The 288,358-nt window shown below is 40.7% G+C and overlaps 3 protein-coding genes across 10 annotated transcripts; 1 reads left to right on the forward strand and 2 right to left on the reverse strand.

Moving 5' to 3' along the window:
• Nucleotides 1–20,143: 20,143 nt before the first annotated feature.
• GDAP2 (ganglioside induced differentiation associated protein 2) lies at nucleotides 20,144–50,977 on the reverse strand. 2 transcript variants are annotated; one of them, XM_040572547.1, is made up of 15 exons: nucleotides 50,967–50,977; nucleotides 43,635–43,702; nucleotides 41,667–41,915; nucleotides 39,980–40,119; nucleotides 35,856–36,009; nucleotides 34,201–34,289; nucleotides 31,776–31,852; nucleotides 29,255–29,414; nucleotides 27,449–27,599; nucleotides 26,465–26,541; nucleotides 24,976–25,052; nucleotides 24,285–24,424; nucleotides 23,275–23,329; nucleotides 21,766–21,909; nucleotides 20,144–20,891 (listed from the first exon to the last, which is right to left on the reverse strand). In XM_040572547.1, exons 3-15 carry the CDS (start codon nucleotides 41,840–41,842, stop codon nucleotides 20,844–20,846), a joined length of 1,488 nt encoding a protein of 495 aa, XP_040428481.1. In that variant the 5' UTR covers nucleotides 41,843–41,915; nucleotides 43,635–43,702; nucleotides 50,967–50,977; the 3' UTR covers nucleotides 20,144–20,843. The 2 variants fall into 2 exon arrangements, with proteins under 2 accessions (XP_040428481.1, XP_040428472.1); XM_040572538.1 differs by lacking the exon at nucleotides 50,967–50,977 and having other exon boundaries at nucleotides 43,635–43,740.
• Nucleotides 43,802–66,430, forward strand: WDR3 (WD repeat domain 3). Its single transcript, XM_040572528.1, has 26 exons — nucleotides 43,802–43,972; nucleotides 44,565–44,774; nucleotides 45,495–45,613; nucleotides 47,353–47,431; nucleotides 47,783–47,881; nucleotides 48,344–48,454; nucleotides 49,473–49,574; nucleotides 49,692–49,789; nucleotides 50,728–50,826; nucleotides 51,160–51,390; nucleotides 51,645–51,738; nucleotides 52,387–52,488; nucleotides 54,447–54,532; nucleotides 54,976–55,111; nucleotides 55,753–55,809; nucleotides 56,375–56,475; nucleotides 56,985–57,096; nucleotides 57,211–57,345; nucleotides 58,911–58,961; nucleotides 59,570–59,635; nucleotides 60,547–60,639; nucleotides 61,214–61,261; nucleotides 63,100–63,143; nucleotides 63,624–63,752; nucleotides 64,953–65,046; nucleotides 65,661–66,430. Exons 1-26 carry the CDS (start codon nucleotides 43,802–43,804, stop codon nucleotides 65,814–65,816), a joined length of 2,823 nt encoding a protein of 940 aa, XP_040428462.1. The 3' UTR covers nucleotides 65,817–66,430.
• Nucleotides 66,431–66,753: 323 nt separating this feature from the next.
• SPAG17 (sperm associated antigen 17) lies at nucleotides 66,754–183,230 on the reverse strand. 7 transcript variants are annotated; one of them, XM_040572481.1, is made up of 49 exons: nucleotides 182,737–183,230; nucleotides 174,812–174,952; nucleotides 174,425–174,484; nucleotides 157,998–158,129; nucleotides 152,241–152,448; nucleotides 150,342–150,536; nucleotides 144,588–144,769; nucleotides 140,960–141,115; nucleotides 140,146–140,227; nucleotides 139,660–139,778; nucleotides 138,635–138,772; nucleotides 138,442–138,552; nucleotides 137,698–137,848; nucleotides 135,837–136,067; nucleotides 133,643–133,731; nucleotides 132,862–132,978; nucleotides 131,232–131,386; nucleotides 126,336–126,520; nucleotides 124,986–125,080; nucleotides 123,883–124,125; nucleotides 122,210–122,321; nucleotides 121,516–121,644; nucleotides 119,519–119,632; nucleotides 115,397–115,605; nucleotides 108,724–108,844; nucleotides 106,455–106,463; nucleotides 106,000–106,364; nucleotides 104,207–104,336; nucleotides 100,913–101,133; nucleotides 99,850–99,994; nucleotides 96,670–96,824; nucleotides 96,082–96,258; nucleotides 94,872–94,999; nucleotides 93,706–93,836; nucleotides 91,965–92,092; nucleotides 91,387–91,569; nucleotides 88,924–89,037; nucleotides 86,704–86,749; nucleotides 83,947–84,049; nucleotides 83,484–83,537; nucleotides 81,476–81,578; nucleotides 80,740–80,836; nucleotides 79,308–79,406; nucleotides 78,214–78,365; nucleotides 77,550–77,719; nucleotides 73,858–73,918; nucleotides 72,490–72,634; nucleotides 71,268–71,405; nucleotides 66,754–69,006 (listed from the first exon to the last, which is right to left on the reverse strand). In XM_040572481.1, the coding sequence occupies exons 1-48, from the start codon at nucleotides 182,833–182,835 to the stop codon at nucleotides 71,284–71,286; spliced, it is 6,612 nt and encodes a 2,203-aa protein (XP_040428415.1). In that variant the 5' UTR covers nucleotides 182,836–183,230; the 3' UTR covers nucleotides 66,754–69,006; nucleotides 71,268–71,283. The 7 variants fall into 7 exon arrangements, 6 of the variants coding, with proteins under 6 accessions (XP_040428415.1, XP_040428407.1, XP_040428398.1 ...); XM_040572473.1 differs by having other exon boundaries at nucleotides 71,316–71,405; nucleotides 106,000–106,409; XM_040572464.1 differs by having other exon boundaries at nucleotides 106,000–106,409.
• Between the last annotated feature and the right edge of the window lie 105,128 nt (nucleotides 183,231–288,358).

The raw sequence follows: 288,358 nt of genomic DNA on the forward strand, positions 1-288,358 counted from the left end.
GCGACCTTATCGCTCTCTACAGGTACCTTAAAGGAGGCTGTAGAGAGGTGGGGGTTGGTCTGTTCTCCCACGTGCCTGGTGACAGGACGAGGGGGAATGGGCGAAAGTTGCGACAGGGGAGTTTTAGTTTGGATGTTAGGAAGTACTTCTTTACCGAAAGGGTTATTAAGCATTGGAACGGGCTGCCCAGGGAGGTGGTGGAGTCACCATCCCTGGAGGTCTTTAAAAGACGTTTAGATGTAGAGCTTAGCGATATGGTTTAGTGGAGTACTTAGTGTTAGGTCGGAGGTTGGACTCGATGATCTTGAGGTCTCTTCCAACCTAGAAATCTGTGTCTGTGTCTAACATACTTTTTTTATTTTTCTAGTGGTTTAATTTCCTTTTTATTTCCGTAGCGATGGATTCTTGAGAATCCAGACATGCCAGAGTGCTGGCAAATTATCTAGACTTTAACCAAATCTTCATTCTCGCAGTATAGAGCAGCAGAGAACTAAAGAACTTAAAAATAAGGTGTAACTGCCATATAAATGTCATAAAGAAACTTTAAAAAACTGTTTTAAAGGTCAGACGAATCTATTACTGAAGATATTTTTAAAGAACAAAAATCTTACTTTTATTACACACTTGCTACTTTAATTTTTCTTCAGGTAGGTACCAGTTGTAGCCTTGCTCCCAGACGTTACTTCAATATTCCTGTCGTAGGTGATAAGGACAGAAAAATGTAGCTCTGACTGGTATTCAGGCTAATGTATTACTTATGCTCCAGAGTGAAGATCAAATTTTCTTTGAAAAATCAGGGTGAAATATTGCACAGGCTTGCAACAATATTTTTCTTTCAGGAAAGATCATTTATAAAAATTCTTTTCTAAAATAGATGCATTGGAACAAACCTTGGCGTTTATTTTGGCCAAGGCTTCCTGATGTGCAGCCACCTAAAATAAGTTGCTTATAGCGTTTCATGCAGCATGCGTCCTGAGCCCGGGGAGTCCCTGTGAGAACAGGCAGCCAGGCTGCAGAGCCTGTCTGGGGCATTTTGCTCTCTGAGGCTTTGGCTTCAGGTTAGCTGGGGTCCAAACTCAGCCTCTAAAATGCCAGTTTGTCTCCAGTGGCTATAAAGAAATCCTGGAGTGACTGGCTCAGAAATCTACGCTGACAAGGGTCAAGAAGAATCTTATCTCAAGCAGTCAGAAATCAGACAAAAACACCAGGAATTTTCTTTCAAGCCCAATGAAGGCATTTATTTTTGTCTCATGGTCCGTTCTTGCAGATTGCTTGAGTCTCCTCCATTTCATGTCAAGCTGGGTGTTAGGAGCCATTTCAGCCAAAGGTCTGCAGGGAACAGGGCGGAGAAGTCCCATTCAGGGAAGAGATGTCTTCACACTGTCTGACATCCACTCTTCCCTAAAGTCTGGTGACCTGCTTGTTTCTGCTTTTTTTTTTCTTTTTTTTTTTTTTTTTTCCTTCACTACTGTGTATGTGCCAGGAAGTCCTGCTGTGATGACAGGAGCAGTGTTCAGGTGCTAAGTCTGACTCAGAGACCATAGCTTTGTCAAAGGGGAAAGATTCACATCTTTCAATTATGTTTAACCCATTCTCCTAGCCATTTTGACCTATTAGCTATGGTCCGAAGTTGAGTGAAATCACTGTCAGTCCTGTGGATTCAAGGACTTCCCTGTTCCCAAGTTAGACAAAATGACTCCAGAACATCTTGGAGCCAGCAAGAGAAAACCAGTCATAGAATCACAGAATCATTCAGATTGGAAAAGACCTCTAAGATCATCTAGTCCAACCTTTAACCAAGTACTGACAAGTCCACCACTAAACCATGCTACTAAGTTCTACATCTACACGTTTCTTGAAGACCTCCAGGGATGGTGACTCAACCACTTCCCTGGGCAGCCTGTTCCAATGCTGCACAACCCTTTCAGTAAAGAAATTTCTCCTAACACCCAACCTAAACCTCTTCTGGTGCAACTTGAGGCCATCACTTGGTGCTTGGGAGAAGAGCCTGATCCCCACCTCACTACGATCTCCTTTAAGGTAATTGTAAAGTACAGTAAGGTCGCCCCTGAGCCTTCTTTTCTCCAAGCTAAACAACCCCATCTCCCTCAGCTGTTCCTCATAAGACTTGTTCTCTAAAACAAGTCTGACAGTCTCTCTACTCAGTCAGTGCTGAGAAGTGGCTGGGGACTATGCAAACGAGACTGGTTCAGAGAGCAGGGGTGCAGGGGTCTGGAAATTGGTTTGGAAATACATTTCCAAGTTTAGGATGTGAAACTGTGGTTTGATATGTTGTGGCATGTTTCTAAAAGCCTAATATCCCAACAGGAGGAAATTGTGAGTAAAACAGATGGGAAGAAAACTTTGAAAAAAAGTTGAAAAAAATAAGCTTTCAAATGGGGAAAATTCTTTAGGAATAACATATTAGATAGCCAAATAGCTATATTTCCACATTAAAGAGGAATTTTCCTTGAAGATAATAGAAAGATATTTCATTTTTGGAACAAAACTTACTGTACTGAAGGCACGCACCCTTTTATTGTTTGGGGGTAAGTCTGTTAATAGAGATTCAAAAAGATGGAAGTGTTTAATATTTTTTTCTGACCAATGTTTGGAAGGGAAGGTGCTCTGCTTCAATGACAAGCTGCTCTTCAGTAATGGGGGGAAATTGTTAGAAAATAGCAACTTGCGATAGGAGTTGGCTGGAGACCATTCTGGTCTGCTGATGTTAATGTTAAATCTTGGAGTACAAGGTAAACTCCAGAAGAATGAAAGTATATGGCCTCTATTCCAGTACTGTAAGAGGGGATCTAGGAAGAACCGCATAAATCCTCATTTCTGACTCCAGTTTTACAGGTTAGTGAATAAATGTCTTGCCCATGTAAGGGACTACATGGGCTTTTTCAGGATGTTGTTTTGTGGGTGAGGGCAATGAGTTTGCTGTGTCACTGCAGAGAATAGGGTAATACAGGTTCTGATTAGTAGCTGCAGGTATTAAGGTATTGCTGTGACTACAGAGCAACAGAGCCATCCCCACTTGCTTAAGTCACACGAGAGGAACTGGAAGTAGGCTAAAGAGAGATGATATATGTCCCTTCATTTTGTGGCACCAGCTTGAGGGGTCAGGTAACTGCATACAAATGGCCTTCTCCAGTTTCAGCTAGCAAATGCATAAGCCCCCATCCAGCCCCAGTTTGAACTCATAAACAATCCTGTCAGTCCACTCAAATCTGAGATCATACATCTCGTATGGCTGGAAGCCTGGTGTCAGCTCTGAGAACCCTCCCATAGTCTTTCTTGGCCATAGGGGCTCACCCACAGTAGCCTGCTCCACATTTACTCCTGTCCCACTCAGCAGTGGCAGTTAGGATGCATTCAACAGCAGAGTGCATCACCAGTCCCAGTGATCATCACAAGGTGCACGGTGTCTCTGCTGAGTGCAAGGCAGCTTTTCCCTTCCTTAGAGCCACTCAAAGGGCAACAGGCCTTTGTGGAGACAAAAAATAATTTCTCTGACAGTGGGATAGTAGTACTCAGGAGATCAGCCACCCCATCTTCATGGAAAGACATAGGTGTCCTCACCGTACCCTCCAAAAACCATCCTGATGGACAATACAGAATGAGTCTTTCAGATGGACCCTCCTGAATGAAAAGATGACATCTGAGCCCCCTCACAAGTGTCTTGATGGAGGCCAGACTTTCACATGAGAATGGTGTTCATGTAGTGTTTGTTGCCCAGTTATGACCATTCTGGTTTTGAATGTGGCTTGTAGAATCAGGATAGCTTGGAAAATTCACATGGCCAAAGAAGTCATCTTCCTTTATGACAATGAAAAGGTGATGGTGCATGCTTTCTGCTTATTACACAGTATAAAAAATGGGTATGTGCTCCTTAAAACAATTTCACACAGATATCTTTAAGTGATTGCAGCTTTACAGAGGAGGTTTCTAGAACCATTTTTATATCTGAGAGGTTTTTTTTTTTTTTTTTTTTTTTTCCCTACAACAAGGTTTTGGTGCTAGGAAAGGGAAAATGAGAGTCATGATGTATGCTAGGATGTGGAGAGTGTTACTGGAGTTTCTTGACTTTCAGCTTTCTTGGCCTCAAAGCTTAAAACTGTGGTGGACTGTTTGAACCCTAGTCTTCTGATGTCACCTTTTTGCCTCTTCTCATTTCCTGTTTTCCCTGATCCGTATAGGGGAAAGGTGGTTGATGTAGTGTGCACTGAGCAATGAGGCTGGTACAAGAGAGAGATTTCATTTTACACACCTGGTGTTCTCTTGAGAAATAAAATGGATTTGGGCCATGCAAAACCTATTAAAAAAAAATAAAATTGTGAGCCAAGAGTCTTTGCAAATGCTTCAGATACAGACTACCTGTATTTCAGATTGGCTGCATAGTACTTGGAAGAAAGTAACTCAATACTGCAAGGGCAATGTTCCCATTAGGAAATACACAACATAATTTGTTCTTGAACTTTTGCCTTCAAAAGTTTCTTCCTGACTTCAAAATCTTCAAAAGATTTCTTCCTGACTATGTGTTCAGTGCTGTGGGTACTAAAAATCACTGCTGATGTAGGCTTTTTAAAGAGAAAACAAGGCAATGTTACTGATGAGTAATGTTCAGATCCCTGATCCTGTCTGCAAAAGTGGATATATATACCTTTTTATTTAATTCCTGCCCAATTTAGCCAATTACCTTTATTCTCTGAAATTTTCTAGGATAGTTCATGTTATCTGCAAACCAGTTCAGCTCACCCTAAATAAATATTGCTAATGAAGAAAGCTTTTGGTTTTTATTTCTCATTTTAGAGAAACACAGGCTCTACAATTAAGAGAGAGAAAAGAAGCAGGTATTTCAATGCCTGTATTTAAGCTCAGATAAGTCATTCCCCTTTCTGTTCTGTCTCTAATTATTTGCCTGAATGAATGAGCAGTGACTTGTTCTACTTGTGCATGCTTGCTGTGTTCTTCGAGTAAATCCCTCAGTCATTTTCTATTGCTTCTTGCCATATTTTGTATGTATCACACACTTGTTCAGCAGCTGCATGTGCCTGTTTGGGCCGGTGATAAATGGGCCACCTCTGCCTTGAGCCTCATTTTATGATTTGTATTAATTTCAGGTCAGAGACAGCCTGGAGGGACTCTTGTAGTGTCTGTGAAGAGGCAGGCTTGCTGAAAGCTGTAAGGACAGTCATCTGTGTGTCCTTATAGAAGTCGTTCTCTGAAACTCCTCAGCCTCTCTGCTTCCCCCAGACTTCAGGCTGCTGTGAAGTTCAGCAAGAGGCCCTCTCCTCCAGCATTTAGGAAATTTGTTTTGGAACGTGGATTATGTTGTGAAGCACACAGATGACTGGATGTTAGTTATTTTCTATCTGTAGGGCTGGAAGGTGATGATACCTCAGAGCTGGTACAGGGTGGAGAAACTCATGCATCAGTGGCAGTTCAGACTGGATATCAGGAAAAGGTTCTTCACTGAGAGGGTTGTCATGCACTGGAACAGGCTCCCCAGGGACATAGTCACGGCACCAAGCCTGTCGGAGTTTAAGAAAGGTTTGGACTGTGCTCTTGGTCATATGGTCTGAATTTTTGGGTAGACCAGTGTGGTGCCAGGAGTTGGACTCGATGACCCTTGTGGGTCCCTTCCACCTCGGGATATTCTACAATTCCACGATTCCATGCCTTAAACCCGATTTCCAACGTTCAATCGCAATTTGCTTCTACACTTCATCCCCACCCCGTTAATCCAGCCCCCCAAGGGCAGAAACCCCGCTCAGCACCGCGGACAGCGCCGGCCCCGTCCCGGCCCCGTCCCGGCCCCCTCTCATCCCGGTCCCGGGCCGGGCGCGGTGGACGGCCGCCATTTTGTTGCCGTCCCGCCCCGCAGCTCTGGGCTGAGGGAGAGCGCGGGCGGGCAGCGGGGGCCGGGCATGGTGCTCTGAGGCGCTCTCGTTTCGCTGTGAGGGTCTCCTGAGGGTCAATTGATTTGCCTTTCAGCGCGGGGGGAGAAACAGTTTTAACTCCGTTTTTTTGTTAGTGGAGACCTGTAAAGAGAAGGAAATGAAAACTGAAATAGTCACACGGTGTTGTGTCCCTTCCAGCTAACTGCTACAAAACACTCCTCGCTGCAGCGTAGGCTTGCACGGATTCCTGTGCTTCCGCCTCAAGAAGCACAGACAAGCATAAGGAAGTCTCAAGGCAAATCCTGTTTAGGAGACAGCTGCACAGAAAAGATAATTCAAGAGTAGACCATAACAGGTCAAATATGAGAAGAGTGGCTTCCCACCTCTGCTCCCAGCAGTGCATGCTAGTCAAAAGCTGCTAGAGAGTTGTTTCCAGACAACTGAGAACATTTTAAAGGCCACACTCACCTGGGTGTTGGGTTTGAATAGCAGATTTTCCCTTCTGTAGATTCTCCCTTCTCTTCTGGTGTTATGGTGTGAGCTCCCAGCCTTGTTTCAGCGTGCTTGCTCTGTGGGTTGAAGACCACATATTAGCTTGGAGCAGCATTTGGGCAGCACTTTTAACAAGGAGCTTCTCGTCTGTTTGACATGGAGTAGAGAAATGTTGGGCGGGCCATGCAGTATGGGTTCTTACATAGGCCTCTGTATGGATGAGTGTGATACTTGTGTGCAAAGGACAGGAAATCTCAGAAGGGAGAACATGTCACTAAGGACAGAGAGATCAGGACTAGCTCAGCCTGACCACTGAAATGTCAATGGGAAGAAGGAGCAGGACACACTGGCGACCTTCCTTCTGCTGCCCTTGGAAGCTCTGTCTGGGACACGTGCCTTTGACCAGGTGCACCTGGTCAAAGAGGATCCAGTTGCCCACCCTGTCTGCCTCTCTCCAGTGTGCCCCCTGTGACTGGGGAGAAAAAAAGGTGAGTGGGCTGGGGGCTGGCATGAAATCCCAAGTGGGTGTGAGTGGGCAGCCTGCGCTAGGTGGCCCTGCTTGAGCAGGGGGCTGGACTGGATGACCTCCAGCGTTTCCTGTCAACATCAGCCATTCTGTGATTCTTTGAGTCACCTTCAGCTCATGTGATAATTAAACGTCCTTTTAATTAAAAAAAAAAAAAGAAAAAAGGAAAAAGGAAAAACTCTCAGTGGTATACTATTGAAAGGAGGGGGGGGGGAGGAGTTTTCTTCTCCACTCTCTCCCACAGACCCCCAACCATTATACCCTTTACTTGTACCCCCAAGACTTCCCCCAGGAAGTTTCCCCTCACACCCCTTTGTAGGAACTGCTCCGAGGCTGGGATGACTTTAAGCCTTTTCCTCTCTGTGGTCAGCTGAAAATCCCCCCCTGCAGCTTTCCTGCCTTTTCTTGCTCCACTCTCCAGGGCAAGGACCTATATCCTACATCCTTGGGCACCTTTTCCCATGCTCTGTCCTCACTGTCTTCTGGCACCTGTCCCTTCTTTTAAACTCTTTGTCATCTGCTGGGAAGAACCTGTGTGGTTCTGGATGCTCTGCATTAGGACCGTGTCCTCCTGTAAACAGAAGGGCCTGGGAACAGCAGAGAGAGGGGTGGGATGTGAAGCGTGGTAGCAGAGCAGGTGCATGGAACCCTTTGGCACAGTGAAAAAGCAGAAGCAGAGCAGTGTGGGGGCCAAAATAATGTGCCTGTGCCATTCCTATGCCCAGCCTGTGCTGCCAGCAGATCCTTTCTGGCTTCACGTGTCTGCTTGCATTTCAGCATTGCAGAGCCCAGTGTTTGCCTTGCACACCTCCTACCCAGGAGTGTGCGTCCCTGTGGCCTGGGGGAGCCTGGCCAGGTGTGCAAACACCCTGGCAGCCTTGGGGCAGCTTGTTATGTACACAGGAGTGTGTGAATTCAGTCAAACTTCACAAACAAGGATAAGGACGAACTCAGGATGTAATCAGTGCTCAAATATAGAAACTCAAGGTTTCCTGAGAGAGAGAGACAAGAGAAACAAAGAGGCAGAACAGGTGTCATGGCCCTTGTGGCTTTCACTTCCTCCTACCTTGGCTTCTCAGTAATGAATTTGGTGCCTGCCCCAGGGCCCAATTTAGACAACCTACAAGAAAGCAGCACGTCACGGGCAGCCTTGTTGCTGTGCAGGGCAGGAGTCGTACAGTGCCCTGCATGGTGGCATGTCCAGATGCTGCTAGCAGAGTCCCTGGGAGGTGGAGGCTCTCTGCAGGCTTGGACATAGCTTGGGGTGAGGTGGACAAGTACCAAGGAAATGAGAAGGGGAACCTCTGACCCTAGGGCCACGTTTAGGGCTGTCCTAGGGCTGCATGTAGGCAAAAGCTGGCTAGTGTTCAAGTAGGGACCTCCAGAGCATTGATAGTGTCAGGAAATGATCCCTGCAAAGACACAACATGCAGTTATGATTTGATTTTCTTCCTTTATCATTCAGGACACGAAGCTGCAGGGGGTGAAGCGAGTTGCAGGTCCTGTCTGTCCAAGGGATCGCATTTGCTGGACCACATGGGCTGGCAAGTACCAGGGCCAATGTGACCAAGCCGTGGCCCTGAAGAGGGGCCAAGTCTCCTGGGGAGCTAGAGCCCAAAGGGTAAGCATTTAGTAATGGAGGCCTCCTGGTTACACTGAAGCTGGGATGCTACAGCGATGTCAGCTGTTGAAGGATTCTGAGTGGCTTCGTTCGGGTTTTAGCCAGGATGGACAGGAACTGGCTGTTTCTGACACAGGATGGTGCAGCAGGGCTGGTGGCTGGAAATAGCCTCCCTCTTGGTGTCCTTTCTGACTCAGAACAGCAGTTCTGAAAGAGCACACAAAAGGGGACAAAAGCCAGAGAGCCAGGTGCAGCCTACACAAAACCTTTATTAGCATCCCAGGTGGCAATAATGTACTGAACAGGGGAGGGAGAAAAGAAGAGAGAAACCAGCCATATCCCACTGCATGCACAGGACACTCAGGCTCCCAGAATCTGAGCCAGGTGTTTCCTGGGCTTCAGGAACAAGGTGCCCCCTTTCTGTGAGCTGCTTCAGTCCTCCTCCTCCTCCTCCTCCTCTCTCCGTCACGTCTGTGCATGGTGTTGGGGCCACCTTTGTGTGCTTGGGATGCCCAGGAGGCGCAAACCAGCAGCTCAGTGGTGGATGGTGAAAACCATCGGTGGAGAGCTGTTTGGTGGGACCATGCTCCTGAACGACTATGGGGTGTCCTGCTGCCCCTCATGCTTGGGCAGAGCTCCATGCGAGCACTGTGTGATGAGCAGGTGGGGATGTTCCTGTCCATGGAGGGGTGATGTGTGGATGTGAGCAGACCCAGTGGCACTCTCTGTGGGCTGCAGGGCAGCCTGTGTCAGCTTGGCACAGGACTCTGCTGTGGGTCCTAGGACCAGCTTGGGGAGTTTCAAAGCTATTCATGGTCCTTATCAGTGGCTGAGCTGCAAAATGGGTGAGTGCAGTCCCTGGAGGAAGGTGCACTGTGGATGGTAGGTTGAGGCCTTGTCCTGGAGGGAAGGATCCTGAGGAGACCTTGATGGCTGGTCAAGAGAGGCTCTGCAAGGCAGCTGTAATCTGTGTCATCTGCTTGTCATGCAAAAGAGAGACAAGATAAAATAAGGGGCTCTACTGAGTTGCTGTGTGAGCCTGGGAGAAGCTGTGCTGTTGGAGAGGAACCGCATGCAGTGCTCTCATGGCAGGCCAAGTCCCTCATCAGGCTCCCAAGCACTGTGTGACTCCTTCTGTGCTCGAGACCATTTGTCAGCTCAGCCCAAGTCAGCCCCATCTTCAGTCTTGGCTAATCTTCTGCCCTGGAAGGCTGACCACACGGTCCTGGCCTTGCTCCTGCTGCTTTGCCAGGCTCTGGTCAGCAGCAGCACTGCTCCACTGGCGCCGTGTGGGGCAGGACATGCAGGGCTCTGCTCTTCCTTAAACACATGCAGTTCAAGAGCCAGCACATGAAGCCTCTGTGGCTTTGGAGCAGCAGGGAAGGTGTGGCAGTTTAACAGCTAGGCATTTCAATATCTACTGTAATAATCTTGAGGTTAAACATTGTTGGGCAGAAAGGCTAGAAAGAAAAAAAAAAAACACAACGCTGTATCCATACACTGTGTCTGTGAATTATCTTCCAACAGACCTTATTAAAATCCTTTGAAAAATCCAGGTGAATGCCAGCTCATTCCCTTCTAGATCCTTTCGGGCTGACTGAGCTGAAGATCCCTTTGGGCTGGTGAGCTGGTGGAGCTTCCCCTGGCTGTAGTCAGCGACGGCGTGGTGTGGGAAATGTGCCTCAGCCTTGCCCTGCTTTGCTGACCACGTACTGCGGTTTCCCAGGTAGGGCACGAGCCTGCTGGGGCTGCATTTTGCTGAGACAGTGGCCTAAAGTCTTTCAAAAGCATCAGCATAAATTACCTTGTTTCATTCCATCTACAACTTGAAAATGTCCCTTTTCTCTTAAGAGCAGCATTAAAACAGAAAGGAGAGGTGGATTTCTGTCCTTGCTTATGAGGGGGGGGGGAGAATTACTTTTTTTTTTTTGGGTAGGAAACTAGGTCTCATTGCTCTTTTTTCCTGGAAGACTTTGACCAGAAGTGGCCATGTAGAACATGGATCTGACATGGCCTAACCAAGAGGGGAAAACAGGGGTGACCAAGAGGCAAAAACATTTCAGTCAGTTGAATTATTCAAAACATATGTGTTTTGTGTTGGTTCCTCCTAGCAGCTGTTTGTCTCCAGATGTCTGACGAGTTGTCGGAAGAAGGTGTTTTATGTGAAAAGTCAAAGATTGTTAGCTGTTTCTGTTAGAAATGGAGGAAGTTTCCATCTCTAATTATCCTTATCTAGCCATCTTCCGGCAGAAAACAGGGCTGAGGACTGAAATGTTAGGGAAAGCAGGTCATGCAAAGAGAACCTGATTCAGGACTCAAAAATCAAATCCATGAGAAAACAGCAACAACAGCAACAACAGAACAACAGTAAGACTCTTCTTGGTTACTTTTGCTTTTTTTATGGACCAGAAAGCAGAAGTCCTACAGCAAATATATCACAAAGCAGCGGTAATCGCCACCTTTGCCCCTGGGAGCAACGTTTTGAAAAGCTGAGTCTCACCCCACAGCACAAGCCTTTTTTTCTCCCCAGGGAGGACGCTGAGGCTGAGCTGTTATGATTTGTAGCTTGGGAAGGATGGAAACTTGCTTTGAAACCCTTCTGCCTGCTTGGCCAATGGCTTTGCATGCCTGGGAGTGCTGGGGCAGCACTGGGGAGAGGGATGCTCACTTCCAGGTGGCACAGCCAGTCTTTCCCTTGCCAGCTTTCCTTTGCTGCGTGCATTCCTTCTTGACAGCTTTTGTTGTATCCTCATGGTGGAGCACAGAGGAATCTCTGGAAAATTTCTGGAAGGAATGCTACAAGGGGATTAAATGCAAGGCATCTGTGTTTTGTGTGCATCAAACAATGCCGGTGCTTGTGCTCCAGTGGGCCGCTTTGGATGTGGTTCGTGGAGAGCCTGGCTCTCCCTTCTTGTGCCAAAAATGTTGGTCTGCGGTCAGGTGGGAGCTCGGGCCAGGTCCCCCATCAGCGGAGCGACCTCGGGGAACAGCAGCACCATGGTGCAAAGCACATCCCAAGCAGGCACGACAGCTCTTGACGCCCAGGCCGCTCAGTGCCATGGGAGGGATGAAGGACTGAATTTGGGAACTGTGTATGCTTACCACAACAGTTCCCCTTTCACTGAGCTGCCACTCACTCTAACTGGTGTCCTTGGAGCACTTTGGGTAAACAAATGGTTTGGTGGCAATTTCTTGGCAAAAAGGTAGTGACCCTGGGCCTTCTAGCTCGTTTTCGGAGTGGTCTCAAGCAGCTGCCCATGCCCAGGGGCAGGCATGTGTCCTCCATGGGATGCAGCAGCAGGCCCAGCCAGCCGAGGTTGTTGTTGTTGGGGAACAGCAAGGGTCAGGGAGGAGAAAGTTTACTCTCTCGCTGTTGTGACATGATCAGCTTGCTTTGCTGGAGCAGCAGAGTAAAGCCACTCACTGAGCCTGCAGATTGCTGTGCCCTCCTCTGCGCCTTGTGACAATAAACCGAGTTCATGAAGGTTTTAACCTGTGTCCATGTTAAAAATAATAGACTTTTGGGCCCTGGGAAGTGGAGCACACTGTCCCCTTGTCCCTACCCGACTCCCACGTCTTCCCAAAGGGACAGAGAGGGTTTCGGTGGGCCCTTCAGGCTTCTTGCTGCGCTGCCTGGTCCTGGGGGAGCAGCCCCCCCATTGTCCCGTCCTCCCCTCCCAGGAGCCCTGTGTGAGGTTACTCAACTGCGTGTATGAAAGTAACTCGTACGCCCTGGCTTATTATTTCTCACAAGCGGATGAGATGGTTGGAGGCTGATCAGAGCGGAGGAGTCTCCTGGTGAGTTCATTCTTCAAATGCTTGGGTGGGCTGCTTCTCGTTAGGGCTTGTTACAGTGCCAAGAGAAAAGACTTTCTCTCTGGCTTTGTGTGCACATGCCTCTATTGCCATCTGGGAGCTGCTCCTCTCTTGGGATTTGCCAGGCACAGCAAACCCTGTGCTGTTCAGACTCTGCAGGGTGCAGGCAGCTTGAAATGGAGGGCGTGGAGCAGCATGAGCTCCCAGAGGTGCAGTAATGCCATGGGCATGGCCCCATCACTCCCACAGTGCCAAGGTGCAGCCATGCACCCAACTCGTGGACCCTCTGGCATGTCAGAGGGTGCTTGATGGGTCCAGGGGGCTCCTAAGCAGCTTTGTTCCTCCCCACCTAAAATGATCAAGCCCAAACCTCGAGAAGTGTCTGAAGTCAGCATGCTTAATTTAATGACGATGGATTCAGACTACACCAAGCCGTGCTGTGGGATGGGATGCCACTGGAGTGGTCTGCTGCCCATGTTGTCCTTGCTTGGTGCTCCAGAGCTGCCCCGTATTTCTGTGGGACAGCCGATGAGCATTGCTTCGGGCAGTGCGTGTGCCCAAGTCCAGGCTAATGGAGTCCTTCATTAAGGAGAAAACCTTGCTACCAGCTCTGCAATGTAATATTTTCCACAGGTCTAAGGACTGTTTCTAGTTCTAATGCTCACTGCTTGCATGGATTAGTAAAATAACTTGCATCCAACAGCAAACATCAAGCAATACCTTTCCAGCCCCGCTGTTGGGTCTGTCACACTTTGAGTCCCCTTGGAAATGTGCCACCGGAGGATGGGGTAGGAGGGGATTTTGCAGGGGGCAACCCCAGAGTCTGTTTTTAGTCACTGGATTTGAAAGCTCACTGCGAGTTGTCAAATATTTCCTTCACCGTTGCTTCTGTAATGACTATTTAACTGGTTTTGCTTGCTGATGATAACAATGATGATCACAGAGCGTAGAGTGAAACGTTTAAATGTGATGCAGCAGAGAATTTGCCTAGCTGCATCAGTGGCTCCGGAAATGTCTGAAAGGGCATCTTGCTCAGGGCCACTCCATCTGCATAAATCCCCCCATCTTCTCTGTGTACTGAGTGCCCATCCTGTACCCCTGGGCTTAGCTGTCCCTGGCGGGCACATAAATCCTGCTGCTGGCTGCTACCACGCTAGCCAGACTGCAGAACATTTCTATGTGTTTTGCTTTGGGGTTGTAAATTGTTGGGTTGTACTTTTTATTTTATTTATATTTAAATTCCTGGATCAGTCCCTTGAAAATGCTTCATTATACTGCTATAACAAAGTTAAGTTCAAAGAGATTCTCAAGTGCAAACAAACGTTTCTGAAACAGGACAAGCAGTATTTCCCTCTAATGTAACTATTTAATTTGGCTCTGCCAATACAGCTGTCCTACCATTACAGTAAAACATGTTTGCGTTTTTGAAATCCAGGTCTACAATGCTCATGTCTGTTCTTGTAACAGAGCAGCTCTTCTGCTCAGCGGTCTTTCTTATGTCTCTACACTTCTAAAACTTAACTTGTGTAACGTTACCATCCTGCCCGTGCTGTTAACCACCAGCTGGTCTTTGCTCAGTAACTTTTCACCAGGTTCACCCTTCATACCACGTGCAAGGCATTCTGGAGGCATTTTGATAACAAGCCAGAGAGGCTTTTTCCTGCAAGCTCAGAATGACACTGAAAGGCATTTTTAGAAGAGCTTTCTGAAGTTCTCTGGGAACAGAAAGCAATGCAGAGCATGACCAGGGAGATCTGGGAGAGCTGCAGCTATGCCCAGCAGTTTTCTGTTAGTTTTCCCCCCCAGCAGACTCAAAGGTTTCGATGGACTGGTCTCATTATAGGCTGATAGCAACAGATTCAAGTGGCCTTGGGGTCTGATTTTTTTTTTTTTTTCCCTCTGCTCTTCTGTGCTTGGGTTAGCACTTGCCAGGCTGGCTCAGTTATTCTCTTTTGGGATCTCCTGTTTAGTGGCTTATCTCTGGGCCCCTGCAGCTTACTGATGGGGTGTCATGAAGACTTTTAGGAACTCCTGAGTCCACACAGGATGTATGAGACTGAGAGCAGAGTCTGGTTATGCTGAGCCTGTTGTTACTGCTGGCTGCTAAAGAGAAGAATAGGTCCATTCACTATGAACCCACCTGCCCTGAATGGTTCCTTTGCCATTTCCCATGTTCAATCCAGCAGGTACATGGTAGCCAGCAGTCAGACCAGCTCACTACTCCAGTAGAAACTCACCTCAGCAAGATCCAGTGAAGAGTTTACCATTGGATCAGTGAGCTGGAGAATCAGCAGAGCTAACAAATGCCAGGCAGGCATTTCCTTTTCTTGCAGTACAAATTCAGTCAAGGGGCCACGATGCACCTTCCCTGTTCTTGTGACAGAATTTGTTAGCCTTCAGCAAGCAAAGACACCTTTGAAATGCCCTTCCTGGGCAGACAGGGTAACATCTTGCTTGTGAATAAGCAAACCTATTCAGATCATGTAAATATGGCTTCTTCTGCCAAAGTATTAGCAATGGCTAAAGTGTGTCCAAGTCGCTATGTGAGCCAACTGCTGCTATTAACCTTTTAAACCATGTAAGTTACGTGCTCCTTGTTGTTGCAAACATTCTGGTGAGGATGAGGAATACAGCTTGTAACTACTTCTTTCTAGGAAATAAACATGGTAAACCCAATGGACAACACTTAGCGTGCTCTGCAGGATGTGCACCCGGCCCCAGAACAGGACACCATCCTACTGATATATCCGGCTGGTTTTGTGCAGTGTCGCTTTATGTAGGTGAGTACAAACTCACCTACCATTCCCGATGCCACAAGAGAAACCAAAGCAGTCCTGTGAGCAAGACTCAGTTGTGAATGATCCTGTCAATGAAGTAGTTCAGTAGCCTCCCAAGCAAAGCATTCCGGTCACGCAGGAACCCCCCTTGCCTGAAGGTACCAGGCATGTGTGTCTACGGGGAAAAGATGCACAATGCAGGGTCTCTGCTGCTGTAGGTATGCACAGCACAGAGTGTGTGCGCAACCCTGTGATGGGCCACACGGCTGGTCCCAGCAGGGATGCCGAATATATCATCCCAGGTCTTTATTGAAGGGTCAATGATTAAACCAGTCATTTTCCTTACCAACTACTCAAAAATTGTTTTTCATTGCTTTCTGGAAAAAAAAAGAACAGCAAACAAGCAAGAGCAAAATAATCATGCTGACCCTTTCTCTTGGGCATTTGCTGTTCGTGTTCTCAGTGAGTTACAGGATTTTTCCAAAGGACTGAGATTAAGCTCTTTTCATATTTTCCCACAGCTCCCTTGATGGGTGATCTGAAAATGACATATGCAGATAGCAGCTCAACTGCAAGCAGCAGGCAGAGATGAGTCAGGGCCACAATGACTAATGTGGTAGACACAGTGCACATTCGGTGTGGATGCTGGCTTGCGTGTCTAGTCCAGGTACAGTCCCTTCTCCTCTCAAACCTAGACAGATGACTTCTCCAAGGCCTGGCCCAGGCTACTTGTGCCACTGCTGACTTCCTGGTTACAGAGCCAGATCTCATTCCTACAAGTGTCTCCACCCAGAAGCACCAGTATTAGAGGATGCTGAACTGAGGTTTGATGCCTCAGATGGTCCTCCCTTCACAGCACAGCAATAGACCTTTATTTATCTTCCTTTTCCTCCCCAACCCCAAAAAGCATAGGACAGACTCCTCTGATAGACCGAAGGAATGAAGAAGAGACTCTGCTTCCTACATCTCCGCTAGAGTAAGAGGTTCCCATGAAATTTTGGTGAAAGTGTTCAGCACACAATACGGTTTGAGCCTTGCTGCTCTTGTTCCAACCGCACTGTAATCGCAAACAGTCCTGCTTCATCTGGACAAGGAATCTGGTTTTCAAGGGAAGCACAGCTGAGAAAGGCTTCAAACAGGATCTGATTAGCCAATTAAAAACAGATGCTGTGCTGGCAGACAGGCTGCTGTGGATCATCTGATACAATCCCCTTCCCCTCGTTTTTGTACATAATGTCCTTCCAAGCACAGCCACCTCCCCCATAGCTATGTCTAAATTGCATTAGGAATCTTGGCACTTTTTCCAGTTATACATATTGTGAATGGTTTTGTCATTTAAAATATTTTACAGGGATTTTAGAGTCAAGTAGTTGAATGCTCATCAGAAAGCCACCTGGTATCCAAAGGAGTTGGACTCCATCCTGCAAAAGGCCTGGGGCTGTAGCATTTCAATCTCTGCCATCCTTAACCTTTATGGAGCACTTCCACCCTTCTTCCAGAGGCAAGGACTCTGCCACCTCTGGGAGTGAAGGTGGAACACCCTCCCACCAACCCACACCCTTTGCTCCTGTTTTAAGCATACAAGCTAGGAGGGCTCTGTATCCCAATACAGAGGCATAAAACACCTCTCTCTCATTCAACTTTGGAAAGAAGCATCACCCTGTAGCATGCTTGCTTGCCTCTCGCTGCTCCAGCTCAGAGCTGCTTTAGCTCATCCCCATCCTCAGCTTAGCGCAGAGGCTGTTCGTCAGTCATTCACCCCTTTAGCCTGGGATTGATTCCTTTCCTGTGGACAACTGAAGAAAATGCAGTAGGCCAGTCGCTGTAGGAGTACAGGCTAGGATTAGTGTTTGTCTTCCTTGGCACTGGAGAGCACACTGAGCTGTTTCAGGTAGAGAGCTTTGTACCCTTCTGCCCCAACTGCAGTTGAACCACATCCCTTCTCCCAAGACTGTACTTGCTAACAGAAGCCACTAGGATCAGTTCTTCTTCAGCCAGAATCAACATATTCAGGCATGTCTGTAATATACTTAGAGGTGCAAACAAGTTTCAGATTGGGACTATTAATTCTATTGCTTGGTCACAGATGTAATAGAAGATTCATCCCAGAGAGGCCAAGGAAAGGGGATAACTCCTTTTGCTCTTGCTTTTCAGTTTGACAAAGGAGAAGGGCTGATATCAGCTCGTTGAATAGCAGAGCCATCTAAATTAATTTCACATGGAGTGTCTGGTCTCAGCAGTTGGATGCTAATCCTTTGCAGCACTGCAGCCACATAAGTGCTCAGGGACAGACTAGAGAGAAGGCCTAATTCAGCAAAAAGATGAGGTGGAGGCATATATGACAGAAAAAACAAGGTTTTAGGCTACTGCAGTGGAAGAAAAGATGCCAGAAAGACTCGGAAGCTCTGTTTTCTCTCTAAGATCTTGAAAGGAGAATGCAGGAAGAGAAGAGCTCAGCTTCAAGCATACGTGGCAAATTCATGCTGGCTCAATTGCCTGTACAAAGCTGACGTTCTTGACTTTGTCCACAACTTCTTGCCACTTCCTATTCCCAACAGGACCTGGTTAATAAGCAAGCACAAAATACAACAGGAAGAAGAGAAGGAGCCACCAAATACTTCACCTTTCACTGCCTTGGTAACTGCTTCAAACTCTGGCTTGTCCAAATGACAACAGGTAAGCAGAATGACCTGTCCATGGTAAGACATCAGCTTGGCAGAACCTGGCCCTGAAGACCTCTAATCACAGCGTCAGCAAAGGAATACATGATGCTTTCAGAAGAGGTGTAGCTAATAATAAACGAGTGGCCTAAGTGCTGCATACGAGCTTTAGTGACAATAACTGTGTCAGTCTAACATTAGCATCACACAGGGAGTTACAACAGTAACAACAACCCTCACGTAATTACTCTAATACACTTCCCTATGGAGACTTGCTTTCTAAGCCTGCAGATGGTGTGAAATAGTTTCAGCAAAGCATAAAGCTTTCATCAGAAGTTTTAATTCTGCAGTGACTGCACGGGGTAAGGTTTTTAGAACAGACTCATTGTTAAGACATACTGAAACTGCTTCCCTGGGCCTCTCTGAGATGAATACATTGTATGCACCCTTAATTATGGGATGACAGTGTTTATCTCAGCCTAAAACAAAAACAGTTCCGTTGGTTTATGCAAATTTTTGCATATAAAAAAGAAATACCTTACTACAAATGGATATACTGACCACTTCCGTGATTTGATCTTTTTTCCCCCATGAGAATGTTACTTCTAACAGGCTGCAGCAAAAAGAAATTGGTAAGTTGCCACAACTCAAGACTCATTGGAAAAATGCAGGATCTTTGCAGCACAATGCAGGTCTGTCTTGCCACTCAGATTTGCAAGACTTGGGTAAAAAAAAAATAAAATAATTAAAGCAAGGTCTTTCAAGGGAAAAATATACACAGTAAGATGCACAGTGCCAAGATGATCTTTTTTTTTTCTTTGCAAACGCTCTGGAGGCAGATTTGCACTTCATTGTGCCAAATAATTTCTTAAAATGACTGGACTCGGGTCTGAAAAACGTGCAGACTGAGTCCTAAGAAAAACGGTTCAGGTTTTATGACTCTGAGCCATCTGTGAGCTACAGGGACAGGCACCAGCTCAAAGCCGATGAAGCCGAGTTCTGTTTTCACAATATGCTCCAAATCACCTTTAATCTGCCTATTAAGTGGGCACTAGCTATTTTGCAACAGCCCTGGTGAAAATGCCATGGGTGTGAAAAACAGCAGATGGTTAATGGGGGCGGAAAGCTATACAAATCGTTAGAGGAGCATGGAAAATTCATCGCTGCCTATAAAACAGTCAGTACACAAGGGTAGCTGTAAACAGCTAGGTGAAAAGAGGAGGTAGGAACAAATAGTAGCTGCTCCATATAGACTGCTGCTATTTCCTTGTCTTAAAAAACACAAGAAAAGTGCCGAAGGAAGCACATGTGAACTGACCACAAGGTGAAATGCTCCTAAGTATTAACACCAAAGTGGTTTTCCATTGTGCTACAGTTTCCAGCTTTTAGCAGCACACCTTGGATCTGATAATGGAATCACATAAAGACCCTGGAGGCCACTTAAAGAGCATTACCACTTTTAAGTTGTATATGCATGACTATTAAACCCCAGCCAAGTTATTATCTTCATCTGTAACCGACATACCAACATGCTGAGGATATGTGGAGTATAAACACAACATTAAGCCAAAAGGAGGCCAAGGTAGGAGAGAAAGGAAACTCAGTATGGGCCATCTTTCACTGTACTAACACAAGAAAGCCATAACTCTGAGTTTCAGTCATGAATTGTGACATGCAATTAGATGATCAAGACAAAGGGAGGATTTTTCCCTGTTTATCCTAACAAATTACAGTGTTTTTAAGTAGGAGAGAGACCTGTTTCCAGTCAACGTGGTGGGCATGAATAACTGCCTTCTACGATCTCATGATGACTTTCACTTACTCTTAAAAAGGCAGTTATTGCAAAGGTGGCAGAAAAAAGGGAAAATTGAGGTTTGGTAAAGAGAGAGTATCAGAGATGTGTCAGGATAGAAGAGCAGCTAGAATGAAAACATGAAAAACATAATATCATTTTCATACTCAGTACTTCTGTGACATCCTTCCTACCAGGGATGTCATCATCCCTGATGATGTTTTACACGGGAGCTTTCTCCCTCTTCTCTCAGTATTCTATTGTCAGGCTGAAAGACTTAACCTCCACTTCCATAAGTATCACTGTTGAGCTCTCGCATGCACACTGTCTGTCAAAATCAACAGGTGCCATACAGAATATTGTGTCATACGGTACACCAGAAAATAAAAGGGACACTGATATCCCTAACACAACTACTTTGGTTGCCACTCTTGGTTGGAGTTGGAGCCACTTCCACCTCCCCACCACTTCAGACAGACGATATTTGCTTATCATAGAAACACGTCTGTCCATTTCAAAGCGTAACAATTATAGAAGAGTATAAAGAAACTTTAAATGCTTTTCAACTTTATTCTTACTGGGAGGGTAGTGGCATCCCGACATGTCACATCATCCAATGAAAACTGGCAGGGACTGTATCAGGCTCCTATCTCACCCAGCATTTATCGTATTAAGTGTTGCAGTAATCTTTGCTTGGCTGTAGTGCTTTCTTCAGCCTGCAGACATGGTATTCCCAATTCCAGGTACTTTTGCTGGGGCAAGACCAGAGTAATCAGCACTAACAGAAAGGGAAAGTAACCAGATGTGAAGCACAGCAACCATATGATGAGCAACATGTCAGGCTGGTACTGCACAGTATTTGTACAAACCAGTCAAAAACAGGTATTGCAAATGGATGTGGAAAATTATAATAGTTACAAATATGATCAAGTGCTTTGGATGGACTTCCCTGAAAAGAGAACATCTGTTCAGGAATAAATGTAACTGCTTCAAAAAAGAAGAAAATAAAATGTACCTAGTGATCCTGAAATCAACTTCTCCATTGGATAAATATATTTGAAATAGTTGTACAGTTCACAGTGGCATAAAGTTCTCTGATTGCTTGAGTGCTTGAAAATATCTCATCAGTAAAAAAATACCAGAGCTGGGGGAGGAAAACCCTCTCTCTGAATTCTGTACATGGGCAAATGCACAGGTTTTGGCAGACATCAGGTCATTGGATCCATGGGAAACCAGCAGCATTGCAGGACTGCAGATCACAAGTCTGGGGATGGAGGATAAGAGGAATAGTAAGGCCCATTTTCCTGCAATGAGAACAGAATAAATAGTCGAATAAAAGCCTTCTCCAACACACCTTGGTACAATGGATGATAATACAGAAGCAGATGTAAATAGGTACTCCTAACTACTTTTTCCATGAATACAGTGACCACCACAATTCAACCAGAACAGGACTGTACTGGTAATCAGGCAAAAAAAGGCCCTGTTTTTGCCTTTGTTTTAAACACAAAATACAGGTTAAAATTCAGCTAAAACCGTAATGCAAGGAAACCGCAAATGCTAGGATAGCCAGTCATTCCCTTCAAGACAAAGTTGCCTACGCAGACATGCAGCTGTGTCTGCTACTTTGTAGTTAAGAGTACATCCTCGTTTGGTTGATTTGAATGGTGCAAGCCATGTGCATTCCACCATTTGCATAGAGACCTGAGAGGAGGATGAATCCACACGATGAATGGCAAGGCATCCTACTACAGTTCCATTTTCTGTTGCCTTTTTTTTCCTTGATACGTGAGAAAGGAAAAGACAGCTTTTTTTTTCAGTAGGTGTAAAGTATATAGCACATATATGACATGAATTTTATCTTCTGCACAGGCTTTTAGCATGTTATCTTACAGTTCTTGGCTGAAGAAAGCTAGTCTGCCTCCTATGCACATAGGAGGCTGCACTACTGAGAATGGAGTCTGCTTCTTGTCCCCTCCTTGAACAAATATTGAAAAAAAAATCTACGAAAATTGTTAGTCAGAAGAAAAACTAGACTCTCTAGGAAGTCTCCCCTCTTTCTTCTCCACATTCTTAATACATGGAGGTCAACCCCTTTACAGGTTTTGCAGAGCAGAATGGGAGATACACAATAACTACACTTGGGAACACAGATACTTGCCGCATGAAATCACTTACCCTGGCATCATACTCAAGGACAAAAGGGGGAAGATCAATCTGTTCTGGGGGTATGGCTGTGAATAACTGCTGAAGGCTTTCCACATAGTGGATTTTGTCCTTTAGCCCTGAGACTGTAAAGGTTGTGAAAAACCATGCCGACACCTGAAAATAAACCCCAACAAAAACTAATTAAGATGGTGTTGTTTCAAAACCTTCAAGTTGAACATAATATTCCAAATCAGGCTTGAATTACACTTGAAGCATTGATACCATTGCAATAACACAACGAGGTCAGGAAGTACACACCAATGAGTGCTAGCAAGCTTTAGAGCTTTAAAGCTAGCGCATCTGACTCCATGCTAGCTTCTTCTCCTCCCCAGCTGCCAGTTTAAGGTCCCCTCTTTCTACTGTAGAATAGTGACAGGTATTCTGCTACTTTTGTCTTAAAAAAAAAAAAAGTCTACGTAGCAACATGTTTTCACTTCACGTTTAGCCAGCTCAGAATATGATCTATCTGACTTGATAACTGACAGAAGCAATTTCAACCCCTTGCCTTTAAATTTTCGAAGAAAAGGGCAGTTCTAGGGAGAGAGACTTCCAACAGTTCTGCTGAAAACTTCTCTCTGCTTTGGGTTGGTGGAAAGCAAGTGTGTCCCCTTCTATTTTATCACATTCCTTAAATAACAAAGTCTTATCAACTTATTCTACAAGATTTTACTGGAAGTACATGTACCTCTGTGTTTGAGTGTAAATGGGATAAGGAGTTTTTGTTTTGCAAAGGCCAGTAAGACACCATCCATATCTTGGAAAGCTGTTAAATACTGCTGTTTAGATTGATGGTGCAAACTTTTAAAGCTTTTAAACCCACCTTCTCCAAAATTGAGCACTATATTACTTATTTCTTATCTAGGCTGATAGAATGAATGGAAAAGAAAAAAACTTCCAAGAAGCAGAGGCTGCTGTTCTGCAGGTCACATATGCTCATATTGGGGAGGGGAGGGTCAAGGGCCCATGATAGGTGGCATGCAGGTCACTGAATTTTTCCAAACTTCGGATAAAATTCAGTTGGGTTTCTGCTAATAGAAGCTGAACTTCTGGAAAGTAAAAATCAAGTAAAATACCTTTTGCTGACAGACTATATATTAACATGGTAGCTGGGAGGGAAAGAATTCATTTTTTTTCCAGCTTCAGATATTAATATCATTACACAAAAGTTACTGAAATGCACATAGAAACCTGGCTGAAAGGATGTTGCTACTGGATGAAGAAATTCTTGAGACATTCCAAGCTGGGAGACCATACAGAAGAGTAACAGTGGTCAGGAAAAGAGCATCAATCTAAACTCCATATAATCAGAGACAAGGATGACTTAGTCATCCTCCAGAGGAGGAGACTGAGTCAAATACAGTGTTGCTCTGAAAGTTCTGGAAAGTAAAGCTCTGGCTGAGCAGGGCAATGAGAAAGAAAGATTACATGTTTATCTGCCAACACCCAAAATGTTCTTTTCTTTTCTACTATATACCTCACCTTTGAACGAAATGTTGGATGGACAAAATACAGTGCCTTCAAATTCCTCTTGTACCTGATTTAAAGAAAGGAAAAAACTCTTAAAAGTGACTTCTAATCAAGCTTACCTAGACAACAGAACTGTCAAAATATAGATCATTTTGTTTAACTGCCTGTGATGCAATTTTACAAAGCTAGATCTCATATAAGGGCAGATACCAGGGGAGTAAATGTAAAGAGAAAAAAAATAGCAGAATGATTATCTTTCTGGCAAAGATATAGCCTGCCATCTATATGTGGACATTGAATATTATAGACAACTTAAGACTGCCAGGGTTACCCAAGCCTCTTCCGTCACAACCAGCAACAGACCTCTCACAACGTCAGGTTCCAGAAGCTCTACAATCTGGACAGTCAGACCATACACCCAGTATGTTTCTCTAACAGCTAACAAAAGGGAGACTTCAGAGGACAACACTTCCTGATTTCATAGATGGTTTTGAGTAGAGAGCAGTTTTCGGAGAAGAGAAGGCTTTGTGGAGACCGTACAGTGGCCCTCCAGTACCTAAAGGGGGCCTACAGGAAAGCTGGGGAAGGACTATCAGGAAGTGCAGTAATAGACAAGGGAAAGGCTTTAAACTAAAATTGGACAGATTTAGATTAGGTATTTGGAAGAAATTCTTTCCTATGAGGGTGGTGAGGCACTGGAACAGATTGCCAAGAGAAGCTGTGGATGTCCCATCCCTGGAAGTGTTCAAAGGCCAGGTTGGATGGAGCTTGGAGCAGCCTGATCTAGTGGTAGGTGTTCCTGCCCATGGCAGGGGGAGTGCAACTGGATGAGCCTTAAGGTCCCTTCCAACCCAAACCATTCTATGATTCTGTGAGTAGGAAAGATGACAGATTTCACTTCTTTTTGCCTTTGTTACTTACTTAGGTCTTTGTCCTAGCACAATGAATAAATGGGAAACCGGATAAAAGGAATGACAAACATTTGCACAGCACAGAGGGGTTCTTCTCCTATTGACACTCACTTGGCATCAACAACATCATAGAGTTTCTTCAAGAAATTAGAGTCTAGTTGATTGTAATCATTTGTGAGCGTATGGAAATACACTAGGACATATTCCTTCACTGCAATATGATCCATGACGTGGATGAAATACAGAAGAGCCTGAGATGGAAAGAAGTGAAATTTATATATGCAAAGAACTCTTTCACAGTTGCATTATATTTTAATATGCTTTCTTCAATTCATTCAAATATCAGGAATCATGAAGCTGGGTGGCATTCTGTTTGAGCTACAAAAGCAAGGTGAACACTCCAAGTCTTGAACTTGACTGTAATCACTTGGATGTCTTTTTTTGTCTAACTGACTTCACAGAGAAAATTTTGCTGTTTACATGAAAAACTAATTTAACTTGTTACATTTCACTTTCCATATCTTCCAGTTACAGAAGCAGAGCAAGTCTTACTTTCTGAGAAGAAAACCAACAATTTTCTCTGAAAACAGTCCAGTTCCTCCTCCAGAAAGGCCACCCCAAGACATACAAAGCATATAGGGGAATAAGTTTTGATCTGTCTATGAAAATATTTTTTATTTAATCTCTTAAATCTTCTACAGATAACACTTCTAGAATTAACACTAAAGTACTCTTATAATCTGACTTCACAACCTGAACATTCACATTCAACCTACACAACTCTAGTATTGCAAAGTCTTACCTTTTCCATGTCTATCAATGTTACAGGGATATTCCTTCCAACCACTACCATTACTGTGCGACCAAAGTTATCCACACCTACAAGAGAAAGAAAAATATTACTCAGAACTCCTCCCAGTCATGTCAGGTTTCAGAATTGGTCCTTTTTAAACTAGGAAGAACCAGGGAGAACCAACTCAGAATTTTTACAATGCTTCTGGTTTCCATCTCAAAAATGGAGGAAATATGCTAGAGTTATTTACTATGCCAGTGGCTATTCTGGTCCAGAAAGGAAGGTGGCATCACATCCTAGAAACTTAAGTTTCAAGGACTGTTATGTTACATTGACTGTGTATTCTACATTTACCTAAATTTCAAGAAGTAAGTCTACAACATGCCTTGTCTAAAACAAAATAATCTAATATTTAAGTTTCAGAGTAGAAGGTATCACGCAGTCTTGATATTTGCACAAAAATCATTTTAAGTGTCTGGATTTTCAGAAGGCCAAAGTGCTGAACAGACTCTCTCTGCAGAACCATGAGCTACATAAATACAGCTATAATTTTGAAAGCTTGAGCACTTTTCTCTTTCTGTCATGGTGCAAAGCAGCAACAAGCCACTTGGGACTCTGGCAAGTTTTACCTCCAAATGTGGCATTACCTAAAGAGGAAAAAGGAATGAAAAAGGACATATTCTCTGCCTCTGGTTCCCATGCTGCAAGGGTCTAGCAGCCAGTATCTCCCACCAAACTCATCTGGATGTTGATTCTCTCCCTAGTTTCCTTATCTACCAAACTCAAGGCTGCAAGGTGTTCCTCTTGTGGTACTATGTCACTAGTCCTATGAGAGAGATACAGAGGAGAGCAACACAAACTCAAGCTGAGGGTAAAGGAAGAAAGCCATTTTCTTCAGGAAAGCTCTACTAACAGTTGCTTTGGTAACTGCTTATTCTCTGCACTAATCACCTGAAAGCAACATTAATTCCTTTGCAACCAAAGGGTGGACATTATTCAGACTGAACAATAAATTCTCACATAGAGCTTCTTATACATTGGCTAAATCTAACAGTACTGATTTACATCTAAAGTTGCTAGCAAGAAAGCTCTTGCACATCAGAAAGCATAACTGCACCTCCCTGCTACTGTTGCTAAACTAACCACAGAATATTACTTTTTTTTTTGTTTAAACTGCCATTCACACTAAGTTCATTCTTCCTCTGAGACTATTGATGGTTGCATTCTACAGACAAATTCAGAATATGCATATATCCTCAGACTGTTAAAGAGGAGCTGTTGGGGAGCTTACCACACAGTCTTTCAAAGTCAGTCAAGAAAGAACATGAAAACACCAGATTTACTACAGAGGTGCTGCCTAGTTCCTGACCAGGTTTCTAACTTGATGATATGATGTATTGTACTCAAATTCCAAAGAAAATATCATATTTTTATTTTGTATTTTTACTTTAAGACAGGGTCATCACCATAGCGAGAGTCATCAGTACCATGAACTTACCTGTCTGGTACAAGGCTTTAAGGGAAGCAATATCAGAGAGGTCTTCAGCTCTTGCTTGACATAGCCAGCGATTATAACTAGAAAGTGAAAAACATCTGGTCAGATCTAATCCTCTTTGGGTCAGCATTAGACACCTAAATAAGTATATGGGGAAGGAAGGATAAAACTAGCACTTCATGACCGACCTCTCTTTAATGTGGGTTTCTGATCAATAGAGCTACTTTCAAATTGATAAAGAAGTGTTAAAATAAACATTCAAGTGTCAGTGACTTCCTTAGTGATTTTTACTGGGGCACTGAATATGCACCACCTAGTAACTATTGGTGGTGTTGCATTTGGACTGAAAACATCTCAAAGATTTTTCCATTGAAACACCTCCGTCTCAGCATTTAAAAAACAGAAGATTTCTTTAAAAAGTCTGTAGGTTGGACCTTACTACTCAGCAACCAGCATCACATATGTATTTTACTTCTTAAATGGTGAAGAATTGAGTGCCTCATTGGAGTAAACAAGCCAAAATCACACCTCAAAGAGTCCCTAGCATGGGACTGGCTTCTTGGAAAGTCGTTATACACATTAAGGCTAATGGCAAAAAAGAAAGAAAAAAAAGAGGGAAGAAGCGTCACCATCCTTTTTTTTTTAAAATCTTTCTATTTTGAGACAAAGAAAAAACTACTTGCTAGTTACCCAGAGCCTGAGGAGCAAGCAGGCAGTACTAAAAGCCAGTATGACCCCACCACAGAAAGTGATGATTAAACAGTGACACCTTGTGGCAAAGGGATAAACCAGCTGGTCCGATGCACTGGGCGTGCTAGAGGATTCATCAATGGCTTCCCTTTTACTGCCCATTTGCTTCAGGCTAGAGAAGCTACCACTGAGATTCAGGATGACATCAGACCTTACAGATAACAAAGTCATCATGAGAGTTGGCCCTCTGGACTGCTAGCTAACCCAAAACATTCATACAGGCAAGGAAATTCTCACTTCCTCTGATGCTGTTTTTGCAGTGCTGCCTCTGACAACTGTCCCTGAAGGATGAGGCGTCTCTGTTTGTCAACGTCTCCCTCCATGCGGGCAAAAGCATGGGAACCAATGAAAGACAAGTCTGCCTCCAACCCCTCTTCATCTGAAGCATCTGCAGTAGAAACAAAGGCAGCATAAAATGTTCAAGCTGTGTACGAAACAGCAGTGCTGCTGATGAACTGCTAAACATCTCTGCGAGCCAACTCATTCATCATGCTACACACACAAAAACCACAGTGTACCATGACTATAGCATGCAACTGAGAAATACAGACTCTCTTAAAGTGTTGGTTTGTCTGGAAAATAACTGGGCAAGTCCTAGTTATCACCTTGTAACACACAGAAAACGGTTAATTCTCCCAGGTGGATTCCACAATAAGGTCTGGAGAGAGTGACTTGGGGTTTCCAGTTGTCCTAGTTGTTGTAAGAGGAAAAGTTAGCATGCAGAGGGACATGTGCTGCAGTTTTATTCAGCTTGAAAACTGTACTGTAGAAAGGGCTCACTTCTTCCTTTTATGTTGACTCTGCTGAAACAGATGCTGTAGAAGAGTGATAACCTGAGTTTGGGTATCTACTACATGGCTGTGCAATGAAGTATGAGAGCACAGGCTTACTTGCTGGCAACCATAACAGAACGCTTCACTGAACTTTTTATCATCAAGGAATATTGTTAAGGCTTCTGGTACTGCCTCTTTGGGCAATTTGGATGATAGGAATTGAGTTTCCCAACTTTAGTATGACATGGTATAGCAACAATGGAACAAGAGTGTAGGATTCCACTACACACATTTGCTCCTATATAAGCAAAACCCGTGATTTCAGAAACTGTTAGCCAGTGACTAAGTGCCTCACACTGATCAGCCGCTCTATACTACTCTAGCCAGAGGTTTAGGCAGGGAAAAGAAAAAAAAAAGAGAGTAGTCTGAAGAGCAAGAGTTGGGACATCAGATATCACACCATGAACAGGAAAATTGTATGCATCTTTGTTGCATATTCAGCCTTATCGCTACCAGTCATGCAAAAGCAGAAAACCTTTGGAAACCATTCCAGATTCTCTGTTTTTGATGGTTTAAGGCCTGGCTTGAAGTGCAAACTTTTCACAGGACTGCTTAATGAAGAAGGCAGAATGTACCATCTATGCCCACACACTGTATTGTTTTGCCATCCACCTCTCACCGTTTCAACCCTGAAACTTAGGCAACCTCTTTATACTCTGTCTTCTTTCACTGAGCTTTTGAAGCCATTTCCCAAACACTGATTTCTGGATTGATCTAGTTCCTCTACTTTTTAGGGGAGTTTCTGCTAATTTTCATTAAGCACCTACTAGTTTGATGAACGTACTGGATCAACAGAATCTGACCTGGCTAGAAAAAACATTTTAATATGTAACCTATGACAGTCCAGTAACAATAATGCCTTTTTCAGCCAAGCACTGGTATGATTCTGAATGGGAAAAGAAGTTCCTAATCAGCTCAGGAGAAAATTTGCTAAGGGAATGAACTCCCTCACCCTCCCCCCAAAAAATAAAAAAGACAGAACAACGGCTTTACCACATCCTCTAACCACTGTCCACGTCGAGACAGAAAGCAGAAGTTACTGCTGTCGAACACACAAAGCTTATGAGGCAACTTGACAATTCTTTTCATTACAGCCTGCCTTCCCACACCACCTCACCCAAGATACCTCTTTGCTCACCGTGTATTTTTTTCTGTTTTTTGCTTACTTTCACAAAGAGATCCTTATTCCAAAATTGAGTTAAGAACTCACCATCTGGAACACCTGGCTTCTCAGTAATTCTGATCTGCCGCTCTGGTACTACAGGCTCCCCTTCCGCATTACCAATATCTGCAGGGAGGTAAGGCAAGGATTGTATCTCTTCTTCCAATGATCTTGGAAAATACAGAGGCAGCAACTTCTGGTAAGTGGCCTATAAATAAGAAAAATGCGTGAAGGTCTGTCACGCATCCTTGCTCTTCAGATATGTAACACCTACCCTTGTAGCAGGTATCTTCTCTGAGGTTTGGAGGCAAAGTGCTACTTTCCTTGATGGCTTACATTGGGCTGCTATTTGGCAATAAAAGCAGATAGCCTTTATCAAGGTTAACTTTTTTTTTTTTTTGGTGCCACACTGGCAAGTAACCCAGAGAAGATTCTGCTTTAAAATGCATGAACTCAGGTGGACTGAAGATACTTCGGCTTTATAATGAAGTTACAATACATGTAGATGACAAACTTCAGCGAAGGTTGCTTAGATTAAAACGGATCACTACACAGATCACCTTGAGTGATCTGACTGGAAAAAGAATAAACAAGAAACAACCAAGAGAAACCCTCCCCACATGTAGGAAAACAGTGAAAATCAACATTGTAATATTTCACCGCTTGTTCCTCCAACAGATTAGCAGTTTTAGAACCCCTATTAAGTAATTTCCTTTTGTCATCTAGATGTGAGAGAATCTGAACAGTGTGTGTATTCTGCACAGGAGCAGCTATTATTAAGTCTGATATGTAAGATATGTTGTCCAAGTTTTGGCTAGGATAAAATAATTTTTCTTCCTAGTAGCTGGTATGGTGCCATGTTTTAGATTTAGGATGAGAACAGTGTTGATAACACACTGATGTTTTAATTGTTGCAGAGCAGTGCTTGCACTGAGTCGAGGACTTTTCAGCTCCTCCTGCTGCCCTGCCAGTGAGGAGGCTGGGGGTGCACAAGGAACTTGGAGGGGGCAGAACCAGAACAGCTGACCCCAACTGACCAAAGGGATATCCCTTAGCACATAGCGTTGTGCTCAACAATAAAACTGAGAGGAGTTGGCTGGGGGAGTAGGGCTGCTGCTCAGGGTCTGGCTGGGCATCGGTCAGCTAGCGTTGAGCAATTGCATTGTGCATCGCTTGGCTTTGTGTATTTTTATCATCATTTTCTCTTCCTTTTCTGTCCTATTAAGCTGTCTGCATCTCAACCCACGAGATTTTACCTTTCTCCCCTCCATCCCCCCCATGCCTCCATGTCACTAGGGGCAGGGGAGGAGTGAGTGAATGGCTGTGTGGTGCTTAGCTACCTGCTGGGTTAAACCACAACAGTCCTTTACATGGCTCATGTGTACACCTTGAGCACTGTGTTCGATGCCATTCATCAGCAACTATTAAACTGGTACAGTGTTCATAACAATTGTGTTTTAACATGCTCTGGGCAGATCTGTCATTATCTCAACCCTTTGTGCCCCATATTGGGTGCCAAAAGGACTGTTGTGCTTTAACCTGACAGGCAGCTAAGCACCACACAGACGTCTGCTCACTCCCCCTCAGTGGAATGGGGGAGAGAATCAGAAAAAAATAATAAAAGAAGTAAAAACTCACGGGTTGAGATAAAGACAGTGGAGTAGGAAAGAAAGGAAGGAAAAATAATAACAATGATAAAAGAACATGCAAACCAAGTGGTGCACGATGCAGTTTCTCACCATCCATCCACTGACTGATACCCAGCCATGCCTGGAGCAGCAGTGCACACCACCCACCCCCATTTTATCGGGGAGCACAACACCATATAGTATGGGACATCCCTTTGACCAGTTTGAGTCAGCTGTCCTGGCTCTGTCCCCTCCCAGCTTCTTGTGCACCCCGAGCCTCCTTGCTGGCAGGGCAGCATGAGAAGCTGAAAAGTCCTTGACTCAGTGCAAGCACTGCTCTGCAACAACGAGAATATGGGTGCATTATCAGCATTATTCCCACCCTAAATCCAAAACACAGAACCGTAACAGCTACTAGGAAGAAAATTAACTCTATTCCAGCCAAAAACAGGACCAAAACTGTTAGCACTTATCTGAAAACAAATCAATAAACATCAAGCTTGTTACTTCAGCAAGCAATGTTTAAGGTCTTTATATGTGAATGGAAATCAGGGCAATCTTTTAAAACAAGAAGACCAAACCTTGTGTAAAGAGCAAGTCTTGCATGAGAAATTCCTGTCTAGCTGGTAGAATGCATCCAGCACAACTGTATGCTCTAACCTCTAACATTGACTCCTGTTTACGGCTCAGGAACATGGAAGCCAGAAATGGAAAGACTGTAAACAAATCTCTGGTGACTGCTCAAAGTGTACTGGGAAAAAGTACTGGAAAAGATACTGTGCTGATAAGAGACAGAAATAAGCTGTGCAACCAAAAGTCTAAGTGAGACAAGATGATTCGTTAGGGAGAATCCGAGTCCCAGTCTACAGTGCAGGGGTTAATACTGCTGCTGAGATCAAACACGTCCGTGAATTTTGATGGAAGGAACATCAAAGAGATACCTCTTCAAGCTCAGAGACTGCAAACACAACCTTCTCCAGAGTCTCCCCGTGAATCTCCAGGAACCTTCTAACTGTGCCTGCAAGGAAGAAGAGTGAATGTAGTTAGCAAAATAGGAGAAGAAATTTACACACATGACTACAAGCATAGAAATCAACTGAGTGCAGAACAGAGAAAGACATCCCTCTCCCTGTACAAAATAGCTCCACAGGCAGTACACAAGCATGGATTAAGTGGTGGTTTAACATAAAATGGGTTCTCAGGCACACTGGAAATTCCATCTCCATTCTCTCCTGCTTCTCTCTTTACAGATGGATAAAAAATGAAGAAGTCTCTCTGTGATTTTAGCTTACTAGGCACACCTCAATTTATGGAATGTGATCTTAGTGCCCTGTGAAAAAACAAACCAAAGCCCTCCTTTACCAAGTCTCTGCAAGTTGTCAAAAATGGATATTCCTAGAACAAGTTGCAGTTCCCCCAATTATCAGGAAAGCAACTTGATAAGCAAGCCGTAGCAGAAGCTGGCACAAGGCAGAGTTAGCCACACAAAAACTCAACAGTCAGCTATGCAAAAGCAGCATATAGAAATCATAAATGTAAGTCATGAGAGAATTTATTCCCTCTACTAATTTTTGGACTCCACAAAACTGTAGCATAATCCAAGAACACTGTCAAGTTCCTGAGCATTTGCAGTTTAGGGAGAAATGCTTTGTAACTAAACTCCCAGTCAGATATGTCCTTATATTGCAGCTCAAGGCCTTCATCTGTAATCTTGACAGCTGTCAGGGTCTTCAAGTGCTTTTCTATCAAGATTGCTAAGAGAGAAAATGTCCAAACACATACATTGGCCTAGCAACATTTTTATCAAGTAGCATATAGCCCTACACAGACAACAACAAAGCAATAAAGGAAAGAAGTAACAACTGGTCAGTAGAAAAAAAATCTCTTTTCAAAAACTTCCTGTACAGAAATTCATGTGTAACTGGGTTGACCCACAACACTACTTTATAGGACAAACACAGTTCTGCAGTTCCACAGCAAGCATTTTTCTGAACCTGTGTGAGCAGATATTTTCAGAAGTCTTACTCAGGCAGGTGGCAGAGAAACCAGAGAAACAGACAAATTGGTTTCTTCAAGTGCCAGCACTTCTGCTAAGCAAAGGGTGAGATTTCTCCGGTCAGCTTGCACAGCAAGAGGAAAAGCCTATCGTTCCACCTGCAACAACATTCCTATTGTGTAGGAGTATCATACAGGGAAGTCCAGGGAATGGGTGGTGGTGGAAAGCAGACAAGAAGAGCAGGACAATGGGAATGAAAAGTTAAGAGGAAAAGGAAAAAAACAAGGCAAACACTTAATATTCTTCTCTGTGCATGTTTCCATTCTTTATGTCTTTTCAACCCAGGAAGTTTTTTGGTTTGTTTCCAGTAACCTTCATTTTTTTCTTTGATATAGTTTCCTCTTGCACCCAAACAAACCCAAAAACTTATCATCTACAATACCATTTTTGCAGTAAGTTCCATTCAACAAATGATGGAATTATAAGAACCATTTTTTTTTCTGAACCTGCATCATACTAGCATTGTTTGATAGTTCCTTTAGTTCTTAGCTTGGAAGACAGCGAACAGTTGATTGCTATTCATCATTTCCATGCCTCTCATGATTTTACAGATATCTATCACACGCCTTTCAAGTTCAATGTATTGCAGTTTAAAGAAGACTTTAGCCTACTTAGCTGTTCCTTGCCTTTGCCTGTTCTTGTTGACTTTCTCTGAACTTCTAGTTTATCCTTGGATGTGCAACTTGAGGGGTTGACAATCTATAGGTTTACAGCATAACATTCTTCATTTTGTTCAGTCTTATTTAGCTTGCTCCTTTGAACTCTGTTGAGCTGTTGTTTTCACAGAACCATTATAATCTCAAGGTCGTGCTTCCTAGCATTAGCCCATTATTTCGCATGTGAAGGCAGAACCATACAGGGGTGGGGCAGTGGGGCAAGAATATCACTTTACATTTGGATATGCTGACAACACTGAAATAGCAGATGAAATTCACTCTGTTGTTTGAGGTCCATCTACAGTTATTCACAGTTAAGGCCTCATCCTCGTTATCCTGAACAGTTTTGTATTATCAACAAACTCTCACCTCACTCTTCAGCGTCTTTTCCATGTCATTAAAAAATGTATCAAACACTAAGTTCCAAGACAGCATCCAACCCATGGATGCTTACTGATGACCTCTCAGAGAAAGGTCATTTGTTTTTATCCTCCATTTCCTATTCACCCATTCAAAGCCTGCCTCTTTATGGCCTCCTGTAACACATTACAGCCACCTAAAAAAAGTTTCCCCATATCAATAGCAGTCTGTCAGAGGTAAGCAATCTGTTGAATATTGCCATCCAGTTTACTCCACTTTCCAACATAAACTTACGCAGTGCTATGTGGGTTGCATCCTCCAAGGGGTAGCATCTTTTCAGAGAGTTAATGACACAAAATCCTACAGAGCACATTGCCTGTTCCCTGAAATCCAGAAATAGAGAAGTAAATGAACAGAAACATAACTTGAGGTCAGGTGGGAACAAACTTTTGCCAGTACAGTAGGTAACACCAGTACTTTTCTCCTGCTTCTGTGTAAGTAGTAACCCTCTTTCAGGTTTGTGCAGAAGGATGCTTTCCTGGCAAGATGCATGCGTACTATTATTAAGCAGGGAAGGAAAGAACCATTAATGATTCCATGTTGTTTTTTTTCTTGTGTTTGTTCTCAGTTTTCTCCTTCTACCTCAGCTACCTTCTTTCTGCAATTTCTCATATTCTGAATGAAGTTCTTACCTCGAGCTCCCTGTAATCCTTTCAAAATACTTTCCTTCCTGTATAGGATTGACAACATGGGAAAGGAGGGGAAGAAAAGGTGCTCTTTATTGTAAGTATTTTGTTCCTTCACTTGTCCTGCCATTTGTTTTGTCAGTGGTCCAGACACTGACTGAAGTGGCTTACTTGATCCTACATACGATTAGACAGCCACTGGCAAGGTGTGATATATACAGTATATATACAGATATATACCGTAAGAACAGGAGCATGCCACATTATTAGAAAAGTAAAGTAAAGGTGGTGCCAATAGTCAAAGGAGTTTGAACAAGCTCAGAGCTGGTAGACAGTAATTTCACAGGTGTCAAAAATCACTCTAGAGAATAGGAGGACTAAAAGCCACTCATAAATCAGCAAGCAGAATTACCAACTTTTTTTTCATTATTAGAGGTACCAATCCAGACCTGACTTTGTTTGCCACTTCTGAGGCAGAAAACAAAAACAAAAACCAAGAACTGGTATATACTAGAAGACTTAGCTATAATCTGGATTGTGAAACAGTTACTACTGCACTACAACACAGAGAACAGACTTGGAAGAATTATCTTCCCTACCCTGTGTAATTGTGAAGTAAATTTTCTGACACTGTTCTTGTTCAACTATTTTTTGCTGACTACTATTACAACAGCCCTCATGGGAGAACAGAATTCAGGAAAGAACACACAAAAACAGAAACCAAAAACATGAAAAAAATGTTAGCTAAGAGGAAGTAGAAGACACTATGGATGAAAGAGGAAAAAACTACAGACCCATCTGCAGTAACTGTTGATTTAGAAATAACCTTGCACCCTGACTCAGAATTGTGGCTATTGTACGAGGGCTGAGAGGCCAAATATATGAACTGATACAGTAGTCTGATCTGACTGGGTATGTCCGTGTGGCTGCATAGAGACACCTGAAACTGCTGCTTGACCAAGCTCTTTAAAAGACTTTTGCAGCATGGAGTCTGGCAGAATTATTAATGATGCTTCTCAGAATGTCTGAATGCTGCACAGCTCTAGCTACGCTGTTTCAGGACTTGAACCCGCTCAGATCTCTCACCACATTTTATTTAAACCTCAACCCAGATCAGAAAACATGAGGTATACCGTAAATACAGCAACATTCTTATGTTCTGATCCAAATCCAATCGATGTGAGAAGATATTCACAGCCATTCAGCCTCCTGTAGGAGAACGGATGTGCCATGCAAGCCTTACGTAAGTCGCTGGATGCTTACTTTGCGAGCTGCAGGACGTTGCGGTAACAGCTGTACAGAGAACTCTCAGCTGCTGTGCGATACCGGCTCTTGTATTTGGGTCCAACTGTGTGAATGATGAAGCGTGCAGCCAAATTAAATCCTTTGGTGAGTTTAGCCTCCCCTGTCCTGCACCCTGAAAAAAAAATAAACACCAGGATTTGCACAAATGCCATAGCGTCAAAAGTATTCAAGACCTCGACTTCCTATTGAGTCAGATAATTTCACTTCATCCATAAAAGTCAGTATTTTAGGTATCAAATATTAAGGATAGCACTTTCTCTCTCATAGCAACTACTTAATACCACCTAGTCATGTTGAAGAGGTGAAGGCTGTGTTAATTCCTCTCAATTTTAAAAACTACACATACGAAGACAAACCATAAATTGTTAGAAATGCTGTCTTAACTGCAGTGCTTACTATGTTACAGACAGTGCCAAAGGGAGAAATGTATTAACAACATGCAGAACACTGATATACCAATATGATATAAAACCACCAATAAAAAGTCCTTCTGAATTTAACAGCTTGGTTTTGGGAAACTGCTTTTTTGGATAAAAGGACTGCAAAGCTCCTTAATCAAACTCACCAATTGCTGGCAAACTTATATGAAATGAAACGACTGAGCACACATTTCACCTACACTCCCAGAGCAAAGTAACATTCATTGTTTTGCAAATTTCTTAGTGTCCGTAAGGCATAAGTATAATTTTCGAGGAGATTATACCTTTCTTGACAGACCAGATGTCTAGTCCGAAGGCAATGAAGTTTGAACACCACATTTAATTGTTGCATTCCCAGCACCCTCCAGTTACATACTCTAGGATCATTTACTGCATGCTAGCATAGTCTTTAACTCACTTTGATTAGCACCATTCTTTGGCTATCCCCTGCAAGTTACTCCTATTTAATTTCTGCATTTCTTTGCAAGTTTTTTGCATTTTGTCAGAACCCTCTGCGACATCTGTAAGCCTCTCTACTGCCTTCCATTTGTCAATATATTTTGGATTTAAAAAAAAATAATCCAACAACAGCTATTGTGTTTGAAGTTTGTTTTTTCTTCAGGAAAGGTACCTGGAAGAAAAAGTCTGCTAACGCTCCCCTTCTTCACCTACATCATTTCACAAGAAATCAAGTCCACTGCAGTTCTGAACAACTGAAGAAGTACTTTTAGTCTCTCTCTTTCCCAGCCCTCAAGGAGTAATATTTCTCATCTTCTTCCTTCTGCTTGTACAGCTGCAGAGAGCCACTTAAGCTTTCTAATCTAGCTGAAAACTAATCTTTTCACCAGATCAGCTTTCAGCCTGATCTTATAGGTTGCTATTGCCCATGAAAAGAAATGCTATGTGAACAAGTGGCTGGGACCACCCTTCTGGCAGCAGCACTGCTGCAGTTTGGTTCAAGTTGATTATGAAGCTTCACACTGAATAGAAATGTTCACTTTCTCTCCTACTCCACTGAATTTGTTGTGGTGCTCAGACAGGCTGTTTCACAGCATGCATGAAAGCATGTTTTATGGCAGGAAATATTCCAGGTTGAGAACCTTACTCAAGACTTAAGGCATGCCATTTTAACGGCATCAACATATTGCCTTTAAGCCAACACCTTGTGAACTTTTTGATCCCATAAATCATGTTATTTTCTACAGAAGTCGACCTTGTTTATTCTGAATTAAGCAGAAAGAACACAACGGCATACTAAAACTAAGCATACAGATTGAACTACTGTACATGCTCTAAAATCCCTCAACTCCAAAGAACGTATCTAGGTAAGCTGAAGATAGGAAAATGAGAAGCTAATGCCAAAACATTTAATGTATCAGATATCCAGCTATTATTTTCTCCTATGAAGACAGGCTAAGAGAGCTGGGCTGGTTCACCCTGGAGAAGAGAAGGCTCCCTGGAGACTTTATGGCAGCCTTCCAGTAACTAAAGCGGGCCTACAGGAATGCTGGAGAGGGACTCTTTGTCAGGGGGTGTAGTGATAGGACAACGGGGAATGGCTTTAAACTTAAAAAGGGTAGATTTAGATTAGATATAAGGAAGAAATTCTTTACTGTGAGTGTGGTGAGGCCCTGGAACCAGTTGCCCAGAGAAGCTGTGGATGCCCCATCCCTGGAGGTGTTCAAGGCTAGGTTGGATGGGGCTTGGAGCAACTTGGATTAGAGGAAGGTTTCCCTGCTCATGGCAGGGGGGTTGGAACTGGATGAGCTTTAAGGTTTCTTCCAAGTCAAACCATCTATGATTCTGTGATCTGAATGGATCAAGGAGGAAGAATAAAGTCACACAAACTCAAAAGAGCAAGCAAAGACCTGTAATAAAAATTATCCGAAGTATTTTCTCTTGTGGAAAACAATTAAGAGAGTTTGACTGAGGTGTAACTATGAACTCAGTAGGGAAACTAATAAATTCAGACAACCACATGCATAATCAGTAATTTCTAACTACACGTGCATCATACTTTGTACTTCCCAATGCCTTCTGTGTAAAGATCTCTACAAAATTTGCAAAACTAAATTAAGCAGCAAGTATTATTCCCATTTTAAGACACAGAGTCAGGTAGTCTAGTACAGCGACTTGTACAAGGTCAAGGTCTGTGGCAAAAGTGAAACTGAAGTTGAGATCTTATTATTTTAATCCGGTGATAAAAAATCCTTCCCTTTACTCCCTGTGGTATTTCTGTGTTAATCAAAACTACACTGTTCCCAGGAACACAGATGTTAGCTGAGCCTTAAAGAAAGCACAATTCTTCTAAAGATCAGCATGTCACATGCTTTAAGATCATGTTTTTTCTTTGAGTCTATGAAACATGGAAATATATGGAGCTGTAGAAGTAACTTGACCGAAAATCACCACTGCACCCAATCTACAGGTTGAGACCCAAGATCATACATTTTTAATTCTCACCAAGAACTTTCTCCCGCATAAAGAAAAAATTAAAAATTAAATGGGAAAGAGCACAAAAAGGAGGCTGAGGTGACAAAAGCGTGATAAACTAGTTTCTTAACAAAGCTTTGTTTCTGCTATTGTGAAACTCATTAATAGTGCACAAAAGCCGAAGCTGTAATCCAGTTTCTTCCCCCGCATAACACGCCAGTAGAGCATCGGAGAAGTATTGATTTCTGAAAGGATCCTGTCACAAGACTAAAAGGAAACTATCACAAGGAGTCATGCATCTGCAGAATACGTTAAAGACATCAGTGTCACCACAGGGGTGAAGGATGTAAACTGCATATAGCTCAGGATGTTAAGAGAATTTAAGAAGCTCAGCCCAACTTTTATAGAGAACTTCCTACAGAGCTGACAGATCTTGCATGTTAAGGACTACCTTGAAATGTCCCTCTTCCCACCCCACAATGCACTGAAAGAACCCCTCAGTTTATTTTTAGAAAACTGAATATACATACCAGGGTCCTAGTTATTCTATAACATTTGCTGTATTTTAACAGTTGTTTCCATTCTAAGGATGCACATGGACTTTTCCCTCTACTATGCAATGGTTACTCTTCCTCCTGTCTTACTTCCAGCTTACTCACAAAAGGCAAGCTGAATGAGTTGAATGGGATTTTATAAAACTAAACATGCCTGTTCTATTGCAGTTCAAGCTACTGAGAGCCTGCATTGGAAATATAATGCTTCTTCTATCCATTTTGTTACTGCATGATAAAGGAGATAGAGCTGTTACCAAAGAGAGTGACCAGTACTACTCAGGAATCAGTTTGGTCTCAAAATTCAGCTCAGTGCCATGTGAGAAATCTTAATTTTAACTGCAAGCTGTATCAGATGTTTGTATGACCTTGGTAACTATAAACTCATGGTTCCTGACGCAAAATAAAAAAGACACTTATTTTCATCTAACAGGCATTGAGAATAAAGCTGAATGTTTAGAAGTCTCATTATCAGCAATATGACACGTTAACAAAGAATCTAGCAAACCTCACCAAAAGTGGAGGAAATGTATGTCAGTCTAGCCTCCCCTCTTTATTTCACCTTAACGCCAGACATGGGAGGGAAAAAAGAGAAAAAGCTACATCTTGATTTTAGCTCATGCTGTGTACTATGCAAGGACAGCAGATTTCAGTATGAAAAATGTCTCCAGCTACATACCCTTGAGCTTCTGGAGTTCATCCCTCAGGTCAGGCCCAGCATGCATGAAGACACTTTCAGATACTGGATTCTTATCGGTGAGAGACTCATTACTGGTATTTACTATGGCTGTGCAGTTCAGTAATGCTACATCTCCTTTCCTGAGGAAACAAGGAAAGTTTATTGCAAGTTAAACGTCAGATTAAGCAGGATATTCTCAAATAAATGCTGACAAGCAAGGAAATGATAAATTAAAGCATTAAAAATATCCCAGTTCCCACATAGTGTGGTGTACCCTGACATGCTCACCATGCAGAATCATCCTCTGTCTCCAACTGATAAAGAGAGATTGCATGCAACCCCTCATTTCCTTGAAAACTCTCATCCTCAACAGTAACTTAGGGGTGTATATAGATAACACAGTGTTTTCGTTTTATGTAGGGGGGTTTAGTTAGCAGAACATGTGAAGCAGCATGGTGTAACGCATTAAAAAAATATGTATTCTCTCATATCTTAGAGATAAGACGACACTCCTTATGACATGCTATTTCCAAAACTTCAAACATGTCAATTTCCCCGGCATACCATCCAGGGCACCTTCCTGCTGCTATTTCTCAGACCACCAAAGATCTCAAGTGACATTGTGGCCAGTCAAGTTTTCATTACTTTTGTTCTGGAATTGTGAACCCACAATTTGATCATGTTCAGTCTGCTGCTCAAGGATCAGACATGCAGAAGATAAACACAGCAGAGATACATCAGAGAAGATGGAACAGCAGAACTCTGACCTGCTTTTTGTCACAGCAGCTGTCATTAGGGATTTTGGAATCAAACAGCATAGGAAGGGAAATAACAATTCCCAAGCACAGGGAGAGATTCAAGTGACATTTCAAATCGCTCACATTTATTTTACCCAAACACAGCTCACAGAAGATGTTTAACCTTTTACTTTTCTTTTTTTCTTTCATCAGGTTCAGAAAATCCATGAACAGTCCTATTTCCCATGCGTATGAATCAGGAAAGATGTTCAGGCTGATCCCTTAATTTGCCCCCCCAATAAATCTGTTGATTCTAGGACTCTATAACAGCATTTCATCATTCTAAATCCTCCTCTCTTCATACTGATTAACAGAGTTACTCACCTAGAGAGTAGGTTTGAATATTTGAGATACAGGAAAGAAAGACTGATGGAGTAAGTTCACCTCAGCACACTGTACTTATCAATAGATTTTGGTAGAAAAACATGGAGACAGGAAGACAGAATGGAAAGAGGAGGAAAGGAAAAAAAAAAAGAGAACAAATCAAGCCACAAGAAACACATAAAAGAAATAAATACTGATAAAGACAGCAAAGAAAGGAAAAAAAAACAAGTAGACAGCAAGCATATATTTGTTCTAAATTAAAAAAGTATCAAAGCGCCTGACTAGGTTTTAACATTAAATACGCAGTATGACAGCAGGAGTTACTGCTCTAGTCTGCTGCAGCAAGGAATGTCTATGAACTTTTATAACCTACAATGGAGCAAACCTCAGACTTGCAGATTTCCCATGAACAAAAATATTATTTTCTTCCCAGATCGGTAACGCTTGATTCAAGAAAAGAGGGTTTGAAGGCTTTACCCTGTAGCAGTGGTTGTTGTTTGAGGCAGTCAGATCCTGCAGGAAATGGAGAGGTGATGACAAAGGCATTGGAACCATGTTGAACTTACCATAATATTATTTTTGCATTGATGTCCTTCCTGTATGGAAAAGGTGATCTAACATCAACTTGAGCTTTTTCAACAGGGTTTGGGTGAGAATCCAGCTGCTTAGCCTCATAGACATCAGTCCAGCCTGGCAGACTGTCGATATCCACAAATTTGGAAGGTGCACCCAAGGGATCCATGGAATGGAAAGAACGGCTTCTTTTCTCCTCGTTAACTTGTCACACTCCAGTTCTCAATGGAGTCTTCTAGGTGCTTTAAAGGAAGAAAATCAAACCAGGTCACAGCTGTTTACAGAACATAATTCCCATGGAGCCATCAGACCTTTTACAAGGCTACAATGCAATCACAGCTAACAGAAAAACAGATTTATTTCCAACTCAACCTCTTTCTCTTTCTCTAGTTTTGTCGTCTGTATGACAAAGGATGATGAAAATACTCATAGAATACTGGTAGTAAGACAAGATTTCTCCAATAGTGCAAGAAAAAAACACCTTCTCTATTAACTTGGTCCAACTGACTTGTAGACTTTTATTTTGAAAGTGCTGAAAGCAAACTCCCAAGTGCAGAAAGGACCTTAGCCTTTCTGAAAAGCGTTATTTCTTTCTATAAAGGAAAAGCAAGTTTGCAGTAGGCTGCGTACAATCTATTCCTTCAGATATTTTGGTCTAGCCCTGGGTCATGCTTAAAAACAAACAACACAAAAGAAAACAAGCGTCTGTTCTCCCCCACCCAAACATCACCACCAGAAAAACACAAACCAAAATCCTCTAACAAGCAAAAGAAAATCCAGCATCACACCCTTAAAAAAACAAGCCCCCATCCCAGTGGTGCAACTCAGTTGTACAACTGTATCGCAGCCCAATACACTGAACTGCAAGTCCAATGAGTTCTGAGGCACTGCAAATAAGGCTCAGTTTTTACAGTCATGCACTTACAAAACCTTTTCTCCCAAATAGATTTAGGGGAAAAAAACAAGCAGAGGTAAATTTGAATGCTTGCCAATGAACTTCAAACACTGAAGCAGACTGAACTCTGCCATCTGACCCTTTTTTCTAAAGGACAAAATACCACCGGTGTTAGATCGAGTCTCGAGCTTCCCAAAACGTGCATTTCACTTGCCAGTACAGACCACCACGCAGGCAACTACATCTCCATTCCTACTGCTGAACCATACTAGGGAATTAAACTAGCACCAATAGGCTCACATATGTAACTTTGGTTTGCCACATGCACCCTTATTATTTTAACCTTTTTCACAGGATCATCATCGGTAACGGTTTTGACAAAACAGCATCTACAAATGGTAATTCCAAAACATGAGATATATTTACTAGCTAGGAAACAAACCAACCCTGCCAAAAACCCCAACTGATGGTTAAGGAAGGCAGATGCTACAATAACAGCGGCCATAAGAGCATATAGATACGATTTTTGGCCTGATGACTGGGAGAAGGAGATGGACAAGAACAGTACGATTCATTAGCTAATGATTCCGCGATACATGAGAGCCCACTCTGTGAGGTGCAGACAAAGGTAGGGGCCTAGGCAGGGCGGCAAGAAGAGGCAGCAGGAAAGAAGGTGCGTTATAGCTCCTCCTGGATATTTCCACCCAAATTTTGTAGCCTGGGGACCTCCTGCGACAGAGGCGGTGCTCCCGCACGCGTTAGAGGGCTGACATGCAGAACGACGAGCCGCAAACCCAGCCAAGACGCCCGCATGGGCGGACATCTTACTGAGCGCTGTCACCCCCACCGGGGCTGCAGCCCCGCTCCCCGGGACGCGGGCACAGCACTCGCTGCGGATCGACCGCCCCGACCGCATACGGGCGGCTCTCCCTCCCTCCCGTCCTCCCTCCCGTGACACGTTTCAGCACGCTTCTGGCCGCCAGAAAACAGCCACGACCCCCCACGCCCGAAACCCCTCTCCCCACGCCTCCTCCGGGCGAGCACCAGCGGCGGCGCCCCCACTCACAGGCCCGAGGGTCCCGCTGGGCGCCGCTGCGGCGGCATCACCCCGGAACGGGGCGGGCATTACCACCCCTAAACACTCTTCCGTTTCCTCCAGCTCCACCCCGGCGGCTTCCCGGCCCTCTGTGACGCGCCTCCGGTTCCACCGGCAACGTGCCGGTGCGGGTCGCCATGGGGCTGAGCCGGCAGTATCTGCGCTACGTGCCCGCCGCCCTCTTCGGGGTGGTGGGCAGCGCCGGGGGCAACGCCGCCATGGTGGCGGTGGGCGGCGAGCGGGGCCGCGGCGTGGCGGTGGCGGCCTGCGAGCACGTCTTCGTGTGGGACGCGAGGAAGGGCGAGAAGGTGAGGTGGGAAAGCTGCTCTGTCCTCCCTCCATCCGAGGAAGGCCGAGCACGGGAGGATGGGTTAGTGTGCCTACAGGAGCCCCTCAGCCCTCGGGCAAAGCCCCTTGCTCTCTGGTGGTTAAAATGCAGGGGCAGGAATTTGGATTTGGGTTTCTGTGTCCCGGTTCCTGTTTGATTGGGAGGAATTGCTTCTAGTTGCCGTGTGCCTTGTAAAATGGGGTTAATTATGCTCTGTTCAGCATAGAAAGCTGAAAACCGAACTTCTAAAGATGCAGAAGTGCTTAGTTGGAAGTGTAGTAGAAGTGCAAAATATATTCTGGGTTCCAGGCCTCGTTCCTGTTTGATTGTGAGGAATTACTTCTAGTTCCTGTGCCCCATGTAAAATGGGGTTAATTACACTCTATTCAGCACAGGAACCTGAAAAATTAACTTCTAAAGATGAAGAAACACTTTGCTGGAAGTTCAGGAGAAGCGCAAAATATATTCTGCTAAGTGTGTGTCTCTGACATGACATTTATCATCATTTTTTGTTTTGGCTCTGACGTATCATTTATCATCACTTTACATGTTTTGTCTTCTAAAAATTGCAGGTTCTTATCCTTAAGGGTCTCAAGCAGGAGGTCAGGTTCCTCTGCCCCTCTCCAGACGGGCTGCACTTGGCTGTTGGCTATGAGGATGGATCGATCCGTATCTTCAACCTCCTGAGCGGGGAAGCGAATGTCACTTTCAATGGACACAAGGCTGCAGTTACAGCCATGCAGTACGACCAGCTCGGCGGCCGGCTGGTGTCTGGCTCAAAGGTGAGGCTTGCAGATCTGGGGGGCATTCCTTTCACAGTAGGGAAAAAGAGAGAGACTGTGGAGAAGGTTGACCTGAGCTAAAATGTTTGGTATTTTAGGTGGGTTATGTGCCCTGAGGAGTTAGGGCTGCAAGACAGTAACAGGGTTGGGGAGCCCAGGGCTGGGAGAATGCTGAGGGGCAGCAGAGAGGTATTAGCAGATCTGTTGAAGGTGAAGAAGTTTGTGAGGTCAAAAATAACAAAAGTGACTCAAGCCAGGAGAGAGGTGTGTTTATTGGTCTGAATGCACATCAAGGGAATGATCATCATTTGCATCAATCATCCTTAACATTCAGGGTGAGAAAGTGTGCTCTTGGGTAGTCTTTTCAGTCATAGAATGGTTTGAGTTGGAAGAAACCTTAAGCTCATTCAGTTCCAACCACCCTGCAATGGGCAGGGACACCTCCATCTAGACCAGGTTGTCCAAAGCCTCATCCACCCTGGCTTTGAACACTTCCAGGGATGAGGCATCCACAGCTTCTCTTGGCAACCTGTTCCAGTGCCTCACCACCCTCACAGTAAAGAATTTCTTCCATTATACCTAATCTAAATCTGCCCTTTTTTTAGTTTAAAGCCATTACTCCTTGGCCTAACGCTACACTCCCTGATAGAGTATCATAGAAGAGGTAGACATTTTGCAGAGACAAATGCTGGTCCCTTATAGACACTCTCTCTGTTCCAGGATACAGATGTCATTGTGTGGGATGTCATCAACGAGAGTGGTCTGTACCGGCTGAAAGGACACAAGGATGCTGTCACTCAAGTCCTTTTCTTGAAGGAGAAGAACCTGCTGGTCACCAGGTGAGCCAAGCTTAGCGTAGTGGTAAATCAGGAGAGAAGTAGCCGTGGTTTTACTTGCTATTTATATATCCTACGTGCTATAGCCATTTGTGTTTTTATTCTGTGCTCTCAGGCCTCACTGTACTTTTACTGCCTAAAGGATTGATCTTTTTCTATATCATAGAATCACAGAATGGATTGGGTTGGAAGGGACTGTAAAGATAACCTAGTTCCAACCCTCCTGTCATGGGCCGGGACACCTTCCACTAGATCAGGTTGCCCAAAGCCCCATCCATACATATGAGACCTGTAGGCTGTTGTGATGGAGTAATGAGGTCTCAAACCTGCTGGCGTCTTAAAATATGTGTTTGTCATGTCCACACATTTTATAAATCTGTTGCCTGAATTCCAAATGTGGTAAGTAGAAGGGAAATAGCTCTTCTGAAAAGTTGCATTTGTGAAAGGCTTTAACTTATAGGTAAATACAGTAACTTACAATTATCGTAACAATGAATAGTAATATGTTTATTATGTATGTAACTAGTTTTGCTACTTATCTTGAAGAATTAAGTTGATGTACCTTCTATATGTGTAATTCATGCAGCAGTGTGACAGAAAGATTGCTTCCTAGTAGGTAGTAATTAAATCAATTAATTAGACGATAGATGTTTTGTTGTTTTTTAGTTATTAACCCCAGCACATTGACTATATCCCTTCAATAATAATCAATTAACAGAAGATACTCAAATATCTGTCAACAATGTTTTTATTTACTAATGTCATCTAATAGGTTAATAGAAAAGTGTACTCAATCAGTTCAGTATGAAATTAGTACAAGTTTCTCATGCTTTTTTTTCTGTTTTAAATAGAAAAGAATATATTTTGTTAGTTTGGTAGATGATGCCTCTTTCCTAATGGAATTTCACATCTTTGCACATCAGTTTTAGAAATGCTTCTTAATTCTCTCAGTAGCTAAATTGAAATAAAGAATCTCTGTTGTAATCTTGTAATCACTTTTTTTTGTCTTGAGTAAGCTTAGTAATGGAACAACAGATTTTATATTTTTATTTGTTTGCATCTTATTGAGGAAAATAGTCTCTAACAAAGTTACCAAAAATAAAAAAAGTATTAATTGTTGTAGGGTGAACAGAAGGAATCTTAATGAATGTTCAAATTACTAATACTCTTGGAGCATTAGGTTAGCATAATATAGCCAGAAACATGTGTTTTCAAGAAAGTCTAACCTTACAGGGACTTTGAGGGACTGTGTTCAGCTGTAATTCTCCACTGGGAGGAGCAGCTCCAAATCACTGTTCAAAGCAAAGGTGATTGCTTTCGTTCTAGCCTGGTTAATGCACAGGCTTAGCACAGGTTGAGAACGTGGAGGGAGGTTTGAAAGGCACCTTTAGAATTTGATCAGCACTTTGCACTTACTGGTCTCACCCTAAAGAATATTGTTCTTGCCCTAAATAAGCTAAAAAGGGGGCTGTGTGACACTGGGGTTTGCAGCTGAATCTGGAGAAGGAAGTACTTTCATGAATTCCTAGATACCTTTTTGCAGCATCTTTGTGTTGCTGTACTCTTGTCCTTGCATAGCTTGTGAAATTCAGTGTGTTCCTACTCTGAGCAGCTGATCTGTGATATGTTGCAGCACGTTTTAGATTTTATGACATTGTATTTCTTCAGCTTTCTAAGCTCATGGTATTACGTGAGCTCTAGGAATCTTTCCTCACGTCTTGAAGTTTTCTTTTTTGTTATAGTGGCAAAGACACATTGGTGAAATGGTGGGACCTGGACACCCAGCACTGCTTCAAAACTCTGGTTGGACACCGCACGGAGGTAAAGAAAATGAATGTGCAGAGAGCTGTAGAGATGGAGGGACTTTGGATTATATGTCACGTCTCACCTTGTGCTTTTTCTGTTTGCAGGGGTTGTAAACTAGAACTCTGATATATTCTTGGTTGTTATTAAGCTTTAGAGATGAGCAAATGAGAGGCTTCCAAACTTTCTAGGAACTGTCATCAATATACAGTGGGTGACAATTCCAATACAGATGTCCCTGGAGGAAATTCCAGTTCCATCCAATTTCTTCTTGGTTCCCATTTAAATAAATCAATTAAAGATGCTCTCCTATTGCTATGATAGTCAAAGGAGCCGTAAACCAATTCCTCACGTTGTGCCTTTGGACAGGTTTGGGGGATGGCTTTGATATCAGAAGAGAAACGTCTGATCACTGGGACTGCTGACAGTGAGCTGAGAGTGTGGGATATTAGTTACATCCAAGAAGAGGTAAGATATTCCCTCTGTAACCCCCCCAGTCTTGCCCATCCATCTGCTTGTATTTGGACTAAAATGGGACTAGAACATATTAAATCCAACTGCTGTTCTGGGAAACAGAGCCAAAGCAGCATCTTCGCTGTCTGAGGGGTCCGGAAGCTGCTCTTGGGATGGACTTTTTGATGTTTTCTGTATTTTGAGCTTGCACGTGAAGCTGCAAGAACATCCAGAACAAACTTTCCAGAGTATGCCAGATCTTCCAGCTGTCTGGCTTACAGCTGGAGAAGACAATTTTGTGGGACAAGCAGGGGAGGACATGGAGCATTTGGTCCCTACAGGCATGCTGTAGTCCACTGTTTTTGCTGTGTACACTAACTGTTCCTTCAGGGACACAAAGTGCAAGTGAAACAGGAACCAGAACACCTTAGGTTTTGTGGTTTAAGTTACTCCTTATGGATTTTTGTCCGTGAACAGGTAAAAGACCCTGATGAGCCAGAATCCAAGAAAAGCAAAGGGTCTTCACCTGTAGCAGAAAAAAACACTGAAGAGGATGAGACCCTAGAGTTAGATGAGGGCCCTGAAGAGGTAAGCTCATTTTTCCACGCTGTCTGTGGGATGGTGTGCATGTAATTCATTTGCATGGTGCCGCTTGCAGAGTCAACAGGAGTTTGAGGGCTGTTCACACATTGCTTTTCTGTATTGAATTTATACACCAAGTGTGATATTTAGCCTGCTAGGGAAAATGTGGTAATTCTTGTCTTGCTTTGTAACATCATCCTCAGCAGCAGTTGCTGCCCCGTTTATCTGCAGAACATCAGCAGAAGTGTTTGTGCCAAAGCATGTACACGTGTTGCTTTGCCCTCCGTTTGGGAGAGGGGGTGGTTCAGGAAGTGTTTAATGTTTGGCAGAGCTCTTTCATTAAACAACGTTGGAATGATGTAGTTACTAGCTGTTTGGCAGCTGGTGAGTTCAGTGCTGATGCTCACTTTTGCAGGTCGGTAGTAGAAGCATAGATGCATGGGGTCAGGGTGGCACCATGTGGTATGAGATTGGATTGTGTAAAGCCATTCCCACTTGTGCTGCTGGTGTAGGCTTCATCCAGTCTGTTTTTCTGGGGAAAGTTTCTGAGATCTTTCTCTGACTCCAGACTGCTTGTAGCTATGGTAGGTAACTGACCTTGTTCAAGAATTTTCCTAACTTCCTTTCAGAGGATTTCTCTCCCTTTAATCACTGGTTTTAGAGTCTCCATTCTCTACCTGCTCTGCCTCTTGTGACAGAGGACCTGAACTCTCCTGCCTTTACAGCATAGAAATTTAGCTTTTTTTCTTAAATGGCTATGATTTGCCAAAGGAATGAAGTTATTTTTCCACTGAGGCTGTCAATGGTGTGTTTCTTGCATTTTAGATATAAAGAAAGGAGGTAGCATCTGTGTAAGCTATATATTGTTTTGTCCCTAGATTATCCTTGCTATTTGTTCTACCAGGACCCTGCAGGTTCATTTTCCCCCTCTTCTCCTCCTGAATTCCCTTTGAAGAAGGTTTCTCAGTTTGCCTGAGAATATCACTTGACCTTCCAGACAAAGGTTCTTCTTTTTTTCCTGTAGCGCCTCCTAAAGTGCAGTAAAGTTGGATCCATCATGCGGGAAGGGAGAGACCGAGTAGTTACTCTTGCCACAGACCGAACGGGCAAGATTTTGGCCTGCCATGTAAGTAATGGAGGGCTCTGCTATTGAGTTGTAGAAGAGGCTCTCAGAGACCTTGGATAATATTTGTAAGTGCCAGCCAAGGCTTTGCATGCCTATGACGGTTTGCTCTGTCTCTAGGGAACTGATGCTGTTCTGGAAGTGTTCTCCATCCTTTCTCAAGAGGAAGTCCGAAAGAAATTGGAAAAGAAAATGAAGAAGGCGAAGAAAAAAGCCAAGTAAGAATTTATGAGGATGCTCTCTGTGTCCAGAAAACTGTTAGCCCCTCAAGCAGCATGACACAGTGGTTGAACTCAAAGCTGCTGGTCATTCTGACTCTGCTAGCTGTGATATTTTGCAGGCACTGTTCTTGTGAATCCTTGGCATATGTCTAAGCAACACTTACTTTCTCCCAGAGACTAAGGAATTTCCTTAGAACACAAGAAACATTCCTTCTGAGTACTTTGCCTGCAGAAAGAGCTAATGTGTGGAAGGGACTGGGCAGAAAATGTTTTGTCTTTTTTTCCCCCAGAGCTTTCACTTCTACCTGACATTCATATTTACACTGCTTGCTGTATCAAATAAGGTCTCTGGTAAGACATACTGGAATGAGAGTTTCATCTGAGAAGTCAGAGTGACTGATACCTCATCTCTTGTTTTACAGCAGGCAGAGATACAGGTCAGAGCTTTATTAATGGGTACTTTGTGTTAAATGGCTCTCTGGGTAGCCTGGTACTTAATGGATGCCTCACAGTAGCCCACAGGGAGAGGTCTGGCTCCAGGGTAGAAACTGAAGCGTAGGGCAGATAAATCTGGAGTCACTTTGGCAATGAATGAGGACTTTTGGTGAGTGGTAGGAGATGAGCAGAAGCTGATCTTCCCGTCAAACACAATGCTGTTGTCTGTTTTGTATCCACCATTCTAATGTGCCTTGTTCAAGTGCTTTGGCTCCCTCCCAGAGGAGGTTGCCTTCCTTGAGAGAGTTTGTCTCTGTAGTAGCTTGCATACCAGCATGAATTTAACTGTCTAACCCTGTTCTTAAAAAGTGTTAGCACTGCTGGATAACAAGGCAATTGTTTTCAGCAGGCTATGTGGTTTCCTTATTCTCTGACCCTGTCTTAGTCTGTGTTGGCTGTGCTGAGTTACTTGACTCCCCTCCATTATCTGACATTCGTAGACAAAAGTCTGAGGAAGAGGAGCCTGAAGGGAATGTGGAGCTGAGCCTGCAGGAGGAGATTCAGCGGGTCACTAACATCAAAGCTTCCGCTAAAATCAAGTAAGTGGAAATCCTGTTATACAGGCTAAGCTGTGGTTATGCAGCTGCTTGGGAAGAGCTCTGCACAGCTCATTATGGGGGAGGTTGAAGAAGTTCCCCCCCTCGAAGACTGTTCAACTTGGAGCTGAGCAGAAGCCTACCGTAATCTGCGAGTCCATTCACACTGTCCCAAGTGGTGCTCTTCTTGCAGCCCTCTGTGGCTTAGCATGCACTTGCTTGTAGCATGCGCTCTGTCTATTCTCCCCTTTTCCAGTTGTTCTTGATACTTGATCCCTCCTGTGTTTTGTCTTATGGCCCCTGTGTACAGTTCTGATTTTTTGTCTAATCAAACAGGTCGTTTGACATGATTCTCTCTCCAAAAGGAGAGCTGAAGGTTGTCTTGCTGCTCCAGAACAACATCATTGAGTTATACGTGCTGAACCTGTCAGCGCAAGTCCCACAGGCTGTCCGTGCATCCAAGATAAGCATTGGAGGCCACCGCAGTGATGTTAGGACGTTGGCTTTTAGCTCTGACAACATTGCCATTCTCTCAGCATCTGCAGAGTCTGTAAAGATTTGGAACAGGTATGCCGTGTAGTTGTGTCAGTCCCCTCTGCCCTGTGCATGTCAGTCTCTCAGAACTCAGAGATGCTGTGTTTGGGGAGACGGTGATAAGGAAGAGGGAATGATGGAGAAATATAAAATAGTGTGTTCCTTCCTTTATGTTCCTTAAGTAAAGAAAGTAAACAGAACAGTATGGTGATGCAGTATCTTGAGCGTGTCTCACTTGGGCCAGATCTTGTGTAATAAGAGGTTTTGGACTCTGCCTTTGTCCACAGGTCAACCTTGCAGTGCATCCGGACAATGGACTGCGAGTACGCGCTCTGCTCGTTCTTTGTCCCAGGAGATCGGCAGGTCATCGTTGGCACCAAGGTAAATAGTGTCCCTTCTGCACTCCTGACTGCCCAGGCCCGGGAGTATGTTCCGAAAACGTCATTAAGGCAGCCTTAATGAAAATGCATTGCATTTCCTGACCTGGAACACTCTGTTTTAGGTGCAAAACCCTCAGTGACAGTGCCTGTTCTATTCCCAGAGTCTTTATGTAGCTCCTATGGCTTGAGCTGGACAGCCGGGGAGGGCTTTGGGAAGTCCCAGATGGAGACCAGGAGTTTGACCATCTGTGCGTGACAGCCATCTAATGAAGCTGGCTGTTCAGGAGACAGATGACAGGTGTGCTCCCCTCTGAGGAGCTATGGAAGCCTTGACAGCTGAGCCCACAAATGGAGCAAGAGCTCCTCTACTGTCAGTAGGGCCCTGCCCTGACTCCTCCTATGGATTGTGTAACCTGGGAATATTTCCTCTGAGCTCTCCTCTACCTTTGGAGCTTTGTTTCTCCATTAATGCATGGCTGCTTTGTCACTGCTGGAGTCTCACCCATTCTTCTTTTTGTCATTTCTGGGAGACCTCTCTAGCACCTAAGGTCTGTTTGCAGATCTGATTAATGCTCCATAAGCTGTTCCTGGAGTGTTCTGTGAATGTGGAGGGGCTGTTTTGTCCTCTTTGTTGTGTCTTTCTCCCCAGACAGGGAAGCTGCAGCTGTATGACCTGGCTTCTGGGAGTCTGATGGAGACACTTAATGCTCACGACGGGGCAGTGTGGTCCATTGCCCTTTCACCAGACCAGGTATCTCAGCCACTCTTCTAAGCATCGTTTGTTGCACGTGTTTTTGTGTAGCTCCTTCCTATCGTGCTGTGTTTGTGCTACTGGTGGGAGCATGGGAACCCCCTAATCACGGGAGGTGAAGGATGCAACTGGTAGCATCAAAGAATTTGGGCTGTGGATATATGCACAATTTGATGAAATATCTCTCTGCGCTTGCGTGGCACATCACAGTGAGTCTTTGGGCTGGCTGGGGCCATCCTCCTTGTCTCATCTGGCTTCTGTACGACTGAGAACTCACACTTCCCCACACATTGTGTGTGCAGCAGTATATGTCTTGTGGGTGTGTTCCAGCTATGGAGAACTTCAGCCACCTGTAACCTGCTGCAGTGGCTCATTATCCTCCTTGTTAAATTTTCTGCTGCTTTGTAATTTCAACTTGCTGAGCTTTAACTCCCAGCTGCTGGACTTGCTGGTACCTTTGTTTGCTGTATTAAAGATCCTGTTAACATGGTGTTTCTTTGTGTTGCACTCTTGCTGAGTGACCATATCACCCTCCCCATCCATCTGATGATGCTTAGGCTAGACTTCTCCTATCTGTTCCTGCAGGATGTGTTTTCCAGGCTCTTAATCATTCTTGTGGTACCTTTTACATTACTACATTTTTTTTTTTTGCTGGTGGCAGGGGGCTTGGACCAGATGGCCTCCAGAGGGCTCTGCCAACCTCAATCATGCTGTGATTCTGTGAACTGCAGCTTTAGTTTTAAGGAAAAGGATAATTTTCATTACATTAATTTTCCCTAAGCTTGTTTTAATTGATATTCAGTTTACTTTGGTTGAACTGGGATCACCTGTCACTTCTGTTGCCCATGCTCACAATTAATAGGCCTGCCTGTTTACTCTACCTGAATTCTGGTGTTATAATAGTTTCTTCCTGGATCTCCCATTGTATTTCCAAAGTTATTGAGAACGTACATTGACAGTTTAGAGAGTACCTAATTCTGCTCTGTAAAGCCTTAGGTTTGGGGAATCTGAAACCATTGATTTATAAATGTCTGACACAGGTAGCTGCTTTTTGACAGTCTTGTGAGTTTTTGGCAGTGTTTCATCAGTCTTGTAATGTGATTAGGGTACATGGCTTTTCCCTAAGCATAACAGATGAGAAATGTTTACTGAACCCACATGCTATTAAGCATCATGGCTCAGAAAGTTATTGCATTTCTCTCTAGAAATGGTCAATGCTACCGAAATTATATTTTTATTTTCCCATTTTACATTCACAGACTCACTGAGTTTGTCCTAGCTATCCCGGCTGAAGAAATCTACTTCTGTCTCTTTATTCGTATACTGTTTTTTCCTCTGTTGTCAGAATTCAGATTCATGTTGGTTTCTGTCAACTTTTCACTTTCTTCTCTTTGTTCTGTGTGCTTTTCTTCATTTTCCGAAGTGGTCAGCTTGTGCTAGAAGGCACAGTGTTGCTTTTAGTGGAATCAAAGCCATAACAAGTAATGACCTGCCTGGATTCGTTTACTCTGCAGATTAAAACATATGGGGCAGTTTTTACCCTTGTTCTTCATATAAAAGTGTTCATTCAACCCTTTAGAAGGATGTACTTGTGGTTTGATGGTGAGGGGTTTGTGATCCAGAAACGAGAGCATCAGCTTGCCCACACACAAAACACGTGCACTTCATTACCTACATCTGAGATGACTACTTTCAGTCCCAGAATTTCAGTCCATGTCCAGATTTACATTTGCAGTCTTAGACCTGACTGCCAGAGCTTTTGAAATTGTTGTTCCTGAGCCAATAAGTAATGTGTGTTCCAACCAGAGCAAGTGTTCCTCACAGTGTCCTCTTAATCATTAATGCTGTGGGAATGTGAGGCATTTCAAAAACCTCCTTGTAGTTGACAGTTCCTTGTCTGAAGAATTTCTATGTTATGGTGGAAATGATTTCACATTAACTTTGTTCTTCCCCTGCAGCGTGGTTTTGTGACAGGAGGTGCTGATAAATGCGTCAAGTTCTGGGAGTTTGAGCTTGTGAAGGACGAGAGCAGCGTTCAGAAAAGGTGAGAAAAGAAACTGTTCTAGACTGCATTCAGCTGCAGTATTCATTCTTACTGATGGTTGCTTTGGCTTTTGCTTTGCACCACAAGAATTGCCAATGACATGTGCATGGAATGCAGGGAGAAGAGTGTCAGAGCTCAGCAGCAGTTTTGTGGAGGTCTGAGCCTAGCTGAGGAAGGGAACTTGTTATGTCATGGTCCCTTGCTTGTGTCTGATTTAGCCACTAATCGCAGGATGGGTCTGCAGCTCGTTAAGTGGTAAATTTAGCAGTGGAGTCTGTCACCCTGCAGTGCTGTGCTCATTTCTAATCCTGTCTTCCTCAAGTCCTGATGAGAAACAAGATGCTGCATGTTAGGATTAACTATTGTAGAGGTTGTATTCATGCTTCTTCCCAGTTTGTTCCTTTGGGATAACAACTGTGTTTTTTCTCTCTTCGTGTTGCCAGGCTGTCCATGAAGCAGGTGCGCATCTTGCAGCTGGACGAAGATGTTCTGTGTGTGCGTTACAGCCCCAACCAGAAACTGCTGGCTGTCTCCTTGCTGGATTGCACTGTGAAGATTTTCTACACTGACACACTCAAGGTGCATGACCATATGGGCTGTGAGGCTGTGCAGGACAGGGATATGTTGGAAGAGTGCCCGTTTATTGCAGGGCACTAGTGAAAATCAAAGAGACCATGTGTCCCATGTCAGGTACTTGCCTGCCAACAAAACTGACAGAGCCTTGGCTTGCCCACACTGGGGAGAAAATATGTTTGATCTGGAAAGGGTTGTGAAACCTGCAGGTTTAGATTCACTCTAACCCAGCAGGTGTGATGGTGTGCCAGAGCTGCATGGCACTGTAAGGGTGGAGATGGCGCAGTGTCACACGTGGCACTTAAATAGGGCATAGCACGGGCAAATCCTGGAGGAGGAGAATCTGTCTCACACAGTTTGAGGCAGGGACATGACAAAAGGAAGACCAACAGTGAGAGCTATGCAAAGTGAAACAGAGAGAAACTCTATAGGCAGTGATAGAACCAGTTAGCTCAGTTTGCTTGTCTCCTTACGCCCCATCACAGTTCTGCAAAAACATCCTGCTGCTGCTTGTGCTCAGAGCAAGAGCGAAGGTAGGGTGGTGCTAGAAAGACAGGCGTCCTGTGGCAGAGCAGAGCTAGCCAGGAGCTTGACATTTTCACACAGCTATTCCCAGCATGTCTAACTAAGACATCCTTCTCCTTCAGTTTTTCCTCTCTCTGTACGGACACAAGCTGCCAGTGTTGTGCATGGACATCTCCTATGTAAGTATCATTAGGGGTGTGCATCTGTTGCAGGTGGGACTGTGGTGATGTTGATGACTGTGAGAACCTCTGCTGGCAGCAGGGCTGCTGGGATAATGCTCTCATCACCTTGCTCCTGACCTAGTCAGCAGTTTCTTGATGGGACACAGCAAGCCCCTCCTGATCTCTGCTCACTCTGCTGAAGTTACTAACTTGAGTGGAGTCTGAATTCTTTGTTAGCAGGAGCACAGAGCAGGTGCTGAGTTGGAGCAACCTCTTCGTGCCTGTTCCTTCTTGGGCTGTCTTGCTCTGGGATGGTCTTGAAATGAGGCCCATTGGAAGCCAAAAACATCAAGAGTTAGTTAAGGTCTCAAATGCCTGCAGAGGTTCAGAAAAGTCTGGGTACTGTCCATGAGCTGTGCCAGTACCACAAGGATGTGCCACCATAAGGCGAGAGGTGGAGGGATCAGGAGGGGATGTTTCAGGAGCCAGTGCCTTGGCACTGCTTAGTCACTGGTTCACTGGTGATTCCTCACAGGGCTGCCAGCCAGCTGTCCACACCTTTCTTCTCTGTATTTCTCTGTAGGATGGGGCTCTAATTGCTACTGGCTCTGCTGATAGGAACGTGAAGATTTGGGGCTTGGATTTTGGGGACTGTCACCGCTCTCTCTTTGCCCATGATGACAGGTCAGTCAAATCCCACAGCACCTCTGGGTTGTGGGCTGCTTTGTCTTCAAGGGGTTGTGATCCAGCATTGACCTTTTTGCCCGGCATATTGGGGAAAAGTCATCAATAGTGTTCCTCAAATGGGTGAATTTGAGCCTTTGGCTACCTTTTCTACAAGGTCCCTTGTATTAGCACCAAGCCCATGAGCTGGGCTTTCCATGGATAGTCCCAGTCAGTGGGCCACAACAAGCACAAGTGTGGCTAGCGCTGTCTGGTAGCAGCTGGGCTCACAGCGTTCTTGTTGCAAACCTCACCGGCTCCATGGGGTGCTCCTGCCCTCCGGCAGCAGCTGGTGCTGTTTGTCCCAGGCCAGACTCTGCCTTGGAGAACATGGTGGCTACAGTGGGGGCTGGTGTCGGAAGGCATTTCTCCAGAGACAGGTGGTGATGAGGGCTACAGGGGTTTGAAATACTCTGCTGTATACACATGTATTTTGAGATTCCTTTCTCCCCTATTTTTTTCCCTCCCAGTGTGATGTATCTCCAGTTTGTGGCCAAGTCTCATCTCTTCTTCACAGCTGGGAAGGACAACAAGATTAAACAGTGGGATGCAGATAAATTTGAGCACATCCAGACGCTGGAGGTAGGAAGTCTGGGAGGCTGTTGAAAGGAACTGTTATCCCTGTGTGAGTAGCACTTTCCTCAGGAGTGGGAGCTGTGTGGTGTTCATGTCTTGCCTCCTTTCTCTACTCTGTAGGGGCATCACCAGGAGGTATGGTGTTTGGCACTCAGTCCCAATGGAGACTATGTGGTGTCAGCATCCCATGACAAGTCCCTGCGCCTCTGGGAAAGGACAAGGGAGCCACTTGTTTTGGAAGAGGAGAGGGAGATGGTGAGAGTTGCATTTTTCCTGCCAAAAAGAACTTCCAGAACTGTTTTCTCCCCAGCAGGCGGATTCCTCATTTTTCACTGCGGAAGAGTCTGGCTCCACGCTTGGCAGACTTGCTTCTCACTAACCACAGCCTGGTGTTGAGGTGCCAAGGTTGATTTCCATCTTCTGCACGCTTGGACTGTTGCCTTGAGCTGTCTGGAGACAGCACTGCAAATGTTGCTGGTGCTCTCTTGTCTGTACTGCATTGCAGATGCCTGGCTAACTTGCCCTCTGCTTTGCTTCTGTCCTGCTTCCCAGGTTTTCCTCTGTAGTTGTGGTTTTCTGCAGTTTTGCTGGCTTCATCCTTCAAGCTCCTTTTCAAGCATCTCTTATTCTCTTGTGCTGTCTTCCACTCAAATGTGTTTTGGAGGCAGTTGAGCAGGTGGCCGTTGTGGGGTGATGGAGAGCGCTGCTTCTGTTAAATGCCTTTTGCTTTGGTTTCCCCTTTTCCAAGCGTGAGAATCCTATTCTGTTTAGTATCAGGCCCCAGAGCTCAGGGATGCTACAAGAAGCCCGTTCTACTCCTTCTGAACCTGTATTGTGAGGAGTCGTACTCACAGGACTCTGGTGTGAGGGAAGCTCCGGGGGTCTGTAGTCCAACTCCCTGCTCACAGCAGGCTGACACTAAAGCCCTGTTATGTTGCTGAAAGACTTGCCTTGGTTATTCCTGAGCATCTCCAATGACAGACATTTTTTCAGGCTGAGCACCTGTTTCAGTGCTGAACCACCCTTGGAGTGGGGGTAGCATTTTTTCACACCTCCCATGGGAAATTACTCTGGGACAAACTGTAACTCTTGTGTTTTGCTATTTCCCTCTGTCTCCCATTCTTAAAGAAGTTCTCAAACCACAGTGGGGAAAGGCTGTAGCAGCATGTGCAGAAGCAAGAGTGGTTGAGAAACCCACAAGAAATGGTTTTATCCCAGCCTGTTTGCAGAGAGCAGAGGTGACCCATAGGCAGCATCGTGATGCCCAGTAGCTGGTGTGCTGGGAAAGCTGATGGTAACAGGAGAAACAGAGTTCCTTTTCCAGACATGAAAAGTGTCTTTTGGGGCATATTTGAGTAACAAGGTGGGCATGAATACACTAGTAGTGTATTACACACTGATGGAGCCCTATAAATGTGGGAGATGGTGGGCAGGAGACTCTTCTTGCAGGCTAGAACAGTCCTGGAACTTGACTAGGCTTTTTTCTTCTGTGCTTCATGCCACATGCCGTTCAGTCTGGTGCTGAATTGCTGTTGTCTCTGTCTCAGCCTGATGGGCTGTCTGTGGGCTGCCTGTTCCAGCATCCAGATTGCAGACCCTGATTTCTTTCTGTCTGGGAGATGTCAAAGTTCTCTGTGGGGAGGGGACCAGTGACAAGCAGGCATTTTGCACTGGCGTTGATCTCTGCTGATGAGTCGTGGTTTCTGCACTGGGCTGTGAGAAGCTGCAGGCTCTGTTGATCAACCAGCCTGGAAGGGACTTGTCCCCTTGCTTGCCACCTGTTCACCAGTGTTAATGCATTGTGTCCTCATTCACTGCAGCAACGAGAAGCTGAGTATGAAGAAAGTGTGGCGAAGGAAGATCAGCCTGTGGTGAGTTGTGCCATCTGAGTGTGTGTCAGTCTGACTGTACAGAGCTCCTTCGTAAGTCAGTATTTCTGTAAGAGACACAGAAGACTGGTGATTTTATTGCTTCAAGGAAGTGTGTGGGAGAAGGTGCTGCTAAAGCTGTGGTGATATAGTTGACTCTGGTACTTGCTACAGACAATTTCAGGAGTGTGCGTGGAGCTCACCAAACTGCCACACAGTAACTGTGGATGCAAAATATCTCCACTGTTCACATCCCCAGAAGCTCCTCAGCAACATTGTGCTTCCTTGTGCCAGCTGCTTCCAGGTCCTGGATGGGTGGGGAAGTCTGATCCCTCTTGCACAGTTTCTGGGGTTGTGTTGCTGGCGGTTTTGACAGTGGGCGGATCACTTAGCCTTGTTTAGTGGAGCAAGAACCATGTTTACTGGCCTCCCAGAGCTCAGTGTTAACACGATGCCTCTGTTCCCGTGCAAGAGCTGTGCACTTGGGAAGTTCTTTAACACCTCAGACAAATGACAAGTTTAGGGAATGGCCCTGATTACATGCAGGGGGTGCCTGCATGTATCAGCTTCTGGCTGCTGCAGGAGGGAACTGCAAACTCTGTGTTTTGTAGGTGGCTGGAGAGACACAAGGAGAGACGGGGCTGGCAGGGAAGAAGACCATTGAAACCATCAAAGCGGTAAGATTGCATGGATCCCCCAGCAATGCCTTGTGCCTTATTGATCTCTCAAAGAACAGGGGTTTCACACAGTCAGAACACGAGTTTGAAGAGGAGAAATCTGTGCTGTTACGTAAGTGCAGCAACTCAGAGGAGTTGATCTAAGAGATACAAAGGTGCAGGTGCAGAATTGCTTCTGCCTGCAGGAGCAGTCTGTCTTGCTCTGTGGCCAGCAGAGAGGGATGTGACCTTCTTCAAGGCTCTGGAGGGCTCACCCATGAGGAATGACCTCCTCCCAGGATCTCTCCACAGAATGAGGAGTGAGATTCCTGTAGATACTCAAGCTGCACGTTTCTCTGCCTGTCGTGTGGGACAGACAGGGGTGTTCTTGCCCTTCGGGGGTTGCAGCTAAAAGAAGCACAAGGCAGCTGGAGTAATCTGTAGGTATCAGCCTGTCCTCCAAGGGCTGAGGAGTCCTGTGAGCACCTGAGCAAAGTGGAAATTTATTGCAGTGCCTGAGGCGGGGGTGCGGAATTTCATGGCCACAGATTTGAACAGTCTGGTGCTCTTGTAAATACAGAGAAAATTCTTAGTCTGAATAGTAAAAATGGCCTGACCCTAGCTTTTTCCTCAAAGGGGTAGCGCTTGCTGTGTCCCTCTAACATTGAACTATGCAGTTCCAACATCAAGGCAGTAATTGAAGCTGCACCCTGGGCAGCTGGGGGAATGTGGATGGTGTTTGACTCCTTCAGGACACGATTGATGTGCTCAGAGTAGCAGTGTGGTCTGGAATAGGCGTTACCTTTCTGAGAAAGATGTCCTGTGATGCTCCAAGTCAGCCCCGCGGCATCCCCCTCCGTTTGTCCAGTGGGACATGAGCTTTGCTTTGGCTCGTGTGGTGTGACTGACGGTGCTGTTCCTGTGCTGCGCAGGCTGAGCGGATCATGGAGGCTATCGAGCTGTACAGAGAAGAGATGGCAAAACTGAAGGAGCACAAGGCCATATGCAAAGCTGCAGGAAAAGAGGTAAAAGACTGAGGAAAGTCCCAGTCCCAGGGTGTGTGGGTGTATCTTTCCAGCTGTCACCTTGGTGGAAAGGCTCAGCGTGCAGATAAAATCAGGACAGCTGGGAACAGGAGAGATTTGAAGTCTTTCAGAGAACAGGATGGCACTGTGCTCTGGAGCACAGGTAGTGGTGTGTTTTTTCCAAGGATTTTTGTATTTGAAGTCATAGTAGGATGTAGGTTTTGTCTCTGGGAGTCTATACTGCTGCAAATTCATCCCATCACGTAGCCTGTTCCTTGCCTTCATCTCAACACTTCTGGCTAAATAAATGGCTGCCATATAAGTGGGTAAAAGTGAAGTGGCAATAAGCAGTGGAAGAAAATTCATATGTATTTGAGTTAGTCATGCATGTCTGAGAATAGGTTGTCTTGCAGCTACAAATGAGGCCTTCAGTGAGGTTCTGAGGAGGGTGGAAGTGTGGGAATTACACAAAGACATTTGATAAAAGCTGTGTTGTACTGTGGGTTAGTTTTCTCTGGGAACATGCATTTGTAGACACACACCTGCCTCATTCTAACCCATTCTGTGTCTCCAGGTTCCCTATCCTGTCAATCCCATTCTCCGTGCCTACGGAAACATTACAGTAAGTGGAGTGCCCAGGCCACAGGCTGTCTGCGTCCCTCAATGGGAATGAGGCTGTTTGGTTTTCTGTCTGAGCCAAAGCATCGGGTTGTTGTGGGGAGGGAAGATTTTTTGGTTCAACTTGAAATGAAAGTGCAGCACTTCTGCTTCGTGTGTAAAGTGAACAGATTTTTTTTGTATGTGTATAATAAAAGTAAAGCAGCTGGCCATAACCGTGATGGTAGCCTTGACCTTATGTACAGGTTGAGTCAGTCATTTTGGTATTCTCCAAGATATGCTTTCCCTGCTATTTCAAATCTTTCCTGAGCCAGCACATCTTCCTGCTATAGCATATTCTGGTGGAGCTGTGCCATCTGATATAAAATACCTGAGCATCCACTGGAATTGGTAATTGAAAACCTGTGCTGCCCTGGCAATGTGGCATCTGTAAGCACTTAACCAGAACCATTCTCCCCTTTACTCTGTAAATACAGGCATGTTTAAGCGTGAGTTAAATAGTTTGAATAGGGGTGAATGAAATCCTGTGGCTTAGTAAGTAGCAATTTATTTCATTCAGTTTCATTGTACAGTGAAGGTCCTGGAAGAGTGCCTGAGTGCTAGGTTGCTGGGTAAAAACACAGTGGCAAGTTACGACATGTCTTGTTATGTGGTGAGCTGACCATGATGATCATTTACTGTGTCAACCCATGAACAAAAATACCCTGTGTGTTGACGGTCTGTTACCCTCTTTCTTGGGAGAGACTTTGATTGTGGAACACTTGTCTCAGCATATCTACTGTGTTGCTTTGACTTGAGAAGCAGGAGCTAGAAGCACATGGATGCTTTCTGACCTAAATCAGCTGGGCAGGGCAGCACCTAGCAAGGCAGGGCTGTGTTGTAGCCGCCCAGGTTTATTTTTATGGTATTGGTGCAGCTCTTAGTGATTCTGATTCTTTTTGTAAAGAATCTACGTTGAGAGAATTCCATATGGTAGTTAAATGCTCAGGTAATGCAGGGCTAAGAGGTAGTGCCTTTACCTGCTTATGTCATACTTAGTACATGACAGTTTTCGTTATATTCTGGAAGTTTCTGACTGTACAAAAGACACATGCACAGATGCATGGATTTAATTGATAAATAAAATTCCAGTACTCTGAGTAGATTCATTTTTAGTTCTCATGGTTTATTCTGATACATATTTACAGTATGCATTTTTAAATACCCTCATAAAGACCCTTGTTTTTTCATTCTCCCCTTTCTGAAGTGTGCCATGTCAAGTGAAACTGCCTTTTGTCTTCCTTCTACAGAGCCATTCTGTTCCTTCCTCTGTGATTATAGGTGTAGTTAATTATATGGTCCATAGACTGAACAGAAGTGAATTAAATCCTATGACTTGGTATTTAGGCACTTCTCTTTGGCACTTGGCAGCTCTGCTCTGTGTGTGCCAAACTTAAAGCAGGAGTAGCGTGAATCATTAAGTCTTTCGGAGATGAGTTTGCATAAGGTTTTGTATGTGTAATTTGTCTGTTTCACCAAGTCTTTATTTATCTAGTTGATAGCTGGTTTTATTTAGCTGGCAGATAATTTAGCTAGTTGAATATAAACTAGTTTTCTTAAAGTATTCTTCACCAGTTTAATGTATCCTGAGAAGGTTGGGTTTATGTTTTGTGAAGGGAGAATTTCCAGACTGGTAGCTGACTGGTGCTGCAGGGGTGTTCTTCTTTGTTATATTCGTATTGATTTGTCCATCTCACAAGATGTGACTGCATTTTTTTTAACTGGGTGAAATGTACTGTAAGGCACATGTTTGTCTTGGAATCTTTCTTGATACGCAGAGCTGGTGTCTTTCCTCTGTTACAGCCTTCCGAGTACGTGCTAGAAGTTTTCAAGAAGGTCAAGTCAAGGTGAGTTCTGAGTCTTATTGCTGAACAGGTTTGTGTTCGATTGGGTTTCTGGGTCCAGGGTTGTTTGGTGTCTTGCGATGGACCTTGTGCTAGAGTGGGCAGTGCTGTAAAGCAGGGAGGTTACTGTCTCTGACAGTCTTTTTTGAGCATGCGTGGAACTGGGAAATGGAAATTGTTCTTCCATAGGGAGTGTTGGATGAAGCTTGTGTATGTGGGTTGGCTGCCTGGAGATGCATGTGTATGTGAAGAGCAGCCTGGGGATGCTGAGGAGGGAAGGCTGTGTGCCTGCTCTATGCCAGAAGGTGTCTACTAGCCCTGGATCTGGTCTGTGCAGATGCACTGTGCTTTGTGGGCAGGCATGGATCAGCAGTGGGGAACACTTAGTACAGCTTTTGTGCCAGAACCTTCCCATGTTCCTTGTTCATCTGTAGCAGTGCAGTGGCTGAGACTACTCTTTCCATACCTTTGTTTCCACCTCAGTGAGCTGGAAGAGTCTCTCCTGGTGCTGCCCTTCTCCTACGTCCCTGACCTGCTCAGACTCTTCAATGAATATATTCGCTTGGGTGCGGAAGTTGAACTCCTGTGCCGTGCTCTCCTCTTCCTGCTCAAGTGAGTCTTGCATCTGCCCAGACAGGCCTGCTGGTCTTAGTTCAGCTGCCATTGCTGTCCAGATCCTGGATGCCAGGAAGCCCTAACAAGGCTTTGGTCATGTTCCTTTGGGCTCCTCTTGAACTCACTTTGTGCCAGTTCATGTGAACAGAGAGGTGCTCCTTGCTCCTGTGCTGTAAGCCAGTACAGAAATACACCCTTTCTCTCTGGAGCACCTCCCCTACGAAGAAAGGCTGAGAGAGCTGGGGATGTTCAGCCTGAAGAAGAGTAGGCTCCAGGAAGGTCTCATTGCAACCTTTCAGTACTTAAAGAGGTCTTACAAAAAAGATGGAGAATTCTCTACTCGGGTAGATAATGATAGGACAAGGGGGAATAGTCCTAAACTAAAGAGGATAGATTTAGACTAGACATTAGGAGATTCTTCACTGTAAGGTTAGTGAGGCACTGGAACAGGTTGCCCAGAGAGGTTGTGGATGCCCCATCCCTGGAGGTGTTCAAGGCCAGGTTGGATGGGGCCTTGGCCAACCTGATCTAGTGGGTGACATCCCTGCCTATGGCAGGGGGTTGGAACTAGATGATCTTTAAGGTCCCTTCCAACCCGAGCCATTCTGTGATTCTCTCGGAGCTGTAAAGACTACATTGCTTGCTGTGAATGCAGCATAAGTGTGTGGGGAGAATTTGGACTTTGTCATGTATTTATGGCTCTGAAGCTTTTGGGAAGCCACCTTGGGAATAAATCCCTCTCTGTGGGAGATGAGGAATTGCTGCAGCCCCTAGCTGCACCAAATGGTGTGTGGGAAACAGACTAATCAGGATGCTGAGTGCTGATGTGCACATGTTGATGTGGGTTGCTTATCCTGCCCCAGTCATATGAAAGATTCTACATCAAGGTTGAAATGGCACCCACCAGTTGCTGGCACAGAGTCATTGTCCACATGCACCCATGTCTTCAAGTGGTGCCCCAGAGAGACCTTTCCCTTGAACTATTCATATGTTAAAAAGAATCTTCAGAAAGCAGTTTCTTCCAGATAAATTCGTCCATGCCTGTTATATAAATCTGGTCTAGGCAGGCATAAATAATAATAATAATAAAAAAACCTATATCCAGAAAATACAGAGGTTCGGGAGAGGGCCTAAATGATGTTTTTAAGAACAATGCTGCATCTGTACATCAGAGCTCTCTGCCTGCTTTGTTCCCAGGATACATTTTGGTCAGATAACAACCAACCAGATGTTGGTGACAGTGATAGAAAACCTGAAGAAAACCACCATCTCCAGAGTCAGTGAGGCCCGGGTGAGTGTTGCAGCCTCTCCTTTTCCAGGATCTGGAATAACAGGATTGGCCAATGGCTGGGAGCATGTGGTATCCAGTGGGAAAGCTGGTTGGAGGTCTTGAGCCCATTTAACATTCTTCCTGTGCAAATTGGCTGGATTTTCCTTATGTTCTAACTGATGTGAGAATATCCAGTGATGCGTGTGCTCTCTCCCTCTCCCTTTCCCCTCCCATTCACTTACTCTTGGTTTTCTTTGATATGTGTAATCGGGCTTTGGCTCTCTAGTAGAGGTAAATGAACTCTTAACTTCTCTTTGGCTTTTTGTGGGCTACTAATCTCTCAAATACAGACTGCTGGTGTCTTTCCAAAGACAACTTCAGATGACTGTCAACAACTTGTCTTTCAGAGGATAGTGGATTATATCTCTTATTAACAAAGAAATGTGGGGAACAGAGTGCAGGTCTGGTTGTTCTCCTATTCAGTTGAAGTTTATTTAAATCTGGGGGATTGTCTTGCTTTAATCAGTTCTCAGTAAAGGGTGGCCAGACTGTCACCTGTTCCAGGCAGCAGGACCTTCTGCCACCTAACAAGCTTGAGATACGCCGAACAGTGTGGTGCTTGTCTGTCTCTACAGGATGTGCTGGGATTTAACATGGCAGGGCTCCAGCATCTGAAGAGGGAGATTGAGGCCAAGGATGAGGTCATGTTTTTTGCTGATGCTACTGACCGTTTTAAGGAGAAGAAGAGGAAGAGGAAGAAGAAAGAAAAGATGATTCTTGCAGTGGTTTAGCATTTGCTGCCCGAGACCCAGAACACCTGGATGGGGCCATGTAACCTCAATGCTGGCCTTGGAACTTTCTAGTGGCTGAACATCTCTGATGTCGAGTGACTGGGATGAAGTCTGTGCCCTCTGGGGACAATGCCAACACAGAAAGATTCTCTCTGCCTAGTGAGATGAACTCTCTGTGTTCTGCTGTATATGTATGTGTTTGAACCACTTCTGGGGTGGCTGTGACAGGTGCATGCCTTTCCTCTATCAGAATGCCTGTTAGAATTTGAGTTGATTTCTTCTGGAGAAGAGATCAGCTCACTGGCAGCATGTTAACTGAATGCGGTGAGTCAGCACGTGGACTGACAGTGAGACCATGCCTTATCCCTGGAAGGCAGCTGGCAAGATTTTGTTCTGTTTTGACACCTGCTGGTGACTTGTGGAAGTGCTTAAAAGCTGTGTGCAAGGCTATGAGACTTCAGCAGTGTGACAACTTGGTCTACAGCTACTCACTTTTTAGTGGAACACGGAGAAAACTCTGCTCTGTTCAAGACATGATTATATATGCTTTTTAAGACAACTTTGTTCATGGAGTTTTGTCCTGATATTTTTATAGTAAAGCCTCAACTGCTTCACCATGTTTTATCAATTCTCAAAGGATTTTTTTTTTCCACAGAATAAAATCTGAGCAAATGAAAGGGCTGCCATAAAGCATTGTGCTCTTCTACAGAGTTGGCAGATGGAGGATGAGAAGTGTGGGTTATTTGTATTGCTCTTGCTCCCATTTATTAGAAATTGCACAGAATTGTTGCAATGTTGTACTTGTCCTGTATCAGATAAAATAATTTATTTTCACAGCAGGGGGCAGAGAAAAGTGAGCAGGTCTCTGCTGCTGTTGGTCAGTTACTAGTTTTTAGCATATATATATATATATATTTTTTTTCCCCAGTAATCATAGGTTTTGTTAATGTGGTGGGAGCTGGTTCTGGATACTTCACTAAAAATAATAATACTGTTGGACTTACAGGTCTGACTCAGGTACTCAAAGCGGGGCTTCTTTTTAACTTGAACTTCATCTGAATTAATTGCATCCCAGTTGTTACTGACTCTACTGTCTTTGACTTATGTTCAGTTACTAGCAATTGTACATAAGGTAAACGGTTCTGTTAGTTAATCTTTTAGCAGCACTTCAGGTGCTCAGAGAATAACTGCTGTTAGTAAGTAACTCTGTTGGGGGCTGATGGTTCACTTGTTTCTTCAGAACGGGTAATTTAAATATAGAGCACAACTTCGTACTCCAGTTCCAGGAGAGAGGTCTCAGACTCTTTGGAAATAGCAATCTTCATACAGCTCTGCCAGTTGTTTCTGAGAGCCTCTATAATTTTATATTTATGTAGGTATAGATGAAACATGAGATTGAACAGCTCCATTCAAACATCTCCATCCTGGCTGTTCTATTCCTTTACGTCTAAAGGAGACCCCCCATAAGAGAGAGGGAGAGGAAGCACTGTGCAACAGTAGGATGATGAACTGTGTTGGTAATAATATTTGAAGTCTTGTATCCTTGTCAACTGCTGCTGAAAAAGGCTGGTACACCAGGAAAACAAAGGATGAAAAGCGTTACAAATGGAGGGGTGGCTCATGACACTACAGTGCACCTTCACAGTGATGACTGAGGAAAGAGATACCAAAAGGGGGAGACTGACTCTGTGCTTCAGTGTGATGTGCTCTGTCTTTAACCTTTATGCCAGGGAGATAAATATTTGGGAACCTCAGCAATGAGCTGCTGTTTGATGATCCTCTGGGAGCCCTGGGAGAAAAGTCCTGGCCATGGGTGCACATAGACTTGGGGACTGATGACAAGCATGTACATTATGGTATAGAAGAGTGATGCACTCTGATCTTGTCATGATGATGACAGGTGACTCCTTTGAGGTGAGTTGGAGGAGGTGGAATTCCTTCACCTTCATCTCTGTTTGCTGTCACTGGGATTCAGGAAGAATCTTGGAAGAAAAGGTGTTTGAGGTGGTGGGAAGTCCCCTCCATAGGTGCTAACATGGGCTTCCCCTTGAACTTTCCCTTCATTTTCTCTGATTTGTATATCATGACCAGTCTGTACCTGCAACTGGTATACCAGAGTTCTGGTAGATGGGTACCTCAGCTAGCTGTTCCTTTGGTGAAATCTGGATTTACAAACCTGACCAGGAAATCACTTGAAAATGCGGGGTCAAATTATAATTGGAATATGTATGTCACAAACCCTTGTGGATGGGTGAGTTTGAAACTGACGCTTATGTTTCACACCGGTGAAAGCTATTGTCTAATCCCCAGTTGTGAGATTCTCAGTCACTGAGAAGTGTTGAGAGAACAAGTCATCTGTATTCTCAAGGAAAATTCCCCATCTCTCAGTCACATAGTGAAAAAGGATGAAGCACAGGAAAACAATTCATTGGAAATAAATTCATAAAAAGAAAGCAGAACTACACTTGGCTGTGTGAATAGGGTATCTCTGAAAGAGATTAAGACATTTCCTTTAGTCACTACTACTTAAGTAGGAACAAAAGTGGGAAAATGCCACCACTAAGCGTTTCAGTCTTTCATGATGGAAAAAAATGAGCATTTGAAGATAATCATATCTGACGGTGAACAAGAAGATATAAAGAGAATTCCTCTGTCAAGTGCAACTTTGTACTCAAAATCCCCATCTGCTGTCTGAAGATAATTAAAGGTAGGTGAACGGTCTGTGCACAGAAAGCTAAGCTCTGATTGTGAAAGCAAGGAGAAATGTTGGAATTAGAAGACCAGAGCAGATCAGTTGTTCCTGCTACAGCTTCTTTCTCAGAGTCACTGTTGACTTCAGTGAAACCAGCTGCTCAGTACTTAAAAAATTTCAGGTGCTTCAGCATGGGCTGTAGAAACATAACCGCTTTTAAAAACAAAATAAACCTATCAGGATGCACTCAGCACTCTTCTGAAGTGCAATTATGAAGTATTGGGACTGAAATATAAGAATCATTCTGCTGTTCACAATTCAGACAGAAGGCAGTGCAACTTTCAGACTACCCTTCCCAGACAGAAAACAAAATTTATTTGTGTTATTTTGATTAAATAAATGAAAAAGTCTACATTGGGAATATTTCCATAACATTGGACTAAAATTCAGGTAATTCACTATTGCCAATTTTTTACATCATTCTTCCAGGGCTCTGACCTGTGGTGAAAGAGGAGAGAAAATTAACATGAGAAGAAATAAAAACAAAAAACCCTACTTTTGTACAGTTATTGAAACACAGTAATAATGTCAGACCGTCTTCAGTAGAACTGGTCTATGCTGTTGCTGTTGGAGGGCAATAACATGAAAAAGTGTTCTTGCATAGGCTTAAACTGGATTAAGGGTTTGTTTTTATTGCATAAATTGCACGGAGTAAAAATGACCAGGAATTCAGGCTGGCAGTCTACTTGGAAATACTGAAGGCATTCACTGGCAGCTTCCTATGCAGTATTTCATTTTGAGTATATTAAGAGAATCCTTGTGAAATCCTTTAAATATGAGAAATAACTAAGAAAATATAATAGATTACTAAATTTGAGCAGGTTATGCTGCTTCAGTGATTTTTGCTTCTTGTCCTCTGCTAGGAGGTGTGGCTAGTTTGTGATCAGTTCTAATATTGCAGGGAAGTTTTGAGGTCTCATTGGAGAGAATCATATTGGCTCTGGTGATAATCACCTGGGAAATATGATGGAAATTTAGAAAGTTATGTGCCTCTGCAAAGAAAAACTTAACTACATCTATTCTGGGTGACTGAATAGGACTATTTAACGGAGTTCAAGACTTAACCTAGGAGTGTCAGTGTTCTGTGACTCCAACCAATCCATTTTTTGACATGTTGGAGCTGGACATGGTTTTGAGTTCAGGGTTTTTTGGGGGAAGAATGTTCAAAGAGGCATTTGGTTCAGTTGCTTGGGTAGCGTGGTGTAGCTAATAATTGATAATTCAGTAGGAATTATCAATCAACTCTCACAAAGACTTTCTTAGAACAGAAAGGAGATCTGGCTATGGCAATGGCAACTAAAAAAACAGTCCTCACGATTAGCTGGATTAGCCACATGGGAAGAGGATACTGTGATGTTAATTTCTCTCCACCTGGAAATTTTAATGGGAGATGACACGGATCAGAATTTTCAGGGCTTAGACTTGGTAGGAAAGGGTGTATATCTGGTGTACAGAGATGATCCAACAGCTGTATTTTAGTGCAGGACTGTAGTGGGCTGAGTTGGGACAGCGAGGTGTCTCGCTGAAATATGAACTGACTGGGTTGAGTATTCTCTTCCATTTCAAAGCAAGGTGAGAGAGGTTTGTCTAAAATGCCTTCACTGATGAACTACAGCTTGTAAGCTGCTAAGATGGAAAACATTAAATTCACTGCTCTTCCTAGACTACAGTTGTCTGTTACTCTGGGAGTAAAATTCCACATTGAAAGGGTAAGAAGATACTTAAACAGGAAAAAAAGCTATGTTTGAAGTACTCTGGGCAGTCTCAGAGCAGATGCAGCAGTCAGAGGTGCATGTCTCTGTGAAGTTTCTTTTGAGAACTGACCGATGTGGTCTTTTTTTTCTCTAGAGAGGAAATGAGATACATCTGGGATTTCTTTACTGACTTGTTAGATAACATGACAGACTTACAGATGTTAAAGTTGAAAGAAAAAGTTGATGGCAGTGTTACAGATATGAGACAAATGGGAACTCTAAGCAAAGCAGAGAAGAAACATCCATAGAAATCCTGTTTATGAACTGTCACCGCTGGTTGTATTGTAGAGCACCTGAGTTGATGTGGGTTAGATGAAACACCAGCCTAACGTTAAACACGTTGGTTGGCGGTTTGAAGAGAAATTCCCCGATAAGTCTGTGTTGTTGGCAGGGAAGTCGTCTACTCTCTGTATACAGAGTCTGATTCTTTAAGGGTACAGAAACGTGCTGTGTGAAATGTGTGCAGAGGGTTGTGTGTGCTGGAGGATGTCATATTATGTCTGTGTAAAGCTGCTGTCCCTTATTAGGCTTGCTGTCAGTGTCAAAGGGTCAGCAGTAAGACGTGGTTTTAGAAAGTGAAGAGTGTTAAAAAGAGGCTGATTTATTAGGGCTTAACTGCAATAAATCTAGCCTCCTGCTGCCAGGAGGCTCAATGAGTTGTTTAATGTGGAGGCAGTTAAGTGAAGGACACGACTAGGGAGGCTCTGCTGTGAGTGTACCTCCACTGAGCAGAGCAGCTTGCAATAATCTGTAAATCTCTTGCAGTGAGTCTTTTTGGTAACGATGCCATCCAGTGCTTCCCTTTTCTCATGTCGTGTGTGGTGTGTGCATGACAGCTTTGCTGTCAGTACCATGAGGTTTGTTGATGATGTGAATAAGAAGCCTAGAGGAGGTACAACTACTGTGATTTAATTTACAGCTGACATCACTGCACGAAGTACTTACATTAGCTAGAAAGTTTTCAGGGTAGTGTGATCCGGAACCGCGGCTTACGCTTTGTAGAAACTGTCCAGACTGCTGCTGCCATCCCACCCTGGGGGTATCCTTGAGGGCGGCACTCATAGATGTCAGTGGCTAACACAGGTGGGATATTACGTTAAGGATCTAGCCATTTCTGTACATTTATATAACTGAAAGAATATGGGTGGAGGCCAGAAGGAATTCTGGAAATGAGGCTGTGAAACAAGTTGAATCTGAACTACTGACCTCAGCTCAAAGATTAAAGACCAAGTAAAATAGCGGGGAAGGGTGCTTGTTTTGGAGGTCTGTAAGTGCGTGACTGAGGAGTAGGTGAGTGGGAGCGGAGCAGAAACTGTTTTTGCTGCTATGCCATCAATCCTGTCTAGCTCAGTTCCACAATAATGGACACAAAAGACTTCTTCATATCACTACAAAGTAAATTTGCAGAGTTACATTGAAACCGAGCATATAAAGCCTCAATGCAGTTGCCATTACCTTAGTACTCTGGTCAGCCTCAAAGGATCCTGATTTCTTCCTTTCTTTGGTAAGGGCGTTCCTTACTAAGACTGAGAGTTTCTGTCATGATAATTGTTTGGGTGCATCTTACCTTACTATTTATTTTAAAGCCTTCAAGAAGACCTCTTTCTCTTAGGAGAGGTCTGGAGCATAAGGGAAAGAGAAATAATAGTTCTTGACTTTAGTACTTTTTTTTACTCTACCTCTGTCCTCAATCAAACAACTAAAAAGTCTACTGAACACACACTGGGCTCATTTCAGGCAGCATTCATGCAGTTCTGTGCTCATGCATTTGCTGACATGGGTATTGTCTCATTTATCTGTTTAGTATGTGAGGCTGTACCATCAGATGCTACCATACATTCAAAACTGTTATAAAAGATTTCTACCAGTGAGGGATGGGAAAGAGTTCTTATACCTTGTTTATTACTTAAAAGCCACATCTTTCTGGTCTTAATATTTTTCCTTTCTCTGCTTTTCAAAACCTTGTTACTTTATCTAAATTACTTTTGGGACCAGAATCCTAAATTCTTCATTTATTTTGCCTTGGAAAACACCCATCTGGTGTTTCCAAAAAGGACACTACAGCTTGCACTGGAAATGATGCTTAAAGTTCCTGACAGGTGGACAGTCCTCAAGGTTGATTCTAGTTGTGCATGTGGAGGGTGAGAAGTAAGACGACAAAGGATATTTGCTCTCACAGGCAGGAGAATGGTCTCTGTTTCCGTTAATATTTCAATATCATGGGAAATTTCTTCACGACCGTCAGTACCTTCCCCTGCAATTACCATGGCGAATATTTCTATCTCCAGTTCAACCTGCAATCCTGCTGCCACCTAGGAGAGACAGAGGATTGCTCACAGGTAAGGTGCATGTTTCATTCATAGCTCCCTCCAGCAATGCTTACGGTTGGTTCATGTTCTGTGTTTTCTGATGAAATCAAAGACTTCTGTGTCTTTGAATCATCTTCAGTTGTGCCCAGCACAAATGCTTGTGCTTGCCAGTTACTGAGTACCTGTTTCACTAAAAAGGTCTGTACAAAACAGTGGTTCTTCACATTGCAGATTGAAAGGAAATTGTCAGGTGTTCTTTTCACCTCTTTGCAATTTTTTCCCCTTAAATTTTCTTTTATGTTCCAGAGGGAAAAGGGGAATTGAGGGCAGCTGAGAGAGAATGAAAAAGAACATAGATATCAGGGAGAAAGGGGAGATGACAAATGAATGGACGTGTGGAGAGGAAAAGAGAATGGAAATTCTTTTAGTCCTTTTAAGTGTCAGTTTGTGGCTGGGCTTCTGGACTAGAAAATTTAACTTGCATTCTGGCACTGACTCCTTGCACAAGGTATTGCTTCTTTATTCCATGCCTGTAAAAGCATGGGCAAGGATATTGACGCGTATTTACCTGGGTGCTGTGTGGATACTGGCCCAAGTATCTGAACAAGATTTGTTCACATATAACATGCAGGGGAAGAGAGAGACTAAAGTAAAACAGAAAGTAAGAAAGCTTTTTACTTAATGGGACAATTTCACGTGCTGTGGCGCTTTGCTAGATAAAAGAGTTAAGGTGGAGGATAGTTGCAAGCAAGAGGAGAAATGGCTAAGGCAACAGTTCACTAGGTTCAACTCCTGCAGGTAACAGGAGAACAGATAAAAGACCAGGCATAAGGTGGAGCAGCTATAACAAATACCCTAAGCCACGGAAAAACTTGGAGGTAGAGGCAGAGTATCCAGTCTGTATCAAAAAATCCCTCTTTAACCTCAGTGCTTGACCTGCTGCTTTCCACTGAACTTAGCATGTTTATCCCTCTGCATTCTGGGGCAGGCTTTGAGACTTGGAGTCTCAGGCCAAAATAGGGCACTTGGTAGGAGGCAACAGAGAGACAGCAGAAGGTAGCATCACTTCAAATATTTTTAAAGTTATTTGAATATATAACTGCATGTATAACTATAATAAAATAACTACCCGCTCTATTCCCAGACAGCTGGTATAGGAGGATCTCTAGATGGCCTGAGGGCCATGTGAGTCTAGCATAAAACAAAAGGTCTTTTGTGTAACCTACAGGTCCTGGTGTGTACATCACGCTCAATCCAGTGTGCGGAGGTGGTTGCTTCACCCGAAACCTGTCAGAATAGGAAGAGAATCAGTTTGCTAGAATCTGTTTCAAGCAAGCAGAGTGCACAGCTGGGAAGCAGGCCATCTGCTTTTCCTGTGTTTGTGTAAATGACAGCAGAATTTTTTAGATCATCCTTCCCATCACAATGTACAACTTTGGCTACAGCAATATTCCTGGGCTTTTAGCCAAGGCTCAGGTTTCTACCAAAAAACCAAAGCAGCAGTTTAATGGGCCAAAGTAAGTCTCCAAAGAGCTCATTACTCTGCCTTGTCCTTAAAACAGGACGTGAAACATCTGCAGCCTAAGCCTGCATACACACAGGAAGCTGAACTTACATCTTTTTCACAAACAGCTGTGTGTTGCACACCCAAAAGTCCTTACTGATCTTCATTTGATGTGGTTTGATATGATTATATTGCAAAGCACGATCCTGGTATAAATTTCACATAAATGAGCCTCTTTAATTTCATGGTATCCATTAAGGCAGTAGTTTCATTTCATTTCTCATTATTGTTTCATATCTGTGCAGTCCTTTTGCCACGCGCGTGCAACTTCCCTTGCTCCAGATCATTGCGATGGGACATTCCCCATGTCCCTTTGCTTAATCAATACTATGCAGATAGTTATGTTCTATTGTGGCTCTGGCTTGTAAAAACAAAACAAATAAACAAACGAGACACTGTTCAGATCTCTAAAGATCTTAGAGCAGATATGACCTCTACTTTTTTACTTTACCCTGTGATTTTCATTTCCACCTGAACAATAGTTACTAGTTCTTACAGAAGGAGGTGATAAAAGGAAAGGCAGTAGAAGAGGCATACTCAGTACATGGCTTCTTTTTAGGGAAAGCTCTGGTAGAATTATAAACTGGCTGTCAGAATTCCTGGAGTGCTGGCTGTTAATAGAAACTGGACTTGATCTTTGTCAGGACATTCTAACTAGTTCAGGCAACAGTGTAGACAGTTTGGAAGACATGTAAACTACGGACTCTGTCCTGGAAAATGCTTCAGAATGTGGTGGGCATGGGCCAGAACTGCTAACCCATCAGCATGTACTGCTTCATGCAGCACCTACTCAGTTCACCTCTCAAAGCAGCTAGTAAAAGACTTAAAGGTTAAGCTGGATTTATCAGAATGAGGGTGGTATTTTCCATGACTGTCTCCATATAGTGTTCTGGCATGAATCTGAAGAATATAACGCATATCTTGAGCCACAGGATGTTGATATATGACCTACTGATTTATCATTGGTATGCACCATGATGCTGAAATGTGCATGAAAGAAAAAATGTCCCTTTGATACCACATGTAATTTGGTTTATTTTATTTTAGTCTCCTCCATTCTGATGGAAGGAGTTGTACAAGAGTCTCTCAGTTGGTCTTGAACAGGTTTCTGAAGTGCTTAGTTGACTGACTTAGTTGACAAGAGACCATGATGATTCCAGCTGGGTGTATCTCCTTTGAGTTTCTGTTTTGATGATAGTTTGCTACTCAAAGAGGAAGAACAAATATCAGAGGTAAATGCTGTATATGTTATTCTGGCATTGTGGTACCATAGTAAAGGGGTGCTGTGACTGCTAAGATAATGTCACTGTGACAGTTGTCTTGATTGTCTTTTCAAAGACGACGTCAGACTGCATGTAGAAAGGGAACGTTTGGCAGGTGCTTTCTCACGTTTCCAAAGAAACATACAATATTAGAAGGTACAGCCATCAGGGATGTGACACTTGCACACTCAAGACTAAGGCTATTTAATTCTTTCCTTTTTTTTTTCCTTAATCAGTGCTGATGTTGAATTGAAAGCTATAGCATCAGTGCTAAAAAGACAAATCAGGTTTTGAATGACCCAGGCTAACATGACAGTAGCAAGTTTATTTCCGTGCCTTCAGTTAGCCTCCCCCTCCTGTGATCTGTTGGTCTAGTACAAAAAAGGTCCATACAACAGGAATGGTTCAAGTCTGGTTTACTCCATGATTCAGAGAGAACAGTCTATAACTGTCCATTAGGACAAATGGCTGAGATATGCCTGAATCATAGAAGCATCAAGGTTGGAAAAGACCTCCAAGATCCTCTGGCCCAACCATAAATAGCAGCAGCCTTCACTTAACTGCTGAATCATAGAATTGTTTGGGTTGGAAAGGACTTTGAAGATCACCTGGTTCCAACACCCCTGCCATGGGCAGGGACACCTTCCACTAGGCCAGGTTGCTCCAAGCCCCATCCAACATGGCCTTGAACGCTTCCAGGGATGGGGCATCCACAGCTTCCCTGGGCAACCTGTTCCAGTCCCTCACTACCCTCTGAGTAAAGAATTTCTTCCTTGTATCTAATCTAAATCTACCCTCTTTTAGATTAAAGCCATTACCCCTTGTCCCATCATTACACTCCCTGACAAAGAATATAAATGCAATACTTCTGGTTGCAGTGTGTAACTGAGGATAGGTGGGAGTAAGAAAGTGACATTGGCATACTTTGGCAAAAACAGCTATCTCAGAATGGAGGAATTTATAAACGAAATATTCTTGGGTTTTAGCTTTGGGGATTTGGGGCCACCAGAAATGAAAAATCTTACTAAATCCTGCAATTCTTGAAACCATCCAGTGGGAGTCTACCCATTCAACTGAAGCTATACTGAAGCTACAAATCCTAGGTGGAAGCTCAAAAACTGTAGCACTCAAAGACAATTATTGCAGGCTCTCCCTTAAGCTGAAAAGCAAGGTGTGTGAAACACAGCGAAGACAAGTGCAGTAGAGAGAACTGAGTGGGAGAAACATGGTTGACCCTCTTTTCTGTCACATGTATGGCAGCTGGGAGGACAGGGGTCATAAGCACACTTGCCTGAATACTGATCAAGTAAAAACTCTGGAACAGTGCTTACGCAAGAGTGATTGAATTGAACATATGTGCAGTCACCCCAAAGGGGCATTCTAGCACAGAAGAAAGCAGTCATAAGCATTTTCTTACTGTATTTGTATATTTTCTAAACCGCAGCTGGGTAAATCTGGTAACTTCCTGTACTTTGTCAGGCAGTGCTGACTACACTGCTGGACTGCAGACCTAAAAATGGATTTATCCTCACCATGCTGGAACATAATGCAGTACTATCTTCTCTCACTCACTGATAGGGGTGATACTGAGTGAAGGAAACATGCACAAATAAAGGTTTTATATCATCCTTATCCTCTGAATATGCCACTGCTGAATCTGGTTCTCAATGCAGCTCAAGGCTGCCAGACATGGCTGCCTGATTACAAATCAGACCATTTAGATTGGCAGATAGGCAGCATTCAGCAGCAACTCTAGCAAAGCCAAACATAATACCGGCTACCACAAAAGAGTTTGGTCCCTGAACCTCAGAACTTCAGTAAGAACCAGTATATCATCTGCTGTGGGCTAGGGCTATGCATATAGGACATGTTGTTCATTACTGATTTGCACCTTCCTAGTAACAATAATATGCAAATAATGCTGAAGTATTTCTAATATTATCTTGTCTCAACCCAGTCAGCCATTATCAAATGATTCTAAATATAAAAATAACATTTGTTATTTCATAATACTCATATGAAAAGGTTGACAATTAACAAGCAGTGCAAATTATGACAGTTAAAAAACAAGTTACTAAGAATTAGAACAAACCTTGAAAAGTTTATGCCAACATTCTTCAGAATCACAGTGGTTGCATAGGTGCAGCCTTCCTTTAGTACTCCAAATGTCACTCTAGGTGGAATGAGATGGAAGCCACAATGATGCCATTTTGTTGTTGCAAGAGAAGATATGTTGACCTTTCCTGCAACAGGATCTTCTATCTTTGTAAACAGAATTAAAATATTAGACAGCAGAGAAAGTTGGTGGCCAACAACCTAGGTTCAGAATTACTACACCTAAATTAACCTACATTTAACCTCTGCCCACTCATTCTGAAGAATTACAAAAAGTCACCCTAACTGAAGAAGCAAAGCTAAGTACTTCTAATATTGTCTGCAAATTTATAGTGGTTTGCGTTTTCAGACATACTAAGAAGCTATTGAGATATCTCAGGGGAACTGAGCATACTCTTTTGGCAACCAGTGCTTTCATGTGGGTGCCTGGTACAGAACTATGCTTTTGGCATGAGTTAGTCCCTAGTAGTTGAGAGGAAAGCTACTTTTAGAATTGCTAGTAAATTTATGTATAAACTGCAAGCTCTATTGTTTCAGTAGACAGATTCAAAACATTGTCCAGTATTGCTCCATAATGAAGATTTTATGCAAAAGAGATGACTGAGAGAATATTAGTATTAACAAAAAAGACGTTATTTTACCTTTTTGTGTGGTATGGAGTTTGGTTTTCTTCCCTGAAGTGAAGATGGTAATCTCACTTTCTCTTTTCTTGGCTGTCCTGCAGCATTCACCAGCAGACTCTGAACTTTAAGTTGAAAGGGCATCTCTTGTGACCGTGCAGCCTTGCTTAGATCTGGAAAGAAAAGATTTCCAAAAGCACAAAAAAACTAAGCACCAAATTCTGCCCAATCCCAAAGTTCTTGTTCAGATAAATCTTTAATTTTCTATGAACGCATTTGATTAGCACAAGGACAGCAGAATTGGCTTCATTAATATTTAAGAGGTCAACAAGTACATTTAAAAAATGCTAGCAAGTGATTAAAATTTAATAATAGGCAAAGATACACTATAATTAGTAAAACACTAATTGGAAACATCACAGTGGAAACATGCAGTGAAGGTATTAAACACCTATGGAAGTGATTAAAAACAGAAGAGGAGGTACAAAAACCCCAAGCACTAAAATCAAATTTGAGGACATTACTATTCCAAAGGCAAGCCTAGACTGCACGATGATCACCCAGGTTGGTCAAGCCAAATCTATAATTCCACGTAGCAACAAAGTCTAGTCTAGGTCCCAAAGCAATACAAGTCTGTATGCATAACTAGCTAGTAATCCCTGTCTCTTAGCAGGATTTATTATCTTGAATGCAACAATTCATTTCTGTATTACCTGTATAGTTCTGATTCTGGGGCTAAGATGGTCTACCACATCATCTACCAAGCCCCTACCTTGTCATCTTTGAACTGTGCTCCACTGTATAATAAGGACAGACTGAGCACAGCAATGGCCAATGGAACTGTTTTAGAGGAGGAATTATAGCTTGCTTGTGTCTGAAGTTCTGCCACCTCCATCATGCCCATATTATTATAGCAATCTGCTAGGGTAAGGAAGGGAATTTCTCCCATTATTTTTATAGCATTCTCCCTTTCTGCCAGTCATGTGTTCAGATGTATTTTCAGAATACTGAACAGAAATAGCTGTATTTAAATTTCTACTGTACATATTTTGTCAGAAGTTATAAAAAGATAGAAATTAACCTGCTCCAAACAACACTCTGGAAGGCAGCCTTACCTGTTGCACTGCTGGAACCTTTACTTTGCTTTGAATGAGTCTTCAGCAGAAGACCTGGAGATGGTGAAGAATCACTTGTGCTGTTGAGACATTCAGATGCTAAAGGGAAAAATAGTGGGATACTGTGACAAGTGTTTTTCACAATCATCAACATTTTAATAAACACGAAAAAAATACCAACGTATTTGGCACCTTAATTTAGACAATCTTTGAAAACTGTTTACATGACCATGAGATGCTATGAAAATCCTACGTGTAACGTTTTGCTCCACAAGGCAACAAGGATCATTGAAATATGTGTATCCTATGATTCTTTATTTGTTGTTTTCTGGATAACTGAGAAATAAGTCAGGACGGTCTAATGAACAATCCACCACAGGCCTTCTGGTAACTGCAAAAGGAGAAAATACGGGAACTAGCAGCGGTCTGATAAAACTCCATGGAGGACTGCTTTCCTAATATGATTCTTTGTTGTGTACAACTTTTTATCTCACTACATCATCTTAGTACTTGCTAGAGCTGCCGTTCAAACAGAGTTGAAGTATTTCTCTCAATGCTGTAAAGCTTAAATCTCAGATGATGGTCCACTCTTATGCTGCTTACCCTCAATCACTGCTTCGTCAAGCTTCAAGTGCTTTCCCCCGTATTTTCCAAACTATACTTACCCTGCATGTTTCCTATTGCACATCCTTTCTGCTCCAGTCCCCAAGCTTCCCCTCTTCCCCTTTCATTTCACAATTTGTACCATCTCTCAGCTTTTTCCTACACTCATACTAGTCTTTGTCCAAGCTTGGCCTTCCCATTTCTTGCTCATCCACGACTGATTGTTTATTTCACTTAAGATTTTCTTGAGCATCTTGAGCATCCAATTGATGGATTTCTTTGCATCCATCAACTCCCACATTCATAGCACAATTCTTCAGCTTTGCATCCAAAGCCTATGGTGCTTTCATATTCAGTGATGTCTATAAAGGCTCCTTTAACACATGAAACATAGAAGTCTCATAGACTGCATTGATATCAGTGGATTAAACAGGAACATTCCCAGATATTTAAACATGGTAATCTATACGGTTAAATTGCTGAACATTGGAATGATACTGACTGTGTTGAGCAGTCTCCCCAGAAATATTGTTGGGTAAATGAGTTTTGGCTAAGGAAAAGATCACCGTTTTTGAGGAGACTGAATTTACTAGCACAGACACAGCCTTGTCCATACTGGTGTATCTCAGTGTCAGGGAATGCTGCTGTGTGTGTTTCATGTATTAGAATAGATAGGTTATTGTGGTCCAAGCACTTCATGTATCAAAATGCCAGAATACATATGGGCAGATAATTTATTCTTAAATTTAACTGCAGTATGAAATGAGACAACTGAATAATACAATAAAGAAGATATTAAAAAGTTACCAGACAGTAGAGCTCAAATTACCTCTCCTGGGGTTTTTGATTGTCTCTAAAAGGAGATTTTCACTTTCTATTTTTGGAACTGGAGGAAGTTCATTTGACAGTGCTTCCACATCAGGAAACTAGAGAAAAGGAAGAAAAGGAGCTTAGGTATTCTAACCAGAAACACTAAAAAACAAAACAAAACAATAACAACAACAAATAGCATCCTTCCCCTCTCCTCCTCCTCCCCCCGCCCCCTCCCAAAAAAAAAAAAAAAGAGGATGCAATGGAAATAAATAAGGAGAACCAAAGTAGTAAAAAGAGAACTTATAAGTATACCACAGATTTCAAAGTGCATTTTTGAGGATACTTTATACTGAAAGCATTGATCAGGTGAGAATACAACAGGAAAGTTCCCAAGGCCACCTCCAGTTAACATGGGTTGGTTTACTCTTACTTTCCTTTCCAGTTAACAGAGAGAGGTTTTGAAGGGGTGAATGAAAAGACCCAAGGTTCAGCATCTGTTTTGAATCAGACTGTCCCCAGACATTAAATAAGGAATCTACATGGTTTGGCCTCAGTACATATATGCCATCTCCAAGATATGTTTCCTTTGACAAGGGCATATAATTTCCAGTATTAATTCTGCAACAATTGTCCTCTGTAACAGTGCCTTGACATAATTTGAGGCTGAGATGTAAAACCATAACTGTCTTTGTGGGATGATGACTGACACTATCTGGCCTCACATAAACATACCTAGTTTACAGCTTCATTACCTTTTTTGAGAGAAATGCCTTGCCCAATTCTGATTCAAAATATGGAGGAATTATTTTGTTTCTTATTGCCATTAAGGTTTCCTTTTCTTCATCAAGTTCTTTCCTAAGAAATTTTTGCCATTGTTAGTAAGGAAAAGAAAGAAAAAAGCATTATAACTGAGTTCACCCTGTTTTTCAATATTATGTCCGAAACACTGAGAAATAGAAGAGTTGCAAGTGGCATTTTGTTTTCTGGTTAATCACGTTGAACAATATTCTTGCAGTTTTCTCAGTAGTAACTGAGAAGAGGCTGGTCTGGCATGCAGAGACAAACTCCTCTGCAGATACCGATTTATGGAGGGGCTGATCAAAATGCTTATGGACTGTGGGTTTGCTGCTCCAAAGAGCTCCTCCTCAGAACATGCTCCAGTTCTCTAAACCTTGTGGAACATGTCCGAGACTGCCAATATAGTGCTTTCTGAACCTTCCAACAAATATTTAAACCTGAGGATTGGTGTTACAGATGCATTGTGATTGCCAAAATTTATAAAACAAAATTAATCCAATTTCCTTATTTTATGACAGAAAAACTTGACGGCTCTGTGGATACTCAGAAAAAGCTGTTCAAACTTCTGAAGGTAAAACTCACCTGAATAAAGACCACTTATGTTTTCAGCTTGAGTTAGTCCAGTTTTACACTATTAGTAGTGTAAATCTGTTTTACACTACTAGTAGAGCGGGACAATCACTTCCCTCGACCGACTAGCGATGCCGTGCTTGATGCATCCCAGGATACGGTTGGCCCTCCTGGCTGCCAGGGCACACTGCTGGCTCATATTCAATTTGCTGTCAACTACAACCCCCAGATCCCTCTCTGTTGAGAGCAGCCCCCGCATGCAGCCCTGCATGCGGCCATCGCTAGTCGGTCGAGGGAAGTGATTGTCCCACTCTACTCTGCGCTGGTGCGGCCTCACCTTGAGTACTGTGTGCAGTTCTGGACACCACAGTACAAGGACATTAAACTGTTGGAGAGTGTCCAGAGGAGGGCGACGAAGATGGTGAAGGGCCTAGAGGGGAAGACATATGAGGAGTGGCTGAGGTCACTTGGCCTGTTCAGCCTGGAGAAGAGGAGGCTGAGGGGGGACCTAGTCACAGTCTACAACTTCCTCACAAGGGGGAGTGGAGGGGCAGGTGACCTATTCTCCGTAATCACCAGTGACAGGACCCGCGGGAACGGTGTTAAGCTGAGGCAGGGGAAGTTTAGGCTGGACATCAGGAAGAGGTTCTTCACTGAAAGGGTGGTTGCACACTGGAACAGGCTCCCCAGTGAAGTAGTCACAGCACCAAGCCTGTCTGAATTTAAGAAGAGATTGGACTGTGCACTTAGTCACATGGTCTAAACTTTTGGGTAGATCTGTGCAGTGCCAGGAGTTGGACTTGATGATCCTTATGGGTCCCTTCCAACTCGGGATATTCTATGATTCTATACTATTGTTTCAACAACTTCCAGAAATCCTCACCCTTTTAATCTTATTGAGAGTTTTGACGCTGACTTTAGAGCCAGAACTGCACATGATATTCCTCAGTGCTGGCTATGCAGATACGTATGTATTTATTCTTTAAATTGTATGCAAAATAGTGGAAAATGTTATATTAAAGTATAAATTTGGAATTATATATAAAAAAAAGATTTATATCTCATGCAAGTCAGTTAGAAAGTAATTAAGAAGTAATAGGGAAGAACACTGTTTTCAATTGCTATTTAACCTCTTACAAAATCAAGAAAGAAAAACCAAGTGTCTGATCATAATACTAGTTCATCACCATTTCAGGTTATTCGGTATAATCTGAGAAACAGTGAATGGCCTAAATAGCTGTCAAAATATTTTAAGTTCGTTGCGAATGAATGTGTAAAAACATTGCTGTGTTTTTCATGTGGAATAATGGTGAAAACAATAACAATCTTTGCAAATGTAGACTTAAGGTGGCTCTTAAAACAATTAACTTTCTGACCTACTAATACTATTACCTGTACTCTTGTAGTTTGCTCTGCCATTTGGACACTGGTGTTTGTCCATTTGTGCTGAATGATCAGGAAGGAAAAAAAGAAGTGAAAGTGAGAAAACTAGCATAATGTTTTATAAGCACAAACACATTTATAAGATAACCCTGGAAAGAAATGCTCTTTATGAAGTATGTTATATTAATTTTAACTAGAGACTCATGACTTGAATTTGTATGCTTTGCAGCAAAATTGTTCGCATAAATCCTAATTTTTATTGTATTATTCAACCAAGATGACCCACAAAATCCTTTTCCGACAAACTTACAAGCATTTTTCAGATAAGGAAAGAGAGGCACAGAGGGACAAAATAATCATAGGAAAAGCTATTGTGTTATGTATCTAGAGATCTAGTTCCTGGTTCTTAATGACAGTCAGCTTCGTTCCATCCTTCGTGTTATTTACATGACTTCTCACTGGTCTGTCCTACCTGAAACTCTGCTCCTGTTCCTCTGTTTGCTTAGTGACTGTCTTCTCTGTGTGATGCTGGCATTGGGAAGCGACTGCATGTTCATACAGCTCAGTTATGTCAGCTGCAGAGTAAAGAATATTACTGAATGTAAGTGTTATCCTAAACATTTGTAACTGTTATGAATAACAAACGTAAAAGGATATATTTTTAATGCATCTTTCTAACATTTGATGAAAAGCTATGGTTTAAAAGCTGTGAAGATAAAATTTGTCCTTATTAATTACATCCCTGTACTTTTAATCAAATTAAAGATTTATTGCTGGAGAGCCAACTGTAGAGCCAGTTGAAGAGAAGCCTGGATTATTCTGTCTTTTATTGTCAAGAAGCAATTTTATGAGAAAGGCCAATTACAGATTCTTTATTATTGTGGAATAAGAGGCAAAATTCAGTTCAATGTAGAAAAAAACAGAAGCATATTAAGCTCAAACCTCCACACTGTATTTCCTGAAATATATTTATGTTCTTTCAAGACACAAATCAAATACCTGTGAATAGGAAAAGTTGCTGGCATTCAGTCAGTTTGAGTGGGGACCAACATTCCAGGTCTCTGTCTCCAGGTGAAGAAAATAATTTGGGCTTTCAGGTACCTTTATTACTTTCAGCACTCTTACATTGTACTTAATTTTGGCTGCCTTCACAGTCACAATCAACATTCTCATGGAAGGAACTACTGCTTCAACATGTACAATGCAGAAAAGCCAAACTTTCCATATTTGACTCAGAAAAGTTTGGGGGCTTTAATAAAGAATTTCCCTGTCCACTTACATCTTCTATAAAATGTGCTGCTTACTTCATGCTTTGCACCTAGACTGTGAATTCAAAGAAATTTTCTTGGTTCAAACAAAATTTGTGTGGCAAAACTTAGGATATATGAGTATTTGAGAGATATGATCCTATTTGATCATGACAACATCTGTTAGCGTTTTAGGAATTATGTAATAGCAAATTTCAAAAAAAAAAAATTGATCACCTTTTTCACAATAAAATAACTTGTATTTTGCTTTTATTTTTTTCTTTCTATTTTTGCCTCTTTTAAAGAGCTTCTCTTCCACTCTGTCTTCCTTGTTAATAATGTTATATTACAAGCACATTTTAATTATACTTTCAAAATCAGAAAACCGTAGCAAGCCTTTGCAGCAGTTTCCATTTACATTGCATATTGTGCTTTGATATTTTTTAACAAACAGAAATACTCTTAGCAAGGCAGGAGGGGCAGAAAAATAACATTTTGAAGACTAGCATCACTATGGGATTGAATACTATGGATTTTTCTACTGAAAAGGTCCATGGAGTTTTAAAGGAAAGAAATATTTTTTTTTGTATCTATTTAAAACATTAATAAATGCTAACAAGTATATTATGAAAACTTAGTAGAAATTCACAAAGGAAAACTAATACCAACCATATGAAGTTAAACGAGAGCAAGTGTTGGATTCTGCACTTGAGATGGAGCATCTCTGGATATACATACAGACATGGGGATGAAAGGCTGGAGAGCAGCCCTATGGAAAGGGATGTGGGGGTTCTGGTTGACAGCAAGTTGCATGAGTCAACAGTATGCCCTGGCAGCCAAAAGAGCCAACTGTACGCTGATGTGCATCAAGCACAGCATTGCTAGCCAACTGAGGGAAGGGACTGTCCCGCTGTACTCTGTGCTGGTGTGGCCTCATCTTGAGTACTTAGGGCAGTTTTGGTGCCACAGTATAAGAATGATATAAAGCTATGAGAGAGTGTCCAAAGGAGGTCAACGAACACGGTGAAAGGTCTAGAGGGGAAGATGTATGAGGAGTGGCTGAAATCAGTTGGTTTGTTCAGCCCAGAGCAGAGCAGACTGAGGGGAGACCTCAAGGCAGTCTACAGCTTCCTCACGAAGGGGAGTGGAGGGGCAGGCGCTGAGCTCTGCTCTCTGGTGACAGTACCAGGACCAGAGGGAATGGCATGACACTGCGCCAAGGACTGGATATTAGGAAAGTATCCAATCAATATTAGGAAAAGATTCTTCACTGACATGATGGTACTAGAACAGGCTCCTTAGGGCAGTGGTCACGGCACCAAGCCTACTGGAGTTCAAGAAGTGTTTGGTCAATGCTCTCAGTCATATGTTTAATTTTTAGGTAGTCCATTGTGGAGTCAGGAATTTGACTTAATAATCCTTGTGGGCCCCTTCTAACTCAGGATATTCTATGATTCTAGTACATTGGCCCTTCTTTTCCCTCAGACAAGGCTAATAGAACCAAAAGATGATTGTTTGAGACACGATTTTCAAATGTAATGAACAGCCAGGACTTACTCAGTTGCTTTGAAAAACCTATCTGAAATATTAATATATGTATAAAATTAACCAAGTAGAGCTGTGTCATAGTTCTTATACCTGAGAAAATTGTACACACATGGAAATGTGGATCAAAATGACAAATACACGTGCCTAAACACAGGAAGTGTTTTTTTAGAGGTACTGAATCATTGATGCTAACAAGCTCTAACGACCTGTGAATATCATATAATCATAGAATGGTTTGGGTTGGAAGGGACCTTAAAGATCATTTAGTTCCAACCCCTGAGCAAATCATGCTCAAAATGAAAGAAATGGAAGCATGTACGTAGCATACAGATTAATTCACTTTTGTGTTACTTCTTTCAAAATACCACTACTGTACTTTAATACTTACTATAGTATTCAATCATTTTAAAAGATAGATATTCAATTTTTATTACCTCTGGCACCGAGATCTTCAGATGACTTCTCCCAGATAGGGAAGGACTGCAAAGAAGAACGAATAACTGACTAGGCGAGAAACAGATCTCACAATAGCATCCTCTTCAAACGATTTCTAATCCAAACAAGTGTTATTCTGTTACCTGAGAATGTGACTACAGGAATGAAGGTATTTCAGTGTGTTAGAAAACAACAGCTGGGACAAAAGGAAATGAGGTACAATTTCCCTGGTCTAAACAGATACTTTTTTCTTTCTTGATGATGCACTTCACAGGTGGCTTCATATTTTACATGGTTGCTGTTTATTAAACCAATTAAGCCAGTTCATATTCAAACTCAAATCTTCCTGCAAAGGATTTGAACCAGTTTTAAAACTCATGGACACAAGAAATCAAATAGGAATTGTGTTCAGGAATTTGCAGGTTTCATTAATGAGGACCTCTCTTGAGGCTGGTTGACAGTAAAGTGTTCGAGCGGTGCGAGATACTTTTAGTAAGATATTTCCTTTATTTTCATGCTGGCCCCGAAACAGTTAACTGGAAGCCAGAGTTCTTATGACCAGGCAACCTAGGTTGTAACAGAGCTAGGGAACAGTGGAGACTAGGGAGGAGTGTGGCACTGATTCCTGGGTCACAGAAGGTCCACAGTGGGACTCTACTGGTAAGAGAATAGTTGTCTAATGTGAAATCTGTACCTGGAAATGTGTTCATAGCAGCCAGGACAAACAAAAATGATTAGTCACTAGATAAGGCCATTGGAACTGAGTAGCATGTTAGATTCAGCACCTGACTATCATCAAAACACATGAATGTCTGCCTAGAGGACTGAAGCTGATTGAGTTACTGAAAGATTATTTCTCCATAATCTTCCTTTCAGAAAGGTTGTGAGTTCCCGCCTGCTTTTTTGCTAGGTGTCTCTTTTCTCTACTCTCTTTTTAAACTTGAATGTCACTTGAAAAGTGCTGAGCAAAAATATATATGGAAGCTTGTAATACCAAAAAATAGCCTTTTTGTTTCAGCAAATTAAGGTTACTTGCCTAAAAGGTTCAGGGATGAATTACAGAATTACATGTTTGTTTTAAGCTTGTAAGGAAAAATAGAGTAAAATCCAGAGAGCTAGGAAAAGGACTTTAACAGCATTTAACACTGGAAATATTTCATATTCACTGTTTTTGCACATTAAGACAAGTTTTAAAACACAGACTCTAAGCCTAAGACAATGTTCGTTTGCTAGAATATATTCACTTTTAAGAGGTGGATACTTCCTTTAGTAGTGAATATTTACACTAATATGACTAAATCAAGTGCCAGATTTTTAAATTCAGTATGTTTGAATTCACTATATGCTTATTATTTGACTAAATAGAAATAAAAACATTTCCTAAATGAGACTAAAAAAGAAAACACTTTAGTAACTATTAAAAATCTAGCACGTGAATTAACATAACACAAAGTAACAAATTTTAAAGAAACCTGTAGGAAACAAATGATTTAAAGAACTGAAATAGAGCAAACTGACCACTACATATATGATCATTCTTAACATAAGATGTAAACAGTGTCTCTTTCATTCATTCTAATGCCCAACCACTTTTGCTGCGTGAACTTCTCTAGTTTATTTTCACCACACATCTCCCACTAACCTCACCATTTCCTGACTCCTACTCCAAGTCCCTCTTCTCCTTTTTCCCACCTTTCCTATTCCTCTCCCTTTTCTTCTCACGGTCTAACTTGCTGTGCAAATTAACAGAGCATGTGCGCCCAAAATACAGGCAGAGGCAAGTAGTAATGATCCAGATTGTTTTTGGATTACCCCAAAACCAGGTTTTAACTCTTTGTATGGAGGTCGCAGTGACTGAAAGACAAGTTTCTTAGCTGCAGTGACAACAGCCTGGAAACATTCTCATCCTAATTCTGGGAGACACAAGTACTTCAGTCATTTTTGGCCTGGGTGTTTGGGAATGTATCATTCTGAAGAGGCTAAACTCATAAGCTGTTTTCAGCATTGCTTAACAAGAATGGCAGTAGTGACGTTCAGTAGTCCAGATCAATGCTCAGTGTGGCTCTGCTTCACCACTAAACTACAGCAGAGGTGGCATTGTGCTATCCAAACATTTGTTATTCTATTAATAGATTATGATGTGTTTTAAGGATGACACTTGCAACACAATACAACGTATTTGTTGGAAAGAAGTGGTTTAAAATTGTATTTTTTCTCACCGTAACCAGATCAAGGAGATTTGCAGCATTCTCTTTTTCATCTTCTGTTCTTGGTTCTTTTACATTCATCTCTTCCAGCTCACTTTCCTGCTTTAAAATGTTTTCTATGTATTCCTTGTGGAACAATGGAAAAAGAACGAGAAAGAGGCAGATGTATGCTTTCGAGACGTAGACTTAATGGACACATACATAGAGAAAAAGATTTGTAGAAGCAATGAATGCATGTACTTCTCAGTGTCATAAAGACCCTTTCTGTGTGAATCTGTGTCACTGGTTATCTAGAGGTTTACATGGAGAAATAGTTACAAAAACCTACCAGGTCTAAGAGAGATGTATGTGCTAAGAAGGCAACAGGTAACATCTTGCCAAAGTCTAATCAACGCTCATGACTAGCAATACTGTTGAATCTTCAAGAACTGATAAACTGATGGCACCATGCATCTGCTGAATCTGTAGCAGGCCGCTAGCACACATTAGCATCCACAATAAGCTGTGTGACTTGGAGCGTATCCAAGAGGGTGGTGATGAGCTACCTAGAATCCCCTGGTGAATCACTGTGACCCCTTGCTTCTCAGTATGCAGTCAGGCATGGCCTCCCAGCTGCTGTACAAGCCAGGCAAGTATGAGCGACTGACAAGTGCCTGAGTAAACTATGTGATTGAATAAAAGAATGTATTGAGTAAATATCTATCTGCTATTAATAATAACAATTTGATTACATTATTAAGATCAGCTTAATGAATAAAAGATGATCTAACAAACACCAGTTGTGGTCTTTCTCTCCTTTTCATTTGATCTCTATTAGGGAAAAGGAAATTTACAACATCATAGTTGAAAAAATATCTCAGAAAGTGTCTGAAACTCTGCTTCTACACACAAGTTTACTTTGTCAAAATCACACTGAGTGCTAAAGAAAAGGATGCTTTTTTGTCCACATTTCTTTATGCTATAGAAGATTAGTTGGAGGGAAAAAAGGGTCCTTACAGAGGGTTGCGCTAACACACCACCCTGCTAAAAAGCTACATGCAATACTGAGTTTTATGAACGGAGAAGGTTGGCAGAAGTAATCTGGTTCCAGTTCTTTTTCATTCCTTCATGCCTCTCCAAGTAGATGGAAAAAGGAAGAATACATTTTCTTTAGATATTGATTTGGTTCTGCCAAAGTGAGTATTTGGCTAAAAATTTAAGATACCCGTTTCTGGAGAAATGCATTAACTGGACATTGATATATAAGCAATGAGGATTTTTCCTTTTCAGATTAATGCAGTTATTTACAAATGTCTCTTCAGTGCCAATAACTGCAATTCTTCCTTCCTGACATAACAAAGTATTCTTTCTCTATAAGCCAAAACAGATCTGGTCAAAGGAGAGACTTAAGTTGGGATTTCAGTCTGGAACTTTTTTCTCTAGAGTGTTGCCTTCAAAAAATCAGCGTGCAAATTAAAGAATCATTTTAATGTATGTATAGACTGTAAAAGGATAAAATTTAATGCTGCTAGATTGGTATGTTCCAAACCACGCCAGGGCTGAAAAGCTGTCAATGATATTCTATTACTTTGTAACGTGAAAAAAATAGTCTAACAAGCTACAATGTGCTACTACCTTCACAGATTTCACATGCCATTAATTTTGAAATTCAGTCTGCAATACCATCATCAAAATATGTTAAATAATTAAGTTATAGAACGTGTAAATTTGTTACTCCCTAGTTGGTAAATAATAATGTGTTTTTAACTCTAAAATCTGTTTTAAGAGCATTTTCACAGTGCAAATTAAATAAATCGGTGTTTTATACCAAAACAGAGAAGTGAAGTATGGAACTGCTGGCAAGGATCAACAGCAGAATTTTCAGATCCTATCTCAGAACGCTTAAATAGGAGGTGCAACTTTTACCTTTTTATGAACCAGTCACTAAAGAGGGATGGGCAGACACTTTATCAGAAGACTACACAGCTATTTGCTAGACATGAACAGTGATGGAATTCGGACTTGAACCTAGAAATATTCAGTACTGATCCATGAAAACTAACTGGTAACAAAGACTACTGTTTCTGTGACTTATTCACTAAGCTAACTAGATTTATGGTGGGTTAGAAATACTTGTACAACATTATAAATATAAGTTTTCAAGGCTTTGTGCAGGAAAACAAACCCTAAGCAAAGTTAAACTAACAGATAACAATACTGACAGAAAAGACACTATTTGTTAGTATACTATCTATGATGTGTACTGGATTGGACCCCATGTATTTGCATAGAAGAGTAAGCTCCAAAAGGGATGGGAGAGGAGAGCTGAGCTGCTTCAGAAATACATTCTTCTCAGAGCACCTGTCTATGTATGAAATGCTGTTTGTTTTTCAAAAGTATTAGAATTCTTGTCTCAGATATGTATAAATTCATGTCACCTGATTTGTCTGTTCTCTGTTGCTCATTAGAAGAATGAAGCAAATATGATTGTACTACCTTGAGAGAAAGCTGTAGCTTTTCTCTCAGTTCGTCACTGAGTGGCTCATACTGGAACAGCTGACGGATTTGCAGTTTATTAGGACATTTTCGCACAGGTACTGGCAAGCACGGCTGCTTTTTAGATTCGATGTGGAGACCCTTCCAAATATGTGTTCTGACTGGAGGATCTGTGATCTTCCTCTGAACATAGGCAAAAACAAGGAAAAAGAGCAAGAGGCTATTTATATTACTGGCTAAATGCAGATATCAGTAATGACTATCTCAGCTGAAAAGCACATATTCTGCTTATAACATCATAGATCTAGACAACCAAGTCTGTAGATTATTAGGCACAATTTATCTGTCTTACAAACTCTTCATCTGGAAAAATGAACTCTCCTTAAAACTGCTGTAGCACCTCACTGAGTATAAACGAAACACAAGTTGCCTAGATTTTCCCTGACACAGCCTACCCTCTGCTTTGTTTGCTTAATAAACTGAACTTAATGTCACATTGTTTAGAGTTCCACTTCCCCCTCTGTAGCAAACATCTGATATTGCTTAAGCAGCAAAAGACAGTTTTGAAAAAGTTATACCTCATGAGGAGAAAATGTATTCCAAGTCCTTGTCTGAAGATTTGGAGGAACAATACTCTCTGGTTCTTTCTTCATTACCCAGGGAGAGGCTTCAAGCAAAGGGCGGAGGACAGTAATACTTAAAACACCTGGGTTCAAAGGCACATTTTAGTAAGAATCAGTTTGAATCCAAAAATGATGGACAAATGTTTCAGACCTCCAGAAAAAATATACTTTCATAAGTATAAAGAAACTTATTATCAGGTGTAAAAGTCAATGTGAAAATATGATACACATGGCTATAGATAATATTGGATCACTTGAGGTGATTGTAGAATAGCTGACAGCTTTGGATTACTCAGACCATGTTTAACAACTGACTGCCAACACTACTTGCTTTTAGTCTTGGGTAACAGCTCAGTTGTATAGTGCGTGCAATATCCCAAACAAAGAACAGACCATTGGTCCAAGTTTACTGAATACTAATCTCAGAAGATGTACATCATATTCAGAATAAACATAATTCTTTACTGTGTTTTATACATCACAGTCTGGTCACTGGATGAACTCCATTAGAGATAAATTATTAACTCTTTTTATTATTTTGATTAATTTTGAAGTTTTTCAAAATATTTTTTCTTACCCAAAGTCTCCCTACCCTAATCTTATCTATCCCATTGTTGGGCTTCTGATATCGCCACTGGAGGTACTTCGTTACAATGATTCAAAATTGTAAAGCCTCATTATCAGTGCAAATAGTGTACAGGGAAAGGTAGAGTATGAAATCTGGAAGAGCATCCTAACAGCTGGATCCAAAGAAAACATCGAACATGGAACTCTTCCTCTGTCTTTCTCTTAACCTGTGATTGTAATACTTTAATGAGAGTCCTTGGAGGTAATACTGAAATGCCACCATTACGAATGACTGTTGGTTGCAAGCAGGTTTTCTTGGCTGGGATCTTCACTGGTATGCATCCTCTCCATCTTCCTGAGATTTCCACTTTCCCTATCTTTTTTGGCTCTCTCAGTGCCCTTTCTCTTTCCTTTTTCCCATGACAAAATTATTCCAGTCAGTTTATACAGTGGGGAGGAACTGGTCATTACTATCATCCCTCATATCTAGGGGAACCATGTATTTCTGTCTTTTTCAAGATACGTTTACTATAAGTATCTACCTGTTATACCACAGTATATTTATAGAAACACAGTATCTCTAACTAACTTCACAATCAGCCATTTCAGGTTGTAAATTCTTGCATTGCTGTAATGGGGTGGTTGGTGCCAAGTACCAACCCTGTATTGGCTTCTCCTACTTCAGTCATATTTTTCCAGCTTCTTAATAACATATTTGTTCTTTCTAACAGCTAGACTAATGGTCAACAACAGAGCATCATTGTCTTCATTGATAAACACAACTATATCATTAAATGAAAACTGCAATATATTCAATATTTTTGATGGAAACACACAGAGAATCTATGCATTTGGTAAATGCTTTTGTGTGCGTATCTGAGAGTGGAAAAAGATACACCAGTTGTTCTTTCACTGATCCCTTCAAAATGTCATTCATTTAATTCTCTGTTTCCCAGAGTTTTTGCACAAGCTCCTTCCCTTTGCTTCACTGCCAGAAGTTTGGATGCCTGTCTATGTGGGGAAAAACATTTCAAATTTCCTCTCCAAATAAGAGTTTTGAAACTTCTGATCCCACCTTTGTAATTTTTTCTGTTACTAGTTTGTCAGAAAATAAATTAAGTTTTCCTACCTGGATGTTCTTGTACAGGTTCCTGCAAGACCACAGCAGCTGAATCTCTAGAAGCCTCAGTGAGATACTCTTCTACATCCCTGCTCCGTAGGAGTTCAGTTCCTGAACCATCCGTTTGGATGACAAAGAACCTGGAGAGTCATCCACACAAGTCCGATTGTATTGAACACAGGAGGCAAAGTATTGGCACTGGGGGAGGTTGCAGGGCTGGCCTCTGTGAGGAGAAGCTGGGGCTGCCCCATGCTGGACACAGATGGTTCCAGCTGGCTGCAATGGCCCCAGCTGCTGCGCACAGCTGAGCCCAGAAGCCAAGCTGGACCCTCTTCTGGGAAAGCATATTTAAGACAGGGTTGAATGCTGTGCAGGTAGTGAGGAGTCAGGAAAAAAGTGTGGGAAACAACCTTGCAAACACTAGTGTCAGAGAAGGAGGAGGGAGAGGAGGTGCTCAGGTACCGGAGCAGAAGTTCCCCTGTAGCCCATGGAGGAGACCATGGTGGAGCAGGTGGATATTACCTTAAGGAACTGCAGCCTTTGGACAGCCCACACTGGAGCAGACTTGTCCTGAAGGACTGCAGCATATGGATAGGACCCATGCTGTAGCAGGGGAGAAGTGTGAGGAGGAAGAAGAGGCAGAGAGGAACTGTTATGGACTGACCACCACCCTCCATTCCCCATACACCTGTACCACTCAGGGTGTGTGAGGGAGAGGAAGTAGAGGAGTCATGCTGAGCTGGGGAAAAATAAAGGGTTGGGTTGGAAGGTGTTTTAGTTTGTCTTTGTTTCTCACCATCCAATTCTATTTTAGTTGGCAATAAATTATGTTATTCTTCCCTAAGTTGAATCTGTTTTGCCCATGACAGTAATTGTTATGCAATATGTCTTTATCCCACATGCTTTTCCATTTTATTTTCTGCCCTTGTCTTGTCAAGGAGGGGAAACGAGCAAGCAGCTGAGTGGGTGTCTGTCAGCTGGCCAATGTCAACCCACCACACCGATCAAATCCAATGGCTTTCAAACTACATTCTTTTCTAGATGGCAAAAATTAAAAAGCATTTTGATGACAAAACAAGAAAATGGAACTTCAAGAAGTTGACATCAAGTGTGTAGATACACAGTACTGAACAAAGAAAGTGTCAGTCTACAAAACCTGAACTCGTGCTGTTTACCTGGGGACATGCTCATCATAAATGATAGGTTTCTTATCTTCTGGGAGTACTGATGCTGAACTTCTGTTCTCCTTGTTGTCAGAGCCCATGCTAGGAACAACCACAGATGTGCTGCCATCAGCCATGACCTACAATTGAAATTATATAAAATTATTTGAGTTTCATGATTTATTTAAAACAGTAACTTACTGCTGCTGGACTGTAATATGATCTAGCCCAGTGAAAGAGACAAAAAAAATCATATTTCAGGTGGAGTGATGTGAAATTCACAGGAAAAAAAAAAGTGAAGACAGTGAAAAAAGAAAAGCATAGTAACAAGCATTGGGTAGGTTGTGAAACTGTAGTACTCAGCCAATGAGGAAACAGGGAAGGAAACAAGCATCAGGTAATAGCGGACATAGGGCTATGATACACTTCTGCTGCATGCTCCTGCTTGCAGGATGCCTACCATTGCAATTGCGAATAAATTAGCTTCACAAGAGACCCTGTCTTAGAAAATCATCGGGATATTTCTCACATAATGCCAATGTATATCCAAGAGAGTCTCAGTGCCAAACTGTGTAAGTTTGAAACCCCTCTATATCCTCTTTAGTGTACTTTATATCAGATTTATCAAGGCATGTGATTACAAACACACATAATCTATAGGAATGGTAATGATTACAATTGGATGTCACAACCTTTAACTAGAACCTTTAACTGGAAAACAGTATGTGGATCACAGACACTTAAATGAACTCAAAGATAAGTACCAACCTAGCTCAAAAGCATGTCTTAGGTGTGCAAGGATTGCAGCACAAACAGTGTGACTTTAAAGACTGAATTTTACAACAATATTTGCCTTACCAGGCAGATTAGAGTGTTTCTATGGATCTTCTGAAAAGTGAATAGCCTCTCTCATTTTTAATTCTCATTTGCAGAGCTGATTTTTTTTGCTATGAGTCAATAATTAAGGTAGCTTTACAGGTGAGGTAAACTGCAGACCATGTGTTTTATTTTAATCTTTCTAAAATGGGGAAATACCAAAAAAGAGAAACCTGAGAACTGTCATGTTCTCAAGAACATTTCAGAGATCTGATTCAGGAACTGTTCTTCTGGCTAGCTGGGCTACTTTAAGAATTAGTACTAGAAGGCTACAAACTAACTGAAAAATGTTTATGAGATAAAATTACCTAAAATGCAGAAACTCATTTCCTTCCATGTATTTTACCTTGAAAAGATTTCCTTCAGGATCCATCACCTCACAGATAGTGCTGGAAGTGTGTTTCATAACATATCTCCCTGTTTGTTTTACTTCCTTCTTGCTGATGAAATTGTAAACTTCATGGGTATAAACTGCTGTGCAATCTTCATCAATGAAAAGGGAGCCTGTCTTGATGGGTAAAACCTATCACAGTAAAAAAGTGATGAGGTTCAGTCCTCAAAGGTGAAATATTCAGCTTAGATATAGCATAAAAATAAAGAACAGGTGCAAATCAAGAGGAGAGCTTTCAGATCTTTACTACTGAAACATACAGTTTTGAGGGAATGGAGGGTGAGGAAGAAAGAAGATGATAACAGTAAGCTGATGCTAGTCTTTGTAAAATCTTTGACTTTAGAAAATTTAAGATTGTGAAATAAATTTACTATACAGCTGTGAGTAACTACGTAAACATTGGCAGAGTATAAAACAGAGAGACTCATAAGATTCATGAAGGCTACAGAGAAGGGAGTTAAAATAGTCAAGGTGAGAAAAGCTGATGGTGTGGAACTCTGGACACAGATAAATATCACTGTCACGAAATATAGTAACTCCCACCTGATATCTTCCCTGTGGCTTTGCTATAACAGATGTCCCATCTGCAAAGATGGTACAACAAGAACCATCCTCACAATTTGTTGTAACAGTAGCAAACTTGGGATTTTCTACTCGTACATATTTCACTTTCTTTGTGATGGCTTCTGAGAGTTCATCTAAGAATGAATACAGAACAACTAGACTGGAGTAAATGAACCATAGAACAGTCTCAGGATTCAATTTGCATTTTCTCTCAAAAGTCTGGTCAGTAAAAGACCCTCAAACTTTTGATAACATCCTTTATCATATAATTTTGTTGTGTAAGCATTATGCAACCTTAGAATTTTTGAACTCTCTACTGAATATAGGAAGATTCATAGAATCATAGAATGGTAGGGGTTGGAAGGGACATTAAAGATCATCTAATTTCAAATCCCCCCCCATCAGCAGGGCGTCTTCCACGAGATCAGGTTGCTCTAAGCCCTACCCAACCTGGCCTTAAACACTTCCATGGAGGGGGCATCCACAACTTCTCTGGGCAACTGTTCCAGTGCCTCACCACCCTCACAGTACAGAATTTCTAACCTAATATCTAATCTAAATCTACCCTCTTAATTAAAAACCATTACTCCTTGTCCCATCACTATACTCCCTGACAAAAAGTCCCACTCAAGCTTTCTTGTTAGGCCCTCTTTTAGGTACTGGAAAGCCACTATAAGGTCCCACTGGAGCCTTCTCTTCTCAAGGCTGAACAACCCCAACTCCCTCAGCCTGTCTTCATAGGAGAGGGGCTCCAGCCCTTTGATCATCCTCGTGGCCCTACTTTGGTCATGTTCTAATAGGTCCACGTCCTCGTTATGCTTGGTGCCCCAGAGCTGAACACAGTACCCTGGGTAGTCATCACTCCAGCTGCTCATTGACATAGAGGGTAGTAACCAAATCCCTGTCTGTAGCACCAGTCCTGTAACCATCTTTTTATTTGCCAGATTTGACTGGCCTTTTCAATCCCCTTCCCTTTAACTGGCAGAACTGTTGAAAAAAACTGCCTCTGCTCCTGAGTTCTTTACTGCTGCTCCCAATGCTCTGTAATCCCTTTTGATGCTCCACAGACTGCTCCTGGCTGCATCAGTGGCGTCCAGTTTAACACCATCACTGGTGTTAAACAGCAGCAGCAGATCATAGTCCTTAGGCTGTACAAGGCTTGGCATTCTCTTGGTGATATCCCTGATACGAGCCCCTGGTAAGCAGCAGACTTCTCTCAAGAGCGGATCAGGTCAGCAGATGGGTGCCTCTGTACCACTCAGAAGAGAGTCTCCTGCTACTATCACTTGTAACCTTTTCCTAGTTGGACTAATTGATATGAAGGGAGCAGACCAAAGTTGTCTTACTCAGCTCCACCTTCCCTGCAATGGGTCTTTTCTTTTCGGTCAGCAGAGGGGTGAAGTGGTTCCGTAAGGGCACCTCAGGCTTTGGGGGAAGACTTTTTCTCCTGTTGGTCCCTGTTGTTGCCAGCTTCCACTCTGCTGTGTTATTGCCGCCCCTCTCTTCTGTGAGTGCCAGTGAGGGAATTTCAGGCTGTTTGGTCGTGGAATGTTTGGTCTTCTGCAGACTATGCTAGGATATAGCTGTCTAACTCCTCCTCAGCTTCCTTGATGCTACGCAGCCTTGTCATTGCCTCCTGCAGCTCTAACACCTGGTGCAGGAGGTCCTCCATCTGGGCACACCTTTTGCAGGCAGGTCTGCCACCTGTCCCTACCCCAAGGAAAGGTCTAGGCACTTCCAGCAGTCAGAGGTCTGCACTGCAGCCTCAACCCTCAGTAGCTCTGTCTGGGTAGAGGCATTAGCCACCACTGGAGTAGATGGTGCAGCCAGTGCCACAGTCTTTGCCCACCATTCTGCCTTGAGGATCACGTAGGGTGAGTGCCCTTGGACTGTGCAGATCTGGGTGCAGGGTTAAGGTGTACTTGTTGCCTCCCTCTTGGCCAGTGGGATGGCCCTTCCTCAAAGGGATGCCCTCCCACCCAAACTGCCATGCCAACTGCCACACCATGCCCTTTTTGCCCACTCTGTTTGCCGTGCTCCCTAGGGGCTGCTTATGTGACAGGGGGGTGGTGGCTGCCATTACTGCTGGCTGTGCCCACACCTCGTCAGCTGCTCTTGTGTGAGTTGTTGGCCCCTGGTGCGTCTCTGTGCTCCCCTGGGGCTTCCTTGGCTCAGGAAACCCCCCTGTACACGACCATCCCCAGCTCCACTGTGGAACCCACCTGCACCAGAGCTGATCGCCTCAGCAAGTTCATTCATCTAAGGATGGCCAGGAGACTACATTCTAATTTATCAAGTATGTAACTAAACATAACGATCTGGATATTTGTAACATACAAGTTGGATAACTCAAATTCTTAATGCCTGTGATACATGCTCTAGGATGCAAAGGAATTTCTATTCAGCAGCACAAGTGATGGAAAGCAAATCAAACTGGTGCGTTAATTTGGCCAGTGCTTTCCCATTGAACAGACAGGTCACTATTTTGATTTTTAAAATTCCACACTATTAACTGAATAATTCTTTCCCTGTACAACCAGAACTTCCTACTTTGTTTGAACAGTTTGTCAGCTTGAGACTGACACAGTCAATATACACTTCATATTAATTACAGAAGACAGAACTTGTCCAGCAACTGAATGAAGCATACAGAATACACTGCCAGCCAGAAGAAGCATGGATGACCATTAGCCTCATTTGTTTCAGGCAAATGTATCTACATGGGGCATTTTCCAAGGTCATATTCCATGCAATTTTGAATATCTCCAAGGTTGTGGAGTCCACGGTTTCTCTGGGGATTGTAAGGATGCCCCGGCTCTTATATATGTATTCAGTTAAGACTCAAATCAGCTCACATGCTATATCAGGATAGATGTAGAGAGGGCAATGAAGATAACAAAACTCTCAGGCACTGTGTTCTCATGGTGAGGTGGGTCATACAAACATATAAGTGAAAAGAAGGAAATTTGCTTGTTGCTGCAGTGTAAATTTTGCACTGAATACTGATGCAAAAAAAAAAGACCAGGCAGGCAAACCTAGTCTAGACTGCATCATTGGATTTGTTATCTAGGCTACTAACATGAGCCTTCTTAAGTATATTTTGACAATTATCTGGTTCACAAGATAAAGAAGAGATAAGTGCGCCCCTTTTGATTTTACCTGTTTCCTCACTATCCTCAGGCATAAAAAGTTCTTTGCAGTCTTGATAAAAAGTTGTGATCCTAGTACCATCAGCATGGTCTACTACTCTGCTACCATCCAGCTTCTCAACGATTATTACTTCATCATCTCGTACAGTCATAACCTGAAAGAATGAAGGAATATGGATATATATTAGCACTGAGATACCTCTAACAGCAACAACAGTAATACAAGATGATATGTATTGAAACTCTGAACAAGCTGGACTACTACAACTTTATCTAGTTCAGACACTGAGGATTTACATTTTCTTCAAAACCTGCAGCTTTTATATTAGTAACAGTGTAATAACAAAATCTTTGAAAACTGTATTGAAAGAACAGTAAAATCAAGCAAATCAACAGATGGTTAAGGACTGGTGCCACAGACAGGGGTTTGGTTACTACCCTCTATGTCAATGAGCAGCTGGAGTGATGACTACCTGGAGTACGGTGTTCAGCTCTGGGGTCCCCAGCACAAGAAGGATATATTAGAACATGACCAGAGGAGGGCCATGTAGGATGATGAAAGGGCTGGAACCCCTCTCCTATGAAGACAGGCTGAGGGAGTTGGCGTTGTTCAGCCTCAAGAAGAGAAGGCTCCAGCGAGACCTTATAGTGGCTTTCCAGTACCTAAAAGAGGGCCTACAGGAAAGCTGGGTCAGGGAGTGTAGTGATGGGACAAGGAGTAATGGCTTTAAATTAAAAGAGGGTAGATTTAGATTAGATATTAGGTTAGAAATTCTTTACTGTGAGGGTGGTGAGAGACTGGAACCAGTTGCCCAGAGAAGTTGGGGATGCCCCCTCCGTGGAAGTGTTCAAAGGCAGGCTGGATGGGGCCTGGAGCAACCTGGTATAGTGGGAGGTGTCCCCGCCCACGGCAGGGGGTTTGGGACTAGATGATCTTTAATGTTCCTTCCAACCCAAACTGTTCCATGGTTCTCTGATTCCATGATTCTGTGAACACATCCTACAACAGATGATGGCATCTCTGTCTCTTAGCTTAGTAGAGAGTGCTATAATAACACAAAAAATAGTAGTACCGTTCCATCAGCTGGGTCAGTTGCCTGATAGATTAAGATTGGCTCCAGATCCATTCGTTTTGCTCCTTCAGTGCCCACTTGAATGCCTAATGGGGTTGTTGTTATCCAGGTTCCTGCCTGATTCCTCTTAGGTTGATCAGAATCAGCTAGACCCTGAATGGTATTTTCAGACACTTCATCCTTGTTTGGGTGTGATACACCATTTCTGTCACTTCCTTTTCCTGCAGAAACAAAAATGTCTGTATTAGATTTTGTATTCTCTAAGGCAAAAAACAAAATCAATCAACTGAAGAATTTCTGTGAGTACTGTCTTTGACAGAATTGAAAGAATGATTTACCAGACTAGATGGAAATTACAAGAGCTGCTACTCAAAGGTGTGCTCTTTAATATATTTATTAATGACACATAAAACCAAACAGCATGCTAATGATATCTGATTATAACATGACTTTGGAATGCACTATCAATGCAGAACAGAATCTGAATGGCTTATAGGAAAAAAAGACATCCCAAACTATCCCATGAGCTTGAGGACTAAAGTAATAGGAATTTGATAAAACCTAATAGAAAGAAGTTTATGAAAAAAGGACTAATAAAAATGATTTCTGCTTCAGACAAATTTGCAGCAGTTGAATAAGATAAAGACCTGGATATACCATCCATATAGAATGAGTATAAGTTATCAGTGTGAAAGTACAGTGACAAAAAAGGCAAATCCAAACCTATGGCACATCAGAAGAAAAGAGATGCAGATTATATCATGAAAGGTAATAGAGAGATCTTATCAAAAATATGATAGAGAATTCTGGCCTCCCATATTCAAGAAAAGGAACTAGACAAAGTGTAGGCAAAAGACAGCAGCATGGTCTGGACAGGACTCTGAAAGTTTACAGCATACAAATCCTAGCCAACTAAATGCAAAAAAGATACAAATATTCACTGTAAGTTTGTCAAGACTAAACAGTAGAGAGGAAAGGTGGTGGGAAAAAGTGATTATAAAAAAAGGATAAGTAATAAATTATATACACTGGCCACAGATACTGAGACAAAAAAATAGAAGACGATTTGTCAGAGTAGTTCTCAATCATCCTTCCAGATATCCTAAGGAATATCCTAACAACAGGGGGCTGGACTGGATGAATCAGAAAATTTTTTTTGAAAGACTTCTCTTTAGCAGCAATTTTTATTCACATGCTTCCAATAAATTATAAGTTAATGTTATGACAGTTCATAATTATTCTTTGTACTATGTAGCACTGACAGTGATATGAGACCACACTCTGAGGTATGAAGCAAGTTGAGGGAGTTGGCAGAAGCACTCACCAAGCCACCTTCCATCATTTATCAGCAGTCCTAGCTATCAGGGGATGTCCCAGTTGACTGGTGGCTAGCAAGCGTGATGTCTATCTACAAGAAAGGCGGGAAGGAGGATCTGGGAATCTACAGATCTGTCAGTCTGGATTCAGTGCCAGGGAAGCTCATGGAGCAGATTATCTTGAGTCCCATCATGAGGCACTTACAGGACAACCAGGTGATCAGGCCCAGTCAGCATGGATTTATGAAAGGCAGGTCCTACTTGACAAACCTGATCTTCTAGGACAAGGTGACGCACTCATTGGGTGAGGGAAAGGCTGTGGATGTGGTCTACCTAGACTTCTGTAAGGCTTTTGACACCATTTCCCACAGCTTTCTCCTTGAGAAACTGGCTGCTCATGGCTTGGATGGGTGTACGCTTCGTTGGGTCAAAAAGTGGATGGGTAGCTGTGCCCAAAGAATCATGGTGAATGGAGTTAAATCCAGTTGGAGGCTGGTCACTAGTGGTATCCCTCAGACCTCAGTAATGCAGCCTGTTCTCTTCAGTATCTTTATCAATGATCTGGATGAGGGGATCAAGTTCACCCTCAGTAAGTCTGCAGACAACACCAGGTTAGGTGTGAGTATTGATCCGCTTGGGGGCAGAAAGGCTCTACAAGCGGATCTGGACAGGCTGGACCGATGGGCCGAGGCCAACCATATGAGGTTCAACAAGGCTAAGGGCTGGGTCCTGCACTTGGGGCACAGCAACCTCTACAGAGCGCTACAAGGTGGAGGAAAAGTGGCAGGAAAGTTCCACAGCAGAACGGGACCTGGGGGTTGACAGCTGATTGAATATGAGCCAGCAGTGTGCTCAGGTGGCCAAGAAGGCCAACAGCAACCTGGCTTGTATCAGAAACAGTGTGGCCAGCAGGACTAGGGAAATGATTGTTCCTCTGTACTTGACTCTGGTGAGGCTGCACCTTGAATACTGTGTTCAGTTTTGGGCCCCTCACCACAAGAAGGACATCAAGGTGCTGGAGCATGTCCAAAGAAGGGCAGTGAAGCTGGTGAAGGGTTTAGAGCACAAGTCATATGAAGAGTGGCTGAGGGAGCTGGAGTTGTTTAGACTGGAGAAAAGGAAGCTCAGGGGAGACCTTATCATGCTCTACAATTACCTTAAAGGAGGCTATAGCGAAGTGGGGATTGGTCTCTTCTCCCAAGCACCAAGTGATAAGACAAGAAAATCTTACGTTGTGCAAGGAGAGGTTTAGGTTGGATATTAGGAAAAAATTCTTCACTGAAAGGGTTGCAAAGTATTGGAACAGGCTGCTCAGGGAACTAGTTGAGTCACCATCCCTGTAGGTCTTCAAAAAACATGTAGATGTAGAACTTAGATACATGGTTTAATGGTGAACTTGTCAGTACTAGGTTAAAGGTTGGACTAGATGATCTTAGAGGTCTTTTCCAAACTAAATGATTCTATGATAAGCAAACATTTGTTTCTTTCTCTGCCACACACAGTAACATGAGAATACTGTGACAGACCACAAGTCCATACAACCAATTGATAATGACCAATATTAGGTGCCTTGAAATACGTGCAATGAGAAAGAAAAATGTTGCAAGTCCTCTGTGAAAAGAGCATTTCTCAACACCAGGACTAAAAACTTATGTGTAACACATAAGTAAGGATTTCACACTACCGTAGTTGCAAGGATTTCTTTGAGATGACTGTTAAGTCACTCTTCTAGCTAGGTAGTTCTTATATAACCTTTTACTTCTTAGAGTTCTTGCAGTTTAGGAAAAAAAAAAAGAAAACTGGAGTAGGAGAGAAATGATCTGCTATGAAGATAACAAATTAGCAGTGTACAGCAGCTGAGTACAGATAAAAATTCACTTTTACACTGGCAGAATTTTCAGACTAAAGAAAAGTGCCTTTTATTTAGTATTATCAACCCTGCTATCTTTAAATCTGTCTGAAACACTCAAAATGTTACCTTTCTTAGAGCTGGTCTCCGGTAAAGGCTCTGATTCTGGTAACAGTTCCGTGTTATCTGGAATTGCAGGCGGTGGAAGGACAGGGCCAGAATCAGGACTCCTACTCACTGTGCCATTAGCAAACAGAATCTACAAAAAGCAAAGACATATTAGAGGCTAAAATAATTTCAAACACTAATAAAAAATCTCAAAAGTATGTGTCACTAGTATAATAGTCACTAGAATAGGGACTAGAATATTGGGTTACTAGAATAGTGGGTGATAGAACTAAAAAAGTAAGACTGCCAGAATAAATACAAAAAATAAAGAAGCTATCTTAAAAAGAAAGGACTGCTAATTACTGTAGTTCACATATGTAATCAACAGGGATTATATTTAGTAACAAATAGGCATTGTAAAAGCAAAGGCTATTCTTTGTGGTCAAAGGTTGATGTCTTTTTATGAATACCACTCTTTCTAGCAATGGTAATGCATCCGTATCACCATATTGATCTGGTATTCAGTTATTCCACGTCTAGGATTGCTGTTAGATTTTTTATCCATCAAGGCAGCTAATAAAAAGTAGTCATGGTTATTTATCTTATCATAGCTGGTTTCTGAAATCTACTGTCCATAACGCTTAACTTTTGATATGCATATTCCCTGTGTGGCAGATAAAGCCTAGAATTACCCATATCATCTCTGAATTCATTTACAAATACAGCACAGATATTTGGGGGAGAAGATGCTACAACATGGAAAACAAATGGACAATGTATAGTCACATCTTCAGAGTTACAGTTACTGTAAGATAATTAACCATTTCTTCTTTTTTGAGTACTTGTCTGTATGCATTCCATTTTTGATGACTCATTGACATTAAGTTAATGTAAAGAAGGTGGCAATTAATCTGCATATGCAGGCATTGTGTTACTATCATGCTAGGCACATGACCTATTTTCTTCTGTCAGGAGACTGTATCTTGAGAATATACAAACAGCAGCCAGCTCCTTTGTATATTTCTGAAATGCATATGTTTCTCAGAAATCCTGGGTAAATGGTTTAAGATCTAATGTAATGAATGAATCTAATGCATTTGTACTAGGATTTTTGGTCTACTTAGACTGTAACAAACTTGAGGAAATAATAAGGAATAATTTGGATAGTTTCTGAGTACAATCAGACAACTCTTTTCATCTGTTTGCTTACTATACATAGAGTTTTAGACTTTGAAAAGATAATTGCTTGTAGATCGATTACAGTATCTGCAAAAGTGGTATCTAACTTATAGCACCTAAAAATTCACTCCAACCTACTATGTGTAAACAAAGGAGGAATATAGAAATACAGGAATATAGGAATATAGAGTCTTTTTGATGAAAATTTAGGATACCTGAAGGTGTCTGCAGGACTGAAGATCAGGTCTTTTTTGGTTCCTGTATGACCATTAAAATGACTGAAAAAACATATGGATGCTTTTGTGTTGCCAAAATACCCAAAGACTAACTAATCCACACTTTAGATGTTTAATTCCAGGAATGTAGTTCTCAAAACTTTATTCAGCTGTTTCCTAAACCCAAAGTTGTCTAAATGTTCATGTGCCTAAAATTTTCATCATTAAAGCTCCACATGCACCCTAAATTCTGATTCTGAACAAAGCCAAGAACATTCTAATCTTGACATAGCTGCAAAGCTCAGTTGTTACTTAACTCCTGCATCTATAAGCTGGATACTTCTCTATGTCAGCTGACAAGCACAAGTTAAACGGTAATCACATACACAGGCTGCTTCCAATTAATTCTACTGAACATACCCAGGTAGATCCATCCATCATGTACTTTACGACAGTTCCTTGTCCAGTGATGACTCTTGACACCTCTTGTTCTATATGACTTGCCACTGATGTATATAGTTGAGAGTTCTTTATCTTTTGGGGATAACTTTGCCTTACAAGAATTTCCAGAGCAGGCTGTTTCGCCTTTTTTCTTTTGGTGTCTTCTTGCCTTATTTCACCTTCTGTAACCTCATGTTCCTTCTCTCCACTTTCCACAACCTCCTCCTCCATTGCTTCATTTGCTTTGGTTACAGCTTTCTCAACCTCCTCTTCCTTGGCTTCATCTGATTTAGTCTCACCTTTCTCAGGCTCTTCTTCCTTAGCTTCATCTGCTTTGGTCTCACCTTTCTCAGGCTCCTCTTCCTTGGCTTCACCTGCTTTGGCCTCACCTTTCTCAAGCTCCTCTTCTTTGGCTTCATCTGCTTTGGTCTCACGTTTCAAATCTGAAAACATATTCACAGTTACTTAATACTGTGCAACACACACTCAAACAGTGTAAAACCCCCAGCACCACGTTGTCTACAGAAGGTATTCAACTTAAGCTATTAAAAGTAACTCTCCTCAGTTTCCTCTGTAATCCATGGAGTTAGGGACAGTCTCTATCAGAGAACAATTCAAAGCAGTTATCTAATTAGAAACTCCTGTGGAGGTGTCTGTCTTTTCCACATGAAAACAAAAGAAATTTGAAGGATTTATTACGGATGCTGAACTTTTGGAAGACTGACATTTGGTGAGAGGAATCTCCTAACTTCCCCTAATAGAGAAAAAGTTACTTTCACCAAATTTAAGACTAAATGGAAAATGAACTTAGATATTTTGTCTACTTGAACAAATAAAAGTTTTTAGATTAAATTACGGCAGTGTGTTGACTGTGCTAATGAGTATAATAGGCAGTTGTGTCAAGACACTACATGTATGTGTCCATAACTGTTCCATTCACCTTAACTATTTAGTATTTGAACTTATGCTCCTTGCCAAATTGTATATTTGAAAACCATCTGCATCCTCTTTACTATACTTTGTATCAGATTGATCAGAGCATATTTACTCTAAACTGCCAAAATATTTTGATATGAAGAGGGAAGGGATATCCGAGAAGAAAAATGAGGGAAGATTTTACTATTAATTCAGGCCTGTATGACAAAAAAATAAAAATAAAAAATCAAGATATTTCTCAACCACTTGATTATAAACCTGTGCTGTATCCTGGTGGACAATATAACATTTCTATGCTATTTAATAACAATAAGTTTTTTTCTTAATTTATATATACTGGACTTGCTACTTGGCTAGTTTCTAAGAGGTATGGATGACATTTACTGTTGTTTCATCAGTTGCCAGGAAAATGAATGATTCTGCTGTTTTTTATGCAATAGCTCACGTATAGGATACGTTGGAATTACTGATAGCGAGATTTCACGTGTGATAAATCCTGGATATATAAGCACTTCTGCAGTTGTTCTGGTCTATTTTCACCCACTCAGTAGCTCTAACACACCCTGGGCTGCATGGATCTATTCTACATAGGCATTAAATGACATCTGTATGTGGCCATTTTAAAAACTGACCAGGTGACAAAAGAAAACTAAAACACATTTGTCTGCTTCAAAACCCAAAACTTATGAAAACTGAGGATTACAACAGTTTATGGTATGCAAAGATGAACCTCATGCTGATTTTCAAAAATGCAGGGAAATCGAATCATTGCAGAAGAATATGTCTAGCACAGAAACTTAGAAGTATCTATATACCTGATCATTCTTTGAAAGGAAATTCAAAGATAAACGTATAAAGAATTATTACAAACACCCTGTCTGTACAGTCTGGGTGGCATAAAGCAAAGGACTTACTTGAAGTGATTCCGTTTTCAACATGATCATATCTTTTAGAAAAGCAACTAAACCCGATTATAAAACATCCAGCAGAAGACAGTATATCACAGCATGGGTTAGTTTTGTTAGTCACTCTTAGCATTAAAAAATGAGAGTATCTTAAATCTAGCATAAAAGCACTATTCTTGAGTTTCAAGTTCCTAAAATTTGTAATACATTTGTATACTGTGTTTACAAGCTCTGTATTTACAAGCTGACACCAAAATTCTGATTTCTTTGTACTTCCAGAATGGCACCATTTGATCTTTATTTTGGTAGTCATAGAGAGTTCTCCTGTCATATAGAGTTCTCCTGACATGAGCTCACAGTAAGATAAACCTTCTGATCCACTAATCATTCTTGTTACTCTATCCTGAATATTCCAAACTATGAAAAACTTGCCTTGTAGGCTTAACAACAATGCATAATATTCCAAAGAAACACAGATATAGGCAACTTAATCTTACTGTTATCACTTAAGATTCCTCTGTATATATGTATTCAGTAACTGAATGTGCTCCTTTTCACCTGTATTCCTATACATACGCATATTCAACAGATTATTCAACATGACTCCCACATTATTTTTAGGGTTCCTGCTTCTCTCCCCCCAGTCTATGTCTAAATCCTTGCACTGTTAGATTTTATATTTGAATTGAAACACATTATTTATGTTGCAATTGCTATTAAATAGACATTATGAAAGAATCAGCCATCTGAGATGTTAATACTTCACATTGCTATATCTACACCCATCAAAGCAGAAATAATTTCCTTCTGTAATTTTAACTTCTTTAAAAACTCCTTATTCTACAGTGGCTGAAAAACTAACCTTCAAAACTTTCACCAAGGAAAGTTACTACTAGTCCATTGGGACAGGAGACATTCAAGCTTCGGAAAGCAAGAGCATCTGAAATGACTTGTGTTTGGGAAGCTGGTTCTTTTATCTCCACCTATGGAGCGAAACATGAATTAGTTTTATTCCATTTTAAAAGACTTAAGAAAAAAAATAGATTATATAGATATCAGTTTTACCAAAGCATTTCAAAAAAGTACTTTCTATCAGTCATTTATAGCACTTTGAGAATGTATGGATTCTGAAGTGGAAACATTACTCTGTTTTTTTGATTATGCTATCTTATTTCATTCCTCTTCATTAACCCTTTAAGAAAAACTCTTCCTAACTTTATTAATTTTGCTGAGTCATTATGCTACCTTGTGCATGGTGTCAGGATGAGATGACAATAAATGGATAACATGAAGTGGAAGACCATAACAGAACAGCATTGAGATTGCATCAGCTACTTTACCTATAATTACTAAAAGAGCACAAAAGATAAGTAGAACAGTACTTCCAGTCTGCTGGAAATACGACAGATGAGAAGAGGACAAGAAGGAATAGCTGACAATCAAAAGGTGTGATTCTCTTTGTATTGCTCCGTAGTGGAAACCGTCCTGATAAATAGAAAAGATGAGGATGACCTAAGGAATGTCTGAAGACACTAGAATATTTGGGAAAAATACAACAGTGGATCCTTTGATGTCATCTCCTCAGAAATGTATGTGACAATGAGCTACACTATGCCAGTCCTAAGATGAAAGCAGTTTTTTGCAGACAGGTAACAGAGAGAACTGGTCCTGGTATTATCCCGTATTCTTGATTTATAGGAAAAGAAATATAGAGGAAAAATAGAAAAAAATGGCAGATGTTTTGCCCGATATTTTTAGATAAAGGATACTGTATATTTTATAGCTACTTTACATATTACTGGGTAATTAAGGCTATCCTCATTACCCTAAGATCACAGGCACAGGAATCATAAGGAAGACAACAAAGGAAAGGGTAGAAGTAAACCTCAGTTGTCATCTACTTCTCCCTTTCTAATAGTTAAAAAAAAAAAAATCAAGTATAACTATATCAAAATATCAAGTATAACTATACAGTTTGAGAAAACCTACCTATTGTAAAAATTTCCAGGGCTAGACATTTCCTAGCTTCCCTAGGCAATATATTCCAAGTGCTTTACCTTGTTTAACCTTACTGAGACTTTCCTATTGGTTAGCCTGAATCTCTCTTGCAAAAATAAGTTTACTTCTGATAATTTCTTCTGGTTATATGGGCTAACATAAGAGATGACGTTGTCCATTTAGCTCTTTAGAGCAGGCTGTTCTGTCTCTAAGCTCTGGATCAAACAAACCCAAACCAACTCTTTTAACCTTTCCTCACTGGTCAAGTTTTCTAGACCTCTTACTGTTCCTGGTGCTTTCCTTAGAATTCTCCAGCATGGCCCATATTTTTCTTGCAGTGCGTTATCCATAACTGGAAACAGCACTGCAACTGAGGCCTTACCAGCCCTGAATGGAAGAATAATTTTACTTTAGCAGGCTATTCTCCTGTTTATTCTCTTCAATATGGCGTTTGCCCTTCTCACAGCAAGATGGCATTGTTGACTTATGTATAGCTTGTGATCCTTTTCAACTCTCAGACCTTTTTTTTGCATAACTGTTATTGATGGAATGGTCATCCATTCTGTTGATATATTATTTATACGCAATTGTAGAACCTAGTACATTTCCTTACTGAATTGCATCCTATTTTCTGGACGATGTCCATGTGAATTTGTCAACTTCACCTCAGATCTTGTCCTCTAAAATACCTGCAAACTCACATAGCCAGGTGCTGTATGCACTAGCAAATGAATATTGATTTATTTATTTATTTTTAAATTTTTATTAAAACACAAAAAATTACTGAAGACATTCTAAATGAAATCATAAATAGCCTCTTGGAAGAAGAGGAGGAACTTAAAGATGTCCTCATGACAGAATTTTTGTGGTATAGGAATTTATGCAGGTTTTCTTTTGTACCATACAATTGCTGTACATTACACTGAGTGCTGTTTGGCAAATCCCTGCGCCACTTTCAATGCTCATGCTCTATAAATACCTAGTTAAACTTGTGAAAATTGGCTCAGTAGCAATTTTTGTGGATATGGACAGAATCCATGTTGAAACAAGAGACATCACCTCATTCACTGGGTACCACAGAGCAGCATAGCTATGTCATGTCAGAGAGTCTTCCAAGGATGTTCTCAGCACCTGTCCATTCTTGTCTTTCTTACTACCCTCTCCTCTCATTTACCGTTCACTGGAAGCTATTTCCTGTTTCAAATGTATCTGTATTGCATTTAACCCTTCATTTCCATGTTGCCTATTCTACCTCTTTGAACAGCTTAGCCTAGCTCAGTTAACATAATTATGATAAGCTGGCAACTCTTTAAGGATGTTTTTCTTAGAGCATAAGAACTCTCCATCTCCCTGTGTAAGAAAGCGAGCAGGGAGGGAAGAAAACCAGGATGGCTGAGCAAGGACCTGCTGGTCAAACTGAGGAGCAAGACGGAAATGCACAGGCAGTGGAAGCAGGGACGTGTGGCCTGGGAAGAGTACAGGGATGCTGTCTGGATGTGCAGGGATGGGATCAGGAAAGCCAAGGCACGGATGGAACTGACCTTGGTAAGTGACGCAAAGAATAACAAGAAGGGATTCTATAGGTATGTTGGCCAGAAGAGAAAGGCCAAGGAGAGTGTGCCCCCTCTGATGGATGAGAAGGGACAACTGGTAACAACAGACACGGAGAAGGTTGAGGTACTCAACAAGTCCTTTGCCTCAGCCTTCACTGCCAGTCAGGCTGCCCACGTCTCTCGAGTCCCTGACTCTGTAGATGGGGGCTGGGGGAGCAAAGTCCCTTCCACTGTAAACAAAGAGTGGGTTCGAGACCACCTGATGAAACTAAACACGTACAAGTCCATGGAGCCTGATGAGAGGCATCCCAGGGTCCTGAGGGAACTGGCTGATGGAGTTACCAAGCCTCTCTCCATCATATTTGGAAAGTCCTGGCAGTCAGGTGAGGTGCCTGGTGACTGGAAAAAGGGAACCATCACTCCTGGTTTTAAAAAGGATAGAAAGGAGGACCCGGGGAACTACAGACCAGTGAGCCTCACCTCTGTGCCTGGAAAGATCATGGAACAGATCCTCCAGGAAGCAATGGCAAGGCACATGCAGGACAAGGAGGTGATCCGAGACAGCCAGCACGGCTTCACCAAGGGCAAATTGTGCCTGGTCGGTCTGGTGGCCTTCTGAGATGGAGTGACTGCATCAGTTGACAAGGGAAGACTGACCGATGTCATCTACCTGGACTTCTGTAAGGCCTTTGACACAATGACATCCTGATCTCCAAACTGGAAAGAGATGGATTTGAAGGGTGGACCATTCAATGGCTAAGGAATGGACTTCAAGGCCACACCCAGAGAGTGGTAGTCAATGACTATCTCCAGGTGGAGGCCGGTGATGAGTGGTGTACCTCAGGGGTCTGTCTTGTGACCGGTACTGCTGAATATCTTTAACAATGACATAGACAATTGGATTGAGTGCACCCTCAGCAAGTTTTCAGATGACACCAAGCTGAATGGTGCAGTCGATAAAACAGAAGGAAGGGATGCCATCCAAAGGGACTTGGACAAGCTTGAGAATTGGGCCCATGTGAACCTAATGAGGTTCAACAAGTCCAAGAGCAAGGTGCTGCACCTGGGTTGGGGCAATCCCAGACATGAGAACAGACTGGGTGGAGAACACATTGAGAGCAGCCCTGCAGAGAAGGATTTGGAGGTTCTGGTGGATGAAAACCTCAACATGAGCCAGCAGTGCATGCTTGCAGCCCAGAAGGCAAACTGTATCCTGGGTTGCATCAACAGAGGAGTGGCCAGTAGGTTGAGGGAGGTGCTTGTCCCCCTTCTACTCTGCTCTTGGGAGGCTTCACTTGGAGTACTGTGTTCAGCTCTTGGGCACCAAGCACAAAGACATGGACCTATTAGAACATGTCCAGAGAAAGGCCATGAGGATGATGAAAGGGCTGGAACCCCTCTCCTATGAAGACAGGCTGAGGGAGTTGGGAGTTGAGCCTCAAGAAGAGAAGGCTCCAGTGAGACCTTATTGTGACCTTACAGTATCTAAAGGCAGCCTACAGGAAAGCTGAGGCAGGACTCTTTGTCAGGGAGTGTAGTGATGGTTTTAAACTAAAGGAGGGGAGATTTAGATCTGATGTTAGGAGGAAATTCTTCACTATGAGGGTGGTGAGACACTGGAACAGGTTGCCCAGAGAAGTTATGGATGCCCCATCTCTGAAGGTGTTCAAGACCAGGTTGTATGGGGCACGGAGCAACCTGGTATAGTGGCAAGTGTCCCTGCCCATGGCAGGGGTTTTGGGACTAGATGATCTTTAAGGTCCCTTCCAACCCAAGTCGTTCTATGATATGCTTCTATGATTCAGTTAGCAGTTCTCTCTTTTTTGTTTCAGCCATCCTTGATTAAAGATATAATCAAATTGGGGGGAAAATCAAAACGTAAAATATATACTTTAAATATTTTTGCAGTTAATTGGGAAAGATATTAAGAACCACATTTAGCAAGCGCAAGCAAGTTATCTAGAAATGCTACTCTCTTTTGTAACTTGATCATTCAGGTTAGAAGGGATAGCTTTTTAAAATAATTAGTATTAAAGAATTATCCCAGAATGTATATTTTAGAGCATCAACGTTAAATGAAACTGTTTATGGACCTCATTGCTTTATGTATCAATAATACCTGTTATCAGAAGACACTGCTTTCCTAAACTGAACGTGGTGACTAAACTGGTTCTTAATAGTGTTCATGTTCATTTCTCTCCTTCTCTCTGAGCTTGTTTGGTGTTTTAAAACATGCATTTCTAGGACTACGTGTTGGAGAAAACAGCGTCAAAAAAGAAAAGAGATTAAATCATCTCAAATAGAAAACTTTTGCATCCTCTTCCAGCATGCTGCTATACCTTCTGTATTTCTTTGAGAACTTTTGACGTAACTGATACTCTGGCAGGTCTGTGAGATCACAGGATCAAACAAACCTCCTGTGGTTGCCTAAAATATTCTACCATTAGTTAGCTAATGACCTGAAATAATCTAGGTTAGTTATATTGCAGAGGGGAATTGTGAACCATTTGTCCCCCACTCACATGTTTTAATGCCCCAAAACTTCTCACAGAACTCTATGGAAGATGTTCAAGATCAAATGTTATGCTCTTCTGATGCACATGGCCATGTAATTCCTGTATTACTCTGTGATAAGTATTCCATAACAGAAATTCAGAATCTGTTTTTGAAATGCCATCCATCCTTTCCAAAGGCCTGTCCTGGGACAGAAATAACTTCAGCCATAGACAAAAGCAGGTTCCTCAAGTTGCTGGTCCCTGGCTAATGACCAACTGGAAAGACCAAATTGCAAAGAAGGCTTTTGCAAAACTCTCCACTAATTAGGCTAAATGCTGGGTGCTGTGCTTGGGTCATAACAACCCCATGGAGCTGAACATGCTTGCGGAAGAGCAGCTATAAAGTTGCCCAGCAGAAAAGAACCTGAGGTTTTGGCTGACAATTGTCTGAAAATGAGACAGCAGTGTGCCCACGTGGCCCAGAAGGCCAATAGTATCCTGGCACATATCAGAAATATTGTGAACAGTGGGACTAGGGAAGTAATTGTTCCTCTGTACTTGGCACTGGTGAGACCACACCTTGAGTACTATGTTCAGTTTTGGAACCCTTACTACAAGAATGGTACTGAGTTGCTCAAATGCATTCAGAGAAAAGCAAAAAAGCTAGTGAAGGGACTAGAAAACAAGATATATGAGGAATGGCCAAGGGAACTAGGGTTGTTTAGTCTAGAGAAAAGGAGGCTCAGGGGAGACCTCATTGTTTTCTAACAACTACACGAAAGGAGGTTGTAGTGAGGTGGGTATCAGTCTCTTTTTTTAGGTGACAAGTAATAGGATGTGAGGAAATAGCCTCAAGTTGCCTGAGGGGAGGGTTAGATTGGGTATCAGTAAGAATTTATTCACAGAAAGAGTGGTTAGGCATTGGAACAGGCTGCCTAGGGAAGTGGTGGAGTCACCATCCCTAGAGGTATTTAAGAGATGTGTGGACATGGTGTTTAGGGACATGGTTTAGTGGTAGACTTGCTAATGTTATGTTGATGGTTGGACATGATGATATTAAGGGTCTAAATGATTCTATGATTCCAATTTGGTTGGTTAAAGACTTTCCAATACAGGTTTTGGAAAGCACAGAGAAGTTTTCTTATTTGGTTAAATTAAAAATTAATTTCTAGAGCAGTTCTAGTCAGTGAGAATGTAACAGGTTTAACTGTAAAGCCAAAGTCAACAAAACATGTGGATTACGGAAGACTCACTGTTCTACATCATGGAGTCTTAAAGGGTATCTTCATTAACAACTGCCAATATTTATACCCAAGAGCAATTGGAAGAGTAAAACATATCCTTAGAAGCACCATAAATTATTAGGAATTTGTTAAGGCACATCTCAAAGCCCTCTGAGACAAATATATTTGTCTAGTACATAAGCTTATGTATCTAAATTTTTGTTTGTTTCTTTTCTGTGTTAATTGGATAATGTCTGTTCTCTCACCTTTCCTTCTTCTTGTTTTATGTGGGTGTCTGGTGGTGGAGAGCTTACTCTGCTATGGCTTGCTTTTGTAGACGGCAGAGATTTTCCTGGTTTTTGTTTGACTGACTTATCTTTTTTTCCTGAAGCTGACGTAGTAGAAGGAAACACAGTCGGAAAATGAACAGAAGGGACGTTCAGAACTGTTGCTAAGACAGGATCTGTTTCATCATCTAAAAAAGGGAAAAGAAATATTTTAATGCAATTACGTTTCATAAATGTAGTTTGCCACATTCTATTTTTGACAATATTTTATACACTAAATTTTACCTTTGAAATAATAAACTCAGTGGAATAAGACAGAGGGACTGAATATATGAAATTATTTGGAAAATCTCTCCACAGCGGACTACCTGTCAATCTTAAAGAAATCTTGAAACTTGTTTCCCATAGCTTGTCATTGGTCTCAAAAATAGAAATTACAGCTTTGTTTTTCTCTTTTACCTCCGGAATACTTATATACGTGGAGACATTTTGAGTCTAGCATCTAGGATAAGGTCGCTGTTATTATGCTTTATCACAGGCTGATGGAGCATGGACTGAATCCAGCAGTTTTGGACTCCATAGCTCTATTTTGCTAAAATGACAGCCTGCTAAGCACGCTGACAGGAAGTACTCATGTTGCCTTCCAAAACACTGACTTGAAAATAATATTAATATAAAATAAGATTTTATGTAACACATTTTTTGTTTCAATGAACAAATATTTCTCCTTAATCTGAAAAACCCAGCCAGCTGTAACCCTAATCCTTTTTTTTTTGACACATTTTTTTTAATCACCTCCTCTTGCTTGAAGGCAGCTTAAGTCCCAAGACTACAATTCATGGAATAGCACCTTGTTTTCCATCCAGATAATTCAGGCAACTGAATTCCTGTCTGTTTTGGAAAATTTGTTACCCCAGATGGAGCTATTTATTATCCATATCTTAACCACATCCATATAGATAAAGGACTGAAAATGCGAGTGAGCAAAACATGATGCTCAGAAAACAGCTTTTCTAAAATTTAAATAAATACAGCAAGCTTGATTTGCTTAGTAGTTTCTGAAAGTATGAAGTTTAATGACAAGTCAGTCATTGCAAGAGTGTCTTTAGGAAGACTTCCAAAAATCCTTTTTTATAAAATCCTTTTGATTAAATTACTTTTTAATTTTGCTTTTTCCAATGTTTTTTAATATGAAAACTAATAAATTAGGCAAAGAAAAGTTAACCCATTGACAAATTGCAAGCTAAATTGCATTCAGACAAAGGGGGAAGAAATGCTTACAGAAGTGTGCTAATAAAACCATTCCAGTATGAGCTCACTGTATTTTCTGTAATGCAAATGAAGTGTTAATATATCTTCAGCTGAACAAGACTGTATTTGTGGTTTCCAGAAAGGTTTTGGCTTAGATGCTTTTAGCATTGCAGGTAAGAAAATGCAGAGCCCACATCAAAAATAAAATTCTAAACTACTAGAAAGGTTGTCTGTTTGTTCTGGAACATTTGTCTTATAAATGATTCTGGATTTATGGGAACTGCAAAGGTGACACAAAAATTAACAATCTAAGGCTAAAAGAAACTATCATCTAGAAACTGTCATCAGGTGATAAAGTCATAATTAGAAGCCCTTGGAAAACAAACCTTCTACCTCAGGTTTTAAGCTAAGCCTTTAACCTCAGTTTTTGTGTTGGTGCCAGCATTAGGGAAATGCACCATTATCCCAATACATTCATGACCTTTAGCTGATAGGAAAATTTAGATCAGCATAAGGATTTTTGAAGTCCTCATTTTCATTAGCTGATACGTGGCTGACACACGCATCTGATGCTTTGTTAGGTGGCTCTGTTTTCAGGTGCTGACATTTATGCTGCGTGACTTTTATGGTTCACTGGAAATCTAAGGAAAGATGAACAAATCTGTTTTATTTGTAATATGCCAGAAATAAGTTCTCAAATAATTATATAAAATTGGAAAGTTTAAAATTCTCCATGGCAGCCATTGTGATGCACATTTATTAGACAGCCTGACCGTTTAATAAAAAAGCAGTAGTACTGATCTACAGGTGGCTAATGAGTAGAAACAACTGACCAATAAACTTGGACAGAAGTAATTCTCTACCAAGAAGCAGGACAGTTGACATGTAGGACTCTGAGGCAACTGACCTTTAAAAACATTAGTGAACATGATCTATCCTTTCAGGTTAGTCTAAATATCCATGTGAACACCGCAAATTAGGTATAAGCAACCTCTTACATTTAGAGGGGCACTATCAAGCTCCCATGCCGTGAAGTGGAGCATGATCAGTTTCAGATGACACTTTCCAGAGTGCTGAATTTAGGAATAAAAGCTCTTATAGGCTCTCAACCCCTAAGGAAATTTCACCTACTCTTTTACTATGGTTGCCCTGAAAAATAAGAACTCATTGTCTGAGGGTAACAAAGACAGAATAGATTGTTGTGACTGAGGGAAAGTGTCTTTACAAGCCTTGAGAATGATGGGAAATTCCAGAACACTGTCAGAGTAAGGAAGGTTTCTTTCCTGCTGAAAACAAAATCAGACCTCCAGCACTTGGAGTTGTGCTCTCAGGATTTCATCCAAGCACAAATACAGGTGCAAAGGTTATATAATACCCTGATGTGAAAGTCCCGCAGGTGCTCAAGCAGTGCATCACAAAGTGATGAGAAGCTTACTCCTAAGTCAAAAGTTAGATTTTGGTCATGCTAGAGAAAACAATTCAGAACTTAAAAGTTTGTTTAACTTAAACATTATTAAAATTCAAGCAAGAAATAAAAAAGATGTGTAAAGCTGACAATCTGGGGATTTTTGTCATCTTAACTTCAAAAAGGAATATGGAAGATATAAAACGAGAAAAACAAGAAGAACAGAGAGAATTATAGAGGTTCCAGAAAATAATTCAGTAACACAATTTAACCAATCCATGGGGAGAAACTACAGATTACATGGCATACCATTCTACATTAGGGATGGATGGATGGTGTATATGAATAGCCTAAGCCAGAGTTTTTCTGGTTAGAATTTTTCTAAGCACTTATAATACAAATGCCCACAGGGGAATGTAGGCATAAGCAAGTGATTGTAGGAAAACTGTAAACAGTCAAAGCATACCAACCAGTCAGAAGTGCTGCAGTAAAGCTCAACATGGCAAGGAATATTCTAATGTAGAACAGGTTGCTTATGGTATATGTGAAAAAAAACTGAACATCACCAGCTAACAAGTAGGTGTTTAGACACGTCTCATGCCAAAATACATGAGTTTTCACAGTCAACTATGTTGTGGATGCTATCTTTGCTCAAGTTTAAGAAGTCCTTTTTTAGTAATTCATTTGAAAAATGTATTGGAATAATTAAAACTGAGTGTATAGTTGAATGGTTTACCACGGTCCACACAAAGATGCATTCAATTAAATGTTTTCATATTTTAAGAGCTGAAAAAAGCTGGGATTATTTTCTGATCAGAGGAGGGTTTCACTTTTATTTGTATGATGGTTTCAGTGGCCTTTCAAATGTAATGGAAACAAAAAGCTCTTGGTAAAAGCAGACGCTATTTTCACTGTGGTTTTTTGAAGCAATTGCTTCCAGTTGGTGAATGTGTTTATTGAAAGGCTGAGAGAAATCCCTCATTATGACTGCACAACTGTAGCCTAGAGTCCAACTCCTAACATAAAATGAAAGTTCCATAATCACCTATATGAGTTAACAAAAATATTATTTCTTGGAAAACCAAGAAGACTCCTCAGCAAATCACATTTTCTTTGGCTCAAATTAACTGGCTGATTTTGCTGGACTACTTAATAACAACACTTTCAAGTTTCTCATCGCACTGCTCTATTTTCACAGTAAGTAAAAAATGCATGGAGACCTCCCTCCATTTTGAAATTTGAATCATAGAATGTTCTTGACAATGTAATCTCAACTCAAGCCTTGCTGAAAATTCCCCACCATGTAGTAACAGCTGCTAAGAAAGGCAAAATTGCATGCAACAAATTATTGAATAAGGGGTGTATGGAAAAAAAAAAAAAAAAAAAAGAAGAAAAATAATTCCCCCTATGGTTCTCAAATATCCTCTTCTATTTGCTTACTTTACCTGCTGTCTTCCCTGTAGGTCCATAATAGCTCAGGGACAGCTGGATTCCATTTTCTAAGGTGGCTGAAAAAGATCCAAACTTGCTCACAGCTTTCTTTTGATTCTTCATTTTTCCTTTAAAAAAACAAAATTAATTTTACAGATAGCAACACATACTAGAACCACCTGACCTGCAAACCAATGACTGGTGTGAACAGTGGCACCTTAAGGTGGATGACTAACCTGTAAAATAAATAAATACAGGGTGGGAAAAACTTTATAAGGGTGATAGCTGTGGTGCATTGCCTGTCATGCCACTCATATGGTAGTGTATAATAGTCAGTTTTGTATAATGTACCTGTGGCTTTTCATCTACAAATTGCATTCTAATTAGCTATGTCTGTAAGAACAGGTTTAACAGCAACAATCAGTGAAAAAATCAGTGAAGAGTCTTTTTTAATTTAAACCGCAAAAGAGCCAAGTTCTAGAGTCAAGTATCCTGTTTCTGTCCCGTATTGGCTGACAAGAATGTTAAACTGCTCATTTCTCACACAGGGGACTCCTGTTTACACAGAAATAAAGCCTCCCACTGGTGACAAATGACTACACGTTGCTTCAGATGTTAACACATTGTGATTGAAAGTACCATCTGACAGACCCCAGAATGACACAGGACCACTTTCAGAAGGGCAGACAAGAAATATCTCATCTGTGGAAGGGATGCAAATTTTCTATTCATCCAACCTACTACTATTTCAATGGTGGCAGCTGCTGCCAAATAGAGGAGCGGGAACAGGATGCTTTCTAACACTGAAGAGTAAAAGAACTAACATACCTACCAAAAGTTATACTTTTCCAACACTCTTCAGTTCTGCATGAGCAATCCCAAAGTGCTTTTAACAAATACATACACGTATTGTTACAAAACACTTTCCTTCCTGGAACCACCCTCGGCTGGGTTCAGAAAGGATTTGGATTCAATACTTGTGTCAGTTAGCAACATGGCAATGGCAACCAGCAACAGATGTTGCTGAACTGCAGAAAGGATCTGTTTCCACACCAAATGTCTTGAGGAGGCAATAATGCTACAGCCATATGATCCACAAAAGGAGATCCAGTTCAAAGGGGAAACTCTTCCCTTTCCAGGGAAATTTATTCCGGGCATAGTATACAAAATTCAGTTTGCATTCTCTTAGGCTTTCCCAGGCCACATTAAGATCAGGAGTCCACTACTAAAGAAGAGAATTCTTCTCTTAAGGAATAGTGAATCTGTTCAGTGATTTCCCTGCCTCAGAGAGAGAGTGGTTTGCACCTGTTGTCCTGCACTGTGCTTAAGATCTCTTCATGATGCTTAAGTCAGAAAACTGGATTATTATTTAGTCCTGTGTCTTTTAATGACTGGGTCCTCCTCTGATCTCAGATACAAAGAGCTGTCTCCCCACATAAGTTAACATTCCACACAACACAGTCCACAAGGGTGAGGACAGAGGCTGAAGTGCCCAGTCTTTGCCATCTCCTGACTCAGAGGATACAAAGACCAAAGACTCTTTCAACTCCAACTTGTTGGAGCTGTTCTTGATCTGCAAGTTTCCAAGATTCTCCGACAGATTATTTCAATTGTAAGTCTGTCTACTGAAAAAAATATTTCTACATCTTCTTTGGACTTCTGATCTGGACAGTGAATTGTAAAAGAGATGGTAGTGGCCAGAAAAATGCACAATCAATTTTTTTTTTTTGATGAATGTTACTAATAGCTAAACATTTCACTTACACCTTATGGTGGAAAAAACCTTACATTCACAGAGATTCTGATATATTTGTAATTTTGAATGATGTCTAATAACATAAATTCCTGCCCACATTCTTCATTTGAAATTATGCATCTATTTGGAGCAACACCGATCTTATTCACCCTCTGTAATTAGGAATTTATTTTACGTTAGCTGATAAGGTTTGCATCCAACTACTAAATGTGTCAAACTATTAATTCTTTATATCAGTGATGTCAAACCACTAACCTGATGTAATTTTATGTTCATCATTACTTTCTTGCACTTCAATTCCTGTTAAGTTTTTCTTGGGATCTGTGATATGAATGAAGAAATTGTGGTTGTCCTTTATCACTTTCAACTTAACCAAAGTTAGACCTGCAAGGCAATGGAATACTATTATTTCTCCCACCAGGCTTCGGAACTGACCTCTGTCCCCAAAAAGCTTGCACCTGCAACTACAAGGTACACGAAAAAGAAAATTGCTCAGAACTGGATTCAATTGCTTAATATTGGGCAAAGATGACAAAATTAAGGTTATCTGAGTTTAGATTGTCTGACTAAAAATTCAGAAGACTTCCTGACAATGAGATCTGAAAGGCTGCAAAATAACCCTGTTACTTAGAAATGTTGCATTTGACTGGACAAATTATTGGGACACGCATTCTTGGAATATCTTGCACTGGTTGCCATTGAAGAAATAAATATGAACAGATTTTTCACCATTTCTAATTTTTGATACTTTATCTATCAATTGCTAACCTACTATAGCAAAATGTAAACTTTAGTGGTAATAGAGTCTAATATGGAATTATACGGTATGCTCACAATGTCTTTAACAGAATTTCTACTGCTGAGATGCGAAAAAGCATTTACGGATAAAGAAACTATGTCATCAGTTATTAATAGAGTTAAAGCAAAGCATAAAGAGTAGAAGACTCACCTTTTACAAACTCTATCTTCTCTAATTGAATCTGTCCTCCATCAGATGGGAAAAGATAGTGACTGATTCCAGACACTTGAATGAGACTCTCCCCCATGTTGTAGCCGAGAAACTGGAAAAACAAATTTTAGACTATGGGTAAATGAGAAAGGCAGAAGCTGTGAAAGAGGTAAATGAAGGACAGATCATTACAACAGTATTTTTCTGAACATTTTTTTTAGACATTTAACTACTGTAATTATTACTTTAGCAAATATATTGCATGTTATTCTTATATCCAAATAGTACCTCAGTTACTAACTGAAGTAACTTGTTCCACAAGAGTGCAGAATCTGGTCATTCGGTGGCACGGAGCCACCAGTGGAAATGAAGAGTAGCAGTCTGATGGCTTAACATATAATGAGAGGGATAGAAAAATTCTGGACAAGTGCAAAGAGACAAAGTCCAATGCCATGAGATCTGTACATCATGAACAGGACAGGTAAAGATTCAGATTTTCAGCCTCTAGATTTTGGATTTCAGACACTGTAAACTTGATTCTTAGGTTGCTCTGCCTTCTAACCAGCCACAAATTGGCAAAACTTAGTTAAGCATACTCAGGCAAGTTCAGACTAGGAAGTTAGATATCTCTGAGTTTGAAGCTCATACTCAAGCAAGTTTAGACTAAAATATATTGACACAGGCAAGTCACTTCATTTGCAGTGCACAACCATCGTCTACATCTATAAAATGGGATTTTGTGTCACAAAGGAACTCTGTTGTACCTTATTTATATTCCTTAATTTGAAAGAGATGTGGATAGTGAAAGTAGGAGCTGGGTACAGAAGTACTTCCATGAATATGGATCTCCTGTTTTCATAGCTTTATCCCCAGAAAACTTCAAGGAGAAGTAGGATATTATCCATAACTGTCATTTCCTGGTACTGAAATAACGAATAGCTTTTGGGACACCAAGTCTAGTACCTATGAAGATTTGCTTTGCAAGTCTATAGTTTCATGGTGTGTAGTGAGAAGGAAACCACAGGATGATGGTCTTGAATGCAAGGTTTAATATAAAAAGCAAATATAAATCAGTGCAAACTGCCTAAAAATTGTTTGGATACAATAGTGAAGAGTTCCCCTGGTAAGGAATATCCCTCTGTTAGTGTAACAGGCAGAAAGTCTTGAATTAACTCACTCCAAGAACATGAAATTCGAAACAGGAAATGGAAGAAACAGTGAATTCCTTTCACTTGATTTCCAATGTGGACAGCCAAAACTTCAGTTAGGTCTAGCAATGCCCAAGTAAGTGAATCGTAACAGGTCTCTATGTTCCTTTTTCCTACCCTCTCCCATGAAAGCCACATCTTTAGGCAAAATTCATCCCATGAATATATTATTCATGGTCACAAAACCACGATCAACTTATCTTTGTGTTATCGTTTGTCATATACGTTAAAGAACATCCAAGTTAATTTAATAGTCTTGTGTAGGATAGTCTTAAACGTCAGAAACTGCTTTTCAAAACTTTTAGGAAATGATCTGCTGCTAAAATGATGGAATTAAACAGGATGTAGTTAAACTTAATTTGCTCTGAAATCTAGTTTCACAACAGATAATAGCTTTGCTGTAATCTTGACTATATGTAAATAGCTGACACTCTCCTAACGTGGTGCAACAATATGATTCTTTACCTTATACACTTTCTCAGAATGTGTTTCTGGAATGCTGGGATCCTCCTCAGGTTCAGGGGCTTTTGCTGTCTCATCTTCAAGTTTCTCTTTGGAAGAGAAACTTTTCTTATTGGAACCTTCACTTTCTACACATATTGCTGTCTCCTGTCTTTTATTTTTACCACCCAAATTTTCTTTTTTCACTTTTTTTTCTTCCTTAAGTCGTTCTTCCTCTTGTAATCGATTCTGTTCCTCCTTCCAAGCCTAAATTAAATTTTAGAGTTCAAATTACTGTGGTTCTCTTTCTATTTCACAGTATTTCATACGTGCATGCTGAAAAGAGCATCAGTAAACAAACTGAAAAGAACATTGGTTCTTTTGGTCTTTTACTCACATTTTTCAAACTTGTCTATAGTTTTACAATATTACATACTCTATTTTGCATAAAATGACTGACTCATTCAACTCACAGGATCAGTCATTCTTGACAATAGGAGACATATAGGATTACTATTTGTATCTTACACATTCAGTCATAAGTGAATTATTCATTTTGTTTTTCACTTGTCCACAATGTTTATGACCATATCAGAATGCATCACTGCATTAATTTATTCCCAAAGTGTAACTGTGAGATAAACTGATTTCATTCTTTTACAGAAAGAAGAATGAGGTATCAAGACCAGAATTACCAATTTGTATCAGAAAGACAACATGAGATATCTGATATTTTCCAGTACACTAAAGCACTGAAATCACTGTGGAAGAAATAGTAAGCATTCACAATTACAAGATAGGCATTAGCCTAACCTGAACTACACCAGCTCAAGTTGAGTATCCAGGAACTGGCTAACACCATTTCACATCTACATTCCAGTGTTAGTACTTAAAGTGCAGAGCACTACACACTACTACACTATCTTGTAAGAAAGATGAGATATACTATGGCTGTGAGAAGTCAAAATAAAACTAAAAAAAATCAGGGGAGTATACTAGTTAAGCTAGATCTGTGTAGTGTAATGGATAGGGCCAAGTCTATATAAGTCTACAAGAACAAAAGCTTATCTTTCTGGCAAATCAGTGTTATGTAATCCATTTCAGAAACATACATATTTTTGTCTCACCTTAAGAGAACCTTCTCTGATAAAAGGACTTTCTTCATTGCTGGATTGAGATTCTGGAATGGTCTTCATTATGCTCTCAGGTCTTGATGTGCTGTCTTTGAGACAAGAAAGGGGAATAAGTGCAGTCATAAATACATAAAAATTGAATAATTTAAAAAAAAGAATGGAAAAATAAATAAAAAGTAGTGTGAGTAAACAAATAAACATATTAGTAAATAGTATAATACTTAAGTATAAAAGTAGAATAAAGCAAATGTTAAATAATTTTAGAGATAAAATAGAAAGGCTATTCAGATTAGAAGAATTTATCTCACAACTAGTATTAATTGGTATTCATAACTGGGGACCATATATTCCTTTGGTCAGTTTGGGCGAGCTGTCCTGGTTGTAACCTCCAGACTCCTTGTTAGCAGGGTAGTATGAGAAGCGGACAAGCATACTATGCAAGCCCTGCTCAGCAACAACTAAAACAACAGTATGTTATCAACATTATTTTCCTCCTAAATTCAAAGCACAGCACCATACTAGCCACTATGAAAAAAATTAACTCTATCCTAGCCAAAGCCAGCACAGATAGCTAGATGGGTACAAGTTATGATTTAAAAGTCAAAACTGTCCTTTTGGTTTCCAAACTATGTACAGAAGCATTAAGTAGGTTAAGAAATGACAATCCTATTTTTGGAAATGGTAATTTTTAGTGCTAGAAGGTTTCAAGTATATTCTCAAAGCAGGTGAATAAAGCAAAGACTAAATAACAAATTATTGTTAATTCCATTTAAATACACAAATAGAGAATTTGGACAAGAGCTCTCTTTTGTGAAAATGTGTTTTCAGATTCTGTTGCCTGCTCAAAATTCATTGTATGAATGGCTTACAATTTTCACTATCCAAAATGTTGCTTGTAACTAAAGTTTGCTCTGCAGTCTAGTTAAATCCAGTTTCCAGTTTTAGCTTCTAGTTCACAGCTTCTCACTTCCAGCTTTTATGCTGCCCTTTTAAAAATGATTTTTTCTGAAAAGTGATGCCAACTTCAACTACCGATCATCTTTACATATGGTCAGTCATCTAAACAGGGATTCATATTTGTTTGTAATCCTTAGAGTAATTCCATTAAATAAACACAGGTATTGTAAATGTAAATTTACATTAAGAGCCTCAGTTTGCAGAATGAAGGATGATGCAGAATATTTAAATACATGTATTTAATTCATTTTGAAACGTATTTATGTCTATACAGATGACAAGGTTAACTTATGAAAAATATATTGGATTCTACTCTCTGAACAGCTTTGAGTCTCAACACTTAACATGAAGAATGATTTTTCTACAATAAAACAGAAAGATACCCACTTGTGGCTTTCTTAGGGAAGCCAGTTTTTTTGACAGCACATTCAGAAAATTCAGAAGGTCCTTCTGCAATGCCTTCTGCCAATTTAAGAGCCTCTATTTCCCTAGCTATCTTCTCTTCTTGGTATTTGACTTCTTCTTCTTTCACCCAGTCTTCAACTGAGTTGGCTACCAGCTCAAGATAGTTCCTGAAAAACACAATATTTATCTATTTACCGTAACACAATTTCCACTCATATGATTTCAGGTCAAACAAAATCACTTCGCTTCTCAGTTTCTTATACAAATATTATTCAGTAACTGTTGAGAGAAGGATTGTGTTTGACAGGGTCTCTCTCATTTTTCTTTTTTTCTGTTTAAAACAAGGTGGTATTTTGGCCTGGATGATATATGCTTAATCTCTTTCACGTTTGGGATTTTGGTTCTCCTTTCTGCAAAGTGATACTAGAAACCTGTTTTCTAAAGAATGCCTGCCATCAAAGAAAGTCCAGAAAGTCAGAAAACATATAGACATTCAGTTTAAGAAATGTTGAGACCAATTTTGCTCTTCACTATTCAGTCAATATTGAACAGTCACTTGGATGACTTATTTTCTTGGTAGCTCTTGATTTATATTGTCTTTTAGCATACACTTCATTTGTTTGCTCAGCAACTAAGGAGGTGTTATTCTATTTAATTCCTAGCTCTTCTCTATCAGTATGACTGGAAAGGCATTTAGAAATTGTCACCCAAATCCATACTAGTGAATCAATGCACTGTAGCCTGGCATAAATTAAGAATATTGATAATTAACAGCTGAAGTCAGCACTGAATGATAAACTGATCCAGAGTTTGCAGCTGGCATCTGTACTTGCATTATCTCATCTTCCAGTGGTATCTGAAACAACTACTAAAATAGTTCATTGTGGACAACTGCTTTCAAGGTAGGGTAAAGGCTGAAAGTCATATATGCAGTTGCCGCTCTACCCCTTATTTGGAGGACTACCATAATTCTTTAACGTAAGATTCTTCACATGTGCAAAAGTAAAAGGGGCTAGTATAGAGTGCATGAGATTCAGTTGTTACATCTTCATAATGTTTTTCATTCATAAATTCAAGATGATTCAACCGTGTTCAAATGCTCTGTACGTATCTGCAGTTTTTGTTTGTGAACATGTAGGCAGCACAAGCAATTCTTGACCTCATGCCAGTTTCAAATTTCTTACTGTAGCGTTACACTGTATGTTCAAGAGATTTAATATGTATGCTACCTACACAGGCTGGAGATGTACAAAGTTTATGTACAGCTTAAAGATACCCTAGTCTCTCCTACCTCCTGCAATGTGTGTGGAGCCTGCTTTGAGGTACCTGCATGGAGAAACTGTTTATCAAGTATTCACTAGAGACAAGACAACTCTGCTTTTATCCAAAGAAAAGTGAACGAGGTAGAAAAACAAAGATGTTGAAAACAAAAGGCAAAACTAGTCTGGACCTAGAGTTGCCAGTACTGGAATAACTTGAAGATGAATATATGTTATAAATAAAAATGAGATTATTCGCGTGGAAAATATTCTAGGGCAATGAAACAGTCATTCAAAGTCAAAAATACACATTCTATTATTATGTATTCTGATGTCACTACTGCCAATGTCTGACTCAGAATCATTTCTCAGAAAGGATTATTTTTTCCAGTAACTTGTGTAATGTGTTTACTATGAAACAGTAAACAAATGTCATTAAGATTGAATTTGAGAAAAAGAATAGTTGTGATAATGTTGGAATTCAATTGGCTTCCTGATAAAGTGGTCACTTCTATCCAAAATCAAAATGTTTTGTACATATGTATCACTGTATGCATAAGCACCCATGCCTTTGGACCCTGCTTGTAAGTAGCATCCGTTGGATTTCACAGGTAGCCTCCTGCTGCCTACCCTTTGAAGGGCACAATTCCTACACTTTTGGATGTTCTACATGAACTACAGGACTTGATATCCATAGAGAAGAAGGAAAAGTTAACTGGAATATCCAGGACCAAAACCAACTCCAAATCAAGTTGCTGCAACATAAGAAGTTAAATTTCTGTCTTGCATGAGAATTTACCATAACAGGACCCACTTGTAACAAACTGGTAGTCATTTCTCAAGTATGCAGGTAACAGAAGTATATTCTGGAGAGCAGCTATGAAAAAACCCTGCGAAGTGGGAATCTGATCTGCAAGATGTCACAATAAAAAAGTATCAAGTAAACACACACCATAACAAAGAGATAGTCAAGTACCCCTCTGTGGTGAAAGTGTGACTCTTAAATATAACCCAAAATTTAGAATAATAGTAATTTTAATAAAATGTAAATTAATGAATAGTTATTAAACTCATCAGGATCCAGTACTTACGTCTAAGTATAATGTATAATTATTAATATAATTATATATATATGAATATAATAATATGATAATTAGTATAATTAAATTATAAATATAAATTAAAAATATCTTTACAATATAAGCATAAAGGTAAAATACCACTAACACTGAAACTACATTAATAAGTAGGGTTTATGACCGTGTGTGGCAACTCAACAAGATCTGGAAGCTAATGCAGGCAACAGCTTGAAGCACTCCAGGTATTTAAAGGCTGTCTTTCACAGAAGTGTTATGTTGCTTGGAAACATACACTAGCAAATATTTATGATACTTTGTCTGGAAATCTGAAATGATCTTTAGAAAAAGGTTGAATAAGGTCAGAAAACGTGCTCATTATTTTGCAGAGAAAAGGTATGTATAGATGCCACATAACTGGACCAAATGAGAGCCTATAGCTCCTCATAGATACTAAGTAGCAGATAGAGAGCACTCATGGTGAATACTTCTCCAAAAGAACAGTAAAACCAAACCTTCTGGTTAGCTCTTACGCCAGTTTCTTTAGGAATGCCTTTCTGCTTTGAAACAGAACGCTGTGAAGTGTCAGTGAGCAAAGCTGGCATGCCCCATGCAGAAGCTATATTTAATGTCTAAGCCTTGTTTTCAGTATATCTGGAAGAATAATAAGAAGAAAATATATAGCTAGACAAGCCTCAACAGAATTATAATTCATCTGCCAGAGAGCATGCGTCATTCCTTCTTTGGATGCAAAATCATTTAACTTTTGTTTTGCAGGATTCAAGAGCTCTTCCCATCTTGCAACTAGCCTTGAATTGACTATTTCAATGCCCTTTCAACATGAGCTACCAAATTGTTTTAGGACCCCATAGATGAAGACTTATTTTTTCAAGGATAATTGCTTCCTGAGGAGGTCTTGGTCATCATTATCTGCTTCTACGGATAATACAATAGTAGGTCATTAGGATGAGGTTACTCATGTAAACACCAAGTGACGTTAGATATACTAGGGGATGTGACCTGGTCTCCAGTGTCATTTCAGAAAAGCATGGGTCTCCGATGGTCTCAGATCTGCTCACCCTGTGCAGACATCTCAGACACAGCTGCTAAACTGGCACCAGGTGTTTACGTTCAGGAACTTGAACCAGTGCGTAGGGTATAGGAAAGATATCTAAAGAAGGGCAGGAATAATTGGAAAAGTGAACAGGTCAGGGATCCACCAATGTTATTTTGTGCAATGGACTTCATTTGACATTACTGACTGTCTGTGTCTATCTGAATGCAAGACCTGCATTTACTTTAACATATGATCTTTCACTATCTTTGGGGTACATTGCAACTGTTAAATACATGGGAGAAAAAAAAAAAAAAAGATTGTCCAGACAGACCAGACATTTACTGAATTTAATGGAACAACCACAAAACAGCCATCATTTTCTCCAAGGAACTTCCAGTTTCTGCTGGTAAATCTCTCCTGACTCTGGTCTCAGTCACTGCTAATCACAACAGCCTCTTTTCATAGCAAATAATTTAAGTGCAAATGACTAGAAAGCTGAGACTGACACATGGAGTTCCTTGACTGAGAGCAAATATATGACACATGATACAAAATATGTCTTGAGGAAGACATGTTTTGCCTATTTAGCATTCAAGCCTATTAAAATACATAGGTGCGCACAAAAAAATTATTTTAAGATTCCAGTATTCTGATAAATAGGACACCTCACTCAGAAAGTGATGTTTGCTGACAGATTTGTGAAAAAAAGTTTGTCCATTGGATAAGTTGCTTGCAACTCTATTTGATAAATCAAATCTAATTAAATCACAGTACACCACTGTGATGAGGTTAAAGCTAGCTCAGGTATCTCTCCATGACATCATAGCCTTTTTACACATCAGTATGTGGACATATTCTACCTGTGATCAATAAGTTGGAATAGCAGTTGGATACACATCATCGTGTATACTGCTGCTTCAGTGAAAAAAATGCATTCCAAAATACACAGGTCCACTGGCAAAAGCTCGAATAATAGCACACCAAGCACTTTCATACTTACTGGTGAGCAGATAGTGGCAAACAATTAAGAAGAATCTGATATTGTTAGAAAAAAAATATTCTAATATTGACAAAGGGACTCTAGCTTTTCTTGAAAAATTTTCCATGACAATGCATGATTTATGTAAACATAGTTGAAAAAAAGATAATTAAATTTTTAGACAGTTTTCTTTTTGACATCCTCCACCTCAGCATCATTTTTTTGATGTGCATATCCATAAAATAACTTTGTGTGTATGTATTATCATATTTTTATAGTATGTGATAAGCAGTTACATACACAGTTACTGCATGGTTCTCCTCTGAAAAGCTTTGTCTCATCAAAAATACTTTGATATAGTACTGCTCTCCACCTGCATGACTTGCTTTCTCGTAAATATAGTTACATCATGGTATCTTTTCATTTCAGAGCTTTGTTCCAAGCATGACCATGCAGACTTTAATTGAAAATGACTGTGAATGAGATATGAATAATAAAATTAATTACCTGAATCCAACATTAGAGTGTAATGCAACATCCCAAGTCTCTTGGCACGAACGATACTGATTCATAGGATTGTGAAGAACCATTAGTAAAGAGTTATCTTGGGTATGATAAAAGCAATCAATACATCTATACTCTTGGGTTGCAGCATACAGAACCTGAAAAGCAAAGAAACAAAAGGTACATCCTCTCTATATACAGTAGTATGTGCAGATGGTACACAGCAGAGCTTTTAGCTGGTACTTCTGAGGTACATTGGAACTTCACTCTTCCTGCAGGATGTACGCAAAGCACTTGGATTCTAGCAATCTGAAGTGTTCGGGTATGTGGAAACTGAACTCCATTACTATGCATATTGAGCATAGGTACTCACTATCCTCCACTTTTGAGACTGACCATGAATGAAAAATATCAGCTAAAGAATAAAATTATTGTTTATATCTATTTAAGATTTAAAACCAAGTGTTTAAATACATAACAAATAAAAGCAGAACTATTGTCTAGCAGGTAGAGAAAAACCAACTAGCTTCTGTTAAGTTAGTTTGGTATCCAATTTGCTACTCTATGACCTGTACACCTCTGAGATTTACTGTGTCCTATATTATTCCACTCTGTTCTGGACAGTCCCTCGCTTTTCAGTGTTCACATTGTCTGCAGGCTGTAACTTATTTTTTAGTTATAGACAGAAGAAAGTTTTCTTTCAAACCATCATTTTTACAGAACTATTGAACTGAAGTAAAACTGAAGTAATACTATGACAAGTATGATTTAAATATGAAAATCTCATTACCAGCTGGTTGTAAGAATTGTGCTTAGATGTGACATTTAGTATAGGAAATAAAGAAATATTATTACCAAAATATTGTTGTTTTCTGTTGCAGTTATTTTATATCAGTATCTTTTGGCTAGATTCATTATTGACAGTTCAATTAGTATTAGCTATTTACCTTGCATAAGAAGGAATTCCCCATGTACTGAAATCTGTGACCAGACATGCAGTGATGCTAAAGTGGTGCTGAAATAGCAGCCTTTCCTCAATGCTTGTATAACATGTGTGAGGATCAAAAACAAATTGAAGCATGTTAAGCTCAAGGCAGCACACAGCTTACACCTCTCCCAAGAGAATGCCTATCACCTTATGCCATCTATACCTGAACTTATCTTTCATATTTGTTTTTCTGTCTCACCGCAAGAAGAATTTTGGTCTTTAAGCTTGCAAGATTTCTATAAATGAACCTTGTAGCCCTGAGAGGGTAAAGCATGATTATGACAAAATTTTCTATTTGCCCATAAAACATATGCTGAATATGTACTTGTAAAGTATGCTGCTACATACAGTGGACTTACGAATCCCATAACTGTCATGGAAGATCACCTCTAAGATCTTTTTTTTTTTCCATCACGCATTTAGTTAAAAGACTCATACGAAAAAGAACAGCTGCAGTGCCGCCAAACCACAAAATAAAAAACAAGTACAAAATTCAGTTTCTTGTTTGAAATTTAAAGCAGCTGAAGAACAACGTGTTTTGGTGAAAATGTTATCAGGGATAAAACTGAACCAATTCCACTACTAATTCTTTGTGAAGCATTCTGATGCACGACTGTATCTATAACATTGTCAGTTCACAGATACCTGAAGAAGAACATGGGGTTGAAAATACTCAGCAAAACTCCAGTCTGTCAGACAACGCTTCTGAATCTTTTTTATTTCTTCTAAGTTTGGTTCTAGGCCATTATTTTCCAGACTCACCTCAAAATACAGCAAAACAAAATAATGAATATCAACATTTCAGTGTCAATTGTATCAAGTCAACTGTAATCTGTTGTCTTAGTAGACGGCATCCCATGTTGCATCACAGTTAATTGCATAATGCTGCACATGTATAGAGCCGTATGGCAATATTTAATAAAAAACACAACTGCTCCCAAAGGTTTTTGCTTTTGTCTTTTCTTTATGGCAAACATAATTCATCTATTTTTATTATTAGGTTATATGTTTTTGAGTGCTGTAAGTAATTATGAATATTTTGACAGGTCCTATGAAGTAATCTTAAAATTGCTATATTTATCCAGGGCTGTATGGCAGGCAGGTGTTTTTAAAGAAGCTAAACTACACAGTCTATTAGTTTGACAGTTTGGCAATTTCTCTCAAACTCTCATCCAAGTATTTGAACCCTCGTATTCAATGAAACCAGTGTTGCCAGTAGTAGCTTCACCAAACCCCATCACCTTAGAATTCAAAGAAAGTGATTGCATAGTGCTTAAAAGATATGTCACTATTTCCCAAACATCACAAAATTGACATTCTCATGCAGCATTGCAAAGGAATCCACGTCAACATTTCCCAGCATTGAACAATATTTTCTGTTGTCTCATACTATAGAACACAGTTTAGTCCACTCAATCACACTTGCCAGATCAGAACAAAAAAGATCCAATTCTTTGCTCAAAACAGGATCAGCTGACCAATCTCTTCCATCCTTATCATCTGTTTCTGCATGTCCTGAAAATTGAAAGCAGAATTTTAAAATTGCTCCAGAAATTCCAGTCCTCAATGCTAAGATCAAAGTTCTGCAATTTCTTTAGCCTCCTCAATGAGATTGCCATCAAGTTGAAGCTTTCTTTTATGACACTAGTAAGCTAAATACATGATACACCTCTCCCACACTTTGAAATCCATGTACAACAACAAGCGTCAAATTGTTCAGTGAAAAAAAAAAGAAAAAAGAAGTCTTTGTAAGTTCCACTCATATTTTCCTCTTGATCTGTCCTGTGATGGCCTTGCATGGTCAAAAAGATTACAAATATCTAAGAAGTGTCCTCAAGACTCAAACGTGAAGAACCATTTTTCTGCTTACTACCTGAGAAATGACAGTTATTCCTTTGCACAGATTACACAAATAACAGGTAAAATAAATTATTTTTATATTAGAATTTTTGAAAAAATGTGTATTTTAAACTTTACAGAATCATTGGATTTATAGAGTTCTATTAGCTACTGACAGATTACATCTGTCAAGGATCTAACTAGTAATTCTGATGAACTAGTTTGACTGATAAACTATCAGTATTACAATGGGCACCTGATATGAACAGAATCATAAGGAGATTTTTACTTCTATATTCTCATTTTGTCTCTTTCTGAAATAATTTCATTTTAATGGAATTCTTTATGCCCTGGGTTAGGGCAGAAGTCACTAATATTTGATCAAAATTCATACATCAAGAAAAATTCTATTCCTGAGAGAAAATACTCCTGGAAGTATTTGTTCATAAATGGTTCATGAACCGCTCAGCTTCCAGACTGTTTCTCTGTACCTTTAGGCTATGATTCTCTGGAAAGTTACATCTGTTTACTGACTGCCTTTAGAAGGCTAAAGAAATCCAATAGCAATAGTTTTCTCTTCTTGGTATCTGTTTTTGTGCTGCAGAAGTGCTGAAATGTTGACAGCTGTGTTTGTAACTACAATATTTAGTATTGTGTTTAGCAAAAAAGTAAAATAAACACCAAAAAATGTTCTCACACTTCAGAAAAGAGGCAGATAAGAGGGATTCATTTTGTCCGCTCCAACATTGCAAGGAAAGGATTCCATCTAAGCTAATTGCTTAAATAACCCTTCTTTTTCCCCTGGTCACAAAAAGGGTCTAGATAATTAGCCTTGGCTAGATGCTTACTCTTAGACAGATAAAGTTAGGCCAGATACAACACCTTCATTCTGTATATACAGTTTTTGTAGAATTTCTCTTTTGCAGAACTCTCAGCTTCATTCTTTCCTGTATCTTTGCTGCAAAAGCAAGTTTTAACATAAACCTGAACATACACTTCATTTTAAATAAGTTGCAAGCTCCACTGGCTTGGAACTTGGAACTGTCAGTTCTACCATATGTTAGCCTTATTTGCTGGTCTCACTTTCTTTGATACAAAATAAATATGGCTCTTCTTTACTTCTAAATTGGGCCTAAAATTTTGAATATCAAAACTCCATGCTGAATTTACTTGCATGTGAAAGAAGAGGGACACCTGGAAGATAAAAATGCAGTAAAAGATATGTATGCACGTGTAATTACCAAGAATAGCACTTTTTTTTTTTTTACCTTTCAACTTTTTATATCATCTTCTAGAGTCCTCATGTGTAAGGCATATATATTTTCCACTCCTCTTACTTGTTCAGTGGTAATCATCGAATTAACCTTATATATCACTTTTGATTTTAATCTGTGGATGCTACTAAGGTAGTAAAAATTCAGCTGCCATTATAACTCACAGGAACTTGCATTCAGAAAGGTATTTGTTTTCAGTTATTTTATGTCTCTAAAATGTATTTGATGTCACTAGCAACTAAACAGTTTTACAGTACACATTTTTCTACACATACCGTTTTATAGAGTTGCTTAAATCAACTGTTTAATGTTGTCATACAAAAATAGCTAGTTTTTGTCTTTATGTAGTATTCCTATGTAGATAGTCAATGGGCAGACTATGCAATACTTAAAATTTGGTGATTTGTACAAGGAAGAAAAATCACTGCCTTGTAACAGCAAACGATATGGTAAAATAAATAGCAGATTCAAATTCTTCAGGAGTAACATAAATAGAGAGGTTTTTACCAGAGCCTCTTGGTGATTTCTCATTAAGCTTCGTTTCCATAAGGAAGAGTTGTCTCAGCTGTCTTGCAAACCTGGCTGGATTATCCCACGGGATATAAGACACTTCAGAATCACCTCCAACCATAGATCCAGAGCTCTCCAGGAGACCAGAGTCACTCAGCCCAGTCAGCCTCAGGCTTTCAAAAGTAAACACTCTGAAGGCTCTTTCTACTTCAGCCCAACTCAGAAGTTCTATAAAAGAATTACAATCATTAACTGAAAATGTTCTTATGGCTCAGCAGAAGATAAATAGAAGACTATGCAAGCATATTGTTCTTGGCAACTCTGCAAAAGCCAAGAACAATTTCCTTAATGGTATTGGATCAAATTATGTCAGCTACTTTTTACATTGCATTCAAAGTTGAATGTTTCCAAATTGCAAAATGATATGCCTAATTATTAATCCATCTTAAATGAAGCGCTTCCTACATCTGAATACGTACTGGCTCATTAACTTTATACAAATTATGTTGATTTTAAAGTACTGAGTAAACTTTACCAAACCAGTTAACAACTAGTTATTTTCAGCTTTAGCTCATGAAAAGGCTTCTATTATTATCTTTTTTTTTTTTTTAATCTGTAGCTTTTCAAACAAAGAACAAAGTGTTTTTTTCCTCTTCAGACAACATTTTACACAAAATTTGCATAGAAGCATGCAAGGTGTAAAGGCAATAACAAATGCTATTTATGGTTATTTGCATTGGTGTCCATACATTGATAATTATTAGAAGGACTGAACTTTAAGACAGGTAGTTCTGTCCCCAAATCATACACAGTGTATCTTCAATTTGAAACATTTTCTCTTTGGAGTAGTTAAACATTGAACATCTTGAAAATGTTGGCTATCTAGAGCAAAGTTAACAGTTGGGAGAGTTTGGTAGTATAGTATGATCTAGTGAAGACCATCAAGTTTGATATCCACCAGCTGGTGGATATCAATACAGATACAGAATTACAGAATATAAAATTACAGCAATACAGAATACCTTAATAGCTAAGACACACCTTCTAAAAAAAACATACCAACAACTAGAAACAATGCAGCTAGTGTAAACTAATCCAACACATGGGATTTTGGGAATGAATAGCTGGGAAAGTAACTTCAAATACTGTGCCTTGTATGATGACATAACTGTAACAAAACGGATTTGAATGTTTATATTTCTTAGTAGTCATAGAGTAAACTTTCGAAACTACCTAAGGGTAATTATGCAGTCTTTGGGATTGTTTCACAGTGTATGTCACAGTGGTATGCACATTACAAGAAAAGGTAACAGCATAAGTGATTATAGTTGAAGTAGTGAAGGTATTCTGCTGGTTTGATAGAGATTATTGCAGAAGCCATTTCATTATTAATTCCAGCAGGTTACAGAGAATACATTTTTAAAACCAGTTATTGTTCAATAAAAATTTTCTACGATACATGTGCTCTTCCACCACAACAATGTTGGTAAATAAACCACGTCATTGTCTCCCAAAATGCATTGCATCCTAAGATCAAAATAGCCATTTGTACAATTTTTTTTTCTTTCTCTCTTATTAAACGTGAATAAGTAATAAGAGTTCTGAGATGCTGCCAGCTCTTAGTTACGCAATATTTAATACACATATTGCCTTGCCCAAGAACCATGAAACAGAAGTCTGAAGTTAGCCTAACTTGTATGGTAGGCCAAGGCATGATCAAGAATACAAAAAATGGGAAATTCTTCAAAGGTTTTAGGTAGCTGACAAAACTCATCACCAAATTCCATCTATTCAACAGAATCATCAACCAGAAGAAAAAAGAGGAAATTATATCAATGAAAAAAGAAAATCAGTTCACCACTAGTGAAATAACGCATGAGCTCATGAACATTGGCCAAGCGTTTAGTGTTGTTTACAGTCGATGGAAGGATGAAATGGATAAGTTCCCTAAGAGGCAATTTATCCATCATTTCACGTTCAATCTTTTCTGGATTTAAGTTGTCTTGGACCTGGAACAAAAACCAAAGTACAAGAGTTAAAGTAAACTTTAACACCAGTGGATTTCTAAAAATTGTTAGAATAAATACGTCCTTTTATAGGAAAAGACGTTAACTGTGCTTAAGTCAGTCGGATATATACTTAAATTTTGAGCATGTGCTCACAGTGCGTTATTGAATCATGGTGTCAGATATTTTGGGCAGGAAAAAGAAGATGCAGAAGAAAAGAACTGACAGAAGACATAAAAACAGATAGATGTTAGAAGATATTTGTCTGTGCTAGATAGTCTCAAAAATTCTGGAATACTAGAGTAAATCAACAGAGTTCTGTATCTCTCATCTACACCAAAAGCTAAACATTCTTGTTATTAATGCAAACACTGAAATCAATATAATGCTCTGTGTTTGTGATGTCTCCTCTGTCAGCAGCAGTAACCCATTGCTTCTTAAGCAGACTGAAGATGTATTAGTGTGTCTATCTCAGTAGGAAAAATCTAGGCTATGGTGTTCTCCTTTGTAAAAACACCACTCTACCCCTTCTAGTGCATGAGTATTCGCCGTCTGCGGACTTCAGAACTGTTCATATATGATAGATATCACTATACCTTCAGCAGGTGTAATCGCTGAGCCAGAGTATCACGGTAATTAAATAAGAGAGGGTACTTGGGGGTTACAGTTTCTTCACTGTACTTAGGAGAAAAGTAGTCATAGAGATTCTGTTAAAAAAGAAAGATGCATTAAACACCAATAATAAGACTTAATTATCATTTTAGGTAACAAATAAAAGACAACACAAACCTTTTTTTCACTCTCAGAAAGTGGAAGAGAAGGAAGGACAGAAGCTATATGACCTGCAATGGTATGATGTAGCCCATCTGCCCGGCGCTCTGGCACCACCAGACTAGGTGGTGTAAGGTCTTCTTCACTTGCAATAACCTAGTAAACATGATATATGATAGCTTCACTACAGTATGACTGCTGCATAACATCCTTAAAACTAGCAAACAGATCCTGAGATAAGCTACATATAAGCTAAACACATATCCATACATTTGTAAGGAAAAAACATTTTTTTTTTAACAAGTACCAAAAATGCAATTCTGCATGTTAGTTTCTGCCCCAAACAGATTATAGAAAACAGAATTAAATGTGTTCTTTTATTACTCACTTTTCAAAGGATGAGAAGAAAAATATATCCAACTTGAAATGTTAAGAATTGTAATGATGAACAGAGATTTTGACTGCATTTCAGATGTTGGACCTTATCTTGACGTTTTTTGCCTGAGTCTATTTTTGAAGTAAGTAAACTAATTGAACTGAAATATTATTTTGAAAAGAAGGAAGATTTTCAAATAATACTACAGAGCTTTACTAACTTGTAAATTGTGTCTGAACTCAACAGAAATCAGACCTGTCTAGCGTTAGCAGAGACACACACCAATTCTAGTGTTAAGTTTGCCATAAGACCTTTGTACTGAGTAAAACAGTAAAAGTTTAGTACCACTGTTGCAAGATGTGAAAAACTGTTACTGATTTAGCTACAAAATGACAAGCTTTTCCTCATTTGATTATATTGGATCTGTAGTCTTGGAAATACGATTTTGGGATACTGTATGTACAGAGTAAGCGTGCACAATATGAAAGGAAAACAAGGAAGCCACTTTTGAATTATGATTCCTTTATATTAAACCTCCATGATCAGTGCCTCTATGCATAGTCTCTTAGCTCCATATGAAAGAGATGGATTTATTAATCTTTGATCAGTTCATTATAACAGGTCTAAGCTGAATTAGCTACAGGAATTAAAAAAATAATATTCCCACCTGTTCCAGCATGCAGTTCAGCATTAAGGGCACAGAAAAGCATTCCTCAGGAATCTGATTCAGCAAGTCATTGTAATATCTCATATCCATAGAAGCAGCCAAAACCGGAAATTCTTCCTCTGTTGTAAAAAGAAAAAAAAAAGTATTAGGATGGATTTATTAAAAAACGTCAATTTGTGTTACTGACCAGTTCAACTCCTCAACAATTTTTCTAAAAAAGACTAATAAAGTCTAGGACTGTATAGCTCTCATATCCAAGTGTGACTAGGAACAGTTAGAAAAAGTGATTCTCTGAAGAACTTATTTATCACCATTGCAGTTTCCAGAGACTTTCACAATGTTTTCACTAAGAAACTACTCTCACAACATCAAACCAGATTTGGCTTACTGAACAAATAGTTTCAGAGATTTGTGCTGTCAGATGAAGGAACAGTAAGATTAACAGTAAACAGCTACAGGGCAAGTGTTTTAATCCCTTAATCATACCCTGTGACAAAATTACTGTTGGCAGATTTTCTTCTGCTTGCCCTTTTTTCTTTGAAGGTGTAACCTGTGGTGCTGGTTGTATCTAAAAGAACAAAGATAAAGACAAGAAAATCAGAAACAAATGAGGATTGCCAAATGTAAATAGGTGGGAAAAAACAATTTCTTTTATCTTTTGCTATTTACCCTCTTATCAGATGCTAAACTTTTAAATGGTTCTTACTAGGGGAGTCAAATCCTACCTGACTCTGAAAGGAACAAGCAATGTTGTTTTATGAATGCTTTAAATGAACATTCAGTAGCACTGCTATGGATGGAGTAATCCAATTTTTTCCCCAGCACTAGTACACATCCTACAAGCTGCTTTCTTGTGCCCACTTAAGCTTTTGTCCACCATGAAAAAAGTAAAGGAACTGATCTGGGATAGAACTAAACATCTTTTTTGGATAGTTCACTGATCTGTAGCAAGACACAGTACCTCTGCAAGCATAGTGATTTTTCTAGGCACATGAAGGTGTCACCAGAAGTTATTTAAGTCATTTTTACACCCATGATACTTTATGCCAGTATCTGTATGATCCTTTAAATTTTCTTTTTTTTTTCCCTCTTTCTCCAGTGTTCTGCTTTTTTTTTTTTTCCCTCTTCAATTTTTGAAGTTTTAAATGCTGAAGACAAAAATCCCAATTTCATTCACAAAAAATTACACATGGAGTGATGGTCCAATCTGAATTTTTAGTGCAGAATTAAAGGCAGATAATTCTATCCTATAGCTAATTATTTTCTACAAAAAACGTGGTAAAGCAAAAAGGATCCTTGCCTCAGTTGCAGGTGGTTGTGTTGATTTGCTCCCTGATAATTCAGGCACATTAATAAACTTGGTGTTTTCCAAGTAGTTACAATGCTGTCTTCTCCAATCCAGGCAGTCATACATTAAACAAGCAATACTTTCAAACACTGCAGTGCCAAGTGCAAGCTATAACAGAAAATAAGGTAAAAAGGATGAAGTTTGCGTGCAAAAGTGTCATGTAACTTAAGACACAAGAGTCATTAGTTCTCTAACCAGCAGATACACAGCTGTTTATAAATTTTCCAAGGGTATTTTTGTTTACTAATTCAAAATGTTTTATAGAGTAAGTCTACGAAAACAAGGCATCCTCATCTTTATTTGCCTAAATGCTGCCATACCACAGTATGGACTGAGTGTTATCCAGCTGCTTCAGTTGTATACAGCTTAACTAATCTTAACAGTAACCATTCAAGGACTGTTGTCTCGCAATTGAAATGTAGGTTATTTTTTGGATGGGAAGGAAGAGGCAAGGGAACATAAAATACTTCTTTTCTATAATCTGTGTATGTTTCTGCTGGTGATCAACCTGCAGCATATTTGCAATGCCAGCCATTCTCCTGCCCTATGAAGGATAAAAAAATAAAAATAATCCAACTAATCAATGTCATCTCATACTACTTTCTCTCTTTCTTTCTATTCCTCTGTTAAAACAAAGAAGGCCTCAAGAACAGAAGAAAATCCATAGCTGTGCAAACAAACGAATGTCATCATATCACCCAAACATCCAAAGGGAGAAAACTGTATCTACTGAAATCTGACATAGGAAGAGACAAGTTTACAGTGATGTACTGTGGTTTTCACTAAGGTTTTGGAGGAAAAAAAAAAGTTGACACCAACAACTATTTTAAAATTAAAATGCTTTTGTACTGATACCAAACCCTGTTTCAAACCACGTGCCACACTCAGGTTTAAGTGGCTTTAGTGGCGATATTCTTCTTTTGTACAGCCTAAACATGTAATGATGGTGTCTAGTAAAACATCAGATGTCTCAATTTTAAGTTTCCTAAAATGAAGCATGGTGAAGAAACACAACTGTCATTAAGTTCTTAACTCACACTAAAAGCATTAAGTGACCCTTAAGAAGTATCAAGCATTTGCTTTCTCTAAATCTGGCCCTCCTTATAGCGCTTCAAAACAAGCGCCCAAATCACTGATCAGATGTGGAATACTTGTTGCAGTTTTCATAACGTTTGAAGCTTAGAAGAGGTGTTTGGGAGAGGAGTCATATTTGTGAAAACAGAATTTTCAGAGTTAATATTTGTGCACCTTTGTTCTTCTAATTCAATGCTCTTTTGCAAAACTTTCCATTCATATATTACAAGAAATAATTGGAGCATATGAAAATTTCAATTTTAAAGTCTTGGAGTGTTTTTCATGCACAGTCTTTTAAACAAAACAAGAATGAAGTGTGACCAGCAGGCCAAGGGAGGAGATTCTGCCCCTTTACGGCTCTTGTGAGACCCTACCCAGACTAGTATGTCCAACTCGGGGGTCACCAAGATAAGGAGGACACAAACCTGTTGGAGCAAGTCCATAAGAGGGCCACAAGGATGATCAGAGGGCTGGAGCACATCTCCTATGAGGACAGGCTATGAGAATTGGGGATGTTAAGTCTAGAGAAGAGAAGGCTCCAGGCAGACTTTATAGTGGCCTTCCGGTACTTAAAGAGGGCCTACAGGAATGCTGGAGAGGAACTCTTTATCACCGAGTGTAGTGGTAGGACAAGGGGTAATGACTTTAAACTAAGAGAGGTTTGACTTAGATTCGATATTAGGAAGAAATTCTTCACTGTAAGAGTGGTGAGGCACTGGAACAGGTTGCCCAGAGAAGCTTTGGATGCCCCATCGCTGGAAGTGTTCAAGGCCAGGTTGGGTGGGGCTTTGGGCAACCTGGTCTAGTGGAAGGTGTCCCTGCCCATGGCAGCGGGGTTGGGACTGGATGATCTTTAAGGTTCCTTCCAAATCAAGTCATTCTATGATTATATGATTCTAATTTTTACAGAGTTACAAATAATGCAACCTGACACTGCTTAATAGGACGGATACAAAGGTTAGTATAATAACAGTTTTATGAATTTACTTCCTTGCTTTCTCCTCATCTCAGAACAGAATCAGATTCTTGTTGAAAGTTCTCTGAGTCTAGCCACCCATGACTCTTGAACAAAGGAAAATATTTTTGAAAGCATTTTCCTTTATAAATATCTAAAATATCTTAAATGGAGATGACCTTCTGTATATAACAATATCATTTTTTGTAACAATGCCTAACAATTTGTCAAAAAAGTTCTCCTTCTGTATCTCTTGATCTTTCCAGATGCAGCAAGATAGGACTCAAAGACTTGCCTGGAAGCCCACCAGAACAGATTTACTCTATCCACCTATGATTTCTTGACTTGCATTCTTCCCATCTGCTTCTTTAAAGACTTACAAATGTTCCTACTTCTTTAGAGCTCTGCTGAATTCTGATAGAGAAGAATGTGAAATTACAACTACAATCTGCTGGAACAATTTCAGTGACAGATAATTATTCTTTTATTTCAGTAAAGATACGTGCTTGCAGGATATTTAAGGGCTGCAACAGGCCCCTAGAAGAGGTGATTACTGGGAAGATAGACAGGATTAAAGAACTTCTTTCTCAAAATTGGCTTCATGTTTTAAGATTAGATCAAGAATATAGTGGCGAATAATGTTGTAAGTAGCAAATCTACACCTTTCCACAATTGAGGCATTTTTAGTGAATGCCTTAAAAACCACTATGGATTTAGCCCAATTCAGTTCTGATCCCTTCAGTATCAAGGGTACTTCCTAGCTCACCAAATTGTTTATATACAGGATTTAATGTACTATAAAAAAGTGTTAGGAGAATGTAGTTTGTCCTTTAACCCTAATAATATAGACCACAAATACAGTAGGATAAATCATGGAATATTGCTTTAGCATGTTCTATTTTTCACTGCCACCACTGTGGATTGGAAGATGCTGGACCCTTTTACCTTGCCATACTTGAGATCCTAGGTTGCAAAACATTTCTAACAGTTTACGTTCCTTTCCAATGCTCCTGACTCAGCAGGCTATAAAGAGTAACACATCAGAGACATGTTTTGGGTAGGACAACAAGAAGCAGTACAAGGTGCGCTAAAACAACAGCTTATGGTCAAAAAGCCCTCTTGCATTCATTTTCATTTGTTCTTGTGACTTTTCTGATATATAGTAAGTAGACCTGGTGTCAGGAGGACAAAAACATATTTTTAATTTTATTTAGCACTGACATCTGACTCTCTAATGAAATTTAAATTGAACCTTTGTGAAGCCAATGAATAAATTTAGTATTTCGAACTGTTTTCGATTCTGCTGCTGTGGCCAACAACATTAAGAAACTCCAGGGCAGGTACCTTTATTCAAAGGATTCCTTGTGAATACATGCTGAATACGCTTGTTGGATATATAGAAAATATTTTTTGTTGAAGATAACAAACACACTAACTATTTTGTTTCTGTTTCATGGAAGAGTAAGCTAAAATTCCTTCCAGTTCTAAATTGGTGCTAAATGTTACAAACCTCAAAGCATGCCACATGTTGTGAAAGCATTATCTACTGACCAGCATTTCCTTGTCAGACCAGTCGGAGGGAAAGGCATTCTCCTTAACCAGGTGATGAAGTCTGGCAACATCAAAGAGACTTGATCCGTGCTTTCCACTGTTCAGAACTGGCTCTAGGTATTTCCAAAACATTTCCAGATCTTTGACAGCTTCATCTTTCTTTCTTTTCTCTGCTTCAACATCTAAAATTTTAAAGTATTAGATAAATCACAGTACACTATCTCCATTCTACAGAAAGCACAAATTGTATAATAGTCTTCTATAAGTACTGTTAGAATATTCCCATTCTCATGGTCTCAGAAAAAATCTGACACCAAACTTTGGGTTTAAAAAACTCCACCAAGATAAAGCCTAAGTATGGCTAACATGGCGTTTCTTTTAGAAAAACAAACACACAGAAATAAAACAAAAGAAAAACTTCACCAAAATAACAGCAATTAATGCTTGAAACCTAGGAAATATAAAAATATTTGCACTGTTCCAAAGCTGCCAGCACAAATTTAGACCAAACAGTTCATTAAGTATAGGATAAGCAAGCTTTACTATCAACATTTTGTTGAAGAGGAAAGTGGGGTTAAAAGAAGTTTAAGGTATAACATGACTACGAATAGTGAGTCTAGAAGTTGTATAGCTCTCATTTTTATTGCATGGTGATGATCAATTTTCAAAGGTGCTCCAGGTACAGAGAAAAATCTCTCTCTCTTAATGCCAAACTTACAATCACACTCTGGAATCCAAGATCAACCACACTTATTATAGCCTAATTTTAAGAGATATAAGAACATTAAACCTTCAAATGACTTGCTTTCATTTGGATGTGTGGGTGCTCAGCACTTCTAAAACATAAGCATTGAGGCCAAATACCACACTTGTATTTTTCCAGTGGCCCTATGGATTTAAACCAAAACAACCCTGTGAGGCTGTGAACTCTTCAAAAAATGCTGACCTTCTTAAAGAACTCAAAGATATATATTCCTTGTGTAGTAGCCATCAGAAGTGATGGCCAATTAACTTATAAAATGGCCCTATCATAATTTTGAAGGTATGTACCATAAGTAACTCCAAGCACTGGGTAGAAGATCTGGGAACTCTCTGCCAAAAGATTTTGTAGGTATAAGAAATTTTCAGGAGTTCAAGGAAAACTGAACAAGTCCTTAAAAAATAAACAAAATAAATACGTTAAGGTTTACTACAAAGACAAGACACATCAGGATCAGGAAAATCCCTTGACTTGAAAATAAGTGGACGCTAAGTGAGGTGCACATTGAGAAGTTTCATATGTGCTTTTCCTATTATTTATTTTATTCCTATTATTTCCTATTATTTTACTATTCTTCTTTTCTTATTACTTCTATTCCTTTCCTTTACTCTCTTCATATTCTTCTTCTCCTCTTCCTTAGGCATCAGTTCATGACCACTTCTGGAGATAGAATACTGGCCCAGATGGTCCTTTGATTTAAACTGTTCCATGCTCCTAACAGCTCATCTCAGTCACAGGACCATCTTTCTTCTTCCTTCTTTTTTCATCTGCTCACGAAAGATAAACTCTAATTCAGTGGCAATGTTCTCCTAACACACTCAGCTTTGAATGCATATCTTGGCAGTATAATCTTATTTACACTGCTCAGTCATGGGTCATCCACTTCACGCTGTTGAATGGAAGTTGAGTGGCACTGTACTAACAATATTGCAGCCAAAAATTTCAGTTTTACAACAGAAGAATAATAATATTTTACTAACTCTACCCCATAGTTTAATACTAAGACACATAAGTGTATGATGCTTAGGTTTCCCCTTGCACAGAAACATTGTGGCTCTCTAGGATCAATCATTAGACGCTCTGGCCTTGAATACCGCCTCTCTTCTTCATTCTTGTGCCTATAATACTAAGGCCTTTTCTTCCTCAAGTATATTTTCATCATGTAAACCCTCTCAGAATAAATTAAAGTTTCCATGAGTAACCCCAGAAGAAGATGCAGGAGTTGGGAGAAACTGTCAATGCAGAAGAAATGTGGCACAACCCCACAGAAGAACTGAATTCTCATTTCTATTACTAAAGAATTTGAAGTGAAGATGGTATTCAGCTGTACTCTACATAATTTTGGAACAACAACAGCAATCTGTTATAATCATGTAACAGTGGAATAATAGCATCTAGTGTATACTGATACACTGCATAGTGATTTTGAACCATTACTTTGGAAACAGAAGTCCTAGAATCACTAGGATGTGTCAGGTCACATTTCCAGCAGAAACTGTCAGGCTGAGAGACTGGTCGAAGTTCTGAATATTAACTCTCAGAAAAGAGGAGATAAAAGTAGAGCTACTAGAGTGATTAGAAGAACAAAAACCTAACCATATGAAAGGTACTAGTAGTGCTTGACTTGGTAACATCACAAAATGAAAGCCAATAGGGCATGTAGGCACCAGAGAAGGAAAAGAACACGAAAGCTATGGTGCCTAATCCATGGTTTAGGAGTACTAATGCCATGAACAACAGAAACGTTATAACACTATTGGATTTACAGGTTAATGTCTTCCTTTCTAGAAGTATATCTTTGTACATTACTGAAATGATCGGTTGTGATCTATTTCAAAAGCCATTCAACTAGGAAATAGTTTAACCTCTGCTCCAAGGCACAATTAACTATATCACTGGTGACAAATGTTTGCCTAATATAACCTTAAAAGCCTCAATATTCGTACTCAATCTACTTTAGTACTTCACCAACCTCTCCTGTAGAAAGTTTCTTCCTGCTATATTGTATTTTTTTTTGTAATTTATACTCTTTATTTTCTATTCTAGACTTTTATAAACTTGAAAACTTTTATCATATCCTCCTTTATGCCTTTTATCCTTAAGTTTAAAAGGATAAGGCTGACTTTTTTTTTTTTTATTTTCCTCATAGGTCAAGTTTTACAGATCCCTAATAATTTTGTTTGTGATCATTTGGAATTTTCTGATTGACACAAATTTCTTATGAAATTTTAACTCACTGTTGAGTTGTATGATAGAATTACTTCAGGTATTTTTTAGGACATATTCCCATTTATAATCTGGAGATTTTTTTTTAGTGGCATAGTGATACTGATGACATGTTCATTTGCGAAGTCAGCATGATAGCTTGACTCACAATGTGTCTTTTAGTTAGGTGTTTCCTAGCTTGTATTTGTACACACATTATTTTTGCATAAATATACTATACTATAGTTGTCCACATTAAACATAATACTCTTTTTTCCAAATTGTTATTCTCTATTCTGTCAAGAACATTTTGCATTTGAATCACACCCCCTTTTTCCAATATTGATGATAATACTTTATAATACCAGAAAAAGCACAAATTCTCTTGACTCGACTCCATGCATCCTTCTGTTTTATAAGCCTTTAATAGCTACTCTACAGAAGCTAAGGTCTTCCAAGGAGATTGCACCTACTATACATATACTTTCCTCTAGACCTATCTTGCTTACTGGGGGCCATGAGAAATAGCATTATTAAAATTCAAATATACAACACTAACTATTCCTCTGCTTAAAAGGTCAGTACTTAATTTTGTGAGGAAATTAAACTTGTCTGATATGATTTGTTCTTGAACAACATATAGAATCATAAAATTAAGGTTAGAAAATACCTCCAAGATCATCTGGTCCAACCATCCCCCTACCACCAATATTACCAACCCACTAAGCCATGTCCCTAAATACCACATCTAATCTTTCCTTAAACACCCCAAGGGATGGTGACTCCACCACCTCCCTGGGAAACCCATTCCAATGCCTAGCCACTCTTTCTGAGAATAAATTTCTCCTGATTTCCAACCTGAACCTCCCCTGGCTCTGCTTGAGGCCATTCCCTCTTGTTCTGTTGCTAGTTATCTGTGAGAAGAGGCGAGCCCCCAGCTCTCCACATCTTTCTTTCAGGTAGTTGCAGAGAGCAATAAGGTCTGCCCTGAGCCTCCTCTTTTCCAGGATAAACAACCCCAGTTCCCTCAGCTGCTCCTCATAAGACTTGTGTTCCAGGCCCTTGCCCAGTTTTGTAGCCCTTCTTGGGACATGCTCCAGGGCCTTGATGTCTTTCTTGTAGTGAGGGGCCCAAAACTGAACACAATACACGAGGTGAGGCCTTACCGGAGCTGAGTACAGGGATATACTAGCTGTTACTCATATATTCATTTCTTCTAACTGGTTGTAAGTTCTTTGTTCCAGAATTTTCCCAGAAACAGAAATTAAGCAGATTTCAGTGCCCTGGCTATTTGTATTCCTTTCCCTCTTCCTCCCAGATCTTTTTCCACTATCTCACTTGTTCTTCATGAGTCTCAAGTATAAATGAGAATGGCAGGCAGATCTTTAAACTGAATGCAGTTTCAGTTAAACTGAATCAGCTGATCTGAAAACTTCTCTAACTTACCTCAGTACTACTCAGTTATTTTACCTATTCCTTTGCAATATGAAGTTGAATCTTTCTGCTGTCAGCATTAATTGTAGGTAGTTGTAACCATCACCTGTCTGCAATGGTATCTGTAGTGAAAACAGATTAACCCTCCACAACACACACGCCAACAAGAAGTACTTGCATTACTACTTATAATGCTACTTAAATGAAGGACTACCAGGTATATTTACTTTTTCACTTTATAAAGTTTCCTTATAAATAAGCAAATAATCATAGTTGTTTCATCATCTTCCCATGGACTGAGGCTGAGTGGCTTGTAGTTCTCTGGGTCTTCCATCTTACTCTTTTTGAAGATGGAAGCGACATTTGCTTTCCTCCAGTCCTCAAGCACCTCTCCCAGTTGCCATGGTCATTCAAAGGTTGCTTAAGTATTCCCTGACCTGATCCTCTTCTACCAAGGGTGTATGTCCTGTGCTCCAGACCTTCCCTCTATCTTTGGGGTCTGTGATTTCTGAAGGTTATTCATGAACACCACCTGTTTTCCTTTGGCCATGTACCTCAGTAAAGTCTTACTCTGTGTTCTTGGTAACACCCCTCAAAGGTATTGGAAGGGTGCTATTAGGTGCTCTGTAAGCCTTCTCTTCTCCACACTAAGCAAGCCCAGGTCCTTTAGCCACTCCTTACAGGGTGGCTGTCAGCTAGACTCATTCAAATTTATCAGTATCTTTCTTGTACTGCAGAGCCTAAAACTCTGGTCTCATGAGTGCCAAGTAACAGGGATAACCACTTCCATTGACCTACTGGCTCTGTTAATAGAGCTGAGTATGGTTAGCCATCATTGATGACTCATATTTAGCTTGCTGTCCACCAGAACCCCACATCCTTTTCAACAGAGGTGCTACGCAGTTGTCCTCAGGCTGTATGACTACAGGGTGTTATCCTGTAACACATTCTTTTCTGGCTGGGCACACAGTCACAACCTAGCCAGCTGTGCACTTCCTTTGAAATTACCAAATGTACAAATTTTCTTAGAAACAGACCTTCCTGGCTAATGACACATACAGGTGTGCATTTGATAAAACGTTCTGGTGGCTGTTGCACAGAACTGTGGCTGCAACACTGACTGCTTAGTCAGTCCTTCTTTCCACCGGCCAGCTAAGGCAAGCTTTTGCTTTAGCAAACCATTTGGTTTGGTGACCAAACCAGTGGCAACAGCATTTTTGCATTAGGAAATAAAGCTGCGCACAGATAGTATACATACACACAAGGCACAGAGGAGAAAAGCGCAACAGGAACGGTCTACTTGAATATAAACCAGTACTCTTTCTACACAAATTTTGTTCTTATGACCAAATTACCTTCAGGTGAAAGTAAAGATTCTTCTTGAAGTTTAGCTGCTTCCAAATATGTCTGTAATGGATCATAATTCTCAGAAGAAATCCTGATTACACTTGAAACATTAACTCCAAGCTCAGACATCACAGGCAGTAGCTGAGGGTTGTGGAAACCCAAGATTATAAAGTAATAATGGGCACCATCATCTGGTTCATCATCTGTTCAAAGTACAATAAAACAGACCAGAGTAAGGAATTCAACAACTAAACAAATTTTTTTTTCCCTTGCGTATACAGTGGTACTGCAAATTAAGGTCACAGAAGCAAACTATTACAAACAATTAAGAAAAATGCAGCAATCAGAAGGAACCAGTAGGTAGCTTTGGATATTCCTACAGTCTCTGGGGTGTTTGTTTTTTATTCTTCTATCATCTTTGCAAGCACAAAGTACCTAGACAAATTCTCCTTTGAGATAATCTGCAATCATTGCGTTCACTGTTTTGTAAATACCCTTGGGACTAATAAGATGATCTCAGTCAATAAAATTTAATGGCAATGCTAGCAGTTCGTAACATAAAGCTATTAAGCATACTAAACAAAGACACTTTTCACGGTGGTTAGCTTTTGGAGGTAATTATTATTTTTCTTACTTTTTCTTCTTATTAGCTGTGACTAACAAGGCAGCAACAAGTATGGATATGGGGTAAAAAAAATCTCTTATCTTATACAGGTACCTGATGTTTTCTGCCCACTCCTCAGACGCCCCTCAGATCGGAATCAAAAACGTTGGATCTGGTAAAATTGTTTCTATAGGGCCTAGCAGAACCACATTAATAGCTACTCAAAGCCATTCTGTACAGTACATTCTATACTCACATAAGTAAGATAACATGAGTTCTCTACATTACTTTAGCTTTGATTCTTACAGGCACAAACATTTCTTCAAACACTTCTCTTTTAAGTCCCTGAAAAATCTTAAAATTATCAAAATGATATTTTTGCCATGTCTTATCTAAGAAAATAAGCTAATGCACAAAAAGCCACTGTTCTGCTCCTATGTAATTTTGTCAGCTTGACTAAGATTCAGATTTGTTCTAAACATCTAGACCAATGCTTTTTAGATGCTTGAGGAATATCATTGATCTCAAAAGAGATATAGACAAAAGTCTGATGAAATAGGAAGGAATGCCTGCAGGGGTTCAACTGGGGAATAACGGCTACACATTCAAGACCAGCAAGTGCTTCTCTAGCAGGAGAGATCCTGTTTTTTCTGACGTAGTTAAAGCTCACTGTGGTCCAAATTAAATATAACTATGATCTAATGAGGAGAGGTATGCACATTCTCCAATATTTTTTGTTCCAGTGACATTTGTAACCACGGGTGCCATGTATTGAGAATAATGATTTTCTCAACACTGGTTAGTATATTATTCCTTACCTTGTATAGCTCACTTCTGGACTAGCTTTCTTCAGGTCTCAGCACTACCCACATGTTTTTACAGCAAATGAAATCATATTGCCCTTTATACAGAACCTGGCTTCACCCCTAAACAATGGTGGACAGCTCAGTTTTACTTTATTAATACAAGGAGAAAGATGCCTTTGGATACTGACACATGCATTTAGTTATTCTGAAATCTTTGTGTAAGGACATGTAGGATTTATTTAGCCGCTTTAGTCTTACACATGCTAAAACATTTTTGATGTTAACGTGCTACATATCTCATCTCTATTTTATTTCTTGGGCTGTACAATATATCCTACTTCTAAGCAAAGCACAGTGCCCTCTTCAAATGCAAGGTGGCAATGTTTTAATATTGCCAAATACATCTTTCAACATGAAACAAAAAACGTACTGAATGTGAAGCTAGGTTTGACGATTTTTGCAAGTTTATCAGGAGCATATCTGCATTTTTTACATACCAATGTATTTGTATTCCTCTTCCTCTTCTCCTCGTCGCTTCAACTGGGTGTTCTTTTTAACAGTAGCTGGCACTGCAGGGGCTATGTCTGTCTTTCTTCCTTTCCTTTCTTTCTCAACTGTCTTGGCACTAGGGGGTTTCTCCTTCTTGCCAAGAGGTTTACCTTTCTCTTTTCCTCCATCTTTTTCCTTTTTTAGCTTTTCTTCTGCCTGACAAGATGAAGAAACTAAGGTTTCATTGTAGCCTTTGTGAAGAACAAAGGGCAGATTGCTATAAAATTATAGTGGATCAATGAATAACTTGAATACTTTTCCCTCTCGCAGTTGTAAAATTGTTGTGTTAAAGATGTCTTAAACACTGCTTTTTCCTTCTCAAACGCACCATTCAGTTTATTATATTCTTACTAAATCATAGTGTTAAGACTTGACATTAAAGAGGAACTATGAGGGGAAGGTATATGTTATACCTACAGAATTGATTAAATGAATGCTGATAGAAAGACAAGTAAAGAACCAATGACCTTCAGCAATTACCACTACAGTACTTGCATCAGCCAGAAACCTTCCCTGGACTAAAGGAAAATAAGACTAAAAATTCAATTTCTGTTAAGTCTTCAGCATCTCTGTTAACACTCTTGAGTATGGCACAAAACAGTACCAGCACTATTTTGTCTTTGATGTAAGTATCTGCCTACTATAAACTACAACCAAGAGCCTTGTGCTCATTTCATACAGGATATTACTCAGCCATTCTCATTATTTCCTAGCAAACCCTCTATGCTAAATTCTACTTGATAATTTAAGAGTAAAGAATGAAAAAAGATGGTGATAGTGTCCCAATGGCTCACATTATAAATCCAAGAAGCTCACAACGAGTCTAAAATTAAAATAATCCAAAATATATTAAGGTAAAGAGAAACGCTGTAAGAACAAAAATCTTACTTTTTCCCAGCAGTATGACTATGCTCTAACCACATGAGAATGTTGTTTTTTTTTTTAAAGCTAAATTAAATACATTGGAAAGATATTAACTTAACTACTAACTGCTAGCATCCTGCAGGTGTCACTTTAAAGGCTATTAAATAAATAAATAATAATAATAAAATAATAATAATAAAAAGCTCTCCATGCAAATGAGATAGGTCAGACGACTCTACACAGTTGTTTTCCTTACACCCATCTGGAAAAGCAGACTTCCCAGCTGTAGAAATTGTGTTTAGCTCAAATTCAAAACCAAAGCTGAAAATCATTTCCTTCCTTCCCTTCTTCATGCATTCCCTTTCTGTACCATTTAGAAATACCTTCAATAGATTCTTAAAACTGTTTGTGCTGTGGTACTGGGGATTTTGAACAGTATTAATTATTTGCTTTCAGATTTATTCAACTTTGGACATTTCAAGCATAAAATTTTGATAGTATCAATTTGAATTCTAAGTTGATGAATACACCAAAACAGATGATGCAATCATCAGGCCACAGTGTTTACAATCAGTTTTATTAATTGCACCTGAATCATTTAATGTAATTAAGCCTCAAATAAGCAGAGACGTATCTGAATTTGTCACGATTCCAATAAAGAGCACTACTTGTCCTTAGAACTTCAGGAACTAAAAGCCTCTCCTTTTGAGGACTCTTTCCTTTTTGATGTCACATTTCATGTTCCCTACTAGGTGTGGATTTCTGTGGAGTTTTCAGTCTTCCATTAGCTTTGCATCTGTCATTTTAAACTTTGTATTACATAATTACATATATCTTACTACCTCACACGCTTTTCTAATTATGCAGAAGTGTCTCTGAATAATTCAAATGGATACACTTGGCAGTCAATGACAAGCTTCTGCTCCTACTGAAAAACAGAAATTTCATAATGGAATTATGGTTTATTTTTGCCTTTCACTTTCTGCTTTTCTTCTGCCATTCCATATATCGGTGTTTACTCCAAAGAAAAATGGATGGTTATGTTAGTTTTCTGAGAATTAATCTGCCAGTGCAGTCCTGGTTTCAACACCTGAGCTGTCAGTGGACCTTGTACTGTACGAGCTAGTTGGAAAGGACTGAAATTTTATGGCAGGCAATTTAGAGTTAAAATTCTAAATTAAAAGCCAATTTTTGCCCATTCTGTACTGCAGAGTATGTTTATAGTGAAGAGGCCTCCCAACTGGCTGAGGCCTCCCAAACTGACAAGTTTTTCCTTCAGCTGCTTCTCTCATATTTGTCTGTCACACTTTGATAGAGATATAATCCAGTGGAGCAGACAACTGTCCAGATTGCTTGGCTAAAACCAAGAAGAAACTGTAATTCCAGAGATTCTTCTACCTTCAAAACCAACTATCCTCAGATTCTCCAGGGAAACAAATTCATACATACAAGAGTAACTTTGCCAAAACAAAGCCTAAGGCTCCATTTTAATATTAAAGTGACTAATCTTTAAACTTCAAATTTTTGTTTACACAGAATCACAGAATTGTAGGGGTTGGAAGGGACCTCAAGAGATCATCGGGTCCAACCCCTCTGCCAAAGCAGGTTCCCGAGAGCAGGTTGCCCAGGTAGGCATCCAGGCAGGCCTTGACTATATCCAGAGAAGGAGACTCCACAGCCTCCCTGGGCAGCTTGTTCCAGTACTCTGTCACCCTCACTGTGAAGAAGTTCTTTTGCATGTTGGTGCAGAACTTCCTGTGTTCCATTTTTCGGCCATTGCCTCATGTCCTAATCCCCACAAACCACTGAAAAGAGGTTGGCCAAATCCCTCTGTCTCCCACACTTAAGATATTTGTAAATATTGGTAAGATCCCCTCTCAGTCTTCTTTTCTCAAGGCTGAACAGACCCAGGCCTCTCAGTCTTTCCTCATAGATGTTCCAGGCCCTGTATCATCTTTGTTGCCCCCCGCTGGACTCTTTCCAGAAGACCCCTCTCTTTTTTGTACCAGGGAGCCCAGAACAGGATACAGTACTCCAGGTGAGGCCTGACCAGGGCAAAGTAGAGGGGGAGGATCACCTCCCTTGGCCTGCTGGCCACGCTCATTTTTATGCACGCCAGGATCCATTGGCCTTCTTGGCCACCAGGGCACACTGCTGGCTCATGGTCAACCTGTCGTCCACCAGGACTCCCAGGTCCTTCTCCGCAGAGCTCGTCTCCAGCAGGTCATCCCTCAGCCTGTACTGATACATGCAGTTGTTCCTTCCCAGGTGCAGCACTCTACACTTGCTCTTGTTAAGCCTCATTTGGTTACTTCCTGCCCAGCTCTCCAGCCTGTCCAGGTCTCACTGAATGACAGCACAGCCTTCTGCCGTGTCGGCCACTCCTCCCAGCTTTGTATCATCGACATACTTGCTGAGGGTGGATACTATTCCCTCATCAAGGTTTTACAGTTTACTTTCCAGCACTAATTAATATCTAAGAGAAAAGTCATTTCTCCTCGATTTGTTATAAACAATTTGCACTTATTTGCACTTTAGCTTTACCCTTTGAATTCCTCTTCATCTTGAGATTTTTTTTTTTCTCTCAGATTCTTTACACATTTATTTGGCTTACATTATCTGTCTTACGAGGAAAGACTAAGTGAGCTGGGCCTGTTTAGCCTAGAAAAGAGGAGATTGAGGGAGACCTTATCAAACTTTACAAATACCTGAGTGGACAAGGTAAAGAAGACGGGGCCAAATTTTTCTCAGTGGTGACCAGTGATAGGACAAGGGGTAATGGGTATAAATTGAATCACAGCAGGTTTCATTGCCATATGAGGAAGAGCTTCTTTACAGTTTGGGTGACAGACCATTGGAACAGGCTGCCCAGAGAGGCCGTGGAGTCTTCTTTGGAGATACTCAAAACCTGCCTGGATGTGATCCTGTCTAACATGCTCTAGGTGACCCTGCTTGAGCAGGGGGGTTGGACTAGATGATCTCTGGAGGTCCCTTCCAACATCAACCATTCCGTGATTATAATTTGTAAAAGTTTTGCAATTGACTTCAATGAGACCAATACACTAATTCATTGACTAGCTTTTAATGTTATTGAGTCTGTATTATACCTCCTCCGCCAATTATTCCCACAAATACAGTTATTTATAAAAAACATTTACAGACTTTACAACTACACATAATCCTTGAAACCATTTTCTTCTTTAACTTTTTACATGCACAGACTGCTTAGGTCTCCATATCATCTAATTTTACAGGTTTTATATCATGTCTTGTAATACCTGTAATTTTTGATCAACAAACAGTAACTTTTTGCAGCAAGTATTTGACTTTTTGTTAATGAAGGTCTTCAGTTCAATGAATATTTGGTGGAAAAGGACTATAACAAAAAAATAATTGTTCAGTAAGTTTTTGAAATGTAGCACTGACAACTTTTTTTTTTTTAATAATTACAGCAGTTAGAAAGTAATTAGAGGTCTGATATGATTGTGATTCTGTGCAATCTTGCTGAAATTCCTCCTAGAACACACAAGTAACCTGATTAAGGCAGTCTTGGAGGTAGAAGTAATGATTTTGGAGAATATGTGGAAGTGAGGTTTTTTTTGATCATCCTCATGGCCCTCCTCTGGACTTGCTCTAATAGGTCCATATCTTTCTTATGCTGTGGACCCCAGAGCTGAAGGCAGTACTCCAGGTGGAGTCTCACAAGGGCAGACTAGAGGGGGAGAATCACCTCCCTCGACCTGCTGGCTACACTTCTTTTGATGCAGCCCAGGATATGGTTGGCTTTCTGGACTGCAAGCACACATTGCTGGCTTATGTCAAGCTTTTCACCCACCAGTACCCCCAAGTCCTTCTCTGCAGGGCTTCTCTCAGTCCACTCATCAGGTCTGGACCTTGCACTTGGCCTTGTTGAACTTCATGAGGTTTGCATGAGCCCACCTCTCAAGCCTGTCAAGGTCCCTCTGGATGGCAACCCTTCCCTCCAGCATGTGGAATGCACCACTCAGCTTGGTGTTATCTGCAAACTTGCTGAGCGTGCTCTCAATTCCACTGTCCATATCACCAACAAAGATATTAAATAATACTGGTAACAATACTGACCCCTGAAGGACACCATTTATCCCTGCTTTCCACTTGAATCTTGAGCCATTGTCCCCATACACAGTGAGAAATGAAGCAGCAATGGATTTAAATTAGAACAGGGTTGATGAAGTTAGAAACCTTTTACAAATATCTATGTTACAAAGATATTTGAACAGTAATACCGATTGCTGTAGAAAGGTGAAAGCACAGCAGTGCAAGGTTTTTAAGAACAGGTTCAATAAACTTTTACCAAGAATAGTTTATGTATATTTTATCCTGCCTTAATACCAGAGGATGGAACAGATAACTTCTCCAGATTTCTTCCAGAGAAGTGATTCATGACAGTAATTTCTTCACAATGCTACTCTGCACATATCCCTGATACCTCTCAAGTAATATAACCTCTCCTACCTTAATTTCAGCAGAGATATATTGAGCTGAAGCAAGTTTCTACCACTATTTTCTGGTGGTTCTATGCTTTAGTTAAGACATTACTACTTTTTACTCAAGTGAAGAGTTCTCAGGCAATACTTTTTCTTTTCTATTTTTTTTCCCTGTCTCACCTGCATTTGAGTAATTGGGAGCTTCTTCCCGAAAATCTAATTAACTTAAAACATAAATTTCAATTTACATTTATCTTCAATTACGGATACAGGAAGTGAAGCATGAGGAGAAAGCTGAATTTATGCAAATAGCTCTTGAATAGAAGTGGCTTCATAAAGTTAATTAAGCATCCTCTCTGTGGCATACTGTACTACCTTCTTTTCAGCTTCCCTTCTCTGAAGGTCTTTCTGTTTAAGACAAAGCAGTTGAAATTTCAATAGCTTTCCAGTTAGTGTTACAGGAATCTCTTCTCCACTATCAAGAATGGCTTTGGCTGCTTCTACTACCTGCAGAGAAAAAAACAAAAACAGCTATTACTTGTACGGTTTTAATATTGCATTTGACATAGTTTGCATGCAGAAATGATGGGGTGTTATTTCACATTGTACAATATGTGGCTCAGAATGGCCACACGTTCTGAAAAACAACAAATCAGTAAGATGCATAGCTATTCTTTGGTCCAAAGACCTCAAATGCTATAGTATGAGATAAAACTAGAAGAGAGAAAACTATGCAAGTGTGAACAGATACACAGTTTTTAGTGTAAACTGCATATATATATTTTATTTATATATATGTATTGGTTTTAAACTGGCAACTTTAAGCAACTACTTATAAACTAATAAAATAAAATAAAATAAAATAAAAACATTTAGCAGGTACAAAATCAATAAGAATACTTTGGAGTACTACTTTACAAAGTGACTAGTGTCTGAGGCACCAGCCTTGAATGAAAGATACAAACTTCTTGAAGGGAATTTGAGAGTGTCTGTCTTGGTGAAAATACACCCCTCCCTATGTAATGCTGATTCTGTTGGTATGCAGCCTAATTGGGGTGAAATAAGGCTATTGAGTTTTCTTAGGGTGATGACAGCAGCGGGAACATACAGCTGCATTGTCCAGATGTGTGGCATTGACAGGCTGTTTTATGACTATGTTTTTTACAGCTTGTTTCCACTAAATTTCGTACAACACAGTAACATCTGGGCCGTTTTCCTTGGAGCCTCATAACCACTTTATTTACTGCGAAAAAAATAAAATAACATAAAAATACCATAAAAAGTTGTTATATGTTTCTTTTCACTTGTGTTGTCTCTGTAATAAAGTTCACCTATGTAGGAAGCGCTGTTGAGGAATAATATAACCATAATATTTTCCTACTTTTGTTTTTAAGCAACCATCAGCTTTATTTATAACCATGGGCTGAATTAGGTGTTACTCAAATGTTCTGACATGTTTCTCTTTTCCCTTCTTGGAGCAATTACAGTTGGGCACATATGGTGTCAATTTTGCTTGCTAACATTCAGACAATGAAGGTGCACACTGCATCTCACTGAACTGTGTCTTGTCTACTGCAAACACCACCATTAGCTTTGAGCTTTCATAGTTTCTTGCCCAGCATAGAAATTTTCACTTATCAAGTAAAACCTGGGTATGTAAATATAGCCACTACAAATGCTTCTCTGAATTATCAATGCCAGAATGGAATCCAGAATATTATAAGCAAAATTAGTATTTCATGTACATGGGAACAAAACACGGGAAAAAAAATATATTAAATTTCAGATTTTTCTGGATCACATAACAGGGAGACAAAGCAAACAAAATAGTTGTATTTATATCCCCCCATCTCCAAACAATCCTGTTCCTCCAACACTAATAAATCTGATAATCTTCTTAACATACACTTAAGAAAATACATCATGGTTAAGATGAGTTTTCCTTTACATCTTTTGTATTCTGAGTAATACTACTGGTCACTATCTCAACAAGCCAACCATAGAAGGCTTCTGGAAAGAATCCCAGTAACTTCAGAGTCATGGCAGAAAATCAATGGCATATTAAGGACTAACTTAAAAAATCCCACAGACTGTACGCACCCTAAAAGCTACTAGCCATTCCAACAAAGAAGAGTCACCCAGAGCTAACTACAGAAAATCTGAGCTCTGAAAGAGACTTTGGTAGAAATATCATAGTAATTTCCCTTAGAGAAAAAAATTCTCATATTGTTTTTTTGCAGAAATGGTGTTAACAGCCTATGGAAAGAGATGCTTCCCAAATGCCTAATCTAGACGAGATGCACATTTCTTGACGCACAATAGAGGGGAACGGGAGAGATTCTGGAAGGATTCCTGAAAAGTATATATAGTAACCCAGAGCTTGATGGCAGTTGCTGATTTATTATTCATGGAAGAAGGAAGGAATTCTTAGATTCTTACAACCTATTCCTCCTGAGAAATTCAAAGTGCTTTACCAGTTAAATGCGTTGTGATTATTCCTACTTTGTAGATAGAGAATACAGAAATTAAGGGACTTGTCCCAGGTCTATAGTAAACTGGACAACTCTGTGAGTGGAGAAGAAGGACATTTATTTTTTATTTTTTTTAACGTGAGGTGTCAGAGAGGTATAAACCAAACTCTATTTAACAGGAATACATTCTACTACTGGGGAGAGAGTTCAGACAAAAATAAAATGAGCACCCGACATTTGGTAATACCATGAAAACAGTTTTTCACACAGCAATGTAAAGTCTGCTCCATGCATATGCAAATAATAACAAAAAAAAAATCCTTCATCACTGCTTGTTTAAAGATAGAACATAGATCAATTCATGCAGAGCAGATAAAAAAATTTATTACACTCATGCAAGTTTTCTTCATTTGTGGCCCTGTGAATTATGCAGGCACCTGGCATAAACAGCTAAAAATCCACAGAGCCTCAATAAAAAAAAAAAAGCTGAAGACAAAGACTTGGTAGGAGTACAGAAGGATTTTTTTGGGATACTATGAGGTGGATTCATTTCAGATTGGCTATACTTTATCCTGCCAATGATGACCTTTTCCTTATGTGAGAAACCATGGAAACTTGGACAGACAAACTCAGTTAGGTAGGGCCTCTTTTCCTTTAAAGGAATAGGAAACTTAGCATTCCTCACACAGCAGGGGTCACATTTGTGAAGTGCAGAAAGGCTGCAGTGATGCAGTATTTGATCTCATATGGTGGCAGTATGAACCATGCAGAGACTTAGCTGCCTGGTGCAAAGGGCATGTATTTCAAGCCATTCAAAAACTGCATGAGTGCTTGTAGATGATACTATACCACTAGCATATGCTGATGTCATTGAGATTGGAGACAGCTTTTAAAAGTTTGGAAAACCTTTAAAGCCAGTCTTCATAGTATCTTTCTTTGAAATGCTTCCTTTTCTTTATATAGAACCATTCTGTGGCTGCTAAATCATAATGAGAAAAGCATTTGAAGTGATAAATTGAATTACCAACTTTCACAGCATTATCATTAATTGGAAGTGGCTAGCATCACTTGCTATGAACAGTGGTCAGCCCTAGTTATTCTATATCCATGATAAGCTTTGTAAAGCTCCATCTTCCCTCCTGTACTTGAAACTGTAAGAAATTCAAGACTCACATACATAATGGTTCCTAGAAGAACTCCTTAGTTAGACATATCCCTTCATAGCTGACACAGATCAAGTCAGTTTGAAACAGGTAATCTATCTTTAACAGAAGAGCCATCAGTCAATAGGTTATATGGACTACTTATACCAATGAAGCTAATATTTACTGTTCAAATATAATTTGTTAAGCAAGCTAATAAAAGCTAATAAAATAAGCCAAATCTTAAACCAATCTGCCATCAGTGTTGTGAATCCCTCACAAGAAGCTTTCAGGCCAGACTATGGAATGAAAGCTGCATGTCATACTGAAAAATTACTTCTGGCCAAAGAAGACTTCTGTATGCATAGTATTAAATATTTCTGAATCTGGTGATGCCATTTCATTGACTAGAGCATATGATATCACTTTGAAAGAATACCAGAAAGGCCCTGAGCAGACTGAAACAACTTCTTTCAGATCACACCTGCAGTTTGTTGAAAGGTAATTTAGTTTGTATTGTCTGACCGTGCCCCTCATTTCATTTTTGCTTCTCAGAACCTCTTCCCAAATATGATGTCAAAAGATCACTTGTATAATCATCCTCCTCCACTGCTGAATTAAGGTCTCGCAATTCAAACCGAGCTAAATCAGTAAATCAACTGCATATCTGAAAAGAGCTCCGTATAGAGCTTATGTATCCACAAGGTAGACTGCAAAACTTAAGGCAAACCAGAAAATCATCTTCATTAATCAATAAAGACTCTACCAACACGTATTTCAGATAATTTTAAAAAATTATAAAAGTAGATTTGATGTCTCCCTTCTTCCCCTCAGTGTCCATGTCCTTCTTATGCTGTGGGCCTCAGAGCTGAAGGCAGTACTCCAGGTGGAGTCTCACAAGAGCAGACCAGAGGGGGAGAATCACCTCCCTCGACCTGCTGGCCACGCTTCTTTTGATGCAGCCCAGGATATGGCTGGCTTCCTGGGCTGCAAGTGCACATTGCTGGCTTATGTTGAGCTTTTCACCCACCAGTACCCCCAAGTCCTTCTCTGCAGGATATCTTAACTGGTTTAATCTCAGCAATGCAGAAGGAAAACTTCCTAAGACACATATGTACAGTGTATGTGTCTTACTGTTAGAAGTACTCAAATAATGTTTTAAGGGAAACACAAACAGTTGAATAACCTCATTTAAGTAAAAAAGAGAAAACGTTACATATAAATTACGATGACTTTTAACCTTGGCTTTATTAAGTATCTCATACAACAGCTCTAAGCATCTGTGGTATATACCTCCTTTGCCTTCCTGACCTGCTACCAAACTCACCTTCTTTAAGGGAAAATATGAAATGAATGTCCAGTTATTCAAAAGAACAATCATTAGCATTGCTATCTCAGGAAACAGGAGTGTCATGCAAAGGAAAGATTCTCTCACGTGGCTCTTTAGATACCTGTTCATTTTTAACACCCTAACTGGGGAGAGAAAATTGAAATGGTGATTCAAGTGATTCCTGAAGAACTCCTAAAGACCCCAGAACTTTAAAATGAGAAGATACACCAGTCTGCTGTGATCTGTTCCCAGAAGAAAAGATATATTGCTGTGATGAAATCTTGAAACATTTACATTTCAGTAGTATAAATGTGCCCAGCTTGTCTTTTCATTGCGGAGCAGAGTATTTTGTGCTTCTGAGAAGTAAATTCTTTCCAGTAATCCCAGCCAATTGGATTTGCACAATGAACATTACAGAGCTAAAGTCATGCTTCTCTGATATTACATCTGGCTACAGACAAACCAATAAGAGGTGGAACAAAAAGATTTAAGAAGTAAAGCTGTCTCATCAACGCTTGTGCTGGCAGAACCTGCCCAGCTACACATTGCCAGAATTTTGTTAAGAACCCTCAGAACCTGTGGGACAGGAGGGCCCAATGACCTCATGGGCTTTGCACCGCTCCTCAGCAGGACCTTTCCACTTACGCCCATGTTTGCAACAGGGCCTTGGGCATTTTTTTTTCCTCTGGTGATAAAGGATTCTGTAGTTAATTATTCTATTTGAGAAACATGTCTTACACTCCACGGCCCATAATTAACCACTTATAATCACCTGAAACTTTGAAGGCAACAAAACAGATATCAGTATTTCCTTTTCCAGAGGGTCCGTCTACCAGTTTAAGAATGACATTGTTACAGACATACTTGCTTAACATAGAGATTGCAACAAAACTTGCATGGAAAAAAAAAAAATTATACCAAGTTGCACATATGCAGGAAACCTTGTAATGCGGAAAGCAAAAACAAGGTGTCACCAGCATTCTAAGCAAGTTTAAAGTCTAAGTTTTAAATAGATAGATGAATTTCAAATGGTATCAAGTTTCTTTCCTAGACAATAAATTGTCAGCAATTTGGGGTTTTATAAATGGCCTCAAGCAAGATAATTACAATTAACAGTAATAAAATAATAATACAGGCAGAGGGTGTTGCCTGAAGAATACTAGAGCTAGGATTATGAAGAGTCATTATTCTGAAATGGAAATAAAATATGTTCAGTTGTCTCATGTAAACAATAGAACCAGATTTCTCAGTTTCTATGAAACACAAAATTAGAAGACACAGATTGTTTTCCTGCAGGAGCTCAAGATTTTTTACCCCAGTTGTAGCATTTACAAATCCTGGAACTTCCTAATGTGACCTACTGTCCTTAGACGGGCCCCTGGAAAGGGATGCAGAACTACAGAAGCTTTAGAAATTGATTGTAAGCAACTAGAATTTCTAGGACCAACCAGTTTATAGCAACAGCAGTACAGTCTAAAGGAACAAACAAATCCCAAGCCAAAGGCACATCATTTGATAACCTGACACATGCCACTCTTGAGAAGATACGTGACAATGACATTCTACTCTCCTGGGTATTAGCGCTAGTGAGACAACTGTCTGCCAAAGCAATGCAGAAGCTCAAAGTCCACTAGTGAAAGGCTTTACGAAGTATCCATCTCTTAAGGTAAGCACAACAGGTAGAAGCTTGTGTAGCTGAAAGCACTAGTTCTCGTAAAATTTTCAAGGTATCTGTGGTGATTTAACAACTGATGGGCAGCTAAGTTACACTCTTCTGCTCTCTCACTCTCCCTCCTCAGAAGTATGGGGGAGAAAATATGGTGAAGAAAGGAAAGCTCATGAGTTGAGACAAGGAGCAGTTTAAAGGAAAGTAAATAGCAAGCTAAGGTTGGGCAGAGGTAAACAGAGAAAATAATTATTCTCTACTTCCCATCAGGAAGCAATGTTCAGCCTCGTCTTGGGAAGCAGGGCTTCAATAAATTCACATAGTAGTTGCTCGGGAAGACAGATGCTTTCATAACAAGAGACCCTCCCCCTCCTTTCACTTCCCCAATTTTTATTGCTGAGTGTGACGGTGTATGGTATGGAATATCCGTTTGGTTACTTTAGGTCAGCTACCCTGGCTGTGTCCCCTCCCCACCTCCCTCTTGCCCACCCCTGCCCTCTGGCCTATTAGGGGGCAAGAGTTGGAGAGACAGCCCTGATGCAGTGCTAGCACTGCTCAGCAATACTCAAAACATTGGTGTGATACCAATACTGTTCTAGCTACAAGTGCGGAGCAAAGCACTATATAGGTTGCTCTGTAGAAAGTTACCTCCAACCCAGCCAGAGCCAGCAGAGTATCAAAAATCCTGGAATACTTTAAAATTATCTAGGAGGGATATGGATAACCCCATATTTGCAGTTCATCTGGAGATGCCAAAGATTTGTGTCTTGGGGTGGGATAGTCTCTGTTTGGAATAGTTCAGCATGGCCATAAATTGTCCCTATTCAGTTGTCAGCAGAGCAAACTGAATTGTTTGTAAAGGTCTCCTGTGAGATAAAGAGGGGGAAATCTAACCTCAGCCAATATGCAGACATTGGTCTCAATTTGTGAATATCAATATGAATGATTCTTATGGAAGTCGACCAATCTGAATTACGAAACTTGCTAAACCCAAGCTAACTTTTTTTCCCCCTTAACTTCCTTTTAAGTAAACTGACCTAGATTCTTGGACCCAAGAGGAAGAGTAGTTAAACTCTCCTAAGAAGACAAGACAATAAACAGCTCTAAGCTAAATATAACACTTCATGCAGTAGGATCATTTACAAAACAAGTTACGTTCCGTACAATTATTTACCTGGTAGGTGTTTGCTACTACAGACATGAAAAGCAAGGAGTAGATGGTGCCCACAGCAGGATTTAATGTTCCCTACCCTTCCCTGGAGTCAGTACCTCACTAAAAGGCATCCTCATTTAATGACAGTTCTTAGCCATTTTGTGAGCATCTGCATACCCATACAGAGTGAAGGCCAAGCGCTCCTGCAATAAAATTCTCTTAACTCACATCCACACAATTGCACTGGACAATGGCTGACTGGAGAACTGTTCCATTCTATTACAACATTTAAGACTGCAGTGTTTGTTTTGCTCTGTACTGGAACTGGAAATAATATGAAATCTTTCTATCCTTTTGACCATTCAGCAAGGCTGCCAAAGTTCTTTTTTACTGTCAAACCCACTCAACAAAACAATGACACCTGACAAGTTTTGGCCCCTGAACTGTTCCACTTTACAACCACTTTTCCAACTAATTTTTGTTCTACAGTGGAAAGAAAACAAAATTTTACTAACTTTTACTACAAAATAGAATTCTATTGACACATCTTTCGACTGGAAAGACTGCATCTTAGAATGACTATCTCTACTTTTGAGAAAGGCTACTCTTGATCCCAACCATTCTGATGGTGCTTTGTAAAAATCTATATGCTCCCACAAAAACTATACACTTTTAATTATATGTTTCCACAAGAAATCAAAAGGCTTCCCTAAAAATACTCTTAACTAGCATTATTTCTGAAACTTGTTTCTTCAGTGACACATATTCTGGCTACTAACCACTCTTTGATCTCCTCCAGATGCCACTGCACAACTCATAACAGCTTGTACCTTCTTGGGTAAAAATATCCCTAGCCACAAGCACTACATCTGCAGCATTAAGAATTTTGTTTCACTTTTTTTGCTGAAGATATTGTATCATTACCTATATCACTTTAAAAAAACAAACAAACATAAAACAACACAATAAAACCAAACCTTTTGCTTTTTCTATGCTAGAAATACTGTAATATCCTTAAGGCAACATAAATGCATACCCCTTGTCCCATTTTTTTTTCCATGAAAGTACTGTTAGAGACAAATGGCAGCATCCAAAAAAAAAAAAAAAGGACACAATCAGAAAGATAACAGAAAGGCATGAATTATTCAGGACCAACTGAAGAGAGACATAAAAAAATATTCAGAATTCCTTAATGAAATTCATGCCATTGAGGTGAGGACTTATTAGAATAACATAGCTTTGAATACTTATGTGCCTGCACATACACACACGTGTATGTGTATGTATAAACTTTTATACTACATTAATAACACCTATACGCAAGAACTACATACTGAGTTCCAATATAAAGTGGACCTTCTCTTTACATTGTGATACCACCAAAAAAACCACTTCAAATAGTCTTACCAGCAACAACCTTTACTTCACAAATCTACATTCTACATAATTCCAGAAAACAAGTAAACAAACAATTCACAGAAATGCTTGAAGTAAGACTGCTTTAAATTCCTTGTTTTCTGCCAGAACTCATTCAGTTTACTCTACTTCAGCTTGTTCATTGCTATGTTTCACTACCCTACATGAAGTCTTAATATCTTAGGTAATGTATTTTGTGTTGGAAGTGACAGGAGAGGAATATGTTTCACTTACACCTAGAAAACCCAAGGATCCTTCTGACCCTGCTACAGCTTATTATTAATGCAAAAAGTGCTGTGAACATTACACAATTTCCCAAGGACTCTGAGAGCACAAACTTAGGAAGAAAAAAAAAAAGTAAAAGAAGAAAAAAAAAGCACCCTATAAATAATTTTAAAACAATGCAAGATTCTGTTTCTAATCCATAACCTTTTAGTCCTCAAAAATGAGCTGTACAAAACATGAATTAATTAAGATTTACGTGCAAACAGTCAACTGAACTGCGTTTTGATGGCAAAGTGTACATACTATGCTTAGAAGTAGAAGGATTTAATTTGGGGAGTCTCTTTGGTTTGCTTTTTGAAATTGCACAACTAGGTTGATATTTCTATACCCCTGTCAGTACGGGTTGGCTGTTATGGATCTTCAATAAGACAATAAAACTGGCACTTTTTCTGCTTTTGCCAGTCCTGAAGTTTGAAGTATCCGAGTTGATACTTCTTCCCTGTAAAAAAGAAGGTAGAATAGAAATGAGGTTTTGAATGACAATCAATTGCTGTGCATATTTAGAAGCAAGCCAACAGGAGAATCAAATAGGTTCCGTGTTCAGCCAAATATGACAATTTGTAGTCAATATCCTATACTTTCTTCTGTTTAAATCTTAACAGTTCCTGCATGTGACATGCAAGCTAATGATTATGATGGAGAAAAATGATTTTCTGGGTTGCAGAATCAGAGACAATTCAGTGTAATCAGATGGGTAACAAGATCTTGGACAGCCTGATTTACAAGTACTCATTATTTCAGATTTAAGGAAGAAAGGAGTTAGTCATGAAAGATACATAGAGAGACAGAAGAAATCAGAGGAAAAAGCTGGGCAATTTCTATATGGGGAACATGAAAAGGGGGCATATAAGGGTGAGCTGGCTGTGAATAGCAGAAAAGATACAACCAAGAGACTCTCCACATAACTGAACTGCCTGCAGTCATAACTAAGTCTTCTTTATCAAAACTGTGGAAGATACTTTAATGATCATGCTCATTAAAAAAAATGGTTTGCATGATATGATTGTGGCTCATCCTAGTCTTAAGAAAATGAACAGTGCTGAACAAAGATGAATCTTGTTGAGAATTTTACAATGAAAAGAATGAAAGGAACATTTCATAAGTCGTAGGCAGACAGTGGAGCTTTATACAATCTTCCCACACTCAAAATGTGAGAAATGACTCTAAGATCAGAGTCTACTCTAGGTCTATAAAGTTGGTATGCAGAATGTGCATTTCAACATTAAAATATTTTGCAAGATACCTCACAAATTACAGGCAACTTCAGAAAAATTAGAAAGATACTGTAACAGAAAAGTTTTGAGTATTTCCTATACCAAATAGAAAGATGCAAAGCAGAGGACTCTAAAGTGAACATCTGCCAAAGCACACACTACAACAATCAACTTTGGTTCCATGAAACCTGGACCACCTTCCAAAATAGTTATTATCAATTTAATTCTGTTTTTTTTGAAGAAAAGGTCTTTTCGCAAACAAAACAGCTTTCCCTGGTAAGGCTGCAATTCTAGTTGAAACATTAACAATGATATAGTGAAAAACAGAATTCCCTCTGTGTTATTTAACTATTGATTTAGAAATAAGCATTCTACGGTTAAGAAAGCAGTGACAAAGACTGAAACTCATTAACTGACAGACCTAAAAATGCAGAGATAAACAAAGAAGCACCATCAAACAGGTGAGTTTCTTATGGGGTCTGAAACATACAAGATGTTGAAACTACTCTATTAAAAAACTGTAAGTGAGCTAGGAGAAGACACAAAATCCTCAATTACTCAGTTTCCAGAAGACACAATAACCATAGCAGTTATAAAGAATATAGCATAAAACTCATTCATACAAAGCAGTTTGGCTACCTTAGTCAGCATAGCGTGAGAAGCAATATGATTTATTTTGTTAAATTACAAGATATGTATCTTAGGACAAAGTAAACAGACCAAATTTAAAGGATTGAGAACCTGTGAAGTGGTAACTTTGGGAAGGACTCACTGGTCAACAGTGAACAACTCAGTCTAAAATTCACTCTCAGAGCAAGGCAGTAGCCAAGGTAACTTAGTCAATCTTCAGACTTGCATACAATAAGCCATCAAATAGAGTATGTGCATTATGTTACACTTGTATTTGATGCATATTCAACAAAACCACTAAGTTCCTTCTAGTGTCCACAATTAAATAGTGAATTGTAAATGTTTCTTAAAGAAGACTCACAGAAATTACTAAAGAATTGAAAAATATGAAGAAGTCTATTACACATTGCTAAAGAAAGAGAAAAAATTAGGAGCAATCTGAACACAATCTCAAAGTTTTTACACTGAGAAGATTAATTGCAAGATTTTCTTTGATCTAGTAAATATGGCCATATATTGAAACATGTATTTACACTGAAACTATAGGTAACTTTTATCAGGAAAGGTCCCTCCTGTAAAGAAATTAAGCTGTAACATATTCTCAGTCATTTGTAATCATTTAGAAAAAAACACCCAATCATGATTTTCGAACTTTCACGGCTGAGTATTTTTGGAAAAAACACCACTGTGACCTGTGGCATGGGTTACGATAATCTCTTCTACCAACCATATCTATCCATTTACTAATTTCACACAACATAAAACAAATTGGTGACAGCTGCATTAATAAGAAATCCAACTCTTGGCTTACAGTGTTGACATTTTTTTCTTATCAGTAGCCTTTCTTACTGAAAAAGAAGAATTGAAACAACTTAGTTATTGAGAATTGAACTTAGTTATTAAGAATTGAAACGACTTAGTTAACCATCTTCTCCTACCACCCCCTGAAACTTATGGGATTTGTTGCTATCACAGACTTTACTTCACTTGTTTAATGGACTCTTCCCACAGGTTTTGCCCATCTTTTCTACTTCAAACATGCTTGCAGAAAAGTCTTTAAAATCTACTTTTCCATAGCATACTAAACAGAGTCTAGCAGAAGATGAAGTTACTCTTGGCTTAAGTTGTCGTTGTTGATGTTGTTTTTATTAGTTCTACCATGCCTGAGAGATTTTCCATCTTGCATTCACCTATACCTGTCCTCAAGGAATAACAAGTCTAGCGAGGACTTGTGGAGTGCAGTGCACACTGTTCATGCTGTGTCCCATCACCAAAATGCAGCAGGCATCAGTCGAGTTTGCTATCTACCCAGTGATTAACAGTTGAAAAACTCTTATTTACAGCTGATTTAATCTGTTCCAGTGGCATGGAATTCTAGCATGAGAATGCAAGCTCATTCTCTCCCAATTGCAAGATCCTGCATTTGGGCCGGGCCAATCCCAAATACAGGCTGGGCAGAGAATGAACTGAGAGCAGTCCTGAGGAGAAGGACCTGGGGATGTTGGTTGGTGAGAAGCTCAACATGAGCCAGCAATGTGCACTTGCAGCCCAGAAAGCCAACTGTATGCTGGGCTGCATCAAAAGAAGTGTGGCCAGCAGGTTGAGGGAGGTGATTCTCCCCCTTTGTTCTGTTCTTGTGAGACCCAACTTGGAGTACTGCCTTCAGCTCCGGAACCCCCAGCACAAGAAGGACATGGACCTGTAAGAACAAGTCCGGAGGAGGGCCACAAAGATCATCAAGGGGCTGGAGCACCTCTCCTACAAAGACAGGCTGAGAGAGATGGGGATGTTCAGCCTGGAGAAGAAAAGGCTCCGGGGAGACCTTACAGCAGCCTTCCCGTACCTCAAGGGGGCCTACAGGAAAGCTGGGGAGGGACTCTTTGTCAGGGAGTGTAATGATGGGACAAGGAGTCATGGCTTTAAACTAAAAGAGGGTAGGTTTAGATTAGATATAAGGAAGAAATTCTTTCCTATGAGAGTGGTGAAGCACTGGAACAGGTTGCCCAGAGAAGTTGTGGATGCCCCATCCCTGGAACTGTTTGACGCCATGTTAGATGGGACTTTGAGCAACCTGGTCTGGTGAGAGGTGTCCCTGCCCATGTCAGCGGGTTTGGAACTAGATGATCTCTAAGGTCCCTTACAATCCAAACCATTCTATGATCCTGCGAATGGGTCAGGATTTGTGTTTGTCCCCCTATTTGACAGTATTTCTCAGTTTGACAACTAACAATTCTGTTGCAAGAAAGCAGAATTAATATAATATTTTTTTTCACATGTAGTGGAATAAAGATTAATATTTTTAATTGGAATCAACCTTTTTGGTTACACAGGATTCACAGTCTGGCTTGTCCTGGAGATGAGTCGAAGCAGTGTGCAAAAGGATGCTGTTGTTACGAGACTTCAATTTTGCTGGCTTCACAAGCACAGGCGCTCATTCTGAAGATAGCATTCTGAGATTCACATCCAAACAAAACTGCTCTGGTCTCTACCACTTGTGCCTATTTCATCTTTCCATGACCCTTTGTCTCAAGCATCTCAGCTTGCCTGAGAGAACCACAAAATTGTTCCACGTCTCTCTCCTTTCCACGCCCCTCTCTCTCATGGCCACATCCATTACTTAATTGTTTATTTGCAGCAAACCTGGCTATCTACTTCCAGTCTTCTCACATGAAGGGGCAGCATGAGGCTCCATCTTCTTTCACAATTTTTTCTCACCATGGTACTGCTCCATAGCTCCAGCTTATTCCCTTCTGAGTATGTGACAAGAATCCTTCTCAAAATTTCCTGAGTAACGTCAAGACAACTTTCCTAACCCAGTATCAATGAGTTCAACAAAACTGGAAAAGAAACTGCTGCAAGGAAAAAAAAATCTTTCCATCTACACAGCCCCCGAACTCGATCTCAACAGAATTTTCCAGAAAAACAAAACAAAACAAAACATTTTGATGAATAAACTAGTGTGGAAATTTTAGGCTTGAATAGATTTTCGAAGTTCAAAGTATGGTAACTGACAAACTGTTTCATATTTAGTAGTGGTAAAGCATCTTAATTACACATAACATGACCAACTCTAATAGAAAATGGACACAAAAACCAGGTACATAAACAACAGAATATATGTGTACATATATATATATATAAGTATGCATATACATATATATATTTATGCAAGGTATATGTAATAATATATAATAATATAATATGCATATATTCTCTTTTGCCCAGAGAAGCTGTGGATGCCCCATCCCTGGAGGTGTTCAAGGCCAGGCTGGATGGGGCCTTGGCCAACCTGGTCTAGTGGGTGGCATCCCTGCCTATGGCAGGGGGGTTGGAACTAGGTGATCTTTAAGGTCCCTTCCAATCCAAGCCATTCTATGATTCCGTGATATATAATACACATAATTTATTCAAACATACTGCAGCCTTAGGTCTTGTCTGTTAGAAAAACAGTACATGATAAATCAACCTGATTCACTATTAAATTTGTTGCTTTTTTTCAGGAAACTTAACATTTTCCTTTGCACATACAAGAAAAAAAAAATCATTTCCATGGTGTCTTTATGAGAAACTCAACTTAACATGATTTAATTAAGTGTTGGAATTAGCACAAAATTACAGATCAGGACTCCTACTCCTCAACAAGTCACTTAAGAGACAGAAAAACAGTTAGACACCAAATTGTCCCAGATACGGAAATCTTTTAACTATACATTCATAAACCCTGCCATTATCCTCTTCAATTTGTACAGTAAGAGTGATGTGAAATTGAACACAGTAAGACGTTAAAAGCCCTGAATGAAAATAATTTATAATAGACAAAAGGCATTACTTTAATATAATACATAACTAGCCTGCAATATAGTTTGTTAATGTTTCTTACAGCAGGCACCGCAGACTGCTGCACTGAAATTTATTAAAATACCCCACATTTGAGTAAATTCAATGTGCAAGAGCTATAGCATGGGTAATAATGTTACTATTAATACTACTAATAACCACATTGCTATCCATGTCATCAGTCCCAAATTCATACACATGTATACTTCATATGTTCAAAGATCATTATAGGTTCAATAATCTTATTTACTGTCCCACTAGAAACAAATATGCACTTGTGGAAATCCCGGTGTGTCAAGTCCCCAAACAGAGAACTGTATGCAGAAAGGACAAAAATGTTCCTCTTGGAAGAACATTTCCCACTCTATGTTCTGTTCTAGCCTCTTATTTGTTTATCCTTACTGTAGCAAAAGTTTTGAATGCACAAACTGCACTTGGGCTTTAAATGAACACTCAGGAGCAAATTTCTACCCAGAGAGGCAGAATCTTAATGCTTGTAGTGACATGATCAATCTTTTAATTTGCTACAGCCAGAACGGAAACTGAGTCCAAGCAAAAGGTCAGAACAGGCATTTTATATTCTCTGTTAAAGGAGAGGAGGAAAAAAAATGTCTTTGAGGAGTAAAGTAAGTAGCTAATGAGACACAGCACTGACAGCTGGAATTTAATAAGTATCCACTTCACAAGGAAAATTGCTCTTAGTAATTAAATACAGGTATCACGCAAAGCTTCTGCTTAGAACCAGACTTCAAAATCTTTCTGTCAGTAGGACTGAAGGGGTTTTACGTCCCAGGTAATATAAGGGTGAGTTTGCCTGGGAGGCTAGTCCTAAATGAAGAGGGTTAATTGCATAAAATTCACAGTCATGTCAGTGGTAAATAATTCCAAAGGGACTTGTTCAGATAGTAGTCTGGCAATACTGAAAAACAGACTTCAACTAAAAAGACCTGTTATAAAGTCCGCCAAAACCTGAGACATATTAAAAGTTTATTAGTCATTTCAGAACTAAAATGCAAACACAATCTTTTTAGAGGGATCCAAAATTCTTTATTTTCCAGGTCTGTAGGGCCATAAAACTTTACCTGAGAAAATTTTAAACAATCTTCTAATTAATCACAGAATTTTATAACCTCTCACAAGCTGTATGTAAAACATTAACAAGGTAGGGAGAAGGAAGTCCTATTTGTACTAAGCATGATTCTCAATCCAGCTGACATACCCCACTAGATGAACCATGTTAGAATTTAACATCGGTCTGAGATTGTAATGGAGATAGCACATGGAGATGGTATTTCATTTATGGGACCGCATGCCTGTAAACGAAGGAAGGTACAAGTCTCTAAATAACAGTGAACATCTGGGAGGGCAGAGTCTAATTATTTTTCTGTAATTTGTAACAACGCCATCAAAATATGACCATGTAACATATTCTCAACTTAATACAACTCAGATCCATAGAAAGACATCTTGATTCTCACATAATTAGTAGTCCAATGGAACTGTGTTGTTATCATGAGAAAAAAGAATTTTAGGTATCCACATGGGTCAGTGCTTTTACCAGGTAGAACTGCATTTACTCTGGTATGCATAACATAATTACACAGCTCTAATTAGCACAATGTAAAAGAGCTCTGACTCTAAAATACGTCTCAACCTACCTCATAGAACACAGGCACATCCTTAACCTTTTTTCCCTTTTGACTTCCAGATTCTGTGATCTGTAAGGAAATAAGGTATTATACCGTGAGTCGATTTTAAAATTAAACAAATTATTTTACTAGTTATTCTTTTTCACTAAATACTACAGTCACACTCCAAATTGTTAAGGAATCATCTTAAAGTACCTATGTACCTTAGGGAGAGAGCTTTGATGACCAGCATCTTGAAGAAAAGTCTGTAAAAAAACCCACTGTTTGCAAGGGGCACACCAGCTTAAGTAAGCTTTTCTTCTTCCATTTTCTAATGAATTAGTGTAATTTTTAAAACTTCCACAGAGAATTTAAATAGGGTTTGGTTTGTTATTAAAAGTTCCTTTCTTGGAATACCTGTCTGAAGATATCTTCACGCGTCACCACGCTGAAGAGCTTCCGTTGTGGCACCTGCACAGCAAGAGACAAGGCTGTTGTGTGGATTTCATCCTCAATTTTGGTCCCAACCACAAAAGCGATGCTAGGCTTCCAGTCATCCTATTTCCAAAATAAAATATTTAATGCATTAGAACACGAGCACACAAAACACTTCTCTGCAGTTTCAAGGAGTAAGCCTGTAGAGATAATTACTCCCTTTAAGACATATTCAACATTAACATATGAATCACACTGAAATTAACTATACAATCGAAACAATCATGTACAGCTTTGTCCCTCTTCTTTCTTCCATCAGGTGGCAGCATTATGCTGTAGAAAACACAAATGCCTAGAAACACTCTATAAAACCTCCTCACGGGCAAAGGTTGCATTAGCATCACACAAAGATAAAATAACTTTTAAAGGTTTTCACATTTTGGTAAACAAACAAGAAATAGAATTTTAAACGTATGTATTTATACTGTTGTCATTCTTTGCTCTAGAAAAAAAAAACAACTTTCAACCCAGAACTATTTTCTAATTTCTAATTGTAGCATTGTTTGTACTATGTTTTATGAGGTTATATTTACTCATGCTATCATTCTTACATGCTTTCAGTAAGTGTTCTGAAACAAGAAAAAATTTGTATCTATGGCAAGTTATATTTCATGACAATATCAACAAATAAAAAACACTAGCAGCTTGCAAACATCTGCAGGAAAATACACATGCATTTTTAAGAAGAAAAATTTATTTTCAGCATAAAAGAAATGCACAGCAAGAGAAGATTGTAACAAGTTACTTATGGATATACATCCACAAAAGTTTTAAAATGATGTAATTTAAACGGTTGGTTACTCTTCTTCTCCACTTCTTTAACCTACTGGAATCCCTTTAAAAGTGGCAATCTTCAGCACATCCACATCTTCTCTCTCCAGTTTTCTCTATCAGCATCACTGACACCTGAACCAGAAGCACTTCTAAGGGTTGCACTTTCCACTCTTCAGGATGCACCATATTCTTTTCTTTTTTTTTTTTTTTTTTACTATGAAATTCAATGTGTGCATGTGTAAACTGCAAGGATATCAATAAAACTTAACAAAGGTCAACATGGAAAGAGTTTCAGTGAGATCCAGGTGGTCCCAGGGCATTGTCACACTAACCAGGACCAACCTAAGCAGACTCACATGCCAATCAGTGCGCATCATGGCAGGGAAAGATTTTAAAGACAAATTTAAGAAAGGTTGGTAACTTTAGGATTTTGATGGAAATAATTTCATATGCATATATCATGTAAAATGTATATGCGCATGCTTGCAGAAAAGAGGAAAAAAGCTTGAGTTTATGGTAAAGTGAGGGAAAGGACCCTTCAAAAAAAAGTTAGATGGAAGTGCTGACAGGAGAAATTTATCTTTTTCCAGTTTTAAAACATCCTTCCTCATTTGATCCTTTTCATATCTTGAAAAAAAAATCCTACCCTAAATGTTTGCAATTTGACAAACTGATGACTTGAGATGGGAGAAAGTGACAGTTGACATGACATAAGTTTCAAACTAGTAAACGCTTGCAATGTTTTATCACACTCTTCAGGTAACAAAACATGTCATTTAAACATGGCATAACATGATTATACAAAAGTGCCCCTCTTTTTAACCACAGTATATTCAGAGAAACAAAAAAGTGGGAAAGACCACCTGCCTCCTCCATGTTCTATAATAGCACAAGATACATCTTCAGAATTTAATGTTGCAAAATGCAGGAGAGTGCAAGCACACCACTGACGTGTTAAGACCACGCAAACACTATGAAAGCCACAAGAGTGTCTGGCTGCTCTGAGGCAGAGGACACTGCTCACAGGAGAAATGGCAGCAGCAGCGCTGCTGGCAATGCTCTGACAACAGCCCACATGGGGACTGTACCAGGTAAACTGAATTTCTTTTTTCCCTTTTCTACAAAGTTGGGGAATAATGATAGCTCACCCTGCCTAAAGTTGCCAAGATAGCTGCTGGTGCAAAGTATTCTGAAAGAGCTTGGTATTCCAACATCACTATCAAAACACGTGTACAGGAGCTACAGTTAATCTGAATTCAAGTTAAAGTTGTCATCGTATAGCTGCCAAGAGTTTGACTCAAAATTTACTATTCTTTGAACAAGGCACTTGGATGTCCATATTTGTGTGCAAATGTATTATTTCTTAGGCTTTTGGAATTGCAAAATGTAGAGATCAAAAGGCCCCCATGTGGTGGCATCCTGGTATTCCCATAGCTTGTGAGAAAAGCTAGAGCTTTCAGAACATCCACATACTAGGTGAATTAATGGAGCAACAGGTACACCAGAATGTCCTCTTCAGTGTGAGCCACCAAAAGAGAAGCATGGGGCCCAGTAAGTGTCACAGACACACAGTGACAGCACAGAAAGTGCGCCATACTCAGGAATGTTAGGCTTTAGCCCAGATTCGTGGTGAGGCATGGTACAGCAGCAACAGAGCCTGTTCCTACAACTTCCTCCAGTTCTTTGGATATGTGAAGAAATCTCCGTCAGAGTCCTAAAACCTCTACCTTATGACTTCTTTAGTTCCTCCTTAGAACATGCTGGTGTCTCTGTGCCCACAAATTACACCTGCTTAGGACTGGTTAACAACCTGCAACAACGATGTCTGTGAAACCTGTCTTCCTCAGAGACCTGTCTCTTCTTGACCTTTCCACCCCTTGCTCACAATGGTTGCTAGCTCATTTCTCCTTCCATTTCCACTCCCTGCTCCTTGTCAGAGTGCCATAACTTCTCCGAATCCTTCACACATCCTTTACTTGCACCCCTAGCATCATCTTTTCCTCAGTTCCTTGTCCAGCTAGTCCCTAAGTTTCGTTATCTGACCCCATTTCCACCTTTCTCCACCCTTACATTTCTTGTTAAATTCCTAGCACCTGTAATATTTTCCCATGAACTTTCAGAATTATGTTTGAGTAATGAGACTTTCTCTTTTGCAACACTTCTGCATTCCCAGGGAAGGCACCAGAAGCAACGGAGTGAATTTTCCAGGTTTCCACTGTATTGGCCACCTTCACAGCACCCTGTAACACCGAAGCAAAACATCAGGGTAAGTCCTGCTTGTGAAAAAATGATTTTTGAAAACACTTAGGATTTATCCAACTAACATTCTCGGGATTCAGCAAAAGATATGCCCTTGACACCAGCGTGGCACCTCTTTTTCCTTCTGCTAATTCTCTGCTTCAAATAAACAACCTGCTAGAGCTTCTCCACACAACAGCTATGAGAGTACTTATAGCATTGGCCAAACGCTGGCTAATACATTAAAATAAAATACAGGAATCAACATCTAAAAGATAACTGGTAGTGAAAATCCACCTAACAATTCTAAAGAAGTATATGCAACATGATACAAAGTCTTTTGTGTAAAAATTTAAACAGTATTAAGCAATGTTATCCTATCCCTCTATGAATCAAATATATATGCCTTTTATGCAAAAGGTGCAATACCTGGAAATTGGAGCTAGATAAATGCCAGAAATAGCTACACACACTTTGGCGGGGAATAATGATCTAGAATTCCCAGTCACTAACAGCATGTCATCCATTTCTACTCTGACTGTTTTTGAAGCTCATTTTTCAGAAAAGCTGAACATTCAGATCAGTAACTGGAGTCAATGAGGACAGAGAACATGCAGCATTAGTATATAGTTTAAGGTGTTAAAGTGACTGCTTTTTTTCTGACTTTAAAATCTATTATTTTTGCAACATCGTCCTTATGTTATCAATACTGTAACAGTATCCTTAATGTTCAAGGCACTGAAAGGATAGAGAAGAAACAGACCCTGCTTCTACAGCTCACCACCTAAAATCACAACATAAAAATGAGAAGGAAAAGTAGTAAAATGTATATGGTTACTTTAAAAACATTTTCTCCCTCAATATACAACTGTTCCTCTACTTAGTTTAATTCTTTCAAATGTTTTTGTAGAAGTGAGACCTAAGAAAGGATCTGATGGGGGATAGATTAGTGACCCTAAGGCTACCTTAAATGAGGTTCCCAGCTTAAAGAACAGGACAGAGAAAACCATGCAGGTAACTAGAGGAAAAGCATGTAAACAGCCTAGGGAGGCTGCCACTGGGAGAAAGCAGAAGCACTACCTGCTCTGAGTCTCAAGCCTCAACTGTGTTTTTTTTCAACCTGTTAAAAATCAGTACACATAGTATACATATCTTATTTGTCACGGTACTATTGGAATAATAAAGCTATGTCAAAAAATCTCTAACTTCCATCCATGCTGAAGAAGAAAGAAGATGCAGCTCACAGAATTTTCTTTCCTTTTTAAATCTGTCTTGTACTTTCTGCTTCATTTCCTAGACACAGATGAGCAGCTGTTCTAGAGAAGACATTTTAACAAATCAGATATATTGACTACATTTGCAGTACTAGTTTCTAGATCTCTTTTGCTAGGAAAAGCATCACGCAGTCATCTCATCCCCATTTCCAGGAAATCTGAGTATCTGTCATTTTTCATTGTCACTTATTCTTCTGGTATTTTATTTTTCTTCCAAGGGCCACAACTAGTAGGCTCATTTCTTTACACCTTAGTTTCAAATATAAGTGTAATGGCTGAAGAGAAACATTTGAAAACTTAAACTCCAAACACTTCAGCATCAAAAGGCAAGAGTTCTTTAATCTCCCGATTTTTAAGTAAAGCCTTAGAAATAGTGAGATTTATTAAAGATTTATGAACACCTAGGAAAACATCCCCTCTAGCATTCTTTGCTTTCAACAATGAGGGAGCTTGTAAATCAGCAAGTCCAGCAGGCTTTACTGGAAAAGGTTGCTCATCAGCCATTTTGCAGCCCTCATGTAGTGACTGTGTAGAGCACCAGCATTAAGAAACCTCCAAGTCCACTTTCATTACCTCTTGACTGACACATGACCATATTACTACTGGCTTCTGGTTTTGGGGGCCTGAACTTTTGCTGTATTATCCCTGCAGGTTACAGAGTATTACAATTCAATTGAATACCTAATTCCTCTCCAGAGAGGAAGCAGTATGAAGAGTAATGAAAGTGGAGTCATCCAATTCAGAACATTTTGAATGGTTTTATACAAGGTTTACTTTCAGTTCAATCTTCAGGCCCTAAAATGCACATGAAGTGACAGAAACAGCACATATGGGGAACCAGAGCAGAACGTGGCTTCCAGTTGCCATGCTTAATTACAGTTGCTAATAAGGACATATAATAGATAACAATTACTTCAATTATCAGGGCTGTATTTGCCCAGAATTTCACTTAGCAAGTATATTTAGTGACTTAAAGCACACAAAGGTTCAAACTAAGCATCTTAGTTTATATTTTGTAATTTAATTTTGCAGTGAACCCAATCAAAATACCTTTATAAATATCTGAAAACAAACACATCTTGCAGCTGTATGTTCTTCTGCACAGCACGTTAGACACAAAAGGTGCATATAAACTATAATGTGAGGCTCTCCAAAATCCGTATTTCCTCTGTACATGTTTTTATGTTGTCTGTTTGCCAGTTTTCACAGTGTGTTTAAGTAAAAGCCATTATTTGGTTAGTAAATACCATTTAAATCATATTTTAGTTAGCATACCCTTCCATAAAATGTTAACACCACTGGTAAAATGACTCCTTTTCATAGATCAGACTAATAAAATATGGTAAGTCATAAACACACATTAAAATGGGAAATTTCATTGCTCAGCCTATCTGGTACAAATAAAACCAGTTCTAGTAAATTCCCTTTGACTCCACTAATAGGAAAAAATATTATCTAAACTGATAAAAGTAAAAGATTTTAAAATTCATTAAACATGATTTACCAGGAGAGAAATGTCTTTAATTGATAGGAGTTCTTGTCATCTCCCAAATAAATTCAGATTCATACGGTATATCACACACAATGTAAGAAATAATTTTGTACAGTGCAGCTGGTGACACGTATAATTAAAGTAGCTCAACACTCTGTGTTACAGGCTGCTTTCAGTTTATATATTCAAGCTTAAATTATGTATGCTATATATTTACTGAGGAAGGCGGAGGAAGGAGATAATGTGGTTAGACTATTTGCAGAATGCGGTTTGATTTGAAAGATCATTTTTATCCTTTGATTAAAAACCCTATAAGATTAAGTACTTAAGAAATTCAGTTTTCTCCATGTTCAAGAGGAAGGAACTAAAATTTGGCAGCACAGACATACTGTTGCAAAGGTGTGCTTTTACACAGCATGTTTATTTATATTAAGTATTGCCACGTTTGGCCATACTTGATGAACCATGATGCCCAGAAGAGATCTGCAGGTATTTGACAGTTTTGCACCCTGTATGCCCCTGCCCATGACTATCAGAGCTGAACATGAATTCTTCATGCAGTAAGAATTTTTAGCAGTTGCCCAGCATCACAGAAGCCTGAGCTCAAACTGACCCCGAGGCTCTGCCTGCTAGCAGCAAGACAGAGAAAGTGGAATTAGTTTAATTGGAACATAAAACGGATCGACAATACCAGAATTAAGGAGCCAAAGAACCTTAATTAAGCCCCGCTGGGTATAGGCATTATGATAAACTTTAATTAGGCGATCACAAACTTTTTTTCCTACAGTATTCTTGCCCCATTCAGTGAACATATTCAACATTTTCTTTCCATCTGCCTCAATGTGTGGTCTTGAATAATCCTAATTCTGGCATTTCCTATATTTCGAACATTTATTTCTTACCTTTTAAAATACTTCAATATAATGGTTTGCGTTTAACAAATGTAATAAATTACATATAGAAGCAGCAGAGTAAACAAAGCACTTTGTTCAGTGAATTCACTGGACAATATCCACAGCCTTAATAAACACCACCATAAAAACAAAATATCACTAATTGGCACCTTGCTAGCAAGCCCAGGAAAAAAGCCAGGAACTGAGTAGGTGATGGAGATTGGACCTCCACTCACCCCCAATGCTTCAGGGAGGTTCTCCTAGGGCAGGGAAGGGGTTTGCTAGCAAGAAAGGACTCGAGCGCTTTTGAACTCTACTGAAAAAGCACATTCTGGGGGAAAAATGGGAAACAACAGCCTTAGCTGAGCAGCACTTACCGCAAATTGTGATTTTGTTTGGCTAAACTTGTATGATATTGTGACTACAAAACAAAAAATAAATCCAAGGAAGTACTTTTGGACATCTGTGGTGTTTTTGGAAAGATGATTGGTCAACTGAAAAACTGCCTCCTGCATACGGAAATCTTCATAATTACTAGAACTAGTGCATTAAAAACAAACAAACCAAAAAACCCACCACAACAGGAAAAAATACCCTTGGTTTTCGAGTAAGGCACAACAGGCACCCAACAAACAAGGGAGCCATGGAAGTCATTTGTCTCACTTACAGAAGTGGTGCTAGGTAAACACATGCTAGATAAATATTATTGTTTGCGAAACTGCTACGCTATTTTGAAATCAAATTCTTTCTCGTGAGTCAAGATTTATTAGAATTACATTGCTTACATAGAACCTGGAAACCCAAATATGCCTTCAGATCCTCACACGCTGTTAAAAAGAAGGGGGGAAAAAAAAAAAGCGCCTTTAAGCTGCACACACCGAGGCAGGAAAATTACAGCCTCGCATTTTCAACGCTGGAGTTAATGCTGTGTCAGCACCTCCATCAAACCCCGTTGTTCAGCAGTTTATAAAAAGCTCCCTCCCAGCCGAAACTTGGCACCCACCCCGCCGAGGGGAGGGCGAGAGCGAGAGCGAGGGCGGCGGCGGCTGCTGCTGCTGCTGCTGCTCCTCCTTAGGGCACCGGTGTGGGGGGAGAGCCCCTCTATGACCCCCAGCCCGCCCCAGCGCCCCTCGCCCCGGCAGGGCTGCCCCGGGTCCCCCTCGGCGCCTCCTTCACCTCCTCCAGGGCGGCGGCCACCAGCGCGGCCTCCCAGCTCTTCGCCGCGGGCCCCGCAGAGGCGGCAGCGGCGGCGGCCTTCGGCCGCTTGGGGCCCATGGCGGTGCCGGCAGCGGGCGCAGGCCTCACGCGTCGCCCTGGCGACCGGCACCCGCCCGCCCCACGCCCGGGCCGCGGCTCGGGCCCTCGGGGGTTCCCGGGTTGGAAGCGGGGCCGTGGCGGGTTGGGGACACGGGGCTGGCCCCGGCAGCGGTGCTGGAGCCTGCAGGTGAGGGCGGCGAGGCAGACCCCAGCGCCACATCACACCCCGAGTGCTGCCAGATGTGCCTGCGCCGGCACCAGAAGGGGAGAGAGGGAGGCACAGTTGGGAGAAAGCAGGAGGGCTGCCAAGATAAAGAATTCATTACAGAGGAGTCATGTCGTGATCTCACACTGGAGACGAGTGAAATATTCTGTGTGATTTAACATTTGGTGAAAATACCCCAAACCACATGGTGCCCTTCCCCCACCCGGTTGTACCGACCAGCATTGCTCGGAGCCTCCAAATCCTTTAACTTCGCAGGAGTCTTCCAGCCATGCTGTGCAGTCCATTACTCCTTTAGTCTGAATTTTATTCTAGGATGATACTGACCTCATGTATGTGCTTTATAAAACACCTTTAATTACATGCTTTTAGTGGAGAAATAGGAATTCGGGTTTATAAGGAACATAAGATACAAGTCTTGTATCATCCTTAGTTTGCAGAAGTGTATCTTGCCCGGGTTTGTAGACAATGATGTAGTTTATAACATGGGAAAGCTGCACAGTAGATTTGCCAACATCCATAAACATTTTCCCCACCCCATTTCTTGGCTGATGTCCATTTTTCTCTTTTTGAAGTTTTCTTTTGTTGTCCAGGAAAAAAAAAATCAGACTGCAATTGTTCACAGAAACAGGGATTGTGACATTTTCACCATACCCTTGTTCTTCATTAAGGTCTTGGATATGCAGACTGTGCCTGCTGAGGTGTATTGAGAGAGTATGGGGAAGGAGGATCAGGCTAGGAACAGCTGTTAATACAGCAGGACAGGACAGAGGTATGGGGCAGAACACACAGATAACGTTGCCAAATGCCTTTACTATTAACTGTCCTGCCTTTTTATGGCTCGGTTTTCAGGGTTGGATGTGAGATTCAGGATGACTGACTGGAGGGTTCTGCACCCAGCTCCTGACGGTACGGCTGGAAATACACACCACTATGATGTCAGTGAGAGATGAGGACTGCTTAGAAGCACTGCTTGCTGTGCCCACACCTGGATCTGTAAGCTCAGGGTTGTTGGAAGGCTAAAAGACAGAAAAGTCACAAACAGCTCGGAGAACATGAACAATAGCTGTGAGAATCATGAATTGGCCTGGTTTTATCTATTGTGTGTTTGCTTGTATGAATAAGGATTAGTTAAAGGAAATTGTTTTGTTTTGCTGCTTATCGTCTTACTAAACACATCTAGCTAACTTGCTGTTTATTGTTGTTGGATGCTGTAGCAAATAGCAAGTCAAGCTGAAGCAGGACAGCTGATCACTGGGAGCTTACCAGGTCATTTAAAACGACCTCCACCACTCTCCCGAACAAAAGAGAGAAGGAAATCATATTTATTCCTTGTTACAAAGGGCCCTAGTGTATTGTTCTAAAATAGGTTCTCCACTAATGAAGTCAGCTAAAGATGTCTCCTGTTTGGCTGCTTGTCCCTGTCCATTAAGTTGTGCTGCCAAAGATGCTTGTAGGCCAAGCTATAAACCAGATCATTGAAACCCTCTTGGTTAAATCCTCCAACAGACAAAAACAACAAATCAAAAATATTGGGAAACTATGGCTTTTGTTCCCTCCAAGTCATGCAGACTGCAAAACGCCCAGTTGTCGCCAAGCCATCTGAAAACCTCCAGCTTCCTTCTGATAACAGAGATGAAGTTACTGAAATCTTAAATCTTGTATTAGCAAAACTGAATGTAATTCAACTATACTTATAAACCAAGAATGAAAGTAATACGCAAAATAACGATCCAGAGTGACTATACGTGGTTTGGTATACTTGCTAAAAAGGAATGCACAGATGTAAAACTGCCATTTCTACATAGAGAAATTGGTTCTGCTATTAGTGCAAGAGTTAATGGGCAAATCTGTAATGACTTTTTGTATGACAGGAATATTTATGATGAAATTTTCAGTGGCAACCTTAAAATTTTCAAGTCACCTTTTCATTTTCTGTCTTATTAAAAAAACAAATATAAATACATGAACAAATGACAGTGGAGTAACCAAAGCTGTGACTTTACAATAAACTTGCAATTCTAAATAATGCTGTGTGTAAGTACAAGGCAAGTTGCATTTTCCTGGGAGAGGAGTTAACTACTTCCTATATTCTCAATTTGCACAATAGGGTAAGAAAATGTGCAGGTTAATACTGCAGTGTAGCTAGACACAGTAACATTCCTGTGCCCACATATTTAATAATAATATAGAAGAGATCTTTCCTTTTAATAATATAGAAGGGAAGTACGTATAGTACTTACATCCTTCAGGAGGAAGAAACACTATTTGCCTTTTACTGTAGTGTGATTTAAAGAACATTTGCTCTAACTTGCTCTCCAGTAAAGGGTGAAGAGTGAAAAGATATTACTAGTTGTAAAAATCATGTCTTCTCTACTTGATATTTCCTGAAAGACTACAATTGACTGAAGAACTAGTAGAGGTTTTGGATCTTACATACTTAAAGTCTGATCAACTGAGAGGGGAATTAATTTTAAACATGCATCTTTTTTTTGTTTTTGTTTTGTTTATATATATATATATGTTTTTAAGTGCTTATTTTAAATGCTTGACCAATATTTTGCAAAAATGATCTTTTCAGTAAGAACCATCAACTTCTCTCCTTCAGCTGACAAGTCAGCAAAGAGTGTTCTTTGCTGAAGTTGTTAAGAACACACTTAATTACTTTATATTGCTTTCCTACGATTTAGATGTTTCTTAAACAGCGAGGCTTCCTGAATTACGGCTTCAGAAAACTGTTTCCGTTTTGGAAAACTTTCCAGAAGGCAGTATAGAACAGCTAACATGGCCTTCAGCACTGCTAAGGAAAACAGTCCTTCATATTCCTTACATTTCTAAAAGAAGCAAGGTATTATTATTTTTTTTTTCTTGAGAACACTTCGTGTTTTTTTTTGTTTGTTTTTTGTTTTTCTTCCCCTCAGAAATGAAGAGGGGGAAGAACATAAAACTCATGTCGCTTTCCTTTTCAGTTTCATAGGGCTGTAGCAACCAGGCTGGGAACAGTTTTTCTTGAAGTTTGCAACCCCCCAGGACACAACCATCTCACAAATTACACAGATTTGGCAGTTATGGCATGTGTTTCCCCAGCCTCCCTGAAATTTCACGTATCAAGTTGGATGTAGGAGGTCTTTGCCTACATTTGCTGCTCTGGCCGCCAAATGCTTCCTTGCAATTTGTTTCTCAGTCTCTAAATTTGTTTATACAATTTGCATAAAGCTTCCCACATGGACTACATTGGCCTTGTGGATGTAGACCAAGTAATATGTTTTGGCGTCAGGACCTATAAAGCTTATTTCTACATCAGTGAATTATCAGTGCAGTTTAGTTAACAATGTGCCCTGAAAGGGACAAAAGTTGAGCATAAATATATTAGCACAGTCCCTTTCTGAGTGTGGCATAGCAGGCTTATGATATTTCTGGCAACAAAAGTCACTCATTTCTTAATGGATGAGTTCTAACCATAATGAAACAATAAAATAAACCCTGTAAAATAAACAATAAACAATAAAACCTTCCTCAGACTGTAACAGGCCTTCATAATACAACCACGTAGGAGGTGCTAGATGATGCTGAACTGTAAGATCATGCAGGAGTGGTTAGAGAGAAAGGAGGCACTTAAATGTAGAGACAGTACAATTCAGCCCGGAGTCAAATCTATTGGCCAAGTGGCAAGGTCTCTCCTCTGAATTGAAGCCACTGCATGTGCTTATCAAGACATAACCTGTAAATATGCTGCTTAAGCCTGTCCATCTAATAATGTGGCCAAAATCAAAGGAAGCTGTTTATGTTCTCCTCTCCCCCAGGCTCTAGCATTTGGTGTTGGTGGCCAGCCATTGTTTTTTCTTCACTCATATTTTCCGTCAAGCTGAGTTACAAATGTATGTAGCCTCTGTTGTTTATCAATAATATAACATGCAGAACAAATCAAACTTCCTTTATATATACAAATAAGCTTACATTTAAAAGCCTCCACCAACTTCATTTTACTGACAAGAAAAAACAAAAAAAAAAACCACCAACAACAAACCAAACCTTACAAGGCCCTGCATTTAATTTCAGAAAAGATGCTTTCATAGCCTAGTCTCTCCCACGTGTATGCATGTGCAAGGAGAATGCTTTTTCCCCTCTGTAGCCAATGATATAGGGATTCCTGGCAAAGCTCAAAATGAAATCCATTATCATCTGTCTGTAAAATGACTTCCAAATTCCAGCTGGATGCTGTGCAACAGTCTCTTTAAAGAAAGACTCTCCCTGCATTTGGTATTGTAGTTCCACTGTCTCTCGGTAACTGGATTTTGGAATCAATTCAGTGTTGCCAGTCAGCAAAAAAAAGTCCAATTTCTGATATCTCAGGCCTTATTCCTGCATCTTCCAAAACAAATCATGAGGTTTTTATTTTTCTCCTTGAAGAAGTAAATTCAAAGAAAACATTTGCCCACTCTTGGAGAAAGCCAAAGTCCCCATGCCCTCTACAACCCCATCCTTCTGCACTTTCAAATCCTTTATCATTGCATACTTTCTTCTGGCATAAAAGCAGTATTTTCCCTAAGGTTAGAGAGTTGACCATTCTGATCTGCTTCTGTAGCACTCCTACCACTGTCAAGAAAGGGAATCTTACACAGTAGTGCTGAGCACAAACCGCTAACCTTTCTCAACAGCCAAACAAAGCGAAGTCTAAATAAATGGAATTTGAAACATTATACTCTTACTGGTGCAAAAATAAAACTGTTTCTAATCCACTGAAAACAAACATTAACACCATGGAGGGTAAACAGACCTAAGATCCATGCCAGAGCTTGCACTGAAAGTATTGATAATAAGTGGTGGAAAGACATGGTGGGTTTGTTTGTTTATTTTTTAAAGGAGAAGACATTAGTTCTAACAATCTATGCAGTCTGAACTGGAATTGCAGTAACTAAATAGCTAGGATCATAATTCTTTGACTTTGATGTCCTAATTCTGTGAATTCATATTTGGATGGTTTTTAACTGTGAATTTTCTGAGGGTAATGTCCAATTGTAGAATAATTAAATTACAGCAGTGTGATTTATTCTGAAACTGTTCCTTCAATTTTAATTCCCCCTCCTTTCTTTCCAACCCTTTTCCCTGAGCACATGCATGCCTCAGTGGATCTAGTTCAATGATTAGATTTTGGAAAGAAATACACAAAATAATATCTATTTCCTGCCCTATTTTGGCACCTTTCTCTCTCTGTCACACTTGTGCCTAAAATCTGCTTTATAGAACAGTAATGATTAAACTTGCCAGTCCTATGACTGTATTCCAAAATACTATCGGGTCTTAATTTATCATCCACTAAATCCTTTACTCTTCCTTAAACCCGAAGCATACCTATATTCTCCTTACCTCAGACCACAACTGCGTCCTGTGCTTCTCTTTTTCCCTCCTGCACCATTTCTGCTTCACATGTTTTCTTCATTCTGCATCTCCAAAAATCAAGCAGTACCCTGATCCCCTGAAATTTCCCCCCACTTCCAGCCCAGACCTCTGCCTGCGTCAGCAGACTGTGGCACCACCAAGACTCAAAGCCAGCACCTGCCAGCAAAGGAACATCCCTTTGATGTTCAAAGCACCATCACCTCTCTCCTGCCAATCCTTGGTTCTAGATGTGGCTGGTCTGTGTGATCTGTTACCCATCTGCCAAGCACCGTAGTGCAAGAGATCTTGGCACAGTGTTCCAACAAAAGTATTTATGTAGATGTGGTTGTCTCCCTCATCACCTGCCCTGGAATGCCTCCTCCCTAGCACATTCTTAAGTGACTGATCACCACCATCTTCTGGGTGATATGAAATAAAAGAATATGAAAGACATGGGCCTGTTAGAGGGGTTTCAGAGGAGGGCCACGAGGACAATCAGAGGTTTGGAGCACCTCTCCTACAAAGACAGAATGAGAGAGCTGGGGATGTTCAGCTCCAGGGAGACCCTCTAGTGGCCTTCCAGTGCCTAAAGGTGGCCAGCAGGAAAGCTGGGGAGGGACTCTTCATCACAAAGTGTAGTGATAGGACAAGGGATAATGGTTTTAAAGCAAAAGAGGGTAGATTTAGATTAGACATTAGGAAGAAATCATTTATTATTGGGGTGGTGGAGTGGGTTGCCTAGAGAGTTGTGGATGCCCAATGCCTGGAAGTGTTCAAGGCTCGATCGGATGGGGCTTTGGGCAACCTGGCCTAGTGAAAGATGTCCCTGCCCAAGGCAGGGGTGTTGGAACTATCTTTAAGGTCACTTCCAGACCACTGGTTCTGTAATTCTGTTTGAAATAAAAGACTACGGGAAGGCTAGATGCTGCTGTACATAGTGAGCTGGCAATCTAGAATTTGGCCAGCCAGCCTGTAGGAAATCAAATAATATGGGCATCCTGAGGGCATCAGAATCTAGCTCTGAACTTGTGTAGTGTCCCTTACAAGTGCTGTGGCCCTAGGTATTACTCAGAAAAACTCAGTGAAAAGCAGGTGTCAGAGATGAACAGGCTAAAAGCAATATCTGCATGCCAGGGCCTCACCTTACACCCCTACAGCTGAGTTAAGTGAAAGATGAAAATTATGAAAGGTGGTTTACCTTTGTGGAATTACCTGTAATAGAATATTATTCTTCACCTTCACTGGATGAATGCAGTGCAGTTTTGCAAAGTAACCCCCAAAAGACAATTTCCTGCACTCCTCCAAGTCTTCTTATTTATCCTATGTGCAAGATTTTAGTGAGTCTCAACAGTAGGGGAAGTAGAAAGAATTTGTTCTTTATTTCTGTAAATGACAGCAAAAACAACATTCTGTCAGAATTTCTGTATTTCTTTTAGCTATTTGAAGGAGAGCAGTTTTAGTTAAATATTCTCAGAAAACTAATTCTTTATTCAAAGAGTAAATTATGTAATTTTAAGGAAGTTAAGTAACAAAATATTGTTTAAACAATAAAATAGTTTAACTTCCCTGAAAGCCTCTCAGATACCTTTTAATGACTGATTTAATGTAAAAACTCCGCTCACTACTGACAGGTATTTTCTAATAAATAACAGTTTCAAAGAACAAACAGTAACATCTTATCATTAACATAATGCAGCTTCTGCCATGACCACCTACATATATGGGTTCAGTAAGCTTTAAACAAATAGAACACAGCAGGACTTTACGGAGATCAAGTCAAAAAGGATTTCTAATTAGCACTTTTCTTAGTTAACAAATAGCATAAGCATTAATTCCCATCACCCAAATTCATTAATTCACACTAACATCAGTCAGAATGTAAAATGAGGCCTTCTCCCATCTCTCTTGATCTCATTACGTCAGGCAAAGCAAAACATTTACTGTGCCAGGGATGCAAGATGCTAAGGCCGTCAGTTGAGCAGGTACAATATTTAGATAAAACCTGGCCATATTCCCAACGTAATGACCCACCTGAGCCAGTGTTCATGAGATCTGCGGTGTTTATTTTGTATCTAGTGATTTCTGAGAGAGGGACTAGTCAGCATTTGAGAATAATGTGGAGAGATTTGACATAACCAGCTGAGCTCAGCAGTTTGGCCCAATGTGCCGGCTGTGGTGTCTAAACTCTAAATCTGTCCAGCGCTGATGTATTTGGAGTACATGCAAATCTACGCAAACATCCGAAAGTCATTTTGACTGCCTGTCATCAGTAACTACAAAGTAAGACTGTGAGTAAAATGAAACAAACCAGAATTTCTTAGCTTTCTTTAAAATGTATGTTAAATGCCAACAGAAAGGTTTTTTGGTGAATGTATATTCTTCCATTTGCCTTGAATTATCTTTGCTTTTCTTCATCATCCCACAAAATCCTACAAAAACTAAGCAATAGCATCTTAAAGAAAGCCGTGATGAATTAGTTACTTTTAACTGCAAACTCCTGTCAGTAAACCTTGAGTGCCATTACTACCAGCATGCATCAATGAAGTACAACTTGTCTGGTTTCCTCTTATACAAAAGTCTAACATTCGCAAGATTTATATGAATATATATATATATATATATGATTTTGCAACCCAACTATTGCTTTCCAGGACAGAAAATTAATGAAATGATATTGAAGTCTGCCTTCTGGTCTAATGATGTTTAGACAGCATTAGAAAAAGACAGAGCTATGCCACCAAGAAGTGCGAGAATTTCTGTGTAATAAAAGGCTATGCTGAAAATGAACCACTTCTAGAGCTGTTTTCATTATATTTTTCAGAGGTGATAGAATTTGATTTCAGCAATCATAATTTAGCTTTTGCACAAAAGCTTCAACCAACACTTTAAGTTGGTTTTTAGAGCTTGGTTCATGGGATTCAAATGGTGCAAATATATCACTGTTATTTGGGGGCATTAAGCTAGCTGTGGGAACAGCTGATCAGTTTAGAAGCTATGAAAATATTGACTACTAAAGCTCAACACTTACCTCATTCAGACCTTGCCATCAGAGTTTGAGTAATTCTAGATGTTTTGAGTAGCAGGCTGAGGCCCAGATCTGAGGCAGTTTGCTCCCCAGGTATCTTTGAAGATCTAAGTTGATGCACATAGCTCACACACCTTCTGCCACACATCCTGGATCACTGGAGGTATAATCACATCCAATCAAAGGTCTGTCTAATGGGGCAAAACAGGGCAGACTGAACTGTCTTACCGTTCTCTTCTGTCCAGAATGAGGGCATTAGCATCACATAGCAGATATGATTGGCAGCACTTCTCATCCAATCGTTCTAATGGATTTCAATGAAGCATTAGGAAGTTCATCCACCACACATAAGAGGGTGCTGTTTAAATCAGAGACTTGGAGATCTTTACTGCTAAGCACTGTAGAAAGTGCTGTCGTTTTTACTTTTCAGAAACATGGGAAAATGATAGAAAGCTTTATCCTGCCATAAACCAAATTCTTGCCTAAATCTTCATAAGAAAGGACTATTGATGATGCCGCTTGGCTTTGGGAGGCACTCCTCAAGGCTGCATTTATGCCATCATTTACTATTTCATCAACTAGCCAGGAACAGTGTGGTTTTCTGAAAGAATGAGTACATTCCTATTCCTGATTTTATCTATGGACGGGATTTGAAGGCATGAAGAAAACAAAGGAGGGATGGAGCTTGAAATGAGAAGCCTGAGGCACACTGTATCACTGCTGCTACACACAGACAGCAGCCCATACAGCTGAAAGTGTGTGAAGGGCGAGAAGGCCAAGTACTGAAAGGCAGGCACTTGAGGCTGTGAGGAAACAATTCCAGTTCTGCCCGTGCAAATATGCTGGTGGTGGGGCATGGTACTAGTGGAGCACAGCAATATTACTGTTAGGGGCTGCCCTATGTTTTTAATGTCTTATTAAACTGAGGTACCTTGACCTGCCTTAACCCATTTGTTTGCCCATCCTCCAGTGCTGGGCTCTAGATGTCCACTTATGTATTTGGAATTTAAAGAATTGGCAAAGGAAGGAAACATTATGCACAGACTTTCATCTATTTGTTTTCCTCAGGTCAGTGGAGAAATACAATGTTTTAACTGAGTTTTGAAAGGCTGCTGACCTAGAGGGAAGCCCTGGAAATCATTTGCATTAGACTTTTTAAAAGAACAGCTAATTAGTCTGATAGAGATCGAGTTGGGACTGTCTTGCCCAGCTGCTTGATGGGATATTTATGAGGATTTGATGATAGGTACTTCAAAAAGCCTTTTTTTTTTTTTTCCTAGAAAGCATAGGACACTTCTGTACAATAGTATGTATAAAACATATTTTGAAGAAAGAGAGATATAATAAGATGACACAAAGCTTGTTTTAGCATTAAATATGCATATTTTCAGTATGGTTTTGATTTATTTATTTATTTATTTGTAAAGCTGGAGCTACAAAACTCAGGCTAATTTCTTTATGGCAGTTTTCTTCACACCATGAAGTAGAAAGACTGTTCTCCTTTATGTCAGTAGATACTCGTTACCTTCCATCTACAAGAAGAAAAGTGCAAGCATAGACATGCAAATATCAACATGGAACACCATGCCTTACCCAGGTAGAATAGTTTAGATAACTTAGCTCCTTCATGAAAGAGAATTATATGTATTGTAGAGTTATCCCCTGTGATATCCCTCCAACTACCCTTGGCTACCCACCCCGACCAGAGACAGAAGGATGAGAGTGTAAGTGTTGAACCATGACACTGTTTTGTTCTCAGTGATCATTTGGTTATTTAAAATCAAACTTATGACCTAGAGTTCTGAATCATAATTATTGTAATATTCTGTCAAGTCTGGTGAAAGGCAGACTTGTTACCTTGAGATGGGGTTTGTGGTAATGTTAGCTACCTTGGTTACTGGCTAGGTGGCAGCAGAGTTTATTTATGTGTTAATACACAGTGTGCTATTTTCTATACCAGTTTGAAATTCAGCTCACTGTACTGGTGAGAGAGTTCCTGTTGTCACACATCCTGCTCATATATTACAGCTGCTGTCCATTCTCCTACATCCAGTTAAAAGTAATTTTCATAACCACAGCTCACTCTTGTTTGTTTGCTTCTTTTGTTTTCATAGGATATGAAACCAAATCCCAGTAGTTTGGGCCTTTCAAGAATAAAATTGTAATAAGCATTACAGAAATCAAACAGATGCCTACTTCTCCTGGACAAAGCTTGTTTTCTCTCATTTTCCTAGGAGGCTCCTAGATCATATATTTCTAGTGCCTACTTTTCTTGCTTTCTAGAATAGCAGATTTGGGCAGGATTTGGGCTGCAGTTTGCTGGCATAGTTATAGGGGCTCATGGTATGATGATCAATCCTATTCATGGTGACACTGGTGAGCAGGAAATAATCCTGGGAGCAAAAGCAGCTGTGCCAGCACCAGGGCTCTTATGTCCACTCAGGGAATATTGTTCAAGGTGGTGGTTTAACTTCTCCAGAAGGTCTACTCAGGGTCATTCAAGATGGTGGTTTAACTTACCTGTCAGGTCTCCTGTCCTTTCTAGATAGTCACACTGGCAAATCAGCTGTAACTGGAAGGAGATGTCCAGCCTGGAATCAGAGTGTGTAGGAGAAGCTCATCTGTGTGATTCCCAATAATGTCAAGAAAACTGGTGGTCTGGAGGCCACGTGAAGTGGCAGACATCATGGCAGAACACCTGGAGACCAAGGTTGTGCAACTGCTGCAATGTAGCACCAGCCTCGACCCTGATGGACATTAACAGAATAGAGGTAACTGTCTTGGGTTTACATGGTGTGGGCTTGGTAGCAGGTGGGTTGCAGGGGTGGCCTCTGTGAGAAGAGTCCAGGAGCTGCCTCATGTCAGATCAGAGCCAGCTCCAGCCAACTCCAAAAGAGATCCAATGCTGGTCAGGGCCAAGTCAATAAGCAATATTGTTTGCACCTCTGTGAGAGCATATTTAAGAAAAGGAAAAAAACTGCAGTGCAACAGCAGCTGGGAGAGAGAGGAGTGAGAAACAGCCCTGCAACCACCAAGGTCAGTGAAGAAGGAGAGGCAGGAGGTGCTTCAGGCGCCGGAGCAGAAGTTCCCTTGCAGCCTGTGGAGAGGCCCCTGGTGGCGCAGGCTGTCCCCCTGCAGCCCATGGGTCCCACATGGAGCAGATCTCCACGCTGCAGCCCGTGGAGGAGCCCCGGGTGGAGCATGTGGATGTGGCCTGGAGGAGGCTGCGGCCCATGCAGAGCCCCTGCAGGGGCAGGCCCCGGGCCAGAGCTGCAGCCCGTGGAGAGGATTCCCCGCAGGAGCAGGGGGTCTGGGGGGAGCTGCTGTCTGTGGGGGACCCGTGCTGGAGCAGTTTGCTCCTGATGGATGGACCCCATGGTATAGACCCATATTGGATCAGTTCTTGAAGAGCTGCTGCCTGTGGGAAGCCCCTGTAGGCTCAGTTCGGGAAGGACGGCATCCCGTGGGAGGGACCCCATGTTGGAGCAGAAGAGAGTGGCTGTCAAGGAGTGGCAGAGATGAAGTGTTAGGGACTGTCTGTAGCCTCCATTGCTCGTTCCACTGCTCCACTCGGAGAGGAGAACATAGAATAGGGTGGATGGGGGGGAAGGTGTTTTTAGTTTGCTTTTAGTTTCTCACTGTTTTAGTGCTCTAGTGATAGGCAATAAATTACATTAATCTCCCTATGCTGAGTCTGTTTTGCCTGTGACAATGAGTGATGAGTGATCTCCTTGTCCTTATCTCAACCCTTGAGCCCTTTTCATTGTATTTTCTCCCCTTTTCCTTTGAGGAGGGCGAGTGAGAGAATGGTTGTGGTGAATTTCAGTTGCGTAGCAGGGTAAAACCACAACAGTAACACAACCCAGCCTAGGCCAAGCATCTTCTGGAGAATCAGGAAATGTGCTGATCCTACCATCAAGCTGGAGATCACCAGAGTATTTTTGAGCCATACTGATTCTGGTTTTGGACCTCTAAACAGGAATTTGTGCATCTTGACAAGAATACACAACTCCTATCTCCTCCAGACGAGGAAACTGTGCTGCAGGCTGCAGCTGCCTTCAGCCCTGCTGCTCTTCCTGGCCACCTGTTGGTAGTCGCACTCTCACACGCAGCCTCAAACCCTGGGAGATTAGACCCATTCATATCTGAAATAACTAAGAAAAGAGTGGATGAAGGCAAAACTGTTAAAATTGCTCAGCCCCCTCCATGCTGCGCCACCATGGACCCCCAGCCCTGCTGAGCAGCTGCCCCCCCATCTCAAAACCCCTTGGAGCAGCTGCTGTCCGTCTGGTTGCCCTGGCCTCCTTGTCAGCTGTTTGATGTCACACATCAATCTTCCATCTTTCCTGCAAATCTCTGATGATCGAGTTTCGCATTTCCAGGACTCTGGCTGTAAAGCCCCTTTCACTGGTATAATTAGTAATTAGAGGAAAAATGTTAGCAAACTCCTCTGGCATAAACAGACACTCAATCCCCATCTGTCAGGTCAGGAAATTCACATTAGGGTGAAGGACTAATACAGATTTTTCTATCATCTGAGGTAAGTGACCGCACACGCTCTGCACTACTTAATTAAGTCGCCCACATGACAATGAGGTGGATCTATTTTTAAGTGACTGTTTCAATTATAAACTGTTTTCAGTGTTTTGAAAGTCATCGTGTCTTTACCACTAGGGACCCCCATTGACTTTAAAGAAATGAGTTCTCTCAACGGTGCTCTGCAGTCCTTGGTGAGGAGAAGCAGGGATCATTCATGACTTGTGTTCAAGTGCTTTGTTTTCCACAGAGCTATGTTGCAGAGATGACCCCATTCAATAAATGCTCAGGCATGATAGGTAAGGCAGACGGAGAATGGGACCATTTTAGTATAGCAGACAGTGCATGGTAATTTGCAGTGGGTGAAGGTGAAGACAGACTAGTTCAGCCTGGAAACAAGGCCCCACATATTTAGTGTGGAATGCAGCTAATGGCTGGAGACAATTAGCAAACGTTATGATGAACGGCCCTTCTCTGGAAAGCTTCCAGACAACATTGGATGTTTTTTCCTCCTGTAACAAATGCTATAGTTTGAAGATAAGCTAATTTAGGAAAGTCCTATGCCTTGTGTTATGCTGGAGGCCAGCACAGATGTGCAGAATGGTTTCTTCTGGATTTATCATCCACAGTGGGAGTGAAAAATGCCAGCCAGGCCCTACTTAAGCCATAACTGGGGCTCCATGCATTGTTTCCTACAGCACTTCCTCTGGCCTTGTGGAGCTCATTTTGAGAACTATTTTTTCCCCTTCTGCAAGGGAGAAAATTCATACATGACTGAGGATCAAGCCTTCCATAATTATCTGAGGAAAAGCTAGGGGCTGTATAGCTGGGGAAAAACTCAACAGCAGTTAAGCTCAGAAATCCTTTTCTGGGGTTTCTGTTTCATTTATAGGTTTTTGGTGCAACCAAAACAAAGATAAACAAGTCGAGTCCCTGGCTGTATTCCACTCCTAGAGTTAAGCAGCCTTTAAATACAAAACCCCAGCAACCACAAACAAGGCAATTCTTATGTGACTGAAGTTTCATATTGTTCTGTAACCCAGTCCTGCCCAGTTTCTCCAGAAGGAAAGTGATCTCTTTCAAAACTTCAGAGGCAAATTACACATAGTGGCACACAGTTATTTCAGGGATGGGCAGAAAAGCTAGGCTTGCTTGAACCACACTCAGATAAGGAGCCATTACTAAATGGACGTTAAAAAATGTGATCTGATTCTTCAAACAGTATTTAGTATTTAAGTCCTCAGGTCAGTGTTCATCTCAGAGCTTGAGAGGGACAGGGTGAACCACGGCTGCCGGAGCAGGGAAAGGAGAAGTTTCCAGAGAAAGAGAGAATCCCCAAAGGTTATATGAGATGTTTGTTGACATTTTCTTTGCAGGATGTGTAGCTGAAGAAGGGCTCAGACAATTTTTTTTTTAAATGTTGGATCCATTTCCAGACACACTGAATACTGTGTCTCAGGGTACTAAAAATCAAGCTTGACATTGAGTTCACTGTTAGATACAAAATGGAAACTAATATAACATCACAGAAGAGATTGTAAGAAAAATAAAGTTAAATTCTTACAGTAGCATAACCTCATACTTTTGACATGATGCATACCTCACTATGCTGACCTTATTTTCAACAACTTGGAAGTCTTTGACCTTAACAGCTTAATAGTATTCTCTTAAAATATTTTTTTCAGAGTTTATGTTCCTAGGCCTCAAAGAGGAAAGGTGAACTTGAAGAAAAATAAACCAGTTATGTAGGCTGACATCCTTAACTTAACAACTGATAACTTAAGATCACTTTCAGCAGCCCCTGTCACTTGAGCTAGCTGGAATAACTGGTAATGGCAGAAGTTTGTTATTTGGTAGATGGGTGAGCATTAGAAAGGGATGAAGTCATTCTATTCGTACTATCACATACTATTGGCTTTTGGAGAGACTCCATGGCAGGGGAGATCTGGACTCTGCTCCAATGGGGACTGTGATCAAAGGGGATCCCCTCTGTCTGCACCAGAAAAGCCATGTTCCTTTTACCCCACCTCTATTCTCTGGTCCTTGCTGCAGCTCTCTCTTTTCTCCATCCTTAGACACATGTAGTTCATTCCCTTCTCCCCATCCCTGCCTTGCTCAGCTTGTCACTGATTCCCTTCCCTGATGTGTGTCACTAACATTGCCCAGTTCCCTTACCAAACTGTTTCTTGTGTCACTCTGAGTTTACACTAATTTCTCCCCACCTGTGGCTCTCAAACTCTCTGTCTCCTCATACCACACCAGGTTCTCAGGCTCTTCATCCAGCCTTGGCTTTCACTCTCTTTTCTGCCTTCCATATTTGCTGCTCCCTCTCTGGCCTCTGGGTTTCTCTAGTCCAGCTCCTTTAACTGGACAGAGCCCCCACTAGCTCTGATCTCTTTCCTGCCACACCTCTTCATCCAACAGGTTTGCAATACAAACTGTTGCTTCAGCCTTCTCTTGAAACTGAGTATTTCCTCCTCACATGCCTCCTCCTCAATGTAGCCCCCACTTTTCCTCAGATCCCTGTCCTGAACATTATCTGCAGAACTCAAGTTTGCAGTTTCTATACTAAAGTCAATTTCCTGCTCAGTATATCAATTTGTTTTTATTTCTTCCCTCTCTGCTCCATATCCAGTTCCATTCAGTACGTCCTCTTCACCACGTTTTCTGAGTTGCACATTGTAGCAGTCCTGAGAGAATCCCTCCTACCACTGTTCATTCCAGGAGCAGTGTCTATCAGTAACATCCTACTTGACTTCTTATGCATGCAGAGCATTCACAAAATCCTTGGTGACTTCAGCTGCACAGCTTTGACTTGTGCATGTCAAAATGAAATCTTTCCAACTTGGCCAAGCTCTGATAGCTTTCACAAGGAGAGAAAAGGAACACTCCTGATTCAAAAGGTATTCCCTCTAACAGGGCCACATTTTCCTTTCAAACTTTAGTACCTCTAGAGATTCTAAAATAAATAAATTTAGCAGAAGATATTAAATATTAGCAAAATAAAAAGTTCATAATTTCATTTTTTCAATTATTATTATTTTTTGTTGATTTTTTTTCCGAACAAGTGTTTTATCATGAGTATCACATGATCAGGGCAGACTAGGGACAGAGAAGGGAAGGGAGACCCAGAAAAGAAGAAATCTATAACAAAGATGTCAATATCTTTCTTTCTGTATCAGCATTTGCAGTAAGTCATTGACAACATAGTTATGGTCTGGTACTCTCTTCAACCCTCCGCTTGCCTAGTTTCCTCCTCCATTCAATCCCTTCCCCAATTCCTTGTCCCCACCATTTTAATTCTTCAGTTCTCTATCTGTTTCATCTCTCACTCTTATACTCTTATATCTCCTTATACTCTTTCCACATCTCATTGTAGTTTTCTTTCTTAGTCTACCTCTTAATTATCTCCTAAATCTCTTCTCTTGGTGCTTTTTCCCTCAAGTCATATTTTTTTCCCCCCTCAATCTCCTTCTTGGAATAACTTTTGCTATGAGGAAAAAAAAAAGACCACAAGAACAATAGCTGTAAGGCCAGATGTCTGAACATCAGCATTCATTTGTACTCTTATTTTTGGTCATACGCAAAATGTGCCCAGCTGTTGCACTAAGCCCTTTAAACAGTCAACAAATCCCTGCTGGAACCCCATCTGGAATTGCTCATCTCTTCTCAGGTCCTCTTATACTACCTTGTAATTGTGTGTCTGATTGAAGAAAGGATTTTCTAAAGAGTATTTTGAGAAAATATGAGCAAATTCCATTATCTTTGTTGGAAATCTCTTCATGTGACACTATTTTCTTTTGTGAAAGCAGAACACATTTCCCCTTTGTTATTCTCAGTCCTCTCTATCTGTCCCTCCTCTCCCTTGCCACGTCTCCATGCCTCCATGTATCACTGCTGGCTTGCTGTCCTGGCTTGTCTATGTTTGAAAGCCCCAGGCTGCTTAGTGATAACACCTGTCCAACAAGTTAAAGAGGGTGCAGATCTTACGGGGACTGTGAAGGGAGGCAGAGGCTGCTCTCTCAATTCAGCATGAGACTGAGGGTTAATAGAAGGAAAATATTGATGTTTTATTAAATTACTCCTATAGGTTGGATCATGTAACATGTCCAAGATCTAAACAATGATCCTGTTCTGGAGGAATGTGAGGTTCAGACTGATGAGATAAACCATTTGCTGGAATATCTCTCTGACTTCACTAAATTGCTTCCCTTATTTAATTACAAATTAATTGAAAACACTCGTTGCCCAGCAGAACAATACTTAGAACCTGATTTGTTGATAGTATCCTAATCCTCCTTAATATTCCCATTGACTCTCCCACGATTATGTCATCAATTTTACACTTTTTAGACTTTGGCAAAACCTTTTATGCAGGACCTATTAACAGAAATAAGAGAAATAGCTGCAGACCTAGGGTACACAAAGTCTTACTAATCCTAACCAGCTTGATGCTGACATAAATAATAAAGTGGCACATTTGCAAATGCTGTAAATTTGGTAGCAGTCACTAACAAAGCTCATAAGAGATGGATGTACCTCTGTCAGTAGAGAGAGGAGACCAGCATTTGGACAAGAAGCAGGTGAAATCTATATAGAAAGAGCACAGATGATGGAATTACTCAAATTTAAAGCACCTAGCACATAATGCGTCCTCTGCCTGTTGTATTTCTAATCTTTAATCAGTACAAGTTACTAACCTTGCTGCACTTTTCAGTGTTTAGCATGATCTTTCTCTTGATATTCCAACGAAGGCAGAGCTTGTCTGAAGCAGACAGCTCCACTCTGTGGTAGGGAAAACATGGTCTACAAAGAGAAAAAGAGTTTACTTTAAGTCTCCAAGAACAAAGGTGCTAACTTTTCAGCTGAGCCATTGGCTTCTCAGTTTTGGATGATACCTATTTGCCTGCTGTGAAAGGCTTTGTAAAGATAATAGAAATACAAATACAGAACAGCAGTGATAAAGTGCTTAGCAATATCAAATTCTTATAAAATATCTGTCAGCCAGCATCACTAAGTATTCTTGCTGCAGACAGCTCAACATATAAATATGAACCATTGTCCACTTTCCTTCTGCCACATAAAAGTTCCTTCTTTCCCTTCTATCCTATAGCCATCTCTCTTCCTGAAACATTAATCATATAAACAATTTATATTGCGTACCAAAAAGGCTGACAGATCTGTGTAATTTTGGACCCCAGGATGGGGAAAGGACAAATAAGATCTGGAGATTCGTGGTCTGGATTTGTCAAAACACCTTCACTAACATCAGTGGGGAAAGGACACAGGGACGAGGGAATCTTTTGTGCAGGTTGATCCTGGCTATTCTGGGTCACAAGCAACAAAGTTGTAGTGTAATAGGCAGCTGACAAAAATCTCAGGACCCTGGGGATGTGCAGTCTCAGGAAGATACTCTTTAAGAAGGAAAGTACTGACTTCATACTTCCATCTCTGTAGATTTTTTTTCCCCAAGTATAGCTCCCTCCCTAGCACATAACAGCAATATGCTTCACAAATAATGAAAGTATGAAACATTACAGCATAATGGCCGTGTTCCTGCTAAAGTCACACCCTGATGTAGATGGTAAAGGCTGAGTTACTACCATTGTATGAATGTCAAACAGCTACAGAAGACATTTAATTAGCTCCCAGACAGGCATAATATATATGTACAGGATGGGGGACAAGAGGCTGAAGAACAGCCCCACAGTAAGGGATCTGGGGTTTTGGACAATGGCAAGTTGCATATGAGTCAACAGTGTGCCCTGGCAGCCAAAAGGGCCAAATGTACCCTGGGGTGCATCAAGCACGACATGGCCAGCTGATTGAGGGAAGTGGTTGTCCCATTCTACTCCGTGCTGGTGTAGCCTCACCTTGAGTACTGTGTGCAGTTTTGGGCACCACAATACAAGAAAGATGTAGAACGATCAGAGAGTGTCCAAAGGAGAGCTATGAAAATGGTAAAGGGTCTAAGAGGGGAAGATGTATGAGGAGCAGCTGAGGTCCCTTGGTTTATTCAGTTCAGAAAAGAGGAGACTGAGGGAAGGCTTCATGGCGGCCTGCAGCTCCCTCATGAGGGGAGCGGAGGGACAGGCACTGAGCTCTGCTCTGTGGTGAACTGTGACAGGATGTGAGGGAATGGCATGGAGCTGGGACAGGAGAGGGTCAGGCTGGGTGTTAGGAAAAGGGTCTGCACCCAGAGGGTGGTCAAGCACTGGAACAGACTCCCTGGGGAAGTGGTCACGGCACCAAGCCTGCCAGAGTTCAAGAAGCATTTGGACAATGCTTACATTTGGACATGTGGTCTGATTTTTTGGGGTGGTCCTGTGTGAAGCCAAGAGTTGAACTTGATGATTCTTTTAGGTCCCTTCCAACTTTCCTATGAATCTGTGATTCTGTAATTCAGAGAAGCCTCCGTGTTGTAGGCAGGGAAGGCTGAGACTACATGCTGAGAGATTTTCAGGTAACTGGGGCTCTTATCAGGGAGGAACTGGAAGGTATGGCCCACAACTCTGGATTTGGCTGGGATATTTGGCCAGGTTCCTGGCAAAATAAGATGGTAAATATAGCCTGGGATGCTATATAAGGAAGCAGCTCCATTTTTAATCAGCTAGAGCTTGTTTCAAGCAGGCAGTTTCCATCCTAGATAGAGGTGAGTTTTTTGGTAGTGGGTCCAGGACCTGTCTTGGTCCACACACGTGAGCACACAAACCTTCACTAGCCCAAGGAAGCAAAAGGCCAGAGCAGCTGATGAGAAGCAACTATAGCTGGTGGAAGGGGATGGGGAGCAGGATGTGGCCTTCGCTATTCACGAGGAAATGGTTGGCGACCTGCTACGGAGCTTGGATGTGCGCAAGTCGATGGGGCCGGATGGGATGCACCCGAGGGTACTGAAAGAACTGGCGGAGGAGCTGGCCGAGCCGCTTTCCATCATTTATCGGCAGTCCTGGCTATCGGGGGAGGTCCCAGTTGACTGGCGGCCAGCCAATGTGACGCCCATCTATAAGAAGGGCCGGAGGGCAGACCCGGGGAACTATAGGCCTGTCAGTTTGACGTCAGTGCCAGGAAAGCTCATGGAGCAGATTATCTTGAGGGTCATCACGCGGCACTTGCAGGGCAAGCAGGCGATCAGGCCCAGTCAGCATGGGTTTATGAAAGGCAGGTCCTGCTTGACGAACCTGATCTCCTTCTATGACAAAGTGACGCGCTTGGTGGATGAGGGAAAGGCTGTGGATGTGGTTTACCTTGACCTCAGTAAGGCTTTTGACACCATTCCCCACAACATTCTCCTCAAGAAACTGGCTGCTCGGGGCTTGGACTGGCGTACGCTTCGCTGGGTTAGAAACTGGCTGGATGGCCGGGCCCAGAGAGTTGTGGTGAATGGAGTCAAATCTGGTTGGAGGCTGGTCACTAGTGGTGTCCCCCAGGGCTCGGTACTGGGGCCGGTCCTCTTTAATATCTTTATCGATGATCTGGATGAGGGCGTCCAGTGCACCCTCAGTAAGTTTGCAGATGACACCAAGCTAAGTGCGTGTGTCGATCTGCTCGAGGGCAGGAAGGCTCTGCAGGAGGATCTGGATAGGCTGGACCGATGGGCTGAGGTCAACTGTATGAAGTTCAACAAGGCCAAGTGCCGGGTCCTGCACCTGGGGCGCAACAACCCCAAGCAGAGCTACAGGCTGGGAGATGAGTGGCTGGAAAGCTGCCTGGCAGAGAAGGACCTGGGAGTATTGGTTGATAGTCGGCTGAATATGAGCCAGCAGTGTGCTCAGGTGGCCAAGAAGGCCAACAGCATCCTGGCCTGTATAAGAAGCAGTGTGGCCAGCAGGTCTAGGGAAGTGATTGTGCCCCTGTACTCGGCTCTGGTGAGGCCGCACCTTGAGTACTGTGTTCAGTTTTGGGCCCCTCGCTACAGGAAGGACATGGACGTGCTCGAGCAAGTCCAGAGAAGGGCGACCAAGCTGGTGAGGGGTCTGGAGAACAAGTCTTACGAGGAGCGGCTGAGGGAGCTGGGCTTGTTCAGCCTGGAGAAGAGAAGGCTCAGGGGCGACCTTATCGCTCTCTACAGTTACCTTAAAGGAGGCTGTAGAGAGGTGGGGGTTGGTCTGTTCTCCCACGTGCCTGGTGACAGGACGAGGGGGAATGGGCGAAAGTTGCGACAGGGGAGTTTTAGGTTGGATGTTAGGAAGTACTTCTTTACCGAAAGGGTTATTAAGCATTGGAACGGGCTGCCCAGGGAGGTGGTGGAGTCACCATCCCTGGAGGTCTTTAAAAGACGTTTAGATGTAGAGCTTAGTGATATGGTTTAGTGGAGTACTTAGTGTTAGGTCGGAGGTTGGACTCGATGATCTTGAGGTCTCTTCCAACCTAGAAATCTGTGTCTGTGTCTGTGTGTCTATAGAATGAGTGAAAAAAAGAATGGGGTTGCTGCTAGTTCCACCCTTCCATGCTATCAATGGGGCCTCCTTCCTCTCAGCAGCAAGGGTGATGATAGTGGGGAGGTGTACTTCCTCTGCAGCTGGGCTCTCTTAGTTACCTGTTCTATAATTCCAACAAGTCTATGTTCCCATATGCTGTGCTATTAACAGCATCACACCATTTGTACTTCCCCCCCATCTACCAGAGAGCTTCTAAGAGTGCCTTTTCCTGAGGAAGATTGGTCATTGCAACTCAATTTGATTCAGCTCCCCCAAAAAACTCTGTGGGCTATGTATCCAAGAAATAAGGACCAAGAGTTGGGGATTGCAAAAAATGTCTGAGCATGTTTAGTTAATCAATTAACAGAAGCATTAATGTGTCCGTGGATACAGTGACAAAAGGCTGCATAAATGAATATAACTAATGGCCTCAAAGATTCCAAGATAAAGGAAAATACAGTCTTGGGTGTTTGCAGTGTCTCTGGGGATTTCAAGATAAGGAAAACGCAGCAGAGCTTCCAACCAGTGGCTATGGATCAATGGAAAAAGTGCAGTGTCAAATGGCCCAGGACTTTCAAAGATACTCTGAACCTGTAATGGCTAGATATCTATAATATTACAAGTTTTTCTAAAAGTCAATTTACAACTTGCCTGAATTCACTCTTCCTAGTGAACTCTTCCTTCTACTAGGGCTAAAGTAGTCCCTTTATTACCATTTTGACATGGTTGGAGTCACTTTAACAGAAATCAGAAAGATTAATTTATCTTTAATTACAGTGGGAGGTGGGGATGGAAGGGAGCAAGAGACCCAAAAGTCATAAATTAGTTAGGGCAGAGAGGGAGGAAAATGCTCACAAACTGCTGACAAGATTAATATGCAGTTGATGGGAAGCGCTTTCACACCAGGGTGCCAACAAATAAACACAATTCAAAAATATCGTCCCCGCTGTAGTGGATAAGGGTGGATTCTCAGTGACAGAGAGAGAGGGAGGGAGGGAGGGAGAGACATTCAGGGAGGGCAGGAGACCTGTTTGCCCTGTGAAGCTTCGTGCCCAAAATTCCTCCAGTGGAATCTGATAGCTGGGGCCTAGCCAGGCCAGAGGGTTAGTGCTTTCTGCATTAAAAAAAAAAGGGGGGGGGGGGGGGGGGGGAAGGGGAAAGGAGCTTTGGGCAGGGAGGTTGAGGACTGTGTGTGAAAACCTGAAGATCAAGGCTGTGCACAGCTGTTCTGGGTCTGGGAACTTCCACCTGCTGTGAGTACTGAGCTAACTTCACGAACACTGCAAGATTTCCAAATCCTGGAGACAAACAAAACAGTATAGTCCTGTCTGTGCACAGAGCTCAGTGGGAGGTTGTCTCAGACATAAGTAACACGAAAAATGTCTTACTAATGTAGGTTTCCTCAAAAGAGAGAAAAAAGGTGTGTGTGTGGTGGCTGAGTTAGCAGAGCAAGAGGGCATGTGCTTCTACAAGCTGAACAACATTCTGCCAGATGACCACTTCACAATCAGTTTAGAAGAAATGTAGAACCTGATAGTTTTTTCCTTTCCTTTAAACTTTTCCAACCTTTCTGCTTCCTCTGTCTCTCATCTCCCTTCCATGCTAACATATTCAAATACTGAGAGAAATACTGCTCTCCCGCTGTCAATCACCCCTTTGAAAATGCAACTTAGATAATATTTCAGCTAAGCTGGGTTATAATTGCCAGGCCTGGCAATTGAACAGCTCTGGCTTATAGGCCAATATATATATCAGCAGAGGAGGTTTAATGAAATTTTTCTCTAATGAAATCTTAGCTTTAAGACTTCACATCCTTTCAGAGACACGTGACAGTAAGAGCCTTCTATCTGTAGTATGACTGACAAGTTGTCACTGTGACTGCACTGCAAACAAAATGGCAAAAAATATTGCTGAATTTGATGAGAATACCACCAGTTACTTTGGAAAAGGACATCTTTGTGCTTGTCTTCCCTGTGCTTAAAAGTACAGACTTCTTCATCTTGTCCTGCAGCTCTTCACTGCTGCAGTCCTACAACCCCTGTCCAGCTGTGCCACCCATGTACCCCCACCCCAAACCTGCTTCCATTTAATGTCTGGTGCAGGCTTTGCACCCACAAATGACATGCCAGCCTTGTGTGTAACAGTAACTACGAATGGCAATAACTCGAGATAACTCTTGTCTGTTTGAAAGGGAGTGTTTAAACTGAGTTTTCCAAAGGGAAGAGGAGCTGGAACAGCTTCATCGCACTGCACTCCACCTGTGTCTCTACGGGATGAGGAGGGATGGTTGAACTTCTCCAGCTGATTCAATTGGTCTTCCAACCTTTCTGCTCCCACAGGAGCATGACGGCTCTGTCTGTGTAACAGCTAGTGCTTCTCCATTGACCTCCAGGGTCAAGGACATTGTGCTGATCTGGGGATGACAGTAATAGTTCTGTTGACAGATGCATTTCACCAGCTGTACAGCCGCTTAGTGGGACTTGAAGTTAACCCTTCCTGTGCCACCTGACACCAATGGCTCAAATGTAACTTGCATAAGAAAGACTGTCTACAGCCTCTTTACTCTCCACAAAGTATAAATCTCTCCAAATAAATTGCCTCACTGTTTCATGGAAGAAATATACAAGTTCTAAATACCAGGCTCTACTTTCACCCTCTCCTCCTTGTTGAAGTCTGTTTAGCTTTATGCTTCTTACCTCTTCTGGCCATTTGCTTCCTCTCAAACACCTGCTTGATAGGTAAAATGTGTATTTAGACCTTGAAGTCTCTCCTTGTTCCTGTCACTGTGACCAAGTCATCTTCTGATGGCAAGGCTGTCAGATTCTGAACTGATGATCCTGGCTGATTGTTGCTGATGGACCCCTTGCTTGCTTTTATTCCAGTCTCTCAAATTTCTCCCCTGGTGGTACCCAGTCCATATATTGAATGACTTTACTGTTTGCATCAGTTTAGATCTGAGCAAAGACTTCTCTTTGCTTCTCTCCTCTTCAACTCTGGCCCAATGCTCTTATTCAACCACTCAGCTGTTCTTATGGCACATGTTCCGTGAAGCACTGCTTCTTGCAGTTCTCTCTCTGAGTTTCTTTCTCTTCATTTCCATTTGTCCATTTCCACACTTGTCCTTCAGCCCTTTTATAGGATCTTAATGGGGTCTTCTTCCCTGAAAACATCTCTAGCATCTTTGCTCACACTTACTCTTCTTTGCTTAACTTTGATATATATATATATTTTTTTTTCCCTTCTTCCTGTTATCTCATTATTGCCCCAAATAAGTGTCTCTCCATCTCTGGTCTCTGAGTTTCCCTTAGGACTTGTGCGGTTCACTCAGGGAAGGAAAGCTTTCCACAAGCCCTCGTCACCCATGAAGCAGTGGCAGCAGCTGTTGTACCCGTGGTGACTTATGGGAGGCTGCATAGAGACCACAGACCGGACTCAGCTTCCTTATCTCCCAGCTTCTAGGAAGACTTCTGAGACTGCCATGATGGCTACACCTGAGTCCAGACCTATTTGCCCCACATCCACTCCATTTGTGTACATGAACAAGAAGATTGGAAATTGTCCCATTAGAAAAGGGCTGTTGTCTTTGGATCTACAAGTCTAAAAATCCCAAACTGAAACGATATAGGTAGCAAGTATGCCTTTTGTGTTTCAGGATTAGCCTATAAAAATCAAAATAGATGTCAATTCTGCATCTGGAAAAACACAGTCTGGTGCTTTCTGGCATTTTTCAGCCCTTGGACCCTTTCCCTTTCCCCTCTCTCTGTCCTATATTTTAAAGTTTGAATATTCTGACAGAATTAAAATCTCTTCCTTGGATCATACAAACACACTTGGAATCCAGTCCAGTGTAGCAAGATAGAAAATGGTGAAAAAATATACAGTTGAGGAAAGAGAACTAAAGGTAAAATGTGTATGGTTCTATGTTTTAAGAACAATTGCAATACATACAGAATCAGGTCAAAAAGTTCTTTTGCTTTTAGTTCTACCACTAACATTTTAGTTCCATTTTATATATACTTTTTTATTTTTATTTTTGTTTCGCCCCCCCCCCCCCCCTTTGTTTTTCTTTATGCTTGATTTTCCACTGACTTTACAGAACTGCTTTGACTGCTCAGAATTCTTTATAGAATAAAGTGGCACATCTTTGTCCAGATCATAATACATATATATTGCTATGATCTGGAAAAAATCATATGCCTACAATCACCAACACAGCCTCTGTCAGCACAAACTACTCTTCCTGTCCTAATCATAAGAACAATCCACAACTTAATTTCCCACTGAGTCTTCAACATGGCTTAATACCCATTCTGACAGAGGATTTGTGAGGAGCTTGAACTAGCAAAATAGTATGGATTAGTACAGGCACCCTCATGCCACCCCTCAACTTCATAAAATTAAAGATAATTGATCTATTTCCAAAGCTACTCTCTAGGCTTACTATTGCGTACAACCTTCCCCTGCCCTCGATTTAATGAAACAGTGCATATCTCTCCATTGTCCTCTCTCAGCCACAGTCAAATTGTCAAGTCAAGCTTGAAAGAAATGTCAAAAAGTAATGAGAAATTTTGAGAGACTTGTATTCATATGTATTTGGCTTAAGCAGAGTACGCATTTTTAGAGAGTAGTGGTGAAGTGGCAACCTTTTCAAACCAGTGGTTTTATATTTCATTCTGAGTGGCATAGCTGAACAAACACTTTTGTTTCACCAGGTAGCAAAATTCTGCGTCCTGGCCCTGGACCGGGTCAGGCTTCTGCTTCTCATGGTCAGAAGCCTCCCTCTATCGACCAACAATTTCACTGTTCAAGAGAAGGAAGCTCTTGTTAGAATCAAGAGGAGGAGCCAATCTACCAGGTATCTGGGACCACTTGCAAAATGGCTTTGAAAATACAGTCAAAATCAAACATTTTAATAAATTTATCTGCATGGTTTTGAATTGTTTCTACATTGTCTTCTTCTTCTTCTTCTTCTTTTTTTTTTTTTTTTTAATTAAATCTACACTTAATACTACTGAAGGACATACAGCAGGGCTAGGAGATGACTTTTTTTTTTTTTTAATAGGGAATCATCTGTCTTCCAGTCGTTGTGTCTCTGTTCCTAACCATACAGAGAAACTCAGTGACTTTGGCCTACATATTTCTCACCTGAAGGGCATATGAATAAGGGCTATGGAGAACTGAATTGGTCAGGTCTAGCATTCAGGGAGGAATGAACAGTCTTGTTTGTACAAACACAGTTGTCATTTAAAGTCACTCAGAAGTAGTAGGATAAATTTGCTGACCTGGTATTTTATAGTTACTCAGGAAATTCACTCAGTGTACACTAATATGTGTAGTCATTGTGATGCCTACACAAATAAAAGGAAAAAAACCTCAAACAAGTAAACTTAATAAATGTATGTTCTGTATCTTTCAAACAAGGTTATCAGGGGAAAATATGAATTTGCAGGATTGTATTTCTTTAAAAACTCCAGTGTACTAGACAACAGAGAAGCAAGTGCAGGCCAGAAGCTAAGAAGGACACTTTCTCAAAGGTGCATTGACTTGAGTTATCATGAAAATAGAACAGATTTTCACCCCATGTAAATCAAGACAGTGCCATTAACTTCTGTGGTACAAAGATGAGGTACAAGTGGATGCCTGACTTGTCTGGGAGGAACTCTCTCAAAGTTCTGGGCTTTATCATGTGTATTGACATGATGATTTATTATTAAACTTAGGGGTGCTCTGGAGAACTGGACGAAGTACACTATGTTGCTATTTTGAGTTGCTTAGGAAGGCTGCAATGTGCACCCAGAGACTTACTTTAACAGAGCTGCTCAGAAAGGGCAACTGGGGAGCATGAATTAAGAAAATGTAGAGTGAGCAAGCTGAGGAAAAGAGGCATTTTTGAACATATTTCTAGACTTGCAAGACTACAGCTGTGGGAATAATTAAAAGGCACGCTTTTTGGATAATTTATTTTTGAAACTCTGCAAAATTTGTCAAATCATTTATTTGATGAGCCTTATTTAACCAGCTGTACAGGGAGCCACACTGGAGTGCTGTAATGAGTGCTCTGGAATGCGACCAGCATTAATGTGCCTGTGATAGCTGGATATTTCTTTTACCCTGCTCACTTCTGTGGTTTGCCTGTAACTATGGTCCTGCTTGATTACTGTTGTGATGTGAGCTTTGAATTCTCTCTCTCCTTTGGCCTTTCCCTCTTGGCAGCTCCAGTAGAGCAGAGCCCTGATTAGAACCACAGTGTGTCATTTGATCTTCAGATGGCTATAAAAGGTCTGTGCAAGTGACCATCTTGCTTCTGTCCCAAACGGATGATCATGCATACCACACATTGCCACGCTCCTGGCATGACTTCAGCAAAACTGGCAAGTGTTCCTTCCAGAGCTAGAACATAACCCAAGGTACAGGAGCAATTCCATTAAATGCTCCTTTAAACGGTCAAAGTTAGCAGGAACTTTAAAACAGAGCAGACTTTAAAGTGATGAGGGAGAAGTACCGTTCCCCTGCTTGAAACTGCAGCTGGGTTTGTTACCATCAGGTGTGATATGAAGTCAGCATTTTCCTTGATGACTTTTTCCTTTGCCATTGTTGCAATCTGGCACTGCAGACTGGAGCCTCACTCCAGGTTTTTAAAGGGAACTGTTATTTTCCTCAAGGATTTTATTCCTTGTCTCTTGCTAAATGGATTTTGTTATTTTTGTAATTTCTCAAAAATAGGTGAATTTGACAAGATCCAGATATTTGGAACCAAGATGGAGAGTTCAGATAATAACAGTTTTACTGCAGGAAAAACAGAGGTTTAAATACTCATGCTATTAAGTAAAGTCTACAGTCATGTGCTGCCTCCTTTCATTCATGGGATATTTCAGAATATTTATGCCCTTTTTTCAGACACTTGCTCTATTCAGGTGCTGGTGGTCTTTCCATGAGAAATGGAAAGAGATATCTGGGCTATGGAAACACCCGTAACAGCGATTTTGGTGTGTCAGTACCTAAATGGACTTTCCTTTGTTCACAAAACACACATTCTTGAACACTATCAAGCACTGGAGACATAATTGTTTCTTCAGTCATCAGAGATGGAGGCAGAGGGTGAATTTTTCTGCTGCTTGTACAGCTGCTGTCTTCAGACACTGATGCTATCAAGGGCTGAAATCCATAATGCAGAAAATCTTCATATAATTAAATGTCTACTATTTTGCTAAGTACAAGTATCATCTGAAGATGCCTGGCATAGGAACCGCACTATTCATTACTCCATTATTTGTATTCATTATTTTAATAGTGTTCAAATGGTGGATGGCAAGCCAGAAGCCTGAAGTTTCATTCCCAGTTCTAAGATCCACTCACTGTGAATACTTTGGACTCAGTCAGTTTGTGGTTAAGTGTCCCAGTAGGAAAGAAATATTACTTTGCTCTTCTGTGGTACTGTTCTTTAAGATATCTAAATACACTTCACATTAGCTCTCGTAAGTCTGATCTTAAATTGGGAAATGTTAATAGCAAAAAGCTTGAGACTTTGAACTAGCCCATTTGAGAATTTTTCCCCAAATGGTATTTTTGTGAAATCAATTACTTTTACAAAAGATAGTTCTTTAAAAATATAATGGAACCAAAATATGAAATATGCAGCTTGGAAGATATTATCTTATAATTAGTTTTGGCAGTTTTGATAGATCAGCTGATGTGACTACTTTTCAAGTCAAGATTTTTCATTTTCTTCTTTAAAAAATCACAGGAAAATTTGTTCAAAAAGGTGAACAGCTAAGGAAAAGAGACATAGTTTAAAAGGTGCTATACAGAAAACTCATTCAGCACTGATATAAACTGACCGGTTAATTTTATATGCAGATAATCTAGTTACATTATCATTAACACTTCCATGTGTCAGCATAGTTTATAAATATCAAGAGGCCATTCTTACTGTCAGTGAATTATTTAGAATTTTTTAGGTACATTTTATTCTTATATTGCAAGAACCCTGCCTCAGCTCAGTCCAAGCATTTGTGCAGAAATTAAATGCTAAGTACTGGAATGTCCACACATACACAAAAACGAATTCCTCTTTTATTAGTGTTTGATTGCACTTATATTACACAAAGTCATATCCAAGAGTTCTGCCAGATGTCAGGGAACAAAAAGGCACACACTGCAAGGTTAGCAAAGGGTAAGACATCTGTGTTGCAAAGCCAAAGGACAACCACAGGAATATCTTGGCAATGATATTCACCTGAGGTGACCAGATGTCTCTCCTGGAATGCAAATCCAGCAGTACAGCAAGCACAAGGGCTTCATTTGATGAAGTATGCTGAATCTCTGCTGAGAAGGCCAAAGATGCTGCTTTTCTCTGGCATTTCTGCCTCATTCCTTTTCTGGAGACGACATCTTAGCAGAAGTGGAAGGACTGGAGGTACCTCTATGCCCAGATGGTGCATTTCACATACTGGTGTTTCAGCTTGACTCAAAAGCTTCAAAGCCAGGTTATGATAGTTGGTGGGAACAGATATGATGACTGCTCTTCCACTTCAGAAAAATTCAGCAGAACTCATCAGTTTCTTACAAGCAATCAGTTAACATCAGAAGAAATTGAAATGGACTCTGTAGGGCACAGAAAAGTTATCTACATTGCACAATATTCTGGGAGATCACAATACTTCAACATTCATTTTTGTGCCCAGATCAAAACACAAAAATTTAAACATCAAAAATTCTTGCAACACAATAGAGACAGAGTGATTCAGAAATACTTACTGTTTATTTATTTAATTGACAAGTTGACCAAGGAAAAACTTTTACGCATGTCCTCAAATTGATGTAGTTGGTTTGCTGAGGTGGCATGTTTTTTTTTGGTGAAATATATACCCATATTATGCTGAATACACTAGAGCACATGTTGTCTGGGGAGTTCCTCAGTTGATGCCCCTCTCTCTTGCATCCCTGAGTGCAAATCTGTGGCTGAATGGCAACTGTCAATCAGAACCCATCATGATGATGAATTTTTCATCAGGAACTATGTGACATGAAGAGGAGGGCAGCTCACAAAGAACTTGATTCACAGGACAGAAAATTGCAACTTTGAAGAAGCATTGATCTGAGAGGGAAATGAAATTCAAAAATTTAGTAAACTGAGGTAGCAAAAAACATATAGGTATCAAGGCTCCAAAGCGGTTATCCTTGCATGACTATCTGATAAAGAAGCAGCTCCCAAACTTCCTCCATTGTCCAGGGGCATGCAAAGAAAATGGGATCAGAACAATAGATTTCATTCAATATATATCACTTTCATGATTGTACTTACTATCTCAGAGACCTCTGTAATGGGACAAAGGTATCTCTATGAAAAGCATTATACAAAGAATACAAAATAACCCCCTTCCAGATAAGATTATGATGAATTCAAGAGTAATGAGGGTAGCTGGAGGGAGGAGAAGGGTCTTACCTAAGGCTAAGACTTGTAGCCTGGAAGCTACATGTGCTTAGGCTTCTCCCTTGGACCTCATGTTTTCTTATGTGAGATTCATTCCACATGAATTTTCAAATATGTAAAGTTTCCTATCTATTCTCTAGTTAGGTTAAGCTTCAGGTCACTGCATGATATCTGAGGCTGGATGGGCCATTTCAGGAGTAGATTTACTGAGGTGCAGCCCCCCTTGCTAGCATCATCCATACCACATAACTTGGGAGAAATGTATTACTTACGCGGCTCCTTGCACCTCATTCAGATAGGACCTGTAACTACCACAACCAATGTAAATGCAGAGGTTATCTTTTCTGGCACAGAGAGGATGGGAATCCAAGGATGATGCCATAGTGAAAATCAGAGATGGCTCAGAGTGCATGGGTGAAGGAAGGGGACCAGAATTATGAAGATAGAAGTGGAAGAAGCTGCTGCTGGAAGAGCAAAGTTTGCTTCATGGGGAGAAACATATTTTTTGTCATTTTTGTTCAGTCAAAAAAACCTAAAAGAACATGTTGCGATACGTTTATATTGTGAGAAACTAAGTTGTGTTTTTGCAGTAGAGAACTAATTTTCTGTATTCAAAGGTAGTTGAGTAGTCATAACAAGGAGAAATGCTAAGTAGATAAATGGACAGTAGAAGGCCTCACTGTTCCAAAATAAGGTTGAGAAAAACAGGATGAGCAGTGTGTGAACAGTAAAACAAAGATCACAAGTTCTCAAAACATAAGAAAGGAGAAAAGAAAAGGAAAAAGGAGAAATTAAAGGGTTGAAGAAAAAAATTGTACATATGTGGTACAGAGGAGCATTGAGTAGCTTATGAACCTGTAGTACTCAGTCAATGGGGAAACAGGGGAGGTGATCAGGTAATAGGGAATAGAAGGTTATGATATGTATACTAAAATGCGCTCCTAATTGGCAGGATGCCCACCATTGCAATCACAAATAAAATAGCTTCACAGAAGATCCTGTCTGAAGAAAATTATTTGAGATTTTTCTAACAATATTATAGAAAAGACTACACCAAAAAGCATGACAGGCATTTGGAGGAGCAGATGGCAAAGAAGATATTGATACTAATTTCCTATATCCTGTTTCTGATTTTCTACCTCTTTAGAGAACACACCCAGAGCACAGGGAGGTCAGGCATCATGTCTCACAAATCTGTATGGATGAAAGGACAGCCTGTTCCCCTCTGTAGTTAGCTGGAGTTTCATATGGTCTAATGGTTTCTTGTCAAAGTGTGTGACATTGCTACAGATCAGCCGTGTGATGGCAAAGACATGGTCAAGACACTGTCTGCTAGGACAGCCTTCCATCAACAGGAGAAAGCATCACTTGAAGGTGTTTTTCCTGATGGCTGGAGAAGGACAGAGTTGTGAGCTGGATTAAGGTTTCTGTTAGTTTCTTCTTTGCTGTCCTCTTTTCCAAAGCCCTACAGCCCTTTCTTCCATCAAGTGACAAGGAGTGAGCTGATCACATGGCTGAATGTTATTCCCCCTTATGCGAGCGCATGTGTGCCCCTCACATGATGTGGGATGCTGGCATTTTTGGCATGTGGTGGCTCCACCTCTGATCATATGACAGGGAAAGAGGAAAGGGAGGGCAGTTCTCCCATATGAGGCCATGTAGCTCTCCCCATGCTTCCCCTATTTAAAACTTCACCTTGATTATCTGATAGGGAATGGAGAGTGGAACTTTGTGAAGCAGGACCGCAAGGAAGGCTCCGGCAGAACATACTGTGGAGAAAGATGCTCTGGGGGGACAGGGCAAGAGGCTATTTAATTATCCAGATTTTGAAAACTTATTTATCCAATGGCCAAGAACCCAATGTAAACACAGAAAGTGCAAACTGAACCCCAGTCAACTGTGCTTTGTTTCTTTTGAAACATGGACTCTTGGTTTTCTCAGAACATGTAAGAAAACTAGCACTCCTTGTATGAGAAGCTGAGAGCAAAACCAGGTCCTTGGATGCTTGCCGTGTTCCAGAAATTCTGCTTGATACAGTAGGCCTTACTAAAACTGTTTCCACCTTATCTTGCTTGAGGCATCATTTTACCAGTCTGCTGTCTAAAGAAAGGAACAATCTCTAGCTCACAAAGACACTTGCACATCAGATTTCTATTTTGATTACTTGTGTCACAGGATCTGATTTACTACTGGGCAGAGGCTTGATTGAGATCAGCACAGATCAGTTGAGCGTTGTCCTGGTGAGCATCATCCCCCAACACTTACGCAAGCCTTTAGGACAAGTGTGACCTGCTTAGCATGACAGTGAGTCATCAACATTGGCTCATATTGGCTCCCCATACCTTTGAGATGGATGATGAAGATCCAATTGCAGGCCAGTTGAAAACTTAACTACAGCAGGGCCAGTAAAGCATCTCAGTTGAAACTGAAATGAATTAATCAGTGAAGCATCTGAGGACTCTATCAGGGAGCATACACAAGTGTTCACTGCTGTATCAATTTTCCACCCAGACACATTTATTTAAGTCGTGACTACCTATCAGAAGGAAATAGCATTAATGTTTCCTAAGGCATCGCCTGGTAAAGCTTTGGTTATTCTGAAATACTGTTGTTTCTCTCTCTCTCTCTCTCTCTCTCTCTCTTTTTCCTTTTTTTTTTTCTTTTTTTTTTCCCGCTGAACAGCCCTGAACGGAACTATATGCTACCTAGATTTTACAGAAGACTATGTACCAGCAGTGAAATACTAATGAAAAGGCATCAGCATCTGGTATTCAAAATCAGAAGGTGGGAGGAAGGATACCGGGCATTTATGCTTATCTCTGAGTCAGTATGATGTAATTCCAAGGAAACTGTGCCCCTGACTTTTTCTATGAAAATGAGTAAAATAATGCCTCTTTATTTCACATTTGTTATATATTTTCTTGCTAGTCTTCATCCTGCCATTCTATCTACTGCTCATCATTGTTCTAAAAGAATACGGATGTCTTACTGCAATCCTTCCCCTCAGCATTCTCACAAAATTATTCTGATTTCACTTATACTACTGTGTACCAGGAATGTGAAAATATTGACTCTGTCCCCCTTCACAGAAATGTCAGAATTTTCTACTTGAATTCAATTTACATTATGCATATAGAATTAATTGCATTCAAACACCCCAAAATATAGAACTCTTTCCTACTTTATCTGATGGCGATAGAAATGTGAAGGAACCATATGGTAGAAGATTAAAACATACTGGAATGATCTTACAAAAACGTTGGGCTGTTATTCAAACAGAGAACCTCTGTCTCTCCTTTGGAAGCTTGGTCTTAAGGTGGAAAAAAAATCTGACATTTTCAGGGCAAATTCTCCAAATTACTTTTATATCATCACAGTTATATGTCATTTGAATATATGTCATATCACAGTTATATGTCATTTGAATAGAGATGTGTAAACCTGAACACTTTTCATTTATTATGAGAACTACTTACACAAGTAAGAGAGAGCTCTAGGACCAGTATATATTACTGTGAGTATCTGGATCAAGACCAGTTGGAGACTGGTCCTCAAAATTGCTGTGAGGTGAGGGATTTTGATCTGTTACTGAATTATGAAACTGACTTTTTGGGTCCAAGGACATATGAGATGCACAAACTTAGAAAAGAACTGAACCATGAGAAAGCTCTTGCAGTTGGATGGTGAAACTTGTTTAAATTTCTGTGTGGTATAATGGGAAAGTTTTCTTTGGCCATCACTGATGCTTCGAGAGTTTCTTGAAGGCCTTCTTTATAGGAACATCTGGGTTCACTGTAGAAATTTCATCATCAGCTCTCTAGAAATATTTGCAAAGGTGGTTGTCTCCATGGTTCCAGAACGAGTCCTGTAAAAAAGTGTTGAGCTTGTCCTGTGTCAGAGCCTCCCATGTGTGACTGATCCCCTTCTGCTAGCTCACACACCAGACCCCATTTCATGGCTTTTCCTCATCATTCATGGTTTAGTCACATCACAATATTCCTTTACTTGCATGGCAAAAATAACATCTGCAGGAGCTTTCTAATGTCCTGTGATTGAAAATAAGATACAGCAGGGATTCTGTGTGGCTCTAACATGCATGTGAGGATAACACAAAAGAGTGCCTTCTCACAGCTTTCACAGCAGGTCATTTTGATTGACGTATTTGTAGAGGCTACAGGGTGGATTGTAGATTCAGCTGGCATGTCAAACCAGATGGGATAATTTCACTGAGTATACAATGAAATGAAGAGTGCACTTCTATGGCTTTCTCATCTTTTAACAGATGGATGGGAAAGTAAAATATTTCTCCATGATATTGTTTTCTTTCTCAGGGACATCTCTATTCCTCTTATCACCTTCCTCCCCTCTTCACCATTCCCTGCATTTTCCTTATTTAATCTATTTGTGTATCACTTCAGCTTCTCTTGTCTTCTGGCTTTTCAACATAACTATCACTTTCTCTGTCTTGCCCTTCTGTGCTCCATATTCATTGCTCTTATTCTTTGACCGCAGGTGTTTCCAGTACAGGAAGAATAGACAATACATGATAGACATGGCTTGATAGCACATGCAGGAGAAGGGGCTAGTGAAATTTTCTATCCCAGTGTGGAATGAAAAACGCAAGATCAGGTCATGGATTGAGTGAACCTTTTGGCATTAGAGGTTTGGCTGATTTCTCTTGCTATTTTGAGAGCTTGAAGAGCTAGATGGTGTTGATAGAGCTTTTTTCTTGTAATTTTACCCTGTTTCTTTTCCTTTTGGTGATTCAGTTAAGGAACCTAAACTGTTTTCTTAGCTCAAAGGAAGCTTTTGTAAGTGTCAGAGACAAAAGACGTGCCCCAAATGCTTGGCTGGTACAAGTAGTTGCCCTATATTATAGCTTTCAAAACAGCAAAACCTTTCATTAAGATTATGTTTGGACTTCTATTATAATCTCCTGTTTCAGTGCTTGGTCTCAGCTCTGGAGGTAAAATTTTTTAGAAAGTTTGACCACAATCCCGTTGTATGTTTCTTAGCTATGCAAGTGAAAGAAGTTTCCCGTTCTGTGATGTGTTTAGATGCTTTGTGTTCAAGAAATACAGCAGAAGTAAAATATAAAGAGGAATTTTGAAATGTGAAACTAATCCTAAATCATTCTAAAATAATTCCCCACAGCAAAAACAATTATTGTGTTTTAAAACTTAGCCTTCTACCTAGATGGTGTAGTTCCTTTCTCCAACAGCACTGTCAATATAAAGAAAGCAGCTAAGCAGTAAAAATATTCTTCTCTTTTTACAGAGCTATAGAAGTCTTCTCCATGAGGCACCAACATTGTTGCAAACCTGTTAGCATATCCAGAACACTTTGCTTTTGAACTCAAATGCCCCTAAATGTAGTAGTGCAATCCTTTGAGACATACTTCAGAGTCTGACCCCAGACTGGTAAAAGTAAGACTGTGCATAAATACAAGAGAACACCACCTACAAGCCATTAAATACACACACACACACGCACACACATGCACAAAGAAATAAAAGGAAAAAAAAGTATGTTCAAAAAACCCTGAACATGAGGGCCAGGGTTGTTCAAAATATACAGAGATTTTCTTGGCTGCAGACTAAACAGAAGGACCTTGTTTACATTATTTTTGGCAGGGTGGCAGGTGTATGGTAGAGCTGACTGCAGATCTCCTGGGAGAAATAAAGTGCACAAAGACCTTCTTTGCCTCTGGGAAGCCTAAATGGTCAGCCTTGGATCAGGAAGGAGTTAAAGGGCTGGCTCCTCTGGGCTGCCAAAATGCACTTGCTACTGGTCTTGAACTGCCCTCCAGCACATCCCCGCTGTACCACTTGGTACACTTGGGACTTCCCACCATCACCAACTGATGATAGACAGCATAGCAGCCATTGCTCTTTGTTCTGAAAATGATTTAGAGGTACACAGACACCTCGCTGTACCTGCCCACTGATGTAGGCAGAAGCAGAGTCTGTTTTTCAGGGTAACAAATTTGGACATAAACACCATCAACTCAAACTGACTGCCCAAATATCTGTGTGGATTTGTCCCCAAATCTAATGACTGTCCCAACGCTGTGTTGTGCTAACAACTTCCCTTGCAGAGCAGTTTCAAAACTTGGCAGGGTTTTGCAGAGTTCACAAGCTCCACAGGAGGGAGTCTTTACCTATATTTAAGTATTACACCTACCTACTGGAGGTATTTGTCACCTACAGCAAAGATCAGGAACGATATACTTTTTCTGCAAAAGAGTGAAGGATAAAATGGGGTTACCTACTCCTTACTGAAAGCGTCCAAGACTTGGGACTCAGGTCTGGAAAGCTCTGGAAAGTTTGTGAAAAAAGTTGTGCACACACACACGTGCACACACACACACAGATTAACTTTGATTTTTTTTTTTACAGTGAAGTGGCAAGATCAGTTTTCTGCTAGAAATTAGAAAGTTATTGCTGTCCCTTTTTTCTCCCCATGACTTTATGAAAGGAATTTAACTTTACCATATTGTAAATAAAAGAGAGTAAGTAGAAATGTGACCCAAAGTCTGGCTAAAAGAAAGGATTCCAGTAAATAAAAAAGACCTGGAACAGGAGAAGAAAGCTCCTAACCATGGACAGCCCAGGGTATTTCTGAGAAGAAGACAAGCATAGGAAAATATCTAACATCACAAGGGTAGAAAAGCATTTGGTCATGGCAACATTTGGCGGTGTAGCCCTGACCCAAGTTGTGAGGCTGAGCAGTGATAATCTCTTTAGATGAGGCTGGGGTATATGCAGCAATAGGCAGCTCTGATGGAAGGATGCACAGCTTCTTTATCTACCCAGCAAAGCAGTAACACTGAGGCCTTCCTAATCATAGATGAGATAGAATTAAGAACAGAGTTATGAAGCTGAAATCAGAGTGCATAGTTTTACTGTGTGATGAGAAGGTGAAAGACACGAGTTAAAAGACTTAAGCCAGAAAGGCCATTGCAAACAAGGGACCTGGAGTGCAGGAACACAGAATGACAACTGCAGCCTGCAGTGCAGCTCAGGAAGGAAATGGGGGGTAGGTTTGGAGGACTTTTATAGCAGCCAACAGAGACTGATTGAGAGCCTCCAAGTAGGTTCGGCTGGGGAACGGGTCCAGAGAAAACAGGGAACTTATGGAACTTTCATATCTGCCACATTTAAAATGTAATGTTCCTGGTAAAGAACACTTTGATGCTACTGCCTCCAGAAGATTTGAGAAAAGTTATAAACCTGCTTGTTTTGAGAGCAAAGTTCAAGTCCCATTTCTTCATATGATTTTTTTCTTGTGTGCATTTATTGACACAATATTAATGGAAAATTCATTTGTATGCACATTGCTGTGGAACAAAGAACACCAATAACCTTACTGTCTCATAAATTCATTAGTCGGTGCAAAGATTTTTTTAAAGGGGACTTGTAAAGTGTTTTTCCATTTCTAGTTCCTCTAAATCTTGATTTTCTTTACAGATGATCCAAAGTTCCTTTTCTACTTGGCAAATATGTATGGTATATAAAAATACTCCATTCCTATTTTAAGTGCAATTAACAATGGAGCTTTCCATACAGAAAAGCTAGCTTGACAGTACAAGACAGGTTTCTCAGACTCTATTTGGAATAGAATAAAACATGGAAAGCCCAGATGCACAGTCTGGTGGTCACTGAAATAATCAAGCATAGCTCCTATCTTATCTGCCTACTCTGACAGCCAAGATCTTGCTTCCCCAGGCATCCTATTGCATGCTCTGATAACTAAGCAGAACAGAAATGGTATTTCTCTCTCCTCTTTCCTCTCTCATTTCTCCACCTGCAGCTACTCTTCTGATAGGCAATTCTCCTTCAGCAGAGTGCTCTCTATCAGATCAGGTTTTGCTGGATGCCTCTGAGAGCAGTGTAACCCCTGCCCTATGGTGATGGATTGAATAAAGCCTCTAATCGTTAAGTGAAAGTTACACCAGACATTGTATGGAGTGAAAGGAGGGGGCACAGTTTTCTGCCTCTAGGGCTTGGCAGATTTCACAACAAAACAGCTGGCTGTGAGACATGGGTGCTGATGGAATACATTAATTACTGTCGTCAAGCTTTTAGACACACTTGTGTGCTGCTGGTAATACCAGCATGCAGGATTATCAGAAAAATCGCCTGTAAAAAAAAAAAAAAAAAAAGGAGAAAGAGAGAAAGGATATTGGAAAGAAGGTCTGGTTCAGGTCCATTCTGCATTTGCATGGGCAATCTGGTCCAGTACATTCCTTGGCCTCCCCATGGTTTCCACGACAGATGCATAGAGTTTTTCTGAACATGCTGAAATCACTCAGGGCCTTTTCTGTCCCTATCATTATAAGTATTTTTACAATAGCAGGAGTCTACTGGATGATTCATAGGGACATAAATTAGAGCCAGCCTTCCCTAACAGACTTACATACAGCTTAATGGCAGCTTGGCTGTGGTCCATAAAATCAACAAACAGTGGGGAAGGTACTTGTGGACTTTGTTGCATAATGAAGAGATCATAAATTGAATTTGGCTTCCTGTTGGCTCCTTCTAGTAAAATCTGACATGTCTATTTGGTACACTGTACAAAGATTCCAGAAACATTATCAGACTAAGTCACAAGGAAGTCAATATTGGCATTCAGTTTACTCCTTATAAATCACCAATCATTACTAGCTTACAGTGATGTTCACTTGAGCCTGGTTCTGTTCAGCTGCTCACAATGTCTGACCATCTCACTGTCTGCCATGCATGTTTTCTCTCCCTTGAGGCTGGTCAGGAGGGCCCAAAGATATGGCCCAGTGCACAGTCTGGAATAGATGGGAATCAGTGTTCAAAAACAGCTCCAAAAGCAGTATAGCTAAGTCAGTACTATTGACCAAGCTAGTATTTCTAGCTGTTTCGTATGTCTGTGGGGCTTGTGTGATGTGTCACCTTCACTTATCTTGGAGGTTTTGTCTGCATTTACATAGTCTTTTTTTTTTTTTTTTCTCATGCAGAAGAATGAACTGTTTTTTCTGGCCAAGTGGTACAAGTTGGCCTTTATCTATTACCATTCCAGGCCCAGACTTTCTGAATGGGACTGTTCGCTCAAAAAAGATTTCACAGCAGCACTGTAGGAAGGGTAGTGGATGGCATTCATATCCTGACACATTACCCCCTGGTAGATCTTGTGATCATGTTAATCATAAGGAATATACCGCTCCTATTTTGGAGGCCTGTCTGAATTTTTTTTGGAGACCCATGGCCCCTAGGGCCAGTTACAACAGCTCAGTTTTTGACATCTATTCTTACGCAAGCTGGGACAGACATGGCCAGATCAGCACCCTATCCTTCCAAAGAGACATCAGTCATCATGGCTTCCAGGTACCTGCCTATGCTGTAAGGGAAGTTGCTTATGACTTGCTGCCCTGAATCACGCAGCTGTCTCCAGAACACAGAGCTTTGGCCCTGAGTTCCTACAGATCAGTGGTGGAGTATATTTTTAGATGCAGAGACATGCTGGAGTACACTCTAGAACAAACTCTAGAACAAACTCAATCAACACAAGGATGGTGACAGTTTTTGACACCAGGCATAGTCAGTGTGAGAAACTTGGCACCAGTTTTCCAAGCAGAGGTCATCAGGACAGGGCCACTGGTCCAATTATACACAACTTGGTTTTGCTACTGACTTAGCTTATGTAGGCAGATAGTGAGTACACACTGCTGTGATGATGTGGCCTATGCACATGATAAACAAGTTTGGCATCAAAACGAGAACTCTTGACACTTGGGCTCTTTTGGACAAAAAAACTGAGATACACTTGGAAGTGGTCACAACCATTCCACCTCTTGCCCATTCAGACAGCTTTGCTGTTGGCTTCTTCAGGGTAACTGGGCTGGACGGTTGTGCTGTCTGAGGGTCTGAAAACTCCTCTTGGATGCAAGCAGGTTGTCTCTCCTCAGGGAAGGACCACAAGCTCTTTGCCTCTGCCAGGGATTACTTTCACAGGCAGTGTTTCTCTGCAGCTCTCTTTATCACTCACTGCCTCTAAGCACATTGGTGTTGGGTTCTGGAATAGGGAGGAGATTGTAGGTGTAGTTGTATATAGCTTTCCTTAGACCTTGTGTCACTCTTGCTGGCACATCAGACCTAGAGATAAAGCTGGAGGCTATGGGGTCTATTTGTGGGAGGTCCTTGCTGTTGTGAGCCATTGCCCTGTCATGGTCTGCAATGAGTTTCCCAAATCTGGCTACCTGAGGGTCAAATTCTTGAGTATTGCAGACAAGCTGAATTGCAGTTGGTTCAGTAGTCAAAGGAGGTTCCAGGCTCCCTTCTCTAGTATGATAGAACTTCATAATCCTGCCTCATTTCTCCTGGGATCTTGATATAATGTGGGAAAGTATTTTTACCCTCAGTCTATACAGGAGGAAACTGAGGCAAGGTTACATTTGCAAAGTCATTGAATCAGCCAAAGGAAGAACTGGGAATAAATGTCACAAATCCCTGGCATTCAGTTCACTACTTTGTTAAACACCATGCTTATCTTTAAGTTTAGAGGTGGGTGAAGAGTCTTACTGTTTTGGTGCTCGGTGAGGCTGAAGGGAGCTGTTCACTTTGTAGTTCAGGGCAAGGGCACCTCTGTGGCCCTATGGATGAGTTCACTGCTAAGCAGAGCTGCCTCCTTCCAGGCCCCACCTGCCTCTTCATGTGCACAAGGGTAGAGGTCAGGCCACAACACTCCAACCAGTCATTAACAGAAAAAGCAATTGACCTTTTCTTTCTTTCTTTCTTTTTTTTTTTTTTTTTTTTTTTTTTTTTTTTTCTTGCGTTAACTTTGCTGATCTCCCGTCCTGAAGTGTTTATTTTGAAAAAGATTCTGTCATTGCTACTGCACCAAGGAGACAGAATAATGCCATTAGTATTGTTTGTTTTGGTTGGAAGAAAAGCACTCTGAACCTCTAAAAAATATCCTCTTGTTAGCAATTGGAAACATATAATTAGGACAGACTTTCCAGTTATTTTAATGAGATTTCAGTTTCCTCTCTCTCTCTGTCGCTCTCTTTCCCATTTTTAATGAGATACCAATTTCCTCTCTTCTCATTTGCAGATGCCTTTCCAATAAAACAGACAGCTTTGATTTTCATCTTAGTGTGCATTCTTAGCCTTAATTTATTCGTCTACATAAGTTGCCCACCTCACTCTCCATGTGCTAAACGGCTGTTAATCGCTGAAAAATTAACAAGGTGTTTAACGCCAAAAAAAAAAAAAAAGGCTAAAAAAGTCTTTTTCTTGTTAGGTGGAAAGACTTGTATTTTTCTCACATGGCCAAAGCTCAACTAATTCTAGGCACCAAGGACAACACAGGACAGCTTTTTGCAGCTATACCCTATCCTTCCTCTACTACTCTGCAACTACTACTTTATCTTCTCCCAAGCCTCTCCCCCAGCATTCTCCCCTATAATCCAGAAAGAAATTCTGCACTTTCCCTTTGTACAGTTGACTCTAGGCCAGTTTATTTTAATTGCAGAAATGCTGTCAGTCTGTGGACAGCCAGGAAGATTTGTAGGTGTTGAAGGCATGAAGAGAGGGACTTTTCTCAATGTAGCTGATTCAGTACAGCCAATTCCTCCCTAGGGGTTTTAGGAGATACAGCCTTGGCAAGTTCGGTCAGTAAACTGTTTATTTATGAAAGGTTATTTTTATTTCACTTAAATAGCTCTTTAAGACTTGCAGAAATCCTGAAACTTAGCATGGAGTAGAGATTACCTTGTGGCAAAGAATCTGGGCTTTATGTTTTATTCAGCCTGGCTACCAGAAGAGGTTTCTGTAGGTTTGATATGTCATGTCTATTACCTGAGATGTGCCATCACAGAGTGCTAACTCACTTATTTTTTTGCAGAACTGAGATGGTTTCAAGTTTGGATTCTGTCTCATGACCAAGAAAGATGGTAGGGTAGATGTTGCAGTCAGCAGTCGGTAGTGGGCTGTGCGCAGATCCTGATGATGCATGATGCTGAAAACACTGCTCCACACAAGACAGTCCTGTTGACTTGTCCCAGAACATTTTCCCTCACTTATTCTATTACACAGGGAGAAACAGTTTATTCTCATTGTGTAGTCTCAGTTTTTCTCTGATGTCACACTATTGTGACATCAGGAAAACTTTAACTCTCTTTGCTTCAAAACAAGTAATATGTTATAACTCTCCTCTTCTTGGCTGATATGCTTCTCTCCTCTCAGATAGAAGTCGCTGTATTCTGCAAAAGATTAGCAAGGTCATATTCTGAAACCTTCCAAATTTCTTTGGACAAGATGGGGAAAAATGGCCTAATGGCTTTCTGATCTCAGTTCTGTGAACTTATACCAATGATCCAATGACTCCTCCTTAAAATGGAGTGTGAATCAGCCTGGGAGATGAGCTACCAACAATTTACACATTGACCAGTTCCCAGAACAGACAGTACTTGGAATTTGGACTTAGGGTCTGCAAGTCTTTAATCCTAAGGGCCATATCTGAATGACCCCAAATTATAGACAATGATTAGTCCACATCTGATTGATCAAAGTCATATGTAAACCACATGCTGCCTGGAACACTGAATTTCTTGGAGAGTTTGGTCATAGGTGATAATAAGTTGTGTTGTTTCTCCTAGATCTGAACAAATCTTAGCTCTAGCAGCAAAAATATGTTGGCAAACACCCAGGCAGAGGCAGGTGTATTTGTGTGTAGAGCTCCAGCTGTATGGCGGTGCCAAGGAGAACAAGTCAGGAGAAGTAACTACCTGTAAGATCTCTGACCGAGGTCAGAAAGAGCAGCAGAGCAGAGGAGCCTGCAAGGGGAACATTGCTCCACTAGGAGCTATCTAATGAACCTAATGCTGTGGTATCAAATTGTTGTCATGTTTCATGCCAGGGTGCCTAATGTCTGCTTGTGTCCAAAAGGCCCTTTGTGAACAGTGGACTGATTATTCAAGCCCCCTATTGAGACATAGCTGTTCTGCTGGCTTAGTTAAAGTTTTATCAAGTTCCTCACTTGTATTCGTGCTGTTAGGCTCAAGAGAGGGTGCTAATAGTTGGGAAGGATGGATGGGGGAGGCAGCTGTGCAACTACATGGCCATTAATGCACAGTGTGATCCAAGCAAGCACAGACTGCAGGTGGTGCTGCTGGGGAAACACAGATGCACATGGTGAATCTGCACCTGTTTTTACTGGTGTAGCTTAGTCCTTTACTGGAGAAGGATAATCTATACCAGGATAAGCATAAAGTGTGACTATATCCACAGCTGAGGCTATAATTCAAAGGTAAAAATAAAGTCAAGCCTCTAACCAAAACAGTTTGTACTGGTACAGAAATGTATGCCCAACAAGGTCAAATCTGTAAACTGCAGTGAAAGATTATTATTATAGTCAATATTTTTTAGGTGCATAGGATGAATTCCCTTCTGTTCAGTGTGTGAAAAGGCTTCTGGGAGGAATCATTAAAAGTCAATCATTATTCAGAGTGGTCATTATTCTGAAACAGGCCTATATGTTTCTATAGTAACAAATTCACTTAATAACAATAGCGTTCTGGAGAAAACTGCTGGCCTCTATTCCTTGCTGTCCTGGTGCATATATTCCTCAGAGCCATCCCTTCCAGTTCCATATATATATGCATATAATGGTCTCTGTAGCACAGATAATCTTGATCTTCTGGGTGAAAAATACCACAAGGACAGAACGGAAAAAGTGGTAATAATTACTCACTCGAAACTCATTTTCCTTTGTTTGGCTTTTTATTTTATGTATTTTTTTTTCTTTCTTGGAGAAAGAGGAAGCATAAAGATTAAGATATGGGGAGAGGGAGATCTCTATCAAACATTACGAGGGACATTAGCTGGGTAGTTCTGAGTAATCTTGAGACCTGAGTTGCCTTGAAGTCTGGAATACCGTAGTCAGAGAGTTTTAAACACTCCCAGTGTGTATAAGCTACATGAAAACTAAGGGGTTACTCAAGCATAGTTGAAAACAGAACATTCTTTAATAGCAAAAGCTATAACAAGAGTAGGTGGTACAGAGTTCAGGTCACTAAAATTCAGAATTAAAATTGTATCTATAAGAATAATGGACAACTGAAGCTAGTTACTCAGGGATATCAGAAGTGTGCTGCCACTTGAATGGAGACTCATTGTCTTTTTATAAAGGACACTTTGATTCTACCACAAACTAATGGCTGAAATAAAGCAATCACTTGACAAAATTTTTGTAATACGTTATGTAGAATTCAGACTAAGTCATCACAATGTTCCCTTCTAGACTCTATAAATTTATGTGAGCCATCTATATATACTTCCAGTATGAAAACACCAAAAAAGGTAAAATATTACAGTTTGAATAATGAGATAAATATGAAGAAACCAAAACATAGGTGCACCACTAAGAAAGAAAATGTTTTGGTGACATTTATTAACTGTGGAACTCTGTCTACAAGAAATGTTGAAAGATAGTTCTTGAGACATTTGAAACAGTCCTGTGTTTGAAAGAAGTACAAAATTGCTAAATATTTCAAAAGGAGTGTGCCTTCATTGGTCCCTTCATACTATGAAAACAATGGGCTTTTCCACTTCTACTCCCCTGATTTTTATGACAATGTACAAGATCTGAAGAAGATTAATGCAGAACTAGCTCAGAGAAAAATTACTGCTGATGTCTGAATGTCCATGGGTATGTTCACGTTTTGGATCACTGTAGTGAACAATTGTCAAGGGCTTGTTTTTTCAATCCTTCTTCATCTCAATTTGCCACAGTAAGTCAGTGAATGCTGGTGATCACAAATTTCTTGACCAGTGTGGAAAGATGGATAAACTGACTCCTCAGCAGACCAACAGCTCCCCATTTGAGCCTGCCAGGCAGAAGGCTTTCAGCTGAGGCCCTGACAACATCTAACAATTGCTTGGATCCAGGAATTATCTGGCTAGTTTAATTGAGGCCATCACTCAAGACATTCAAAAGATAGACTTTGACTTTTGTACTTAGTATATTTTACAGGAGATGATAATTTCTATGTCAAAATACACTATAAGCATGGCTAGTGCATTGATGTAGGGACAGTGGATGGTGGGGTAAGATAAGAGAGTAATTGGTAATGGTCTGCTGGAATTATACCTTATATCTTGTATTACAGAGGCTTGCTGGACAAGCCCAAAACTGTAAAAGGCAGAGAAATATCATTTCTGGAAAGAGGGCTGCAGCTTTCTGTTTTTCCAGCAGCGATCCCCAGCTGGTTGTGTTACTTTAAGTTGCCCTTCTGCACTAGTATTGGAAAGGCCCAGGCTCTTCATTAACAGTTAATTAAGCCACAGTGGCCCTTCCTTCCCATCAGGGGTTGCCTTCATTTGCAGATTTAGTTAAAGGGATTCTGTCAAGTTGTTGAGGCTTATAAGGTGACTGTTTTTTACAGCTGCATATTCCAGCAGGAAATGCCCAGAACCCACCCCCAGGGCTCTGACTGTCTCTCTAAACTAAAACCCATCCTTCAAAAAGCACGGAACTGCTATTTTTTTCAGGTCACATTTTATAGCCCTGGTTGTGAGTCAGGATGTGATGGATGCTTACAGGCTGCAGTCTTGTGCTCTGAGTGCAGGCATGAGTCCATATTTACAAGCGTGTCATAGACAGGCTGAGCATATTTTTACCTCTCTTGTAAGCACGATTAAAAAGTTAGAATTGGATTGGACAATCTGAAAAATAATCCTGCAAATGGATGCAAGAGATGTAATAGACGCAATTTTACTACTGGGAGAGCAAGTGGCTTCTCCGACAGGTAGTTAGGTGCAGATGTCACTCAGTTGGGGTGAGAAGTGCAAAGGTTCAGGAGATGTGTCACTCTAGTGGGGTATCCACTGAGAGTGCTGACTACAGTGGAGCAGCAGGCAGGAATCACTCTCTTCCAGCTAATGCTGACAGGAGAAATGGCCAAATAGCTGCCTCTTCTGCGGAAGTTTGTACTGGTTATGCCTCTGTATACCCAACTGTATAAAAATATGAAAAGAAAAAAATAAAAGAATTTTATACAGAAGTTAATGACTCGTGGAAGCTGACTCCACAATCAGTAAGATTGTAAAGTAGGTATGTTTATTCAGCACTGGGCGGCATGGGGGGGTAGTCCCACCAAAGTCGTGCGCGCCCTAATGCGGCAACTTGCTTTGGTTATATACAGTAAAGAGTTACATATGCATGAAGTTTCCTAGTACGCCTATACATATGCATGACCTGTCCCCGCTTAGTATTAAAATTAGCTCCAAGAAGTCATTTCCATAAACTCCTCCCATCTGCGCTTGCACAGTGCCTTCTGGTGGTGGGCGCTGAGGGTCATGAGGATGAAGTAAGATGTCTTCATCAGGGTTGAACTTTTCACCTCATCTCCTTGTGCATGCTCTCTGAGGCCTTGGTCACAATCTGGGCCATAAGGTTGGTTTGGTCTGGTTCTCGGGGTCCGAGGGGCTCCTGTTATCTCGAAGCCTTGCATGTTTGACATTCTTTATCTTGTCCTTTTGTGAACAATCCTCCTTATCTCTGAGCCCTTGGTCAAAGTCCGAACCATAAGGTTGGTTTGATCTGGTTCTTGGGGTCCTAGGGACTCCTGTTATCTGGAGGCCTAAGCGCAGCACAGGCACAGTACATTGCAAATATAGCACATGTTAAGCAATGAGTGTTGCCTACATATTCATTCTTAATTAATCGCTCTCTGATTTCTAATCCCATGTTTCAGTAAAACATCCCAGGATTAAAGCTGACCACCCAAGCTTAACTCACTCAGCCTTTCTTGGAAGCATGCTATGGTGTTAGCTTCGTTAACTTAATTATATTCTACTTTTATTTATTTATTTATTTTTTGCCTAGATAACCTGCTTCCCAGATAACCCTGCTTAGTAGGGTCTAGATCAGGGATATGTTGTAAGGAGGTACAAGTTGGGCCTCAATTCTTGTAGATGGTGGAAGGTGGATGAGAGAATTCATGCTTTGCTGGGTCAAGCAGTTGAATGCTGATCAAAATGGGAAAAGTGGAGTGGGGAGACAAGATAAATGAAGCCCTGTGGTAGTAAAACCAGGAGATTGTCTCAAGTTTTGGGCCAGGATTGATGTCTTCGTGCTTTTCTGGAATTCTGATAAGTGGTTTCTACTTTCTTCCCTGTGCTAGTAGAAGCTTCTTTCTTCTTCTGTGCAGCACAATCAGCACAGCAAATGATTTTTTTTCCAGTTATAGCCAGTATTCTCCCAGTGTCTGAGCAAACATTTTAAATCATTAGCTGTTTTAAATCGTGTGCAGTTTTAAGCCTGTAATTCATCACAACACTCTCTGCCAGCACTTTCTACAGAACAGCACAGAAGACTGCTGGTGGTTCTCTGAGCTTATCATGGAAACAGTGGCTTCTTGGGAGGGAATTAGTTCATGGATGGTCTTCAGTACTGGCCAGTTAATGTCCTTATTCTCCTGTGGGGGAGAAGACAGCCACATCCACCACACAAATATTACAATGCAGTCAAAAACTGCAAAAGGCAGTATTGGGTGCCCACAGGACATCCTCCTGCTACAGTGTCAACCTTCCCTGACATTTTTAGGTTACCTTCTTGTTGGTCCAGTTGGCCTTTGACTTTATTTAGGTTGCACCTTTTACATTGATCTGAGAGGACTGACAATTTTTCTAAGAATCACTCTTTTAGTGTGTGCACCACGAAGTTTCTAGGTTGACTCTGCTGCTAATCCATCTGATGTCATCAGTTATCCTAACCCCGAGCAATCCAGCAGCATAGTACTGTTGTTTTCCTGGCAGTGTGACAGCAGATTAGCTCAGAATGGCCCAGAAAAAATATTTAATAACATAACAGTGGCCAATATGCAATTCTGGACATTTCTTCTTTAGTCTATAAATCAAACAAATAATTTATCAACCCCCCAGCCTTAATATTATTTTTGCGTATAGGTAGCATGCACATATAGGAAAGCTTCTAAGAGGCTTAGCATTGTCCTGATGGCTTGCATGAAGTTATGGCTGTTGACCAAGAAGGACATACATGCTATCATATGACAACATGACAAGCTTGAAAGAATTTTTCCTCATTATAAAATAGCATACATCATACAAAATCTGTGAATGTTATTTCAAGAGAGAGAGAGAAGCTTATTAAAGCTGATACAGTGTGTCACTGAAAATAAATAAAAGACCTACACTCTCCCTTACCTTTGAGGTGTTGCAATGAATAGCTTATTGTCTTACATGGTGACATGTAATACCTCTTTCCCAGTAGAAATAACTATAGGTTTAAAGACAGTGTAATTGCTGGTTTTCCAACAACTGTAAGAAATCCCGACACACGCAGTTCCTGAAATGTGCAGGTATTTCACTGTAAATGATAACATCTCATGTTCACAATTTGTTTTCTGTGTGGGACTCTCTCTTAACCATCCAGAAACTTTCATGTAGATCAATACCACTTAGAATTAAGAGACGTACAAACATCTTGTGATTTTTGTCAGATGGGATATTAGAAACTCGGAGGTCATACAACACAGAATTAATCCCTAGCATTAGGACTCCTGGGGTGACATAAAGGGTTTGGATGTAGGCCATCATTGCAGTTGGTAGCCCTGTACTGGCATATGGCTTCTCCTCCTTCTTACCCCAAGGTGCCCTCCTCAACTTCAGAGGGAGACCTGCTACAGTGGTACAGTGATTTACAAAAAAACAGCAAGGATGGACCTTTTTAGAACTGTTTTCTTTAGTGTCAATTGTGGCAAAAATAACTTTTTTTTTTACTTTTTTTTTTTTTCCCCTCTATGAAATGTATATCCAAGTGATTCAATATTTTGTACTTGAATTTAATTTCCTCTTTTGGGCCAAATGGCTTACCACATTATCAGCATGTTTATTCTCTGTACACATAGTATTTTGAGATGGAAGCATATCTAGGGAAACTGTTAGAGGCTGAAGTTCTCTTTGAATCAATTTTTTCCTTGTTTGTTCAGCGGCACACTTTTAGGGGATTTAAATTCCTCTCATCCTTCTGTTCATATCAATCAGTGTTTGGAAAAAAAATATGTTGGAAATTATGAGTGATAGCTAAAAGTTAGCAAAAAAGAGATCTCATACCTGGTGACATCCATTGTTGAATACTCCTTAAAGAGTGTGAATGCTGGGACAGCCCAATAGCTTTGGTTCATAGACATTAAAATGAGATAATGAATGACCTAATCACTGGAGCACAATTCTCTCATGACTTCACCCTCCTTCTTGACTTCTGACTTCAATAAATTAGTACCATCTAATGATTTGCCAAAAGTTCATTACAGACTGACATGACGTCTATATTCATTCTCCAGGTTTACTAGAAATTAATCCTTTATTCAAAATTATTCTGCTGTGTGGGCGTGTGTGCATGTACTTAGCTGGCTGATCTCAGTAACTCTTTTTGAACTAAATGAAACTGTAAGACAGTGAAAAGAAAGAGTGTCTGTCAGGTTTTATTACTTTTAAATGATTATTATTTAACAGGCAGGATGCCTCTGAAAATATTTGTTGCTTTCTTAGTCTATTTAATTAAAAACAAATCAGTTGTATTTGCCTATAAATGTTTATTTCAAACTTCTTATTTCCAGAAACACATTATTTTAAGGAACAATTGGAGATTTTCATCAGCGCAAAAAAGGATTATATATGCTGCCACTTTTTTAATAAGATCTGTGATTGAACAGACTGCCTTATGAAAACATGAATGCTACAAATAAGCACCCTGTAGCCTGTCTGGAGAGAGCTGCTGTGAGTCTGACTGTAAAAGGATTTTTTTATTTCCCCAGGCAGAAAGAGATGAGGCACTCTGAGGTGAAGAGATATTTCCTGTTTTATTATTCCCGCTTTATTCTGAAAACGTTACTTCTTTCACAGTATCTTATGTTTTTGAGTTTATTTATGTCCCTGCAAATGTTGCTTGGCAGTAGCTGAGGCTAGGCAATCTGTAATCACATAAAAGCTCACATTTGGTTTTGCCTGTTTCTGTGAATTTGTGTTGTACAAGTGTGACTTTATTCAACCATCTCTGTATATGTTTCTTATTTGCAAAATGGCTTATTCACACTTTTGACAATACAATCCCTTGTGTTTATTCTAAGCTGTACTCCCACTGATCTTTACAGCAGAATCAATTGTTTTTAGATGGGAACATTTTTTCAAAAATGTGTGAACTGCAATGTATGAATGTATGTGTTCCATATATGTCTGTGTATTCTTCATGTTACTACCAGCTTTATTCACTTTAGCAATTGAGTTAATCGTAACAGTCTCTCTCTCTATATATATTATTTTTGTAGAGTTACTGAGCAAAACTTAATGTTAAAACAAGTTTTAATCAGGGTATTTACCTTTAGTGTAGTAGCTGAAAAATTCTTAAGAAATATCACAGCCTGAGTCCTCTGAGTGAGTAAGCTCTGGATTTGAAAATTAATATAGAGTCTTGCATCATTTTAGAGGACTACAGGCCAGGAGCCTGTGGACCTGAGAACAAACAAGTTGTCCTCATGGGCTAAACCCCAGAGTCTGCAGTGCATTTCCTTTCCTCTCTTCCTTACTGCTTGCTTGGCTGTTTGGAGCTGCCACCCCCGTGATTAACAGGAGCAAGGAATAGATGCAGTCAAGGTGGAAAGGGTGCTGGCAAGTCTCATTGTTTCTCACAGGAGAATGCTCTGTTGGGTGGAGTGGAGGAAGAAGGAAGCAGATCACATAATTTTTATCACAACATGGAACTGACTGGTAAGGTCTGATAAAAGGAAACCAAGGCACTTTGTTTACCTGATGCTCCCTCTTACTATCATAGCAGATTTGGTTGTATCATTTACAATTTAAACATGTTCCAAACACTTATGCAAACCCTGCAGAAGCCCAGTTGTCCTGGGGCTGCCAGCTCCAGGGCAGGCTGAATGCCTGTGGAGACCCGTGGTTCAGGGAGCTCTGACTGGTGTCTGTGCTGTGAACTGCCCTTGCATGGGTATTTATCATTCCAACCAAAGTGAGAGGAGCTTCAATGGGAAATCTCTGGCACCTGCTTTCTCCCATTTTTTCACACATCTTATCTTTGCTGTAAAACTGCGAATCTGAGTGAGACAGATTTCTCTATGACACCTTTAATTTATTTGGTCTGTTGCTAGGAATATGTTTCTTCATACATAAGCAGAATGGTTACAGGGCTGCTCACTCTCCTGAAGCTCATGTGCTGTTCTCAAGAGACACGTAGGTATGATCAAGACCCTCTTACCCCATCCTGCAGCATATCTATCACTTGCTGATTGCCTATTTTGGAAAATTATCCTTTTCAATGAAGAAGCAGGAACACATGAATGCTTCCTCCATTGTCCTTCCTTTTGTTTAGTTCTTTCCCACCCCCCAGATGTTTTGAATTCTGTAGTTCACACATAGCCAAATAACACTCTTGTTTCTACACAGCAGGAAAGAATGGGATTTTGAAAACGGACACATAACAGTTCCTTAGATCTGCTGCTTATCAAATATTTTCTGGCAGCTCGCCGAATCACTGATCCTTCTCTCAGATCGTCTCTCTGAAACAATTGAAGCCTGATGTTTGGTACTCACCTCTCCTACCATTTGATAGAATTCAAAACACTCTTTGGTGAAAATAATTTGATTTGGTAATACCAACTATGATATGGACTTTGCAAATAGCACCCAGCCCTATTAATCAAACATGCAATATAAATGAACTCCCACAGTTCACTCATCATTAAGCATCTTCCACTCACCCCTACAAGATGTAAAAGCCAGGCAATTTTACATTTTTTCTCCCAGCCATTTTTGTCACTCTGTGCTCCTTTAATGAAAAAGTCTTATAGGGAAGTCACAATATGACTACTTTTCTTTATATTTCAGATGAGTACAGGGACAGATTTCTAAAGTCAGTAGATGTCTAAATAGCACTGTATCTGTAGCCCATAATCTCCTGACCCTAGTTATAGTGATGAAAGATTTTCCATTTGTCTCCACTCTTAGAAGGTTTTTAGAGTATTTCATTAAATGTATTTTTTTCTACTAGTTATCTTTATTCCCTTGTAGTTCATGTTATTCAAATATAGCACCTTCATACTATTGCAGTTTAAAGCTGAGAACTTTCTCTGATGAACTAAAGAAGTTTCTGCTTGTTAGCTTTCAACTTTGCCTGGGTACCTCTTTGATTTCACAGATTATATTTCATTTGAAGCTTTTCAAATGTTTGGTAACACAATAGTTAAAATCCCCTACATGTACTATAGTTTAAAACTTTAAAATTTAGGAGATCTGGCTAAGAGCTTTTTCTCTTTTCAGTGTCTCCTTGCTTCTACCCTGACGGAAAAGATTATCTTCATTTTCTCATTGGAGCATGCCGAGAAGCACCACGAGTCCTTACATTCCCAGGCAAGCTTGAGACCACCAGCAGACGAGTGTTAGTTTTCCTTCTTTATCCAGTGACACCAAAGTCATTCTTCATCCTCTAAAGGCATTTGACTGTCACTGCCTGCACTTCTGGTACGTGTTGTGACTCTGTGTAATATCATTGATACTGCAGTGTTCAGTATTTTTTTTGTCACGCCTGCATAACTTTCAGTATTGCCACCTGGAATTGGAGTGAAAATTTTTATATGAATGGTCCCAATATGGAATTATTTATTGTCCTGTCTCTTTTGTCTTTATTTAGAATAAAACGAAACACAAGAAGGATAATCTGTTTGCATATTTAGCATTGTGTAATGCTCCCATAAAGCTTTCATTGGCAGACTTATGGCATAATGTAGATTTTTTAAAGTCAGAAACCTGTAAAATTGCTTGACAAGGAATTTTTTGTTTGGCTAAGAAGGCTCATTTTTTCATGCCTTTAAAATGTGTGGAATTTTGTGTCTAGTTTGTGAGTGCTTTGATAAGGTGCAAATATAACTCTTGTAACTGCAGTGTACCACCTTGCCCTCAGTTGTTTTGGTGGTGTGGGAGTTTGGACAGTGTGTTTTCATCCAGCCAGTTGGCCAGGCTAAATTCCTCTTGTTTCTCACTGATACGTGAAATGGGCTTTTTTCTTCTGCTTTTGTGTCTTGCTTGTGTGTTAGAGGTAGACAGGTTTATCTGTGCTCCCAGGGAAAAAGTCCATACACTATCATACTTATGAATAAAGTTTTATCTATTTGACACCTGTGACTTTTCTGTCAGGAACAGATTTCTTCCAAGAAAAAAGTTTAATCTGAGACAGTTCTTGTTCAGATATTATACCTCTGGGACCGCATTCTAGCCATCATTTTACTTGTCTCTTCGTTCCCTTTTCTTTTTCTTTTTCTTTTCTTTTTTTTTTCTTTTTCCTATTACTCTTCTCACTGCAACTGGCTTTGTTACTGCTGAATCTCTAAACAACAAAAAATCTCACTTGTGCCTTTCCAGGGCATTTGGGGCATTTGTCTGGCCAGGAATGGTGCAGTGAGTAACTTCTATGACTTTGACAGAGTTTTAACAATTTTAACTGCTGGGTCAGTGTCACCATTTAGTTGGTTGTGTGATGGAAATGATGTCTTCCTTTTCATGGATAGTTGCCACAAACTTTCTGAAAGAAAACGGAAGTCTTATACTTTTTGAGTAGGCCATGCCTGCTGAAATACATCTCTGTTTGGTCTCTAATAGCTACTGTTGCAATGCCTGGCAGTCAATTTAGCTGTCAGAAGTCTCAATAGTGATTAGAAGTAGCGATGTATTTTATATGGATCCCCCGCTGGGAAACTAAAAAATAAAATAAAAAAATCAATTTCTGCTTTAGCCCAGTGCTCAGGAGCATTTTTTTTTTTTTCCAGTTCACATATGTTTCCTTAAACTGACTGCAGTTCCTCAACAGATCTCTGGTAGCTTCAGTAGTATTCATCCAATGGTACTGAACAGTGGTACTGCATTTGTGATCAACTTGCTTCTGTTCCTGAATGCTTTGCTCTCAGCCATGCTGCTCTTTCCATAACACACTTCCCAAAAAAAGAGATTTCCAAAGCTATATCTGTCCCAGACCATGTCTTTCCACATAGTGGATGCCTCTGTGTCCAGCACTGTGCTCATACAGAAACTGGTTTGCTACCTCCTCATTGCACTGTCTGCTGTGTGCATACCCTAAAATTCTGTATGTTTTCATATTGTAGTGACCCCTCCTGGAGACCCACCAACTGCCACACTACTGTGGCCACTTCGTTTCTCCTGTGGAGATTAGACTTATAATTCAGCACATAGAAATACTGAATTACGTAGAACTCCAGTTTTACTTAATATTAGTAGGTCTCAATTTTGATAATCTGATGGTAATGTTGGCTCACCTTGTGTTTAGCTGCCACAATCCTTGGTTTATTTTGTGGGTAAATACTTAAAGAGTCTTGTTTTCTTACTCATAAGTGCATGGCAATTGTCATTACTTGACATTCAGCAGCTATAAAGGCTGTAGTTAAACCAATTGCCTGCTTAACTGTGTTTAGGGCACTTAATCTTCACTGGAGAATTTGGGGATTTTCTCAAGTTCTTCTAACACCTCTGTGTGTGTGCAAATGCCCATTACAGGCAAAGCCTACTGCATCAGCCCCGTGTTGTCTCAGCTCCTCGCAAACTCCCTCCAGATGTCAGCGCAGCCTCCTGCTCCATAAAACTAATCAGAGCCTACAGCGAGCCACGTCCCACCGCACAGACCCCAACTGTTGCTTTTTGTGTTTTAATGGCCAATCCCCTCCCTCTCCATGCCTCTGGTGTGCTGCCCGGCACAGGTAACAAATGCTTTGCCACTGACCTGTACGGGTGTGAAGGCCCCTGGGTTCAATTAAAAGGAGCAAGAGGCAGTAAATAAACCGCACGGACCAGGGCATTAAATTGCTTGGCTCGGGGAAGAATCAAATACCGAGGAGGTTTGGGTTGGAGGTGGGCTGCATGCACTTGCACCCATGCTGCAGTTTAATACCCATGCTGCAAGTTAATGACAATTGCAATCAGGCAGGATGATGTCCCCTTTCTTCCTTCCACTCCTGCTTTTTTTACATTCCCAGCGCTCTCCCCAATAAATTAAAACCTTCCCCCACTCCTCCTTTTCCTATTTTGTTTTACTGCCTTCATGCTGTTCCCCTTTATTTCCAGTATTTTATTTCAAGGAGTCAGTTTGAAGTGCTCTCAGCCCATCTGCTGGCTCGGGTTAGAACGAGGGCTGGAACGAGACAAGGGGGTTTGGAAGCCATGAACTATTTATAGTGTATTTGTTCTTTCACATTGGCACTAAACTTTGTTTATAGAATCACCTGCAGTAGAAGCCGAGCCAGGGGACCACAGCTCACTTGATCTAAAATTGGCTTTACTTCGTGGGTTTCTTAAGGGAGTCCACATGTGTGTGCCTGCTGCCCGCCAATGTGTGTTTGATGCTTGTACACATGTAGAAAGCACAAACACAAAGTGCCCACGAGCGTGCTTGTGAAGTGCCTGGAGAGTGCCTGGACTACATACTTTTGCAAATGATGCACGTACCTGGAAGAAGAAGGGAGTTGTGTGTATGCATTACCACTGTCTAGAAAGTAAAGGTTCCCAAGAGAAATCTTGAATGAAGATTTTTCATTGCAATTTCTCCAGTCGGTTTTCATTTTCTCCAAGTAGTATTTTTGTCTTGGGTTGGCCTGTTGAAACACAATGCTCATTTTTGTTTTCCTTCTGTGTTAAATGTTTTTTCTTCTTTTCAAAACAAAACAACAATTTAGATTGAAACCCAAGGAAATCTGTCATTTAAAATTGCTATTTTGACATAAAAGCATTTCATTTATTTCTCTAACCAAAAATTGACATTTTAATTTGAACTAAAACAAAATTTTTCATTTACTTTCAAAGTATCAATTACAAATGAAAATATTTTCATTTCATCTCCTCAGAAAGTCAGACTATTCCATGCTTCCAAAACTGCAGGTATGTGGGTTTGCAATATTTGTGTGTGCATAATTGTGGTAGTGTGACCGTATTGTGCAGGATGCATGTTGAGTATTTGCAGGTGTTATATACATTTTGCAGAATGTACCCTCATCTGTATAGTTTGGATATCCACATTCGCACAGTAGCAGTAAGATACGCACACATATGTTGAGTTTATGCCAGTAATATCTACATGTATTTACGTTTTTAGGTTTTGCTTCTGAATATGTTTTTAATGTGTATGAGCTTGTTGCAGTGTTGCCAACAGTATTAAAAATAACGGAGCAAGACAAAGTAAGTCATAAGACTGGGGAAAATAATAGATTTTTGTTTCTTTTTTCTCATTCTCTCTCCCTCTCTCTCTCTTTTTTTTTTTCCCTTAGCTTGTCAGATTCATGTTTTCAATCTGATCTTTAGACCTTTGATGACAGAAGAGCAACATTTTCATTGTAAAAGTAGATTTCCGATTCTAGAGTGATCATTTGGCTATAAGAGCTGAAGTTTGAATAAAGACATGTAGAAAACAGCAGGACTTGTATTAAATTTTGGGAGCTGCTTAAAAGGGTCCTTGTTTCTGTTTGCAGGTTAGGTATCAGGGTACGTGTTTCTATTAGCAATATTTTCTACTATTTTCTATTTTGTAGTACTATTTCTATTTTGTAGTAGATTTGGATAGATGTAGTAGTAATATTTTCTACTCATCTGTAGTAGAATAACTAAATGCTTATGTGCTTCTACAATGCCGTTGTGCAGAATGTATATTTTAGCCACACAAAACTTTAGTTTCTAGTCTAAATCAACTATTTAAGCACATCATAGAAAGTAGAGAGAAACTTCAAAGCAAGCAACTCATACTGTCCTAAGATTCATCTCCTCTAGATGAGGAGGCTCTTTGAACAAGACATCTATTTAGAATAGCCATCTAAAATTTAGGTTTTCTGACTGCATTCAGAATATGTGTGTTTTTACTAGTGATTTATATATGTAGGGGTCCATATGTCAGTTTTGTTTGTACACGCAATATGTATGTGGATACTTGTGAAACCTCTGTATTGTCATGTTTATTCAACATTCTGTCATTTTTAAGATAAAAATATATTTTTTTCTTAAAAAAAATGTATTTCATCTATTGAGCTGGTATAAAATAAGAAGCTCAAATGTCAGAATTTTCTATTAGATAACTATATCGAGTTTTGCTTAGTTTTGCATTTACAGGTATCCTGTGAGTTTGAGTAAGTATATGAATATGCTATATTTAATGAGAGTGCAGGCAGTCAACACTATGAATACTTTCTGTGACCAGAATAAAAGGTATGTAACTCTAGTACACACTCTAGTTACATACCTAGACACATTCTAGTTTGTAAATATTAATGTTGGCATTTGAGGGGTCAGATCCCAAGTGGTTGAGTACTGCTGTAGCTCCACTGACTTCAGTTGACTCTTGACTCCTGCCATGATGGTTTGTGGCCTGGAAAACATGCTTACTATGAGAGATTAGAAGAGATCTATTTGTTTCACTTGTAAAAGAGCTTAAGAAATGATTCAATCATGTTCTATAATTACTGTTGTGAGGAGAAGGTGGCTGATATTACAGGGATATTCGGTCTAGCAGACAAAGGTATATAACAAGGTTTGAGAGCTGAACAATCCAAATCTAATATAAGACAAATTTAATTATTATTTTTTAAAATTTTTAATACTTGACCTTTGGGACACATAAGTAGTAGATAAGGTAAATCCTGCATCACTCTGACCATTTAAAATAAGACTGTATAGTTCCCTAGAGCATGTGCTGTGGATTGGCTTTGAACTGTGGGGTCAGGAACTGTATCACTGGGGGGAGGATTCATAGCATGTGCCAGGCCAGTGAGAGCCAAAAAGATCAGGCCACGATTATCAGATGCAAGAGTATAGTAAGAACCAAGTGGTCTCAATGGTTGGTCGAAGATTATCAGATCAAGATCATCAGATTACATCAAATGAAGAACTGTCCATTGCTCCTCCGTGCGTGCACACACATATGATGCCTGTAATGATTTTTTATTTTATTTTGGATTGTGATGTGCACTTGCTGCTGGCAGCCTGGGGGATACTTCTCAGGCTACTCCCATCCATGTTGTGAGCCTCAGCTGACGGGAGGAGGGAAGCAGAGATTTATATAGCGCGTGCGGGAATCCCCCACAGGGCCCCTCTGGTGAACTTTGGCTCCTAGGCCTACAGCCAAGCATTAACTACAATACTTGTACTTGTTTTTGACAACAGCACGCAGGTTGTATTTCACCAATTGCTATTTTGGTTTCAAAGTTATGGCAGAAATGTCTTTGGATACTGGCCTGGTATAAGCAGAGTAGGAGATTTACTCTTATTGTGTAATGTCACCTTTCATTTGGTGCTTGGAGTGAAAATTATGGAGTGTCATTCACTCTTTTTATTAAATTTCAAGGGTATGCACCTCTTGTGTGAGAAGTGTAACTCTGTCCACTTTTGCCTAGAGTGGTAGCCTCAGTTATTGGTCAGCTTTTAAAATGTGAAGAGATTTTTTTTTTCTCTTCTTTTTGTCAGTAAGTTAGGACCAGCAGCAGCAGTGCCATGCTCCAAACTGCTGCCTGTGATGATAGATGAGTTTGGCCCTGAAAGCACAGAGAGATACTGGACACAGCACAACACAGATGTTGCAATGCAGCCAAATTAAGCTGCAGTGGGAATGTGCAAGTTGGGCCTTAGTCAGAGTATCTCATGCCTCCCTGCCTCACTGAAAAGCAAGAGCAAAATATTAGCAGCTGACTTGGTGGGATATACACTTGCCCAAAATATTCGGCTGCTGGCTGCAAATGAACTAGCATCTGATCTGCTGTGTGACTTTGCCCAGGATTTCACAGCTGTGGGGTGGAGAGGTAATGGCAAAGGAGGGCTTCAAAAGAAATTTTGATGTCTGCAATCTTCCTATCACAGGTCTCCATAAATCACAGCATAGGAGATAGTCTGGAGTTGTTAGGTCATGCTTATTCCTTGGACTCAGCTCAGTATGCTACAGGAAACAAACCTCAACATTACACACCACAGGAAATACTCCTGGGAGGTTCTGTGATAAAGTGTAATCAATTAGTAGGTGGAGGTTGTAACAACGGTTATGAATTAAATTGCTAGTCTACACAAACAGCAAGATCAACTGACTAACACTATTCTTTAAGCAGATATATCAATAAAACTGAATAAGGAAGCATTTAGAGATCACCCCACCCCCAAAACAAAAGAAAACAAAACAAAAAAACAACAGTCTCTGGGTGAAGGTAGTTGTACAACATTTTCAGCTTAATAGAGGGAAAGAGGAAAAATGGTAAAAAAGTGATGGAAAAGAGTGGAATGTGTACACAGTGAAAATAGCATCAGGAAAAAGAAATAAATTTTGGTAAAATGATTTCATGTTGCAGAATGATAAATGTGAAATGTAGTGAAGGGGGCAAGCAGATAAGTGAAGAAGGTATTAATATTTTTTCTTTATGTTATCAGGCTCTTTATAAACTTGAGATCCTAATCCATGCATTCTTGATCTTAACGTAACAGGGTAACCTAGAAGAAAACATGTCTTGCAGTATTTCTTAAAAATCATGTTGTTTTTTCCTCTGGCTGATTATAAAGGGAAGGGAAGATCAAATCCTGACATTTCCCCTGCTAGAGGAGCCCAGTCCCAGAGATGTCAGACAGAAGCTCCTGTTAAGATATAACTAAACTGCAGCAGGAGGATAGAGGGGATCTAAAAATTGCCTGAAAAGCAATTCTTCCTTGTGACCAGCAAGAGGTACAGACCGTAGACAAATATAGTTTCAGGAGGGTGAAAGTTAAAACTAGATCCAATTGCCAAACACAAAACTCTGCAAGAGACTGTGTAAATAGAAAAATACAAATGAGAATGTGCTAGCAGATATATATTCTTTTTTTTTGTATAACTTGTCGGTTGCACAGCTTTGCCTCTCAGCGTATGTGAAAACAGAATTGAAGGGGAATTAATTCTTATATACTCCTAACATTACTATGGATATTCCTCATTTTAAAATTCCTCCAAATTTAAAGTGCGTGTGTGGGGGGAGGTTGGGGGGAAATAGATATGTTTTCTGTTTGTACAATAAAAAAGTATATCTGCTATAGGCATTGGAACGGACAATTTCCACTTTCACACTGCAGACAAACAGAGTAGTTCTGAATGCACCCTTTTTTCCTTTTTTTTTTTTTTTTTTCACTGCACAAATGTATGTGTGGACTGAAGCTGTAAGAAAAACATCAGAACCATTTCACACAAAAGCACCAAATTCAGAATTGTTTCTCCTTCCTATGAATAAAGGTAGAATATTTTTCAGCGTTTGTTTGTAGACCTTTTTATATTTTTTCCAGATACAATTTTATTTTTACTATTTTATTTGTTATTATTTTTGTTTTATTTTGGTCACTGAGAGCAAATACCATCGAGAATGTTAGTGTTTATCTTTCAACTTAGAAAAGTGTGTGTCAGAAGAAAAAAATTGAAACTGAAACTGCTAACACGAAACTTCAAGAGCTTTTAAAAAGAGCGGCAGAGTTGTAGGAGCTTTTTCCCTGTAACTTTTCCAGTGCTGTGAACAATTTCAAAAGAAATAACTATATAAGAGGGAAAAAAAATGAATGAAATAAACATCAACCAAGCTCTAAATATCATCCAGTCTATTGTAATTCACATTCCAAGATTTTGAAATATTTGCCTTGATGGAGACAAAAAACTGTTTTTAAAAGACATTTTTGAAGTTCTGCTTTTAAGAAAGATTTTCTTGAGCAATGCAAATTTCCAATGGATTTTTTTATCAGCAAGGATTTGTTGTCCTGTTTACATATGTTTCAATGCGAAGGTTTAAAGGCAAAGACTATTTTATTCCAAAATTTGCTTTTTAAAACCGATCCCTGCTTAGACTCCGCAAAGCAGACGGAATGCATGAAAATGTATTTTGATTGCTTGGTAAAGGTTTTTTCACAGGGCCACACGGCACCTCTGACCACGCAGCAGTGCGATGTTGTCTGACGTGACGGTGCTCTCGTACAGTCTCTGGTCCCTCTGAGCCTGCTCGGGTGTTTTTCTTCTTTCTTCACGTTGTTCTTTCTCACTCTCCATGCCGAGTTTTTCCCTTTGGTCTTTCTTCTTGTGAGGTGGGTATAAAAAGCTCAGTGAACACAAACTTCCATAATAACACTCTGAGGGCAAATTATGTCCTTGCTCCCCTAGGCAGCTCGGAGTTGCCTGGAATATAGGAAAACAGTGCTGATTTAGGCTCTAACAGTAATTTTTATTGCTGTTATTTAGGAAATGGTTCCGGAGCCTCTTCTTGGCAGCCCTCTGCTACATCCATCAGCAAGGCAGCACAACCCTACATGAGCACTAAGCACAAATTCTTACACCCTGCTGGGGACTCAGGACAAGCCTCCCGCAAATAGCTTTCCATTTCCATCCTGAATTCAGCATTAGCCAATTTAGAGGCAATATATGGATCTAGGAATAGGCTGTCATGTACAGTATGCACAAGACAGCTCTCCCCTAACCTCATCTAATTGGCAACAGGAGTCCTTGTCATTAGGCACAGGGCAGGGGAATCATTAATGCCATTTTCACCTGTGCAGGCTTTCAGGGGGAGGTCAGGTATTTGGTGAGGTTCAGGTGCATTCCTTATGAAGACGGAATATCTTTACAAATTTTATGCTTAAATTTAATCAATAGATGATCATTGTGAAATAATATTTGGGAAAGTGTACATTGCAGATGGATCAAACATCTCATTTTGATATCTTTTTAAAATGTCAAATCAAAATATGCATGACAAAGATAAACATTACAACAAGTAATTTCAAGGTCACAGCCCACAGCTTCATTTGGAGAGACCCGAGCCTTTTGACAGTGTCAGACCATCTCTTCCAGCTTTACCTCCGAAATAAAACCTCTGCGAAACCATTGCAGACCTGTGAACCAACTCTTCTTCAATGAAATTGATTCCCTGATGACAAGCAGCTCTGCTAGACGTCTCCAACAAGCAACAGTGCAATTTGACCATAGTTCTGGTACCCAGACCATCACAAAGTGCTGACTTGGCTTTCGAGAGGGGCCCCAGGACTGCAGAAAGCAGATTCCAGCTGTTCCAGTATGGTTTCTATGTACTTAGCTGGAGAGGTTTTGTTTTCTCTCATCTGGCAGAGCTCCTGCCCACAGGTCGTGGGGAGCGCGGGGTTGTCTCCTGTGGCAGCACCAGGGACCCACTCCCTGGCTCTGACCACGGGCTGGGAGGTGCAATGGTCAGCCCCAGCTCTGCTCCATGGCTATTCTCCTCATCTCTATGATGCTGGCCGCAGCACTGGACATTTTTCAGCTACCGCTCCTGCTCCCTCAGCATCCTGTGCTGCGCGACCTGCCCCCAGTCACCCCAATCTCCCTGTCCTTGCCCCACAAGCTTTCTCTTCGCCAGGCCCGCGGAAAGCTCCTCGCCGCTTCGGGTTCAGTTCAGTGGAGACTGTCTCACCACAAACACCTCATTTGTGCCTTTTCATTCTCCGGGTAATTTGCGATTGATGCAGCCTTGTGGTTCAAGGAAAATCCAGGTCCAGCCGGAGTGCTCGGTCAGACAGTGGTGCAGACGGCCGGGCGGCGGGGCGGTCTTCATCCTCCAGTGTTTTTCTGTGATCGTTTACAGGCAGTGAGAGCTGCATTTCTCCCCCATGTGTTTTGTTTGCACCAAGCTTTTTCATTTCTCAAGTTGTGAACTGAAATGGCTGGGTAGTTCAGCTTGCCACTGGCAAAGGTCTGCAGCTGGCCCACCCTACTGCCTGGAGTCTCTTCAGGGCTCTGTGCAGTGCAGATGATATAGCAATAAATGAAAAACCACCAAAGGTAACAAGTTTCTGTCAGAGGTATAAGCCATAAAACTGTCCCTGCTAATGCAGAGAAGCAAGCAAGAGTACTAGAGCAGACGATGCAAGCTGGAGCTGCCACGGGTGATAGCTCCACTCTTGTCAGTGTTGCAATACTGAAGCTTGCACAGCCAGTTGTGATGACAATAATAACAACAGCAGCTCCTCTTGTGAGAGGTAACATGCCAGAAAAATGCTGTCGTGCTGTAACTGTAGGATGCTGTGGTGCCTTATCACAGGGAAAAGCAATACTATATGATAAGAAAACAGTGAATCCACAGCTGGTGTCTTCGCAGTGCGGGACCTCTGAGACCAATGGGCAATGTGGAGCTGGGGTTATTTCTCAATGCTCTTAACATGGAAGGATCAGAGACAAATTACCACAAAGTACCTTGTCCCTGGTCAGTTTGCCTCCAGAAATCCTTCCCATGAAAGCCCAGGCCTGTCAGGCAATGATGACTTTAGCATATCAGCTTGTAAGTCTTCTCCCTACATTCTTTGCCTCATTTTAAATGAATTAAAAAATAAAAATGAAAATCACAGTGTGAGACTGTAGCCAGAATAAGGGGGTGGTTTAGCTAGGCCATCAGCCATCTGTATTAATACCACAGGTGATGAGAGCACTCAGTGCCATAGTGAAGATAAAATAGATGGGTGTTTTCCCTGGTGCTGGCTAACAAATCATTTTCCTGTGGCTCCTCATTAAAATCTCATATTAGAGATGCTTAAAGAGACATATGAATGGTCAGGTAAATAAGGCACAATTGCTGTTGGTTGGAAAGGAAGCTATCTAATTATAAGTGCTCCCATGAGGGACTATGGTTGCACTGGGGGGTGCAACAGGTGCACATGACCCTGATGTGGGCGTCCTTTAAGCAAGTCTATCCCAGCTTGGGGCACAGTTTCCACACTGTCTTTACAAGCAGGCAGTGAGCCAGCCCTGGTCCATCCTGGCAGTACAGGTTCTGCCTTGCCCTTTTTCTCACCCCCTTTGCTCTGTTATTTTTATTTATTTATTTATTTACCTGGTTCCTGTGTGGCTGCACAATTACATGAGGTAGCACAAGGAGGGGTGCAGGACAGAGGAATAGTTTTGTTTCTAGTGATAGGGGTAATGTACGTCCTCCCAAAGTGTCAGCAGCAGGTAGATCATGCTAACCCTAAGCCACAGCAGGTGAGGAAGGTGTTTGTGGGGTCTGCTTCCTCCTCCACACTATAAACATCTTCCCATTCGTGTGATGGTCTGATGCCACAGGGGTGTAGGGAGTTTAAACAGAGTAATACCAATTTTATTGCTGGCTGAGTTAGGTGAATCAGACCTATAGGATCTATACCTGATCCTATAGGATCAGGTATACACAAGGATTGGGGTAGGAGACAAAATGTCAGTACTAGTGCAACTGGTGAACTGAACCACAACCCAAGAGCTGCCTTTCCATAGCAGCTATATAGACCAACTTGTCCATAGCATGAATTTGTTGACTAAACCTCTAATCTCCTGTGTTTGGCACGGGAAATCTTGCTTTTGAATAAGCGCTTTTTCTGCTCACTGTTTTTTGCAGCTTGTTGTATTGCCTATCTCCAATTCTGTTGGCTCTAGAAGAATTGAATGCAGTATTCCTTTTCAATGCTATGTCTGTGCAGACAAAAATGGCTGCTGAGGATGCCTTAGGTGGAGTTGCTATGTTTTGAGTAGGAGGAACAGAGAAGATGATTCCTGACATCTTTTTCAGCGTTAACTTTTCTGGAGTTCTCTAGGTGGGTTGGTAAAATGATGATCTGAGAACAGAAGATCTTTATTCTATCCTGGCATTTGATATCTGTGATTCTACAATTAGTTTTCATTTGTGGGAAGTGACTTATTGACTTTGGTGCATTGTTTAACCTAAAGCATATGGCAGAAAGAATTTAAACAAACATCCTACTTCAAGTATTGCTTTAAATAGCCAAAAAAGGTATATTCTAATCCTGAAAAACAATCAAAAGTAGCTGAAGTAACACATAAGTGGAAAAAAAATAGTTCTCCTTTTAAAGAAAATTGTTCCTTTATGTATTTTTTTTTAAATGACACACATGATAGTACATGTTGTTGCATTGTACAATGTACCTTCCAAGTTGGTGGCAGTATGTCTTCTCTGCTGTTAAGAGATCATCCAGTTGCTCCAGTGCAGAACAGTCTTGCTGCCATACAAGATGAACAAAGGCTGTTTGACTGTTTCTAATTGCTTGCTATGGTTATAGCACACAGGTGGAGGGGTTGGAGGAGGGAGAATCAAGGGAGCAAGTGTCAGACTTGGTGCTGACCCAAGCCTGCTCTGTAACCAGCAAAATATCCTGAATAGCAATAATTCCTGCATGTTGACTGTCCTGCTGGTCTAAGATGGCCATTTATAATGGATGTCAAGGTAGACATGGAACTGGAGGCAAGGCCTTCCTCTGAAGCTGCTTCAAGGTTGAAGGAAACAGGCAAATCCTTGCTTATGGCTAGGATTTCTAGGGACACATTGGAGTGTGATGTTGGTATTCATTTAATGATTTCAGCATGGTTAAATTGGTAGAGCACTCCCCAACTGTGAATACAAATATCCCAGTACAAACAAATCATACTGCTACTTATTGTGCTTGTATGAGATATACAGACTATCAGTGGTGTAAGGCATTGGTGAGCCTCTGTACTCATTATGGACTATAGCTTGGTTGTGATAGAATCTGCTTGTTGAAGGAGAGGAGAGTGGCAGGAGGCAGGATGCTGTACTGGACCTTATTGTTCCTGCTAGAGAAATCAGCCAGCCCACATGCACAGGTCAGTTATATGAGGGCACAGAGATGGGGAAACTACAAGGTAACTGAGGAATAGCCATCCTGTAGGTTACTGAATATTATTCCTGTAGATTCTGCTGGTACTTGGCAGCTGGTAAATGATCAAGAGTGTATGCTGCTGATATAAATCAGGATAGAAAAGATCCCCAGGACTCCGCTAGAATATGCTGCATGTTCCTATGGGAATCTGTCCCAGCATTGCTTTCATTTGAGCCCTCCTTTGTTTATTTTGCAAAACAGAAAAATTATTCTGAAGGACTTTTGGCTCCTCCAAGTCCTGCTTTGGATATTCCAGCTTCCAATGAAAATCAGACACCCTCTGGCTCCAGACTAGTAACTCCCCACTGTTTTCCCTAACCACTAAGAGGTCTAGCACGTACAATTTTGAACTGAGTATCTAAACACAAAGAAATTTAAAATACTGTGACAGACTATGAGTTGTGCTTTTTTAATCAGTTATAACTTTTATATCCCATTATTCATTAGAGGCGTGGAAACTTCCATTTAAGCTTTGAAGAAAAGAGTTAAAAATGAATAAATGTAACGGGTCTCCACATTTGATGTCAACTGGCAAGAAAAATTAAGATGAAGTACTTTTTTAGTGTGGTAACTATTGTCATTATAGGCCAAAAAACGAATGAGACACTGAATTGCTAACAAGAATAAAAATCTGGGTGAGTAAAATAGCTCTCCTACTGACCTCCAAAGTCACATAGGTTAAAATGATACCAATAGACAACACCTTCACAGAGAATATCTGATTTGCTTGATAAAAAAAGAACAGGATTAGGGGCTTAGAAAAAAAAACAACATACAAACTGTGATCACTGCCTTGATTTCTCAGGTAAACATCTGTCTGTCACTAGAAGAGATATGAGCCTGACTTTCTGATTCATTCGTACATCTGACGCAAACCTGCCTCCCCATGTTAGGGTGTAGAGCCTCTTAGTACTGCTTTTCAGGACTGAAATTTATAAAAGAGGACAGATATCTCAGAGGAAAGGACAGCGAACAACAGCAAATGTTGCAGAGCCAAGCAGTCTCCCTTTCATCATCTGTCAGGGTGTTTTGGGGTCAGCCTCCTTTCACCCAAGGGAAAGAGGAGCTTTCAGAGAAGAGAAAGTGTCCTAGCCGTTTTAGTGTGGTGGTGGTGGCCAACCATTCTTCTGTGATATTTTTAACATTCTAGGATGAAGATATCCCGCAGATGACTGAATTCAGAGGTAACTTTTCTTTCACCTGTCCAGAACCCAATCAGACTTAAGCTTTCTTATGAACTTGATCCTTTTTGACACCTCTTTCAATGTAAAATCCCTCAAGCTTCTACTCAGGCCCAGGCACATCCATCCAGTGTCTCCACACAGACTACTCCATGTTGGCAATTCACATCACTGCTATAGAAGAATCCCTTTCTCTTCCAAATTAAAATTTCATTTGTGATAGCTGCATTTCTTTATGCACAGCTAATCAACAATTTAAATTCAGGTTGATGAAAGCTCCCTTTCTCTGTTCTTGAGGATCACCATTCCGCTCATCACTCACAGTCTGTGTGGTCATAGCCTGGGAGCTCAGAGACTCATGAATCCCATCCAGACCATATAGAGTTTGCACAGTGTGACTGGGACATGAGCTTCCATGTGCACAGCTAAATCTCTTGTCCAAGTTCTCTCAGTTTGCATTTTGTGTTTGTAGCTTTCCACTGTGGTTGTTACCTTCCATTTGCAACATTTCCTTGGTTCTTCTGTACCTCCTGCATCAAATGCAAGGAGTTTGTTTTCCTTTTTTTAGCAGTCTGGGGTCATTTCTTCTATTTTCTATCATCTCTCATTCACCTGGAAGATACTTTGGCCTGCCTATGATGCCATACCGTAGTGACTGCTTGCTACATTTTCAGACCTGGGGACCATGCTTTCTCCTTTTCTGCCCCTCATTCCTGGAGCAGTTCCCTGTAAACATACACATAAGCTGCTCCACCGGCCTCTTTCAGGCTTGGCTGGCTGGAAAAATTATGATGGAAGTGTTCGTGGTTGCTGGCATGTGCCGGTTTGCTGCACATGGAAGGTTGTGCAAGTCCCATGAGGGGCCAGCCTGCCAGCAGAGCGTCCCCAGTGGGGGCTCCATCCTCTCTCACCAAAAGTTGCAACATTTCCGGTTTTTGTTCTGGCTGGAGTGTCATCAAGTGCTGAGACGCAAATTCCTCCGCAAATAAAATGCCTCTCTTGGCTCTGTTCTCTTTCCAATTGTTTTCTTTCCAGTGATGCCTACAGTGACAATGGTTAGGTCACAGCCCATTGCACTGACCAGTGTTGTCTCTCTGTGTCTGTGTGCTCATTCATCCATCTGTAGCTGCCCAATGTGTTTTGTCTTATAATCACTTTGAGGGGCAGATCTATGTTTTCCTTTTGTCCTTAGACCTATGGGACTTTGGTTTAAGACCAGGCATCTTATGTCCTACAGTAAAATAAGAAAGAAACAATAAGATGTGTTGCTTCAGTAGGAGGACAAATGCTAAGTTCTTGCTCAGGCAACATCTCATTATCTATAGTGCAGTTAAACGCTCCTGGAGTAGAAACACAGAAAGAAACTAAGAACTTGGTTCAAGAGAAAATATAGAAAATACACACTAAATCTGCTATCTTCATAATGGCATAAGAAAGAGACTATTCCTAGCACTTTGTAAGCAGCAGTTAAGCAGAAAGGTGGTCAGCTTATAGGGAGTAATTGGGAAAGAAACTATAATTTCAGTCATGTTTTGTGCAAGAGGTATACCAGGGCTACACGTCCTAATGCACCTCCCATGTGGCCACTTGGTGGACCAGCTTATACCAATTCTCTGTTCTTCGGAATAGGAAATGGTAGTTATAGATTATCTCTATGCTAAAAAAAATAAAATAATTTCATTTGGAGCAGTGTAGGAGAGTGAGATACCTACCATTGTTCACAATACCTATGGGAAATACTCACTAGCCTGCACCATCCCTTAGTTTAGTGCCTTGGCTTTCTCCATGAGGGTCTAATTGGCTTGGAGAAACTGTGTCAGGGAGCGTACTAGAAGTCAACATTACAGATGATTGTTGAGTAGTTCTTGAGCCTGTGTTACAGCCCTGTTTAGTTTATGAGTAGAGATTTAGCTATATATATATACGTAAATATAAAAAGGGAGGATGCAAAAGAAAACTTCAAATTCACAGGTAGCAGTGTGCATAAAAAAACCCACATATATAAGAGCTTGGAGTAATGATTCATGCTTATCTTTGTTAAGAACCTGTGGAAGGATGAATGGAAATTGTACAGTTTGTGCAGTGGGAGCAGTGAGATCTCTAAGAGACACTTCAAGTACCTCATTTGCACATTTTTGTTCTGGAACAGCTAAGATTAAAAGGTCCGTGGAAGTACAGGTCTGAGAAAGCCATTCCACAATTTTGGAGCCCAGGAGTTATTCATTAAGAGATGTCAAGAATCAGAAACTTCAGTGTCTTGAGTATGCATATGATCTCCTTTACTGCTTACTCTAAAAGTCCTGCATTTATTCCACATATCCCTGAAACAGACAATGGAGTAGATTCAGTGATCGACATGGTTAATACAGGTCAGTAAATTCATTCTTATATGTTGAGCAGTACCATAGCAAAGAATTCGCTTTCAGCGATTGCAAGTAGAAAGAAACTTAAGAAGTTAGATTTAATACAAGTTTACCAGAAGGTGGAGCTGGATAGTAAATCTAAACAATAACTTGCAATTAATACATTCCAGGGATTATTGCAGTACCAAAGAATGAATGTGGTTGATGTGCCAGTAGTTTCTGTCCGCTGCAATTCAGATACTACAGCTATGCTAAAGCTGGCATCTGTAACCTAGACGGTACTATAATGATCAGAGTAACCACAAAAATGTTCTTGCATAATATAGTAGTAATACAAAGAAGACTGCAAAAGTATAGTTTGAAAATAAAGAAAATGAAATGCTAATTTTAGCTCCAATAGTCCAAACAGTTTAAGCATATGCATGTCTTTGGACCTGTAACAGAGTTATTCTGCCATGTGCATGGACGTTACCCTTCTTCAGGAATCTTTAACCTTTAACCTGCACTGAATGGAAGGGTTACTAAAAACAAACAAACAAACAAACAAAAGACAAACAAAAAAAAACAATCCAGCAACTGAACTTGCAACCAAAATCAAACCCAGAAGTTTTTTATCTATTAGAAGGGTACATTTAATTAGTATCACTCTTCTGCGAGCCATTATTTTTTTCTAGATTACAATGGAAATATATAAAATCATATCTCCTTCCCCCTCCCCCCCCCCCCCCCCCCCCGGTAAACCTCCGCATATTCAGTATTAACTGGGAAAAATCGGAGCATTGAAAAAAAATAGTAGAGCAAAGGCAGTGTTATTCTCTGTTAAGGTTTTAGTGCATATGTCCTGGCATTAACTATAACCTTAGTTTTGGAAATTCTTTGCATTTCTGTCTTGTGAACGGTACAAACTGAACATATACAAGTAGAGAGTACAACTAAGGTTGAAGGGGAAAGCAACCTTCAGACAGTAAACCACATATATAAATATCAATAGCCCTCTTAGAGTGACCATGGGATACCTCTAAAATTATATCACAGTATATTCCATATAGCCATATCCCCACTCCTTGGAGGTTGTCATGTTTCCATACAAATATTTCTTTGGGCAGATGAGGCAGACATTTAACTTCATTTTTTTTTTTTTTTTTTGTTCTGATTCATGCAAAATCCCCTTGAAAGAACACCCTTCACTTTGTGGCAGGGCAGACTGCCTTAGCTGGTCCAAGACTTCATTAAATCTTATAAACTGTCCTTGACTGCAGCCCATTTAGCAGAGTCTGAAGCTGAGACTGAGGTGATGTCAAAACCCCAGATTCCTTATGAAGTTGAAAGTCCTTGACAGAAAGCTTCTTCTGCCTGCCTGACCTGCCAGTCTTTTGCAATTTTTTTGGTATCATACTCAGCCTGGTAGTGGTCAGCTGGCACATCTGACACAGAAACCTTTGCTATCTCCCCAATACAACAGTGTCTAAAGGCAAAGGATTACAAGTAACCTAGCTGCCATACTGTTTGTGAATCCATCCTCTCAGGGAAGGCCAGGGCTAGAAACAGACTGGTAAATGGAAAGTCTCACCTGGCAGTGGTGTTCATAACCTATGGTCAATCCACCAAGCATGCAGCGGCTCTCCAGCTGATCCCATGGCTTCTACAGGGTTTGGTGGCAGAGCTGAGACCTCAGCCTTCTCCTGTATCATGTGACTTCTAACTGTAAAGGTCAGGAACAAATGTATTGAAGTATTGGGTTTATTGGTGAAGCATAATTTGAGAAGACTTGAGGGACAGGTATACTCTCTGGCTTCCTCTTTCTGGAAAGATTTCATTAACCATCCATTGTCGCCTGGTAGTGCTGGGCATCAGAGCAGCCTGATGCACCTCTTCCTTGGTGATATTCGCAGTGATGACTATTAATACGCCAAAAGAGCCCCCCAAAATAGCAGATAAATGTCAAGATCAACTACAGATGCAATCCAAAGTGAGGAGGTCTACAGTTGTCCTATGATATCTATTCTTTTTCAGCCCATCTGCAGATCATGATGGAAGCTAGTTTTGGTCAGGAGTTATTTAACAAGCAACAGAGAATTGGCACCGGGTTCAGGGCCCACTTTCACTCCATTTCAACTGCTGAGAATCTCAGAATTAAGGACTGTGAAAACCTGGTAAAGACTTGTTTGAAGAGCTTATTCATCAAAATGATTTCGCATAGGCAGAAAGAATATTGTAAACATTTTCAATGAAAGAAATAATAAATACAGAGATCCAGTGTGTTGTATCAGAACTGACACAAGCCTAGTATGATTAATGCCACTCCAGTAAAACCATCCCAAATATGCATCCCAAATAAGAAGGCAGAGGGTTTAAGTCTTCAGCTGAGGTACCTGAATTAATTTAAATATGATTGTATCTCACATGCTTGGTCTTAATTGTCTCCTCCTGAAAATTCAATACCTGCATTCATGCTCCTGGTCTCCAGGGATTCCAGAGCACCACACTGTCCCCACTGAAAGGAAATGAAAAATCGGCTGATGTTAACCAGACCCCTTCAGCAACTTTACCCATTTAAGTGCTGTATCCTGCAGAGTGATTAATGATTTTTTTCCTTTTACATCTAACAGCAAAGAAAGAAGGAAAGAAAGAACATGTACTGTTGTTCACCTTCTAGCCAATAGACTACAAAGGCATAGTTTGCCAGAATACGCACTTTCCTATTCTGTTTGCTTGTGTGATTTTATTTACGGGTCTGACATTGCCTCTTACTTGTATATGTTTGGAGCCTGCAGCATCTTATCAGCAAACAGTTTGGATTCTTATATATTGCTAGCATTTTGCTTTCCTTGGGCCCTTTTAAAACTGCAACCTGAACCTGTTCACCAGCCTTTTATTAACATGTGTTTTATGGTACAGGTGTAATAATTAATCCAAATGGTTAGCAGATGTGGCTGTCTATCTCTGGGCATGTCTGTTTCTGCACACCACCCCTTAATCAAGCAGTGCCCAAGCAATGCCAAAGTAAATGAAAGAAAATAAATTCCAATGAGATATTTATGAGGGCCACCTGGACAGGGAAATACCTTGGCCTTTGCCTGTCCCCTGCTCCAGGTGGCTACAAAAGTCTGAAGTTTCTCACTAAATACAGGTCAAATCAATCTTGCAGGGAGTTGAAAATGAAAAGCTGTGCTTGGCTCCCTCATTTAATGATAATGAAATTTTGTACATGTGTTCTAAGGAAGCCTGCCCACTTCACCTTATTTATATAAAATTTCCCTTCTTTTTACTGGTGCCAGCACCTGCTGGACTTCACATAATTCAAGTTGCTGGTTCCTGGATCTTCTTCTTCTTCATGTTGTCAGCTGCCCTATGGGTGTTGCTTTGCAAATCATGAAGGGAAACACCAGATTTCTGCAAGCCTGCCATTTCCACATCTCTTTTTCCAATTATTTATAATGTTCACATGGGTAATTTCTGGCAGATTTTCAACAAGTTCATCTTCTGCTGGGATGAAAGGCTGTGCCTGTGAAGGTGTGGTTGTTCCAGCCTGCCACAGAGGGAACTTATCCCTGGTAAAAGCTACAACCTTAGACTGCCTACAGCATCATGGCACCTCCCACTACCCAAGAAGCTTCCAGCATCTGTGTCGTCACATCCAGCTACACCTCCCAGGGGAACGACCACTCTGAGGACACAGTGGATTGAAACCTGTGCATTCCCTGGGGTGAGCATGATTTCTTGCAAGAAGGGGTTTGAAGAATGAAACTTCTGAAGAATGGGCATCAAAGTTTGGCAACATTCACAGCCACTGAACTCTCAGTGAATGAAAAACATTCAATACTGGATGAATGCTGTGCATGACAGTAGAAATCAGCTGCCATTCTTATAGCTGTAAATCCATCTTAACCACATGGAAAATATGCGGGTATCAGTGTAGGTAGTTCTGTCTTTAGCACTGCTTAGTGCATAACCACCATGATGCCAGGATAGTTAGGAAAAACAGTGTGCCAAAAATAGTATTTTATTCTCAGTGATATACAAATAAATTTAAACTGATAACAGGTGTGTACATTGGTTGTTTTGTTGTTGTTTTTTAAATGTAAGCTCATCTCCTAACCAAACAAAGATAGGAAAAAGTTTTCCTTATGTTGTTGTTTATCTATTTGGCATATTTTGCCTAATAAACCCGTATATTGACTGCTACTACAGATGAAAAAGTAAAACAGATGGACCATTGGATTCAAACGATTATGTAGATATAGTTGAAATTTTTATTGAAAACTGTCATGCAAACACAAAGGGAATCAAAATCCTTTTTGATTTGAACTATTAATGCTTAAACTTCCCCACTATTCAGACATGCTAAAGAGAGAGAAATTACTGAACAAAACCAAATATATGATTCATGATTAGATCCGTGAGACCTATTAGCTATCAGCTTTCCATTAACCAGTCTGAAATTCCATGCCAAGAAGTGTCACAGTCTGCTTAGAACAGCAGTGGGGCCAACCTCAACCAAATGGTAGCAGCAGCTAAAAAAACTCCTGAACAATGCTGATTTTATAACACATCTCCCCCTATTTTTATTCCCCCTCTGCAAGGTCTGAATGTTGGAATGAATTGCCATTGATAACATGGAGGTGTATAGTAACCCTTTGAATCTAAAGTCTTCTCTTTTCTTCTTAAATGTGCACAGAAGTACATTAAATGGATTATTCTTCCATAATTTTAACTTGCTTATTTGCAATGTGAAAACAGCATAAAGTAAACACCTGGGAAGTTTCAAGTGTCAAAGTTCAGATGTTCTTCAGTTATGAAGCACAAAAATAGCATCTTCTTAGAACAAATGCATTAAAAAAAAGTTCAGAAAAGTTATACATTGTGTAACTTGAAAACTGACATTTTTCTTGTGGCTTCCAAAAATATCCACTTCTGCACCGAGACTAATGCCCGTTACAGTTCAGCCAATACATTTCAGCCAAAACAAGGTCAAAGCAGGTGGTTTAAGATTAAGGTCCCACGTCAAATTAACTGTGATATCTGATATCTGGTAAATATTATCCAGGGCAAGTTGAATAAGAGATGCTGTTATACACAACAGATTGGAGTAAATAAAAAATGTGAGACAAACAAAACCTCAGCACTCCGTAATGAAGTATTCCCTCCACAGCCAGCCTCAAGGGAAGAAAAAGAAAAGGAAGACCAGCGGTCAGAAATAAATACTTTAGATATGAAGGAAGCATGTGTCTGGCAGCTTCAGCCATACACATGAAAAGTAGACTGTTGGAACCAAAGGGTTTCTCCATATGTTGAACTCTGAGTCTCCCATTTCTTCCAGAAATGATTAGCTAAGGATATTTTCCACTTTTCAGTCAAAGAGAAGAGAAGAGGAAATACAACAGGGAGACGTTAGATGTACCACTGGGAAATGTACATCTTCTTATCTCTCTCTACATGTATCTCTTACAATCTTTCCTTTCCACCTTCCCAAGACCCTGGCCTTCTAAGTCAAGTTTCTAGGGGATTATAGTTTCCTGAGGCTTCCTGTTGGTCATTTATAATTACTGGCATGAGATTGGCTTATTATTTTTTTTCCCCTCCAGTTCTGCAGAACATCCTCAGGAATCTGAGATTTATTTAAAAGCTGCGTCAGTGGCTCAGAAAACTCCTTAGCCAATTCTATTAAAACTCTTAGCTGCAATGGATATTTGTTCTTTTGTATCCTAAGAACAAAGCTTATTTGTTGGAGGTAAGAGATGGCACAAAAGTAGTGTTTGCAGCTCAGAGTCTAACTATCCTGTATCAATGGTAGAAGAAACATAAGTTAACCACTTAACCAAAATGAAGATCTTCATTTCATTCACAAACCTGTTGGTTCTATCTATCTCCCCTGCTGTTGCATATCTGAGGAAAGAAAGACTGCTAAAGATGTACTTGAACACTGTGTGGGTTGCTGTGTGCTCATATTTCTACCCATTAAGTTATTTTCTAGCCTCTGACTTTGCTATTTTAGCTCCCCATTCATTCACATATGTGCACATCAGAGATACATACAGAGGAAGGGTTGTCTGTCTGGTCACTGCACTCCCTCAAAATGCAATTAGTTAAATGCCAGTGCAGATGTTCCAGATTACTGAAGCTTTTTGCTCTGCACAGAAAATGGAAATTATGCAAAAAGCCGTCCTTGGCCAAGTGACCACAGTAAAGAGCCTTATAGACAAAAGGGAGAATTTTGGACTTCAAGAATAGGGCTGTGAACTCTGGCAGTCCTTAAAATATAGAATGCATACATATACATGTAAAAGCTTTCTGCCAGTACTGGTTATAAAATGAAAGTAGGGTGACTGAAATAATCGGATGCCGCTCTGAAACTGGTAGGCAAAATAGTGGTGGTTGAATCATCATCAACAATTAGTATGTTCAAAGTGGATTTATGTAAAATCAATCTTGACCAAGTAGCTTCAGATATTTGGGAGCTCAAGTCCTAAATGCAATTCATAAAGTGTATGTCCATAAAATAGCCTTCAGTATGGAATTCTAATAGATGTCACTATGTATTTTCATTCCAAATCTGGCATAATAAAAATTAACGTGGCATAAGTTAAATGTTTTAAAAATCAATTGATAAATTGGAAAGTAATACTATAAATTTGGAATCTCTATTAAAAAAGTGTGTTTTATGTGGGGCCCTGCATGGGTCAGTTTTCAGAATTAAACAACTCAGTATTAGCATCAATGAGCAGGATAAAGATACGCAGTTATCACTGACGTAGACAAGAGTGAATATGACAGAAAGATTATAATGTGAAAAAAAGAAAAAAAAAAAGAAGATAAAACAGTGATGCAAACCAGATTGCCTGGTAAAACAGATGCAAGCAACACATTAGGAAGTAATGGCATTTGTTTGGAAAAAAGAACCCGGATCATACTTAGAGAATATATAACTCGATTGTATATTGTGTAATGGCTCTGGAGAGAGTGTGGGACCAAAGTGAGTATGCTGTCAAACAGGAGTTCCCCAAGGAACTCCAGAAGGGTTTTTAGGGTTGAATAGACAGGATAATAGTGAATAAATAGTGAATACCAGTATGGTGTTTGGTGATGATGAGGCCATAAGTGCTATATTCACTGGCGTCCACAATGCAAGCTGGATGGTTAACAGCAGGAAAAGGCTCATACAAGAATCAAGAGGGTAAATAAAAGGCTGGAAAACTTATACTAGAGCAAAGACGCAGAAAGATCTCAGAAGGCTGAAAAAATGAATGTCCACATCTACCTACACTGATATTATTTATTTATTTATTTATTTATTTATTTATTTATTTTTTAGTCTAGTAGAGGAAGGCATCCCAACATCCAATGGCTGGAAATAAAAACATGGTACCTTCAGACCAAAAATAAGCCACATATGTTTTTACCAGAGGACAGCTAATCATCAAAGAACAGATCTGGTGCATCTATGCAGGGCTCTCTATCACTGGTAATCTGAAAATTAAGATTGACTGTTTCTCTTAAAGATGTGCCTTCTTTCCAAAAGGAAGTAATTCAGGGAAGAAATAGTCTGGCCTATGCTATCCTGGAGGTCAGGACAGATATGCAAGCTGCTCCCCTCTAGCTTTATAAGTCATGAATCAGTTCCTTAATTCTTTTATGGGGAGGTCTATGCTTTTGGGGTTTGTTTTTCCTTTTGAATTGAAATTAGACAATATTGCATTTGTAGCATTAATTCTCCCAGACAACCAATAAATCAGACATATTTTGTTTGGGATGTTTAGTTCACTTTAGCCACAAAAAGGCTGAGGAGGAACTTGGACTGGAACATATGTATTACAAAGGGAGGAAGAGGTAGCTTTATGGGCTGTGATGAGATGACCTCATCCAACATTGGCTTTTTTAGATGTCAAAACCCTAATTGTTTGGGATTGTTTTTCTCTATTTGTTGTTTTCTTTTAATTGAGGCTAAACTTACAAACAGAGGGAAAAATCATGAGGGAGCCAAAGCAGGACAAACATTTGTTTTCTTCCCAGAATTAGCCCAAGATTTTAACTTGAAGTGGGTTTAATCTCAAGACTCCAGCCTCCCTGTAGCCACATGTTGAATCAATTGGAAAGCAACCAACAGGTAAATATCTCTAGCACGGCACTGCTAATAATGTAGCAGACCTTTAGCAGAAGAGGAAACCCTTTTGACCCCTCTTGTGAAAGCTTTTCTGTGGCTTCAGGTTTGGTTGATTTTTTTTTTGTTAAACTGTCATTACAAATGCAAGAAGCAGACACCTGCAAGAAGTTGATAACTTTACATACATCAACAAGGGGGGAAAAGCAGAGGCAAATAGATTTTATTTGTCTTTAACAGAACACCAGGGAGAAATACAGAGAGAGACTGACTGACACAGGCTTCAGTAGAAACCTGTCAGCTCGTAATGTGAGAAAGTGCTTGTAAATGTACAAAAAGCCCGTGGCCCTTTCCAAAACTAGGACACTTCGCCTGAAATATTCTACTTTTTTTCCCCCCATTGTTTTCTATCCTCCTGTGTTGAGGTCTAACCACAGAACAAGGCACCACTGACCCACACTGCCGTTCTCTATATCCATCTGGATTATGTCAAATGTTGGCAGGCTGCCCCTGTGCAAAACTCTGACAGGGGAAAGAGGTAACCAGTATGTATTTTTAAAACAAATAAATTATCTTGTGCAATATGATCCTGTCTGATTTTGCATCCTAAAAAGAGATAGGCTAGGGTCACCCCATATATAGGAAATTTCCAAGAAACCATAAGGTATTAGAACATGAGTATCACAAGCTGAGAAGATAACATGCTCCTCTTAAAGTGAAGAATCAATGCAGTAGGGCTACTGGAGACATCCTCTCTCAATTCAGACATAAACCAAATCTCCTGCCTAATTCCTGGCAAATAGTTTTCATGAATGATGTCAGTTTTTTCACAGACAATTAAAGAAATTATGAAGAATTTTGTTCCCATTATTTGAAAATGTCTAGTCCTAAACAAGTGAGACCATGGAAGACTTTACATGGGTATTATCTAAAATTAAAATACTAAGCTAAATTCTTAGTCAAATTTTACCTCTGATAATTTCACATCATCTTCTAATTTTAACCCTGGATTGGGAATTTTTCACTCTTTTCCCTATGCTATTGTAAAGAGAGACAGTGTTTCATAAAATACAATAGAGAAGCATGTCCTTCAGAAGATGCAGGTGACAACTGTTCTGATGTGTATATTGTCATTCTATTTGTGCATAGAATAAAATGTAGGTGGTTGCTGCTGTATGTTCATTATATTCATTATAGTGCATATCTTCTGTAACTTCTGCTTTCCTTGAAAATATTTGTTTTACATGTTTGAAAGTTATCATATTTTAGTGTTTTTAAATGCTAACATTTTATTTACGTTTTTATACTGTCATAGAATCATAGAATTATTAAGGTTAGAAAAGACCTTCAAGATCATCCAGTCCAACCATCCCTCTACCACCAATGCCACCCACTAAACCATGTCCCTAAGCACCACGTCCAGCCTTTCCTTGAACACCCCCAGGCATAGTGACTCCACCAGCTCCCTGGGAAACCCGTTAAAAATAATGAAAAATAGTATCAACAGTGTTCCTAAATGTGCCATTCAGTCTTTTCACCCTAGGTCTTGGCTTCCATTAGTCCTGCACAGCAGAGAAAAAAGCTAGGGAGGGATATATGAGCCTGCTGTTGAATTGGATAGGAGAATGGTAAAAGCACAAGAACATCAGAATAAATTAGGACCCTATGAGCCAAATACAGTTCACAGATACTCTGTATCTGGAGGAAATTCTCAGGAAAAAATACAGAGATCTTAGCATTTCTGTACAGTTACACACATTAAAAATTGTCTATTTTAAAGAGGGTGAGGTAATATTCTCATGTTTTATTCTAATACCAGTTTTTAAAGAAATTAGAAAACTCTTGAGTCTGTGAGAAAGCACTTTGAGATTCACAGGACCATGGTGGACTTTGAGCCTTAAATATCTCCCTCCCTCCTTTCCTCCCTCCCTCCTTTCCCCCCTCCCCCCCTCCCTTTCCTCCATCCCTCCACCTCCCCCCCTCTTTTCTTTCCCCCAAACAAAAAAAAGGTATGGAAATTGTCATTATTCTAGCAAAAGCAGTGACGTTATGACAATTTAAAACAGTTGAGATTTTGCTTCATAGTGTCTTTGGTTATTTAACTCCAGGGCAGGTGATGCGATGCATTGTACCTGGTTATTATGACTATTTGTCTGTTTCTATGAAGAAAAGAAACTCCAAGGTTTAACTTACAGTTTAATATACGGGTTCATTACATTGAGTTGCATTTGTTCTCCAAATGACACCATTCTTACCCTTAGGGAATTAATTCATGATTGAAATCTGTATCTGAATAGCAACCTGATGTATTTTTATTATTATTATTTCGTGTTATTTTCCCTTGCTCAGCACTCCATAAAATCATGAACATGGTAGATAAGTTGAACCGAGAACTGTTACACTAAAAACTGCAAAGGTACTAGATGAAACAAATAGCAGACAGGCTTAAAACAGATAAAGTACTTTTTTACATGATGGATGTAAACTTCTGGCATTTGTTGCCACAGGCAGTTGCAGAGACAGAGAGAAGTCAGGATTTAGGCAAATCTGTGGATAGCAGGTCCATCAAATGGACCAAAATGGTTACTAAGGGATGTACTGTCTAGCATCCTTAATGCAATGGTTGTGGATCATGAGTACCACAGGTTTGTGTGCTACCTCAAAACTACATTTCTTGTTGCCACTGCTGGAGACAGATACAGGGTGAGATGGACCACTGCTTTGACCATGAATGGCATTTATTATGTTTACAAGAATTTTCTCCATCCATTCTGTGGTCTGGATTTATTTCATCCAACCTTTAACAAGAAAAACTGACATTTCTTCTTGGCTTTTCTTTGGTGTTACTGTGAATAGTTCAATATTTTGTGTTTCAATTGAAAAGTGAGGGGATCCTTCCCTTCCCAACCACCTTCTCTTGGGGATGGAGAAGGCATAAAGAAGTCAGATACAGGGCTTCCAAAGATGCCCACTGGCTGTGGAAGTTCAGCTTTGGATGCATGGATGCATGTTTTTCAGAATGCTCTAACATTTCTGCTCACTTTGTATGTTCAAATCACAGCTTGCCACATTCTTCTACTTTTGATTGAAGAAGTTCTCCCATTCTTCATCTAAACCTGCTGGGCTTCAGCAAAAGAAATGCAGAGAGAGAAAGCAGACAGCATCTTCCATTCCTGCTCTAGCAGATGTTACCTGAGCGGCCTCTGGCAGCAGGGAGAAGCAGCTGCACCAGCAGCTAGTCACAGCCTCTGCAGACGCAGGTTCAGGTGTACCAACAGACTTGATCATTTCTGAGAAACAGCCAGCATGTTGCTGGCTAGCATAGAAATGGCAAATTGCTCAGACGGGAAGTGTTGGGCACTGCAGCAGGATCCTGAGAGAAGGTATAGCAGCATTACCTTCTGCCAGGGGAGGGCAGTTAGTCCAAGCAGTGCAGCCAAGGACCTAAGAATATGTCAGACACAAGCAAAGAGGAGCAGCACAGGCTCAGCTGCTGCTTGCAGAGTTCTCTGAGGCATTCTGCTGCTATGTGGTTGTGTTGGCATACATATCTTTGTCTTTGTAATGGAGGAATCTATTCATTTTGAATTTCATTTTATTTTGTTCAGAATTAAATTTCGAATGTGATTTGTTATTTTCTCTTCTATTTCTAGTCTATTTCAAGTTTTCTATTTGCTATCTGGCATGTTAAAGCTGTGAGGTAGGCCAGAGAAGAAGGATCATAAATAGCTTCATACTGCCCTTTTATGTTCATGGAGACATTTGCTCTTTTTCACTGTTACCATTCTCATAACTGAAAGCCAAGGCTGAAAGTCTAACAGACTGGATAATATTACAAACCTGAGATTAAAATAATTTTTGTCTTTTTTTATGGCTTTGCACCTTTTTGTTTGGCAGTTAGTGGGAATAGATCAACTTTCCCGCAATTCTGAAATGTGATTATCTCCCTTCCTCTTTAAGATAAGCAAAACCAATTATATTTTCTTGGATAACCCAACCATGGGGTCGAGTGTTTCTATAAGGCTCTTCTTAAGTGTTTGTGCCTATGTGCTGCACACCCTTTTGCTCAACAGTCTAAATGTTAGTTCTTCAACCCCAGCATAATGCACTGAGTAAAATCCATGATTTCAAGGCCAGGATCTTTTGCATTGTTAAGAAAGTTACTGATACGTACCTTCCGTGCATGGAAAGGACAAGGGCAGGGGGAGGCTTTGGGGCTGTACAGTATGCTGCTTGGAGGGCTTTGGCAGCCCTCACTTTCTCTTTTAACAATATGAATTAGTAGTTGCTATTAGCATAAAATCACCAGTTAAAACACTCTCAGCTCATTTTTTAACAGTGGAGCTAATTGCCCTTAAGTGCCTGAGCTCCAGCAAAACGAAATGGCACCTTTGTGCAGAAACCCCCAGTGTTTCCCCTGTACATCCATAACAACCTCTAAAATAAGCCGTTACAATCCTGACATGGTACCAGCCTGACACCTTGGGCTGGGATTTAATTTTGAGTTATGGCAGCGTTAGGAAAACATATGATGTGGCCGTTTGTTTGCAGAAAGAAGGGGGAAAAAATCATAAAACCCTCTTTTTTTATGAGCTGTCGCTTGATTCGTTCCTGGAGCCCCAAGTAGCGAGCGTCTAAATCAATGCACACAGCTGTTCTTGCTTCTCGGAGCCCAGCAGGTGTACTACCCAATGTGCCTGCCATCTCCCCCCACTCACATAACAAATAATAACGTCTTACACACACCAGCCATCTATCACAGTTATGGCCAGCCCCGGTGAGGCCGCTGTTCTCAGGGTAGCATGGAGATTTTTTTTTCTTTCTTTCTTTTTTTTTTTTTTTATCCCATGCCTTTTTACTGTAGAAATACGCTGCCCATGGATTATTAGTCACACTTTCTGGACTCCTTTAATTGAATAACCTTTGGCTTCTGTGGCAAAGGAAAAAAAAAAAAGAAAAAAACAAACCCACACACCACAGTGTTTATTTGTGTTAAAAAACAATAGGCATATTGTGACTGGCGAAATCAATTAGTCTTCCTCTGCAGTAAGGGCCCACATCTGGTGTGGTTTAAGTTAATGTAAGGGAAGGGCCGCAGAGGCCCGAAGACCCTGAGTTCTCATTTCAACAGGTGACAGAGAAGGCATAAAAGGCTAATATATACTACAAGTGTGGAGGAAAGGCTATAAATACTGGAAGGTTTATTTAGGAGGTAAAACAAAGCTAAGCAATAATGCAAAATAAATACCTTCCTGAGATAGCCTGTCACCTAGCATGAGCAGAGGTAGCAGGAGGGGAGGACAGCCTGGGAGGTGCAGGAGACTGGTGAGGCTGTAGGACAGCATGAAATAAAATGGTCACTCGTAGCTATTTTTGCTGTTTGGATTTGCACGCCTGCCTTCCGTAGAGTAGTTGGAAGTGGGAAAAGAAACCCTGGCTTTTCCTGCATGCAAATCATCAACCCCTGTGTCTGTGCCCAATGGGAACATGGGTAATCCCAGCCAGCCTGAACTCCACCTCCTTCCTCTGGGGTTTTCCCGCTCATTTTTCCTCCCTTGTGCTACAGTGACTGGGCACATTTCAAAAATGGCCCTGTGTGTACCGAGAGTTGGTTTTACTTCTCTGAGAGGTAAGGAGGGGCAGGTGAGGCAGACTTTTTTAGCAAATGGATTTTGCCGAGTTCTGTTGGATCAATAAGCCATTGGAATGATGAAGCCTGGTTTCAGGAGCCTCATGTTTGCCTGGCAAGAAGGGAGGGCAGAGAACTTGGGAAGCCCTGATGCTGAGGGGTGGCTCTTCGCAGCACTATCATGCTCTGTATGTCATAAAACAGCACAATAGGTCAGCTGGTTTGGATGTATAAGGGGAGATCTGCTTTCAACAAAAAGATGCTGTTAGTATAACTGTTGTTCCTGAGCTTTTGATATCCCCTTATTAGCAGCTACTCCAAAGGGGGAAATACGTGTTGTGTGGTCCCTGATTATAAAACCCTACTTTGCAAATGCATCCCCAGTCTGATTCACTGTTGCTTTGCCATGGGATTCCCAGGGGTTATGTTTTGCTTTGCTAACTCCAGTGATTTGTCCCACTGAGAAATGTGATAATTTCATTTGATTTTTTTTTTCTCAAACCTGTGAAGAAGTTAGCCTGCAGACAGTCCCCATTGCCTTCCTTGCAGAGACTGCAGGCAGGTACTGTGACTTGAAATAATATCACAATGATAATAAAGTTTTGGTGTTTTTTTTAAAATCAGTTTCCAACAGCTGGTTGCCAGTTGCCCTCTGACACAGACACATAAAAGGGAAGTAGTGAGCCCTGTACCAGCAGGGATCACTGGAAGAAATGCAGCCTTCATAAATCAAGACAGCACTGTTACATAGCTTTAGTACAATGAAGTGCATATGTGCAAGGGTGACTGAAGAGGGACCCAACTCACCGCCTGGGAGCAAACAAACCTGTCTCTCAGCTCCTGCCACCATGGCAGGCAGTGGGGAGGACCCTAGGCATGTTTGTTCTAGGATCTTTGATAAGAAGCTGGCAAGGTTTTGGATGGATTGAGAGTAGTCCTTGCAGTACTCGCTCTGAGGGGCACGTTCTCAGCTTGTGTTTTGCCCAGTTATTAAGTCCACAGCAGTGGAGTTCCTACTCTCTCCAGAGAAGACGAGATCACTACTTGATATATCTTCGTGGTGGGATGGGAAATATCTACTTTAATTTGCTTCAGTATATCCCTTTATTTCACACGTATCCATTTAAGCCATCTTTATCAAAGCTACTTTCTCCCTATGGTTTTGGAAGGGTTAGAGGGACTAATAGTGGCACATCATTACTGCAGCTGAATCAAGCCAGACTTGTTTCTTTTAATCTTTCTCCTTTTGTTTCATTAGCGTTAAATCTAGAGGGTGCCAACCGTGGACATGATGCTGCATAACACTGGCCACAGAATTTCAGCAGTAACTCTTGTACTGTGCTATCCTTTTCTGAAGCAAGAGGCCACAAAGCTTCTTCCAGGACCAGGGAATCACACAGATCTGGGCTGGGCAGGTCTGTAGGTATGGGATTTCCTGTAGTTCAGCTGTCCAGTTTATGCATTCCTTACCTGTTCCCTGAGTTTAAAGAGCCCCTGGCAAGGTGCAGGCTGGGAACATGCCACAGGAGGAAATGACTCAGGCTTTTCCTTGGTGACTTCTTTCCTGAGGATCATAGGATTTTTCCACATCAACCTCTCAGTGAGACAGAAGTTTTCATCACGAGGTTCACAGTGGGCAGAACACAGGTCTGCCTGCCATGAGATGGCCACCTGGAGTAGGCAGCTACCACCAGTTCACTTCATACTCAGGAGAGGGGACCATGCAAGGCAGTCTATGAGCAGGTTGAACCGTTTTGGTGATCTATCACCTCTAACTGTGCCAAGAAATGTAGCATTAACTTAAAAACTTTGGGAACTGACAATTTTGTGCATCCAATGCTTGTTCCAAAGGTTAAATATTGCACATTCCCCCCAGCTTAAATTGAAATTGCAGTCACTGGATTTTGTTTTGTTTGCTGGACTAAATAATATCAGATATCTCCTACGCACACATTGTGTTTGAAGCCCTTGAATGATTACTTACTCCCTGTCAGGGAGATGGGTAGAGTTTAGCAGAGGTTAACAGGTTTTTAAGTATATGGATCAGTTCTACAATAAACTCTTGAGTGGTCCAGTAGATGCAATTAATAGGGATGATATAATGGAGTTTATCAGAATGTTGTTATGGAGACCTCAGTTTGGGGTATGTTCTTAAAGTTTCTCACAGCCAGCAGTTGTTTATAAATAGCATTTAAAAAGCATGTGGAGGCTAATATTTTTTTAATCACAAATGTATTATATCTAATATTGTTGTGGGTTGACCACACATCCAACATAAGCACCCACACAGCTGCTCTCTCATTCCCCACACCTCAGAGGGACAGGGAAGGGAATAGGAAGAACAAAAATCAGAAAATCCGTGAGTTGAGATTACAGACAGTGTAATACATGAAAGAAAGAAGAAAAAATCCATGTGATGCAAAGGCAGTCACTCACCACCTGCCAGTCTACAAGCACCAACTACATCAGAATATAACAACCCTCCAACACTTCTTCATTTATCCCAGTTTTTATTTGCCTGAACATGATGTTATATGATAAGGAATATCTATTCTGGTCAGCTGTCCTGGCTCTGTCCCCTCCCAACCTCTTGCCCACCCACAGCCTACTTGCTGGGGTGGTGCAGGGTGAGATACAGAGAAAGCCTTAATGAGGTTGAGTAATAGCCAGAGTATTTGTGTGTTATCAACAATTTTAGGTACAACTTGAAAACAAAGCACCATAGAAGCTGCTGTATAGAAAGTTAAGCCTATCCCAGTGAGACCCAGTACAAATATGAAGTTACGTCTTCAAGACAGAAATTAGTCTATGTGCCAGAAGTTCACTGAAGTCTAGTGACCACAGAAGAAGAAACGATACAGACTGGAAATGATGAGAGTGGAAATGAATCAGTGGGAAGCTGAGGTAATATGTCAAATTGGGACCATTCTTTTAAAATCAATATACAGCCAAATTCAGTGTTACAGATAGAAAAATAAGCCATGCTTTGAAAGAAAGACTGTATCCTGACACACTGAGCAGGTTAAGAAGTTTTAGCAAACATTCAGCATGATTTCCCCATCTGGTGCCACCAGCATAGAGAACTAAAACCATCATTAGGTAGGTGTGAAACTATCTGGAGGAGAGGAAGCTTTACATCCTTGTAGAGTACTGGTGGAAACAGAATGGTGATAATTCATTCAATTCTAGGTTCTCTATTTTTAAATATTTTCATAATTGACAAGGGAATAGAGGAGAGACATAACTATTGTTTGGGTGGTCTAAAAACTTAACTTAGAGAAAACAGAAATTTTGAAACTTCATTGCTCTTTTCCGTTAAATAGAATATTCAGAGTTGACTATTACTCTGTGTAAAACACTTACATGGTAAGCAAGCACTAAAAGGTGTAGGGGTTTCAGGAAGCCATGATAAATACTGATGACACTAGCTAAAGCCAGACAAATCCCAATTGAAAATACATGCATTTTGATAATGAAGGTAATAAAGATTGTCATTATCAGTTACCAGTTACTAGGAACAAAGTTGTGAGTCTCTGTCTCTTCTTGTCTTTAGCCATACTAATGAGCAGTACGTGGGGGTGAATAACCCCCACTTGTGATAACCAAGAGGTCTGATTAGATGTCTGAGTATTCTTTAGCTCTCTGTGGTTGTGAATTGAGTCATCTCTTTATTTTGGAGAAAATACACTGATTTTGGAGAAAATACATTGATTACAGTAAGACATACTGTCCAGACCTCTAATTACTGTTGCTTCTCCTTTCTTGAGTTCTATAACATTAGTGAGTCCAGTCAGATTGGTTATATTAGTACAGAAACGATGTAGATGCTCTTAGGTTTTCCATCAGTCCTTCTGAAGTGGGGGCACCAGGAACTGCACTCTCTCCTGCATAATGCAGTAGTTTGTTTTAGTTGCATCAAGTCTTGCAGCCGAGCTCCTTTTGTCAAATACTTCCTGCAGATACATTAGGTGCTGATTTAACATGCTCATCGACTTTAATTTTCTGTCCAGTTATGCAGGTTCACTAGTGTTTTGGACTCTTACCTCAATGTCGTTGGTTTTTTTTTGTTTGTTTTTGTTTTTGTTTTTCCTACTGAAATCAATGTCATCCTTTAAAAATCAAAATTTCACTCACTGGGAAGCTTAAAAATCTGAAATTATTGGGCTGTATATTTTCTCCTCATTACTTACAGCTCCTAAAGATTTTCTCTTATTTGTTTCATGCTCAGGCATATTTATGGTTTTATTTTTTCCCCAAAGTTACAGATTGTGGATTCCTGTTTATTTCCTTTGCCATCTCTGTATTGTCTCCTTTTCATGATGAGATGAACTGTGATTAATTTCTTTGTGCAAGCATATGAAGCAGAGTTTAAGTAGGTGCTACTTTCAAACAAAATCTGTAACAAATGCCTGTGTGCCTGTGTGCCCTGGGTTAAGCAGTTGAAGAAAGGAAAAGCTGGCATAATACTAGATGATGGAAAATGAGTGGAAAGGTTGGACAGACCATGGGACTGGATCATGGGTGGGAAGGGGTGGGATCACTAGCATGTTTGCAGATGTTTTTTTTTTCCAATTCAGCCAGCTGTAACATATAAACTGCTGAATTGTTTCATACTGTTTCATGATTTTTTTAGTGTTGATGTTTGTCTTAGAGCTATACTTGTGAACAAATATGAAATAGTTTTCTAAATCATTTGAAATAAAAAAAATAAAAGAAGAAAACAAATACTAAATAACACTCTTACCTAGTTAGAAAAAAGAGAAGTCACTGAAGTTAATTTTGAAAAACAGCTTTCTCCACAAAAACACAGGTAGCAAATATACTTCAGTAAGCTATCCTTGTGATCTTTGCCTTTTGGTTGGACATAAAATAGCACTACTTTAAAAACTAAACCCAGGTAAGGGAATGAGCAATGATCCCATGCTTTCTTTTTGTCAGCTTATGTGACAGAGATGAATGTGAAGCTGTGTTGACTCTGAGAATAATCACACTTCACAGAGGATGGAGCGTAGATGTGAGGGTAAATCTAGCAGATGCATTTTACAATCTTTAGGGGGGAGTGAACTCGAGCTACAGACATTCTTTTACTGTGACTATTTTCCCACCTTCCCAAAAGATGCCAACAGCTGTGGTGTGGAAGCTCCCTGCATAAAGCTGCCTGTGCTGGGAGTGCTTAGCTGTAAGTACCATGCTGTGACCTCAGGCTTGGCACAGGCACGAGCCTGCAGGGTTGCAGAGCATAGGCTTCAGTTCTTTTTCTGCTGTACCTTCTCCAGCACAGGAGGGATACAGTGTGGTTAAAGCAGAATGCTGGTAGAGCACCTCCACCACGGTGCTATTGCCAGCTGCGCTGTGCAATATTGCACGAGGCTGAGCAGTCTGTCCACCTTCACTTGCTGCCACCCATGACACATGAGGCTGTTCCCTCCAAAACTGCCCGAATCGGTTTAGCAATGTTTCAGTGATGGACTAAGTGCAAGCATAGTCAAAGTGTTTTGCAGGCATTAATCATCCGACCGTGATTTGTAGCACTTAAGATGGAATATGACCATAACAAATGCTCCCATTTACTTATCTATAAATTACCCATGGCTATTCCCTGTCTTTCTGCATCACAGTGACGATGTGCAGTTAATTGATTCACGTCACTAGAGAGCCCTGAGATCGTGCACTGAAAGATGCTACCGAAGCGAGTGGCAGGAAACAGCAGTGGCAGTGTGGCAGGGCGGCCACACTCACCTTGCACTGTGTTGAGGGTGCAAGTGAGGCATTTCCTTCACAGGCTCTCCACTACTCAGTGTGTGGAGAGTGTGGGCACCACCTGAAAGCAGGCTTTGTGTTGCATGACATAAATGCTGGAGACTGCTCTACGTGTATTGGGATGCTCAATACAGCTGACTCGTGGGCAAAATAATATATCCCACACCTCTCTGCCACGTTGGGATAAATCCCAGGGTGCACCTCTCAGGACAAGCGTATGCTGTCGCAAAATGTTGAGCAATCAACGTCAATAAATAACAAGTTGAAAACAGCAAGGTGGCATAAAACTGCACAGCCCCGCTCGGGAAGGTAGGGCAGCTGATTAAGTGTTATTTCCTGATCTGTAAATCATCAATTCCAAACCTCTTTGTGTGTCGTCTATAAAATATTGGCTGTGGGCCTTTTGTTATAAAAAGGTAACTAATTTTTATAGCAGCCCCGTAAATAGTAATTAACGTGCCACAAACCAAACAACATCCTGCTGTAAAAAATGGGGAAATGCTGTGCCTATTTTTAAGAGAGCAGCATTTGTGCCTGGGTAGGGATGGATATTTGTCACCCACGTTTGCGTGGGTAGATGCATACATGCCTCTGTGTTGGAAAGCTCTGGTCACTTGCATTTGTCCTGCCTTAGGAGTAGCCCTGGGATGACCTAGGAAGGACCAGAGGTCTGAAGCCCACAGCCTCCTCTCAGTGCCTGGTGTACCAGAGCAGGCAGAAAGAAATGATGAAGCAGATGATTACTGTGTATGGCATTTTTCTGTCCAGCCTCTATTACTTAATGTTTGGCTTATGCCCTGAAACATGAGAAGGACTTAGATCTCTTCTCAAAGCATTTTTTCCAAGTCTGTCTAATAAAACTGTGTATGTTCCCATTATCCATATAAATCCCTAATCCCTTTCTGAACAGCAACAAACTGTTGACCTCAGTAATACAGTGAATCCCACAGGTTCCAAATTTGTGCTTAAAAAAAAAAAAGAAAAAAAAAAAAGAAAACCAACTAACTCCTGACTTTCAACCCTCCACTTCCTCAGTTTTAAACTAATAATCTTTTGTGTGTAGTCAGTGGACATTCCCACTGGGAGAAGGTTCCCTAGGGAGAGGGTAGATGGGAATGTCAAATTTATGGGATGTGTTACACACGTTACATGGGAGGGAGCGGGACTGGGAGGAGAGGGAGGTCTGCAGCCTGGCTGGACCTATGCTACATGACCTGGAGTAGGTATGCAGCTTCAGGAGGTGTTAATGGCCTGCAGCAGCAGCAGCCCTCCTTTTTTTGCCCCCCACTGCCTTCCTTTAGGAAATTTGCACCTGGCCACATAAATGCTGAGAACAGAGACCTTTAGGTGCTTCCACTGGCAGCTACATCTTTGTGTCAGAGTGACTGGTGCTGCAGACAGAGCAGACACTGCAGCTTTTCCTGCTTTGTGCTGGCCCTCTTCAAGAGGGAAAAGGGGAAGATGCCAGTATCACGACTTCTTGATGTGCATGCAGATAGTGGCTGAATTCGCTGGTGTTACACTTCAGAATTATGTCTGAATCAAACGTATCTATTCTGTAATTCAGGCACTGGAAGGGCCCTGTGAATTAGGAGTCATTACAAGCTTGCACTCTTGTATGTTGCCTTATCTGTTGTATTTCAATCAGTGAAGATAAAAAAGGACAAGAGAGATTAAAAATAATTATGTGATCTTTCTCATTTTTGGCTGTATCCCTCTGGGTAAGAAAGGCTCCAGGCAAAGCAGAGCTGTATCACACTGCCGTTGCTCCACATCTGTGATGGACTCAGTTCAGCCAGCACTCCTGCCTGTGTCTTCCAGCTCCTTTGTGTTACCAGTGGTCTTTGTTGGTCTCATGCAGCTTCTTCTCTCTTCACATGATCCTCAACAAGCACTATTTATCTCCTGCTCTGCCCTGTCTTTTGATGCCCATGTACAGGCATAATATCATTCATGCTCTATGCATACCAATGCAGTATTTCCCCTATAAATCTTTACGTTGACATTAGCAAGAAGTGTGGAACAAGAGGAGCACATCAATAGATGTCCAAAAAATCTTGTGCTAAGGCTGCTGCATCAGTGCTGTACATGTTCCAGGGGTTGGCTTTGTACTGGAGCTGCTGCAGTCAGCCAGACCGAGTGTCCCTTCTACTCATGTGGCTTGTAGCTGTCGGAAGGGAAGTCATCCCATAAACATCTTCTTCAAAGGTTGTGGGCCCCACAGTGGGCCTTGCCTGGAAACCTCACGCTGTCTTTTTGGCAGCCCCACAGAGATGATGATTGCACACCCTCTTTTCTGCTGCTGTTGCCCACAGGATCGCAGGTAGGTAAGCAAGCCCTACTTCTGTTCCTGGTCCTGTTGTTGCCTGGTGGCTCTTCCTGTCTTATTTCTGTTCCTATGAGGCACATTGTGAGTCACATAGAGAGGCTTACCCACTGGCAAGGGGCGCACAAGCGTATCCTCCTGAATGTCCTGTTGTCAGAGGAGAAAGCCATGGACAATGACTTTCTGGAAGTCTTAGCTTTTGCATCAGCTTTACCTGGTTTGACTGAAGACTCAGGTCCCAGGAGAGGGGCTCTGATGGGAGCAGGCAGCATTTTTTCTCAGTACATAGGCAGACAGCAATGGGTGCAAAACTCTCAGATGTGGTGAGTGAGCATGGAAAAACAAATAAATTTTAAAAAGAGTAGCAGAAGAAACAAAGGTTTCAGCAAGGCAGGGAATCACAAGAGAAAGTAAACCAGGTAAAGGAGGGAAAGGATGCTGAGGAATGAGAGGCAAGATCGTAATGCTCCCGTGACAGAGGAGCACTTGTCTTGTAAGTGTTTGCGTTCTTTCTGTCTTCCTCCATGCCATGCTTGTGTTCAAGAGTACCCGTTGTGCTCACTCTTACTCACACAAATATTATCTTCACTGTCAACTTGTGTCAGTCTCAGCATCTATGGGAGAGGTTGTGCTGCAGACACCCAGACAACAAACATGGTGCAGGCTGATTTGTCTCCTACAAGGATGCTTCAACTGTTCAGGAACTTTGCCCTGAGTTACTTAACATGTTCCTGCTATTGTGGTAACTGGTGTTTATGGATTCACAAGGCAATGGCAAAAAAGTATGATTTTATATATTTAAAATATCTTTATGCAAGAGGCTGTGTATTGCTACAGGATGTCATATCTTTTTGATTGTTTTGTAGGGCCCAGGCTATTGTAACTCAAATCATTAGTCTGTAAACCCGATTTTTAAAGTAGAAAACTGTATAATGTTCTCAATTAAAATACGATAAAGACAGATAGTGATTTCACACCCCACACCCACACAAAAGTGTGGGACCACTGCTCCACGAACACTGAATTACTATTGAAGTTAACAGGCAGCATAAAAAATGTAATATAAAAATCTTAATAGGCAGAAAATGTACTTTGGCTACTAAGACCCAGAGTTCCAAAGAACTTACTGTATACTGCTATTGATTGCAGTGGGAGCAGGAGTCGGATTACTGAGTTCCTATCAGAAAGTTAGTCCAAGTGACAAGATAATGTCTCTTTGTAGCTCTCCAGCCTGATTTATCCACTCCTGACAGAGTTCTGTGAATGGAGCCTGGTGAAGAAATATGAACTTGTTAAACCTTGCTGAAAGGTTTTGAGAAAGGCTGCGATCTCCAATGAGCAGCATGTGCATCTCCCAGAGCAGGCTGCCTGCTGGGGCCATTCATCACCAGCCACGGGGAGGGGTCTGGCAGGGAACAATTGATCGGGCTTTGCCACTGAAGAGACAGTTTCCCTTTGCAACATATGGAAGACAGATTACACTGGCCTGTCCTAAAGTGAGTGGAGTTCAGATGGAAGGAGTACACAGGCGAAAGAGGGATATCTAGTAATTAATATTATTTGAAACCCATTTTCTGTTTCCAGTAGGCAGAAGTGGGCTGCCTCTGCTTGAATTTCAGTCATCCTCTACCCATACACCCATGTGTCCTAACCCCCAGGGTCTTTCCTCTTGCTTGACCCATGGCAGAAACCAATGAGAGGTTGGCTCTCCCCATCACACCTCCGCTTTTCTGTCTGTCCCTAGCAGGTTTGTCAAAGTGACAAGTTTGAACAGCAGTTTGTCAGGATGTCACAAGAAAGGAGTTGGGTACACCACAGTGATGATAGTGGGAAAATGCTTCTCCTGCCGCAGATCCCATTCTTCACCTTTATTGTCCCCTTTTCTAGACTACATAAACCAGCTCAAATCAAGCTTAACAAAGCTCTGACAGTTCAGGTTTTCATGAGAAACACAATGCTATAAGCAAGGCATCTAAAGAAAGGGCAATAAGAATTTCGCTTAAAATGAACTCATCCTTGGAGAAGTAAAGCAAGTTGCAAAGGTACAAAATTAAAAGATAAATTACAATGACAAAGAAGAAAAAGAAAAAGAAAAAGAAGAAAAAGGAAGAAAAAATGCAACCTATATCAGTAAGTTCCTTAGAGGAAAGACAAAACATGTAATAAATGCTTCTTAAGATCACTGGCTTTCCTAGGGACATTTTCATCAGGTTTTGCAAAAGAGACAATGTTGGACTGATGAGGACTGTGTGGAAGATAAAAAGATACAGCAAAGGTATGTGTCTGAGCAAAATCAGCAGGAGAGAAACCAATCAAATATATGTTTCCTAGGATTTCTGTGCAAAAAAGTGATGTCAACATGCAGTGCCACCAGCCTGCCTTGTGCAGGGTGATGCCTTGGCCTGCAGCCCCTTCAGTGTGACATTCAGGTGAAAGATTTGTGTCTTCTACAGACTAAGGGTGAACAGGAATCCCATGTGAGTGGGAATGCAGATTAAGGGATGTATGAGACCACAGAAAGGTTCATCAAGGGCAGGAGTAAGTTGCAGTTAGAAAAGCAGGAGTGTAAGAATACCTTGCCTTTCTCTTTAAATTTTGCTCTAACTGTAGAGAGGAAGAGAGGCAGAAAAAAGGGTCAGGGAAATTTCTTAGAGAACCCAGTGAGAGAGTAAATGAAAGAAGAAACATTCCTCTTACTGTAGAACAATTCCCTGTTTGGTGAGAGAAGAGACTGGTCCTTTAGAGTCCAGATGTTTTGCAGTGATTGCATGTCAAAATAAAGATGCTGCGCTAGAGCTCTGTAGAATACCATACTCAAGAGGTAGAAAATGCCACAGGTTAATATATCTGCAAAGTATCAGGTGCATTAAAGGCTCAGAAAATTACAGTAAATTGACAGAGCTAATTGCAGGGAAAGGAAGAGTTCAGCTCAGAGATATAGTAACAATTAAAAAACAAACAAACAAACAAAAAATATACAGAAAAGATTTCTTTGTGGTGCCCCAGTATTGCACAGGATCATCCCTCCCATCCTCTGGCACCACTCTCCTCTCCATTGGCCAGCATGCCCTGCTGAGAAGTCCCGAGCCATGACTGCCTCTTTCAGTCCAGCACACAGAGACTCTATATCGTCTTCGTTCACATCATCCTCATTATTACTGATGTGGTGTGCTGAGTCTCCAATAATTCATGGATGCTTTGTGTGGGAGGTACAAAAACTGTAGCCTAGAGTCCACTTCTGGTAAACTTCTCCAGAGACTTCATTTCAAAAGTCATTCTCTTTTCCACAAATTACCAAGATATATCTGCCAGGGCCCTTAATGCACTTATGGGCCTTAAAGGCCTATTTGTCCAGGGTCACTTGGGACCTCTAACCACACGTACTGCCTATGGGCCCTGGACTTCATTTCAGCTCAGGAACCTATGGACCTATGTTGTAGTCTCCTTTCCAGTCCTGTCTCTGCCCCCCTTCTCCAGCCATTCCTCACTGAACTCCCCAGATTGACCCTAGACATGATCCATCACTTTGCCTTGGTTGTGGCTGTCATTAGAAATGGCTATCAGCTCTCTGGTGCTGCCTTTCTTCTCTGGATCCCACAGGTAACAGCACTTGGCTCCCCTCTTGTCTTGTCTTGTGGGATAGCCACACTCTTGCTGCTTCCTAATAATGTCACTTCGTTATGTGACCTTAATGTGAATTTGCAGGGGCAAATGCCTATCTCTACAGGCATATGTATGTCTCTCTTGTCACCACATAGTGACTGTAGGAAAACGTAAGGAAGAGAGAGAAGTGAAATGTTTATGGCAGAAGGAAGCGTGTTGTTAAAGACAATGTCCCTGTAAAACTGCTGAAGGGCTGACACTGCTCAAGGGCTATTCTCTACCTGCTTCCTAGGACCACAAAGTATTCACTGAAGAAAGGTTGCATGAGAGAGAAATTAAACTTTTTTTTTCTTCCTCCCCCTCCCCTCCCCCCCAGGTTTGGTTTTACACTAGGCTTTGATTCTTTGAGGCTCAATCTGACGGACTTTCATAAGGGGTAATAAACATCTGTAAATCTAGGCAGGAATGCCAAGACCATTTACTTTAAGATTAGCAAAAAATTACAAAATGAGGGAAGGAAAGTCTGAGTCCATTGAGGAGGGCATCTTCTAAGAGATATGATTTAATAGCAGAGTGGGTAGTATTGGAGGACGGTTGGGCTAGATGATCTTGTAGGTCCTTTCCAACCTTTTGTTTCTATCTTCCATTTTAGGGATGAGCAGACACTGAGGAAATGTGGGGACATACTGAGGTACAAGAGGAGTGGGAACTCTTGTCTCTGGGTGGCCGCAACGTTACAGGAAAAGAAGGCTGTGTAATTACTTCTTGTAACAGGCTTTTTGTATTTGATTTTTTGTCCTGTAAGTTGAGCACACAGGCCCTTAAGCATTTGCATTGGCTGTGCTTGTCCCTCAGCATGGGCATGCTACAAATATGCTGGTGCTGGCTTTTCTTACAGACAAGAAATAGATGCTGGGAGTGGGAGATTTGCAGTTTCTGTGAGTCATAAGGGATTAGAAATGACTTGCTTAGTGGAGTGAGGCTCATGATTTGGGATTAGCCAGTATGTCGCATATCCCCATCTGAAATGGAGAACACTTGGCGTGAGTGGGGGGGCTTCATAAGACTTAGGCAGCATGTCATTAGTTAGGAGCCAAAACTACGGACTTAAAACTTATCTTTAATGACATTGTTTTTAGTAGGAAGAAGTTTGTGGGAGACTAGGCCCAAAAAAACAGGAGATTGCTGTGGTTGCAATTCAAGATGAGAATGTGGTATGGAGAAAGACATTTGGGATATATATTTCTCCCCTGCCCCCTCCCCCTCCCCCCAACTATTTATACAGATATATTACAAGGGACAGAGGCCTGAAAAGAAACAGAAAGTGGCTACAGAAGATGGAAGATAAGGCAGAGCTTTGATAGTTTCTTTTTCTTCCTTCCTTTCTCTTCCTTCCTTCCTTCCTTCCTTCCTTCCTTCCTTCCTTCCTACCTTCCTTCTTTCTTTCCTTTCTCTTCCTTTTCATTCTTTTCGTTCTTTTCTCTTATTTTCTTGTTCAGCCACAGTGCTTCTTTATACATAAAAAGATGTAATGCCACAAGTCGATATCAAACTAATTCTCAAATTTGGCTTTTGTGGCTATCATATCTCATGAGCTTATGCAGTGATGCTTAAATTTTTTGATAAATCATAATATATTAGACATTGATCACTCCTGCTGTGTATACACATCTTAACCTTCCATTGCCCTTGAAGTTATGCAACTTTATTGGTTTGTTTTTTATCTCAGCATCTGACAGATATATGGATATAACTATAGTACACCATCTTTCCTTTGCTTATGTGTGTGTGTAGCTGTATTACAGACTTCATATCATGGAGTTCATTGACATAAATAGAAAACCAATCACATTTATCTAAATGATCCGCTAGTTGAATTTTAAGGTCATCATCCAACTTAATTCTTTAACTTTGTCCCTGCTGTTTAGCATTTTTTATTCAATCATTTTAGCTTTGTTTTCATAGGCTTAAAATTATGGCTTTGCATAAGAGATGCTTGTTCCTCCTGTGAAGTCACCATCAGGTAACAGTTTTTGATGTTGTGCAATACAGTCTGCTTACCGATACAGTGTGATTTGTTGTCATTGGAAACTCCTGTAATGAAGTGCCCAGGAATGTAGGTCATTTCAAAAGGAAAGGATCCTTTTTTTCCCACCCTTTCATTTGACAGCAAATTTTTACGATGCCTTTCAAAAAGTCATTTAACATTAAATATTCAAAAAAATCTAATTTCAGAATTTAGAAGATGTAATGGTTTCCAGTTTTGCTTCATCATACTCTACTTGATTGTTTCCTTGAGCCTGAAAGTCTCAATCTACTGCTTCGTTGTACATTTTTGCATTTCTTCTCCAGAGCCACAGTGTAAATATGTCAGTGACTGCTTGTGGATGCAGAAGGGCTTGGGTATGTTTATGCAACATGCTAGATCACATAATAAGTACTGTAAACATTTCTGCATACATCCCTTGCAGTTTTACTTTTTCAGCCTTTAAATAACATCCCACTATATGTATCAAGCTTGGTTTTGAGGATCAGTGCCCATAAAACACAGAGACAGTATTGCATAGAGTTGTAAAGCCATGTTTGCAGTAATGTAGATGAGAAACATTTATGGTTTCTATTCTCAAAGCCTGTATATGATGAAGCTATGCATTTTTGTATTACAACAGGGATAAACCTCTGATAAAAAAAATGCACTGCAATTGATCACCCCCAGTGTGATGCCAAACATCTGCTGGTTCCAGTGGTTTGCCATCAACAGTTTCATTCTTTTCCTTCTTCACCTTTATTCTTCTCTGCTCTACCCCCACCTAGAAATCTGTTTTCCTCCCCACCTTACTCGTCTCACCTCCCTACAGACTATGCATCCCCAAGTCCCTAGTGATCCTTTCTTACTTGCCTGGTCTCTTTGCCCTGCCCTCCAGCTTCTCTGTCACCCTGTTTCAGGTCCATCAGTGAATGTTCATTCTGCTAATTTTCCTTCCCCAGTCTCTGCCCACAACTACCTTGCAGCCTGGGCAGCTGCAGGTCTCTTCAGTGCATCACAACTGCTCTGGGGGCAACAGATACTGACTGGCCAGCTTTCAGCTGATGTACTTGGCTGCTTTTAGACAAGGCAGTCTGTGGAGTAGACAAGTTTTCAAAATCCTAGCTTGTGTTTTACATCTGATATTAAATACTTGTTGTTGCAGTTTGATTGGTACGTTTACCTGTCTTAGGTAGCTGAAAGTCAGCTTGGGTGTCTCCTCAGCATGTGGAAAATGCCCAAAGCCCCAGGGAACAAAAAGGAATAAGAAAGCTTTAAGTGCTGCTGCTTGAAACAAGGAGCTGATCCCTGACAGCCCTCTGTATCTCCCACCTGTATCCCAGTGCTGCAAGAGGTTGAGCACTGGCACAGGTTGCCCAGAGAGGTTGTGGAGTCTCTCTGCTTAGAGATCTTCAGAAGCCACCTGGACATGATCCTGAGCAACCTGGTCTGGGTGGCTCTCCTTAAACAGGGGCGTTGGACCAGATGACTTGCAGAGGTCCCTGCCAACCTCAATCAACCACTGTGTGTTTCTGGGATTCTGTGATCTGTGTGCATTTGTGTATGAACCCTTTTGTGGGGTCACAACAGAGCCAAAAGCATATGGAAAAGACATGATGGTGAGGAGACAGGAAGGGACAGTTGCTGGAAAATGATTTCCCTTCCATCTCTCCCATTATGCAGAGGTTTGTATATGATGCAAAGGGTTTCTGGGCTTTCCTGGGTTGCTCAAGTTTCACATATCCCAGGAGAGCCCAAGGCTCTCCTGAGTTCAGTTCTTTATTGAGAAATGAGAAATATGAGGAGTCATGTCCTCTGCCTGTCCATATGTGGCAGTGGAGTGATGTGCTGTACGTAATAAGTTCATAGATCATAGAATCATGGCAGGAATTGGAAAGAATCTTAAAGATTATCTAATTCCAATCTGCCTGCCACGGGCATGGATGCCACCCGCTAGATCAAGTTGCGCAGGGCCCCATGCAACCAAGTTACAGAAACCTGTGAGCAGGATTGAAAAGGTTAATGCTAGTGATATTTAAGCTGTTATCTACAGGCATTGGAGGGCTTATGTGTACCCAAACTGAAACCAAAATAGCAACTTGGGTTTAAATCTGAACTTACCAGTAAATCTTGGCGTGACAATGCTGTGCTTTTACCTTCAGTGGCCTTTTCCTGCTCAGCATGTGGACAGCCTCCACTAAATTTGTACTCTGGAGCTGATACAGTGTTTTGTCTATCCTCTGTCCTGGCATTGATTTAACGAAATCAGACTAGTGTGTAGATGAGCCCCCAAAATATTCACGTACACAATTGGGCTACAGGTATGATTTATAGGGCTAGTCTTTTTTTTAGTTCCAGTCTATGTATAGATGAACACTGAATTAACACTTGCTGAGATGAGTGGTATGGTTCATGCCTCTTAGAGCTATTGTTCCAGTTAGCATGCAGATAAAATTACATCTGTTCATTGCAGAGCTTGAAAAACTGTAAATGAAAAGGGGGTCTTCTCTGTACTGATACATGAATGTTGTGAATGTTCTCTTGTATATAAACAGACTTCAAGAAAACAAACAAACAAACAAACAAAACAAGCAGGAAAGAGAATGTCTCAATTTAAAGAACAAAAATGCCCAAGGGTTGTTAAAGGTAAATGGCAGAACGATAAACTTTGAACAGCCTCACTTCCAGGCCACAGCCAAAACTGATATCATGCAGGAAGGCTGAAAAGATATGGGGTGGTAGTGGACAGAGAAACTCTGTTAATGAGGTGGAATCAAGTAAAAAAATGTGGAAAGATAGACTTCCTCTGCAGCATCTGCAAGATGAACAGAAGAAGATGGTGCAGCAGACAGGTGTGACACCTCTGCTTTAAAAACCTCCTCCTTTAAAAGTCTAATTTCTTAAAGTAAACTGTTTAAAGTTGGTTTTAACATGGCTGTGGCCTCACTATGTTTGAAAAACAGTCTTCTAATGATATCTATAGTGATAGGTAAGAACCCTGCCTAGAAAATTAAGTATTTTGATGTTTCATACTTGGATGAAGGACTGAGAGCTGAAGGACCCAAAAGGAGACCAACCCTATGAATTGGACAGTTATAACTATACTGTTTTCAACAAACGGATCAAGCCATAACTCTTATTTTTTTTTTAATGAAAGTTAAAGCTGATTCTGGCAAAAAAGTGGTACCTTTTTCAGAGAGATATTCCATAATACTGCTACCTACAAGTCTCATCTTGCCCCAACTTGTTTTCTTTATTTATATATATATCAGGTAAAGTTTGTGTGATCTACTCCTCTCCTGTTTCTTCTGCCTTCTGATAGCTATTTTTTCCTGTGATTTGCGTCCCAACCTTTGCAGTACCAACCTGTAGTCTTTTACTAGTGTGTTGAGGCCAAAGCACAGAAAAGCAGATGATTTTGGTGTAGATTTATTGAGCGTGTGCTGGGAGATAATTTAAGTGCACGAAAACTGCTTTATGGAATGATCCTTTGGTACTCAATGAGGAGTGTTTCGAGCAAGACCAGAGACTGAAGCAATATTGTCAGAGCTGACGTATCTGGAAAAGAGCTGCTTATGAAAATAGCATTTGCATTAAACCTATAGCAAGGCACTTAGGATGAGGGAATAAACTGTACTTTTAATGGTCATTAGCTCTCAGAGAATAATTTCTGGTGTTACTTGGATTCTGACTGGTCCTTCCAGGTATGCAGCAATGCTGTGAAATTTCATTTGCCATTCTGCTTTCTCAGCCCAGGGAGAAGGGAACTGCACTCTATTAAAGGATTTTTTTTCTCTCTTTTACAAGGTTGTTTGTTATCTCGGAATGCAGGCCTGCACTGGAGCGTGTAATTACAACACCATGTCCTGGGTTAGAAAGAACTCAGACACTAAATTGTCCATGTCATCACCTGAATTTGACCATGAAATATGGCACAGAGGGACTGGGAAGGCAGCCTGTAAAGAGGTGAGGGTTGAATGGGCATTTTGGTGCATTGGGCAAATCCAGTCTGCTCAATCCATTGCTGCAGTCCCACCGTGGCCATTTAATATTATTACCTGCTCCTTGCCCTTGAAATTGTGCTTCCACCTCTCTTTCCATGAGGTGTGTCTGAGTAGAGGAGGTCAGGGTTAGAGAAGAGTGTAATAAAACACAACTCATTTTACATGGGTGATCAGAGTCCTATTAAGTTGCAAAGGAGTTAATTTTTTCAAGAATGTCTTTTTTTTTTTTTTCCCATCATTCATTTTTTTTTTTTCTGTGTGCAGACACCAGAAAACAGAGGTCAACTCTACTGATCAGGGTGTTCAGGGATACCCCCAAAGCTAGAATAAAACCACTTACACTCCTGTTTGTTGAAATTCTTCATTTTATTCACTTGAGCATCTTACTGTTATTCCAGGTTTTGAGGTTAAGGCTTTTCCTGTGCTTCCACAATGTGTTAGAGCAGAAAAATTGTCAAGTCACCGATTTCCAGGAGCAGGAATCAGTTTTTGCAGAGACCTTCTCTGTGCTCAGGAAAGAAAGGCTGTGTGAAGCAGCTGTGTCAGTTTGGTGACTGGTTTGTGTTCTGAGAGAGAAGACAGCTGTACCCTGTATTTCTTTTCTAAGAAATGTAGATAGATAGCCCTATTCTTTCAGGATGTGTTGAAAAATATCTCTTGGTCATTTTTGCAGCGTCCCAGGTAACTAATGCTGATGACTGTGTTACTACTACCACTGAACATGTGGAGCAATGTAGACTGTGTAAAACAGTCACTCAGACAAAGCTCTGATAGCCCCATTGGTAAAGTTTAAAGGGTTTATCAAAAGTTCTAAGTTTGCAGGTTAGTGAAATAATGATACAAAATTGCATATAAAAAACTTTTATACTTGCTTCTTATTTTATTAGTATCTGTGTGAATTTTCTAACTGCAGGGAGAAAGAGCTTTCTAAGTCCTGCACAATGAAATAGAAAAAGAAGAAAAAGGGTGCCAACACACTTGCTCTGCTGGGAATCTTCTGACCCCTTCTTGGATGTTGTATGAAAGACTGAAAGGTACTCTGCATCTGATGCTGAAACACAAACTCTAATTGTGGCTTTCTGTGGCTTTCTTGTTAACACAAGATGACAGCTATTATAGGAAAAGGACTGTATGCCTTTGTTGTGCAAAAGGTCTATCTGGAGGAGTTGTAATTCTCTAGCTGCCCCAAAAAACATCTTTCTCAATGCAGCACTCTAACAGTGCCAGAAGCCCCAGTAACACGTGCAAAATAAAGCAGTTCAAAGTTTTGCTAATCTGCCTCCAATAGCCAAACCTGAAATGCTGTGTCGCTGAAGGGAGGAGCTGGCTGGCAGAAGCTCATGCACAGACACCATTGGCCAGTTTTGGATCATTGATGTTGTAGAGCACTCCGGTGACAGTACTCTGGAGAATGGCCACCAGGTGATGAGGATTTGCCTTGCCAGGAAGCTGGCTCAGAGCAGAGCATCAGGAAAATATGCAGATGGGAGTTAGATGTGTAAGATCTGGCTGGTACACTTTGACCCTCACCCACATGAGAAGGCTTTGTTAAATTTCAGGGACCTTAAGGGCTACATAAACTGAAGTGTCTTAGCAAACTACATGCTTTTTGCTAATGGTCACAATACAGAGTGTAGTTAGAGTTCTCCATGCAGAATAATTCAGATACTGTCATTTTAATTAAGAAGGTCTCACATGTCCTTTCTGTCTAGCATTCATGGGGATGTTATGTACTGAAATAGGTTTTGCATTCTGGGATCTTTGTTGTGGTTACTTTTAATTTTTACTTTGGCTGAGTCCTGCAAACTCATTTCCAATTCCTTCTAGAGAAGGTTTCTTAAGAAATCAGGCTATGGAAATATCAGTCTCACTGTTCTCTGTTTTCACAGAGAATTACGTGGTCTGTATGCATTCCTTCACTTTCCAGTCTGTATTACCAGAACTGTCTTAAAACACCCGGAACCAAAGGAGTTTTATAGGCACTGGGGAAATTTTCAAAATTATTTTAATTTCATCTGTTCTATGCAGCAAATAATTATTTGATTTTGAGAATGGTTACCAGAGTAATAATTCTCATTGCAATGTTTTCATTTGTTCACTTTTCCATAGAAAAAATGTTTCAAAACTTTTTTTTCCCTTCTAAAAATATCCCAACACGTGGCCCTACTGATTAATCAACACTGTCAGCACAAAACCTCTTTTCCTGCCCACACAAAAGTGAAACAGCAACTGGCCACAAAAAAGGAGAAAATTGCAATAATTGAGGATAAAACAGAGTAAGAGAATTCTGATAGATGTGGAAGGGAGGTACGGCAACTGGGATTCAAAACTGTTCTAAGAAAAATTAGTACAGTAATCAGAAACAAACCAAGGCTGTCCTGAGCAATCAAAAATACCTTGGGTGCAGTACTTACTCATTGCAGTACTTACTCATGTGCAGAAAGCACCACATGTATGGTTGGTACCACATCTTCCAAGCACTTGCTGTGGTGTGTATTTCAAATGGAGACGTTCTGTTCAGGGCCATTATAAATCATGTGACACATACCAAAGACTTAGCAGAGAAGACTGTGATGCTGACTACAGATCAAACCAAAAATATCTGGAGTAAGGAAAAAAAATAAAAATAAAAACAAAAACCACCACCACCACCACCAACAAAAAAACAACTTATGAAAACTGAAATGCAAAAACTGGTTATGTCCTTTAGTGTATCCTCAACAACAACCTCCCCCCTCCCCCCCCCCCCCTCAAAAAAAAAAGTAAGCAGGGAAACCAGTTCATCCATTACTTTCATAAACACAGTATTGGAATGTTCAATGCCTGCCAGGCTGGCCAGTCAAACGCCACTATGCTCAAATGAACTGTAGAGTGAAAAGATAATTAAAGGAAAAAAAGAAAGGAAATATTGAACTTAAAAATAAATATCAAGTGGAAAAAAAGTTTAAAGGAATAAAATGAAAAAAACAACACTAAAAGTGAGGCAGTATAGCTTTCTTATACAGGGGCGCATTAACTGAATTTAAAATAAAAGGTTGCCCAGCATTTTCAGCTTGAAAATACCTAGCTTTCCATTACAACAACTTTTCTTATCTGGTGATTTCCATGCTTGCTGGTTGTTCTGTCTGTTAGCCTGATGTTTGTCCTGTTGTGCTCTCCTCACTGCATGTAGCTTTCTATGCGGTTTGATGTAACAAGCCATTGCAGTTCCAATGGTCAGGAAAGGTGAATAAAATATTGATGGGGTACAACAGTGTAGTATTTGACTACCCCCTTTTTTCTGACGTTGTTTTTGAGAGGTGTTATGTGCTTGTGAGGATTACTAACTGCTCTCCACATTGTGCACTAATTTTTTTTACAGATTTACTAACATTCTTTAGGCAGCAGGCACTGCAGTCCTGTCCTCCAAGCAAGATGTTTTCCCTAGGATGGGAAACTTTATTTTTACAACTTTCCTAAATGCACACTGAAACAACGAGGCCTTCCCTAGAGAGAATGCTTGACTTTGGTAGTCTACTGCCATGAAAAATTTGTCTCAGCTGCACACAGCCAGGTTGACTTCTGACTCTCCTGAATGTCAGAGGGAAACACAGTTCAAAACTTTATTGCTGCTGCCAGAAGACAATACAGTATTTTCAAAGAACTCCTGTAACAAATCCATAGAGTACTTTGAATTCCTTTAGTTTATAATATACAGAACCATAAGGAAAAAAACTACCTCCTCATTCTGTCTCTTCCAAGGAGACATTAAAGTGACAGATTTAAAGGACATTTACAACTCCATTGAGCCAGAAGGACTTGATTGCATTTTTCCA

The sequence above is a fragment of the Cygnus olor genome, chromosome 1 (assembly GCF_009769625.2).
Source record: "Cygnus olor isolate bCygOlo1 chromosome 1, bCygOlo1.pri.v2, whole genome shotgun sequence".
Lineage (NCBI taxonomy): Eukaryota > Metazoa > Chordata > Aves > Anseriformes > Anatidae > Cygnus > Cygnus olor.

Coding starts and splice junctions, on each gene's coding strand:
- GDAP2 (XM_040572547.1), bottom strand. CDS start 41,842: ATGGATCCCTTGGGTGCACCTTCCAAATTTGTGGATATCGACAGTCTG. Junction 40,120..41,666: donor AATGCAAAAATAATATTATG/GTAAGTTCAACA, acceptor TTGTTTCCTCAG/GAAAGGAGATGTAGCATTAC. Junction 27,600..29,254: donor GAAGCCAGGTGTTCCAGATG/GTGAGTTCTTAA, acceptor TTTCTACTGCAG/ATGCTTCAGATGAAGAGGGG.
- WDR3 (XM_040572528.1), top strand. CDS start 43,802: ATGGGGCTGAGCCGGCAGTATCTGCGCTACGTGCCCGCCGCCCTCTTC. Junction 57,097..57,210: donor AGCACATCCAGACGCTGGAG/GTAGGAAGTCTG, acceptor TCTACTCTGTAG/GGGCATCACCAGGAGGTATG. Junction 57,346..58,910: donor TGGAAGAGGAGAGGGAGATG/GTGAGAGTTGCA, acceptor CATTCACTGCAG/CAACGAGAAGCTGAGTATGA.
- SPAG17 (XM_040572464.1), bottom strand. CDS start 182,835: ATGGGCCCCAAGCGGCCGAAGGCCGCCGCCGCTGCCGCCTCTGCGGGG. Junction 138,553..138,634: donor TTTCTGAGAGTGAAAAAAAG/GTTTGTGTTGTC, acceptor CTTTTTTAACAG/AATCTCTATGACTACTTTTC. Junction 71,406..72,489: donor TCTCCTGCCTGTGAGAGCAA/ATATCCTTTGTC, acceptor GTAATATCCCAC/CTGTGTTAGCCACTGACATC.